The sequence below is a fragment of the Dendrobates tinctorius genome, unplaced genomic scaffold (genome assembly GCF_039654945.1).
Source record: "Dendrobates tinctorius isolate UK_male_01 unplaced genomic scaffold, ASM3965494v1 ptg000028l, whole genome shotgun sequence".
NCBI classification, from domain to species: Eukaryota; Metazoa; Chordata; class Amphibia; order Anura; family Dendrobatidae; genus Dendrobates; species Dendrobates tinctorius.
In genome coordinates, this window is record NW_027361696.1 from 41,573,039 (window position 1) to 41,861,396 (window position 288,358).

Below are 288,358 nucleotides of genomic sequence, written 5' to 3' on the forward strand. Positions count from 1 at the left end.
CGCACAGCCGCCGCTAAGCCCCGCCCCCTGCCGCGCCTCCGCCGGTAGCTCCGCCTACCGCGCATGACGCTGCATGCATCCTGCGTCTCTTATCTTTATCACTGGGGGCGCAGGCCATGCGCAGTAGGCGTTTGGCGGCGCATGCGTCCTTTTGACGGTGCAACCTGCTGCAGTTTGGTTGCGCTCGGCGCACCGTCAGAAAGGCGCATGCGCCACCAAACGCATACTGTGCACGGCCTGCGCCCCCAGTGATAAAGATGCAGGATGCATGCAGCGTCATGCGCCGGTAGGCGGAGCTACCGGCGGAGGCGCGGCAGGGGGCGGGGCTTAGCGGCGGCCGTGCGCAGGCCGTCACTGCGCTCAAAAGCGCTAATGTGAAACTAGCCTAATGAGTGCAGAATAGGAGGCATTCTTAAATAAAAACTAACAAGTTTGTGAGAGGCAAAATTATTTCTGGTTGGTAGGTGATCAAATACTTATTTCATGCAATAAAATGCAATTTAAATATGTAAAAATCCTACAATGTGATTTTCTGGATTTTATTTTTAGATTGTGTGTCTCACATACGATAAAAATTTCAGACCTCTCCATTCTTTGTAGGTGGGAAAACTTGCAAAATTGGCAGTGTATCACTTATTTTCCTCACTGTATAGACAAAACACAAAAGGTAAAAAGTGCTTGTAGTGTATGGATCAGCCATTTTTGGCCACCATATTATATTATTGTTTGTTTAGTATTTTTTTTTAACACATCTTGAATAAAAGATATGTTTTAATATATTTCAGCATCTGACATTTAGTGTTTAAGTCGGTGATAGCATGGTTCAGCCATACTATAAAATTAATTCCGGTATTCAAGTAAAGCTGTATTAACCAATCAACAGCCAGTATCTATATATCTCCAAATACAAAGTGCTACTAAGTGCATGTAGTTTGTAAAAATAGAAAAATAATTGACAGAAAGGCTCAGATTATGAAAAAACAATGTTTGAATGGAGAACTAAGAACAGTTATATTAGTGAGGCAATATGACAGGCATAACTAAAAAGATGTGACTTTAGTAGTGTTGAGCGATACCATCCGATATTGAGAAATATCGGATCGGATTGGATCGTCCGATACCCAAAAAGTATCAGGTATGGCCGATTCCGATACCGGAAGTCCCATTCAAGTCAATGGGACAGAAATATCGGAATTAAAAAAAACCCTTTCTTTCCTTGTAAGTTAATTCTACATGAAGAAAAACAACTAAGAATAATGTAGAATGTATTGGGGGAGGTGGAGGAGACATTAAAGGCATAGAGGTTTAGCCCAATCAAATAGAATAGCAGGAATATTTATTATTTTTTAAAGACGTTCGGAGATATTGACAATGTTAACCTTTTTTATATTTTGTCAGATATGTATGTTTCACTACTTCCATGCTCTTCACCTTCTTTTTTACTTCTCCCACACTTTCTCCTTCATCATCCTCATCAGCAGCAGCATCTTTTTCATCAACTTCTTCTTCACCTTATTCATCTTCTTCTTCTTCACCTTCTTCCTATTATTCTTTTTTTTTACATTATTCATATTCTTCTTATTCAACTATTATTCTTCTTTATATTCTACTTCTTCATCTTCTTCCTATTCTTCTTCTTCATCATATTCTTGTTTGTGACAGGCATTCTTGCAGTTGTTATCTATAAAAATTTGAAGATTACACCTTCTGTTCTGCCTGTCACAAAAGATTTACAACAGGATTTGTCCGTGTTCAGTTTGGCCTGCAGCAGCAGGCATTTTCCAGGGGCACCACGAGAAGGAACAGACTCATCCCCATACACTGCTTAGTCTTCTTCTGCTTATACTTTAGATAATATCTTTTGCTCTGATTTTTAGTCTTATGCTTAATGTTGTTCTGCTTTTTGTTCTGCAGCTTCTTGGTCTTCTGCTTCTTGGTCTTCTGTCTCTTGTTGTTCTGTATCTTGGTGGTTGTCTGAATTCATGTTCTTTGTCCTCTTGGTCATCTTCTTCAGGGTCATCTTTTTGGTCTTCTTCGGGATGGTGTTCCAGGTCGTCGTCTTCAGGGTCATCGTTTTCGTGGTCGTCGTCTTCTTCGGGGTGGTCTTCAGGGTTGTCGTCTTCAGGGTTGTCGTCAGGGAGATACGAGTGATAATAAACAAAAACCATTTCCAAAAGCTTGAACTTGGAAATGTAGCAGAAGGTACAAGAAGGCTGAGGAACTGCCGAGAACCAGCTGATGGTGCTGGAACCCGGATGGGTCGCTGAAGCTTCAAGAGCCAAAGGAACTAGCGAGGACCAGCTGACGGCGCTGGAGCCCGGAAGGGCAGCAGAAGGAACAAGAGCCAATGGCACTACTGAGGACCAGCTGACGGTGCTGGAACCCGGTTACTAAGCAGGAGGTACCTGTGCTAGAAAGCACTACCAAGGACCAGCAAACGTTGCTGGAACTCGGATACCTCACCTCAGCGTCAGTAGTAGTGTGAATATGGAGGCAGCAGTAGACATTGCCGGACACACAGCAGGGGAGCAGCTGGCATTACTGAACCCCACTAACACTGGAGCATGTGTTTTTCTCTGTGCAGACAGCACCTACGAGCAACTGGCGATGTTGGAGCCCAGGGTCAATCATGGAGCAGGCTGAGGCCTAATTGCAGCAAGTGTAAAATGTGATGTAGTTTGAATGTGGAGGCAGCAGGAGACTTTGCCGTACACACAGCAGGGGAGCAGCTGGCGTTACTTAACCCCACTAACACAGGAGCTAGTGTTTTTTTCTGTGCGGATGGCACTTCCAAGCAAAAACTGGCTGTGTTGAAGCCCAGGATCAATCATGGAGAAAGACTGAGGCCCACTTGGAGCAAGTGTAAAATCTGAGGTAGTTTGAATGTGGAGGCAGCAGGAGACTTTGCCGTACACACAGCAGGGGAGCAGCTGGAGTTACTGAACCCCACTAACACAGGAGCTAGTGTTTTTTTCTGTACGGACGGCACTTCCGAGCAACAACTGGCTGTGTTGAAGCCCAGGGTCAATCAGGGTGTAGGCTGAGGCCTATTTTCATCAAGTTTAATATCTGTTGTAGACTACTACTGAATTCAAAATTGCTCCAATTAGGCCTCTGGCTCCACTCTGTCTCTAGTATTTCTCCTGGCCTCCAACACCGCCAGTTGCTGCTCTGAAGTGCAGTCTGCACAATCAACACTTGTTCCTGTGTTACTGGGGTTCAGTAACATCAGCTGATCCCCTGATGTGTGTCCGGCAATCTCTCCTGCTCTGTCCACATTCCCACTGCAGGGGATCAGCTGATGTTACTGAACCCCAGTAACACAGGAACAAGTGTTGATTGTGCAGATGGCACTTCTGAGCAGCAACTGGTGGTGTTGGAGGCCAGGGGAAATACTAGAGACAGAATGGAGCCAGAGGCCTAATTGGAGCAATTTTTAAATCAGTAGTAGTGTGAATGTGGAGGCAGCAGTAGACATTGCCGGACACACAGCAGGGGAGCAGCTAGCGTTACTGAACCCCACTAACACTGGAGCATGTGTTTTTCTCTGTGCAGACGGCACTTCTGAGCAACAACTGGCGGTGTTGGAGCCCAGGGATTACAGTTCAGGTGGTAGAAGCATGAACACAACAGGAGACCTGGATACTATTACCAACCAATTATTTATTCTGGAAGAGGACTGGCAAATTCTGGCGAGATCCAGGCCTTGTTCATCTTCAGAAAAGTAAGCTGGTCAACGTTATTGGAGGATAGTCGCGTGCGGCGGTCTGTTAGTACACCACCTGCGGCACTAAAGACGCGTTCCAATAATACACTAGCAGCAGGGCAAGCCAGCACCTCCAATGCATACTGGCTAAGCTCTGGCAATGTATCCAGCTTAGAGACCCAAAACTTGAAGGGGGAAGAGCCGTCTGGGAGTACACTGACAGGGCAAGACATGTAGTCTGTCACCATCTGACGGAAACGTTGCCTCCTACTGACTGGAGCCGTCTGTGATGGTGTAGACATTTGTGGCGGGCACACAAAACTTTGCCACATTTGGGCCATACTGGTCTTGCCTTCTGCCGAGGTGCTGCCTCTGCTCCCTCTTTGTGCAGAGCTTCCTCCACTGCCTCAACGCACTTAGCTGCTTTGTAAAGCACTAGCAGCACTGCTCTCGGATGGAATGGAGAACATGATGGAATGCACCAGTGTGTCTTGGTACTCCCGCATTTTACGCTCCCGGTTCAACGGTGTTATGAGGCTTTGTAAGTTGTCCCGGTAGCGAGGATCTAGGAGGGTGTACACCCAATAATCAGCCGTGTTGAGAATGTGGGCGATGCGGCAGTCGTTTCTCAGGCACTGCAGCATGAAATCAACCATGTGCTGCAGACTCCCAACTGCCAAAGAAACACTGTCCCCTACTTGAGGCGTCATCTCTGCCTGCTCTGCATCACCCCACGCTCGCTGTACATACTGACTAGAGCATTGTGTACCTCCCGCCTCTGGATAGATGTCTTCATCCTCCATTGACTCCTCCTCATCCTCCTCACAAAGTGTCCCATGCCTAGGCCTTTGTGAGGAACCACGTAGCGCAGACTGTCCAGAAGCAGATGGCATTTGTGACTCCTCATCCTCCACCTCTTCCAAAACCTCCTCCATTAGTGCTTGCAGTGTTTTTTGAAGCAGGCAGATAAGGGGGACAGTCATGCTGACTAGTGCATCATCTGCACTCGCCATCCGCATGGAATCATCGAAGGCACGCAAAATGAGGCAGATGTCCTTCATAGAGGCCCACTCAGTGGTGCTGAAGTGTAACCGGCGCACAGTGCGACTTGCTTGCGCCTGATGCAGCTGGTACTGCATTACTGCTACCTGCTGCTCACACAACCGCTCCAGCATATGTAACCTTGAAATCCACCTGGTGGGTAGGTCACATATGATGCGATGTTCCGGAAGGCGTAATCGGCGCTGCAGAGCTGCAATGCGCGATCTTGCCATACTGGAACGCCGCAAGTGAGCGCACTCTATGCGGACCTTGTGCAGCAGTGCATCAAGATCCGGATAGTCCCTCAGAAAGCTCTGCACGACCAAGTTGAGCACATATGCCAGTCATGGGATGTGAGTGAGGTTGCTTAGGCCCAGATCTGCAACTACATTTCGGACATTGTCACACACTACCAAGCCTGGCTGGAGATTCGCTGACACAAACCACACGTCGCTCTCCTGCTTGATGGCATTCCAGAGCTCCTGTGCTGTGTGGCTTTGATTCCCCAAAGAAATTAATTTCAGTACGGCCTGTTGACGTTTGGCCATGGCTGTGCTCATATTGGTCGTAACAGGCTCCTGCAGCGCTGATTCTGAGGAACTTGAGTATGAGGAGGAGTCAATGTGTACAGACTGGATTCCTGCAAACCTTGGAGTTGGCAGAACACGTACAGCGCCACTCTCAAGATCTGTACCCGGCTCCACAACATTGACCCAATGGGCAGTGAGGGAAAGATATCGTCCCTGTCCATGGTTACTGTTCCACGCATCGGTGTTCAGGTGGACCTTGCTACTGACGGCGTTTAGTAGCGCATGTTTAATTTTTCCCTCCACATGCTTTTGCAGGGCAGGGATGGCTTGCCTGCTGAAATAAAAGCGGCTGGGCATGCAGTATTGTGGGACTGCCAATGCCATGAAGTTCCGGAAGGTGTCTGTCTCCACCAGCCTGAATGAGAGCATTTCAAGGGCCAGTAGTTTTGCAATGCCAGCATTCAGAGCCTGTGCTCGGGGATGGTTTGCCGAGTATGGCTGCCTTTTCTCCCATGCCTGTGCTACCGATGGCTGCAGAGTGGCCTGGGAGTGTGAGGATGAACGGGAACGTGGTGCTGTGGGTGGAATGTCACTGGGTCTCTGGACAACAGTGCCAGAGGTTCTTCCATGGCGATCCTGTGAGGAAGTCGAACCAGCTGTCTGTGAGCTGGAGGAAGAGGCTACAACACGAGCTGAAGAGGTGGTAGGTGGTGCTGAAGGTTGGTCTACGTCTTCAGTGTGTCTTTGTAACTCCACCATGTGCTTGAGCCGCACATGTTTCCACATATTTGTGGTATTGAGGTTGCTGACACTTTTCCCTCTTTTGACTTTCTGGTGACACAGCTTGCATTTGACAAAAAAAATGTCATCTGCAACTGTGTCAAAAAAGGCCCATGCTCTGCAAGTCTTGGGAGCGCCCGTTTTGGTTTTTGGAAGAGGAATGCTCCTAACGGGTGCCGAAGTGGAGGCTACAGGCAACCATGTCTGCCCCCTCCCTCTCCCTCCTGTTTTGGCCGTTCGGGGAATCTCTTCCTCAGAGCTGCTTCCACCACCTTCCTGTTCCTCATGCCATGATGGGTCAAGGACCTCATCATCTACACTCCCCTCTTCAAACACCTGCTTCTCCTGGGTAGTCTCGCCAGCACCGTACGCACCAGAAAGTGGCACCTGATTCTCATCATCTGATGCGTACTGAGGTGTGCTGACCATAGGCACTGGCCCACCCGCCTCTTCAGATTCAGAGGGACAAAGCAGTTGCGCATCACTGCATACTCCCTCTTCTTCACATTCTTGAATGTGGCTTGGCTGGCCCCCTCTTTCCAAGCCAACAGATTCAGAGAACAGAAGTAGAGACTGAGATGGCTCCTGTCCAGGGCTCTCTGACTGCCTGGGCAATTTTGCAGGTGGTGAAGAGACAGATGGTTGCTCTTCAGTGCTCTGGCCCTGAGAGGATGTGGAAGTCATTGAAGTCGATGCGTTAGCTGCCATCCATCTGACAACGGCTTCAATTTGTTCGTCCCGCAGCAGTGGGGTTCGGCGAGGTCCTACAAAGCTGCGCATAAAGGACTGTTGCCTGGTAAAACTGGGGGATGCTGACTCACTGGTGCCCGCAACAGGCACAGAAACCCCACGTCCTCTCCCTGCTGAATCCCCACGTCCTCTCCCTGATGCAACTCCACGCCCACGACCACGTGCCTTACTCCCTGCCTTCTTCATCTTGGTAGACTGATAAAGATAGGCAGAAAAGTACAAAGTGGGGGCTTAGTGTGCTTATTCCTGAACAGCTGCTAACAGGTATTAGAAACACTAATTTTATAAAGTGTGTGGACTACACTTTAATATGAGCTAATGTGGCCTACACAACTGTCAAGTGGAGTGTTTGGTGAACTTTATTTTGTTTTTTTTTTTTCAAAAACCAAAAAGGATGTGACCGAAGATGTGAAAACGTTAGTATCACAAACTTTTTGGAGCTATTACAATGCAGGAAGGTAACCTACAATGCAATAGATGAGGCTCCAAAAAATAGGGAAATACTAATCTGGCTGTGGCTGCAGGGCACAAGCCAGAAAAAAAGCTCCTCTATATACTCCTATATAGTGTTTGCATCCAACCAATGTATATGGATACGGATGGATGCACACTAATAGGAGAATTAATGAAAAATGAGCTGCAATAAAAGAAAAATATGCGTGAGGCAGTGAAGCACGCTGAGCGGCCTACAACCAGACGTGGCTGCAGGACACACTAAAGCGTGAGCTGCACTCACACACAGAGACCTCTCAGACAGCCGTGAACAGTGCAGATAACTTGGCACTAGCACTGAAAGGCTGCAGAAAGGCTCTGCTGTCTACTCCTATAGTGCTTGCAACCAATGTATATGGATACGGATGGATGCACGCTAATAGGAGAATTAATGAAAAATTTGCAGCAATAAAAGAAAAATATGTGTGAGGCAGTGATGCACGCTGAGCGACCTACAACCAGACGTGGCTGCAGGACACACTACACAGCGTGAGCTGCACTCATACAGACCTTGCAGACAGCTGTGAACAGCGCTGCAAGGCAAAAGAAAGCTACACTGATTGATAATGTAGCCTGGGTAAAGCATAATATTATTTAGAAAATCGCTATCTCTAACTGTCCCTCAGAGTCTTGAACAGCAGCCTGTCCCTAACTGAATTCACAGCAGAGTGAACCCGAAATGGTGGCGGCTTTTATAGTGCATCATGACATCATTTCAGCAGCCAATCACAGCCATGCCATTAGTTAACATGCCTACATGACTAACAGGATGTGCCCACACTTCTGAGGATTGTCATTGGCTGAATCAAATCAAACTGGCTCATAGCATTATGGGAACTTCCGATTCCGGTATTCGATATGCAAAAAGTATCGGAACTCAGTATCGGAATTCCGATACCGCGAATATGGGCCGATTATGTAAGTTGTTAGTTTTAGAATATTACCTGAATGGAGAAAACAGAAAGAGTGGTATGTGGAGATGAAAAGAAGAAGTAGGGTGATGCAGCACAGTGGAGAGGATGAAAAGGGTGATAAACATAGAAGAGGGAGGAGATGCAGGGTAGTACAGCATTAAAGAGAGTTTTGTGGGTGAGTGTGATAATATTCTGTTGAATTTTTTGGTGGATAGTTAACAAGTGTAATGAACAGGGTGGAGGCATCTGTGTAGTAGCTGGACAGAAATGAGTCTAGCTGCTGAATTCAGGATACATTGTAGAGGGGAAGATGGTCCGATCAGTAGTGAATTACAGAAGTCAAGTGAAAATTCTGTGTCAAATATAACCCCAAGCTCTAGAGGTACAATGTCTGTGGGCAAGCTGCAGGACAAATCCAGATTTAAGCACTCCCTGCAAAAGTTGTTCTGGGACTGTAAGCTGGAACTTGAAGATGATTTTATCATATTGATTGGAGCAATAATAGCTATTACTACTTATTAGAGAAGAGTGCATAAATTTGTAATAAATTAAATTTAGCACAAATTTTACAAAAGAAGTTATAATCACCATAATCTAAATTTTTCTTGATTCGATACGAATAAATGTAACCAAATGGCGGCAAGCCGATGATGATCTCCCTTAACTTGCTTGAAGATACTGAAGGGATTATGGTCTTTTGGATGCCGCGACATTGCATTAAAATACAATAACGGGCGATCAAAATAATGTATCTGCACCAAAATCATATAATTAAAAACGTCAACCCGGCACACAAAAAAATAAGCCCTCACCCAACCAGAGATCACAAAAAATGGAGACTAGAGTTGAGCGAATTTTGTTTTTTTAGGGTCGAGTTTCGTTTCGTGAAACCCGACTTTTCCAAAAGTCGGGTCGAGCAAGATCGGCCGATTATAGGGAAAAGTCGGGGTCGTCCCGAAACACGAAAACCAATGTAAGTCAATGGGGAATAAAAGTCGGCAGTGAGAGGAGGACAGGAAACACACCTACAGTGCCCATTTGAATGCCAAAAACATCAATTCTTCTTACTTAAGCTTGTCAACCTTAATTCACTTCATAATACAAGTTACGCACTGAAAAATGGGGGTTATTTGGCTAAAGTTGTGGGGGGGTAGGGCTGGCTCCAGGTTTTCATGTGCCCTGGGCGAAAGAGCGCCCCTTTAACACATAGCACAACTCATCATGCTCCGATACGGCAGAGAAATAGCGGTATAGTACAATGAAAAAAACTTCACTTTTTACATCTCATGACGAGGCCCATCTATTTCTCCATACAGAATCATTGGTCCCATATAATGTCTGAAACAGTATATGATGAGCTCCACATAATGCTACAGTATATGTTGGTCCCCATGGATGAAGCTCCACTGTCTTATGGGCCCAAATAATGCTCCAAACATAATGGGCCCCATTTCTAATGCTCTAGTGTATAATGGGCCCTGTAAATGCTGCTCCAGTGTCTGATGTCCACCTTTGGAATGTTCCAGTGTATGGTGGGCCCCATCTATCATTCTCCAGAGTATAGTGCTCCCCAAAAATTGCTGTCCCAACATTGAAAACAATAAGTCTCCTCGCTAGGGAATCCCTGTACTAGTCTGGACTCCTCGTCGTCCCCATCTTCCATCTCACTGCACAGTATTTCAACCTTGCAAGTGCTGTGATCCTGAGCAAGCAGGGGGGGGGCCCACTCATTGGCGACGGCACTGGCACAGGGCCCCTGATAGTACGGTGGTGTGTCTGATGGCGGGTGGGCCGAACCTGCACTTTCATCTGCAGCTTCCTCTTTGTCACCGTGTAAGATGGAACTGTATATGGGAAGGGTAACCTGAGTTTCATCAGGGTCAGATTCAGGCCGTGTAGCGTGTGAGGGGAATGTAGTGGTCTGGGTCAATGTACCAGCAGATTCATCAAGCAGTGGCTGGGCATCAGTGCACTTGTGTCACCCCCAGGAGTACTACGGTCGCCACAGTGGCATTACCTTCCTCCTAGGGAGTGTGATGTCATGCTTGGGAGCAGCGAAGGATCTCTCTAGCAGGTTAACTGATTGGGCGGCGTTATTCCCACGAGTCATGACCCTCCAAACAGCATTCATAAAGGCAAAGTGTTTGTTTTACGTGGGCAGTATGGTTGCAAAGCTGAACCTTAAAGGAATGTCCAGAAGGGCACCACCAGGAGTGGAGCCTACGGTTAAATTCGACTCCACCTGGGAAACCTCAACCATGCCAGCTACAGAAGAAAAGATGCACACATTGCAAGCTTAATTCCGTTAACGAACGAGACTCCGTCATGCCCCGCGGCCCGAGTTCGGCTTACTAGAGGGACACGTGAGGCTCTGGCACATGAGATTGGCCAATAACTGGTGTGTCATGCCCTTACATGTCCGTGGCTGCATGTGCGCTACACTGAAAAGGCCTGCGTTTGTCGCTTACAGGTGCAGATAACCCGCTGAACAACGTTAGTGATGGGGATCACTGATTACAATTATTACCCGCGAGATGATTTCCCAGTAAGTGCAGGTCAACCGCAGTTCCGGAATTAGGCCTAACCGTCATTCCTGAAAAAATGAAAAACTTACGTGTGCAAACCACAGGTGCTGTAGCTTGCTTAACAGCTCGCCAGCCGTTCTCACGCCCAGTATGGATTACACGTGATTGCACAAAGGTGAGAAAGGGTACCGTATCCCCAGATAACATGTATGGATAGCATAGTGTACACATTCAAAATATATGTCTATACATCAGGAGGCAGGCTCAGACGGTGTTAGGCCCAGTATGGCTTGCACGTGATTGCACAAAGGTGAGAAAGGGTACCGTATCCCCGGATAACATGTATGGATAGCGTACACATTCAAAAGATATGTCTATACATCAGGAGGCAGGCTCAGACGGTGTTAGGCCCAGTATGGCTTGCACGTGATTGCACAAAGGTGAGAAAGGGTACCGTATCCGCGGATAACATGTATGGATAGCGTACACATTCAAAATATATGTCTATACATCAGGAGGCAGGCTCAGACGGTGTTAGGCCCAGTATGGCTTGCACGTGATTGCACAAAGGTGAGAAAGGGTACCGTATCCCCGGATAACATGTATGGATAGCGTACACATTCAAAATATATGTCTATACATCAGGAGGCAGGCTCAGACGGTGTTAGGCCCAGTATGGCTTGCACGTGATTGCACAAAGGTGAGAAAGGGTACCGTATCCCCGGATAACATGTATGGATAGCGTACACATTCAAAAGATATGTCTATACATCAGGAGGCAGGCTCAGACGGTGTTAGGCCCAGTATGGCTTGCACGTGATTGCACAAAGGTGAGAAAGGGTACCGTATCCCCGGATAACATGTATGGATAGCGTACACATTCAAAATATATGTCTATACATCAGGAGGCAGGCTCAGACGGTGTTAGGCCCAGTATGGCTTGCACGTGATTGCACAAAGGTGAGAAAGGGTACCGTATCCCCGGATAACATGTATGGATAGCGTACACATTCAAAATATATGTCTATGCATCAGGAGGCAGGCTCAGACGGTGTTAGGCCCAGTATGGCTTGCACGTGATTGCACAAAGGTGAGAAAGGGTACCGTATCCCCGGATAACCTGTATGGATAGCGTACACATTCAAAATATATGTCTATACATCAGGAGGCAGGCTCAGACGGTGTCAGGCACAGTATGGATTTGACGGCCCAGACTACACAGCGGAGGAGCAGGGAGAGGTAAAGATTGCAAATGCTGGGGCCCTGCCCAAGCAAGGGGGGCCCACTCGTGGGCGTCAGTACTGGCACTGGGCCCCTCATAGTACGGCGGTGTGTCTGACGGCGGGTGTGCACCACCACCGTCAGAGACACTTGATTGCACTATGAGGGACCCTGTGCCAGTGCCCGCGCCCAAGAGTCGGCCTACCCACCTGTCCAGGGCAACGGCACTCGCACGATGTTGTGCGCTAGGTGGTGACCCCGACCATGGGGGGGAGGCAGCACAGTTAGGGAGTTTTAGAAAGTGGCTTATGTTGATGTTGGACATTCAGCTGATGCAAAAGGCGAAATAGGTCAAGTCCCAGGAAGAGGTGGACCAAAGCAAGCCATTTTTCTGTCACCCTATGTGTCATCAGGGGAAGGTGGGACAAAATCCTTGGAAAACCATGCATGGTTCATTTTAATGAAGGTTAGATCATCCACATTTTGGGTTGACAGACGGGTCCTTTTTTCTGTCAGGATTGATCCAGCTGCACTGAAGACTCTTTCCGATAGCACACTTGTAGCTGGGCAAGCGAGCTCCTGTAAGGCATATTGGGCCAATTCAGGCCAGGTGTCCAGTTTAGCGGCCCAATAGTCAAAGGGGAATGACCTGTGTGGGAGAACATCGATGTGGGAGGAAAAGTAGCTTGTAAACATAGTTGACAACTGCTGTCTCCTGTCACTTTCCATCGATGCAGTATTACCAGTTGTGTGAGCGGTACTAGAAAAATCAGTCCACAACATTGTCATGAAACCCCTGTCTCCAATGCCACTTCTGCTGTGTGCACCATGAACACCTCTGCCAAGCTGCCCCCGGCCCGTACGGCTCGTGTGAGAACCATCACCGCTGCTGTGTGCTGGGAATGCCTCAAGCAACCGATTTACCAGAGTTGCTTGTTTATTAGCCAATATTAGGTCAAGGTTCTCCTGTGGCATGATGTTTTGTAATTTGCCTTTATAGCGTGGATCAAGGATGCTGGCTAACCAGTAGTCGTCATCGTTCATCATTTTGGCAATGCGGGGGTCCCTTTTTAGGATCTGCAAGGCATAATCTGACATGTGGGCAATTGTTCCCAGTGTCAATGATGCACTGCGAGTGCTGGTTGGAGGAGCACTTTCTGGCAAATCCACATACCTCCAGTCACGCGCAAACCCTGTACCAGACCTTGCCACGCCAACATTTTCACTTGCCCCACGAGATGCATCCTCCTCCCCTAAGTAATCATCCCCATCATCATCCTCCTCCTCCTCTTCTTCCTCCACCTGGTCCAGGAGAGGTCCCTGAGCAGACAATGGCTGAATGTCAACAAGGATTCCCTCCTCGTCAACATTGGCTGCAGACGCCTGCTCCTTAAGGTGCGTCAAAGTTTGCATGAGCAGATGCATAAGTGGGATGCTCATGCTTAGGATGGCGTCGTCTGCGCTTACCAGCCGTGTGCATTCCTCAAAACACTGAAGGACTTTACAGAGGTCTTTCAGCTTCGACCACTGCACACCTGTCAACTCCATGTCTGCTCTCAAAGTGCCTGGCCGTGTATCCTCCCACAAATGCATTATGGCCTGCCTCTGCTCGCACAGCCGCTCCACCATGTGCAGGGTGGAGTTCCACCTTGTTGCAATGTCAATAATGAGGCGGTGGTTGGGAAGGTGGAGCAATCGCTGCAGCTTCTGCATACGAACGGAGTGTACAGGCGACCGGCGGATGTGCGCGCACAGTCTTCGCACCTTCTGGAGCAGGGCTGTTAACTCCGGATAATTTTTGAGGAAGCACTGCACCACCAGGTTCAAGGTGTGAGCCAAGCAAGGTATGTGGCTGAGTTTTGAAAGGGCTATGGCTGCCACAAAATAACGGCTGTTATCACTAACTATCTTGCCTGCCTCAAGATGTACACTGCCCAGCCATGACTCAGTTTGTCGCTTCAAGTACTCGGCCAGCACCTCGGCGGTGTGTCTGTCGCCCATACACATCATCTGCAACACAGCCTGCTGACGCTTTCCACTAGCTGCTCGATAGGGGGACACCTCGTGTGCAACAGTGGCAGCTGCAGATGGAGTGCTCGTATGACTGCGCTCTGTGGACGAGCTTTCGCTTCTGGAGGAGGAGGAGGAGGGACGAACGCCTACAGCCAACTGTTTCCTATACCGTGGGCTAGGCAGCACTGTCCCACCACCGCTGTCCCCTGTGGACCCTGCATCCACCACATTAACCCAGTGCGCAGTGATGGACACGTAACGGCCCTGGCCATGCCGACTGGACCATGCATCAGTTGTGAGGTGCACCTTTCCACTCACTGACTGCTTGAGTGCATGGACAATGCGGTCTTTTACATGATGGTGGAGGGCTGGGATGGCTTTGCGAGAGAAGAAGTGGCGACTGGGTAGGTCATAGCATGGTACTGCTTAGGCCATGAGTTCGCGGAAAGCTGCGTTTTCCACCAACCGATAGGGCATCATCTCAAACGAGATTAGTTTGGCAATGTGGGCGTTCAAACCCAGTGTACGCGGATGAGAGACTGAGTAATTTCTTGACCTACTCATAGTGTCTGGGAGGGTGAGCTGGACTTGAGAGCTGCATATGGTGGAAGTAGCGTTGGACAGGGCGGACTGAGAGAGGGTTGATGATGGTGATGGAGTTGGTGTTCTTTCTGATGGCCTAGATTCAGTATTTCGTTGATATAACAGTAGGATTCCCTGACTGCTGTGGCCTTGCAACGATACCTCAACATTTGCTGCTGTGCTAACCGGTGGGCTTACAGTGGGGGAAACAATGTAGCGTTGCTGACTACCTTCTTTGTGATCAGTTGCACATGTGGCACTTGAGGTTTGGTGTTGTGTCCACGCTTGCAAGTGCATGGTGGTTAAATGTCTAAGCATGCAACTGGTATTCAAATTTTTCAGATTTTTCCCTCGGCTAAAGGTCTTTGCGCACTTCTTACAGATAACCTTGGCCTGATCATGAGGATTTTGTTCAAAAAAGTGCCACACTGCACTCTTCCTACTTTGGCAGACACTTTGCGGCCTAGCACGCTGTGATCTTTTGACCCTCTGGACAAGCTGTCCAGCAACTCTTTTGACATTTGGAACCTGTCTTTGGAGTGATCCGGGCCTGACAGATAACAGCTGTTGCGATGTCGATGTCTGCTGTGGATGCTCCTCATCTGAGCTATTGGAAGCAGCACTCTCTTCCCCCAATGGATGCCAATCTGGGTCAACAACTGGGTCATCCATCACCTCCTCTTCAATGTCATGTGCACCTTCCTCTGTGTCACCGTGTATGGTGGTATAGTGTGCGGGAAGGGGCACCTGAGTCTCATCAGGGTCAGAATCTGGCTCTGTACAATGCGAGGACAATGTAGTGCTCTGAGTGAATGTACCAGCAGAATCATCTATCAGCGGCTGTGCATCAGTGCACTCCATGTCAGATTCATCTTGGCCTGGGTAATTCACCATTTCACTTGATAATCCAGGCATGGTATGTGAAAACAGCTCCATGGAGTAATCAGTAGTATGGCCTGCGTCATCCTTCAATCTTGGTTGGGGTGAAGGACACAAGGAAAGGTGTGGTTCATGAACATGAGCCTCCAATGACGACTCAGTGCTTTTACTTTTTACAACTTCGAGAGGAGGCAATAGAGCTGGAGGCTGAGTCAGCAATGTAAGACAAAACTTTTTCCTGATGCTCTGGCTTTAAAAGCGGTTTGCCAACTCCTAGAAAACTAAGCCTTCGAAGCCTTATGGAGCCAGACGATGATGCAGGCTCATCACCTCCTGCATTCGGTCCTATTTTGCTCTTGCCACTACCATCAGATCCTCCACCAACACCATCATTACCAGCTGCCAACCCCCGCCCAATTCCATGGCCTCTTCCACCAGCCTTCCTCATTTTTTGTAGAAATGTAGACAAAATCCAACAAACTATATAGTAATGTAAAACAAGGTACAAGGTGTCTATAGGACAGGGGAGATTTTGAATTTCTGCACACACTTGTGGACACTGGACACTTATGGATTGTGTGAGGCCCACTGAATATCACAGCGCTATGTCACAGGCTCGATGGCACAGGTGTGAAAAAAGTGACTGCAGGATCACAGAGATTTTGAATTTCTGCACACACTTGTGGACACTGGACACTTATGGATTGTGTGAGGCCCACTGAATATCAGAGCGCTATGTCACAGGCTCGATGGCACAGGTGTGAAAAAAGTGACTGCAGGATCACAGAGATTTTGAATTTCTGCACACACTAGTGGACACTGGACACTTATGGATTGTGTGAGGCCCACTGAATATCAGAGCGCTATGTCACAGGCAGAAATTGGCGTGTGTATCACAAACTACAAGGTGTATGTAGAATTGGGCAGAATAGGAATCTCCCTAGAGTGTAGGTCTTTAAGAACGGAACAAGTCCTCCACTTATCCTTTCACAGTGACACACAGATAGCTTCACTGTGGCCGTGATAACAGCCGTTACACGGTACTGAGAGGAGCGTGCACGTACACGGCTGTCCGGTGTACGTAAAATTGTCAAGCTCCGTGTTTTTTAAGTATACGGACTGACACACGCTGTCTCTCTATAGTTTTGAATGTGATCAAACAGCAAATATATTTAACTGTTTGAAAGCTAGACAAAACTAGTAGGTGCAGGTCTGTAAGAACGGAACATGTCCTCGACTTATTCTCACAGAGTGACACACAGATAGCTTCACTATGGCTGTGATAACAGCCGTTACATGGTACTGTGTGAGGAGCGTACACCGCTGTATGGTGTGAAAAAATGCACGCTCAGTACCTGAGCAGGACAAAAAAAAAAATTGGGATTACTTTTAAAAAAGCAGTTTGCAGAGCAGTGGGTAAACAGCAATGTAGCCGTCAGGAAGCCTTACAAGGCAGGCTAACAACCAACACCGCTGATCCACCACAATATAGCCTCCCCTTGCACTGCACACACAGTGACTGGTGTGTTATACAGGCAAAATCGCTAGCAGCAGAAGCAGTTTTTTTTTCTTCTTCCCTGCCTAACGCTCTCCCTACAGAATCAGCAGCAGCAACCTCTCCCTATGCTAAGATCGGCAGAAGTAAGATGGCGGTCGGCGTGCACGCCCTTTTATAACCCCTGTGACGCCCACCAAAGCAAGCCAATCACTTGCATGCCCTTCTGAAAGATGGTGGTGACCCCTGCCTATGTCATCACGTTGCCCACAGTGTCCGTGGATCCTGATTGGCTGAAAAAGAGCGCAAAACAAACTTTTGAAACGCGACTTTGGCGCGTAAGTCGCCGACCTCGTGGCCGACCTCATCCTAGGGTCGGGTTTCGTTTCACTTTTGAAATTTTTCGACCAGTTTCGCTCAACTCTAATGGAGACGCTACAGGTATCAGAAAATGACACTATTTTTTTTTTTTTTTTTAAGCAAAGTTTGGAATTTTTTTTCACCACTTAGATAAAAAAGAACCTAGAAATATTTGGTGTCTATGAATGCATAATGACCTGGAGAATCATAATGGCAGGTCAGTTTTAGAATTTAGTGAACGTAGCAAAAAAGTCAAACAAAAAACAAGTGTGGGATTGCACTTTTTTTGCAATTTCACGGCACTTGGATTTTTTTCCTGTTTTCTAGTACACAACATGGTAAAACCAAAGATGTCATTCAAAACTACAACTCGTCCTGCAAAAAACAAACCCTCACATGGCCATACTGACAGAAAAATAAAAAATTTATGGCTCTGGGAAGAAGGGGAGCAAAAAACAAAAAAATGAAAAAAGCTCCGGTCATGAAGGGGTTATATTACTGATCCTGTACTGATCCGGAGTTGCATCCTGTATTAAACCCCAGAGCTGCACTCACTATTCTGCTGGTGCAGTAACTGTGTACTTACATTAGAATACTGATCCTGAGTTATATCCTATATTATACCCCAGAGCTGCACTCACTATTCTGCTGGTGCAGTCACTGTGTACATGCATTACATTACTGATCCTGAGGTACATCCTGTATTATACTCCAGAGCTGCACTCTCTATTCTGCTGGTGCAGTCACTGTGAACATACATTACAATACTGATCCTGAGTTACATCCTGTATTATACTCCAGAGCAGCACTCACTATTCTGCTGGTGCAGTCACTGTGAACATACATTACAATACTGATCCTGAGTTACATCCTGTATTATACTCCAGAGCAGCACTCACTATTCTGCTGGTGCAATCACTGTGTACTTACATTACATTACTGATCCTGAGTTACATCCAGTATTATACTCCAGAGCTGCACTCACTATTCTGCTGGTGCAGTCACTGTGTACTTACATTACAATACTGATCCTGAGTTACATCCTGTATTATACCCCAGAGCTGCACTCACTATTCTGCTGGTGCAGTCACTGTGAACATACATTACAATACTGATCCTGAGTTACATCCAGTATTATACTCCAGAGCTGCACTCACTATTCTGCTGGTGCAGTCACTGTGTACTTACATTACAATACTGATCCTGAGTTACATCCTGTATTATACCCCAGAGCTGCACTCACTATTCTGCTGGTGCAGTCACTGTGAACACACATTACAATACTGATCCTGAGTTACATCCTTATACCCCTCTATACTGTGTTTTCATAGTGAATAATAATGCTATATAGCTAACATTCACTTTTACTTACAGAGACTGAAAATAAATGAATACAAAATACTTTTTTATTTTCAATTGTGATAGATTGGAATTGTTCTTTGTGTATTAGATCATTATTCACACTGTTTCTATAGGGACTCAATTAACATAAATAATAATAAATACAATTTAATTATTAACGAAGCCCTCCTTCTTCTCCTCCCATCAAAATTAGTTTTCTCCTAATATATTGCAGTCTTCATATTATATAGCACTGTGTACTTACAATTGTTCATTTCCTTTTCTATACAGATAATACTTCTCTTTTCCATTATGTCTATGCATCACGTGATTAAAAGCTGACAAGATGAATGCTCCTAAGCTATATGTAGAAACAGATTTTCAATTTTTCCTGCATGAGTCATCAGTCACTGCAAAAGTCTCTGGCAGGGGGAGGAGGGAGCAGCTGGATCAGGAGTTGTAGAGGGGGATGATATTTGCAGGGACAAGATATTACACAGAGCAAGAAAAGAGAATTATCTGGGTAGAAAGGCAAAATGAGCAGTAAGTGCACTGTGCGATATATTATGACTGCAATATAATAAGTACATAAAAGCAATGATGGGAGGAGGATGTAGAGGATGACGAGGAGGAGGACAAGGAGGAGGAGTGCGTGCTTCTTTAACAGCTACAGGTAGCTTTTTTATATGTAGAAGCAGATATGAAAATCTACATATGTGTCCTACTAAAATAAAAAGGTTTCCTTTCCTCTATTAGATCACATGTAAAGTTTTCATTTTATTTTGTGCCTTAATTAAGATGATCTGTGACATCACAATTGTGTTTCCAATAGGTCAATGTATCACTACTTATGTGCTGTAGTTAAACAAATGTCAGCTTCTATGACATCACAAGTGGGTTAAAGTTTGTTAAACAGCTGTGACATCACAATTGGATTTCAGACAGGTAATATGCTGTGACATCACCAATGTGTTTCCATCAGGTAGGTTGCTGAGATATCAGAAGTAAGTTCCCAAAATGTAGAATTGTGTGACAGCACAAGTTTTAGCCATGTGACATTTTGAGGCATCATAGCTGTAGATCTCTTGGATAATCTGCTGAGACATCACAAATTTTGGTCCGGTAACATTTATTGACGTCATGACTGTAGATCTCTTAGATAAGCTGCTGTGACATCACAATTAGTTTCAGACAGATCAGCTTAAATGTATCACCAAATTAGTTGAAGCCAATTTACTGTTCTTGTAGACAGCCCCACAGTTTTTGGTATTGTCTCTTGTGTAAAAGCTACTTTTTTATTTCTGCATAGTTAATTTCGGTGCCTTTTGGAGCATTTGTACGTTTCAGCTTTGAAAAATCAATGGTAGCATAATGTATGTCATCAAAGTTCATATATTCGGAGGTGTTGTTGTCCTCTGGCACTGAATAGACTGAGTTGGTTCCAGTCTCTTGGGTTTGGTTTCCCTACAATAAAAACAAGATATAATTTAAAATTAGTCGTAAGCCTGCCCATTCAACATCTACCATTGATATGGTTCCAGGCGAAGAACCGGGCAACCCCTTTAGAAGAAAAAAATGGGAGTGCTTCTTTACGTTAATGAAGGAGATGAAGAGCTTTAGAGGAGCCTTTCTGGTTTATGTATATATATAAAATTGAAAGTATGTGTGTGTGCATATGTGTGTATCACCAACCAATCACTAAGTATCTTTCATTTCACCAGAGCTGTTTAAAAGAAGCTGAGCTGTGATTGGTTGCTATGAGCAACAGTTTTCCCACTCGGCACCACCTCAGCAGACACTGAACAGGTAGGAGGAATCTAGCATCCCTGGGATCATAAGCTCCCAGCCATTGTCTGCCCCCCCAGAAAGAAGCAGAAAGCACATGACAGAAATGAATCCCCCCTTCCATGCCCATATACCCGTGACACATCCTCCATCCCATAGGCACATCTTCCCTCTTAAAGGGATCTCCAGTATGGAAGTTAGGGCAAATCCCTCAGCTCTCTGATACTGACCCCAGGCCACTCTTAAAGGGATCATTGGTATGGAAGTTAGGCCAAATCCATCCAGCATTTTGGTTTTGACCCCAGGCCTCTGTTAATGGGATCCCCAGTATGGAATTAGGACCGTTCCACTCAGCGCTGTGGTTCTGACCCCCCAGTGTCTCTTAAAGTGATTATTGGTATGGAAGTTAGAGCAATTCCACTAAGCACTTTGGTTCTGACCCCAGGCCCCTCCTAAAGGGATCTCCGGTATGGAAGTGAGGGCAAATCCACTCTGCTCTTTGGTTCTGATGTCAAGCCTCTCTCAAAGGGATCCCCGGTAAGGAAGTTAGGGCAATTCCACTCAACGTTCTGGTTCTGACCCCAGGTTCTCTTAAAGGGATCCCCGGTATGGAAGTCAGGGCAATTGCCTTCAAATGCTCTGGCACTGACCCCTGGCCTCTATTAAAGGGATCATTGGTATGGAAGTCAGGGCAAATCCATCCAGTGCTTTGGTTTTGGCCCCAGGCCTCTCTTAAAGGGGTCCCCGGTATAAAGGGAGGGCAAATCCACTCTGCGCTCTGATTCTGACCCCAGGCTGACGGGATGATGTGGGATATTAGGGGTAGCAGTCTAGTGGCTCTGGCTGATGGGATGATGTGGGATATTGGGGGAGTAGTCCAGTGGCTCTGGCTGATGGGATGATGTGGGACATTAGGGATAGTAGTCGGGCGGCTGTGACGGGAAGATGTAGGATATTAGTGGTAGTTGTCCGGTGGCTATGTCTGATGGGATGATGTGGTGATGTGGGATATTAAGGGTAGTAGTCCAGTGGCTTTGACAGGATGATGTGGGATATTAGTAGTCCGGTAGCTCTGGCTGACGGGATGATGTGGGATATTATAGTGAATGTGGCTATGCAGAGTGGGCGGGGCTATACACTCAAATTTACATATATAGATATAATCATAATTTGTTATAACTAACCGTAGTTAGTTACTATGCCCGGGCAGTGCCGGGCTCTTCAGCTAGTTCTGTAATAAATTGTAGTCTAGTTTGTTGGAGACATTGTAGGAAAAGGTCATAGTAATCAATGTGACAGATTACGGTTGGGTAGATTAGGACAGTTCAGAAGAAGAGGTTGTATTCTGGAAATGTTAAGTAGACTCAATGTTTTAAGTAAAGATGGACAGATCAATAAATAGCCAGCAAACCATCAGAACAAAGATGATTTATTCCTTCAGACACCAGAACTATAAATGTATTGCAGCAAACATATGTCGCGATCCATGTTGGATTGTGACAGATTTAGCACAGATAACCTTTTTTTTTCCTTTAAGCCTTTGGCTTAAGGTTAGTTTTGCCCCCGGTGGCCGCTGAGGTTATTACACTGTAGTTGCTTTAGTTCTGGTTTTGCCCCCGGTGGCCGCTGGGGTTATTACATGTAAATTACCAAGCACGTGTGATTACCCTGGCTCCTACCTATAAAGGAGTATCAGGTGTTCTCAATCACTGTTGGTGATATTGTTCATTCCCAACCAACCTTGGTGGAGAAAGGAGCTATTGAGAGGAGTTCCTTGCAGCTCAGCCAGAGCTGGGAGTTAGCAGCTATTCAGGTGGAAGCTGTATCCGGGTGCCGTACTCTGCTGCTTGGAGCAATTGCAGCAGAGCAAAGCTAAGTTGTTTGTTTTCCCTGTTTTGTTGTATTTTCCTTGTGTGTATTATTACAGCGGTGGGATTAGTGTCTGCACGATCCAGTTCACTAGTAAGGGATAGGTGCAGGGCGAGTTAGGGATTAAGGCATCCGGCTCGGCGACAGGTGAAGAGCCTGTATAGGGAATGTTAGGAGTGTTCAGGGACACTGCCTCAGGGGAGTGCAGGAGGTCTCCTGTCCTCATTCCCTATTGCAGGGCCCACCATTGTAACTGTTTCCCCGGTGTTCCCCTTGTTTGTCCTGGTTTTAGTGCTGTCCTGCGGGTCGTGTCACAGAGGACAGGTCACTCCGTGACAACATAAAGTTACTATTACATCAATACTTCTAATCCTGGACTATTAAGATTTGCACGGAACATCACGAGGAGGAGACAAGTAGAACTATTTTTAGAGAAAACCCTATTCATTTGTAAGAATTTGTAATCCCTACTGATCTTCAGAATTAAGGTGCCCCATTCCTTTTCAGAGTGGCCATATTTTGACAGAATTTTAAAACAATGATTGTCACAGTATCTGATGGTCATTCCATAAACATTTTTTGAGAACTTCTTCAATGAAATGTTTCCATAATATATTATCACTCAGCCATCAGGTCTACTTACAAAAGTGTGCACTTCAGAGCTGGCTTAAGTTAATCAGATTCCAATATGAAGACAATTTAATGGGACATGAGAAGAAGAACTTTGGAGGAGTTTTTCTGGTTTATACTGTATTAAATAGCACTCTAGTTTGTTGGAGACCTTGTTGGAGATGGTTGCAGTAGGCAGTGTGACAAATTACAGTTAGGAAGATTAGGAGAGTTCAGTAGGAGAGGTCTCATGTAGATTTGATACTTTTAGGAATAATAAATATTAATTAGTGATGAGCGAGCACTAAAATGCTTGAGTGCTCATTGCTCGAGTACAGCAAATTGGAATGATTGGGTGATCGACCTGAGCAATGAGCCCAGTGTAAGTCTATGGGAAAACCGAGCATTTTTGCAGCTATTTCCCCCGGGGGTCGTTTCAGGGTCTAAAAATGTCTGAAATCGATGGGAACAGTGCTCAAATGACATGGGAACATCATGGGGAATACCCCTGGAAGCATTTCTGACTCCCAGGTCACAGCTGTGAACAATGTTGACAGAGTGTTATGCCACTTTTACAGGCGCACACTAAAACATACAAAAACAAAACCAAAATGGATTTTCCTGGGAAATATGTTAAGGAGTATCCTTTCCAGGGTAATGATTTGTATGAAAGGAAAATAAATAAGCCAAAACAAAAATGTTTCTACACCACTTGGGCTATGTTCATACGTAGCGTTTTTGATGCGTTTTTCAACTTTACCATTGCTTTCAACCAAGACAAATGCATTCGCTGGGAAATGTCGATTTAACATTTTACATCCTTATTTGGTCTGGTGGTGTGTAACACATCATTAGACCCATCCTGTTTCATTTATGAAGGAGGGACTCTGAAAGTTGCAAAGTCTATTTTTATATCGCCAGCAGTCGGCCCTCACTTTTCTTAGAGAACCATCAGCTGGCTATGCTATGGTGTTCCCATTATTAAACAGCAGGTCCCTTATACTGCTATTATGTATGCAGTGAGTGGCAGGGCTGCCCAAAATTTGGACGCACCCCAACAACCCAATGAACAGACACCATGGATGACCACATGCAACCAAAGTTCCTAGTATTCATTTGGTACTCTCATACTGTTTGCTTATACATTGAATGCAAGGCCTGCCCTGCACCAGTTACATGCACCCTAATAAGCCTTTGAACACACGTACTGGATGACCACAGGAAAACAAAGTTCACATTATTCATTTGGCACTTCCATTCTGTTTGCTTATGCATTGAATGCAAGGTCTGCTCTGCACCAAAGTTACAGGAAACCCAATAAGCCTTTGAGCCGAGGTACTGGATGGCCACATGCAACGAAAGTTCCCAGTATTCATTTGGTACTCCCATACTGTTTGATTATGCATTGAATGCAAGGCCTGCCCTGCATCAAAGTTACACGCACCCCAATAAGCCTTTGAACAGAGGTACTGTATGGCCACAGGAAAACCAAGTTCACATTATTCATTGGGTACTCCCATACTGTTTGCTTATGTATTGAATACAAGGCCTGCCTGTTCCAAAGTTACACACACCTCAATAAGCCTTTGAACAGACGTCCTGTATTACCAAATGAAGCCAAAGTTCTCATTATAATGATTTCTTTTACTCCGACAAAGTTTGCCCATAGAGTGAATGCAAGGCCTGCCCCAAATTTGGACACACCCCAATAACCCATTGAACAGACGTCCTGGATGGCCACATGAAACCAAAGTTCCCATTATTATGATTTTTTTGTACTCCCATAAAGTTTGCCCATGAAGTGAATGCAAGGCCTGCCCCAAATTTCCACGCACCCCAATAATTCATTGAATAGACATCCTGGATGGCCACATGAAACCAAAGTTCCCATAATTATGATTTTTTTTACTCCCATAAAGTCCCATGAAGTGAATGCAAGGCCTGCCCCAAATTTACACGCTCCCCAATCCTCCTTGGAAGAAATGTGGAGGATGGAATCCTAAAAATGTTTTCCCAGTTTAAAGGAGCAGGTCTCCTATACTTGTTATGCCCATACACTAAGTACGAGTATATGGGCTGAAAAACATTTTCCCCTGAGGGTACATATCAACCTACTGTGTAAATATTTTTTCTATGGCCATCATAAACACCTTTGCAAAAAACTATAGTGGCTGTTGCATCACGGAACACATTCACCCTCGTGTTCTAGAGGTGGTGTCTGAAGACACATGGAGGAGAGCCTCCGAAAAATGTTTTCCCAGTTTAAAGGAGCGGGTCTCCTATACTTGTAATGGCCATACACTAAGAGTATTGGCTGAAAAACATTTTCACCTGGAGGGGTACACCCTCAACATACTGTGTAAATATTTTTGGAATGGGCATCATAACCACCCTTGACAAAAATTACTTGGCTGTTGCATCACTGAACACGTTCCATCTAGTGATCTAGTGGTGGTGTCGGAAGAGATGTGGAGGATGGCCTACTTAAAATGTTTTCCCAGTTTAAAGGAGTGGGTCTCCTATACTTGTAATGCCCATACACTAAGTGAAGGGGCTGAAAAACATTTTCCTCTGGGAGGGGGGGGGACACCTCAACATAATGTGTAAACATTTTAGGAACGGGCATCATAAACAATCTTGCAAAAAACTATTGTGGCTGTTGCATCATGGAACACGTTCACCATGGTGTTCTAGTGGTGGTGTCTGAAGAGACGTGGAGGATGGCCTCCGAAAAATGTTTTCCCAGTTTAAAGGAGTGAGTCTCCTGTACTTGTCACGCCATACACTAAAGGGGGTTTTACACATAGCGATATATCTAGCAATATCGCTAAAGCATCACCGATTTGGTGACGTAGCAGCGATATCGCTAGCGATATCGCTATGTGTGATACTTACCTCAGACCGGCTCCCCTGCTGTCCATCGCTGATCGCGCAGCTCCATTTCTCCTCGGGCGCTTCCTGCTGGGCTTCCTGTGGCGCCGATGAGCGACGTGTGGAGGCGGGCGGGAGGACGTCAGGAGGACGTCAGGATCGCCGCATCTGGAAGGTAAGTATCATCCGCTGTATCGCTGCTGCATCGCTGTGAGATCTTCCTGTGTGGAAGCTCACTAGCGATCATTTAGCGATGCACCAGCGATCCTGACCGGGTCGTATCATTGTCGGGATCGCTGGTGCATCTCTAAATGTAAAAGGGCGTTAAGTGTATGGGCTGACAAACATTTCCCCCTGGGGGGTACATATCAACATACTGTGTAAACATTTTTTAAAGGGCATCAAAAACACCTTTTTACACAATAAGTTGGATGTTGCATCACGGACCACGGTCACCATGGTGATATAGTGGTGGTGGATGATGAGGATGAGGAGAAAGAGGAGGATAACATTAAAAAGCAAAATCAGGAAGCATGCAGTTAGGTCCATATATATTTGGACAGAGACAACATTTTTCTCATTTTGGTTCTAGACATTACCACAATGAATTTTAAACAAAACAAATCAGATGCAGTTGAAGTTCAGACTTTCAGTTTTCATTTGAGAGTGTCCACATTAAAATTGGATGAAGGGTTTAGGAGTTTCAGCTCCTTAACATGTGCCACCCTGTTTTTAAAGGGACCAAAAGTAATTGGACAGATAAAATAATTGTAAATAAAGTGTTCATTTCTAGTACTTGGTTGAAAACCCTTTGTTGGCAATGACTGCCTGAAGTCTTGAACTCATGGACATCACCAGACACTGTGTTTCCTCCTTTTTGATGCTCTGCCAGGTCTTCACTGCAGTGGTGTAGAGAAGTCTGGCCCAATCCAGCCCTTGTTCATTTTTATAAGAGTCAGCGGATGCGCTTATCAGTTAGAATTCCACCAGCGGCACTAAAAAGACGATCTGACAAAACACTAGCGGCAGGACAGGCCAGGAAGTTCAAGATGGAGAGAGGCTGTTCATGCCACATGTCCAGCTTGGATACCCAATAATTAAAAGGCAAAGAGGAATCATGGAGAATGTTGGCAAGGTACTCCCTCAGCATCTTCCCAAACTTTGCACTCCTTGTGAGAGTACCCCACGCCTCTGGGCCAGGGTGGTGGGATGGTTTGAGAAAACTCTCCCAGAAATTTGCCAGTGTTCCCTTGCTTCTGCTATATTGGAGGTTTGTCTCTCTCGCCTCTAATCCTTTTTTGTACAACGAACTGTGACCTCTGCCGCCAGCATTTTCAGGTGGGAATTTTTTTAAAATAATTAAGCAGCAATGGCCCTCTGGTACTGCAACATTTTAGTACACCTATCTACCTCTGGAAGAAGAGACTGAAAATTCTCCTTGCAGCGTGGGTCTAGTAGTGTCATCAACCAGTAATGAGGGTAACCGAAAAGTTTGATAATGCGAGTGTCACGGGAAAGGCAGTGCAACACAAAGTCTGCCATGCATGCCAGACTGCTAACAGGCAAGACTTCTGTGTCCTCACCAACAGGATGACTGACCATGCTGTCTTCCTCTTCCTCCTCCTCCTCCCTGTCCTCCGGCCATCCATGCTGAACAGACGGTATGACAGTTGTGCTTGTAGTACCGTCTATAGCGCATGAAAGTAGCTCCTGTTCTTCCTCCTCATCTTCCTCATTTTCAACAATCCACGTTGGGATGCCATGAGGCTGGGCTGTGTGTAACCAACTTGTGTGATTCCTCGCTCCATCTCATCATGCTCAGCCTGCAACGTATCCTCTTTCATTGTGAGCAGAGAGCTTTTCAGAATGCAGAGAAGCGGGATGGGGACGCTAATTATGGAATCATTGCCGCTCACCGTCTTGGTGGACTCCTCAAAGTTTTGAAGGATGGTACATATGTCTGATATCCATGTCCACTCCTGAGGTCTTATGTGTGGAGTCTGAACTGAATACTGATGGCCTTGTTGATGCTGATAGTCAACAACTGCCCTCTTCTGCTCACAAATCCTTTCCAACATATGCAGTGCAAAGTTCCAATGCGTGGAGCCATCACACACCAGTCGGTGAGCCAGAAACTGAAAACGCTGCTGAAGCACAGCAAGGGTAGCTGACGTTGTAGCTGACTTTCAAAAATGGGCACACAGGTGGCATACTTTGGCAAGCTGATCCAGCAGCTTCAGATAGGTTTTGAGAAACCGCTGAACCATGAGGTTAAGCACATTGGCCAGGCATGGTATGTGTGTGAGCTTGCCTCGACTTCGAGCCGCCACCAGTTTCCGCTACATTGCTACACATGACCATTCCTGGCTGTAGGTTCAGCGTTGTCAGCCACAGATCTGCCTGCTCTTTCAGAGCTGTCAAGAACTCTTCAGAATTGTGCGGTTTGTCACCTAAGCATAATAGCTTCAGCACATCCTGTTGCCGCTTGGCTAAGGCAATGCTGCAGTGCTTCCAGCTTGTGACTGGTGTGCTCATTTCTGACATGGAGGCTGAAAAGGAGGAGGAGGTGCAGGAGCTGTAGACTGTGGAGGCAACTCTGATTGATGTATGGACCGCAATCATCAGTGTCTGGTGGACGTGTTCCATCCCAAGGTCCGACTGGGTCCTGGCTTCCACTATGTTAACTCAGGGTGCTATCAGCGAGATGTACTGTCCCTGCCCACAAGCACTTATCCACGTGTCCATGGTTAGGTGGACTTTCCCAGTAACAGCATTGTTGAGGGCACGGGTAATCTTGTGGGTCACGTGCTTGTGTAATGCCGGGACAGCACACCGGGAGAAATAGTGGTGGCTGGGGACTGAGTACCTTGGGACGGCTGCCACCATCAGGTTGCAGAAAGCTTTCATCTCCATGAGCCTAAAAAGCAACATTTCGAGTGGAAGCAGAAGAGAAATGTGTGTATTTAGTACTGTGGCCTGTGAGGCGTTGGCTGCATATTTCCGCTTACATTCCAATGACTGGGGAATGGCAACTGAAGGCTGTGCTGGGACAAGGACATGCTTGATGATGGTGGTAGTTGCGTGTGTGCAATGACAGGTGCAGGGCAGGAGGCATCTTCAAAGGAACTATGGACAGGGTATTGGCTTCCACGCACAATAGCGGAAGAAGCAGTGGTGTCACACGTAGACAGTGTGCCTGGACCCTGGGGTTCGGCCCACAAAGTCGAGTGCTTTGCTGCCATATGCCTGATCATGCTGGTGGTGGTCAGGCTGGTAGTTTTGTTACCCCCGCTGATACGGGCATGGCAGGTAGTGCAAATAGCCTGTTTGGAGTTATCGGCACAGTCTTTAAAAAACATATAGATGAGGCGTCTTGCGGAGATACCACAATATTCAATATATAGATTGTAATTTTTGTTTTTTAACGCTAAAGAGTGTATAGAACTAGGCTAAAAGGCAGCCAACACAGTTGAATGGAGACCTGAAATGTCACAATTTGTAGCCCATGGGTAGATGAGGCATCTTACGGAGATACCAGCCTGTTCAATATGTGGCCTGTGTTTTTGTTTTTTTAAGGTAAAATAGTGTATAGAAGTAGGGTAACAGACAGACAAAACAGTTGAATGGAGGCCTGAAATGCCACCATTTGTATCTCACAGATAGATGAGGCGTCTGACGGAGATACCACACATGTTAGGGTTGCGGATTGCATTAAATATAAAATATAAGAAAGTGCGATCGCAACCAGGGGTCCACCATGCAGAGATGGTAACCTGCTGTTCGGTATTAGCGGAGTACTAACTGAACACCGGTGGGTTAACCACTGACCCGGTGTGTACAGGAGCGAACTCTGTTAGCTCACAGAGCCACTGGAACAAATGCCAGAGCCTGTTTATCTTCACAGGGCTCGGCAGGGGAGCGCTAGTGTAGAGACACAGGACTCTGCCCCAAGGACACAGGGTTAGAGTCCCTCTAGCCCCACTAACGTTCAGCACCGTGACTGCGATGCCTGGACAGACACTTATAGAATGCTGTGCCCTGTTAACAGTCACAGGGCGCAGCTGATAGTTGCTTACTGCACTAAGTGCATACAGTGCAGCTGTGGCGGATGCCACTAACCAGCCTAAGCTTAGGACTGGAAAGCGCATAAGACGCGCACGGCGCCGCTCTAATGGATGCTGCTGTACATGTGGTAGCGTAGTGCCTTAGGTAGAGTGGCACACTCTGGCGCTAGCATGTGTGAGGAGCTGGGAGCACTGCGGCGCTAGGCAGTGCCACAACTCGGCGCTGACTCTGACTCTAAAAACCCTATCTCATGCACAACCAAGGGAGGGAGACATAATGAGTCAGTCACCTGTCACAAGCATCCATCATCACACACACACACACTTAGCCATATTAGTCTATACTAGCGCATGGCCGAGTGGCCATGCGAGCCTTTTATAGCAGCATCCTTCTGGGACCTTCCTGATGGTCCAATCCGATCTGCTTGAGGACCTGAGCATGTGACCTCTGACCTCCAATGAGAGGTCGTCCCACGGGCATGCTCAGTAGGCTGCAAAAAGGACTTAGCCTCCGGAGCTGCTCGCTGCTGACTAGTGCGGATTGCTAAAGCTGAAACAGAGGTGGAAGCAGCAACCAACCTGACAGCACTAGCTTGAGCAAGCTGTCGGGATCTATGCCTTTGCTGAGCAGCCTCCTCTGCGGTCAGGACTGAATGGAAGCCTGCAGAAGGCAAGGCTCGGGATTCCTGCTGTGCAGAGGCAGGAACCAGACGCCTAACAACACTGTTCAATATGTGGCCTGTATTTTTGTTTTTTTAACACAAAATAGAGTATAGAAGTAGGGTAACAGACTGCCAAAACAGTTGAATGGAGGCCTCAAATGCCACAATTTGAAGCCCACAGATAGATGAGGCGTCTGACGGAGATAGCCCACTTTCAAATATCTGGGCTGTATTTTTTTTTTGCCCAGCTAAATTGTGTCAATAAGTAGGCTAAGACACAACAAAAAAAAATTCTATGGAGGCCTGAAATGGCACAATTTTGAGCACAATGATATGCGATCCATGTGGCAGACAAAACCTAGTGTACAATATCTGCCCTGTAGCTAAATTTTTTTTGGCAGCAAAATGGTGTCAAGAATTTAAATAAGAAATTCCAAAACATTTTTCTAGTACCACAAAAATGTCATAATTTACTGCACACTCAGATGTGATGGCTGGGACAGGCAAACCCATTTAAAATAGCTGTATTTTCATGCTGTACTATAAAAAGGATCTGGCTGTATTCTGCAGTATCAACGAGCAAATGGAGAAAAAAGGGGACTCTGGATTGCTTTGAAATAAAATAATTAGAATTAAGATGCAAAAAAAACCAAAACCTGCCCACTGATACCTGGGGTTATGTATATATGGTCAATATATGTAACAGGTAGCAGCAGACAGTTATGAAATGGCCCCTCTATGCAAAAAAGTATGCCACATACAATGCCTGCCTGCTACTGATATCTATATACCCACAGACACTCCCTGCTACCTAGCACTGCAATCTATATACCCCGTAATTAGTCCTTAGAAGGAATGTTAATTAAGCTAGATTTGTGTATTCTATTATGGTAAACCCACACTAACTTATAAACCAACAAATCTGACCCTGTCTGATTCCGGAGGCGACTGTGACGAGCAGGGCGGCAGCAGGTCTCGAATAGACCTGATGACGCTGTGCAGCCAGCTAATCACTGTAATGCCACAACCAACATGGCTGTGGCACTACAGTGGATGGTAGACAATCCCTGCATGTTGATTGGCATTCTAAAGAGCAACAAACATGCAGGGCAGGGACCCAAAGTCCCGCGAGCAAACCCGGAAATGCTCGGCGCTCGTCAAGTACCGCAAGTATAGCGATGCTCTGACGAGTACCGAGCGTTGCCGAGTATACTCGTTCATCACTAATAATAATATATGATGACAATTCCATAAATATATTTGAGAACGTCTTTATTTGTAGGGTTCCATAATACCAGCCATCAGGTCTACTTACATAAATGTGCACTTCCGAGTTGGCATAGATTACACTGGAGTCATCAGCATTCATCTCTTTCTTGTCTTCCGATTTCTTTGACAGCTTTTTCCTGAAGAGAATATAAGGCCAGCATATAAAATAGAAAAGCCAGGGTAAACTTTACAAAAGACGTTTGCTTGAACTTTCAGTCACATGGATCCATTCTGAATTTTGCCATGATTTCCTACTTGTAGGTTGATTAAATAGTTTTGATGAGAAAACATTTTTCAAAAACAGCGCCATTCCTGTCTATAGACTGAGTCTGGAATATTTATTTAAATGAGTTTTCCCATCTCCAAGATCCTAATATGTAGTAGGTGAAATAAAAATAATATTAGCTAATACCTTCAATTAGAAATGTAGTACAGTGGGTGCGGAAAGTATTCAGACTCCTTTAAATTTTTCACTCTTTGTTTCATTGCAGCCATTTGGTAAATTAAAAAAGTTCATTTTTTTTCTCATTAATGTACACTCTGCACCCCATCTTCACTGAAAAAAACAAAAATGTAGACCTTTTTTCAAATTTATTAAAAACGAAAAACTGAAATATCACATGGTCATAAGTATTCAGACCCTTTGCTGAGTATTGAGTAGAAGCTCCTTTTTGAGCTAGTACCGCCATGAGTCTTCTTGGGAATGATGTAACAAGTTTTTCACACCTGGATTTGGGGATCCTCTGCCATTCTTCATTGCAGATCCTCTCCAGTTTCGTCAGGTTGGATGGTGAACGTAGGTGGACAGCCATTTTCAAGTCTCTCCAGAGATGCTCAATTGGGTATGGGTCAGGGCTCTGGCTGGGCCAGTCAAGAATCGTCACAGAGTTGTTCTGAACACACTCCTTTGTTATTTTAGCTGTGTGCTTAGGGTCATTGTCTTGTTGGAAGGTGAACCTTCGGCCCAGCTTGAGGTCCACAGCACTCTGGAAGAGGTTCTCATCCAGGATATGTCTGTACTTGGCCACATTCATGTTTCCTTCAATTGCAAACAGTCGTCCTGTCCCTGCAGCTGAAAAACACCCTCATAGCATGATGCTGCCACCACCATGGTTCACTGTTGGGATTGTATTGGGCAGGTGAGGAGCAGTGCCTGGTTTTCTCCACATATAGTGCTTAGAATTATCACCAAAAAGTTCATGTGTTTTTTTTTAGCAAATGCGGGCTTTCATATGTCTTGCACTGAGGAGAGGCTTCTGTTGGGCCACTCTCCCATAAAGGCCCTACCGGTGCAAGGCTGCAGTGATAGTTGATTTTGTGGAACTTTCTCCTATCTCCTTACTGCATCTGTGGAGCTCAGCCATAGTGAACTTAGGGTTCTTCTTTAACTCTCTCATCAAGGCTCTTCTCTCATGATTGGTCAGTTTGGCTGGACGGCCAGGTCTAGGGACACTTCTGGTGGTCCCAAACTTCTTCCATTTAAGGCTTATGGAGGCCACTGTGCTCTTAGGAACCTTTTGTGCTGCAGAAATTATTTTTTATCCTTGGCCAGATGTGTGCCTTGCCATAATTTTGTCTCTGAGCTCCTTGTCCAGTTACTTTGACCTCAAGATTCTCATTTGGTCTGACATGCACTATCAGTCCTATCTGTTATGAATGGGTCACCGAGGAGGAAAACTAAACAAGTTAAGTCACAGAAAACCAGAGAGGTTGGTAACTATGCAGATTGCAGACCCCTGATCCTAACCACACAACTAGCAGCAGCCGTGGAGCGTTCCTACGATAAATCAAGATGCTTCGTCACAGCCGGAGGACTAAATAAGCCTAAAGCAAGAAAAGGGGAAAACTAACTGCCCCAGAGCAGACCCCAAAGGAATAGACAGCCCCCACACATGTATTGATGGTGAAACAAGATGAAAACACAAACACAGGCAGGAAAATAGGCTGAGCAAACGATGGGGCCCAAGCTAACTAGAAAGGACAGGAAAGGAAAGACACTGTCTGCAATCTGCCCAAAAAAACCCTACAAAAATAATGTCCAACACTTCTGATAACAAAATTAACCTTAAAGTCACTAGACTTCTCCCACTATATCAGCACTCTGAAATATTCTGAGACAGAGCAAAAAAGAGGCCAATCTAATAAGGGACAAAAAGCAAATTGGCAAATACAGATAAATAAGAGTGGAAATTCAGCACAGCCCCAGCCGGGGCTGGCTGACCACACAAAAAACTGAATAGACCAATAAAATCAAGTGTGAACATTAGCAGAAACACTTAGCTTGAGATGACTGGAACAGAGCTGAAAACCAAGACCTGAAAAGCCAGAAGGAATCACCAGCACCAGAATAGGGCGTCAGCTGTCTTAAATCCAGTCTGAGTTTCCAGAGATCCAATTGTTATCCTCATCATCAGGTGGCAGATCTCTGCTAATTAAATCAACCTCACTACCTCCTGTTACCACCAGAGGGAGCCCGGAAGGAGAACTCACAGCTGGTAGACCAGAAAATGAGTTCACAACAGTACCCCCTTGAGGAGGGGTCACCAAACCCTCATCCACGCCACCAAGCCAATCAGGATGGGCCCGGTGAAAAGCACGAACCAATCTATTGGCATGAATATCAGAGGCAGAGACCAAAGAATTATCCTCCTGGCCATAACCCTTCCATTTGACCAAATACAGGAGTCTCCGTCTAACCAAACAAGAATCCAAAATTTTCTCTACCTCATATTCCACATTGCCTTTAACCAATACAGGGTCAGGAGGTGCTGCCATAGGAACTACTGGCTCAACAAACCTCTTCAACAGTGATTTGTGAAATACGTTATGGATCTTTAACGTAACTGGAAGAGCCAATCGAAAAGAAACAGGATTAAGAATCTCCAAAATCTTATAAGGTCCAATAAATCTTAGCTTAAATTTTGGAGATGCAACCTTCATAGGAATATCCTTAGATGACAACCAAACCATATCACCCACTTTAAACCGGGGACCAATGGTCCTATGCCGGTTGGAAAAACGCTGGGCCTTTTCCTGAGAGAGTGACAACTTATCCACCACTTGGTCCCATATCTGCTGCATTCTCTCAACCACATTGTCCACACCTGGGCAGGATGAAGATTCCACTTGCCCTGTAGAGAATCGAGGATGAAACCCAAAATTACAGAAAAAGGGTGACATCAAAGTGGCAGAACTAGCTCTATTGTTCAGCGCGAATTCGGCCAAGGGCAAAAATGAGACCCAATCATCCTGATCAGCAGATATAAAACATCTTAAATAAGACTCCAAGGTCTGGTTTGCTCTCTCAGTCTGCCCATTGGTCTGGGGATGAAACGCGGAGAAGGATAACTGAATTCCCAGATTGGAACAAAAGGCTTTCCAGAATCTGGAAACAAACTGGACTCCTCTGTCCGCACAATGTTCTCAGGAATCCCATGTAACCGAACCACCTGTTGTAAAAAAACAAGGGCACCAACTCAGCGGAAGATGGCAACTTTGGGAGTGGTACAAGATGGACCATCTTTGAAAATCTATCACAAATCACCCAGATAACAGTCATTCTCTGAGAGACAGGAAGATAAGAAATAAAATCCATTGAGATATGGGTCCATGGCCTCTTGGGCACCAGCAAGGGCATCAGCAACCTACTAGAACAAGAACAGGGTTTAGACAGAGAACAAGTCCCACAGGACTGCACAAAATTCCTGACATCACGAGATAAGGCAGGCCACCAAAAAAAACCGACTCACCAAATCTCTGGTACCAAAAATACCTAGATGACCAGCCAATGCGGAGCAATGAACTTCAGACATCACTCTCTTTCTCCACTGGTCAGGAACATACAATTTTCCCATAGGGCAATGCTCAGGTTTATCCTCCTGAAATTCCTCCAGGGCGCGTCTCAAATCGGGCAAAATGGCAGAAAGAACTACGCCCTCACCTAGGATGGTAGTAGGCTCGGTCACATTAAGAGAATCAGCAAAGAAACTCCTAGAAAGGGCGTCTGCCTTAACATTCTTAGTGCCCGGAAGAAAAGAGACCACAAAATTAAAACGCGTGAAAAACAAGGCCCATCTAGACTACCTAGGATTCAAGCGTTTGGCCGACTCCAGATAAATCAAATTCTTGTGATCGGTGAGAACCACAACTTGATGTCTAGCTCCCTCCAACCAATGTCTCCACTCCTCAAATGCCCATTTCATGGCCAACAGTTCCCGATTCCCCACGTCATAGTTGCGTTCAGATGGGGAGAACTTTCGAGAAAAGAAGGCACAGGGATTCATCTTAGAAGTCACAGGGTCTTTTTGGGACAAAACAATTCCTGCACCAATCTCAGAAGCATCTACCTCCACCTGAAATGGAAGTGAGACATCAGGTTGCCGTAAAACTGAGGCATTTCGATCCCTTAACAAACAAGGAATTCTCCCTCAAAATCCGGAACACAGTCCGGACATGTTCCACATGAGAATCCCAATCACAAGAAAAGATCAAAATATCATCCAGATAGATGATCAAAAACTTATCCACAAAGTCTCGGAAAATATCATTCATAAAGGACTGGAAGACAGAAGGGGCATTAGTGAACCCAAAAGGCATCACCAGGTACTCAAAATGTCCCTCTGGAGTATTAAACGCCGTCTTCCATTCATCCCCGTGCTTGATGCGAATAAGATTATACACCTCCCTGAGGTCAAGCTTAGTAAACCAGCAGGCACTCTTAACTCTGGAGAATAAATCAGACATCAGAGGTAACGGGTACTGATATTTAACCGTCATCTTGTTAAGGGAACGATAATCAATACACGGTCTTAATGAACCATCTTTCTTGGCCACAAAAAAAAACAGCACCTAAAGGTGAATAGGATGGTCTAATATGACCCTTCTCCAATGACTCCTTAATATAGGATCGCATAGCATCATGTACGGGTACTGATAAGTTGAAAAGCCGACCCTTGGGAAATTTACACCCAGGCATCAACTCAATTGCACAGTCATAACTCCTATGAGGAGGCAAAGATGCAGACTTACTCTCACAAATACATCAGAAAAATCGGCCAGATAATCAGGAATATCATGAGACTGAGGAGAGGTGGTGAAAACAGGAGCGTCCCTAAGAACACAATGACAACCCCAACTCACCACAGACCCAGATTTCCAATCCAAAACTGGATTATGAGTTTGCAACCAGGGAAAACCCAGAACAATGGTATCATGTAAATTATGCAGCACCAAAAATCTGCAATTTTCTTGGTGGTCTGGGGCAACTCGCATTATCACCTGGGTCCAAAACTGAGGTTTATTCTCCGCCAAAGGAGTAGTATCCATACCCCTCAAAGGAAAAGGTGTCCGCAGAGGCATCATGGAAAAACCACAACGTTTAGCAAAGTCCAAATCCATGAGATTCAAAGCTGCTCCTGAATCCACAAAAGCCTTAGTGGAAAATGTGGATAAGGAGCAGATCAGAGTAATTGCCAAAAGGAACTTAGGTTGTACACTGCCCACAGCAAATGTGTGTGCAAAACATTTCTCTCGTTTAGGGCAGACAGAAATAGTATGAGAGGTGTCTCCACAGAAAAAACACAGCTTATTATGCCTTCTAAACTCCTGATGTTGCACCCTAGACAAAACCCCATCATATTGCATAGGTTCAGATGTTTGTTCAAAAGGTGGCAGCGCCTCCCGTGTAGTTTTACATTCACGTAAACGCCGATCAACTTGAATGGCTAATGACATAGAATTATCCAGACCAGGGGGAACAGAAAATCCCACCATAACATCTTTTACGGTCTCTGATAAACCCGAAAGAGAGCTGCCAAAGCACTATCATTCCATGTAGTAAGGACCGCCCACTTTCGGAATTTTTGACAGTATAACTCTGCAGAATCCTGACCCGGGTTTAATGCCAACAGGGTTCTCTCAGCTTGATCAACAGCATTAGGTTCATCACACAACAACCCCAAGGCTTGAAAAAATGCATCCACATTAGTCAGAATAGGATTTTCAGGTGTCAGAGAAAAAGCCCAATCCTGGGGATCGCCGCGCAGCAAGGAGATGACAATTTTAACCTGCTGCGCAGAGCTCACCGATGAGTTAGGCTTCAAGCAAGAAATAATTTACAATTATTCTTAAAATCCAAAAATTTAGACAGATCCCCAAAAAACACATCAGGAGTAGAGATCTTAGGTTCAGCAGCATGTGACTGAATGAGGTAGGTGGAAATTCCCTGCACTTCAGCAGCAAGTTGCTCCACACGATCAGACAATTGCTTAATCTCCATTAGGAAAAAAAATCCTCCTACGGCCCCAAAGAAAAAGAGGAAAAAATACATACAAAAAAAAAATTCTGACACTTTTTTTTTTTCAAAAATTTTTTTTCCTGCTTTTGAGTACCCTAGAATCTGCGGTATGGCTGGTGATTCTGTTATGAATGGGTCACCGAGGAGGAAAACTAAACAAGCTAAGGCTACTTTCACACATCAGGTTTTCGGCGTCAGGCGCGATCCGGCGTCGTGCCGGAGCGCCGGATCCGGCAAATGTTTCGTAAAACCGGATGTGACGGATCCGTTTTTCTGCCGGATCCGTCTTGTTCTTGACAGACAAAACCGGATCCGTCTCATCCGGTTAATCCGGTTTTCGTTCCGTTTTTTGACGGATTACGCCGGATCCGGTTTTTAAACTTGAACCTTGTGGTCTTCCGAACGGGATTGGCTACTGAAAAACTATATATAGCGTGTTCCTACTGCCCTTCTTTGACAGGTTGTAGAGGAGAAAGTGCAGGTTGGAGAGAAGAGCAAGTTACGGGCGAAGATGGATGTTGTGATTGGAAATATTTTGAAGAATTTGGTGGATTTTACAGCGGAGGCGAATCGTTTGAGGGTGATTGTTCTGGAGGAGAGAGCGAGACAGCAGCGCATCAGGCATCGTAGACGACATTTGTGGATCCACCCCATCACAGCCAAGAGAATGACGCGTGGGGTCTATTCTACACTCTGCATGGACCTTAGACGAAACCCGGATAAATTTTTTGGATATGTTCGGATGAAAATGGAGAATTTTGATTACTTGGTGGAGCGCATTGCACACTTCATAAGAAAAGCGGACACCTATTGCCGCTTCTCTGTTTCATCCGCAGAGCGTCTGATGGTGACTTTAAGGTAAGCCACATTTATTGGATGTGCTCGCTTCAGAGCACACTTTCACTGCAATCTTGTTGGTGGTAGTTTGTATCTCCAAGTGTTATAGCTGAGTTTTGGTATGTAATGCTGTGATTTAAAACTAATTGATTGTTTTTTAATTCCCCACAGATTTCTTGCAACTGGAGAATCCCTTTCGTCACTGCATTTCCAGTACAGACTCGGGATTTCCAGCATATCTGGAATAGTGAAGTACACATGCCGTGCACTGTGGGACTCCTTAGCTGAAGAGTTTTTACCAGAGCCCACAACAGAGAGGTGGATTGAAATGTCAGAAAAGTTTCTACAGATATGTCAGTTTCTGAACTGCTTGGGCGCTGTGGACGGGAAACATATCCGCATTGTAAAGCCAGCCGGATCGGGATCGGAATATTTCAATTACAAGAAATATTTTTCAATTGTCCTCATGGCCATCGCTGACGCGGAATACAAATTTATTGCTGTTGATATTGGGGCCTATGGCCGCTCCAATGACACTCAAGTTTTCAAACTGTCTGCCATGGGGCGTAAACTGTATGGAAACACCTTCCAGTTCCCACCCCCTAGTCGCTGCCGCAAACATCTGGTCCACCTATGCCATTTGTCTGTGTAGGGGATGAAGCCTTCCAGCTGTCAGAACACCTTTTGAAACCGTACTCTAGCAGAGGATTGACAAGAACAAAACGCATTTTTAATTACCGCCTCACAAGAGCAAGAAGAATGGTTGAATGTACCTTTGGTATTCTGACAGCCAAATGGCGGGTCCTATTGACTGCGATCAACCTCAAGACAGAAACTGTGGACAAGGTGATCAAAGCTTGCGTGGTACTCCACAATTTTGTTAGCTGCAAGGAACCCATTTCCATTGAGGACACCTCTGAAGAAACCACCTTGCAAGATTACCATGACATTACCACTAGAAGTTCTGTGACGGTTTCAGTAATGAGGGACAATTTTGCACTATACTTTATGTCACCTCAAGGCAGAGTACACTGGCAGGATGACAGAGTGTGAAAGATTTGTGCCCTAACCAAACTTGTGTACCTTCTGTACCAACAGTATATACCTTTGCCAACCAAAGTTGGCTATCTTGTCATGGTCTTACTATTTTTACCTTTAGGCCACAGGTGTGTACCTGGTTGTGTTTTATGCAAAGTATTTCACCTTGTAACAAAAGTTGTGTACATTGTTAGGGAATCACCAACAATAAACACAACTTTTTAGGTGAAATACTTTGCTTCAAACACAACCAGGAACACAACTGTGGCAAAAAGGTAAAATTTACCTACAGTTAAATACCTGGTTTTGAATACCTTTTTACCTTTGAAATACACTGTATTTAACCTTTTTTTTAAGCATAGTTCGCCGCAGAAAGAAATGACAGACAACCATTGTAAAATGATAATTTAACTTTTTTTTAAAATATTTTTTTTTTGTAAAATGTTTTTAAAGTTTAAAAAACTTTTTTAATAAATGTTTGAAACCAACCAAATGGGCATTTTTATTACAACAAAAAACATTATAACTCGGTGTAGTGTGGGGTGGAAATAGTGCTGGAGGGGCTGCGGGACACTTCGACACTGGGAGTGTGGAGAGAGGACTGGGATCGTGGTGGGGAAGGAACAGTTAGAGGTGAAGGTGTGGAAAAAGCTACAGAATGGGTGGACATGTGGGAGGTGGAAGAGGTGGTGGGCGGTGGAGTGGAGGGTTGGGCAGGGACTGTAGGAGGAGATGATGTTGATGGCAAGTTGTATGGGGAAGGAGTTTGGTACGGGGCAGGTTGCTGGAAGTGGGGAGATGTCTGGTACTGGGGAGGTTGCTGGTACTGGGGAGGTGGCTGTTGCTGGGGAGGTGGATGGTATGTAATAGGAGGGGGAGGATGGAAAGTGGCTGGAGGGGGTGCAGGTGGAGGAACTACTGTGGTGGGAGGAGGAGGTTGGGAGGTAACGTGCTGGAGAGCACCGTGGCATGAATGCATTACATGCATCTGCTGGGTAGGAGAGAGCGTTTCCATGCGCTCCACAACAGACCTGAAAAAGGTGTGGTTTGACGAAGATCTTGCTTCTGAATGCATGGTTTGCAGAAGTGTCTTCACCTCCAGAATGCTGGAGTTGATCTGCTGAAAGCCTGCGGAGATTTGCTCTGACAAGACTTTTAGACAGTTCTGGAAAGATGCATTCAGATGCAAGAATTCTGGCGCATAAGTCTTTTCCTGACCCCTCTGCCGCTGCCGCCCAGTACCTGCAGGTGTACTAGAGGTGGCAGGGGCAGAAGGGTGGGGTAAAGGGAAATCGATCTCCTCACCAGCAGCTTCATGTAATGTAGGCGGCCACGATGCTCCTGTGCTGGTGGATGGGACAGATGGGTCGAATGTGTGGGAAGGCTGGGAAGGTGCAGATGTACCGGGGCGGTCGAAGTGTCCCTCGGTGCCGGTCTCCTCAGGGATCGCCTCAGAAGGGTCCAATCGTGCAGGCTCCCGAGTGCTGCTCACCGTGCTGTGGAATAAAGAAAAAAAAAACAATTAAAATAGTGACATGGTATGGCCCTGGCTGAAAAAAAAAAGTTACATCTAAACATTTTTTTTCACATGTGGTGTGTAATATTTACCTTCTGGTGACCATTGTTTCCCGGAGGAACGACAGGGCTTGTGCGTACTTGTACTTGCTCCTGCGTCCTCCAGATCCACTCGGGGCCCGCATCTCTTTATTGAACTCCTTCTTGAAACGATCCCTCACAGACCGCCACCGCTTCACAATTCTGTCCCCTGAAACGAGAAAGGAGTGGTTAGTATACAACATCAGTGTTTCCCAAACTCCAGTCCTCATGGTCCCCAGGGGTCATGTTTTCAGGATTTCCATAGTAAATGGAAATCCTGAACACATGATCCGTGGGGACCATGAGGACTGGAATTTGGGAAACACTGGTTTACATCAAGCAACCGGTACTGTATATACTTACGCTCTTTATTCTGGGCCCGAGCATCGAGGTCCTCCCAGCGGTCCACAAGGAGCGAACAGATTTCCTCCCAGAGTCGTCGGGTAACGATCAGGTCAGCATGGCGGCGGTCAGCCATATTCCATAGCGGCTCCCTTTCTCTGACGAGATCGATGAGGTGGTCCACATCAATCCCTCCATCCTCACCGTCAGAGTCGGGAGCACGCTGTGAAGGCTGTTAAAGAAAAAGACAAAAATAACATAATTTGCCTCCACAAAAGAAATGAAATAAAAAGTGCAAAAAAACAAAGCAAAAATATTTAGACTTACATGCTGGTGACCGCCGCGTTGCTGTCGCCGACGACCCTGGGAGGCACTGCGAGGACCTCTTTGCCGAGCACCAGATTGGGAAGACTAGAGAAGAAAACAAAAAATGTTATGTCTTTGGATGTAGGCATTTGTTTGCTGAGTGTGGTCTGCAGAACATTGTTTTCTATGTGTTGTGTGTAGTGTGATGTTGTGTTTCTGCGTTTGATGCAAAAAACTTACCAATTGTGAGCCCACTCCAGGTGTCTGTCCACCCCTTCCTTCTTCTTCTGGGAGCTCCTCTTCATCTTGTGATTCCTGTTTTGAAATAAAAGGCAATGAATAGACATATATTACAGAGATGATGGATTTTGGAAATAAAAACTTACAGTCAAACACTGACAATGCGAGGGAGGGCTCCCAGAAGAAGATGTGCTGTCTTCCTGCTGGCCAGACTCCATGCCTGTGGGTGGTGGTACTGCTGCTGCCAGTGCTTCCAGTGCTGCCACTGTTGCTGCTGCTGTATCTCTTGGGCGGCTGTTGAATAAAGAGAAACAAAGGGGCAATGAATATCTTGATATTCCATGGCCCTAGTTTGGAGTAATGGGGGATTTGATAATTACCGTCTCTCATCTGCTGCTGGACTCCCCTCCCGTTGTTCAGCATGCTGCTCCATTTGGGGTGGTGGTGGTGCTGATGGTGCTGCTGCAGTGGTCTCCTGCCTTCTCCTGTGCCTGGTTGCTGTCTTGGGTGGCATGTTGGGTGTGGCTGAGGGTCCCACTGTCATGCTTTTATATATGTGTCTTGTGGGCAGAGCTACTGAGCATGCTCAGACCCAAAAAACCGGTCGCCGGATCCGGCGCATTGCGGCGCTCATAGGCTTTCATTGTTTGAAAAAGCCGGACACGCCGGATCCGGCGTGTCCGGCTTTTTCGCCGGAGACAAAAAACGTTACAGTAGCAGTTTTTTCCAGACGCCGGATCGCGACACATTGCCGGATCCGGCGAAAACCGGATGAAACGCATGGCCATCCGGCGCAAATGCAAGTCAATGGGGGGGAAACCGGATCCGGCATAGCATTTCGCCGGATCCGGTTTTTGTCAAAAGCGCCGGATCGCGCCTGACGGCGAAAACCTGATGTGTGAAAGAGGCCTAAGTCACAGAAAACCAGAGAGGTTGGTAACTATGCAGATTGCAGACCCCTGATCCTAACTACACAACTAGCAGCAGCCATGGAGCATTCCTATGATGAATCTAGATGCCTCATCACAGCCGAAGGACTAAATAAGCCTAAAGCAAGAAAAGGGGAAAACTAACTGCCCCCGAGCAGATCCCTAAGGAAAAGACAGCCCCCACACATGTATTGATGGTGAAACAAGATGAAAACCCAAACACAGGCAGGAAAATAGGCTGAGCAAACGATGGGGCCCAAACTAGCTAGAAAGGACAGGAAAGGAAAGACACTTTCTGCAATCTGCCCAAAAAAAACCTACAAAAATAATGTCCAACACTTCTGATAACAAAATTAACCCTGAAGTCACTAGACTTCTCCCACTATATCAGCACTCTGAAATATTCTGAGACAGAGCAAAAAAGAGGCCAATCTAATAAGGGACAAAAAGCAAATTGGCAAATACAGATAAATAAGAGTGGAAATTCAGCACAGCCCCAGCCGGAGCTGGCTGACCACACAAAAAACTGAATAGACCATCAAAATCAAGTGTGAACATTAGCAGAAACACTTAGCTTGAGATGACTGGAACAGAGCTTGAAACCAAGACCTGAAAAGCCAGAAGGAATCACCAGCACCAGAATAGGGCGTCAGCTCTCTTAAATCCAGTCTGAGATTCCAGAGATCCAATCGTTATCCTCATCATCAGGTGGCAGATCTCTGCTAATTAAATCAACCTCACTACCTCCTGTCACCACCAGAGGGAGCCCGGAAGGAGAACTCACAACTGGTAGACCAGAAAATGAGTTATCAGTTTAATTAAACACAGCTGGACTCCAATGAAGCAGTAGACTCATCTCAAGGAGAAATGGACAGTATGTGACTTAAATATGAGTGTCTGAGCAAAGCGTCTGAATACTTATGACCATGTGATATTTCAGTTTTTCTTTTTTAATAAACTCGCAAACATTTCTACATTTCTCTTTTGTTCAATCAACATGGGTTGTAGAGTGTACATTAATGAGAAAAAAATGTACTTTTTTGAATTTACAAAATGGATGCAATGAAACAAAGAGTGAAACATTTTAAGGGTTCTGAATACTTCCCGTACCCACTGCATAGTTTTTCTGATTCCCTACATCTTTAGTAATGACAGTCTTTTAGGGAGTACCGATAATAATGCAATAGTATCAAATATACACAAACAAAATTCCATTATCGTAAATTATGAGATACTTACTTTCTGAAATAATACATGACCAAAGTGCCTGCAATGAGCAACAACACAATGACTACTACACAGGTGACGGCAATGATAATCCCACTGTCACTTCTTGGTTGAGCTGGGAAAAAATATAAATCATTAGGTACAGTATTGTTTCCAGAAACAGCTGCTTTTGGTAGTGTAGCTCGTTAAGACTATTTTTTTCCTAAAGTCTCATCACTTTCTCATTCTACATCACAGTGGTGGACAAAAAAATTCAGAGACAGAGAGAAGAATGCTAGAACCTACCATGTTTAAATCACACCTGCAAATATACAGGAAATCATTTTACATTGGAATGCAAATTTTACAAAAATAAATATGTCCCTAAATGAAGCCTTTTTTATTCAAATATTCAAAGGAATTTTGAAAATTATATTTTCAATCTATTTATATAATTGCCCTGCAACATTTTAATTTCCTGTTCTGTCCTGATGTCACCACATCCCAGAATTCCAAGCGGAGGAAGTTCACCGACTGGCAAATTGGGATACAAAAGTGATAGGTGTCTCAATATGGAAACTGCTGCTCGTACCAACCTCTTGCGCGGTACCACCAGCGTAACACCGTTGCACCACACACACACTGACACACTCATACACTCACTCACGCAGCCTCTTGCACGGTACCACCAGCGGAATAACGTCACACTGGGCCTGCTCAAATTCCACACAGGCACAATGAATCATTCGGCTGATCCCAGCAGCAGATGCGCGACGTGTCTGCAAGCAGAGGAAGCTGGTCACATTAAAGGAGTTTTCCCACAAATGAAAGTTCATTTTAAAAATTGTCTGTGTCTGACCATGTACGGAGCATACATCTCCTGGGCAGGTGAAGAAGCAAAAGACAATACTGAAATTACAGCAGGGGATCACTTGTGAGGTAAAATATTTCACTGACTTTTTAAACATTTTACCTCACAAAAGGTATCCTCTGATCTCCTGCTGTAATGTCAGTATTGTCTTTTGCTTCCTCCTCTGCCCAGGAGCTGTGATATGTTCTGTACACGGTCAGACACTAGGGTGAGAGATACAGAGAATGGGGGAAACAGCTCAAACAGGACAGCACATGAGGAGAGAACACATCACAGGAAGGAGAGAGACAGCAGACAAGGGGGATAGCACATGAGGTAGACAGGTCAAAGAAGAGAGCACAGACGGGAGAAGACAGCACATTGGGAAAGAGAGAGTGGATAGTTGGGTGAGCACATGGGGGGAGAGATTCTCAATACTGCAAAGCCTGCCCCCATCGTGACATTACCGCCCTCCCGATGTGATAGCATCGGGCCTCCATCTAGTTATCTAATATTATCAAAACAAATATAAATTTTTGTATTTTGTAAGTTATCAGCACATCCATTACAGATTACTAGAGATATGGCTCCACCATTCTTTAGAATGAAAGATTTTGATCAGTTTCTTTTTGAGAACAGTATGAATCCAAGGAGTCAAACATCCAATTGTCAAAATGTTACTACAACTGTAGTCAAAATAAAATAACTATATATGAACAAATCTTTCTAAATTTGAATTTGCCAGCTTTGGCAAATATTTCCAAAAAAATTGCAAATAATCAATTTTCTGTAAGTCTCGAGTGTAGCAAAGACTTCAGTTGCCCTTAAAACAAATATATGATACTCTGGGGTTTCAAATGACTGTATCCATTCCAAGCTCTTGAATACCAAAATAATCTTAGTAATGTCCCAGTGATCTCATCATAGATTGCTATTGGTAAATTGATTTTAGCTGTTTATCACTGCTGTTTTGGAAGCTAGTCACTACTCGTGGACAAGTCTCAAAGCTGGGTAATCAAAAAGGTCCAAGGTCAAAAGCCAAGAGGGAATGTCAGAGAGAGGGATGATACAAAAGAATAGCCAGGTCATGGACCAGGGGTCCAATAAAGAAGGGTACATCATAGACAGAGGGATGATACAAACGAATAGTCAGGTGCCGGTCCAGTGATCAAAATACCAGGTAGGTAGCGGATCAAACAAATGGTCAAGACAAATGGATGGTCAGGACAAGGTCCAAGGTCAGGCAGCAGTAGGTCAGAGCACAGAGCAACAAGGCAAACATACACCAGTGAGCAAGAAGCTAAAATTGGCATTAGTCTGGGGTCAGGAGCTGGCTAAATAGCCAGGTAATTATCCAAAAAGAAGATATCTGGATGAAGCTAAGGCAACACCCTAACTCTGATTGGATGGCTAAACTGTCATTCAATACTTTCATAGCTCAGCATGCCCCATCATCCGATTAAGCAGTTGAACTAGCCATCAAATACTGACAACTCGGCACACCGCTGCTGTAGATTGAACAGCAGATAGTAATTCACTGCATTCAGACATTCACAAAGGTGGAATTGTGACAGCTGTTGTGAGTTCATTTTCCCCTTCACTATTGAGGTCTGATGAACTCCCTCTTCTGGTGAAGGAAGGTAGTGTGGCTGATTACAAAGCACCTGAGCTGAATGATGATGACTGGGTGACTGGGATTGCTGACTGGATATAAGGCAGCCGACGCCCTTCTGCCTTGCGGGTGATTACTCTGAGGGATTCTTGGAGACCAGTCTGATTCCTGCTCCTCAAAAGCTAAGTTTTCTGCTCTACTTTTTGCATTTGTGTTTTGGTTTTGTTTTCCCTTGTTTTTCTGGATTTCTGCCTTTCCCCGCTGGGTGAGCTGAATTCCTTTTTGCTCTGTCTTCAGATAATACCTGAGTACTGATATAGTCTTTTTGAAGCCTAGCATCTTCAGGGCCTTTTTCCCTATCAGTCTGTTGGCTCTTGTTTTTGAGAGGGTTTTGGCAGATTGCAGACAGCAGCTTTTCTATTCTGTCCTATTTAGTTAGCTTTGGCCCCATCATTTGCTCAGCCTATCTTTCTATCTGGTGAGTGTTTTTTCATCTTGCTTCACCGTCATATGTTGGGGGCTGCCTATTGCTTTGGGGTCTGCTCTGGGGCAGTTTAGATTTCCCTTTCTGTCTTTAGGCTATGTAGTTCTCCGGCTGTGATCGAGGGGTCTAGGGCACCGTAGGAACCCCCCACGGCTACTGCTAGTTGTTGTTGTTAGGTTCAGGGGTCTGCAATCCGATAGCTGCCAACTTCTCTGGTTTTCTGAACTTAGCTAGTATTTCTGTTTTTGCCTCCTACGGTGACTCATTCATAACAGACAGCTGTGCTTTCATACATTATCTGTCAAATTTAATCAGTGTTGTATGGCTTTCTTTCCTTATCTCTATTGCTAATTGGTGAGCTTTGACATCCTCTCACTATATTTCATATTCACTGCAAAAATATCTGCTGCACTCTCTGCCTTGGCTTTTGTGCTGGATATTATAGTCCTAACTAATTGGCTGTGCTATACCATGTGATATGACAGCTTCAGTTCATTAAGGGGAAATCTGCATGGCCACACTGCAGGTCACGTGAGCCTTCACTGGCTCATGAAATCTTTTTCTTTGTGAAAAATGGCAGTGGTTAATTTTATTTAATTCGTGTAAATCTAAATCAGAAATTATTTGAATTTGCTGGGTCCAGCAAATCTCCTAAAATTAAGCATAAATTTCATTCAAAATCAATTCAATTTTATCTAACAAGATCACTTTAAATCTATATATAACTATATAAAAACAATCAGAATAATTGCCAAGTACAAAAGAGTCAGTGGCTTTACTCTTTTCATGGAATAGAGCTAAATTGAGTAGGATTGGAAAGAAGACAATAGAGGTTAGAAAACGTTTCTGTCTTTCCCGCTCCACATGTGTTCCAGCTTGATAAAATTACAACCTGGGTTGTGTTTTTCACTTTGTCCACATATATATTGTTTGTGCTGTTGCCCGCCTGCCTGTTCAACAAAACCTAGCATGCCTCTACACATGATCTGTCTGACTATAATTCCTGTCCACTGTTTTGAATAAGAAACTTCAACTTCTCTACGTGTCCCTATACCAAATCTATTGGCTGACCCAGTGGGTCCATATCTATTTAATTTAATTGAATTAATATAACAGCCATAATAGCCGATTTAAAGAACCATTTAAGTCTACATTAGTCAATAGTATCATGATATCATAGAATTTCTTTCTCTTTACTTACTGGTCACTTTGATGATGATGGAGGAATTAGATATCCCATAAATATTTCTGGCCACACAAGTTAACTGTCCAGCATTACTGAGAGCTATTTTGTCAAAGGTGAGTAAACCATGGGCAGCAAAATACTTAGTATTATTTGAACCAGATACTATCCAAGACAGTGAAGCTTCCGGAAGGCTTTTTGCGGTGCAGACTAAAGTTGAAGTGGTGTCTTCCATGATGTATACCATGTGCTCCTCACCTATACTACAATCTGAGATTAAATAAAGAAAATGAATATGCATTTTTTGCCATTTTTGCTATTTCTTATTCTTATTCACTTGTTTAATTAAAAATGTTTTGTAGTTGGAAATAGTAGGTTATTAGAAAGAAAGTCTGCAATATAGCATCAGGTCAGGAGCCATATCAGATGATTCTACCTTTAGGTTACCTTATACTGTAAAAAGAGGTGTAACTTTAAACCAGTGCAAAAACTTTAACATCCCTACCACCACCATTTATAGTACTCATGGGGCAAACAGGCAATTTTGCCTCTTTAGCATTCAACCTAGGGGTGACTGTTACCTCTGCAGTCCCTATAGCTTTACCTTTATTTAATCATTTCCTCCTTTGAGAATACTAGTTTTAGAACAGAAGAACTATATGGTCAAAAGAATAATGGTATGAACCAATAATTGTAAGTCATTAAATACAAAGTTTATTGGTACAAAAAAGGAAGGGATAAAAGTACAGTACTAACAACATAAAGTGTGTACCTGCCAAATACACAGGTGGCCAATTAATGCTGACAAAATTCAAAGAAAGATTTATAGTAAGTGCAAAAAGACAAAGCAGTGAAAGATGGTGGTAATAAAAAATTCTGTAAAAATATTGAAGATAAATATGCATATAGTATAAGAATTTTTTTAAATATATGCGTAAAAGTATAAATACAGAAAATGCACTATACAGAATATGCTTATATGCATAAATAAGTAGGGACTGAGGTACATAAAGTTGTAAACCATGTATACACAATTTGTAAGTAAAGACAAATTGATGTCAAAGATACATATATAGAGATTATACAGGCACTGGAGCTAGATTGTGTATGTGTCCCTTTAAGAGTAAAAGATAAAGTGGAATGCCAGCATATCGTTGCACTACATGTGGGATAAAGGTAAAGTGCATATGCAGTAGATGTGGTAGATAGTGTTAGGGTTGAGGAACGCACTGAATACAAAATATAGGCAAGTGCGATCACAACCCGTGGTCCACCATGCAGAGATCGTATACTGCTGCTATACAACAACAGACAGCGTGTAGTAAACTGCTCGCTGGACACCGTTGGAGAACCACTGACCTGGTGTAATAGGAAGCGGGCTCTGTTACTGCACAGAGTCCGCAGAACCCGATGCTGGTGCCTGTTAAACCTCACAGGCTACGGCTAGAGGAGCACTAGCGTGAGGTCACAGGACACTGCTTCCGAGACACGAGAACAGTGCCCCTCTAGACCCAACAGCACCTGGAACCGCTACTGCATTGTCAGGGAAAGTCCCCCTGGAGCGCTGTGCCCTGTTAACCGTCACAGGGTGCAGCAGACATTAGACTACCGCTCTGAGCAAGTACTGCGTCTGCACTTGCGGTTGCCACTAACCAGCCTGAGCTTGGCGCTGGAAAGCACACTATCTGTACATGGCGCTGTACAGACGGATGCTGCTACACATGCAGTACTGTGATGCTTGTGCTGACTGGTGCCCACTGGCGCTAACGGATGAGAGAGCTGAATGCACTGTGGCGCTAGGCAGTACCAGTACTAGGTGCTGACTCTAACTCTTTGACCCTAACTCATACACAACCAAGGGAGGGAAGTCATAATGAGTCATTCACCTGTCTCATACATCCATCATCACACACACCACTATTACAATAAGAATTAATCTCTATCATAGTGTATGGCGGGGCAACCATTCGAGGCTTTTATAGCCACGACCTTCTGGGACCTTCCTGATGGTCCAATCAGAGCAGTAGCAGGACCTGAGCATGTGAACTTCGATCTCCAATGAGAGATTGTCCCACGGGCATGCTCAGTGGACCAAAAGGAGGACTTAGGTCCCTGGAGTAGTTCGCTGCTGACCAGCATGCGTTGCCTATAGCTAGACCAGAGGTGGCAGCAGCAACCAAACCCACAGTGCTAGTCTGAGCAGGGCGCCGGGATCGACGACCCCCCTGAGCAGCCTCCTCTGTGGCCGGAGAGGAATGGGAGACTGCAGAAGGCAAGGCTCGGGACTCCTCCTGTGCAGTGGCAGGAACCAGATGCCTAACAGATAGTAAGACCACAGTGGGTAGTTTATCTGCAGTGAGAAAGCAGATGTAGTGTTAACATATGAACCTAGACATAGTGCAGCAATGAGGTAAAGTGAAAGTGCAGAGTAGCAGATGCAGCCCCCTGACGAAGGACTCATTGTGCAATGTGCATCGGGGCACGTTCCTGCACTTACCGGTGTGACCATACAGGTAATCACTTCTTACATCAATTATGGCTGCTTCTGCTGCTCTGCACTTTCGCTTTACCTCGTTGCTGCACTATGTCTAGGTATTAATACTTTTACGCATATATTAAAAAATTCTTTTACTATATGCATATTTATCTTCAATATTTTTACAGCATTTTTTATTACCACCATCTTTCACTGCTATGTCTTTCTGCACATACTATAAATTTTTCTTTGTATTTTGTCAGCATTAGTAGGCCACCTGTGTATTTGGCAGGTACACTTATGTCGTTAGTACCGCACTTTTATCCCTTTCATTTTTTGTTTCAATAAACTTGGTATTTAATTACTTACAATCATTGGTTCGTACCATTATTCATTTGACCGTATAGTTTGGTTTTTCCTTCAGTATTGACATTCATGTTTCCGAATGGTCTTCCATTTCTTCCAAAAGCAAGCACACTAGTACATTCCCTTTTTTTCACTGTTGGACATCTTGCAAAAAAACATTAATATTCTTAATTGCTTTGCTCATTGTGTAATTTTTCTTAGTTTTAGAACAGGTAACATATTGCTACATGGGGGTATAAATAACATGAGAAGAAATATGCTCTACCAAGAAGATATGCCAAAGATCCAAGACTTTGAGAGACTCAAAACACATTTTAACCACTGAAAAAATATACATGGACCAAAGGCCAAAACTCAATTTTCCTTAACTCAACATTTTACGAATTTTAGTAAATAAAGTTTATGGTCTTTAAAACTAATCTGCCAATGCTAAACCTGTTTTTATAAAACAGTTAAACAACCATTGTTAAAATGACATTAGTAGTGCTAAAAATACAAGGCAAAGAAAAAAATAAAACTTACTGCTGTAATATAATTTACAAAAATAATTTCCAGTATAAAAACAATCTATGGTACAAAACTAATCTACAGCACAAAAAAAATCTAATATGCAAAATAAATTCACATCACAAAAATAAACAATTTACCTTAATAAAATGTATCAACAATACAAAATTATTTAAAACACAAATCTAATCTATAGCATAGAAATAATATAAATAGAAAACAGCACAAAAAGTAAAATAAATAATGAATCCATAGCTCGAGAAAATCTATAGCACAAAATTAAACTACAGCACAAATATGATCCAAAACAAATACATTTTTCGTCCGCACAAAATAATTTAACACACAAAACTACAGATCAAATATAACTTTAAAATACAAAATTATTCTACAACACAAAAAAACATAATTAATCTTTAGCATTAAAAAAATCTAAAAAACACAAAATAATCTACAGCATAAAATAATTTTATTTCTAAAACTACAGCACAAAATGAATGTTAAGCATAAAAGTAATTTAAAATATAAAGCTAATTTTCATAAATATATAATTTAGAGCACAAAACCTAAAAATACAATAAAAAATATATAGCACAAAAAATATTAATGCAAAATTTAATTTACAGCAAAAAAAAAAGGAAATTGCAAAACTAATCTTAGGGCATAAAACTAATTTAATACTAAAATCTACAGCACAAAAATTGTCTAAAACTATCTAGTTTACATGAAAAAAATCCTAAAACTACAGATCAAAATTTAATTAAACACAAAATTATTCTGCAGCATCAAAATAGTCTAAAATGCAAAAACTAATCTACACCACAAATACTAATCTCATTCACAAAAGTAATCTACCAAAACAAAATTATCTAAGGCTAATCTACAACATAAAGAAATTCTAAAACACAAAATTTGCCACGTAAATTGTTGAATTCAAAAACTAATCTTCAACACAAAAATAATTTAAATCACAAAATGACTATATGCACAAAACTAATCTTCAGCAGAAAAATTAAGTATTATACAAAATTACCCTAGCACAAAACTAATTTGCAGCATAAAAATTTCTAAAACAAAAAAACTTATTTAAATCTGATAAAAATCTAAAACAAAATAATTTAACATAAAAATGAATCTATAGCACAAAATTAAGATATAAAATATTAATCTACAACACAAAAATAATGCAACATTCTAAACTAACCTAATACAGAAAAATAACCACTATCATAAAACTAATCTACAACACAAGCACAATCTAAAACTCCCAACTAATCTGTATGAGAAAAATAATTGAAAGCAAAAAATCACTTAAACACTAAACTAATCCCCCAAAATAGCCTAAAATGCAAAACTAATCTTGAGCTCAAAATTAATCTAAAATCGAAAAAAAATATATAGCACAAATTAGTCTAAAATAAATCATCTATATCACAAAAATGATCTACAACACAAACAATTAATCTTCAACAGAAAATTATCTAAAACAAAAACTAATGTAGTTCATAAAAATAGACACAAGGCTAGTTCAATACATGACAATAATCTATAACATAAAAATGACCTACAACATGAAGGTAACCTATATTGCAAAAATTGCTTTACAGCACAATCCAAACTACAGTACAGATATAACTCAACATGTAAAACAATCTAAAGCACAAAAAATTACCAAAATTACTGTAAAAAAATGTAATTTATAATACAAAAATAAGCTCTAATACAAAATAAATCTGCAGAACAGAAATAATTTATAACACATACATAATTTAAAAGACAAATTTAATTTAAAACACAAAAAATTCAGCAGCTCAGAAATATCCAAGTAATTAATGAAGCATTTTGCATTTGATAATGTGGAAACGTTAATATCATACAGTGAAGTGTTTCTTTTAATGTTGGATAAAAATACATTAATTACCAAAAACGAAAATTCTGCAGAAGAAACATATTTTAGGGTACAAAAATAATCTTCAGCACAAAAAACTGAAACTCAAATGTAATCTACAACATGAAACCAATCAATCATAAAAATAATCTGTAACATAAAATTAATGTACAGTACCACTTAGAGGTAAAAATATCTAGCGTAATGATTTGCATTTTCTATTTGTGCATAGGTAGTACTACAACATAAAACAAGGAAAGACTTTGTTATACCTTGAGTCGTTGCACAGTTTATATTGGGTGTTCTTGGGGCATCTGAAAAAAATAATACATTTTATAAATAATTTCATTAATATAGATTTATACAATTACATTAATTGTAGAAATGTAAAAAAAAAAACCTTTCATAGTCAGCATGTTTGCTTAATAGGTTTCATGTGATTTACTCTACAGTAGGATTCCAAACAAATTTGACTCCTCTCTAATTGAATCATACAGTGATTTGCCCTCGTACCCAGCCAGTACTGCCTAAAGCGATCTGTAAAAATCGGCACGTTACTGCATTTGCTCATGTGCACATATCTCACCTTGTCTGTCACTTAGCAAGGAGACTTTCCTATACATATCTAAAGCGATGAATGGTATATCTAATTATTATTTTTATATGTCTGTCCATAAAAAAATAATCCTAAAATTGTCCAATCATGTCTTATTTTGATTAGAAAGTACGTCAGTTGAGTAATCTTATGTCATTACAAGGCAAAGTTATCAGAGTCATCTATTATTAGAGGGTGAAGACAGCAGAAAATTCTATTATTACTAGAGTGTGGGGTCATCAGAGCAGAGTTGTGCGTTATTACTACAGGGTGGAGTCATTTATTATAATGGGTAGGATCAGCAGAGTCATATATTACTACTTGAGGGTGGAGTCTGCAGAGTCATCTATTGTTATTATTATTATTATTAGAGGTTCGGGTCAGCAGAATGATCTGAGTAAACAATGGTCTTACACACTTTACTGTTCACATCCAGCCATTGCCGGCTCTCCTAGCAGCTGATCATTGAGGGTGCTGGTAGTTGCTCCCCCACTGATCTGATTTTGATGACTAATACAAAGAATTGGTCAGTAATAAACCTTTTTAAGCTTAAAGTCCAAATAGTTAATTATCTCTTAGATCATGGCAGTCCACTCACAGTAAACTGTTATATCGATGTTCTTTTCAGAGCTTCCAAGGTTATTCTTTCCTGTGCAAGAGTATTTTCCAGCATCATTAAGAGTAACATTGGTAAGATTGTAGATAATCCATTGTCTATTCATTGCTTCCTTTTTATCATTTCCCATAAACCAAGTAATTTCGGCTATAGGATTGCTGTCCACTGTGCAGTTTATCTGTGCACTGTCTCCTTCTTTAACAATAAAAGTATTATCTCCAAGACCACCTAAAAAAAAGAAACAATAAAACAATTGATGTCACAAATAGGAGAAAGATTTGATGGAATGTGCAAAATGAGCCATTTTGATGCAAAGAAGTAGAGTCACTACTAGTATCAATTCCTTTTGAGCACAGTCTATTGAAACCTTCTCTGTGAGAATCTCCCCATGAAAAAAAAAATGTAATTTTAGTGGCTGTATCAGATTCAATATACATTCCATTCACATTCCAAAATATTCTTCCTGGACAAAGTTGACCCATATCACTGTTGGACTAAGGCAATGGCAACACTTTCATCGTAGACACTATTTTTTGGAATACCATCACCAAAGACTTATATGTTTCAAAAAAAGAAGACAACCCCACGAATAAGTCATCTGGTCCATTGTCAGCCCATTTGTCCTATAAAAAGAGGAATTTGTCTTCATTATTTGATCATCTAGTAGACCAGTTCAACACTGATTAATAAGAAGGTGTTGGCAGCTGATTATTCAGGATACTCTCCAAGCCTGTGACAACAGAGTTTCTTTATTCAGGAACAAACAGGAACAATATACCTAATAGATCAGGAATAAATCTTTTGTGTGTCTATCTGTGCATCATCTACAGCAAGCTGCTTCTCTCATACACAGACACAGGAAAACAGGAAATACAGTCACATGCTCTCCGTGTGTGACCCTCTGGGAGTTTTTTTTGGTTCTAACTTTATGAACAGCCTGCAAATTTAGCACCTAAACACTCAGACAGAATGAAGTTGTTGCACCAAACATATTCCAACAGAAGGTCATTTACAAACTTCTAACAATAAACAATGCCACTTTTCTATGAATTTAGTTAAGGATGCCAACTTCTCACAAATTCTAATGAAAAGCACTTAACAGATTGCAATTCACACCACACCACAACTGCTTATTGTTATGTATCTACTTTATGTGCAGACAACATAAACGTCTCCCACCAGAGTATCACAAAACTAGTTTCTATATTTCATTACTTGTTTTCATTTTTCAAATTTGGACATTTTGTGCCACTTATTTAGAGATATGTCTAAGTAAGAGGAAAGGTGAGAAAGAATACAGCTTAAATGAAAACACAGCATGATGACAGAAAGAGTACGCCTATAGATATTTAGAGAACATATAAGGATACTCAAGTTGAGACTATACGTCCTACACAATCTAGAGGCAAGGATCTAGAGGACCACAAATTAAGAACTTTCATGCTATTTCTTTAATATGTCCCGATATGGTCAAGTTAGCCCTTTCAGAGAAATGAGGGAGACACAAAAGCGCAAATAGGGTCTTATCAAATGTTACACAGAGTTGCCCACCAAGAGAACTACTCACCTGGTGAGAGTGAAGGAAAGATATATATTAATGGCGGCTGCTGCAGATCCACAGGTCAGTGAAGGACCTTGTTGAAGCATACACTTAGGTAGGAAGGAAGGATCATCCCCGAACTGCCGCAAGAAGAATTCCAAATATTGTAGAGGTTTCAACGTGGTTTATTCAATGTGTTTCAGGGTTCAGGTGACCCCTTCATCAGGTCATACCATTTCTCTGATGACTTTTAATCTTGTCATGTGAACTTTCTGATGAGCCTGAACTTTGTCATTGGGTGTCATCTGATCCATTGGGCATCGTTTTCAAATGCTGATGTGTACTTAAACCTTGCATGCCTATGACTCTTGTACAATATTTGTGGTGCGACCTGATGAAGGGGTCACCTGAACCCTGAAATGCGTAGAATAAACCACATTGAAACCTCTACAACATTTGGAATTCTTCTTGCAGCAGCGTGCGGATGATCCTTCCTTCCTACCTAAGTGCAAGTTAGCCCTTTAGAATACCTGAGAATTCTCCCAGAATCAATCAATCAATATATATATATATACACAGTATATATATATATATATATATATATATATATATATATATATATAAACAGTGGGGAAAAAAAGTATTTAGTCAGTCAGCAATAGTGCAAGTTCCACCACTTAAAAAGATGAGAGGCGTCTGTAATTTACATCATAGGTAGACCTCAACTATGGGAGACAAACTGAGAAAAAAAAAATCCAGAAAATCACATTGTCTGTTTTTTTTTTCATTTTATTTGCATATTATGGTGGAAAATAAGTATTTGGTCAGAAACAAGCAATCAAGATTTCTGGCTCTCACAGACCTGTAACTTCTTCTTTAAGAGTCTCCTCTTTCCTCCACTCATTACCTGTAGTAATGGCACCTGTTTAAACTTATCAGTATAAAAAGACACCTGTGCACACCCTCAAACAGTCTGACTCCAAACTCCACTATGGTGAAGACCAAAGAGCTGTCAAAGGACACCAGAAACAAAATTGTAGCCCTGCACCAGGCTGGGAAGACTGAATCTGCAATAGCCAACCAGCTTGGAGTGAAGAAATCAACTGTGGGAGCAATAATTAGAAAATGTTAGACATACAAGACCACTGATAATCTCCCTCGATCTGGTGCTCCATGCAAAATCCCACCCCGTGGGGTCAGAATGATCACAAGAACGGTGAACAAAAATCCCAGAACCACGCGGGGGGACCTAGTGAATGAACTGCAGAGAGCTGGGACCAATGTAACAAGGCCTACCATAAGTAACACACTACGCCACCATGGACTCAGATCCTGCAGTGCCAGACGTGTCCCACTGCTTAAGCCTGTACATGTCCGGGCCCGTCTGAAGTTTGCTAGAGAGCATTTGGATGATCCAGAGGAGTTTTGGGAGAATGTCCTATGGTCTGATGAAACCAAACTGGAACTGTTTGGTAGAAACACAACTTGTCGTGTTTGGAGGAAAAAGAATACTGAGTTGCATCCATCAAACACCATACCTACTGTAAAGCATGGTGGTGGAAACATCATGCTTTGGGGCTGTTTCTCTGCAAAGGGGCCAGGACGACTGATCCGGGTACATGAAAGAATGAATGGGGCCATGTATCGTGAGATTTTGAGTGCAAACCTCTTTCCATCAGCAAGGGCATTGAAGATGAAACGTGGCTGGGTCTTTCAACATGACAATGATCCAAAGCACACCGCCAGGGCAACGAAGGAGTGACTTCGTAAGAAGCATTTCAAGGTCCTGGAGTGGCCTAGCCAGTCTCCAGATCTCAACCCTATAGAAAACCTTTGGAGGGAGTTGAAAGTCCGTGTTGCCAAGCGAAAAGCCAAAAACATCACTGCTCTAGAGGAGATCTGCATGGAGGAATGGGCCAACATACCAACAACAGTGTGTGGCAACCTTGTGAAGACTTACAGAAAACGTTTGACCTCTGTCATTGCCAACAAAGGATATATCACAAAGTATTGAGATGAAATTTTGTTTCTGACCAAATACTTATTTTCCACCATAATATGCAAATAAAATGAAAAAAAACAGACAATGTGATTTTCTGGATTTTTTTTTCTCAGTTTGTCTCCCATAGTTGAGGTCTACCTATGATGTAAATTACAGACGCCTCTCATCTTTTTAAGTGGTGGAACTTGCACTATTGCTGACTGACTAAATACTTTTTTTCCCCACTGTATATATATATATATATATATATATATATATATATATATATATATATATATATATAGGACCTCACCTCATGTTTGAATAAAACTTGCTCCAGGAGAAAGAACTGCAATCTGTTTGGGTGTGCCTGCACTGACATGCGTCAATGTCTGTTGAATGAGCTGTTTATTTGCTGTTATATCTTTACCCCAGAAGAGGCTATTTTTGGTTTTTAATCTGTTGGAGTTTTATCAAAGCAATAAAAGTGCAAATGTTTGGACTAAATGGCGTTGCCTAAATGAACGCTACCCACCTAATGTCTACCTGAGAGCATGAATCTCTACTATGTATAGTAATAGTTATAAAATGAACTTTTTAGGGAATTCTGAGGGTGAAAAAATCAGCATGGTCTTCCTGATGCATATTCTGAAGAGTTGCATAGAGCCCCATAGACCTGAAGGATCCTGAGAGATTGTTCTTAGAATCATAGAATGTTAGAGTTGAAATGACCTCCGGGTCATCGGGTCCAACCCCCTGCTCAATCCAGGACTCACTGAACTATCTCAGACAGATGTCTGTCCAGCCTGTGTGAAGACTTACATTGATGGAGAACTCGCCTACCTCTCATAGCAGTTCCACTCACTGATCACCCGCCCTCTCAAAAAGTTTTTTCTAATATCTGATCTGTATCTTCTCCCTTTCAGTTTAACTCCATTGTTTCTCGCGTTTCCATGTGCAAATGAGAATAATAATGATCCCTCTGCACTGTGACATCCTTTCTCTACTCTTAACTTTCTTTTTTGCAAGCTAAACATTCCCAGATCCTTTAATCATTCTGCATAGGACATACTTTGCAGTCCGCTCACTTTCCTGGTAGCTTTTTTTCTGAACTTGCTCCACTTTCTTATTGCCTTTTTAAATGTGGTGCCCAGAACTGGCCACATTATTCCAGATGAGGCCTGACCAAGGAGCAATAGAGGGGGATAATTACTTTGCGTGACCTAGACTCTATGCTTCTGTTAATACATCCTAGAATTGCCTTTGCCTTTTTTGCTGCTGCATCACACTGTTGACTCATGTGCAGTCAGTGATCTATTAGTATACCCAAGTATTTTTCACACGTGCTGTTATTTAGTTCTATTCCTCCCATTCCATAGATGTAATTTTCATTTTTCTTTCCCAGATTTAGAATCTTGCATTTCTCCCTGTTAAATACCATTCTATTAGTCGCCGCACATTGTTCAAGCATACTTAGATCCTTCAGAATCCTTTCTCTGTCTTCTCTAGTGTTAGCTATCCCTCCTAGTTTTGCATCGGCTGCAAATTTGATCCATTTTCCTTCAGTTTCCTTATCTAGATCATTTATAGAAATGTTGAACAACACTGTGGCCAGGACAGAGCCTTGTGGTCCCCACTTGAAATATTCTTCCTTTGACATTTAACAGGGAAAGTAGCTAAAATCAAAATAGTTTCCCTGAAATGGCCAATCAATACAGGGGAAATATAGTATCACAGTATTATAGTGCCATCTATAATAATAAATGCCCTAACCAGCTTCCGGTTGTAACAACTTCCGTCCAGTTGTAACCGGTGACGTCACCACACACACACACGCACGTTAACCCTCAACACACCACACCGCCTCAACACACACTCCTCTCACCTTTCACCTCCACTCATGTCTACTCACTCTTTCACTCCACATACGTTCCTGTCTCTCACTCCGTTTCTCATACTCACACCGTCATCGTCGCTGCCCCGACATCTTCCTCCGCCGCCGCGATCCAGGATCCAGACGTTCTCCAGGCCGCCGACATGTTCTTGCGGGACGCCATCTTGGATTTCGTGAAATCCCGCGATATTTAAGATGGCGTCGCCGCCACAACATGTCGCTGGCGTGGACGACATCGGGATCCAAAAAGATGGCGTCGGCGAAATCTCGCGAGATTACGCCGACGCCATTTTGGATCCCGATGTCGCCCATGCCAGCGACATGTTGTTGCGGCGACGCCATCTTGAATATCGCGGGACTTCACGAAATCCAAGATGGCGTCCCGCAAGAACATGTCGCTGGCGTGGGCGACATCGGGATCCAAAATGGCGTCGGCGTAATCTCGCGAGATTTCGCCGACGCCATCTTTTTGGATCCCGATGTCGTCCACGCCAGCGACATGTTGTTGCGGCGACGCCATCTTAAATATCGCGGGATTTCACGAAATCCAAGATGGCGTCCCGCAAGAACATGTCGGTGGCCTGGAGAACGTCTGGATCCTGGATCGCGGCGGCGGAGGAAGATGTCAGGGCAGCGACGATGACGGTGTGAGTATGAGAAACGGAGTGAGAGAAAGGAACGTATGTGGAGTGAAAGAGTGAGTGGACATGAGTGGAGGTGAAAGGTGAGAGGAGTGTGTGTTGAGGCGGTGTGGTGTGTTGAGGGTTAACATGGCAAGAGGTGTTAACGACGTCGGCGAAATCTCGCGAGATTTCGCCAACGCCATCTTGCATTCGTGAAATTGCGTCATTTACCTCACGCCGATTTGCTGTGCGGACGCTTGGCATTGCCTGTACCACCATGACTACTGCTGCCTTGGTCCTATGCCTGTTTACTGCCGGTGTCTAATTACTGGACCAATTTGCCTGTACTGCCATAACTACTGCTGCCTTGCTCCTCTGCCGGTGTCTAATTACAGGGCTAATTTGCCTCTACCGCCATAACTACTGCTGCCTTGCTCCTCTGCCGGTGTCTAATTTACAGGGCCAATTTGCCTCTACCGCCATAACTACTGCTGCCTTGCTCCTCTGCCGGTGTCTAATTACAGGGCTAATTTGCCTCTACCGCCATAACTACTGCTGCCTTGCTCCTCTGCCGGTGTCTAATTACAGGGCCAATTTGCCTATACCGCCATAACTACTGCCTTTGTCCTCTGCCGGTGTCTAATTACAGGGCCAATTTGCCTATACTGCCATAACTACTGCTGCCTTGCTCCTCTGCCGGTGTCTAATTACAGGGCCAATTTGCCTCTACCGCCATAACTACTGCTGCCTTGCTCCTCTGCCAGTGTCTAACTACAGGGCCAATTTGCCACTACCACTTCATAACTACTGCTGGGCAATTACAGGGTCAATTAGTATCTGTTTACTCTACAATACTCCAGGACGCCTTCTTCACTGCCAGATAACTGCCAAATAGACTCCTTTACCTGTGCCAACATGAGTCATAACAAAAAGTATGCCAATGCCAGTGAAAGGAAAGCAGCTTTAGCACTACGACAAAAACAACGCTGTGCTAATGAGACTCCTGAGGAAAAACACCATCGCCTTGAGAAGATTAAGGCTTATAAACGCCGTCGCCTCACACACGAATCCCCTAACTCTAAATCCATAAGATTGGCTGAAGAAGCCTCTGCATGCCGTCACCGCCGACAACAGACGGCCTCTTCCTCATCATTATTATTAGACTCACAACAGGATGCTTCCACATCAGCATGTGGAACAATTTACTGCTACACTTCATCCAATATGCCGTTCACTGACATAACTAATCAGCAATCTGTTTCTGCCCTATCAATACCACCATTCAATACCGATGCACAGTATGCCAATGCCAGTGAAAGGAAAGCAGCTTTAGCACTACGACAAAAACAACGCCGTGCTAATGAGACTCCTGAGGAAAAACAGCATCGACTTGACAAGATTAAGGCTTATAAACACCGTCGTCTCACACACGAATCCCCTAACTCTAAATCTATTACATTGGCTGAAGAAGCCTCTACACGTCATCACCGCCAACAACAGACGGCTTCTTCCTCATCATTATTAGTAGACTCACAACAGGATGCTTCCACATCAGCATGTGGAACAAGGTACTACCACACTTCATCCTATATGCCGTTCACTGACATAACTAATCAGCAATCTGTTTCTGCCCTATCAATACCACCATTAGTCAATACCAACGCACAGTTTCTTCACATACAAGCTGCAGTTAGCCCGCAGAAAGTGCACCCAAGACAAATATACGTTGGTCTCAAAACTAGGCTCACCCCATCGGTTGGACATGCACTTCTACTACAACCTCACATTTTCACTAATGATGAAAATAGTATTACCGAACACAGCTGTGGTGACATGATCCATGTATGTGAGCATTGCGAAGCTTTGCATTTTGTAGCAGAGATACCTTCTGATAACAACTTTACGCTCTGCTGTCAGAAGGGTAAAGTCCATGTACCCATACTACAATATCCTGATGTCTTTACACGTTTGCTGAAAGGGCAAAGTGAATTTAGCAAAAATTTCATGGATAATATTCGAAGTATTAACAGTTCCTTTGCTTTTGCCTCCATGGGTGCAAATATTTCACCACCTCCTGGATATGGCCCATACTGTTTCCACATACATGGCCAGATCTATCATAGAACTGGAACACTACATCCCTCAGATGACCAGCAACGTGCATTTGCCCAACTTTACATTCTCGATACCACTACCGCAAACGAACAACGCTTACGATGTAAAGAAAATCAAAAATGTCATCCTACATTGATGAACATTATTGCCCTTCAAATCCAAACTATTAATCCTTTTGTGGAAGCTTATCAAATGTTACGTGATGTGGAAGAACAAGAAAAAATTAAATCTCTACAAAACGGAACTGTCATGCCAGACATCACTATGGCTATTAAACAAGATCGTACTCAAGACCCTCGACGCTACAATAATCCCACTGTCAGTGAAGTAGCAGTCGTGTTTCAAAATGACAATGGTGAGCCACCTTTCAATAGAGACATATTAATTCATTTAAAACCTGATCCCCATAACCCTTTAGCTCCAAAAACACAACAAATTAGTATTCTCCATAGCAATTTGGATGCCCTCCTCTATCCAATATTTTTCCCTTATGGAGACCAAGGATGGCATGATGGACTCAAACAACAAGGCAAAAGTTCGAGGAGGATCACTCAACTCCAATACTATTGCTATATGTTATCTGTCAGAAATTACTTTAATCCACTCCTCAATGGTGGTAAGCTAACACAGCAATATTTAGTAGATGCTTATGTCAAAATCGAAGCTAATCGCCTACATTACATCCGCAAACACCAAAAAGATTTAAAAGTGGAGGATTACTGCCTCCTTCAAGAACATCTACTCAAAAAATCGATTCAAAAGGGCATCCCTATTGGGAAAACCGTCATTTTACCATCTTCTTTTGAAGGCAGTCCAAGAAACATGCAGCAGCGCTACCAGGATGCTATGGCTATTGTTACAAAGTATGGTCGACCAGATCTATTTATCACCATGACATGTAATCCTAAGTGGAATGAGATTACTACACATTTAGAACCGTGGCAGCGTGTTGAACACAGACCAGACTTGGTTGCACGTGTCTTTAAAATTAAACTGGAATCCCTCTTAAAAGACATTAGCAGTGGATTATTTGGAAACGTCACTGCAATGGTCCATGTCATTGAATTTCAGAAGCGTGGTGTAACGTCCGTCTGCGGTTCTGGGCTGCAGCCAGGCAACACCCCGAGAAACACTGATACCCTTTACCCCTATACAGGGATCTGGATTTACAACAGAGCCCAGGGGGTACTGTCTGAATAGGAGCAGCGGCCAGAGCAGGACGGTCATCAGAGTGAAGTACAAAAACGGCAGGCAATAGCAGAGTCAATTTCAGGCCAAGGTCAGAGTCAAAAACCAGGAGGGCGGCAGAGGTACAGAATCGTTAGGAAGTAGCAGAGTCAGAATATCCAGGCCAAGGTCACAAACCAGGAGAGTAGCAGAAGTACAGAATCGTCAGGCAAAAGAGGGGTCAGAAATCCAGGCTGAGGTCAGAGTCAAACAGAAATCAATCACTAAGTAACACACAGGGGAACCAAGAATATATCCGGCGGTTTGCAAGACCAGTCCCAAGGTATTTGAGGGATCAGGTCATCCCTCACAGGTTCCTGGACTGGTGATGTCATTAGGGCCGCCCCCAGGACCAGGCCAGATGGAGTTGCAGTAACCCCCTGATGACTGACAGAGGCGGAGCCTGCGCCCACCAGATGCCTGCGCAGGAGCCACTTCTCTGTCACCACCATAACTCACGGGCGGACCACGGCGCCTCCCAGTGGCCGAGGCAGGAACAGCCGTCCCCGAGTCTGACAGTGAAGTGGCGGTCTGGCGCCTCCTAGTTGCCGTGACCGGAACAGCAGGCCTCGAATCCAACGGTGACGTGACAGACCGGCGCCTCCTAGTGGCTAAAGCTGGGACCATAGGCCCTGAGTCTGATGGCGACGTAATAGAACCACGGCACCTCCCAGTGGCCGAGGCAGGAACAGCCGTCCCCGAGTCTGACGGCGAAGTGGCAGCCCGGCGCCTCCTAGTGGCTGCGACCGGAACAGCAGGCCCCAAATCTGACGGAGACGTGACAGTACCCCCCTTCCAAGAGGGGCCTCCGGACCCTCAAAACCTGGTTTGTCAGGGTGAAGGAGGTGAAACCTTCTAATTAGTGCTTTTGCATGGATGTCCCGCGCAGGGACCCAGGACCTCTCCTCCGGGCCGTAGCCCCTCCAGTGTACCAGATACTGTACGGACCCTCTTACAAGGCGGGAGTCAAGGACACCCTGGACTTCATACTCCAAGGACCCTCCGACCGAAACGGGAGGAGGAGGGGACGGGACAGGGTGAATTGGGGAGCGATACAACTTGAGGAGAGACTTGTGGAAGACATTGGGTAATTTGAAAGACTGAGGGAGTTTTAAACGGAAGGCCACCGGGTTAATCACCTCTATAATCTCGTATGGACCAATAAATCTGGGACCCAGTTTGGCAGACGGTACTTTAAGCTTGATGTTTTTGGTGGAGAGCCAAACCTTGTCTCCAACTCCCAGGTGAGGTCCTTTGGATCGCCGTTTGTTCGCTGCCGAGGTCTGTCTAACCCGGGCCCCTTTCAAGTTAGAGTTTACCTCAGACCAAATGGTTTTTAAACGATGTATATTTTTCTCTACCCCAGGAAGCTCCGACATTCTGGCCGAGAATGAGCCAAAGCGTGGATGCAGCCCGTGGTTGCAGAAAAAGGGGGTAGACTTAATGGAGTCCTGATACTGATTGTTTAGGGCAAACTCGGCTAGTGGCAGATGTTCTGCCCAATCGGACTGGTGTTCTGAGATGTAGCAACGAAGGTATTGCTCCAGAGCCTGGTTGACACGTTCGGTTTGCCCATTGGTTTCAGGGTGGTAAGCCGAGGAAAAAGATAGCTCAATACCAATGCGTTTACAGAACGCCCTCCAGAACTTTGACACGAATTGGGTACCCCTGTCAGACACAATATTGACCGGGGCACCATGTAAACGTACCACATGTACAATAAACAGTTTACTCAACGTTTCCGAGTTAGGTAACCCCGACAGGGGGACAAAATGACATTGTTTACTGAACCTGTCCACCACCACCCAGATACACGTCTTTCCATCTGAGGACGGTAGGTCCGTAATGAAGTCCATGGAGATGTGGGTCCATGGACTCTCGGGGTGGGCAAGGACTGGAGCCAGCCGGCAGGGCGAGTATGGGAGGACTTGGCGCGGGCACAGACCTCACATGCTAAGACATATTCTTTGCAGTCCTTAACCACCGTCGGCCACCAAAAATTCCTAGTTATCAATCTGGCGGTATTATTGAGACCAGGATGGCCTGCCAAGACAGAGTCATGTGATTCTCTAAGCACTTGTAGGCGAAATGCAGGCGGAACGAACAATTTGTTGGGTGGCGTAGTGTCAGGGGCTTGTTCTGGGGATTTACGGATCTCCTCCAGAAGGTCCAATGACACTGCGGACACAATGATCCCAGTGGCCAATATCGGAACTGGTTCACAGTCCTCGGCTTGTGAGGGGCAGAAACTGCGAGAGAGGGCATCGGCCCTCACATTTTTTGTACCAGGGCGGAAGGTGATTATAAAATTAAACCTAGAGAAAAACAATGCCCACCTTGCTTGTCTAGGATTTAACCTTTTTGCTGATTCTAGGTATGTCAGGTTCTTATGATCGGTAATTACCGTGATCTTGTGTTTGGCGCCCTCGAGGAAGTGACGCCATTCCTCGAAGGCCCATTTAATTGCCAATAGTTCCCGATTCCCAATATCATAGTTTTTCTCCGTGGGAGAGAATTTGCGGGAAAAAAACGCACATGGACGAAGCTGAGTGAGGGATGTAGTGCCTTGTGATAGCACTGCTCCCACTCCGACTTCAGAGGCATCCACCTCCACAATAAATGGACGGTCCAGATCCGGCTGAACCAAAACTGGGTTGGCCACAAAACTCTCTTTTAACGTAGAAAACGCCTGAATTGCCTCAGGATTCCAGTTGGCCACGTCCGCCCCTTTCCGGGTCAGATCCGTGAGTGGCTTGGCAATCTCTGAGAAACCTCTAATAAACTTGCGGTAATAATTAGAGAACCCCAAAAATCGCTGCAGCGCTTTCAGCGATTTTGGTTGCACCCAAGCCTTAATAGGCTGGACCTTGGCAGGATCCATGCGGAAGCCTTTACCTGAAACCATGTATCCTAAAAACTGTACCTCCTCAGCAAAAAATACACATTTCTTCAGTTTAGCAAACAAGGAGTGTTCACGTAGTCTTTGTAGCATAGAACAGACGTGTTGAGAGTGTGTCACAGGGTCAGCAGAGTAAATCAGAATGTCATCTAAATACACCACGACATACACCCCACAAATGTCTCTAAAAATATCATTAACAAAGTGCTGAAATACGGCAGGTGCGTTGCTGAGTCCGAACGGCATAACCAGGTACTCAAAATGGCCAAGGGGTGTATTGAAGGCCGTTTTCCACTCATCTCCCTTTCTTATGCGGACCAGATTATATGCCCCCCGGAGGTCAAGTTTAGTAAACCAACGGGCTCCTGTTAGCTGATTAAAAAGATCAGGGATGAGTGGAAGCGGATACTGGTTTTTTATAGTGATTGCATTCAACTCCCGATAATCAATGCAGGGTCTGAGACCACCATCTTTCTTCTCCACAAAGAAGAACCCGGCCCCAACTGGAGAAATGGACGGTCTGATAAACCCTTTTCTTAGGCTATGTGCAATATAGTCATTCATGGCCTGACGCTCTGGGCCAGAGAGATTATATATTTTTCCCTTAGGGAGACGGGCATCCGGAATCAGATCAATAGGGCAATCATACTCTCTGTGAGGGGGTAGCTTTTCAGATTCTACAATAGAAAAGACATCCTCAAAATCTCTGAAAGCAAACGGTATGTGGGGGGTTTTAACCTTAACTTGGTTTACTGCCAAGGACATGCAATTTCTCTGACACTGTGGGCTCCAGCGTACAACGTCACCCAAGTGCCAGTCGATGACAGGATTGTGCTGGCGTAGCCATGGCATACCCAGAATAACTGCAGAGGTTAAATTGTCCATCACAAAAAATGACACCAGCTCAGTGTGTAAGGCTCCCACAGACATAGCAACCTTGGCAGTAACAAACTTAACCCCCTCCTGAATAATGGACGTGCCATTAATAGCCGTGGTTTTAATAGGGGCATTAAGTTTTAGTAGGGTTACACCCAGATTCCTAGCAGTCAAGGAATCCATAAAATTTCCTTCAGAGCCACTATCCACATACGCGTTTAAACACAGCGATTTCTGACCACATGAAACTGAAATGGGTAATAAAACTTTAGCCGCATCTGCGGGCAATACCTGAGCCCCTGGGCAACCATAGCCAGAGTAGTTGCCCAGAGGTCGACGTGCCAGGAGCATGGATCTCTGAGGTGCAGCTCTCTCCCTGAAGACTCCAGACTGCCGCATAGTTGTCCAAGAAAATGAGAGAGATCTTCCAGGCTGTGCACTGCAACAGGTGTTCAGGCTAAAAATCAGCTCAGTCAGAAGAAGAAAAAAAAAAAGTTCAGGGAGACTGCTTTTGTATATGTTGGGTATATACACAAGAAGCAGTTAATTTTATGGCCGGATATAATGTAACGTCCGTCTGCGGTTCTGGGCTGCAGCCAGGCAACACCCCGAGAAACACTGATACCCTTTACCCCTATACAGGGATCTGGATTTACAACAGAGCCCAGGGGGTACTGTCTGAATAGGAGCAGCGGCCAGAGCAGGACGGTCGTCAGAGTGAAGTACAAAAACGGCAGGCAATAGCAGAGTCAATTTCAGGCCAAGGTCAGAGTCAAAAACCAGGAGGGCGGCAGAGGTACAGAATCGTTAGGAAGTAGCAGAGTCAGAATATCCAGGCCAAGGTCACAAACCAGGAGAGTAGCAGAAGTACAGAATCGTCAGGCAAAAGAGGGGTCAGAAATCCAGGCTGAGGTCAGAGTCAAACAGAAATCAATCACTAAGTAACACACAGGGGAACCAAGAATATATCCGGCGGTTTGCAAGACCAGTCCCAAGGTATTTGAGGGATCAGGTCATCCCTCACAGGTTCCTGGACTGGTGATGTCATTAGGGCCGCCCCCAGGACCAGGCCAGATGGAGTTGCAGTAACCCCCTGATGACTGACAGAGGGGCGGAGCCTGCGCCCACCAGATGCCTGCGCAGGAGCCACTTCTCTGTCACCACCATAACTCACGGGCGGACCACGGCGCCTCCCAGTGGCCGAGGCAGGAACAGCAGTCCCCGAGTCTGACAGTGAAGTGGCGGTCTGTCGCCTCCTAGTGGCCGTGACCGGAACAGCAGGCCTCGAATCCAACGGTGACGTGACAGACCGGCGCCTCCTAGTGGCTAAAGCTGGGACCATAGGCCCTGAGTCTGATGGCGACGTAATAGAACCACGGCACCTCCCAGTGGCCGAGGCAGGAACAGCCATCCCCGAGTCTGACGGCGAAGTGGCGGCCCGGCGCCTCCTAGTGGCTGCGACCGGAACAGCAGGCCCCAAATCTGACGGAGACGTGACACGTGGTCTCCCACACGCTCATATTTTAATTATTCTTGACAGCCTGTCTAAATTACGGACTGAGGCGGACATAGACAATATAGTCTGGGCTGAAATACCTGATGAAACAATCTACCCTCAGCTCCATAACATTGATCTTCAACACATGATTCATGGTCCCTGTGGAGAACACAATCCTAATTCTCCCTGTATGGATCTTGGGAAGTGTAGCAAAGGTTTCCCAAAACAAAACCAACCATATACCATCAAAGAAAAGGATGGCTATCACACTTACCGCAGACCCATTGGCAAAACATATGAACACCATTCTAAGATGATTGACAATTCATGGGTAGTTCCATATAACCCATTTTTACTCACCAAATACAAGTGCCATATTAATGTAGAAATATGTGCTTCCATTCAAAGTGTAAAATATTTATTTAAATACGTTTACAAAGGACATGACAAAGCCAACCTTGAAATTTCCCAAAATAACATCCAACATGATGAAACACACCAATTTACGGATACCAGATATGTTAGTGCACCTGAGGCTGCATGGCGGATATTTGCTTTTCCTATGCATAAACAATCTCATGCCATCATTCGCCTAGCCGTACATCTGCCTAATTCTCAACCACTCTATTTTCATGAGAATGACTCTGCAGACAACATCCATCAAAAGCTCAATTCCAATTCTACACTTATGGCGTATTTCAACCTTAATAAGATCGACCACAATGCACATAACTATTTCTACCGCGAAATTCCAGAACACGACGTTTGGAAACAAGGCACATGGGAACAAAGAAAACGAGGGGGTCTCACAGTTATTGGAAGAATGTACACTGTTAGTGTGAAAGACCAAGAACGCTATTATTTACGTTTGTTGTTACTGCATGTAAAAGCTGCTACCAGTTTTGACAGCATTAAAACCGTCAATGGAGTTATGCATGAAACCTTTAAGGATGCTGCGTTAGCACTTGGATTATTATTCGATGATAGCATCTGGAGACATACTTTAACAGATGCTTGCATTCTTAACATGCCTTCCCAACTTAGAGACATGTTTGCTTATATCTGTATTTTTGGCCCCCCAGTAATCCACTTGAATTGTGGAATGAATTTAAGGACCATTTTTTACAAGACTATTGTCATACATACCACAGCAACACTGAAGAGTGTATCGATTGTGAAGGATATGCTATGAAAGATGTCCAAGATGTCCTCATAGTCCATGGAAAAACTTTTGCTGATTATAATTTACCACGCCCAGCAAAAAATATTAAACAACTCCTTAAACAATATGATAAGGATTATGAGTTAAAAAAAGCTGCAGAGATGAAAGAAACTCTAAATCAGGAGCAACTTTTTGCCTATGATGTCATTACTGAAGCTTTACAAAATAGCAGTTTAATACCAAAGTGCTTTTTTCTCGATGGACCTGGTGGCAGTGGAAAGACCTACCTATACCATCTACTTACACATCATTTAAGAGGACAAGGAGAAATTGTGTCACCTGCAGCAACTACAGGAATAGCATCTTACTTGATACAAGGAGGCCGAACAATCCACTCTCTATATGGCATACCTATTCCGATCAACGAAACATCTGTTTCCAGGATTAAAAACGATACAAATGCAGGAAAACATTTACAGAGTACAAAACTTTTTATTATTGATGAGTGCACTATGGTCCAAAAACATGCATTGAATGTGATAGATAGACTTCTACGTGACATCATGACAACAAATGTTGCTGAAAAAAATAAAACACCATTTGGAGGTAAAGTTATTGTTCTTGGAGGAGACTTCAGACAATGTCTTCCCGTCATCGCTCATGGAACAAGAATAGACATTGTAGATTCCTGCATTAAATATTCAGAACATTGGCAACATTTTACCAGACTACCGCTAATCAACAACATGCGCTCCACTGATCCTGAATACAGCACTTGGTTGCTTAAACTTGGAAATGGTGAGCTGTCTAATGAACATAACCTTGGAGAGGATGTCATTGAAATTCCTCCAGACATGCTTTGCACTGGCTCTATAGTAACCGAGATCTTTGGAGACCATATTTGCATTGATGTTAATGACCAACAAAGCCTCGACACTGCTGCATCACATGCTATACTATGTCCGAAAAATGATGACGTCGATTTTCTGAACTGTAAAGTAATGGATCGCATCAGTGGTGATTATACTGTATATACAAGCGATGATTCTGTCCATGCTGATGAGGCAGAGGAATGTGAAAACTACCCAGTTGAATTTTTAAACTCTCTGACACCATCAGGAATGCCATCACATCTCTTAAAACTTAAAATTGGCACCATTGTGATGCTATTAAGAAACCTAAACACCAAGAAAGGTCTCTGCAATGGCACTCGCCTCATTGTCATTGCCTTACTCCGCAACATCATACAGGCTAAAGTGATTACTGGCTCAGCTGAAGGAGACATTGTGTTTATTCCACGCATCGATTTGTGTCCTTCAGAAACTGAGTTACCTTTTAAATTAAAACGTCGACAGTTTCCTCTAAAACCTGCTTTTGCTATGACCATTAACAAATCCCAAGGACAGACCCTCAATCGAGTTGGCATTTTTTTGCCCGAACCTGTATTTGCCCATGGACAATTGTATGTTGCATTCTCCCGAGTAAAGCAGCGCAGCAACGTTAGGGTCAAAGTGGTGGATACACCACTTCAAGGACAATTGCTACCTAATAGCCCAAAAATCTTCACTAGAAATGTCGTTTACAAAAATGTCTTACTTTAAACTATTTAAGTTGGTCCTGGAATTGATAGATATATAGATATATAAATAATAGTTATATTCTAAATAGATATAGATAATAGACTTCTAAGACTTCTATACATAGCTTGATATATGTTATATATATAAATATTTTAAGCAGATAGATATATCTTACACTAATTATCTCTTTCACATATATGTCATAGACATATTTAAATCCATAAAAATATACATAGGTATAGGTATATATAGATTAAAAAAAAAAGGCAAAAACAAAAAAAAATTTAGGCAAACATACGTAGATTTCAACTACATAGCTAACACATACCTACATAACTTAGGTAATAATAATTAATTTTTTATTTATTAATAGGGTACTATTATTTCAATAGCACTTGACATACATCAGTAATACTGTCCCTCTTGAGGCTCACTATGTAAATATCCTATCCACATAAAAACATAGGTGTGATACATCTATCTACTATAATAAATGCGCTAAGCAGCTTCCGGGTTGTAACAACTTCCGTCCAGTTGTAACTGGTGATGTCACAGCACACCTCTTGCCATGTTAACCCTCAACACACCACTCCTCCTCAACACACACTCCTGTCACCTTTCACTATCTCCACTAACGTCCAGTCGCAGGATTTTAGAATACTCAGATGGCGTGGCCGCAAGAACATGTCGCCGGCGTGGACAACGTCGGGATTTAGGATGGCGCCGGTGGAAGAAGATGTCTGGGATCGTGGAGCAGTGACGATGACGGTGTGAGTATGAGAGATGGAGTGAGAGAAAGGGTCGTATGTGGAGTGAAAGAGTGAGTGGACGTGAGTGGAGATGGTGAAAGGTGAGAGGAGTGTGTGTTGAGGCGGTGTGGTGTGTTCAGGAGGAGTGTGTGTGTTGAGGGTTCACATGGCAAGAGATGCGTCACTATCCTCCCGATGCGATAGCATCGGGCCTTAATCTACTATAATAAATGCGCTAAGCAGCTTCCAGGTTGTAACAACTTCCGTCCAGTTGTAACTGGTGACGTCACAGCACACCTCATGCCATGTTAACCCTCAACACACCACTCCTCAACACACACTCCTCTCACCTTTCACTATCTCCACTAATGTCCACTCGCAGGATTTCAGAATACTCAAGATGGCATGGCCGCAAGAACATGTCGCCGGCGTGGACAATGTCGGGATCCAGGATGGCGCCAGCGGAAGAAGATGTCGGGGATCGTGGAGCAGCGACGATGACGGTGTGAGTATGAGAGACGGAGTGAGAGAAAGGGTCGTATGTGGAGTGAAAGAGTGAGTGGACGTGAGTGGAGATGGTGAAAGGTGAGAGGAGTGTGTGTTGAGGCGATGTGGTGTGTTGAGGAGGTGTGTGTGTGTTGAGGGTTAACATGGCAAGAGGTGTGTCACTATCCTCTCGATGCGATAGCATCGGGCCTTAATCTACTATAATAAATGTGCTAAGCAGCTTCCGGATTGTAACAACTTCCGTCCAGTTGTAACTGGTGATGTCACAGCACACCTCTTGCCATGTTAACCCTCAACACACCACTCCTCAACACACACTCCTCTCACCTTTCACTATCTCCACTAATGTCCACTCGCAGAATTTCAGAATACTCAAGATGGCATGGCCGCAAGAACATGTCGCCGGCGTGGACAACGTCGGGATCCAGGATGGCGCCGGCGGAAGAAGATGTCGGGGATCGTGGAGCAGCGACGATGACGGTGTGAGTATGAGAGACGGAGTGAGAGAAAGGGTCGTATGTGGAGTGAAAGAGTGAGTGGACGTGAGTGGAGATGGTGAAAGGTGAGAGGAGTGTGTGTTGAGGCGGTGTGGTGTGTTGAGGAGGACTGTGTGTTGAGGGTTCACATGGCAAGAGGTGTGTCACTATCCTCCTGATGCGATAGCATCGCGCCTTAATCTACTATAATAAATGCGCTAAGCAGCTTCCGGGTTGTAACAACTTCCGTCCAGTTGTAACCGGTGACGTCACAGCACACCTCTTGCCATGTTAACCCTCAACACACCACTCCTCAACACACACTCCTCTCACCTTTCACTATCTCAACTAATGTCCACTCGCAGGATTTCAGAATACTCAAGATGGCATGGCCGCAAGAACATGTCGCCGGCGTGGACAACGTCGGGATCCAGGATGGCGCCGGCGGAAGAAGATGTCGGGGATCATGGAGCAGCGACGATGACAGTGTGAGTATGAGAGACGGAGTGAGAGAAAGGGTCGTATGTGGAGTGAAAGAGTGAGTGGATGTGAGTGGAGATGGTGAAAGGTGAGAGGAGTGTGTGTTGAGGAGGTGTGTGTGTATTGAGGGTTAACATGGCAAGAGGTGTGTCACTATCCTCTCGATGCGATAGCATCGGGCCTTAATCTACTATAATAAATGTGCTAAGCAGCTTCCGGATTGTAACAACTTCCGTCCAGTTGTAACTGGTGACGTCACAGCACACCTCTTGCCATGTTAACCCTCAACACACCACTCCTCAACACACACTCCTCTCACCTTTCACTATCTCCACTAATGTCCACTCGCAGAATTTCAGAATACTCAAGATGGCATGGCCGCAAGAACATGTCGCCGGCGTGGACAACGTTGGGATCCAGGATGGCGCCGGCGGAAGAAGATGTCGGGGATCGTGGAGCAGCGACGATGACGGTGTGAGTATGAGAGACGGAGTGAGAGAAAGGGTCGTATGTGGAGTGAAAGAGTGAGTGGACGTGAGTGGAGATGGTGAAAGGTGAGAGGAGTGTGTGTTGAGGCGCTGTGGTGTGTTGAGGAGGACTGTGTGTTGAGGGTTCACATGGCAAGAGGTGTGTCACTATCCTCCTGATGCGATAGCATCGCACCTTAATCTACTATAATAAATGCGCTAAGCAGCTTCCGGGTTGTAACAACTTCCGTCCAGTTGTAACCGGTGACGTCACAGCACACCTCTTGCCATGTTAACCCTCAACACACCACTCCTCAACACACACTCCTCTCACCTTTCACTATCTCCACTAATGTCCACTCGCAGGATTTCAGAATACTCAAGATGGCATGGCCGCAAGAACATGTCGCCGGCGTGGACAACGTCGGGATCCAGGATGGCGCCGGCGGAAGAAGATGTCGGGGATCATGGAGCAGCAACGATGACAGTGTGAGTATGAGAGACGGAGTGAGAGAAAGGGTCGTATGTGGAGTGAAAGAGTGAGTGGATGTGAGTGGAGATGGTGAAAGGTGAGAGGAGTGTGTGTTGAGGAGGTGTGTGTGTGTATTGAGGGTTAACATGGCAAGAGGTGTGTCACTATCCTCTCGATGCGATAGCATCGGGCCTTAATCTAGTTACTTATATTGTGGTTCAAGAGGAGGGCCCTACCGGGATGTCATTTTTAGTATACGATATACCCCCCAAATATTATTATTATTTTTTATATCACCACCAGGCATATTAGTGTAGAATATTGTTACCTTTAAAGGTGATGATCACATCTGGAGGATCTGCAAGATAAAGAATGAAAATAAAATTCATTGTTAGATTGGATAAAATAAGTTTATTTAACATAGTTACATAGGCTGAAAAAAGATTCAGGTCCATGAAGTTCAACCTTTCATTACATTGTTATACATTTCAAAAGGGGATGTTTTATAAGAAAATAACCTATTGTTTTACCAGTTTAAGACCAAATTATTTTCCACCTAATTTTTGTTATTTTTATATCTATCTATCTATGTATATATATATACAGTCATATGTAAAAGTTTGGGCACCCCTATTAATGTTAACCTTTTTTCTTTATAACAATTTTGTTTTTTGCAACAGGTATTTCAGTTTCATATATCTAATAACTGATGGACTCAGTTATATTTCTGGATTCAAATGAGGTTTATTGTACTAACAGAAAATGTGCAATCTGCATTTAAACAAAATTTGACCGGTGCAAAAGTATGGGCACCCTTATCATTTTCTTGATTTGAACACTCCTAACTACTTTTTACTGACTTCCTGAAGCATTAAATTGGTTTTGTAACCTTATTGAGCTTTGAACTTCATAGTCAGGTGTATCAAATCATGAGAAAAGGTATTTAAAGTGGCCACTTGCAAGTAGTTCTCCTATTTGATTCTCCTATGAAGAGTGGCATCATGGGCTCCTCAAAACAACTCTCGAATGATCTGAAAACAAAGATTATTCAACATAGCTTTTCAGGGGAAGGATACAAAAAGTTGTCTCAGAGATTTAACCTGTCAGTTTCCACTGTGAGGACCATAGTTAGGAAATGGAAGAACACAGGTACAGTTCTTGTTAAGCCCAGAAGTGGCAGGCCAAGGAAAATATCAGAAAGGCAGAGAAGAAGAATGGTGAGAACAGTCAAGGACAATCCACAGACCACCTCCAAAGACCTGCAGCATCATCTTGCTGCAGATGGTGTCACTGTGCATCGGTCAACAATACAGCGCATGCATAACGCCTTTTTGTATGACCAAACAACTCAATCTTTGTTTCAGCAGTCCACAGGACCTTCTTCCAAAATGTAACTGGCTTGTCCAAATGTGCTTTTGCAGACCTCAGGCGACTCTGTTTGTGGCGTGCTTGCAGAAACGGCTTCTTTCGCATCACTCTCCCATACAGCTTCTCCTTGTGCAAAGTGCGCTGTATTGTTGACCGATGCACAGTGACACCATCTGCAGCAAGATGATGCTGCAGGTCTTTGGAGGTGGTCTGTGGATTGTCCTTGACTGTTCTTACCATTCTTCTCTCTGCCTTTCTGATATTTTTCTTGGCCTGCCACTTCTGGGCTTAACAAGAACTGTACCTGTGTTCTTCCATTTCCTTACTATGTTCCTCACAGTGGAAACTGACAGGTTAAATCTCTGAGACAACTTTTTGTATCCTTCCCCTGAAAAGCTATGTTGAATAATCTTTGTTTTCAGATCATTTGAGAGTTGTTTTGAGGAGCCCATGATGCCACTCTTCATAGGAGAATCAAATAGGAGAACTACTTGCAAGTGGCCACCTTAAATACCTTTTCTCATGATTTGATACACCTGGCTATGAAGTTCAAAGCTCAATGAGGTTACAAAACCAATTTAGTGCTTCAGGAAGTCAGTAAAAAGTAGTTAGGAGTGTTCAAATCAAGAAAATGATAAGGGTGCCCATACTTTTGCACCGGTCAAATTTTGTTTAAATGCAGATTGCACATTTTCTGTTAGTACAATAAACCTCATTTGAATCCAGAAATATAACTGAGTCCATCAGTTATTAGATATATGAAACTGAAATACCTGTTGCAAAAAACAAAATTGTTATAAAGAAAAAAGGTTACCATTAATAGGGGTGCCCAAACTTTTACATATGACTGTATATATATTTTAACAGTGGGAGTGACCCCTGATGAAGCATGCGCTGCGAAATTCTTGCTGTATATACTTGTGCATTATTATTACTGGTATCATTCACCTTTTTTTTAATTTATAAACCTTTGTCATCTTCTCATCTTCTCTTTATGCCTGTCCATCATGTATGTGCCATCCTTTGGGGCCTTTTACTGCCATGAGTCCATGACCATTTTCTTTTTTTGTCTGGTGTTAAATTTTTATGGATTTCTTGAACTGTAATTTTTTGTATATTTTTATCTATTTTTTAACAAAGTCGTTCACTTTTGCAATAATGTATGGCCTTAGTCATGCTTCTTGTGTTAGGGTCTTTAATGATATCCTGCATGTTATCTTTACTCATACATGGGACTATGTCGATATCATTACTGGGAGAAAATGTACAAAATGAAAAAAAAAAAAACATTAAAATTAAATATACAATGTTTGGGCATTTTTCCCATTTTTTAAAAGGGAATTTATCAAATGAAAATTAATTAAATCAGGTTTTATATGTGTGCTTTTTTTAAAGAATACTTTTAGATATTTTTTTTCTCAATCTGGCCACAGGGACCACAACAAGGCTTCTTATTAGTAGAGGTAGGATGACAATGACAAGTAATACTTCTAGACACAACTAATAACACAGGATCAACCATTCACGTAGACAACATCACAGATGACTTCTTCACCCTCCCGTCACATAGACGTTTGCACATGCTCATTAGATGCTTCAATGCAAAAGATAGTCTATTGCTGCAAATGTGCATGCGAATGTCCTGAAACAAAAGGGAGAATGAGTCTAAACTATCCCCAGTGTTCATTGTAATATAATGAAAAATTGCCAACATTTTTTAAAGAATGCAATTTCCTTTTCAACTGTTTGATAGTTTTCTAATGACACATTGGCCTTTCAAAACACAAACTGCTGCTAAAATACAGTTGGAAATGTGTCGCCCTTTCATAAATCATTCTTACAGAGTAATATGTGGACTGGACCAATGTTCTAACATATTGGGTAGTAAAAGTATAATTGTTGACACCTTCTGTGCACTTTTTTTCTTTATAAAAAAAAAACAACTTAAATGTGTGTATTTTTGGATAAAACTAATTTTGCAATTAGGTTCTTTAAAAAATGTGCTGTTTGCCTTTTATAGCTTTTGTGTTACACTCTATTGCTGCATGCAGAATGAGTTAACTGAGGATCTGTCAGTGAGCTCCTACTGAAAGGAAAGCTTATAACTCATACATTCCTTTGCATGAGCTTTTTTCAGCATATTTATAACCACAGAAAAATTGGGCAGAACTTTGTGCTCATAAGTCAGGTGACAGGAGCACAGAAAAACTCTCCTGTTATATCAAATTGACTAATCGATTCTCTGTTAACTCATTCTACAGCAAGCAATAGAAACTGCAACACAGAAGCTATAATAGGCTCACTCTAACCTGTTCAGAGGTAGACTGTGCATGGAAAGTGGTATAACTCCTCCTGCTGGTTCTTATGCTTGATTACATTTTTTGCTGATGTTAACCAGTAGGAGGCGCTATTTCCTATGTAGTATTCTGGTAGTTATGCCTGGCGCAGACTTCAGATAGGCTTGCGAGAGACTTTTAGGAAAATAATTCACTATACATAGGACTGATGCTCTTTATTGGAGTAAGTTTACATTAAGAATGATGACACTGGAGTAAAACTTTGCATGGAGACTTACACTCGACATTTAGTTTGATGGTCTGTTGTGTGACTGCTGTGTTAGAGAGGAAGGCGACCTTACACTCCAGTGATTTCCCATTGTCGATCCTTGCAGGTGTGAAGGTGAAGTTAGAGAAGTAAATGCTGGTGAGATTTGAGTAAGAATTGTTATAATTCAATGATTCTCCATATTGTCCGGTCCATGTGAAGCCAGGAGCCGTCCCAGCGCAGACACCAGGACTTCTGCAGGTGACAGTGGCTTCTTTACCGGCCACCAACGTCCCCACAGAGATCTCAGGTTTCTCTTTTAAGTCTAAAAAGAATTGCAGAAAAGGTGTTATTAGATTTAGGTTTTCAGATAATGATCAGCATATGAAAACTACTAAGCGGAGAGAATCACTCGGGGCTTTTCTCCCCATACTGAAAAGGGGAATCTATACGGGGAGAAAGTAGATCACAGCTGTGATGAAGAAACCTGCGGTGCGACTCGGCGGGCCCACAGGTCCTTGTGGCTGCACATGAGTAAGTCTGTGCCTGACTACTAGGTCCCTGCTAAGACTCTGACATTACTACTGCAACAGCTCTACTGCTACTAACCCGATGAAGACCATTACTTTGAATATACGGATCAGTGCCTGGTCTGCATTAACTGTACAAAGGGAGTTGAATAAAAAAAAAAAAGATTTATGAAATATCTAGTGATGGAACACAATAGACATTAGTCTTACTACTAGTGTTAATACTACCATGACGCTGGTATGTCTGTACTACTTCAACTATGGCATGCATTTTACTATTACAGCTACTACTACATGTAATATACTACTACTAATGCATGTACATTACTATTCACAATGGCCAGGATGAGGGGTAGGCAGGGTAGGCACCTACCTAGAGCGATACCTCTTGCCTAGTCAAGGGGGGCGCACATTAGGGAATTGACATGGCTGAATGTGTTCGCATCCCGATCGTCAATGTGCTGAACGCCTGCGGCCGAGGGAAGATGCCGGGCGGCCGCAGGCATTCAGCACATTGATGACTGGCATTCGAACACACAGGGGAGTAGTAGCAGTCACTGGCACCACTCACCCCTCTCTCTGCCAGCATCCCGGCCGTCTCTCCCTCCTAGCACTTAATTGTATTTGCATGTGTTTGATGAGAATACAATTGCTGTGAGCGTTACCTGGGACCGGAGCAAGCTGTAATTAGCTTCCTATTAGTTACTATCAAAGCATGTACTATACTGCTACATGTATTGCAACACCAACACTACTGCTACTATTACTACTACATGTACACCACTACTATGTCGTACTTTACTAATACTACTACTACTGCATGTACAATACTACTGCTACTACCAACACTACTATTAATTCATGTACTATACTACTACTACTGCATGTACAATACTACTACATGTATAACACCACCACTACTACCACTATTACTACTACATGTACACCAATACTATGTTGTACTTTACTAATAATACTACTTCTACTACCACCAACACTACTAATAATGCATGTACTATACTACGACTACTGCATGTACAATACTACTACATGTATTACATCACCACTATTACTACTATTACTGCTACATGTACACCACTAGTATGTCATCCTTTACTATTGCTACAACTAATGCATGTTCTATACTACTACCAACACTACTACTAATGCATGTACAATACTGCTACTACTACCAACACTACTATTAATGCATGTACTATTCTACTACATGTATAACACCACTACTACTACTACATGTACACCACTACTATGTTACACTTTAATACTACTACTACTACTCCATGTACAATACTACTACTATTAATGCATGTACTATACTACTACTACTACATGTACAATACTACTACATGTATTACACCACCACCAGTAATACTACTATTACTACTGCATAACCAACACAAACCCAATAAATAATCACGGCAAAAACTCAAGATACAAATCATAAACCACAAAAATAAGTATAAATTGCCATAAATACAAATTTTATTGAATGCAAAAGCATAACAAATGAATAGATAAAAATTACAAAAATGGGTCACTGCTATCCAAAGAGGGAGCCATATTGCACACGTGCCCGAATGAACATATACAAGTAAAGATACAAATCAATTATAGTTATTAATCATGGAATGGCATAAAATATGCTGCACTCAAACTAGCAACCATTATCAGAATAAGAACAGCGCAAATGCATCTGAACTCACAGTGCTTTCCACAGTGGGAATGAACATAGCCAATCCATGATTACATATCAAATACTAGGAGCGCCCAGAACACAAGCGCTATAATGGAAAAACAATATAAATGCATACGAACAGTCCAGAAGAGGGCACTTACAAGATATAAGTAATGGCGCTGGCTACCCCCTAGGTACTATGTTGTACTTTACTAATAATACTACTACTACTACCAACACTACTAATAATGCATGTACTATACTACTACTACTGCATGTACAATACTACTACATGTATTACATCACCACTATTACTACTATTACTGCTACATGTACACCACTAGTATGTCATCCTTTACTATTGCTACAACTAATGCATGTTCTATACTACTACCAACACTACTACTAATGCATGTACAATACTGCTACTACTACCAACACTACTATTAATGCATGTACTATTCTACTACATGTATAACACCACCACTACTACTACTACTACTACTACATGTACACCACTACTATGTTACACTTTAATACTACTACTCCATGTACAATACTACTACTATTAATGCATGTACTATACTACTACTACTACTACTACATGTACAATACTACTACATGTATTACACCACCACCAGTAATACTACTATTACTACTGCATGTACACCACTGCTCTGTCGAACTCTACTACTACTGCATGCACAATACTGCTACATGTATTACACCACCACCACTACTACTACTACTATTACTACTACATGTTCACCACTACTATGTCGAACTCTACTACTACTGTATGTACAATACTACTACATGTATTACATCACCACCACTATTACTACTATTACTGCTACATGTACACCACTAGTATGTCATCCTTTACTATTGCTACAACTACTGCATGTTCTATACTACTACCAGCACTACTATTAATGCATGTACTATACTACTACTACTGCATGTACAATACTACTACATGTATAACACCACTACTACTACTATTACTGCTACATGTACACCACTACTATGTCGAACTCTACTACTACTGCATGTACAATACTACTACATGTACAGTATTACATCACCACCACTGTTACTACTATTACTGCTACATGTACACCACTAGTATGCCATCCTTTACTATTGCTACAACTACTGCATGTTCTATACTACCAATACTACTATTAATGCATGTACTATACTACTACTACTGCATGTACAATACTACTACATGTATAACATCACCACTACTACTACTATTAATACTACATGTACACCACTACTATGTTGCACTTTAATAATGCTACTATTACTGCATGTACAATACTACTACTACTACGAACACTACTATTAATGCATGTACTATACTACTGCTACTGCATGTACAATACTACTACTACTACCACCAACAACACTACTATTAATGCATTTACTATACTACTACTGCATGTACAATACTACTACATGTGTAACACCACCACTACTACTATAACTACTACATGTACACCACTACTATGTTATACTTCAATAATACTACGAATGCTACTACTAATGCATGTACAATACTGCTACTACTACCAACACTACTATTAATGCATGTACTATTCTACTACTTGTATAACATCACTACTACTACATGTACACCACTACTATGTTACACTTTAATAATAGTACTACTACTCCATGTACAATACTACTACTATTAATGCATGTACTATACTACTACTGCATGTACAATGCTACTACATGTATTACACCACCACCAGTAATACTACTATTACTACTACATGTACACCACTGCTCTGTCGAACTCTACTACTATATGTACAATACTGCTACATGTATTACACCACCACCACCACTACTACTATTACTACTACATGTGCACCACTACTATGTCGAACTCTACTACTACTGCATGTACAATACTACTACATGTATTTCACCACCACCATTACTACTATTACTGCTACATGTACACCACTACTATGTTGTGCTTTACTATTGCTACTACTGCATGTACAATGCTACTACTACTACTACCAACACTACTTTTAAGGCATGTACTATATACTACTACATGTACTATACTACTACTGCATGTACAATATTACTACATGTATTACACCAGCAACACTACTACTACTACTACTATTACTACTACATGTACACCAATACTATGTAGCAATTCACTAATACTACTGCAACCTCTACACGTTTACTACTTCTACTACCCATCAAGAACAGCACAATATAGAGGCAGAGACCATAATTGTGTCACTTACTAGGCTACTTGGTGTAGTTTTGAAAAAGTCACAGCTTTATCAGCTGCAGATTTAGCAGTTTTCCAAATTCTGTGCTATGTATAACCCCGCCCACACCACTGATTGGCAGCTTTCTGCTCATGTGCAGTGTACACAGAAAGCTGCCAATCAGTGTTGGGGGTGGAGTTATACACAGCTGAAGAATATGAAGGACAACCTGACAGCAGGTTTACTAATGGTCTAAGGATTATCTCCTGCTGATATAACATTGATTGTATAAAAACTGCAGCAAGCAGCCTTGTAAATCACACATCACTGCAATAAGGATCTCTGTCTCTACATCATGCTGTGCTCAGGATATGTGACAAAATCCTGATGACAGATCATTCAGAGAAGAATTCAGCTCTGTTACATCTTTATGTTGTGATATAAAGGGGTTTTCGCCAACATTCACAGTTTAGCTCATTAAGTCAAAGTGGAATGTAACAAAAAAAAAAAAAAAGCTGAACTCATTTCCCCAAGAGCTGCCCTACTACACGATTGCAGCAGTATCCCCCGCTAGAGGAGAACAGAATGTGATGGCTGCTACCAATCAGTGGTCACTGACGTACAGCACTGTCATCTCCCACTCCTTACCAGTTTCCTTGTACTAAACTAGTTTCCCCCCCTTTACTGGCCATTTAACCAGCCTCATATATTTGTACTCGTATTGTCATCGTGTCTTGGCAAACTGCAAAAAAATTAAGTGAATCATGGATGAGCGACTCAATGGGTGGATCTAGACTATCCTTGGTGCCACTAGCCAACCTGGAAATCCTGCCCTTTGGTCTGTGATTTCCCTTAAGCCACCCACATCCAGATGTAAATTTTGCTCTATTTCTATTCTCGTAAAGTCGGTTTCATGTGCGTTGCTGAATTGGTTGCGTTGGCCTGGACAGGTTGTGAAATGCGCCAGCACCGGTTCAGTATTCGATCAGCCATACATTTATGAATACATATTCAGTAATTCCAGTTTCTTCCACTTACCTGTCACCGTCACCTTGGGTGTAGTTCCATAATTGAAGTTATCTTTGGGTTTAACAGCTTCAAGTCTGAATTGATAATTTGCCTCATCGTTTTTCTCAACATCATTGATAATTAGGGAACAGTCTCCTTTGTTAACATCTCCAGTGAAAAAAATTCGACTTGATGGGTTGTTTTTAGTTGAAGCCACAATTTCTTTGGCTGCACCAGGGTTAATCCTGTACCAAAGACATTTATCTATAGATACATCACTGGGTTTGGTAAATGTACATGAAATATATGCACAGAGTCCATCTTGTGCCGTCACAGAGGGGGCATTCATAGAATACCCTTGAACTTTACAGCCAATATCTGCAGAGACAAAAGTGATACATGATCAATTATCTACAATTCTATGGAAGGACCCGCCATTATCCCTTGTTCGAAATCTGTCCACACAACTATTACACTCGTTGCATTTTTGTCCTCCATAGTGACCAACAGTCCTTAATTTGCCAGGGCTAGCCTGAATTTTTTGGAAATTTAGGCATTTACCTATTTCAATAACAGGCAGATTTAATAAATCCCTCACAAAAACTGGTCAGAATTGGTCAAAGGAAGATCTTATATGTCACAATTTTACGTAATGCTCTCAGTGCGAAAAACAAGATAGTCTCGTAGTTATGATACCTTTTAATATTTTTGGTATCCATTAAAAGGTATTATAACTAGAGTTGAGCGACTTTTGGTTTTTTAGGGTCGAGTTTCGTTTCGTGAAACCGGACTTTTCCAAAAGTCGGGTCGAGCAAGATCGTCCGATTATAGGGAAAAGTCGGGGTCGTCCCGAAACACGAAACCCAATGTAAGTCAATGGGGAATAAAAGTCGGCAGTGAGAGGAGGACAGGAAACACACCTACAGTGCCCATTTGAATGCCAAAAGCATCAATTCTTCTTACTTAAGCTTGTCAACCTTAATTAACTTCATAATACAAGTTACGCACTGAAAAATGGGGGTTATTTGGCTGAAGTTGTGGGGGGGTAGGGCTGGCTCCAGGTTTTCATGTGCCCTGGGCGAAAGAGCGCCCCTTTAACACATACCACAACTCATCATGCTCCGATACGGCAGAGAAATAGCGGTATAGTACAATGAAAACTACTTCACTTTTTACATCTCATGACGAGGCCCATCTATTTCTCCATACAGAATCATTGGTCCCATATAATGTTTGAAACAGTATATGATGAGCTCCACATAATGCTACAGTATATGTTGGTCCCCATGGATGAAGCTCCACTGTCTTATGGGCCCAAATAATGCTCCAAACATAATGGGCCCCATTTCTAATGCTCTAGTGTATAATGGGCCCTGTAAATGCTGCGCCAGTGTCTGATGTCCACCTTTGGAATGTTCCAGTGTATGGTGGGCCCCATCTATCATTCTCCAGAGTATAGTGCTCCCCAAAAATTGCTGTCCCAACATTGAAAACAATTAAATAAGTCTCCTCGCTAGGGAATCCCTGTACTTGTCTGGACTCCTCGTCGTCCCCATCTTCCATCTCACGGCACAGTATTTCAACTTTGCAAGTGCTGTGATCCTGAGCAAGCAGGGGGGGCCCACTCATTGGCGACGGCACTGGCACAGGGCCCCTGATAGTACGGTGGTGTGTCTGATGGCGGGTGGGCCGAACCTGCACTTTCATCTGCAGCTTCCTCTTTGTCACCGTGTAAGATGGAACTGTATATGGGAAGGGTAACCTGAGTTTCATCAGGGTCAGATTCAGGTCGTGTAGCGTGCGAGGGGAATGTAGTGGTCTGGGTCAATGTACCAGCAGATTCATCGAGCAGTGGCTGGGCATCAGTGCACTTGTGTCGCCCCCAGGAGTACGGTCGCCACAGTGGCATTACCTTCTTCCTAGGGAGTGTGATGTCATGCTTGGGAGCAACGAACGATCTCTCTAGCAGGTTAACTGATTGGGCGGCGTTATTCCCACGAGTCATGACCCTCCAAACAGCGTTCATGAAGGCAAAATGTTTGTTTTACGTGGGCAGTATGGTTGCAAAGCTGAACCTTAAAGGAATGTCGAGAAGGGCACCACCAGGAGTGGAGCCTACGGTTAAATTCGACTCCACCTGGGAAACCTCAACCATGCCAGCTACAGAACAGATGCACACATTGCAAGCTTAATTCCGTTAACGAACGAGACTCCGTCATGCCCCGCGGTCCGAGTCTGGCTTATTAGAGGGACACGTGAGGCTCTGGCACATGAGATTGGCCAATAACTGGTGTGTCATGCCCTTACATGTCCGTGGCTGCATGTGCGCTACACTGAAAAGGCCAGCGTTTGTCGCTTACAGGTGCAGATAACCCGCTGAACAACGTTAGTGATGGGGATCACTGATTACAATTATTACCCGCGAACAATGATTTCCCAGTAAGTGCAGGTCAACCGCAGTTCCGGAATTAGGCCTAACCGTCATTCCTGAAAAAATGAAAAACTTACGTGTGCAAACCACAGGTGCTGTAGCTTGCTTAACAGCTCGCCAGCCGTTCTCACGCCCAGTATGGATTGCACGTGATTGCACAAAGGTTAGAAAGGGTACCGTTTCCCCGAATAACATGTATGGATAGCGTACACATTCAAAATATATGTCTATACATCAGGAGGCAGGCTCAGACGGTGTTAGGCCCAGTATGGATTGCACGTGATTGCACAAAGGTTAGAAAGGGTACCGTATCTCCAGATAACATGTATGGATAGCGTACAGATTCAAAATATATGTCTATACATCAGGAGGCAGGCTCAGACGGTGTTAGGCCCAGTATGGATTGCACGTGATTGCACAAAGGTTAGAAAGGGTACCGTTTCCCCGGATAACATGTATGGATTGCGTACACATTCAAAATATATGTCTATACATCAGGAGGCAGGCTCAGACGGTGTTAGGCCCAGTATGGATTGCACGTGATTGCACAAAGGTTAGAAAGGGTACCGTTTCCCCGGATAACATGTATGGATAGCGTACACATTCAAAATATATGTCTATACATCAGGAGGCAGGCTCAGACGGTGTTAGGCCCAGTATGGATTGCACATGATTGCACAAAGGTTAGAAAGGGTATCGTATCCCCAGATAACATGTATGGATAGCGTACACATTCAAAATATATGTCTATACATCAGGAGGCAGGTTCAGATGGTGTTAGGCCCAGTATGGATTGCACAAAGGTTAGAAAGGGTACCGTATCCCCGGATAACATGTATGGATAGCGTACACATTCAAAATATATGTCTATACATCAGGAGGCAGGCTCAGTCGGTGTTAGGCCCAGTATGGATTGCACAAAGGTTAGAAAGGGTACCGTATCCCCAGATAACATGTATGAATAGTGTACACATTCAAAATATATGTCTATACATCAGGAGGCAGGCTCAGACGGTGTTAGGCCCAGTATGGATTGCACGTGATTGCACAAAGGTTAGAAAGGGTACCGTTTCCCCAGATAACATGTATGGATAGCGTACACATTCAAAATATATGTCTATACATCAGGAGGCAGGCTCAGACGGTGTTAGGCCCAGTATGGATTGCACGTGATTGCACAAAGGTTAGAAAGGGTACCGTATCTCCAGATAACATGTATGGATAGCGTACAGATTCAAAATATATGTCTATACATCAGGAGGCAGGCTCAGACGGTGTTAGGCCCAGTATGGATTGCACGTGATTGCACAAAGGTTAGAAAGGGTACCGTTTCCCCGGATAACATGTATGGATTGCGTACACATTCAAAATATATGTCTATACATCAGGAGGCAGGCTCAGACGGTGTTAGGCCCAGTATGGATTGCACGTGATTGCACAAAGGTTAGAAAGGGTACCGTTTCCCCGGACAACATGTATGGATAGCGTACAGATTCAAAATATATGTCTATACATCAGGAGGCAGGCTCAGACGGTGTTAGGCCCAGTATGGATTGCACATGATTGCACAAAGGTTAGAAAGGGTATCGTATCCCCAGATAACATGTATGGATAGCGTACACATTCAAAATATATGTCTATACATCAGGAGGCAGGTTCAGACGGTGTTAGGCCCAGTATGGATTGCACAAAGGTTAGAAAGGGTACCGTATCCCCGGATAACATGTATGGATAGCGTACACATTCAAAATATATGTCTATACATCAGGAGGCAGGCTCAGTCGGTGTTAGGCCCAGTATGGATTGCACAAAGGTTAGAAAGGGTACCGTATCCCCAGATAACATGTATGAATAGCGTACACATTCAAAATATATGTCTATACATCAGGAGGCAGGCTCAGACGGTGTTAGGCCCAGTATGGATTGCACGTGATTGCACAAAGGTTAGAAAGGGTACCGTTTCCCCAGATAACATGTATGGATAGCGTACACATTCAAAATATATGTCTATACATCAGGAGGCAGGCTCAGACGGTGTTAGGCCCAGTATGGATTGCACGTGATTGCACAAAGGTTAGAAAGGGTACCGTTTCCCCGGATAACATGTATGGATAGCGTACACATTCAAAATATATGTCTCAGGAGGCAGGCTCAGACGGTGTTAGGCCCAGTATGGATTGCACGTGATTGCACAAAGGTTAGAAAGGGTACCGTTTCCCCGGATAACATGTATGGATACGTACACATTCAAAATATATGTCTATACATCAGGAGGCAGGCTCAGACGGTGTTAGGCCCAGTATGGATTGCACGTGATTGCACAAAGGTTAGAAAGGGTACCGTTTCCCCGGATAACATGCATGGATAGCGTAAACATTCAAAATATATGTCTATACATCAGGAGGCAGGCTCAGACGGTGTTAGGCCCAGTATGGATTGCACGTGATTGCACAAAGGTTAGAAAGGGTATCGTATCCCCAGATAACATGTATGGATAGCGTACACATTCAAATATATGTCTATACATCAGGAGGCAGGCTCAGACAGTGTTAGGCCCAGTATGGATTGCACAAAGGTTAGAAAGGGTACCGTATCCCCGGATAACATGTATGGATAGCGTACACATTCAAAATATATGTCTATACATCAGGAGGCAGGCTCAGACGGTGTTAGGCCCAGTGTGGATTGCACAAAGGTTAGAAAGGGTACCGTATCCACAGATAACATGTATGGATAGCGTACACATTCAAAATATATGTCTATACATCAGGAGTCAGGCTCAGACGGTGTTAGGCCCAGTATGGATTGCACGTGATTGCACAAAGGTTAGAAAGGGTACCGTATCCCCAGATAACATGTATGGATAGCGTACACATTCAAAATATATGTCTATACATCAGGAGGCAGGCTCAGACGGTGTCAGGCACAGTATGGATTTGACGGCCCAGACGACACAGCGGAGAAGCAGGGAGAGGTAAAGATTGCAAATGCTGGGGCCCTGCCCAAGCAAGGGGGGCCCACTCGTGGGCGTCGGTACTGGCACTGGGCCCCTCATAGTACGGCGGTGTGTCTGTCAGCGGGTGTGCACCACCACCATCAGAGACACTTGATTGCACTATGAAGGACCCTGTGCCAGTGCCCACGCCCAAGAGTCGGCCTACCCACCTGTCCAGGGCAACGGCACTCGCACGGTGTCTTGCGCTAGGTGGTGACCCCGGCCATGGGGGGGGGGAGGCAGCACAGTTAGGGAGTTTTAGAAAGTGGCATATGTTGATGTTGGACATTCAGCTGATGCAAAAGGTGAAATAGGTCAAGTCCCAGGAAGAGGTGGACCAAAGCAAGCCATTTTTCTGTCACCCTATGTGTCATCAGGGGAAGGTGGGACAAAATCCTTGGAAACCCATGCGTGGTTCATTTTAATGAAGGTTAGATCATCCACATTTTGGGTTGACAGACGGGTCCTTTTTTCTGTCAGGATTGATCCAGCTGCACTGAAGACTCTTTCCGATAGCACACTTGCAGCTGGGCAAGCGAGCTCCTGTAAGGCATATTGGGCCAATTCAGGCCAGGTGTCCAGTTTAGCGGCCCAATAGTCAAAGGGGAATGACCTGTGTGGGAGAACATCGATATGGGAGGAAAAGTAGTTTGTAACCATAGTTGACAACTGCTGTCTCCTGTCACTTTCCATCGATGCAGTATTACCAGTTGTGTGAGCGGTACTTGAAAAATCAGTCCACAACATTGTCATGAAACCCCTGTCTCCAACGCCACTTCTGCTGTGTGCACCACGAACACCTCTGCCAAGCTGCCCCCGGCCCGTACGGCTCGTGTGAGAACCAGCACCGCTGCTGTGTGCTGGGAATGCCTCAAGCAACCGATTTACCAGAGTTGCTTGTTTATTAGCCAATATTAGGTCAAGGTTCTCCTGTGGCATGATGTTTTGTAATTTGCCTGTATAGCGTGGATCCAGGATGCTGGCCAACCAGTAGTCGTCATTGTTCATCATTTTGGCAATGCGGGGGTCCCTTTTTAGGATCTGCAAGGCATAATCTGACATGTGGGCCAATGTTCCCGGTGTCAATGATGCACTGCGAGTGCTGGTTGGAGGAGCACTTTCTGGCAAATCCACATCCCTCCAGTCACGCACAAACCCTGTACCAGACCTTGCCACGCCAACATTTTCACTTGCCCCACGAGATGCATCCTCCTCCCCTAAGTAATCATCCCCATCATCATCCTCCTCTTCCTCTTCTTCCTCCACCTCGTCCAGGAGAGGTCCCTGAGCAGACAATGGCTGAATGTCATCAAGGATTCCCTCCTCCTCTTCCTCCTCATCAACATTGGCTGTAGAAGCCTGCTCCTTAAGGTGCATCAAAGTTTGCATGAGCAGACGCATAAGTGGGATGCTCATGCTTAGGATGGCGTCGTCTGCACTTACCAGCCATGTGCATTCCTCAAAACACTGAAGGACTTTACAGAGGTCTTTCTGCTTCGACCACTGCACACCGGTCAACTCCATGTCTGCTCTCAAAATGCCTGGCCGTGTATCCTCCCACAAATGCATTATGGCCTGCCTCTGCTCGCACAGCCACTCCACCATGTGCAGGGTGGAGTTCAACCTTGTTGCAATGTCGATAATGAGGCGGTGGTTGGGAAGGTGGAGCAATCGCTGCAGCTTCTGCATACGAACGGAGTGTACAGGAGACTGGCGGATGTGCGCCCACAGTCTTCGCACCTTCTGGAGCAGGGCTGTTAACTCCGGATAATTTTTGAGGAAGCACTGCACCACCAGGTTCAAGGTGTGAGCCAAGCAAGGTATGTGGCTGAGTTTTGAAAGGGCTATGGCTGCCACAAAATTACGCCCGTTATCACTAACTACCTTGCCTGCCTCAAGATGTACACTGCCCAGCCATGACTCAGTTTGTCGCTAAAAGTACTCGGCCAGCACCTCGGCGGTGTGTCTGTCGCCCAAACACATCATCTGCAACACTGCCTGCTGACGCTTTCCACTAGCTGCTCGATAGGGGGACACCTCGTGTGCAACAGTGGCAGCTGCAGATGGAGTGCTCATACGACTGCGCTCTGTGGACGAGCTTTCGCTTCTGGAGGAGGAGGAGGGTCGAACGCCTACAGCCAACTGTTTCCTATACCGTGGGCTAGGCAGCACTGTCCCACCACCGCTGTCCCCTGTGGACCCTGCATCCACCACATTAACCCAGTGCGCAGTGATGGACACGTAACGGCCCTGGCCATGCCGACTGGACCATGCATCAGTTGTGAGGTGCACCTTTCCGCTCACTGACTGCTTGAGTGCATGGACAATGCGGTCTTTCACATGATGGTGGAGGGCTGGGATGGCTTTGCGAGAGAAGTGGCGACTGGGTAGGTCATAGCGTGGTACTGCATAGGCCATGAGTTCGCGGAAAGCTGCGCTTTCCACCAACCGAAAGGGCATCATCTCATACGAGATTAGTTTGGCAATGTGGGCGTTCAAACCCAGTGTACGCGGATGAGAGACTGAGTACTTTCTTGACCTACTCATAGTGTCTGGGAGGGTGAGCTGGACTTGAGAGCTGCATATGGTGGAAGTAGCGGTGGACAGGGCGGACTGAGAGAGGGTTGATGATGGTGATGGAGTTGGTGTTCTTTCTGATGGCCTAGAATCAGTCTTTCGCTGATATAACAGTGGGATTCCCTGACTGCTGTGGCCTTGCAACGACACCTCAACATTTGCTGCTGTGCTAACCGGTGGGCTTACAGTGGGGGAAACAATGTAGCGTTGCTGACTACCTTCGTTGTGATCAGTTGCACATGTGGCACTTGAGGTTTGGTGTTGTGTCCACGCTTGCAAGTGCATGCTGGTTAAATGTCTAAGCATGCAACTGGTATTCAAATTTTTCAGATTTTTCCCTCGGCTAAAGGTCTTTGCGCACTTCTTACAGATAACCTTGGCCTCATCATGAGGATTTTGTTCAAAAAAGTGCCACACTGCACTCTTCCTACTTTGGCAGACATTTTGCGGCCTAGCACACTGTGATCTTTTGACCCTCTGGACAAGCTGTCCAGCAACTTTTTTGATGTTTGGAACCTGTCTTTGGAGTGCTCTGGGCCTGCCAGATAACAGCTGTTGCGATGTCGATGTCTGCTGTGGATGCTCCTCATCTGAGCTATTGGAAGCAGCACCCTCTTCCCCCAATGGATGCCAATCTGGGTCAACAACTGGGTCATCCATCACCTCCTCTTCTATGTCATGTGCACCTTCCTCTGTGTCACCGTGTATGGTGGTATAGTGTGCGGGAAGGGGCACCTGAGTCTCATCAGGGTCAGAATCTGGCTCTGTACACTGCGAGGACAATGTAGTGCTCTGAGTGAATGTACCAGCAGAATCATCTATCAGCGGCTGTGCATCAGTGCACTCCATGTCAGATTCATCTTGGCCTGGGTAATTCACCATTTCACTTGTTAATCCAGGCATGGTATGTGAAAACAGCTCCATGGAGTAATCAGTAGTATGGCCTGCGTCATCCTTCAATCTTGGTTGGGGTGAAGGACACAAGGAAAGGTGTGGTTCATGAACATGAGCCTCCAATGACGACTCAGTGCTTTTACTTTTTACAACTGAAGAGGAGGCGATAGAGCTGGAGGCTGAGTCAGCAATGTAAGACAAAACTTTTTCCTGATGCTCTTGCTTTAAAAGCGGTTTGCCAACTCCTAGAAAACTAAGCCTTCGAGGCCTTATGTAGCCAGACGATGACGCAGGCTCAACACCTCCTGCATTCGGTCCTATTTTGCTCTTGCCACTACCATCAGATCCACCACCAACACCATCATTACCAGCTGCCAACCCCCGCCCAATTCCACGGCCTCTTCCACCAGCCTTCCTCATTTTTGGTAGAAATGTAGACAAAATCCAACAAACTATATAGTAATGTAAAACAAGGTACAAGGTGTCTATAGGACAGGGGAGATTTTGAATTTCTGCAGACACTTGTGGACACTGGACACTTTTGGATTGTGTGAGGCCCAATGAATATCTGAGCGCTATGTGACAGGCTCGATGGCACAGCTGTGACAAAAGTTACGAGAGGATAAGGGAGATTTTGAATTTCTGCAGACACTTGTGGACACTGGACACTTTTGGATTGTGTGAGGCCCAATGAATATCTGAGCGCTATGTGACAGGCTCGATGGCACAGCTGTGACCAAAGTGACTAGAGGATAAGGGAGATTTTGAATTTCTGCACACACTTGTGGACACTGGACACTTTTGGATTGTGTGAGGCCCAATGAATATCTGAGCGCTATGTGACAGGCTCGATGGCACAGCTGTGACCAAAGTGACTAGAGGATAAGTGAGATTTTGAATTTCAGCAGACACTTGTGGACACTGGACACTTTTGGATTGTGTGAGGCCCAATGAATATCACAGCGCTATGTCACAGGCAGAAATTGGCTAGTGTATCACAAACTACAAGGTGTATGTAGAATTGGGCAGAATAGGAATCTCCCTAGAGTGCACGTCTGTAAGAACGGAACATGTCCTCGTTTTATTCTCACAGAGTGACACACTGATAGCTTCACTGTGGCTGTGATAACAGCCGTTACACGGTACTGTGTGAGGAGAGTACACCGCTGTATGGTGTGAAAAAATGCACGCTCAGTACCTCAGCAGGACAAAAAATTGGGATTGCTTTTAAAAAAGCAGTTTGCGGAGCAGTGGGTAAACAGCAATGCAGGAATGTCAGGAAGCCTTAGAAGGCAGCCCAACAACCAACACCACTGATACACCACTATATAGCCTCCCCTTGCACTGCACACACAGTGACTGATGTGTTGTACAGGCAAAATCGCTAGCAGCAGAAGCAGTTTTTTTTTCTTCTCAGCAGGACAAAAAATTGGGATTGCTTTTAAAAAAGCAGTTTGCGGAGCAGTGGGTAAACAGCTATGCAGGAATGTCAGGAAGCCTTAGAAGGCAGCCCAACAACCAACACCACTGATACACCACTATATAGCCTCCCCTTGCACTGCACACACAGTGACTGGTGTGTTGTACAGGCAAAATCGCTAGCAGCAGAAGCAGTTTTTGGTGTCTTCTTCCCTGCCTAACGCTCTCCCTACAAAATCATCATCAGCAGCAGCTCTCCCTATTCTGAGATCAGCATGAGTAACATGGCGGTCGGCGTGCACGCCCTTTTATACCCACTGTGACGCCCCCCAAAGCAAGCCAATCACTTGCATGCCCTTCTGAAAGATGGTGGTGACCCGTGCCTATGTCATCACGTTGCCCTCAGTGTCCGTGGATCCTGATTGGCTGAAAAAGAGCGCAAAACAAACTTTTGAAACGCGACTTTGGCGCGTAAGTCGCCGACCTCGTGGCCGACCTCATCCTAGGGACGGGTTTCGTTTCATGAAACCCGACTTTGCCAAAAGTCGGCGACTTTTGACATTTTTCGACCCGTTTCGCTCAACTCTAATTATAACTACAAGATGATCTTGTTTTTTAGACTGAGAGCATTATGTTTTCAATTGGCTAACACAGTACCAAACCCCTTCTTTTCTATTTTATGTGTTACGGTATGTGTTAAAGGGGCCCACTGAGATTCTTTCGCCTAGGGTCTACGAAAACCTGGAGCCGGCCCTGCCCAGCACCCCTGCCGATCAGTTATTATTGGTGTCGGTGTTGGTCGCCGCTGGACGGAAGCTCTCGCTTGTAGAGCTGACTGTCTTCTGGTAGTGGCCACCGCAGGGTACTACATATACATCTCCTATTCAAATCAAGAGGATACGGATGTGCAGTACCCTGCGGTGGCCACAATCAGAAGGTGGCCCGGTCCAGAACCGAGAACCTCTGGCCCACGGCCACCAACACCCACATCAATAATAACTGTTCAGCAGGGACCCCGGTCGATTAGACATTGATGACCTATCCTAAGGATAGGTCATAAGTAGTGGACAATCGCTTTAAGGTCCAGATGATGTCCTGTCTCGTTTGCTCTAATTCACTGAGACATAACCGTGTTTTGATCCCTATTACAAATCCCAGACCAGGCCCCTTAAAATAATATGAGGTTATTTGTTAGCAGAAAAAAAGAGAGCAGTAAATGCAGTAATGACACAGAAAAATCCGTCCATGGGGCTTCAGTATGTCAGGTACTACAGTTCAGCTCTGCTCACTTGAAAGAGCTACAGTACTATACACAACCACATCTGCTGTAGCGCTATGTAAATGTGCAGGGTCTTCTTGAGTCCAGTAAGCAATAATTACCCTTTGTTCTACTGATTTTATCTGCAGATTTGTTTTTTTTCCCTTCCATTTGCTGTGTTCTGTAAATGCAAATCTTCTCTCTCCTCATTTGCAGAATAGGCAGGCTCAATCATGTGTGATATCAGAGATGTGCTATGGTTAGATGGCTTTCTGATGACTTCCCCCACTCTATGATGGGGGAGCTTCAACTGCATCTCCCTCCTACCCCCTCCCTATCTCCTATCTAGTGTTATCTTAGAACTTTTCCAAACATTTACTGGGAACCCAGGGACAGAGAAAGGTGAACTATTAGTGTAGGAATATGACACTTTCAACTGATAAAGTGTATGATGGTTTTATGTATTTATGCTTGACCTGCACCATAGACAAGCTAACAATTACCCATAAATTTTATTTATCACATGTATAGACATGGTAAGGGATTTCAACAGAAAGCACATAGTGGCATGTCACAAGGTGCTACACCGGAGTTATAAATGGAGCAATATATAAGATCATGGTTTATGTAATACTTACTCCACATCTGTAATACCAGGAAGGTAAGAACCCAACAATACTCATGGCTGAACAACATCATCCTGGCATCCAGTCTTGTTTAGTAGTGATTCACTGCCACTCCATCGAGCACAACGTCACTGCCACAAAATATAGAAAGGTAACTCATAATAAAATAGGTGCAATACGGAAAACAATGTTAAAAAGTCATTACCCCCTACCATCCACTTGAGTTGTACTGCATCCATAGGACATCCCAAATAAGGACCAAGGATGGCATAACATCCAGGTGTTTAATTATTAAAGGGGTTGTCTTTATTAAATGGATAAAATTGCAAAGTATATGTAAGTATATCTCAGTTCTCAAAGCCTTCATATGATCAATGTTATAGCTTACTACTTGTTTTCAAGGCTAACAGCCACCTCTGTAGTTAGAGTGGTGGCCGTTTCCTAGGCAAGAAGTGTGTGTTTGCAGGCAATTTGCTTTACATTTTGCGAGTGCTGAACTAAAGTTGGCCAGACTGATCTCCTCTGATGCTGCTGAATAAATAAAGTCAGAAATAAGTCACCTAGCCAGAATCCTACTCCACACTGATGAGGGGCAACACCCCGAAACAGCTGTCTGTGGATGGATACCTGGCCTTGGTATTTCCCTTGTCATATCTGTAAACTCGTAAAGTGCTGGATATTGACTTAAAGGGCCACTTAATATGGAGGTTTCCAAAAGGAGCCACCTCTTGGCTGGGTCCTTCCCTGGAAGAAGATCTGGCTAGTCCCGTGTTTGGGACTCTTAAATGAGGCTCCACGGACTTTATTTGCATATTCGTATTTCCCAGGGAGCATTGCACCTAGGATTTCACTGATTGAGCGCCTTTGCCAGCTGCCACAGTGTTTTCTTTGACTGGTCTCCCTGAGGTCAGTGATTGTTTCATGATGTCACTCACTAATAACAGGATGTGTTTAAAAATAGAGTAAAGGGTATCAAAGTATTACTTTTTCTAACATTCTGTGAGCACTGTGAGTAAAGTTTGTTAAGCAGAAATATCTCTTTTTTCTCTCATCTTGGGGGATGTGCACACGTCTGTTAGATGCAGGAGACGTTTCAAGGAAACACCCAAGGTTTATTTTCTAAAATGTCTTTACTGACGTCTTTTGCGACAACTTTTATTTTTTTTCTTAAATTCCATATATGATACAGTGGCGGTTTCCAAGCTAAAGCCACCAGAAAAATGGTCAGGTCACTTCTCTTAGGCATTTCACGGTGGTTAAAAGGATGTATTATGGTACATTCCTTGCAGTGTTTCTTTTTAGGCCGGGGTCACACTGGCGATTAAATCAGACGAATGCAATGCGATAAAAAAATCGCATTGCATTCGTCCTAATGTTATTCTATGGGGCAGCTTACATCATGCGATTTTTGATCGGATCCGATCCTTGGACCGAGACAATCGCAGCATGCTGCAATTGTCACCGATTTTCGGATCGGATTCGACAATGCAAGTCTATGGGGGCGAGAAAAAATGGGACTAAAAACGGACTAGATGTGTGACTTGCGATAAAATCGCACCCGGTGTCCTTTAGCAAAAGCCGGCAATTCTTCCAATACAGTAAAATCACAGAGACCGGCTAAATAAAGAATGAATAGATCTAGACACATATATATATATAAATATATTATACATGTCATAGAGACACATTTATATATATATTACAAATTCATACAGTTCATCATAGCAGAATAGCCGCAGAAACATTTGCCGGCTTTTGTATAATCATTCTCCTGCCCGACATGAAATGACACATGGTTTACATATAGTTAACCATTTCATTTCATGTTTTTTTTGTTATGTCTATCACTATTAATTAGATGAGGGTTTGTGGGTAAAATTTTGGACTTGTAGGGGTTAATTTAAGGGGTTAATTCATTGTATGAAATTACGGGGACTCCCTGCAGCCTCAGTGACGTCAGCGGGAGTCCTTGCAATTTCATACAACGAATTAACCCCTTAAATTAACCCCTACAAGTCCAAAATCTTACCCACAAACCCTCATCTAATTAATAGTGATAGACGTAACAAAAAAACCATGAAATGAAATGGTTAACTATATGTAAACCATGTGTCATTTCATGTCGGGCAGGAGAATAATTATACAAAAGCTGCAAATGTTCCTGCGGCTATTCTGCTATGATGAACTGTATGAATTTGTAATATATATATTAATGTATCTCTATGACATGTATAATATATATATATATGTATATATATATATATATATATATATATATATATGTGTGTGTGTCTAGATCTATTCATTCTTTGTGTGGGGAAACCAGTCATTGGACTCCATTATATGTCCATTTAGTTATCCTGCGAGAAAATCTCGCCAGACAGATGTCAAACGGATCCTTACATGTGATTAAAATCGCATCAATTAGGAAAATCGCATCAAAAATGGATCAATGGTTAAGATACCTTTGTGCGATTTCGGACCGTTAAAATGGGACCGTTTTTTTAATGGTTGTGTGTGACTCCAGCCTTAGAGCTTTTTCAGGTGGGTTCCAGGTGAATTCTGCCTGAAAAAGACATTGTGTGTACATATCCTTCTTTTTTCTTTTTCACTTGACTGGCAGATGCTGGAAGGGACCAGTAGCTGCTATGTCTTGGCAGAAATGGATTAGTGGAGCAATATAGGCAGGAGGCTGACTAGTAGCCCTGTAACTGGGGATAATACGTCAGTTTTTTTTAATTTATTTATTTTTTTATGGTTAAATGCCTTCAAAAGTTCTTTTATGACATGGAGTATACAATGTGCAAAATAAATATTAATAATAATACAATTTAAAAAAGAAGAAATCCACCAACAGTTCAGACTGCTGTTATTCAGCCCCAGCCTTGTTGTGGGTAAAAAAAACCATATATCTCCTATTGCGTATAAAAATAGCTGAAATAATAAAGGAATAGACAAACAGAGTCAAAATTGTGGTGTTAAAAAAAAAAATTAATAACAAGATGGTGGGATGCTGAGACTCTCCTCAATAGGGCGCAGTCAGACTAATATTTTCTTATTTACTACAAAAAATCATGCATCTTGATGGTGAAAGCACATAATATTTGAATAATCGAACAAGAAAAGTTCTGAAAACTATGCGTATGGGAAACAAATAAAAATGTGCATGGTTATAAACAATGAAAACTGGTCTGGTCTTGAAATGGTTATAAAAAATAATGTATTTACTCCCTGGGTCGGTGGGATGCTGAGACAATCCTCAATAGGGCTCAGTCAGACTCCTGTATAAATCAGACTCAGATCAGACTGCAATGATTGGACTGGCCGGCGGCTCTCTCTACCCGAGTGTGAAAACTGCATAGAAATTCATGAAGCTGTCACGCTCGGGTGAGGAGAGCCATCGGGCAGTCCATGCATTTCGTTCCGATCCCCGTCCAATTTAAATGGCCATCTGACTGCATCCGTAGAGTGATGCTTTTCTCCAATACCGGAGCTAAGCCCAAAAGAAAGTTTAGGTAGATGTCTTCACTCTCAGTGGAGAGTACTTCCTAACCGAGCAATTTTACTCTTGTTAGTAGCAATCGATGGATTTCCCAAAACCCGAATCTCATTAATCAAACTTTTGATGTCTCCATATAAAAGTACAGTTGTACTTTAAGGCATTATGAGGAACAATCACTTTGTACTTATAATGATCATTTAAATCCTTTAAAGAATGTTATGGGAGACTGGTAACTCGGCAAAGAAAACGGGTTTGTAAATGTACTTGATACATGATATGTTGAAACTTCTGATTCACATGCAGCCAAGCAGGAAGCTTGAGTTTAATACAATAAAGCCTCACCTGTACTGAACTGACACTAATACTGCACACCAGGAAATTCTAGAAAAAGAATCTACTTACTTGATGTTGTAAGAAGTTCCCCAACCCAACCAAGATTTTTGCATCACATTTGAAGATATTGTATATTTTGGTTCTGTTTTTAATTAAACACTACAAAAAAAGGTAAACTCAGGGCGGTTTCTATAACTAGGGCACCACTCTAAAAAATGGTTTTTCGCTCTGTTACAAAGTCAAGTATCTACTTTAATAGAATGCGATACCAAATTTCTCCTGTAGTGGGCACTGCAGGGAAAATGCATGGCTGGCTACGGGACGGCTGATTGAAACTTGAATAATCCTTGCAGATTAAATAATAAAAGGAGCTATTCAAAGTGCTTCTTAGTGAGAGTTTTACTTTTAGGTACAGTAAAGGCCGCCCGGTGTTATCTAAAACATGGCAAAACAATATATCCCTCCAAAATATTAGTGACTTAAGGACTTAAAATGGTGTAATCATCATAAGATATCCTTTAAAAAAAAATGTGAAAGAAATACTAAAAGAAAAAGAGAAAAATCCACAACAGCACAATTCAGAACATGCTGGAACATTTTCAAAAATTTTAAAAAGGTAAAAATTCTCAAAAATATTCCAAAAAATGTGCAAAAAGACAAGAAATGCTTATGCTTAGGTATTCCATTAACTAATCAGGACAAATCAGTACTCAGCACTCAGTACAGTAAGTCTGAAGATAGTCAGCACAGTCCATGTAATGCATACCATGCAGTATCCTAAATACCTGTAGTTCTCCTGAATTGTAGTGTCCATAGAGGTCCTGATGTTGCTGTGTTTCCTCCTTGTGCTCTCTGTAACTCTGCTAAAAGTGTTTCCTCTGATTAAACTACCGTATATGCACACAGTATGTAATGAGATACAAAAGCAGAAGTTCTAAGTCTTAATCTATTGCTCAACACCTAAGCTTAAATTTCAGTATTTTCCCTTCTGGCCCTTCCTTCTACTAACACAATATTCCTTATACAGCTAAGCCAGTCACATAACAAACAGTTTTCAAAAGAATCAATTATATTCTTTCAGAAAGTAGCAAGAAAAGCAGCACTCACCCGATACCTTCTTTCAAGATGTGGTTTTAATCCATAAAATTGATTACATCGATATTTGCGGAGGAGCGGGTGTCAGGGGAGTTGTTTCATGAACAGTGAGACCTGCCGGACAACGGCAGTTTCACGCCTTGTTGGCGCTTCTACGGGTTCCTTATATTCTTACACATAGAGGTAAGTATTATAGTAGCAATATTATCATACATAGGGGCAGTAATATAGTAAATTATGTTCTTGTTCATAGGGGCAGAATTATAGTAGTTATACTCTTGTAGGTAGGATCAGTATTATACTACAGGGTGGGCCATTTATATGGATACACCTAAATAAAATGGGAATGGTTGGTGACCCAGATCGGCGTGCTGAATTTGCAGAATGGGCAAAACAAAAATTGGAACAAGACCCTCAGTTTACACAGAACATTATGTTCAGTGATGAGGCAGACTTTTTTGGGTGGGCCATTTATATGGATACACCTAAATAAAATGGGAATGGTGACAGTTTTCTTGCATAGGGTGTCTTGCATTGAAATCTGCTGCAATGACCCGGGTACTGCGTTGACCAGACAAGACACAATTTCTGTCCGCTCCTCACCTATTAACCTCTGTAACATGTCAATGGCTGTAAACAAAGAGAAACTTGTACATAACTCATAAAAAAGAATAAAGTTACATTAAAACCAAGCACAGCATTGTTTTTCCCGTGAAATTCTAAATATGTTTGAAGAGTCACATGACCCTCTTCCCATTGAAAAAAATAAAGTTGGATCCAAAATGGACGACTTAAAAATGGCCGCCATTGTCACCACCCATCTTGAAAAGTTTTCCCCCTCCCATATACTAATGTGCCACAAAAAGGAAGGTGATATCGCCAATCATCCCCATTTTATTTAGGTGTATCCATATAAATTGCCCACCCTGTTGTTATATTCTTACACATAGGAGCATTATTATAGTAGGTATATTCTTGTACATAGGGGTAGTATTATAGTAGTTATACTCTGGTACATAGGAGCAGTTTTATATTAGTTATATTCTTGTATGTATGGAGCAGTATGATAGTAGTTATATTCTTGTACATAGGAGCAGTATTATAGAAGTTATATTATTATAAATAGGAGCAGTATTATAGTAGTTATATTCTTGTACATAGTGGGTAGTATTATAGTAGTTATATTCTTGTACATAGGAGCAGTATTATAGTAGTTATATTCTTGTACATAGGAGCAGTATTATAGTAGTTATATTCTTGTACATAGGGGCAGTATTATAGTAGTTATATTCTTGTACATAGTGGGTAGTATTATAGTAGTTATATTCTTGTAAATAGGAGCAGTATTATAGTAATTATATTCTTGTATACTGGGGCAGTATTGTAGTAGTTGCATTTCTGTACATAGGAGCAGTTTTATAGTAGTTATATTCTTATACATAGAAGCAGCATTATAGTAGTTATAGTCTTGTACATAGGGGCAGTATTTTAGTAGTTATATTCTTGTAGTGGGCAGTGTTACAGTAGATATATTCTGGTACATAGGAACAGTCTTACAGTAGTTATATTGTTGTATATATGGGGCACTATTAGCACCGTTATACTTTTATACATAGGGAGCAGTATTATAGTAGTTATATTCTTGTACATAATATCAGTGTTATAGTAGTTATATTCTTGTGCATTGGAGTTATCTATTTATATACAGTGCCTTGCGAAAGTATTCGGCCCCCTGGAGCTTTTCAACCTTTTCCCACATATCATGCTTAAAACATAAAGATACCAAATGTAAATTTTTGGTGAAGAATCAACAAGTGGGACACGATTGCGAAATTGAATGAAATGTATTGGTTATTTTAAATTTTTGGGGAAATTCAAAAACTGAAAAGTGGGGCGTGCAATATTATTCGGCCCCTTTACTTTCAGTGCAGCAATCTCACTCCAGAAGTTCATTGTGGATCCTTGAATGATCCAATGTTGTCCTAAATGACTACTGATGATAAATATAATCCACCTGTGTGTAATCAAGTCTCCGTATAAATGCACCTGCTCTGTGATAGTCTCAGGGTTCTGTTTGAAGCGCAGAGAGCATCATGAAGACCAAGGAACACAACAGGCAGGTCCGTGATACTGTTGTGGAGAAGTTTAAAGCCAGATTTGGATACAAAATGATTTCCAAAACTTTAAACATCCCAAGGAGCACTGTGCAAGCAATCAAATTGAAATGGAAGGAGAATCATACCACTGCAAATCTACCAAGACCCGACCGACCCTCGAAACTTTCATCTCAAGCAAGGAAAAGACTGATCAGAGATGCAGCCAAGAGGCCCATGATCACTCTGGATGAGCTGCAGAGAGCTACAGCTGAGGTGGGACAGTCTGTCCATAGGACAACATTGCACAAATCTGGCCTTTATGGAAGAGTGGCAAGAAGAAAGCCATTTCTCAAAGATATCCATAAAATGTGTTGTTTAAAGTTTGCAACAAGCCACCTGGGAGACACACCAAACATGTGGAAGAAGGTGCTCTGGTCAGATGAAACCAAAATTGAACTTTTTGGCAACAATGCCAAATGATATGTTTGGCATAAAGGCAACACAGCTCATCACCCTGAACACACCATCCCCACTGTCAAACATGGTGGTGGCAGCATCATGGTTTGGACCTGCTTTTCTTCAGCAGGGACAGGGAAGATGTTTAAATTTGATGGGAAGATGGATGGAGCCAAATACAGGACCATTCTTGAAGAAAACCTGCTGGAGTCTGCAAAAGACGTGAGACTGGGACAGAGATTGGTCTTCCAGCAAGACAATGATCCCAAACATAATGCAAAATCTGCAATGGAATGGTTCACAAATAAATGTATCCAGGTTTTAGAATGGCCAAGTCAAAGTCCAGACAAGAGATGAGCGACTTTGCCTTTTTTCAGGTTGAGTAGGGTTTCATTAAACCCAACTTTCTCAAAAGTTGGGTCGAACGAAATCGGCCGATTTTTGTGAAAAGTCGAAGGCCGACTGAAACACGAAACCCAATGTAAGTCAATGGGGAAGAAAAGTCGGCAGTGAGTGGAGGACAGGAAACACACCTACAGTGCCCATTTTAATGCCAAAGACATAAATTCTTATAACTTAAGCTTGTCAACCTTAATTTACTTTATAATAATAGTTAGGCAGTGAAAACTGGGGGTTATTTGGCTAAAGTTGTGGGGGGGTAGTGCTGGCTCCAGATTTTCGTGGGCCCAGGGCCAAAGAGTGTCACTGGGCTCCTTTAACATGTGACACAATTCATGATCCTGTGTCAAGTATAGCGTGGCACTACCACAAGGTGCACAAGTACAGTAGGTTACCCAGACCAAAGTGAATAATAGTAAAGTAACTTGACACTCAACTGAATTGTCCGTTTTAAGTGAAGTTTTTATTTATGTGCAGTCCTACAAAAAGACGTTTCGGCCTACACTTGGCCTTCGTCAGTCCGACTGCTGTCTATATAGTTTGAACAAACGTATGTCCACGAGCAAAATAATTTTTTTGTAAGTTCCTGCTTCCAAATATGGTGTAGGCATATAGCAGGCTTCCAGCTACCCTTAAGGTGTGCTGTGCTGGTAATTCAATTAGATGCAATATATTCCATAAGGAAATGAGGAGAAGTTCCCGCTGGATTGCTGAAGCAATTTGCCTGTGGACGATGTCTGTACTGAGACCGGTGTAAAAATATACCTGTAAAAAATGTCTGTACTGAGACCGGTAGCAAAAGGCTCGTTTGGGGCATATAATAGTAGCTTGCAGGCTACTATTATATGCCCCATACGGGCCTTTTGCTACCAGTCTCAGTACAGACATTTTCTACAGGTATATTTTTACACCGGTCTCAGTACAGACATCTTCCACAGGCAAATTGCTTCAGCAATCCAGCGGGAACTTCTCCTCATTTCCTTATGGAATATACTGCATCTAATTGAATTACCAGCACAGCACACCTTAAGGGTAGCTGGAAGCCTGCTATATGCCTACACCATATTTGGAAGCAGGAACTTACAAAAAAATTATTTTGCTCGTGGACATACATTTGTCCATACTATATAGACAGCAGGTAGACTGACGAAGGCCAAGTGTAGGCCAAAAAGTCTTTTTGTAGGACTGCACATAAATAAAAACTTCACTTAAAAAGGACAATTCAGTTGAGTGCCAAGTTACTTTATTACAATTCATGATCCTTTGACACGGCAGAGAAATAGCGGTACAGTACAATGAAAAATACTTCAATTCTTACATCACATGACTGATAGCCATTTTATATTCTCCAATAGCTCCAAAAACAGACAGTATATTCCTCCATACAGTATTATGGCCACTGCATAGTGCGCCATACAGAGTAATGAGGCCCATATATTTCATATATTTCTCCATACAGAATCATTGATCCCATAAAATGTTCGTGTCACGCTCGCACCTTGGCTGAATGGCGCGAGCCGGGGGGTTGTGGCCCCACTGTGCCACAAACCAGACTACCCTGGAAGGGGCGTAACTACGGCAGCTACCTTGGTCTTCACTGGAGCCTCTGATGGTGAGGTCAGGCTTGTGCGGCAGGTAGCTGCCGGGTGCCACTCCAGGGTGGTGTCTGGCTGTGGCTGCTGATCCCACTCGGGAACAGGACACCTGGACAGGTGCGAGTGACAAGCAGGCTGAGACACAGGGCAAGCGGACATGGCTGAGACACAGGGCAAGCAGGCACGGCTTGGTACACTGGCAGGCAGGCTCAGCTTGAAGACACAGGGCAAGCAGGCACGGCTTGGAGACACAGGGCAAGCAGGCACGGCTTGGAGACACAGGCAAGCAGGCACGGCTTGGAGACACAGGGCAAGCAGGCACGGCTTGGAGACACAGGGCAAGCAGGCACGGCTTGGAGACACAGGGCAAGCAGGCACGGCTTGGAGACACAGGGCAAGCAGGCACGGCTTGGAGACACAGGGCAAGCAGGCACGGCTTGGAAACACAGGACAGGCGGGCAGGCTTGGAGACACAGGACAGGCGAGCACGGCTTGGAGACACAGGACAGACTGGCGTGGTATGAGAAGGGACAGGGAGGGACCTGTTCACACAGCAGGTGCAGGTGTAGGCAGGAGGGAGTGGTGTATGTTGGAACAGGATTTGGACCTGTTCACACAGGAGGTGCAGGTATGGATATAGGCAGGAGTGCGGAGTAGGCGGAGCCGCAGGAGAGCAGAGTAGGTGGAGCCGCAGGAGTGCGGAGTAGAGCTGAACCACAAGGTCTGTGGAGAAACTGCAGCAAGAAGTTCTGCAGCAGCAGAGAAGACAGAGCTGCAAGGGTGCAGAGACACAGATGGAGCTGCAAGGGTGCAGAGGCACAGACGGAATTGCAAGGGTGCAGAGGCACAGACGGAGCTGCAAGGGTGCAGAGGCACAGATGGAGCTGCAAGGGTGCAGAGGCACAGACGGAGCTGCCAGGGTGCAGAGGCACAGATGGAGCTGCCAGGGTGCAGAGGCACAGACGGAGCTGCAAGGGTGCAGAGGCACAGACGGAGCTGCAAGGGTGCAGAGGCACAGACGGAGCTGCCAGGGTGCAGAGGCACAGACAGAGCTGCAAGGGTGCAGAGGCACAGATGGAGCTGCAAAGGTGCAGATGCACAGACAGGGAGGACACAAGGAAAGACACAGCAGGGAAGGAAGCCACAGACAAGGAGAAAGGGAGACTAAGGTAGGACAAAGTACAGACAAGGTACTGGGACCAAGACTCAAGGGCCAGGATATTCAGCCTCCTGGCAGGCAGGCAAAGAACACAAAGCAAGGCTAAGAGTATTCCTACAGAGAAGGCAATACACAGAACAGGGCCTGGCTTCCTCAGCAGCAAGATACTAACTGAGTATAGACATTGCACAGGCCATGTTTCAGTGGGTGTGGCGGAACTATATAGTCAAGGGCTCTAGGTGATTGGTCAGGGACAGATTAGACAGGTGCACCCTGACTGCATAAGAACCAGAGAGTTCTGGCGCCACCCCCCTATACACACATAGCCAGGAAACATACAGGAGAGCAGAGGCACAGAGCACAGGACTGGCAACAGACAGAATTCACAGCATGACCCGGAGCAGTGAGTAAGTTGAAGTGCGGGGGATGGGAGGCCATCCAGTGACACCAGCAGGGTTGTTACAGTTCGATACAGTATATGATGAGCTCCACATAATGCTACAGTATATGTTGGTTCTCATGGACGAAGCTCCACTGTCTTATGGGCCCAAATAATGCTCCATATATAATGGGCCCCATTTCCAATGCTCCAGTGTATAATGGGCCCTGTAAATGCAGCTCCAGTGACTGATGTCCACCTTTGGAATGCTCCAGTGTATGGTGGGCCCCAGATATCATTCTCCAGAGTATCGTGCTCCCCAAAAATTGCTCCCAACCTTTAAAACAATTAAATATGTCTCCTTGCTAGGGAATCCCTGTACTAGTCTGGACTCCTCGTCGTCCCCATCTTCCCTCTCTCTGCACTTGGACTGTTCAGGCAGAGGGCATACAGATGTGATGTCATCACGCTCTTTGACCAGAATGGCAATGTCAGGAAACGCGGAAGACGTCACGGCGGAGGAGCAAGGAGAGGTAAGTATTTCAACTTTGTAAGTGCTGCGATCCTTACCAAGCAGGGGGGCCCACTCGTTGGTGATGGCACTGGCACAGGGCCCCTCATAGTACGGCAGTGTGTCTGACGGCGGGTGGGCAAGACACTTTTGCATACTATGAGGGGCCCTGTGCCAGTGCCGTCGCCCAAGAGTATGCCCCCCCACCTGCTCAAGGAACCTGCACTTTCATCTGCATTTTCCTCTTTGTCACCGTGTAAGGTGGTATAGTATGTGGGAAGGGGAACCTGAGTTTCATCAGAGTCAGATTCTGGCTGTGTAGAGTGCGAGGGGAATGTAGTGGTCTGGGTCAATGTTCCAGCAGAATCATCTAGCATTGGCTGGGCATCTGTGCACTTGTGGCGCCCCAAGGAGTACGTTCGCCACAGTGGCATTACCTTCCTCCTAGGGAGTGTGATGTCATGCTTGTGAGCAACGAAGGATCTCTCTACCAGGTAAACCGATCGGGCGGCGTTATTCCCACGAGTCACGACCCTCCAAACAGCGTCCATGAAGACAAAGTGTTTGGTTTCCGGGGCCAGCAAGGTTGCAAAGCTGAACCTTAAAGGAATGTCCAGAAGGACACCACCAGGAGTGGAGCCTGTGGCTTAATTGGACTCAACACAGGCAACCTCAACCATCCAGCCACAGAAAAGATGCACACATTGCAAGCTTAATTCCGATAACGAACGAGACTCCGTCATGCCCACGCGGTCCGCGTCCAGCTTACTAGAGGGACACGCGAGGCTCTGGCACGCGAGATCGGCCAATAAGAGGTCTGTCATGCCCTTACATGTCCGTGGCTGCATGCACGCTACACTGAAAGAATCAGCGTGTGTCGCTTAGAGGTGCAGATAACCCGCTGAACACCGTTAGTGATGGGGATCTGGGATTCCAATTCTTCCCCGCGAACGAGGATTTCCCAGTAAGTGCAGGTCAACCGGAATTCCAGAAAAAAGGAAAAAATTAAGTGTCCAAACCACAGGTGCTGTAGCTTGCTTAACAGCTGGGCTCTTCTGCTGAGCAGCACACAGTTCTTACCTAAACAGGCGGCATAGCTTAGTTCACGGGTAGCCAACTCTGCTGAGTAGCATACACAGTTACTAGGTCCAAAGTATTAAGTGGTGTAAATGCAGTCAAAAACTGGTTCTTTAATAAACAGGCAGCATAGCTTGGTTCATGGGTGGCCAACTCTGCTGAGTAGCATACACAGTTACTAGGCCCAAAGTATTAAGTGGTGTAAATGCAGTCAAAAACTGGCTCTTTAATAAACAGGCAGCATAGCTCGGTTCACGGGTGGGCTCCTCTGCCGAGTAGCAAACACAGTTAGTAGGCCCAAAAGGATTTTCATGACAATATGCGCTAAAAAATTATTAAAAGCACACATGGTGTAGCTCCTTCACAGGTGTACTACACCGCTGGCTACTAGACACTGCTACTATGCCGTGAAACTGTCTATTATCTTTGAAAACAATTATTAATGTGAAAATAAAGTTATGCTTTTGTTTAACGAAACTTTCTCTAACGGAAACTCAAACATCCGAATTTTAATCAAAGTGTTGTAGTTCAATGAACGGATCCAACACCGCCCAAAACAGCTAGAATTTGAACTTGGCTAACAGTTCCACTCAAACACCACTCATCTGTAATCAGGAGGCAGACTCAGATGGTCTCAGGCACAGTATGGATTCGACAAGATTGCAGAAAGTTGAGAAAGGGTACAGTATCACCTGATTAAAGGTATATATAGCATAGTTTACACATTAAAAATCTATGTCAATAGATCAGGAGGCAGACTCAGACGGTCTCAGGCCCAGTATGATTTTGAATATGCAAATAAAGTCCGTGGAGCCTCATTTAAGAGTCTCAAACACGGGACTAGCCAGATCTCCCTCCAGGGAAGGACCCAGCCAAGGAGTGGCTCCTTTCGGAAACCACCATTACCACCATATTAAGTGGCCCTTTAAGTCAATATCCAGCTCTTTACGAGTTTACAGATATGACAAGGGAAATACCAAGGCCAGGTATCCATCCACAGACAGCTGTTTCGGGGTGTTGCCCCTCATCAGTGTGGAGTAAGATTCTGGCTAGGTGGGAGCAATGCCTAGTAGACCAACATCATGAAACAATCACTGACCTAAGGGAGACCAGTCAAGGAAAACACTGCGGCAGCCGGCAAAGGCGCTCAATCAGTGAAATCCTAGGTGCATTGCTCCCTGGGAAATACGAATATGCAAATAAAGTCCGTGGAGCCTCATTTAAGAGTCTCAAACATGGGACTAGCCAGATCTCCCTCCAGGGAAGGACCCAGCCAAGGAGTGGCTCCTTTCGGAAACCACCATTACCACCATATTAGGTGGCCCTTTAAGTCAATATCCAGCTCTTTACGAGTTTACAGATATGACAAGGGAAATACCAAGGCCAGGTATCCATCCACAGACAGCTGTTTTGGGGTGTTGCCCCTCATCAGTGTGGAGTAGGATTCTGGCTAGGTGGGAGCAATGCCTAGTAGACCAACATCATGAAACAATCACTGACCTCAGGGAGACCAGTCAAGGAAAACACTGCGGCAGCCGGCAAAGGCGCTCAATCAGTGAAATCCTAGGTGCATTGCTCCCTGGGAAATACGAATATGCAAATAAAGTCCGTGGAGCCTCATTTAAGAGTCTCAAACACGGGACTAGCCAGATCTCCCTCCAGGGAAGGACCCAGCCAAGGAGTGGCTCCTTTCAGAAACCACCATTACCACCATATTAAGTGGCCCTTTAAGTCAATATCCAGCTCTTTACGAGTTTACAGATATGACAAGGGAAATACCAAGGCCAGGTATCCATCCACAGACAGCTGTTTCGGGGTGTTGCCCCTCATCAGTATGGATTTGACCAGATTGTACAAAGTAGAGAAAGGGTACAGTATCACTGGATAGCAGGTATGTATAAAATAGTTTAAACTTTTAAAATCTCCTTGTTCTCAGTATGGATTAGACTACAATCTAAATAGTAGAAAAAAGGAAATGTATTTGAAGCGTACACCAGTATACACTTTTGGTAGTATTTTTAAATCTTCATATATATTTCTGTCTCATTAAGACAGTACAGACTTTCCGCAATAGGAAATGAGATGCATAAAAGTACAGACATAAAGTCTAGTGATTGCAGAAATGTATGCAAATTGCCTCTTCAGAAAGAAAGAGGACTTTTACTCTACAGCGCCACCTATTGATAGTAGCGATCCTACAGAAATCCTGCAGAAATGTAGGAATTACTAATCACTTGAAAAACTCCCGGGAGAATTCTCTGAGGCGATGCTGACCCTCAATTACTTTGTGTGTGGAGACAGCGAAAACAGTTCTTTGTGAAGAAAGGGTTGCTGTATCGCAGTACCGTTGATCCCATCACCGTTACTCATCTCCATCAAATTTTGATCACAGGGAGAAATGTAGACATGGTGCTCACTGCCTATCATGATCTGTCACGTAACTTTGGAGTGCAAAAGACAGAAGCCACAGGCCGTAGGCGAATTTATTGGATTGGCATGAGAGGGCACATTTAAAAATGTGCGCAGGAATGTCACACATCTGTGAGTAGGAAAACAGTGAAAGGTGATGATAAACCACCACTGCATCTCATTGTGAGTCGACGTCCATAAGAAATGGAAGCCATTGATCATCTGAAGCTAGAGCCCGGCCAGCAGGTCAGGGCATAACTACGTCTTAACCATCATCTATCAGCTCACCAAATTTTTAGTGGCAGTCCCAGTGAAGAATTTCACAGGCCAGACTACACAGTGGAGGAGCAAGGAGAGGTAAACACTGCAAATGCTGGGGCACTGGCCAAACAAGGGGGCCCACTCATGGGCGTCGGTACTGGCACTGGGCCCTTCATAGCACACCGGTATGTCTGACAGCGGGTGTGCACACCCACCATCAGAGACCCTTGATTGCACTATGAGGGACCCTGTGCCAGTGCAGGCGCCCAAAAGTCGGGCCACCCACCTGTCCAGGGCAACGGCACTCGCACGGTTGCGTGCGCTAGGTGGTGATCCCAACCATGGGGGGGAAGGCAGCCCAGTTAGGGAGGTTTACAAAATGGCATATGTTGATGTTGGACATTCAGCTCCTGCAAAAGGCGAAATTGGGCAAGTCCGAGGAAAAGGAGGACCAAAGCAAGCCATTTTTCTGGCAACCTATGTGTCATCAGGGGAAGGTGGGACAAAATCCTTGGCAACCCATGCATGGTTCATTTTAATGAAGGTTAGATCATCAACATTTTGGGTCGACAGACGGGTCCTTTTTTCTGTCAGGATTGATCCAGCAGCACTGAAGACTCTTTCCGATAGCACACTAGCAGCTGGGCAAGCGAGCTCCTGTAAGGCATATTGTGCCAATTCAGGCCAGGTGTCCAGTTTAGTGGCCCAATAGTCAAAGGGGAATGACCTGTGAGGGAGAACATCGATATGGGATGAGAAGTAGTTTGTAACCATAGTTGACAACTGCTGTCTCCTGTCACTTTCAATCGATGCAATAGTACCAGTCGTGTGAGCGGGACTTGAAAAATCAGTCCACAACATGGTCATGAAACCCCTGTCTCCAACGCCACTTCTGATATGTGCACCACGAACACCTCTTCCTAGTTGTCCCCGGCCCCTACGGCTCGTGTGAAAACCATCATCGCTGCTGTGTGCTGGGAATGCCTCAACCAACCGGTTTACCAGAGTTGCTTGCTTGTTAGCCAATATTAGGTCAAGGTTCTCCTGTGGCATGTTGTTTTGGAATTTGCCTTTATAGCATGGATCCAGGATGCTGGCCAACCAGTAGTCGTCATCGTTCATCATTTTGGCAATGCAGTGGTCCCTTTTTAGGATCTGCAAGGCATAATCTGACATGTGGGCCAATGTTCCCGGTGTCAATGATGCACTGCGAGTGCTGGGTGGAGGAGCACTTTCTGGCAAATCCACATCCCTCCAGTCACAAACCCTGTACCAGACCTTGCCACGCCAACATTTTCTCTTGCCCCACGAGAAGCATCCTCCTCCCTTAAATAATCATCCCCATCATCATCCTCCTCCTCCTCTTCCTCTTCTTCCTCCACCTCGTCCAGGAGAGGTCCCGGAGCAGACAATGGCTGACTGTCATCAAGGCTTCCTTCCTCCTCTTCCTCATCATCCTCGGCTGCAGACGCCTGGTCCTTAAGGTTGACAAGCTTCAGTAATAAAAATTGATGTTTTTGCCATTCAAATGGGCACTGTAGTTGTGTTTAATGTCCTCCACTCCCTGCCGACTTTGCTTTCCCATTGACTTGCATTGGGTTTCGTGTTTCAGTCGGCCTTCGACTTTTCACGATAATCAGCCGATTTCGTTCGACCCGACTTTTGAGAAAGTCGGGTTTCATGAAACCCGACTCGACCCGAAAAAAGGCAAAGTCGCTCATCTCTAATCACACTCAAAAGAATACAATACAAAAAAAATTTAATCCAAAAGGAATATAATTTTTTTACTTGCAAAAACACAAAACCTGAAAAAGACAACAAAATTATCCCATAAAACCCTGAAAAGGGGACAGTGTGGTTAATGTAGAGTCACATTATTGCATTCTGAACATAATAAGTTACAAATGAAGCTAATTTCATGGAAAATCGACCACAAAAAACAAGGGTAAGAAGATGCACAAGTAAGTAAATAAATGAATAAATTCAGGAAAAATTTTAGCAATAATATTAATTAGCTACAGTTAGGTCAAGACTTTCAGCTTTCATTTGAGGGTATCCACATTTAAATTGGATGAAGGGTTTAGGAGCTTCAGCTCCTTAACATGTGCCACCCTGTTTTTAAAGGGACCAAAAGTAATTGGACAATTGACTCCAAGGCTATTTCATGGACAGGTGTGGGCAATCCCTTCGTTATGTCACTCTCAATTAAGCAGATAAAAGGCCTGGAGTTGATTTGAGGTGTGGTGCTTGCATTTGAAAGGTTTTGCTGTGAAGGAAACATTTGGTCAAACAAGCTCTCCATGCAGGTGAAACAAGTCTTCCTTAAGCTACAAAACCCATCCGAGAAATTGCTACAACATTAGGAGTGGCAAAATCTACAGTTTGGTACATCCTGAGAAAGAAAGAAAGCACTGGTGAACTCATCAATGCAAAAAGACCTGGGCGCCCACAGAAGACAACAGTGGTGGATGATCGCAGAATAGTCTCCATGGTGAAGAGAAACCCCTTCACAACAGCCCACCAAGTGAATAACACTCTCCAGGAGGTAGGCGTATCAATATCCAAATCTGCCATAAAGAGAAGACTGCATGAAAGTAGATACAGAGGGTTCACTGCACGGTGCAAGCCACTCATAAGCATCAAGAATAAAAAGGCTAGACTTGACTTTGCTAAAAAACATCTAAAAAAGCCAGCACAGTTCTGGAAGAACATTCTTTGGACAGATTAAACCAAGATCAACCTCTACCAGAATGATGGAAAGAGAAAAGTATGGCAAAGGCGTGGTTCAGCTCATGATCCAAAGCATACCACATCATCTGTAAAACACGGCGGAGGCAGTGTGATGGCTTGGGCATGAATGACTGCCAGTGGCACTGGGTCACTAGTGTTTATTGATGATGTGACACAGGACAGAAGCAGCCAAATGAATTCTGAGGTATTCAGAGCCATAATGTGTGCTCAGATCCAGCGTTTCATACTACAGATGGACAATGACCCAAAGCATAAAGCCAAAGCAACCCAGGAGTTTATTAAAGCAAAGAAGTGGAATATTCTTGAATGGCCAAGTCAGTCACCTGATCTCAACCCAATTGAGCATGCATTTCACTTGTTAAAGACTAAACTTCAGACAGAAAGGCCCACAAACAAATAGCAACTGAAAACCACCGCAGCGAAGGCCTGGCAGAGCATCAAAAAGGAGGAAACACAGCGTCTGGTGATGTCCATGAGTTCAAGACTTCAGGCAGTCATTGCCAACAAAGGGTTTTCAACCATGTACTAGAAATGAACATTCTATTTACAATTATTTAATTTGTCCAATTACTTTTGCTCCCTTTAAAAACAGGGTGTCACATGTTAAGGAGCTGAAACTCCTAAACCCTTCATCCAATTTTAATGTGGATACCCTCAAATGAAAGCTGAAAGTCTGAACTTGAACTGCATCTGAATTGTTTTGCTTAAAATTCATTGTGGTAATGTCTAAAACCAAAATTAGAAAAATGTTGTCTCTGTCCAAATATATATGGACCTAACTGTAAATAAAAACACACTGATCTGTAAACATAAACCCACCAAGGTAGTTAAAAAGAACAGCAGTAGCCAAATATCAATTGATATCTGAATGAATATCGATAAACTCCTTAGCCCCTTGGCCATTTTCCGTTTTTGCATTTTTGTTTTTTGCTCCACTTCTTCCCAGAGCCTTAACTTTTTTACTTTTTGGTCAAAATGGCCATGTGAGGGCTTAGTTTTTTGCAGGACTAGTTGCATTTTTCAAAAACACCATAGGTTTTAACATATCGTGCACTGGAAAACAGGGAAAAAAATCCAATTGCTGTGAAATTGCAAAAAAAGTGCAATCCCACAGATGTTTTTTTTTTTTTTTTACCATGTTCACTAAATGCTAAAACTAACCTGCCTGTTTCATGATCCGGTTAATTCTTTTTTTATATTGATAGCTGGGGCAATTCTGAATGCGGCAATACCAAACATGTGTATGTTTGATTTTTTTGATTGTTTTATTTTGAATGGGGTGAAAGGGGGCGATTTGAACTTTTATTTTTTTAATATTTGTAAAACTTTTTTTTACTTTTGGCATGCTTCAATTGTCTCCATGGGATACTAGATGCTGCCATAATCCAATTGCCTCTGCAGCATACAGGCAATAATCAGATCGTCTGTATGTAGCAGAATTGCTCACTTGCTATGAGCACCGACCACCTGGCGATGCTCATAGCAATCTGGCAGTGACAATAATAGATGTCTGCTGGAGGCCTCTGATTGTCATGCCAACTCATCGGTGACAGCAATCACGTGACAGGGTCACCAATTGGCGGGAACCGGGAGCTAAATGCCTTTTTCAGAAATTGACATCGGCATTTAACCAGTTAACAGCCATGGGTGGATCGCGATTCCACCCGCGGCTGTTGCAGGCACATGTCAGCTGTATATATCAGCTGACAAATGCCGAGAAAGGTGCGGGCTCTGTGCCTGAAAAGGGGTTAAAGTGCAACCATACACAGACCCTTTATGCACCATCAACCACCATATTGGTGATGTCACAGTAACAGACTACACTGCCCAGTACCTCGTCGTGCATTTCGCATTAGCTTCATTAAGGGCTACTATGTAAAGTGTGCTGGTGGGGTGAAGATTGGCCATAGGTAGCACATAAGGAAGCTCCACGCACATTGTTACTACCATAACTTCTTTTGGAGGTTAAGTCTGATACCATTAGAGTAAAAAAAATAAATATATATGTAAAGTACCGTATATACTCACGTATAAGCCAACCCAAGTATAAGCCGACACCCCTAATTTTGCCACAAAAAACTGGGAACATTTATTGACTCGCTTATAAGCCTAGGGTGGGAAATGAAGCAGCTATTGGTAAATTTCAAAAATAAAAGTAGATACCAATAAAAGTAAAATTAATTGAGACATCAGTAGGTTAAATGTTTTTGAATATCCATATTGAATCAGGAGCCCCATATAATGCTCCATACAGTTCATGATGGCCCCATAAGATGCGCCATACAAAATACACCCCATATAATGCTGCACAAAGGTTAATAATGGCCCCATAAGATGCTTCATAGAATAATATGCTCCATAAAATGCTCCATAGATTATGCCCCATAAGATGCTCCATATATTATGCCCCCATATGCTGCTGCAAAAAAAAAAATGCCATACTCACCTCTCCGTCGCTGGGGGCCAGGTGCCGGTGTTGCCGCTCGCTCAGGACCCGACACCTGAGATATTCACCTGTCTCGGGTCCATCGCTGCTCACCGCTGTCTGCCGCTTCCTGTGTCATTGACTGTTCAGCCGGCAGAGGGCGCGGCGTGCACTAACCACGTCATCGCGCCCTCTGGTGCCTAAACGTCACTGACACAGGACGCTGCAGACAGCGATGAGCAGCGATGGACCCGGGACAGGTGAATATTGGATATACTTACCCCATCCTGACGCGGTCTCTGCAGCCCCGCTTCTCCAACGGCCTCCCTTCCTTCCTTCAGCGGTCACATGGTACCGCTCATTAAACTCATGAATATGCGCATATTCATGAGTTTAATGAGCGGTACCACGTGACCTCTGAAAGCAGGAAGGGAGACCATAGGAGGAGCGGGGGGGCTACAGAAACCGCACCAGGGTGGCTAAGTATGATCTCTGACACCCCTGCTCTCCCTCCCCCGCCGACCCCCCAGGTATATGACTTGTGTTTAAGCTGAGAGGGGGACTTTCAGCTCAAAAAAATGGACTGAAAATCTCGGCTTATACACGAGTATATACAGTAATTTATAAATATAGAATAAAAATGTACTATACAGAATACAAATGATTTTGCTTGTTTTTATGGCCAGTGTGAACATGCTTTTACATCATGCATGTCATTAAATTCTACTCCAGTTCAGTTTTTTTGTTTTTTCTTCAGTATTTTTGTATTCAGTACAAATAGGGTGTGGCCTCCTTTCTACTGAGCTGTGTAGTTCACTTATAGTCCCTCTGAAGCTGGGTGTCTGTTTGGGACCCAGAGACTCTGCCACTATTCACACTAGGTAGGTTTTAACCGTTAGTGTAGTTACTGTCTCAAATGGGTACACCTTGCCGTGGTGGGACAGCTTTATACTTTTTTGATCAAAACAGTGTTTACCAAGTACCCTATGTTATTTAATGCACTTGCTTTTTTACTTATTTATTTTCATTAGGGTATATACACACATTGTTTTTCCTTTGGTTTTGCTTGCTTTTATGGCCAGTGTGAACATGCTTTTACATCATGCATGTCATTCAATTCTACTCCAGTTCAGTTTTTTTGTTTTTTAGAATACAAATGATGTAGAATAACTAATAAAACAATAATCTCCTGTGTATATTCATGTATAAAATAAATACATAAATATAACACTACAAAATGTTCAATATCACATCAATACATAATTACTTAAAATATCCTAATATACAGTAGAAGAAACAATTGTCTACATATCTACACGATACAACTGCGTGCACTGGACAACATCTGGAATTGAGTAAAGCTCAAAACAAACGATGGCGAGTTCATTTTCCCAACATTGATATAGTCACTGTAAACACCTAAGTCCTTATAAAAAGAATACAAGAAAAATTAATAGAAAATATTACATTTTTATATTCCGTTTATAGAGCAGGCGCTGGCTGATGAGTTCTCCCATCAGCAGCGTCTGCTCTTGCTGTTCTTTGCAGCAGCAGGTGTAGACTGATGGGAGTAGTACCCTCTCATCAGTGATGCTTCTGTGACTTGAGGTAAACTTTTTACTGCTGGTCACAGCTGCTGGCGTTCTGACTGGCGATAATGTTCTTACCACCAATCAGAGCTGCAGGTGTTTCTTGCGCTGTCATGCAGATGACAGTATGGCTAACACTTGATGTTTGGGGTGCCAAACCTGAACAATACCATGGACTTAATAGAGAAGTCCTTTTTCGGGGTCCATGCCCTAACAATAGTTTTTCGGCACGGATTCCAAACTTTACTGCTCGGGTTCCCCCATCACTAGTAAGAGGAGTCCTTAGCAAGTTCTATCTCTTTTTGAGTTTGCGTGTTCTAAAACCATTTGGAGAAACATTACTTTTGTATATTGTGAACATGATTGGGGGACTCAAGACTTTATTGTAGAATTTGTTGGGGTTCTAGCAGTCTTACATTTGTCCTACCAGCAGATGACTTCATACTTTGCTAGAAATCCTCTTTAAAAGTCTTTTATTCTGGTGGAATCCTTCATGTGTGTAACTTAACACAGATGTTTGAGTAAACTCTATGCAGAAGAGCTGTAAATATTATACATACAAATAGCTTTTACAAAACTGTGTTTGCTAAGGGATGAAACCCTGTGCAGGTCGTGGATGAAGTTAGTCATGCGTGGTATATCAGGGGAACATGGGAGTTCATGCATGTTGCTGAGTTGAAGAAAGATGATGATATTTGGAATAATCAGTCCTTGGAGGCTAGAAGAGCTATTCAGCTGGAAACAAGAATGATCAGCCCACGGCTGACTTTTGCTTCTTATAATTTTATTTCTTAAATTTTAGTAGAGTGATGCATCGGTAAATGTGGAATTAGGTTTGTCTAGAAGTAGAAGAAAAAGGCCAATGACTGGAGCACCATGCTAAAAAACAACATCATGCTATACTCATCTTTAGGCCGGGATTACACATGCGAGAAACTCGGACGAGGCTTGCATCTTATTACCCGGCACTGCCGCTGGCTCTCGTTTGCATAGAAATACATGCAGCCGCATGCTCCGTTCCCAAGTGCCGGCGGCAGCTCCGGGTATTAAGATGCGAGACTCATCCGAGTTTCTCGCATGTGTGATCCCGGCCTCACTGTCTCCACAGCAGTTGACTGGCAGGAAAAACACTTCTGTTGAATTTGACTGCCCAAAACATTGCAGTTGGGTCATAGATACATTTCTCTTAACCACAGCAGCCTATTGCAAACCTGAAGAAAGATACCTGTTGCGCTGCAAACCACAAGCTTTAGAGACTGTCTTTTCACAATAAAACCATAGTAAGGCATATCCTTGTCCTTTGTCTTTGAAAGTGAATGGTGCAATGCCTTATTTCTCCTGTGGTGACAATGTGAAGGAATTACTTCATACTTGCTGCCAGATCTTGGATGATTACAGAAGGTCTCAACAGCAGGATACCTTATGACCGATTGTCTAAAATGAACAATTGAAGCTTTCATGCCTCAATAAAGATTAGTCTAAAGTTGGGGGGGGGGGGTAACTGGATAACTTCACAGACTAACCCATCTATTTAAGGGGGCCTCCCAATGTTCCTAAAAAAAAAGATGACGTTGGGTGAGATAAGGGTCACACACCCAATGCTTTTATTCTTCAGGTAGATAAGCCACTATCAGAGGTGTCCCTCATACATTAGATGGAAGTGGGGCAAAACTGCTAATTTTGGTGGGATCAGTCATAGACATGATGCATGTGGGGTCTCATGACTCATTGTGTCAGGAAAGAGACAGGTCTGGCAAATGCAATTTCAGTGCCTGATCCTTTTGTTTTCAGGGGAGGCTAGAGGTATCTAACATCGACTTTCTCACCTTAGCCCATTGAAAATGCACAAACGTTTGACCGAGCCAATCGCTCATGTGTATGAGGGAGTCAGGGAGAGCTGTCTGACAGATTTTCAACTGACAGCTATCTCATGTGTATGTCCAACTTTACTCCACGTTCCCCATAGAGAACACATGTGTATGGGTATATTTACTTACAAAGGACTACACAATGCATTGAGGAATATATGAAAATTGCTATATTGCTATTCATGAGTACTTCCAGTACAATTAATGTAATTACAGTATTAAGTTCATGAGTTGGAGTTATTTGCATCATATTCAATATTATCCTTTTTAGCATTTTACCTGGCACCTGAGTGGTGTTCTGTCTCCTTGTGGGCACACCAGCTTACTACACAGGCGCAATCCTAGGAGTGTTCCTGACCCTGCTTCCTTCCTCCTCTGTGCATGCCGAACTGTGTCTCGGCGGCATGCCTAATGCATGGGTGCACATGCTCCCCTATTCTTAAAGTGGCAGCGCGCACATGGTAAGTGCCTCTGGCAACCACTAGGAGGCATTTAGTTAAATGTACTTGCATCTGCAAGGTAGATCCCAGCCAATAGCTGGGACATGTAGCTGGGACATATATTGTATAAAAGGCATCCTCTCCAACTGGAAAGTGTCTGAGCAACCACCATTGGTTCTGTTAGGTGGTTAGTGGTAACTGTATGTTGCCAGGCCCCCTTCCCTCATCTGATAGTTTCCCTTGTCCTGTATCCTGAGTTCCTGTGTTGTTTCCTGTGACTGTTTCAGCTGTATCCGTCCCCGCTGCATCGGCAGTACCTGTGTAGCGTCGGTGGTGGGGTGCCGAGCTGGGGGGGGGTGATCCTACTTTTATACCGCGCAGAGATGATACAGAGACACGATGAGGCAGATTCTGGGTGCAACAGGTCCAAGTTTATTGCTCACCGTCCGACTGACGGTCCTCGCGGTACACCGCGATATCTCTCTCTGCCCTCCGTGTTCAGGGCCGCTCCAACACCGTATGTTACACTAGGGACGTGTTTATACGTCACGTCCCGTCTCACACTGTGACAATTCTGACAGCTCGGTTACTGTGGCCGCCTTAGGCCCGTACACCAACAGCACTTTACTGGTCAGTTTCGTCGTAACACATACGGTGTCTTCCACCCAGAGCCTTGTCTCTGCTGCGGTCCTTCCCTGTCAGGACCACCCCCCTGACGTTTCCTCTCCTCAGTCCCCTTGGTCGGATTCTCCTCAGGGCACACAGACTGGCGAAGTCCTCCTGTCACCTGGGCTCCCCCTGGGGACTGGAATCTTCTGGAACCCTCCCTCAGAATTTATAGCTCACCCGGTTCCTTGAAACTGTCACTCCAACTGTCACCACGCCCCCCATGACCAACGGTTTCTAAAGCCCTAAGCTGCTGTAAAGTCCTTTGCTCACACTCCACCCTGCCATCTAATGGTCATCCCAAGGTACTGCACGTCCACTACACTTTTCTAGTTGTTTCCCCACTGTAATCACTGTCTCCTACCTACACTGTGCAAACCTATCTTTCTTCACTCTGACTAGTCCGTCCGTCCGTCAGGTCACCTTCCCTACACCTGTATACCACCCTGGGGGCTGAATACCCAGGCCATAACTTTGAACTGATACCTGTGGCCATCCTGTCTGCACAGGGAGAACCTGTCCCATTGCCATCCCGTATGTACATGTCCCATGAGGCCATCCTGTGTGATCTTGTCTCAAGATGCCATCCTCTGTGAACTTTTCCAGAGAGACTGTCTTGTCCGAACATGCCTCAAGAAGCTGTCCTGTCTCAACTTGTCCCAAGTGGCTGCACTGCTCTGTCTGAGAAGCAGAAGTGGCGTCTCTTCCCTTTAGGATCAGCAGCTATGGCCAGACATTGCCCTGGAGTGGCACCTTGCAGCTACCTGCTGCATAACTCTGACCTCACCGCTAGAGTCTCCAGTGAACACCAAGGTAGCTGCTTAGTCATGCCCCTCCATGGTAAGTCTTTTCTGTGGCACAATGGATCCACGAACCATGTGCCACCTAGGATAGTAACATCCTTGACCAAGAGTTAATTTCTCTTATGTTATCAGTGATGCCAAATCAGAGTATCACTGCACAAAAAGGGGAACAAAGTTTAAAGGGACTAAGCTGGCATCAAATATCAGTGCTGGTAATATTTAGACTCTATTAATCTGAGCAACCATGATTGTTATGTATGTAACAATAGTTCTATAATGTGGGCTTCTAGTTACAGGGGCTTTGTTGTTATAGAGTACCTATCACCAATATGGGGCTGCTCATTTCTTTCTCTTAAAGAGTGGGCAGCCCCAGAATGATGATTTTTCTAAATATAATGTATTAATAAATGGAGTCCAAAGCATCCATAATGCCACACAAAATGGCCCAACTTTCTAGCAAAAGTCTGAGCAGAGGACCAACCCACAACCCATCATAACTGTTCTTGTGGTAAAAGAGTGAAATCTTGAAAGATCTTGTTCTTTCACTACAAGAGCAAAAGCACAGAAGATTATGGAACCCAGAACATTCTGGCAAGACTTTTTCCCTATGTGACCCTGAGTAGATTGTAATGGATGCACCAGGAACGTGTAAATACTCCCTTTGGTTATATTTATATAAATGTATTTACTTGTCTTGCTATGTATAATATTTCTGACAAAGGGAAAGTGCAGTACCCATGTAGTCCACAAGATTGGGTTCTGACAGTGTCTAGTTAGTTTACACCCTGTACATAGTTAAGGATAGAAGGGGTCAGCTGCAGTTAAGGGAGGCAGGACTTCCTCTAAGAGTTCAGTCAGGCCAGGGTGCTCATACCATCTTGATGGGCTATAGAGCCTGGGATAGAAGCAGTGATCATGTAAGTTGGAGCCCAGCCATCCAGGACCAGTAGGACAGAACAGCAGCAGTACAGCAGTAGTGGGAACTGGAGCTGAAAGGAATATCACGGCAGTCAGACGGGCAGGTTGCTCACCATGTGGCAGCTTATAACATGGGCAGATGCCCTCAGATTTGGGGTGAAATGGCTGAGGGAACCCCCAAGCGAAGTAAGTCTGGACAGGGAGGATGCTGAGGAACTGTATGAGACTATCCGACCCGGGCATATGCCGTATAACAAAGAAAGGAGTACAGGGAAAGAGGAAGAAATGTGCATAATGGAACCTGTTGTTGATGCTGTAATGAATATGGATGTGCTGTGTAAGGAAACCAGTAAAGTTGTTCATTTGAAAGTTGAACTGGACCATGTCTTGATTTGTGCAAAATCGTCTAGAGGGAGCCTACAGAAACGCAGAGGAAACCCTGACGGTGCAGAAAAAAAAAAGCCACAGGTATGTAGAGCAACGAGTACTGATTTCATGTGATGGGATACCAGGAGACGACTACACAGCTGGCCTCGGTCATGACTACGGCCCTGGCTCTCCCTCACAAGGTCACCCACTGGACTCATAACTCCACAGTCATTAGGGATTTAGATTGATGAATTTCAGGTTTACATTAGCTCTTTTCTAAGATAAGAACAGACACAACTGCTGATAAGTTTGCAAAAAAGATTTACCGTAACCCACTGTAGGATCTTGAATCCAATGGGCTGAGTGACTGAATAATTGACTGCCCTCCCTGTATGACCCCGAGTAGGACCACCATCTGGACTCCTAAGTCCAAAGTGAGTGTGGATTTATATTGATAAATTCCAAGATCTATTGAATCTTTTTTCAAGAATACAACAGATGATAAGTTTTCTGCAAAAGACAGATAGAAGCCACAACTAAAGGGGCCATTCTTCAGTATATTGTGAGGGGTTGACTCAGCTGCTTCCAAAAAGTAGACACAGGAATGCTTCTTGTGGTAAATCACCTGCTGGTTTATTATGGAACAGCAAAGACCAGCGGGGTTCAGCAGAGTAAACAGAGTCTTTCTGACATAACAGCAAAACAAAAAGATAACGTATAACTAAGTCCATAACGCTGAGGGATTCACCCACTCAGACCACCACGTCTTCACCTCCACCTGGAGCTATGCCTGTAGTCTCTCCTATCCAAGCCACAACACAGAGAAAAAAACCCAGTGGCTGTACAGTTAACCCCTTAACGACCGCCAATACTCCTTTTATCGGCGGAAGTTAAAGGTACTTAAATCACAGCGCTGTTAATTAACGGCGCTGTGGAAAAAGTGTATCGCGCCCCCCAGAGTCAGATTTTCTCCTGGGTCTTGGCTGTCGGGGGTAGCCGAGACCCCAGAGAACATGGTTCGGGTTGGTTTTTACCGACCCCCCTTTTGCGATCGCCGTTACTAAACGTATAAGGGGGACCGCAAAGAAGCTGCGATTTTGCATTTACTTTCTCTCTCCTCTGATGTGATCGCTAGAGTTGAGCATTCCGATACCGCAAGTATCGGGTATCGGCCGATACTTGCTGTATCGGAATTCCGATACCGACATCCGATATGTTTTCAATATCGAGCATCGGAATCGGAAGTTCAAAGTTGATTGACAGCCGAAATGATGTCATCATGATGCACGGTGTGTGCGCATCATGATGCGCCGTCATTTCGGGCCTTCCGGGGGTCTGTAGCGGCCTGCCGGGGGGCTGTGCCGGCCTGCCGGGGGGCTGTGTGGACTGCCCGGGGTCTGTACCGGCCTGCCGGAGGGCTGTGCCGGCCTGCCGGTGGTCTGTGCACCCTGTGGGGGTCTGTACCGGCCTGCCGGGGGGCTGTGCCGGCCTGCCGGGGGGCTGTGCACCCTGTGGGGGTCTGTACCGGCCTGCCGGGGGGCTGTGCTGATGTCCGGGGCTCTGTGCAGGCATCGTCCGATGGGACTACAAGTCCCATCGGGCGATGCCTGCTAACATGACAGTGATTGACACATTAGCCAATGATGGGACAGTAGTAGTCCCATCATCCGGCTAATGTGTTAAATGTTAAAAAAAAAAAATAAAAAAAAATACTACATACATGCTACATACATACTACATGCATGCTACATACATACCACATATATACTACATGCATTCTACATACATACTACATGCTACATGCATGCTACATACATACTACATGTTACATACATGCTACATACATACTACATGCATGCTACATACATACTACATGCTACATACATACTACATATATACTACATGCATGCTACATACATACTAAATGCTACATACATACTACATATATACTACATGCATGCTACATACATACTACATACATACTACATGCATGCTACATACATACTACATGCTACATACATACTACATATATACTACATGCATGCTACATACATACTACATGCTACATGCATGCTACATACATACTACATGCTACATACATGCTACATACATACTACATGCATGCTACATACATACTACATGATACATACATACTACATATATACTACATGCATGCTACATGCATACTACATACATACTACATGCATGCTACATACATACTACATGCTACATACATACTACATATATACTACATGCATGCTACATACATACTACATGCTACATACATACTACATACATACTACATATATACTACATGCATGCTACATGCATACTACATACATACTACATGCATGCTACATACATACTACATGCTACATACATACTACATATATACTACATGCATGCTACATACATACTACATGCTACATACATACTACATGCTACATACATACTACATATATACTACATGCATGCTACATACATACTACATGCTACATACATACTACATACATACTACATGCTACATACATACTACATGCATGCTACATACAATACATTCATACAATACATACATAGACATACAGTACATATAACATAGAGTAACATACTTACCAATACTTGTCACATTGTTCCCTGAAGCCATTGTCTTTTACGGAATAAATATTAACATAACAAACCACAAAAATACTCACCCATGATCCGAAGCAGTCCACGAGTGTGTCCCACGACGATCTTGGGTAGAGAACTGCAGCATCAGCTGATGCTGCCGCTCTCTACGGGCTGCAGGAATCCAATGATGGAAGGTAGGTATCCTTCCGCACTGTATTCCTCCGCCACTTAAAAAAAAAAGTCCCTAGTCTCACTTTATGGAATTTCCCACACAGCTTTTACCATAAAGTGAGACTAGGGACTTTTTTTTTTTTTTAAGTGGCGGAGGAATACAGTGCGGAAGGATACCTACCTTCCATCATTGGATTCCTGCAGCCCGTAGAGAGCGGCAGCATCAGCTGATGCTGCAGTTCTCTACCCAAGATCGTCGTGGGACACACTCGTGGACTGCTTCGGATCATGGGTGAGTATTTTTGTGGTTTGTTATGTTAATATTTATTCCGTAAAAGACAATGGCTTCGGGGAACAATGTGACAAGTATTGGTAAGTATGTTACTCTATGTTATATGTACTGTATGTCTATGTATGTATTGTATGAATGTATTGTATGTAGCATGCATGTAGTATGTATGTAGTATGTATGTAGCATGTATGTAGTATGTATGTAGCATGTAGTATGTATGTAGCATGCATGTAGTATATATGTAGTATGTATGTAGCATGTAGTATGTATGTAGCATGTAGTATGTATGTAGCATGCATGTAGTATATATGTAGTATGTATGTAGCATGTAGTATGTATGTAGCATGCATGTAGTATGTATGTAGAATGTATGTAGCATGCATGTAGTATGTATTATTATTATTATTATTTATTGTTATAGCGCCATTTATTCCATGGCGCTTTACATGTGAGGGGGGTATACATAAAAACAAGTACAATAATCTTAAACAATACAAGTCATAACTGGTACAGGAGGAGAGAGGACCCTGCCCGCGAGGGCTCACAATCTTCAAGGGATGGGTGATAATACAGTAGGCGAGGGTAGAGCTGGTCGTGCAGCGGTTTGGTCGATCGGTGGTTACTGCAGGTTATAGGCTTGTCGGAAGAGGTGGGTCTTCAGGCTCTTTTTGAAGGTTTCGATGGTAGGTGAGAGTCTGATATGTTGTGGTAGAGAGTTCCAGAGTAGGGGTGATGCGCGAGAGAAATCTTGTATGCGATTGTGGGAAGAGGAGATAAGAGGGGAGTAGAGAAGGAGATCTTGTGAGGATCGGAGGTTGCGTGCAGGAAAGTACCGGGAGACGAGGTCACAGATGTATGGAGGAGACAAGTTGTGGATGGCTTTGTATGTCATGGTTAGGGTTTTGTAATGGAGTCTCTGGGCAATTGGGAGCCAGTGAAGGGATTGACAGAGGGGAGAAGCTGGGGAATAGCGGGGGGACAGGTGGATTAGTCGGGCAGCAGAGTTTAGAATAGATTGGAGGGGTGCGAGAGTGTTTGAGGGGAGGCCGCAGAGCATGAGGTTGCAGTAGTCAAGGCGAGAGATGATGAGGGCATGGACTAGGGTTTTTGCAGATTCTTGGGTGAGGAATGAACGGATGCGTGAAATATTTTTGAGTTGAAGTCGGCAGGAAGTGGAAAGGGTTTGGATATGTGGTTTGAAGGAGAGATCAGCATCAAGGATTACTCCGAGGCAGCGAGCTTGTGGGACTGGGGAGAGTGGGCAGTCATTTACTGTAATTGATAGGTTCGTAGGAGGGGTCACGTGAGATGGGGGAAAGATGATGAATTCTGTTTTGTCCATGTTGAGTTTCAGATATCTAGTGGAGAAGAAGGATGAAATAGTGGACAGACATTGAGGGATTCTGGTTAGTAGGGAGGTGATATCTGGTCCAGAGATGTAGATCTGTGTGTCATCAGCATAAAGATGATACTGAAAGCCATGAGATTCTATGAGCTGTCCCAGGCCAAAGGTGTAAATAGAGAACAGCAGGGGCCCTAGGACTGAACCTTGTGGGACTCCGACAGATAGGGGGCGAGGTGAGGAGGTGGTGTGTGAGTGGGAGACGCTGAATGTCCGGTCTGTTAGGTATGATGAGATCCAGGAGAGGGCCAAGTCTGTGATGCCGAGGGATGAGAGGGTCTGTAATAATAGGGAATGGTCCACTGTGTCAAAGGCAGCCGACAGGTCCAGGAGGAGGAGGACAGAGTAGTGTCGCTTGCTCTTGGCAGTTAAGAGGTCATTGGTGACCTTAGTAAGGGCAGTTTCAGTGGAGTGGTGTGACCGGAAGCCAGATTGTAAGCGGTCGAAGAGGGAGCAAGAAGAGAGATGGGAGGACAGTTCAAGGTAGACGTGTTGTTCCAGTAGCTTGGAGGCGTATGGGAGAAGTGATATAGGGCGATAGCTAGATACAGAGGATGGGTCAAGAGAGGGCTTTTTGAGGATAGGTGTGATGGAGGCATGTTTAAAGCTTGAGGGGAAAACACCAGTTGTTAGTGATAGGTTGAAGAGATGGGTTAGGGTTGGGATGAAGACTGTGGTGAGGTTTGGGATGAAGTGGGATGGGATCGGGTCGAGTGCACAGGTGGTGAGATGTGATCTTGAGAGTAGAGTGGAGAGTCGATCTTCTGTAATGGTGGAGAAGTTGGTTTTGAAGGTGGAGGGCTGGGAAGTCGGGAGGAAGGGCTCTGGGGGTTGTTGACCAAAACTGTCCCTGATGTTATCAATTTTCTGCTTGAAAAATGAGGCAAAGTCTTCAGCTGAGATGAGTGGGGAGGGAGGAGGTGCTGGGGGGCGGAGGAGAGAATTGAAGGTGTTGAATAACTGTTTAGGGTTGTGAGACAGGGAGGATATGAGAGATGAGAAGTAGGTTTGTTTAGCTGTGGCGAGTGTGGTCTTGAAAGTAGTGAGGGACTGTTTGAATGCGATGAAATGCTCGTTGGAGTGGGATCTTTTCCATCTGCGCTCAGCAGCCCTGGAAGCTCGCCTCAGCTCTTTGGTCAGGCTGGTGTGCCAGGGCTGTCTGTTGATTTTGCGAGTTTTGGTATGTGTAAGTGGGGCAGTGGATTCCAAAGCTACAGCTATTGTGGTGTTATATAGAGCGGCAGCGTCATCCGCATTGTGTAAGGAACTTATATCTGTAAGAAGGAGGAGGGATTCGGAGAATGAGTGTAGGTCAAGGTGTTTAAGATTCCTGCGAGGGTGTGAAAGTTTGTGGGGTGGGGATTGTAGACATGGAGTGAAGAGGGAGGAGAATGTGAGCAGGTTGTGGTCAGAGAGAGGAAGAGGTGAGTTAGAGAGGTTAGATAGGGAGCAGAGGCGGGTGAAGATGAGGTCCAGTGTGTGGCCATCTTTGTGGGTGGCTGTAGAAGACCATTGAGTGAGGCCGAAGGAGGAAGTGAGAGATAGAAGTTATGTAGTATGTAGTATGTATGTAGCATGCATGTAGTATATATGTAGTATGTAGCATGTAGTATGTATGTAGCATGCATGTAGTATGTAAGTAGCATGTATGTAGCATGTAGTATGTATGTAGCATGCATGTAGCATGTAGTATGTATGTAGCATGCATGTAGTATATATGTAGTATGTATGTAGCATGTAGTATGTATGTAGCATGCATGTAGTATGTATGTAGTATGTATGTAGCATGCATGTAGTATATATGTAGTATGTATGTAGTATGTATGTAGCATGTAGTATGTATGTAGCATGCATGTAGTATATATGTAGTATGTAGCATGTAGTATGTATGTAGCATGCATGTAGTATGTATGTAGCATGTATGTAGCATGTAGTATGTATGTAGCATGCATGTAGCATGTACTATGTATGTAGCATGCATGTAGTATATATGTAGTATGTATGTAGCATGTAGTATGTATGTAGCATGCATGTAGTATGTATGTAGTATGTATGTAGCATGCATGTAGTATATATGTAGTATGTATGTAGTATGTATGTAGCATGTAGTATGTATGTAGCATGCATGTAGTATGTATGTAGTATGTATGTAGTATATATGTAGCATGTAGTATGTATGTAGCATGCATGTAGTATGTATGTAGTATGTATGTAGCATGTATGTAGCATGCATGTAGTATACATGTACTATGTATGTAGCATGCAGTATGTATGTAGCATGCATGTAGTATGTATGTATGTAGTATTTTTTTTTTTTTTACATTTAACACATTAGCCGGATGATGGGACTACTACTGTCCCATCATTGGCTAATGTGTCAATCACTGTCATGGTAGCAGGCATCACCCGATGGGACTTGTAGTCCCATCGGACGATGCCTGCACAGAGCCCCGGACATCAGCACAGCCCCCCGGCAGGCCGGCACAGCCCCCCGGCAGGCCGGTACAGACCCCCACAGGGTGCACAGCCCCCCCGGCAGGCCGGTACAGACCCCGGGCAGTCCGCACAGCCCACCGGCAGGCCGGCACAGCCCCCCGGCAGGCCGGCAGAGACCCCCGGAAGGCCCATACAGACCCCCGAGAGGCTGTACAAGGGCAGGAAAGGGTTTTTCCAATTCCGATACCGGAAGTCTCATAGACTTGAATGGGACTTCCGGTATCGGCATCGGCGATACCGATACTTTTTTTAAAGATCGGCCGATCCATTCCGATCCGATATTTTGAAGTATCGGACGGTATCGCTCAACTCTAGTGATCGCACATCAAAGGAGAGAGAAATAGGGTCCTTGACCCCACCGTTATCTCCCGGTGATCCTGGGCCAGCGTGCTTCCCCTCCATGGGCGCTGCCATTTTCTTCTGGTAAGAAAATGGCAGGCACATGTGCTGTACGCCCGCCGAGATCTGCTGACTGGCAGATTTAATTCAATCATTCAACGTACATTTTGATCACTGTGGTAAACCCTATCACAGTGATCAAAATAAAAAAAATTGTAAATAACCCCCCCATTATCACCCCCTAAGTTAGGGAAATAAAGAAAATATATTTATTTTCATTTTTCATTAGGGTTAGGGTTAGAATTAGGGTTAAGGTTGGAATTAGGGTTAGGATTGGAATTAGCTTTAGGGTTGGGATTAGGGTTATGGTTAGGGAGTAGGGTTAGGATTAGGATTAGAGTTGGGTTTAGGGTTAGGGGTGTGCTGAGGTTAGAGTTGCAGCTAGAATTGAGGGGTTTCCACTGTTTAGGCACATCAGGGGGTCTCCAAACGAGACATGGCGCCACCATTGATTCCAGCCAATTTTGCGTTCAAAAAGTCAAATGCTACTCCCTCCCTTCCGAGCGCAAACATGTGCCCAAACAGTGGTTTACCCCAACATATGGGACATCAGCGAACTCAGGACAAATTGCACACCAACTTTGGGGGTCTAATTTCTCCTGTTATCCTTTGGAAAAAAAAAAATTGGGGGCTAAAAAATCATTTTTGTGGAAAAATAATATTTTTTATTTTCACGGCTCTGCATTATAAACTTCTGTGAAGCACTTGGGGGTTCAAAGTGCTCACCACTCATCTACATTAGCTCCTTGGGTGGTCTATTTTCCAAAATCGTTTCACTTGTTGGGGGTTTCTACTGTTTAGGCACATCATGGGCTCTGCAAACGCAATATGACACCCACAGAACATTCCATCAAATTTTGCATTCCAAAATGGCACTCCTTCCCTTCCGATCTCTCCCATGCGCCCAAACAGTGGTTCCCCCCACATATGGGGTATCAGCGTACTCAGTACAAATTTCACAACACATTTTGTGGTTAATTTTCTCTTTTTAAACTTGTGAAAATAAAAAAAATTGGTTCTGAAGTAAAATGTTTGTAGAAAAAAGTTAAATGTTAATTTTTTTCCTTCCACGTTGCTTCAATTCCAGTGAAGCACGTTTGGGTATTTTCTGTCACATTGACCTCTCAAAGTGACTTCAAATGTGATGTGGTCCCTAAAAAAATGGTTTTGTAAATTTTGTTGCAAAAATGAGAAATCGCTGATCAACTTTTAACCCTTATAACTTCCTAACAAAAAAAATTGGTTCCAAAATTGTGCTGATGTAAAGTAGACATGTGCGAAATGTTATTTATTAAGTATCTTTTGTGACGTATCTCTCTGATTTAAGGGCATACAAAGTAAAAGTTTGAAAATTGCAAAATTTGAAAAATTTTCGCTATATTTCCTTTTTTTTCCATAAATAAATGCAAGTCATATTGAATAGATAAAGTACAATATGTCACGAAAAACAATCTTAGAATCAGTGGGATACGTTAAAGCGTTCCAGAGTTATAGCCTCATAAAGTGACAGTGGTCAGAATTGTAAAAATTGGCCTGGTCATTAAGCTGCAGACTCGCTCTGTCACTAAGGGATTAACATCCCACACACACCCTTGAGGTGGAGATATTATGAGTAGGCATCCTGCCCATCTCTTACCTACTGACCTACAAACCCATCCCATAACATGGCTGATTAACTCCTTCAGCACCTAGCATGCTGAAGAGAAACTTATGGGTTTCTTGATCACAGAAGAAAGCAATCTTCGTTTTACATATCTACTCTTCCACTTCTCACTCTATCATACATACTCTCAGATAGGGTAACATGGAAGACCGTACAGATCCACTTTTGGTATTAGTTAAATTGATTATAAAAAGTTGTCAGACATGGTGCAAATTAGTAAGTGACAGATCTTGTATCAGGCATCCCACATTAACCCTAGAACACATACCTGGGGCCTCGCAGGCCTGCCAGGTTACTTGTTTTCTATTTTCTGTAAAAGTCCTTTAGTTAGAATTTTGAAAATCTAGGTAATCCTCAGGTATATAGTTGTTAGTAATTTCCAGTTATGCATATATTTTTATGTTACAGACATTTCGGTATAACAACCTTTTTTTGGGACTACCCCATATACACGCACCTGGGGCCTTTTAGGCCTGTACTAGGTTTACATGTGATACTCAGTCTTTTTGTCTGTATTGTTGCTGGGGAAGAACTTTTATGACTCTGCTATTGCTGGGAAGAGTGTGGGTTCTGCATGACAACATGGTCATGTGAACTTGGAAGGGAGGCTCCCTCACAAAGTCATGTGTCTCTGACCTCATCGCAGGTCTTTTTGTCCTAATTGCTTTTTTTTCTTTTTAGTTTACTGACATCTAAAATTACAATGGCACAGTCTACTTCCAGGGGACTGACTGACCATGAAATCGAGGTGATTGTTTTCAATAGTGATGAAGAAAGTGAAATTTCTTTGTCTGATGAAGAGTACATGACACCAGCTAATGTATCAACTTCATCGTCCAGCGATTCTTCAGATGATGAAGAAGTAGTGGATCTAGCAGAACGTTCAAATAGAACATCTAAAACGAATATTTTTTGGAACAGTACTGCTGCGGCTCCTGCACGCACCCCATCACATAACATTATTAGAGTTGCTCAAGGAGCTGTCGGAATTCCCCAATTAATGTCCAAAAGAGATGTTTTCTGTAAATTTGTTTCGGATGATATTGCAGATGAGGTAGTTTTGTGTACTAACGTAGAAGGAAAACGTATCGCGTCAGGAAGAAAAAAAACATGGAAAAATATAACTAAAGAGGAACTATATGCTTATATTGGCCTTACTCTTCTGGCAGGGTCGACAAAATCATACGATGTTCCAATCAGAGAGTTATTTCAGAACCCATTTGCAGATCCACACTACAAAGCTACTATGTCCATCAATAGATTTGAGGGTATTCGGAGATGCCTTCGTTTTGATGAAAAGAGAACTCGCCCTGTGAGGTTGGCAACCAATAAATTAGCCCCTATTAGCTACAGTGGGGAAAAAAAGTATTTAGTCAGTCAGCAATAGTGCAAGTTCCACCACTTAAAAAGATGAGAGGCGTCTGTAATTTACATCATAGGTAGACCTCAACTATGGGAGACAAACTGAGAAAAAAAAATCCAGAAAATCACATTGTCTGTTTTTTTTTTCATTTTATTTGCATATTATGGTGGAAAATAAGTATTTGGTCAGAAACAAAATTTCATCTCAATACTTTGTGATATATCCTCTGTTGGCAATGACAGAGGTCAAACGTTTTCTGTAAGTCTTCACAAGGTTGCCACACACTGTTGTTGGTATGTTGGCCCATTCCTCCATGCAGATCTCCTCTAGAGCAGTGATGTTTTTGGCTTTTCGCTTGGCAACACGGACTTTCAACTCCCTCCAAAGGTTTTCTATAGGGTTGAGATCTGGAGACTGGCTAGGCCACTCCAGGACCTTGAAATGCTTCTTACGAAGCCACTCCTTCGTTGCCCTGGCGGTGTGCTTTGGATCATTGTCTTGTTGAAAGACCCAGCCACGTTTCATCTTCAATGCCCTTGCTGCGGAAGGAGGTTTGCACTCAAAATCTCACGATACATGGCCCCATTCATTCTTTCATGTACCCGGATCAGTCGTCCTGGCCCCTTTGCAGAGAAACAGCCCCAAAGCATGATGTTTCCACCACCATGTTTTACAGTAGGTATGGTGTTTGATGGATGCAACTCAGTATTCTTTTTCCTCCAAACATGACAAGTTGTGTTTCTACCAAACAGTTCCAGTTTGGTTTCATCAGACCATAGGACATTCTCCCAAAACTCCTCTGGATCATCCAAATGCTCTCTAGCAAACTTCAGACGGGCCCGGACATGTACAGGCTTAAGCAGTGGGACACGTCTGGCACTGCAGGATCTGAGTCCATGGTGGCGTAGTGTGTTACTTATGGTAGGCCTTGTTACATTGGTCCCAGCTCTCTGCAGTTCATTCACTAGGTCCCCCCGCGTGGTTCTGGGATTTTTGCTCACCGTTCTTGTGATCATTCTGACCCCACGGGGTGGGATTTTGCGTGGAGCACCAGATCGAGGGAGATTATCAGTGGTCTTGTATGTCTTCCATTTTCTAATTATTGCTCCCACAGTTGATTTCTTCATTCCAAGCTGGTTGGCTATTGCAGATTCAGTCTTCCCAGCCTGGTGCAGGGCTACAATTTTGTTTCTGGTGTCCTTTGACAGCTCTTTGGTCTTCACCATAGTGGAGTTTGGAGTCAGACTGTTTGAGGGTGTGCACAGGTGTCTTTTTATACTGATAACAAGTTTAAACAGGTGCCATTACTACAGGTAATGAGTGGAGGAAAGAGGAGACTCTTAAAGAAGAAGTTACAGGTCTGTGAGAGCCAGAAATCTTGATTGCTTGTTTCTGACCAAATACTTATTTTCCACCATAATATGCAAATAAAATGAAAAAAAAGCAGACAATGTGATTTTCTGGATTTTTTTTTCTCAGTTTGTCTCCCATAGTTGAGGTCTACCTATGATGTAAATTACAGACGCCTCTCATCTTTTTAAGTGGTGGAACTTGCACTATTGCTGACTGACTAAATACTTTTTTTCCCCACTGTATATCTGGAATCTTTTTATCAAGAACTGTACAAAGCTTTACCATTCCAGTGATAATGTGACAGTGGACGAGCAACTTCTTGCCTTTAGGGGACGTTGCAAATTCATTCAGTATATGCCCAGTAAGCCAGCTAAGTATGGCATAAAAATTTTCTGGATGTGCGATTCAGCAAGCTATTATGGGATGAATGGTCTGATTTACTGTGGCAAAGAAGCTGATGCTCCAGTCCAGAAAGACCTATGTTCCGACATAGTAAAAACACTTGCTCTACGGATTACGGATCCATTACGGATCACCTCCTGGCGGACCCCAGCGCTAGTGGGAATGCATCCTTACTTTGCAATTGTAAAATAAATTTTGAAAAGTATTTTATTTGAGTTATTCCGTGTTATTTGCACACAGGCCTAAAAGGCCCCAGGTGCGTGAATATGGGGTAGTCCCAAAAAAAGGTTGTTATACCGAAATGCCTATAACATAAAAATATATGAACAACTGGAAATTACTAACAACTATATACCTGAGGAATACTTAGAGTTTCAAAATTCTAACTAAAGTAATTTTACAGAAAATAGAAAACAAGTAACCTGGCAGGCCTGCGAGGCCCCAGGTATGCGTCCGCCAGCCTTAGCTGGGGTCACCAGGAGGTCAGATCCATTACGGAATCCCGTCCTGGCGGACCCCAGCGCTAGTGGGAATGCATCCTTATTTTGCAATAAACTTTGAAAAGTATTTTTATTTGAGTTATTCCATGATAAGGCCCCAGGTGCGTGAATGTGTAGATTTCTATGGGTATGCGTTCTAGGGTTAACTCTTGAGACATTCTTTGAAAGTTTCAGTATTTCCATTCCTTCCTCTGTAACTTCCTTCTTATGTTTCATTATTGTGTTTTTATTTCTGAGAGTGTTCAGTGCTCAATTATTGTATGATTTCCTTTCTTATCTGATTTTTCTCTTATTTTCATAATATAAATTGATAACCACAAGTTCCTCATCTTCTCAATTCCTCCAAAAAGAGACTTCATACTAACTTTCCATTGCGTGGACTGTCCATTGTCTCATTGCTGTAACCTGATCTTTTTTTCAATAGGGCCTAAGCATGTTCCCTCCACACAATGTGTATCTGTGCATGTACCCTCCACATGATGACCAGCTGTACTTGTACCTTCGATATGATGGACAGCTGTACTGGTACCCTCCATATAATGGGCAGCTGTATCTGCATCCTCGATATGATAGGAAGCTATTTCTGTACTCTCCAAACATAATGAACATGTACATCTACCCTCCCAATGATTGGCAGATGTACCTGTAGTGATGAACAGCTGTATCTACACCCTCCACATGATGGGCAGATGTACCTGTACCCTCCACATGATGATCACCTGTACCTTTACTTTCCACACGATAGTGAGCTGTATCTGTAGCTTGCTTAAGATGGACACCTTTACCTGTTCCCTCTACATGATGGCTTGCTGAACCTATAGCCTCCACGTGATGGGCTCCTGTACCTGTAGCCTCTACATGATGGGCACCTGTACCTGTAGCCTCTACATGATGGGCACCTGTACCTGTAGCCGCTACATGATGGGCACCTGTACTTGTTGCCTCCACATGATGGACACCTGTACCTGTAGCTAGGGATGAGCGAGTATACTTGTTAGGATTCGGTACTCGGCGAGTAATGTGGTACTCGCGGTACTCGAATCCTGGCGAGTATTTCACTACTCGCCTCACAATATTCGGCACAGCCCGCACAGTCCCCGCACAGCCCGGCACAGTCCCCGCACTGTACCTGCACAGCCCGCACAGTCCCACACAGTACCTGCACAGCCCAGCACAGTCCCGCACAGGCCAGCACAGTCCCACACAGCCCGGCATAGTGCCCGCACAGTACCTGCACAGCCCAGCACAGTCCCACACAGGCCAGCAGAGTCCCACACAGCCTGGCATAGTGCCTGCACAGTCCAGCACAGTCCCGCACAGTACCTGCACAGCCCAGCACAGTCCCACACAGCCCGGCATAATCCCCGCACAGTACCTGCAAAGCCCATCACAGTCCTGCACAGTGCCTGCACAGTCTGCACAGTCCCCACACAGCCCAGCACAGTCCCCGCACAGTCCCTGCACAGCCCAGCACAGTCCCACACAGGCCAGCAGAGTCCCACACAGCCTGGCATAGTGCCTGCACAGTCCAGCACAGTCCCGCACAGTACCTGCACAGCCCAGCACAGTCCCACACAGCCCGGCATAATCCCCGCACAGTACCTGCAAAGCCCATCACAGTCCTGCACAGTGCCTGCACAGTCTGCACAGTCCCCACACAGCCCAGCACAGTCCCCGCACAGTCCCTGCACAGCCCAGCACAGTCTTGCCCAGGCCAGTACAGTCCCGCACAGCCCGCTACAGTCTTCGCATAGTCCCCGCCTATTACTCGCATTTCCCATAGACTTGCATTGGACTCGCTACTTGTTACGAGTACCCGAGTATTAGGAGGTACTCGCAACGAGTACAGCAAGTCCGAATACTACACTACTCGCTCATCCCTCCTCATTTGGCCTTTCGCAGCTCACTAATTCTCCAACGCATGAAGACGGAAACTCCCTCGACTTGGTCTTCTCTCGGCTTTGTGCAGTGGATGATTTTGCAAACTCCCCTCTCCCGCTCTCTGACCACAATCTTCTTTCATTCTCTATAAAGAACTGCCAGGCTGCTCAGGTCACCCCCACTGTCCAGACGTATAGAAACATACAGGCCATTAACACCCAGAAACTTATGAAGAACTTGCAGTCTTCATTGGCCCCTATCTCCTCCCTCTCATGTCCTGATTCTGCATTGAAGCATTACAATGAAACACTTCAAACTGCCCTGGATGAATTTGCACCCCCTATAAATAGAACACCACAACACAGACGGCGACAACCCTGGCACACGGTGCAAACACGTTTCCTGCAGCGGTGCTCCAGGTGCGCCGAACGTCTGTGGAGAAAATCCAATCTACACGAAGATTTCATCCATTTTAAGTTTATGCTTAGAACATACAACACTGCCCTTCACCTCTCCAAACAAACCTATTTCAACACCCTCATCACCTCACTGTCCAATAACCCGAAACGTCTCTTTGACACTTTTCATTCTCTACTCAATCCAAGAGTACAGGCCCCAACCACGGAGCTCCGAGCTGACGATCTGGCCAATTACTTCAAAGAAAAAATTGACCAGATCCGACAGGAAATTATCTCCAAATCCCCTCATACCATGCACCGTCCTCCCTCCCCCACTGCATCTAACTCACTCTCTGATTTTGAACCAGTCACAGAAGAAGAAGTAAGCAGGCTCCTTGCATCTTCTCGCCCAACTACTTGCACCAGTGACCCATTTCCGTCACATCTCCTCCAGTCCCTTTCCCCTGCTGTCACCCCTCACCTAACTAAAATATTTAACCTCTCTCTCTCTACTGGTATTTTTCCCTCCTCATTTAAGCATGCCATCATACATCCACTACTTAAAAAACCATCCCTCGACCAAAACTGTGCCGCTAACTATAGACCTGTCTCTAATCTTCCCTTCATCTCTAAACTCCTGGAACGCCTGGTCCACTCCCGTCTTATCCGCTATCTCTCAGAAAACTCTCTTCTCCACCCTCTCCAATCCGGTTTCCGCTCTTTACACTCCACTGAAACTGCCCTCACTAAAGTCTCTAATGATCTGCTAACAGCTAAATCAAATGGTCATTACTCCATGCTAATTCTCTTGGATCTCTCTGCAGCATTCGACACTGTGGATCATCAGCTCCTCCTCACTATGCTCCATTCCATTGGCCTCAAGGACACCGTTCTCTCCTGGTTCTCCTCCTATCTCTCCGACCGCTCCTTTACTGTTTCTTTTGCCGGTTCCTCCTCCTCTCACCTTCCCCTTACTGTTGGGGTTCCTCAAGGATCGGTTCTAGGCCCCCTCCTCTTCTCCTTGTACACTGCCCCTATTGGTCAAACAATCAGTAGATTTGGTTTCCAGTACCATCTCTATGCTGATGACACCCAATTATACGCTTCTTCTCCTGACATCACGCCAGCCTTTCTATAAAACACTGGCGATTGTCTAAACGCTGTGTCTAATATCATGTCCTCACTATATCTGAAACTGAACCTGTCAAAGACTGAACTCCTGGTGTTTCCTCCCGCTACTAATGCACCTATACCCGACATTGCTATTTCTGTGGGTGGTTCCACTATTACTCCCCAGCAACATGCCCGCTGTCTTGGGGTCATACTTGATTCCGAGCTTTCCTTTGCCCCCCACATTCGATCACTGGCTCGCTCTTGTCATCTGCACCTCAAAAACATTTCTAGAATTCGACCTTTTCTTACTTTTGACTCTGCAAAAACTCTTACTGTTTCTCTTATTCATTCTCGTCTCGACTATTGTAACTCTCTTCTAATCGGTCTCCCTCTTACCAAACTCTCCCCTCTCCAATCTGTCTTGAATGCTGCAGCCAGGATCATATTCCTCACCAATCGTTACACCGATGCCTCTACCTTGTGCCAGTCATTACACTGGCTACCCATCCACTCCAGAATTCAGTATAAACTTATTACCCTCACCCACAAAGCCCTCCATGGCTCAGCACCACCCTACATCTCCTCCCTTGTTTCAGTATACCACCCTACCCGCGCCCTCCGTTCTGCTGATGACCTGAGGTTAGTATCCTCAATAGTCAGAACCTCCCACTCCTGTCTCCAAGACTTTACACGTGCCGCGCCAATTCTTTGGAATGCACTTCCCAGGTCAATACGATTAGTCCCCAATCCCCACAATTTTAAGCGTGTCCTGAAAACGCATTTATTCAGACTGGCCTATCGCCTCAACACATTAACCTAACCTATCCCTGTGTGGCAGAGCCAAAAGTTTTACCATAACCAGGTTCCCAGCATCATGTTCCCACATGCTTTATGCATCCATTAGCCCTCTGTGTCTGTACTGTTACACACTTAACATTATGGCTGGTCCATACAATCAGAGCAACTGTTACCACCCACCTTTCGTGTCTACCTCTTTCCTCATAGACTGTAAGCTTGCGAGCAGGGCCCTCACTCCTCTTGTTATTTGTTATAATCTACTGTATGTGATTATTGTTATGCTGTAATGTCTATTGTCTGTACAAATCCCCTCTGAAATGTAAAGTGCTGCGGAATATGTCGGCGCTATAAAAATAAAATGTATTATTATTATTATTATCCCTACCTGTAGCCTCTACATTATGGGCAGCTGCACCTGTAGCCATCACATGAGGGTCAGCTGTGCCTATAGCCTCCATGTGATGAACACCTGTACCTGTATTCTCCACATGATTGACACCTGTACCTTTACTTTTCACATGATGGTCAGCTGTATCTGTAGCCTCCACATGATGGACACTTGTACCTGTAGCCTTTACATGATGGGCATCTGTATCTTTACTTTTCACATGATAGTGATCTGTATCTGTAGCCTGCATATTATGGGCACCTGTACCTGTACCCTCTACATGATGGTCTCCTGTACCTGTATCTTCCACATAATGGATACCTGTACCCTCTACATGATGGGTATATGTAACTTTTACTTTTCACATGATAGTGAGCTGTACCTGTATCCACCATATGATGTTCAGCTGTACTTGTAAGTCTTCACATGATGGGAAGCTGTACCTGTAGCCTCAAAAACATGATGTGCAGTTGTTCCTATTGCCTCAAGATTCCAGATGATGGATAGCTGTACCTTACACATGAGGGTCAGCTGTAACTGTAGCCTCCACATGATGGGCAGCTGTACCTATAGCCTCAAGATTCCCAAATGATGGTCAGCTGTGTCTGTGGCCTCCACATGATTGACATCTATATTTTCACCCTTCAAATATTTGACAGCCGTCCTTTTAGCCTCTACATGATGGACAGCCGTGCCTGTAGCCTATACATGTTGGACATCTGTGCTTGTAGCTTCCACATGATTGGCATCTATATCTTCACCCTTCAAATGATGGTTAGTTGTTACTGTACCCTCCACATAATAACCATCTGTACCTGAACTCTGTACACTGTATGCAGCTCTATATAAAGCATTGCCAGTACTGCACTTAGATATAATCTCCTGATGAAGGTGTTCCGAAACGCACGTTGGGGCGGACCCAGAGACCCCCTGCTTGCCATCTGCCATAGTGTCCAGGTAATATTTATTATTGAGTACAACATGTGGATATGTCTTTGAATTTTGCTTTGACTTATTGATCCATAGCCTGGCTTTATGTCATGTGCATTGCACCCACCATTATGAGTCACCATATTTCTTCTTTATTAGTATGATTATATCTAAGTGCAGTACTGGCAACATGGGCCCCTGTGTCCCTTATCGTGGGTGATGTTGTTATGGTTTTACAGCATTGTATATGTGCCTCCTTCAACTTGCCCTGCATTGTGAATAAAGCAATTTTATCATGACCTTTTGTTGTACCTTGGAATTTTCTTTCCCCCCCCTTGATTGTCCTGTTATTGGTACAACGGGTCGCTGATAGTCCTTGGGTGTATGTGTTGATAATATGTCATTGTATATTACACTAATTGATATTTTTTTCACATGTCACAAACACCAGGTTTTACTACCCTCCTCTTTCTTCAAGTCTGTGGTTAGGGCTATCTCTGCTCACGCAAGATCCACTAGGGACTACAGGTTTGGGATATTTTTTCTGTACAGGAACCAGAAGGGTCAGTTACAGTCTTTTAGTATATTATCTATTATACAAAGTAATTTGGTACACAAGCATAACAGCATCTGTAGCTGCTCTATATAGGGCAAATGACATCTGTTAGAGGAAGACCTGCTCAGGAGCGCGTGATCAGGACTGAAAATTTCCTTTATGTTACTTGTCATCATTTGATTCTCCTAGTGTAGGAAGAGATAGGTGCTGAGAAGTGCTCATTGTTCTCAAGTTTATGTTGTTACTGTTACTATGGAGTTGTGAATTGCTTGGCAAGTGGACACACCAGCATTGACCGTCAATTTTTGACAACTTTTCAGAAAGCAACAATGAAAATCGCTATTTGAAGACCCTAAGACGCTAATTTGCGGAGATTGCCTGGCTTACACGGTAATGCCATAGCTATGTTGGCTACTGGCATTACCAGCTATATTACATCATCAGGTGTTATATATGACCCAGTGATGCAATGCTCGACACACTCTCCTCTGTAAGTAGTTCAGGGAGAGTTGATCTATGAGGGAGAGCTTAGCTTAGAGCAGGCATATAGGCAGTGTTTAATTGCTATTGCAATACTTGTACACAACTACTGCACCATTAAAACAAAAATCCTTTTCAGGGCTACATACTGCCCTTTCTCTAGTATCAATGTTGTTACTTGCATTCAGTAAACAAAAAACAACCCAGTAACATAATTGCTTGCAAAACAAAACACCAAATAGATGCAGTTGATCACAAGAGAGAAAAAAAAACAATCTATAATGGCATGGAAAAACAGGAGGATACAAAATATAAATGTTTCAAAAGTTGATATTTTATTAAGTATACCAATATAGACAAGTGATAAAAGTACTAAAAAAGACAGACAAATAGATGGCAATCATGAGTGCATAAAACAGACATAGAAAAAATTTGAAAAAAGAATGTGGGCAGAAGAAAAATCCTCTGAAAAGATCTCACATAGTATCTCAGAATACAGTGGATCAATCTAAATTAGGTTCTGTTAGTAAGGGGACATCATGTTCAAAAATGAAATAATCCAATACATGGCCAAGTGGAGTAAATGCGCTCCGCCTATTCACTTTTTATAAGATCTAAAATTAGATCAATAATATAGCATAGTAGTCAAGAGGAAAAGCTTCTTACCCACTTGGCACTCAAATGGTCATCAACAGATGGATAGCCAGAAATCCCAAGGTGCATTTTGAGTGTTTATAAGAGTCGCTTTCTCAAGGGGAGGTTATAACCTATAAATATCAGCTCACAGCTGCACAATTAGCCATTACTGGTTATTAAAATGGGGAATCTCCCCCAAAATAATGTAAGATCCTCCCAAAATCAATAATCAGCAAAGGCTCGGCAGACATCTGTAGGCTGATATTAATAGCCTAGAAAGGGGACATGGATATTGGGCCCTCACAGACTAAAAACATCAGCTCTCAGCAGCCCCAGAAATGGCGCATCTCTAAGATGTGTCAATTCTGGTACTTAGCCTTGTTCTTCCCACTTGCCCTGGTGTGGTGGCAAGTGGGGTGATAGTATTGGGATTGATGTCACCTTTATATTAACAAGTTACATCAAGCCTGGGTGTTAGTAATGGAGATGCATCTATTATTATTATGATTGGGTCACCGAGGAGGAGAGCAAGACCAAGCTAAGCCACAGAAAACCAGAGAGGTTGGTAACTAAGCGGATTGCAGACCCCTGATCCTATCCACACAACTATCAGTAGCCATGGAGCGTACCTACGATGATCCTAGACGCCTCGACACAGCCGGAGAACTAAATAAGCCTAAAGCAAGAAAGGGGAAATCTAAACAGCCTCAGAGCAGACCCCAAAGGAATAGATAGCCCCCAAACATATATTGTCAGTGAGACAAGATGAAAACACAAACGCAGGTCGGAAAATAGGCTGAGCAAACGATGGGGCCCACACTAACTAGACAGGACAGGAAAGGAAAGACACTGTCTGCAATCACGCAAAAAACCCTTCAAAAAATGTCCAACACGTCTGATAGAAAAATACTGAAGTCACTCGACTTCGCCCACTATATCAGCACTCTGGCATATTCTGAAAGCGGAGCAAAAAGAGGCCAATCTAATAAGGGACAAAAACAAACTGTCACAAGCAGTAACATAAGGAAGGAAATTCAGCACAGCCCCAGGCGGAGCTGGCTGACCACACAAAACTGAAATAGACAAAACCAGATCAAATGTGAACAATAGCAAAGAACACTTAGCTGAGCATGCAGGGACTGAGCTGGAAACTAAGACCTCAGGAGGCAGGAAAAAATCACCAGCAGGGATAGAAGGAGTCGGCTGTCTTAAATCCTGTCAGAGACACCAGATCTCCAATCATCCTCATTATCAGGTGGCAGGCCTCTGTTAATTAGATCAACTCCATTACCTCCAGTAACCACCAGAGGGAGCCCGGAAAGAGAACTCGTGACCCCTCTGTCAATATAACCAGCTCCACTACCTTCACTAGTAACCAGAGGTAGGCCAGAAAGCGAATTCACAACAAAACCCATAGTGATCTTGTATAAAAAATAAAACCAGAATAAAGTTCTTTAATTGAAATTATGATACAGACTTCCTGACCAGTGACACAGCGTATGCGTCATGAAAGTCGGTGCCATTCCGACCAATGACGCATATGCTGTGTCATGACTTTAAAGCCCCCCTGCGGGTCAGGTGACCGAGGTCAATGAAAGGTCATCCAACCCGCAGATACAGGGGGCTTTGTACTTCACCACAGGGGGGGTGGCTTTGCCCCCACATGGCTACGATCGCTCTGATTGGCTTTTAAAAGTGAAACAGCCAATCAGAGCGATAGTAATATTTCATCAATGAAATTTGATGAAATATTACAATCCAGCCATGGCCGATGCTGCAGTAGCATCGGACATGGCTGGAGACATCGATCCGACCCCACCACCGGTTAACGGGGGTGATCTGGCCCCCGCCGCTGAATGACAGCGGCGATCTGCCGCCGCTTCCCTCCGCTCCCTTCGCCTTCCGATCACCTCCCCTCACACCCCCCGCTACCTTCTGAGTGCCGCTGTTGCTGCCGGTGTTCAGTGGTCCCGGATCATGGGCGCTGCCTTCTTGGAAAATGGCCGGCGCATGCGCAATTCGCCCACCAGAATCTGTGTCTGCAGATTCCATTCATTCATTTTGATCACTGTAATAAACTTTCACAGTAATCAAAATAAAATAAAAAGTAAATAAACCCCCCGTGTATCACGCCCATAGGTAGGTACAAATAATAAAATAAAGAAAATATTTATATTTATATATTTATATTATTTTATTTAAATATTTTAATTTTTATTTTTATTTTTCCATTAGGGTTAGGGTTAGAATTAGGGTTAGGGTTGGAATTAGGGTTAGGGTAGAATTAGGGTTAGGGTTGGAATTAGGGTTAGAATTAGGGTTAGGGTTAGAATTAGGGTTAGGGTTGGAATTAGGGTTAGGGATGGAATTAGGGTTAAGATGAGGGTTAGGGGTGTATTGTGGTTAGAGTTGGGTTTAGGGTTAGGCTTGTCGACAGGGTTAAGATTAGGGTTAGAGGTGTGTTGGGGTTAGGGTTATGGTTAGGGTTGGGATTAGGGTTAGGGATGTGTTGGGGTTAGGGTTGTGGTTAGGGGTGTATTGGGGTTAGGGTTGGAGTTAGAATTGAGGGGTTTCCACTGTTTAGGTACATCAGGGGGTCTCCAAACACGACATGGTCCCACCATTGATTCCAGCCAATTTTGCGTTCAAAAAGGCAAACGGTGCTCCCTCCCTTCTGAGCCCCGACGTGTGCCCAAACAGTGTTTTACCCCCACATCAGCGTACTCAGGAATAATTGCACATCAACTTTGGTGGTCTAATTTCTCCTGTTACCCTTGGGAAAATAAAAAATTGGGGGCTAAAAAATTATTTTTGTAGAAAAAACATGAGTTTTTTTATTTTCACGTCTCTGCGATATAATCTTCTGTGAAGTTCTCATGCTCGCAGTGCCTTCAGAAAGGTCCTGCGAGTTCACAGCCTATGAATTCAGCTCAACTCACTGACATCAGTGTGAGCGGCGTTATAACTTTTCCCATTACGCTTGTGCTGACTTCAGTGACTTGAACTGAGTAGGGGACATCCAACATAAGAGAGACACCCCTATTTCATGACACATTAACAACTGTCATGGTGGTGACGTGGGACAAATTAAAATCATGGCATTGAAAAGATTGCTAAGCCATATAGAGGTGGTAAAGGAATAGGCTTATATTGCAACAAGAAGTAAGGTGGATACTAAAAACAGTAGCCCCAAGTGGTCTTAATGAACAACTTAACTATGGCTGCTATGTCTAGAACCCTCTCCACCCCACAGATTATTACTAGTGATGAGCAAGCACTAAAATTATCGGATGCTCATTGCTCTGGTCGAGCAAATTGGAATGTTCAAGTGCTCAACCCGAGCAACGAGCCCAATGTAAGTCTATGGGAAAACTGAGCATTTTTGCCGCAATCCCCCCGGGGGTCCTTTTAGGGTCTAAAAACGTCTGAATTCAAAGGGAACAGTGCTCAAATGACATGGGAACATTATGGGGAATACCCCTGGAAGCATTTCTGACTCCTAGGCCACTGCTGCGAACAATGTTGTCAGAGTGTTAAACCACTTTTACAGGCGCACACTAAAACGTACAAAAATGAAACCAAAATTGATTTTGCTGGGAAATATGTTAAGGAACATCCTTTCTAGGGTAATAATTTGTATGTAAGGCAAAAGAAATAACCCCCCCTAAAAAATGTACCTCCACCACTTGGGCTATGTTCACACGTAGCGTTTTTGATGCGTTTTTCAACTTTACCATTGCTTTCAACCAATACAAATGCATTCACTGGGAAATGTCATTTTAACATTTAACAACCTTAGTTGGCCATGTGGTGTGTGACATATCATCAGACACATCCTGTTTCATTTATGAAGGAGGGACTCTGAAAGTCACCAAGCCTATTTTTATAGGGCCATCAGGCGGAATTAATATTCTTAAAGGGCCATTATTAAACAGTGGGTCTCCTATACTGTTATTCCCTATGCAGTGAGTGGCTGGGCATCCAAAAATTAGGATGCACCCCAATACCCCTTTGACGAGACGTATAGGAGGGCCTCATTAAAAAATGTTCTGATTATAAGAAAATGGGTCTCCCATAGTGTTTGCCTATGCATTTACTTCAAGATCTGCCCTACCCCAAAGTTACACGCACCCCAACCAATAACACTTGTAGCAGATGTCCTGGATGGCCATATGAAACCAAAGTTGCCATTTTTTTCATTTGGTACTGCAATACTGTTAGACTATGCATTGAATGCACGGCCTGCCTTGCCCCAAAGTTCCACACACCCCAATAACAGGCACCACAGTAAGCGTTTTAATAGACATACTTGAGGGCCTCATTACACAAATGTTCCCATTACGAGAAAGTGTGTCTCCCATAGTGTTTGCCTATGCATTGAATGCAAGGCCTGCCCTGCACCAAAGTAACTTGCACCCCAATAAACCTTTCAACAGAAGTACTTGAGGGCCTCATGACACAAATGTTCCCATTAGAAAAAAGTGGGTCTCCCATTAGTGTTTGCCTATGTATTGAATGCAAGGCCTGCCCTGCCACAAAGTTACATGCACCCCAAAAACCCTTTGAGACCATTAGAAGGAGAGAGGTGCACTTGGCCGTGAGAGAGACCATCCACAAGAGCTCTGACCAGAAGCCCGCCGTGTGCAGGTTGGCTCCGTGACAAAAAAGGTGCCAACCACCCTGCTACAGCCATGGGTCCTGTCGTGCCACCTGACAGAGACTGTGACTGGGTACTGCTTCATGAATCCCCGATGCATATTCATTGAGCCTCACTTAATTCTGACAGGACTGTGGTACATACCTTGCCGACCACCGGAGTATCCTGAGGACTCCACGGAACATTTCAAAGACTCAACGTTGCCCGCTGGACACGTTTTGTCGCCCTCTTCAGGACCCCATCGGATCTGCACTGTGCTGTTTGCAGCATCATCTGCTCCGGGACCTCTTCTGACAGGAAAACATATGAATGATAAGTGACCCGTTTGAGAAGGACTTCTCTCCTAACTCCTAGGTTTATTCCCCCTCAACCAAGCCCCTGTATTCTCTGGACTGCCTGTTATTTACCTCGCATTAACCTATCTCCCTGGGTGGAGTAACCCTCTGTTTCATTAAAAACATGTTAACCCTTGTTCTGCCTCCTGTCTGTCACTGCATCTGCCAGCCTGCTCACACTTACAAAAAATACAACAACAGATGCCTAGATGGACAACCAATGAAATGCCATCTTCCTTTGAATGGTAGTGTGATAACATCAGAACAGCCCATACTTCTAAGATTAAGTGACACCCCATTAAAGAAGGAAGGTGAATCTAGAAGAAACACAACCTCCTCCTCCTTCAGTGTTGCTTTAAACCCTCCAGCTGAAGTTTATCCTAAAACTATCTTAAAAGCACTCTTTAAATCCTCAGGTCATCATCAGTCATCCAACCACCTGCATTTAAGATTAAGCTCTGATGACACCAACACAACTTGGAGATTGTAATAAGAGAGATTGACAATTCACATATGGGCTGAGAGACTACTTAAAAAAAAAACATTCATTTTTCTCCTTGGTTTTTGTTAAGAGGTGATGATCAACAGCTGGTAGTTGTTGTTTTCAGGGGTCTGGCATAAGACATTGGACAATTTATCCAGTTCCCAGCATTGTAGTACAGTTGCATTATTGCATCATGAATTTCTGCTTTCCCTTTGCTCTAGTATTGTGATACAGCACGATTAGGGTTCTGTTCTGTCAAGGGAGGCTAAATAAATGTTGAATAACTTGCTTACATTTCTTCAATAATCTGTTTCAACTTAAAAGATAATTTTTGGTTTTTTTTAGTTTTAATATCTGGATTCCAAAAAATGGATCTTGAGACCTTCATATTCCTTTAAATGGGAGGGGGGAAATTACTAAGTGTCCACCAACTGTGTTTTAGACAAATACAATTTTTATGCCTAATTAATGTTTCACACTGCACAAATGTAATCCAGAACTGTTCAATCGTAGGCAATACTTATTGCCCTATGGTTGAAGCATTTTGTGATATCTGTGATCTGAAGACAAAAATGCTCAAAGGAAATAGATCACGGTAATAGTGATCTAAATACTGAGATGTGTACAGTGGAATGCTGGGAGGACACAGACTGTGGTTTTCTATCAACTTCATCTGCATTTCATTTTTTTATGTAATGCTGTTAATTAAAAAAGAGTTCCTCTAGTGTTGGCAGGGCTCAATGCCATACCACAACTATCTATTTGCTCTTCCTGTCCAACCCTATAATTGTTTTTAAATTGATATTTAGTTAGACTCCTCATTGGGAGGGGGGAGACACAAGAAATGATAGGTGAACTCTGCTGAGACCACAAACACCCATTTGCAAACAATAATGTGACTGTTGCATCACGGAACACTTTCACCCTGATGTTCTAGTGGTGGTGTCTGAAGAGACGTGGATGATGTGTGGTATGCCACAAAGTGGCCATTTCTATTTGATACCGGATATATTGTGTGTTTTCATATAAATGCTTTGCATTTTTATGTGGACTCGGCATTTTAATTACTTTGTGAGACCTGCTGACAGGCAGCACAAAAAGGGTTAATCTTCTCCCTTGCTTGATCAGGTGACAAAGCTCTATTTTAACATGTACAGTCATGGCCAAAAGTTTAGAGAATGACACAAATATTAATTTTTACAAAGTCTACTACTTCATTTTTTCTAATGGCAATTTGCATATACTCCAGAATGTTATAAAGCGTGATCAGCTTAACAGCAATTACTTGCAAAGTCAATATTTGCCTAGAAAATTATCTTTATTCCCCAAAACACATTTCAACATCATTGCAGCCCTGCCTTAAAAGGACCAGCTAACATCGTTTCAGTGATTGCTCCATTAACACAGGTGTGGGTGTTAATGAGGACAGGGCTGGAGATCAATCTGTCATGATTAAGTAAGAATGACACCACTGGACACTTTAAAAGGAGGCTGGTGCTTGGCATCATTGTTTCTCTTCTGTTAACCATGGTTATCTCTAAAGAAACACGTGCAGTCATCATTGCACTGCACAAAAATGGCCTAACAGGGAAGAGTATCGCAGCTAGAAAGATTGCACCTCAGTCAACAATCTATCGCATCATCAAGAACTTCAAGGAGAGAGGTTCCCTTGTTGCCAAAAAGGCTCCAGGGCACCCAAGAAAGACCAGCAAGCGCCAGGACCGTCTCTTAAAAGTGTTTCAGCTGCGGGATCGAGCTACCAGCAGTGCAGAGCTTGCTCAGGAATGGCAGCAGGCAGGTGTGAGTGCATCTGCTCACACTGTGAGACTCTTGGAGCAAGGCCTGGTCTCAAGGAGGGCAGCAAAGAAGCCACTTCTCTCCAGGAAAAACATCATGGACAGACTGATATTCTGCAAGAGGTACAGGGAGTGGACTGCTGAGGACTGGGGTAAAGTCATTTTCTCTGATGAATCCCCTTTTCGATTGTTTGGGACATCTGGAAAACGGCTTATTCGGAGAAGACCAGGTGAGCGCTACCACCAGTCTTGTCTCATGCCAACTGTCAAGCATCCTGAAACCATTCATGTGTGGGGTTGCTTCTCAGCCAAGGGAATGGGCTCTCTCTCAGTCTTGCCTAAAAACACAGCCATGAATAAAGAATGGTAAAAGAATGTCCTCCAAGAGCAACTTCTCCCAACTGTCCAAGAGCAGTTTGGCGATCAATAATTCCTTTTTCAACATGATGGAGCACCTTGCCATAAAGCAAAGGTGATAACTAAATGGCTCAGGGAACAAAACATAGAGATTTTGGGACCATGGCCTGGAAACTCCCCAGATCTTAATCCCATTGAGAACTTGTGGTCAATCATCAAGAGACGGGTGGACAAACAAAAACCTTCAAATTCAGACAAAATAAAAGCAGGATTTGATCCAGAAGTTGATTGAGAGCATGCCAGGGAGAATTGCTGAGGTCCTGAAGAAGAAGGGTCAACACTGCAAATATTGACTTGCTGCATTAACTCATTCTGTCAATATAACCTTTTGTTACTCATAATATGATTGCAACTATATTTCTGTATGTGATAAAAAAATCTGACAAACACATAAAAACCAGAGGGCAGCAGATCATGTGAAAATATAATATTTGTGTCATTCTCTAAACTTTTGGCCATGACTGTAGAAAGTTTCAGGCCTCCATAGAATTTTTTTGGTTGTGTCTAAGGCTACTTTCACACTTGCGTTTTCTTGCGCTGCGTGCGCAGTGCAAACGCGCATAAAAAACGCATCATGCGGTTTTTATGCGTTTTCTTGTTTTTTGCGCATGGTTTTTACAAAAGCCGCATGTTTTTTTGCGCTGACGTGCGCATGACTATGCGCACGTCAGCGCTCCTATAGACTATAATGTGTTTTTGGGTAAATTTTGTGCGCATTACGTGCGCATGCGTTCTTTTGAGACAGGTCGGACGCACAATAAATGCAACAGGATGCATTTTGTGCGCCCGGACGCACACTACAAAAAAACGACTGCGCATACAAACGCGTACAAACTCATGACTATGCGCACCCATGTTAATTTTAAGAAAAAAAAGCATGCGCATTTATGCGCAAAAACGCAGCGCAAAAAAACGCAAGTGTGAAACCAGCCTTAGCCTGCTTATTCACACAATTTTTCAGCTCCAAAAATAAAAAGACAGGCAAGATATTGGAAAATGGGCTATCTTCGTCAGATGCCTCATCTATCTGTGGGCTACAAATTGTGGCATTTGAGTCCTCCATTGACTGTTCTTCCTGTGTCTTACCCTAGTTATTGACATACCATATGCACTTCATAGATAGAATCTCTTGCCCAGATATACAAAATTAAATTCAATTATGACCACTAATTGTCATTATATTACTAGGCAATAAGATATAAAATTGGACACTAATGAGATAGTCGCAATTTAAACTAAATATATGGAGAGAAAACAAACAACCCAAAAAATCCCAAAAAACATATAGGAAATACAAAATATAATTTATGATTGATTAACAAACCAGGATATGTGAAAACACAGTGAAGGGAGATCAAAATCTGCTTGTACATGCGGAAAAAAACATGGGACACACATGCAGGAGGAAGGGAATAAATGTAAGTGGCATATAGTGCCTAGCAAAAATTAGATGTAGTCACTCATGACAAAATTGCACATCCCCCAATAGACCTCATTAAATTCACCTTGCCAGACCTATATCAATAATGAACAGCAAACAATGCTGCAATGAGAATATAAAGTGTTAAATTCATACCTGGTTAGGATAGGAGGCAGCCCGCCCGGTGTGTGTACGCGTTTTATGGCAAAAGCTGCATGGGAACTTTCTCACACAGCTATTCCAAAAGTGAGACTAGGGACTATTTTTCTATTTTTTTTACAGTGGCGGAGTAATACAGTGCGGGAGGATACCTACCTCCTGTCATTGGATTATTGCAGCTCCTAGAGAGCGGTCGCATCAGCTGATGCTGCTGTTCTCGACGGGAAATCGGCGTGGGACCCTCGTGAATTTCTGCGGATCAGGAAGTATATCGGTTGTTTGTTATTTTCTAATTTTTTATAGATGACACTGGCTTCGGGGATAAAAGTGACAAGTGATGGTGAGTATGTACTCTATGTTATATGTACTGTATGTCTATGTATGCATTGTATGAATGTATGAATGTATTGTATGCAGTATGTATGTAGTATGTATGCAGTATGTAGTATGTATGTATGCATGTTGTATGTCTGTAGCAAATTGTATGTATGTAGTATGTACTATGTATGTATGTTGTATGAATGTAGTATATATGAAGCATGTATGTAGTATATATGTATGTTGTATGAATGTAGTATATATGTAGCATGTATGTAGTATGTAGTATGTGTATATGTTGTATGAATGTAGTATATATGTAGCATGTATGTAGTATGTAGTATGTATGTATGTTGTATGAATGTAGTAAATATGTAGTATGTATTTAGTATATATGTATGTTGTATGAATGTAGTATATATGTAGCATGTATGTAGTATATATGTATGTTGTATGAATGTAGTATATATGTAGCATGTATGTAGAATGTATGTATGTTGTATGAATGTAGTATATATGTAGCATGTATGTAGTATGCATGTATGTATGTAGTAGATATGTAGCATGTATGTAGTATGTAGTATGTACAGGGCGGCACGGTGGCTCAGTGGATAAAATTGCAGCGCTGAGGTCCTGGGTTCGATTCCCACCAAGGACAACATCTGCAAGGAGTTTGTATGTTCTCCCCGTGTTTGCGTGGGTTTCCTCCGGGCACTCCGGTTTCCTCCCACATTATAAAGACATACTGCTTGGGAATTTAGATTGTGAGCCCCATCGGGGACAGTGATGATAATATGTGCAAACTGTAAAGCGATGCGGAATATGTTAGCGCTATATAAAAATAAAGATTATTATTATTATTATTATTATTATTATTATGTAGTATGCATGTATGAATGTAGTATATGTATAGCATGTATGTAGTATGTATGTTGTATGAATGTAGTATATATGTAGCATGTATGTAGTATGCATGTATGTATGTAGTAGATATGTAGCATGTATGTAGTATGTAGTATGTATGTAGTATGAATGTAGTATATATGTAGCATGTATGTAGTATGTAGTATGTATGTATGAATGTAGTATATATGTAGCATGTATGTAGTATGTATGTATGTTGTATGAATGTAGTATATATGTAGTATGTATGTAGTATATATGTATGTTGTATGAATGTAGTATATATGTAGCATGTAGTATGTATGTATGTTGTATGAATGTAGTATATATGTAGTATGTATGTAGTATATATGTATGAATGTAGTATATATGTAGCATGTATGTAGTATGTATGTTGTATGAATGTAGTATATATGTAGCATGTAGTATGTATGTATGTTGTATGAATGTAGTATATATGTAGTATGTATGTAGTATATATGTATGTTGTATGAATGTAGTATATATGTAGCATGTAGTATGTATGTATGTTGTATGAATGTAGTATATATGTAGTATGTATGTAGTATATATGTATGTTGTATGAATGTGTAGTATATATGTAGCATGTATGTAGTATGTATGTATGTTGTATGAATGTAGTATATATGTAGCATGTATGTAGTATGTTTGTTTTTTTTCTTTACATTCAACACATTAGCCGGATGATGGGACTACTACTGTCCCATCATTGGCTAATGTGTCAATCACTGTTATTGTAGCAGGCATCGCCTGATGGGACTTGTAGTCCCATCGGACGATGCCTGCACCACACAAGACCCCCGGCAGGCCCGCACAGACCACCGGCAGCCGGCACAGGCCCCGGCAGCTGGCACAGACCACCGACAGCAGGCACAGGCCCCCGAGAGGTCCGTACAGACCACCGGCAGCCGGCACAGACCACCGACAGCCGGCACAGGCCCCCGTGAGGCCTGTACAGACCACCGGCAGCCGGCACAGGCCCTCAACAGGCCTGTACAGATCCCCGAGAGACCCGTGCAGACCACCGGCAGCCGGCACAGGCCCCCGACAGTCGGCAAAGACCCCCGAGAGGCCCGTACAGACCACCGGCTGCCGGCACAGGCCCCCGACAGTCGGCACAGACCCCTGAGAGGCCCGTACAGACCACCGGCAGCCGGCACAGGCCCCCGACAGTCAGCATAGACCCCCGAGAGGCCCGCACAGACCCCACCCGCACACACAGACGCACCAGTGTCCGCCCACGCACCACCCACACTTCCCCCTCTCCTGAACAGGATGTACAAAGCAAGAAAGGGGTTTTTTTAATTCCGATATTTCTGTCCCATTGACTGGAATGGGACTTCCGCTATTGGAATCGGCGATACCGATACTTTTTGGGGTATCGGGCCAATCCAATCCAATCTGATATTTCTGAATATCGGATGGTATCGCTCAACACTAGTCATGAGTGATTACATCTAATTTTTGCTAGGCACTATGTGCCACTTACATTTATTCCCTTCCCCCTGCATGTGTGTCCCATGGTTTTTTTTGCATGTACAATCAGGTTTTGATCTCCCTTCACTGTGTTTTCACATATCCTGGTTTGTTAATGAATCAATAAATTATATTTTGTATTTCCTATGTTTTTTGAGATTTTTTTGGTCATTGGTTTTCTCTCCATATATCCTAGTTATTGACACCAGTTTGCTGAAAAAAATTTTTTACTGGCAGGACAGATATTTTAAACTGGGGTTTACACGCACACGGATCGCTTATCAGTTGGCTTAAAATTCAGCCAGTTGTAGTGAACGTGGAAAATATTGTAGTCCATTTAAAATGGGTAAGGCACATGGCAAGGGACGGGAAAGTGGATGTGATGGTGATGCTGCATACAGAGGCCGAGGCCGTGGGCAAGCTGAAATTGGGTCACAATAAACACCAACATTTTCTTGCTCGACCTTCCTTTCCCAATTACTAGGGGACTGCAGCAGCACAACATAGTGAAGCCAGAGCAGTGTCAAAAAGTTGTTGGTTGGATAGTGGATAATACTTCCAGTCACTTTGCCGCCACCACGAGCACCCAGTCTCCTACACGGTCAAGCCTGAGTAGTCGTGAGTCTGGGTCGCATATTCCTCACCCTGAGCCTCCTTCCTCCCACCATGCCGAGTGCCCGGAGACAACTGATCCCACACTTGGACATTCTGAAGAGCTGAAAAATATTCAGGATTGAGAGTCCTCAGTAGTTGATACCTTTTAATGGCTAACTGAAAAGATGGTAACACATTGCAAGCTTTCGAGACTACTCAGGTCTCTTCATCAGGCTAGACTAATACAAAATCTGAAGTCACATATTTATGCACAATACAGCCTAGAAAAAATGCAATAGATAAGACAAGTGACGTGAAGCAGAACTATCAATATGGGAGAGGGAGAAACATAAATATAAACATTGGACCAGTTCATAGATAAGGAGTCCGGATGTTTTATGGTCCTCTGATTGGGGTCTAGTTCTGTGTTGTGATGCCCCCACAAGGTTTTAAAAGGAAATTCCTTACTTGATGATAAGAGAAAAAAGAATGGATCTGCCTGTGGCAAAACATTTCTGTATCCCTGATCACAGCAGCGTGGATATGAAATTACTGGTATTGAAAGGTAACTTCAATTCTCAGAGAGAGAGACGAGTTTGGGAGTACAAATTTATGACGACCTTTGACACTCTCAGTGCTGGAATGAATGTGTCGCATGGATTTATGTCTTTTTACATCAATTAAGGAATTTCCTTTTAAAACCTTGTGGGGGCATCACAACACAGAACTAGACCCCAATCAGAGGACCATAAAACATCCGGACTCCTTATCTATGAACTGGTCCAATGTTTATATTTATGTTTCTCCCTCTCCCATATTGATAGTTCTGCTTCACATCACTTGTCTTATCTATTGCATTTTTTCTAGGCTGTATTGTGCATAAATATGTGACTTCAGATTTTATATTAGTCAAGCCTGATGAAGAGACCTGAGTAGTCTCGAAAGCTTGCAATGTGTTACCATCTTTTCAGTTAGCCATTAAAAGGTATCAACTACTGAGGACTCTCAATCCTGAATATTTTTCTATCTACTGGCTAACACGGTACAAAGATATACATCTTTCCTGTATCTGAAGAGCTGTTCACTTTATCATTTATATATTCGGGCATCTTGCCCGGTCCACTTGAAGTGGGGCAAGATGATATCACATATAGCGATGCCCAAATATTTGAGCAGCTACTGTCACACTAAGGCAACGGTGGGAACATGTCACAAGAGGTGGACGATGATGAGACAATTTCAAGAAAGTCAGGAGGAGTACCAGGGTGTGTAAGTGGAAGACAAGGTGGTGGATATTATTATTATTCTTAGTCATTTTCAAAGTGCCATTTATTCCATGGTGCTTTACATGTGAAAAAGGGGCATACATAGACAAGTACACTAAGCATGAGCAATACAAGGCACACGCAAGTACAGAAAGTGAAGGGACCCTTCCCGCGAGATCATACCTCTTGCTTACAAGCTGTGGTTGCACAGACACAGGCCACAACAAGCTAATCCACTTGTTTGTCCCAGGAAAGCATCCAATTGTCCATGCCCCAGATGTATGAAAGGAGGCGTAAATACCAAACCACGCACCCACAAGCACAAATATTGAACGTGCACATTGCCAAGTTGCTAGCCGTGGAGATGTGGCCTGTCACGATCCCACCGCTGCCTCCAATATGTCACAAACCCACCGCTGACACGGGTATGTCAGCGGATGGAGGGACGCGACGCACTGCCAACACATGGCTATCACAGGCACAGTGGGGGCTTATCTTAGTTATCCCACCGCTGGCACCATGTGATAAAAACAACAGCAAGCTAGTTTTGCCCTAACAATTTATCGCAGGGGGGTTATTTTGGATGCCCCATCACTGCTAACAACCTTCTACGAACTGCGGGGATTTATGTATATCCTCTTTCTCAGTTCCACATTGGAACTCACAGCTCTCCGGCGCCCCCCTTATCCTCAGGTCAGTCAGGGAACTACACCTAGGATAATTAGTCGCCGGACGGACTGCTTATTGTTCACAGATGATTAGACTGCTGCAGTAAGGGAATTATCACTACTTTGGCCGCAGCCATCCATTCAGCATATAAGACCCTTCTGTACTGCCAGCTAGCCCAACCACCCAAGACACACCACGCTGCCACCAGCTCCGGTTTTCTCTGCTTAAGTTATAGACTTAATAGAGGGGTTCGAAGCCAGCCCAATCAGTAGCGTAATTATCTAAAAAAGGCGCTTAAGTTCATTTCTTACAGCATGAAGACAGACTAATAAGTTTATGATTTACTCCCCCAAAGGGGGCAGTGATTACAGAGATAAAAAGATGTTACAAAGTTGAGACATTAGATATGTAGATTGCAAATATAAAATAAAAGGGGATTAACATAGATCAACACTTACAGTTGCTGTGGTCTTTAGGCAAACCATGTGGCCGGGGGATGGGCAGCCAGCCATACATCTCCCGACATCTGGGGGTCCTTTTAGCATGGACTCTGCAGCTAAACTGACTGGTTTGTTCACTGGCATGCCTTATGACCTCTGCTGTGTGACATCACAGAAGGGGTTGGCTGGAGAGGTTCAGCCCTGTACTCTTGAAGTTATAATTTAACTGCAAAGCTTATAATGACTATATCTAGCTGGGGGGACCTTGTATAGACACGTACATGGTATCATTTTTCCCAGTTTACCGAATACAATAATTATAAACCAAGCATGCAGTAGTTCCGTTACACCGTTTAGGAGTAATCCATATCTCAGTTTCTGGGGATGTTAGAACAGTGAAAATTAGGGGTTGGAAAGCTGGTTTCGTGCCCTACGCACGGATGTGGTTTTTATATCTCTGTCACATATGGTTCTTGCAATATGACTTCTTTTAATACTTCCCATAGCTGGATTCAAGCACATGGTGGAGAACAAAAGAAATCCTTTCACTTAGCTAATCAACATTCCTTAGCTGCACGGGAAATGGCCGGTGTCCTGTTAACAGCAGGCAGAGGGGACACACACTCAGCTGCTACGGAGGGAGAAGGAGAAAGGGGGGTTGCAGGAGCTGACAAGCAGTGTCTCCTCTGGAGTGTAATGCTCAGAGAACCTTACATCATATCGTTTAGTATCATTACACCTCCCCCTTTTAAAGGGCGCTAAGGAGGCCGGGCCTGTCGGCCCGCATCCATGCGCACATCAGCGAGTCCGTCCTCGAAGGACAGCACCTGTTTCTTGGTCCTGGGGGTGGACAAGGACATGATTGCATCCACTTTCTCTTGCTCCAGACTCATGGAACCCCCCCTTACCTGGTGCCCCAGGTAGTGGACCTCGCTCATGCCCATCTGGCACTTTCCTGGCTTGATAGTCAGGTGTTGTGAGTTCATTTTCCCCTTCACCGTCGATGTCTGATGAACTCCCTCTTCTGGTGACGGAAGGTAGTGAAGCTGATTACCAAACACCTGATCTGGTGGATGATGACTGGGTGGCAGGAACTTCTGACTGGATATAAGGCAGCCGACGCCCTTCTGAGTCGCTGGTGATTTCTCTGCTGGATTCTTGGAGACCAGTCTGATTCCTGCTTCCCAAAGATAAGTTTTTGCGCTGCTATTGAACTTATTAGTTTTGTTTTGTTTACCTTGTTTTTTGAAGTTCAGCCATCCCTGGTCTGGGGTGTGCTGAGTTCCATTTTTGTCTCTGATCAGTTTGTCTCTTTGCTCTGTCTTCAGAATTTACCTGAGTCCTGATATAGTCATTTTGAAGTCCTAGCGACTTCAGGGCCTGTTTTTCCTATCAGACGGTTGGGACATTTTTTGGTAGGGTTTTTTACGGATTGCAGACAGCAGCTTTTCTATCCTGTCCTTTTTAGTTAGCTTGGGCCCCATCGTTTGCTCAACCTATCTTTCTATCTGTGTCAGTGTTTTCATCTTGCTTCACCGTCATTATATGTTGGGGGCTGCCTATTGCTTTGGGGTCTGCTCTGGGGCAGTTTAGATTTCCCCTTTCTTTCTTTAGGCCTATTTAGTTCTTCGGCTGTGATCGAGAGGTCTAGGGCATCGTAGGAACCCCCCACGGCTACTGTTAGTTGTTGTGGATAGGATCAGGGGTCTGCAATCCGATAGCTACCAACCTCTCCGGTTTTCTGGACTTAGCTTGTATTTTTGTTTTTTCCTCCTTCGGTGACTCATTCATAACAGTCAGGCCTGCCTGGTGAAGACGCTTGAGCACGTCCTGGAGATGCTGACGGTGTTCCTCCCAGCTGAAACTGAAGATGGCAATGTCACCCAAGTACGCCACCGCATACTCCTCCAGTCCTCGGAGCAGGTGGTTGACCATCCGCTGGAAAGTGGCAGGGGCATTTTTCATGCCGTGGGGCATGACTGTGGACTCGTACAGTCCAAAGGGGGTGATAAAGGCGGATTTCTTCTGCGCCTCTGGGCTCAGGGGAATCTGCCAGTATCCCCGACTCAAATCAATGATGGACATGTATTTTGCTTTCGCCAACCGCTCAATCAGATCCTCAATGCGTGTCATCGGGTGTGCATCAGAGGTTTTGATGGCGGTGAGCCCCGTGTAGTCCACGCAGAACCGGGTGGTCCGATCCTTTTTAGGCACGAGAACTACAGGCGAGGCCCACGTGCTTTTTGACCGTCGAATCACCCCCAGCCTTAACATCTCATCTATCTCTTGTCGCATGACCTGTTGCAGCTCCTCAGAGATCCGATAAGATGTTCGCCGTAGTGGGGCGTGATTCCTGGTGTCCACCTCGTGAACCGCTAACTCCATCCTACCAGGTCGGTTGGTGAACACGAAGGGTTCCAGTGTGGCCAACAACTGCGACCGCTGGGGTACAGTTAAGGAGGCACTTACCTCCATGTCCTCAATGGACCAATTGGCCTTGGCTTGGGCCAGCATGTCCAGGAGGGGATTTTCCTCCCCATCCTCGGGCAGGTTGCAGACCGGTAGTATGCAAGCTTCACGTTCGTGGTGAGCTTTCAGCATATTGATGTGAATAGCCTTGCACCTACCTCGAGCATGGTCAAGCGTGACCACGTAGGTGACCGGGTTGAGCTGTTGGTGGACGATGTATGGGCCTTCCCAGGCTGCCTGAAGCTTATCAGTTGATATGGGGACCTGCACCCACACCTTTTGACCCACCTGGTAGGTCCGCTTCCGGGCGTTCTGGTCAGCCTGAGCCTGCGTCATGTTGTCATGCACCAACTGCGTCAAGGTCTGCATCTTGTCACGGAAGCGCATGACATAATCCACAATGGACACTTCAGAGGGCTTTGGCTCATCTTCCCAGGATTCTCTTATCAACCCAAGGGGTCCCCGGACTTGCCTGCCATACAGGAGATCGAAGGGGAAGAACCCCGTCGAGGCCTGTGGAACTTCTCTGTAAGCGAATTGCAGGTGTGGGAGGTACCGCTCCCAGTCACGCCCTTGGGTCTCAACCAGCATGCGGAGCATCTGTTTGAGGGTACTGTTGAAGCATTCACACAAACCATTAGTCTGTGGGTGATAAGCACTCGATACCAAGTGCTTCACCTGAATTTTCTCACAGAGAGCCTCCATTAGGCGAGACATGAATTGAGTCCCTTGATCGGTAAGCATCTCCCTGGGAAATCCTACCCTTGAAAAGATGGTCACCAGTGTATCAGCCACCTTATCTGCCCTGGTTGAGGACAGAGCTACTGCCTCTGGGTACCGGGTAGCGTAGTCTACCACGGTGAGAATGTATTGCTTTCCGGAGCTGCTGGGGACGGCCAGCGGGCCTACAATGTCCTCCGCGATTCTCTGGAAAGGCTCCTCTATCTCTGGCAAAGGAATAAGGGGAGCCTTAAGAGCAGGCCCCGCCTCGCCCACTTTTTGACAGGTGGCACAGGAGCGGCAGTAGCTTGTTACATCTGTCCCCATCTTGGGCCAATAGAAGTGTTGAGACAGCCGTGCCTTTGTTTTGCTGACCCCCAAGTGTCCAGCGAGTGGAATCTCATGGGCAATCTGCAACAACTCAGTTCTGAACTGATATGGGACGACCAGCTGTCTTTCCCTCAATCACTCCTTTTGGGATTCTCTGGGCACTGTCTCCCGGTAAAACCTCCCTCGTTCCCAGAACACCCTCTCCTTATCAGACGTGGAGGTGGGTGTCTCGGTGAGATCTCTCAATTTCTCCTGCTCGCATCTGAGTGCAGAGCGGCCTGGAACTCCTTGCTGGAGGCTGCCAGAAGTGACGTCAGGGTCCCTTCCTCACTGGGACCCTCTGGAACCTGCTCTAGGTTCACCTATGGTTCAGTCTCTCCTGTAGCATAAGAGGGTCAAGAAGGCAGGGCGCTACCTGCAATCTGGGCACTCTGACTGCGTGTGACAGATGCTAAGTATGCTGTCTCCCCGGGGATTTCTACAGACCCACCAGCCGACGCTGCTATGGGCTCTACCTCCCTATCCACCCCCCAACACTTCAGGAGCAGTGCTACTTATGGGCCAGTTACCTTCCTCGGTGGCACTGGTCGGTTGCAGGGCATTACCTTCCTCATGGTTCCCATTCACCTCCCCATTTCCTTGAGCACCGTTGCTTGCTCCTGCTAGGGGTTTCCCAGCCGTCTCACTCCGCAGAGCGAGGGGGCTGAGCACTTCGGTACCTGTGGACACATCTACTGTTCCAAAGAAATGGTTAACAGGTTCAGTCGGCACAGATACATCATCATCATCATTCCTAGGAAAAGAATGGTTATCAGTAGAGTTGAGCGAAACGGGTCGAAAAAATTCAAAAGTCGCTGACTTTTGGCAAAGTCGGGTTTCATGAAACGAAACCCGACCCTAGGATGAGGTCGGCCACGAGGTCGGCGACTTACGCGCCAAAGTCGCGTTTCAAAAGTTTGTTTTGCGCTCTTTTTCAGCCAATCAGGATCCATGGACACTGTGGGCAACGTGATGACCTAGGCACGGGTCACCACCATCTTTCAGAAGGGCATGCAAGTGATTGGCTTGCTTTGGTGGGCGTCACAGGGGGTATAAAAGGGCGTGCACGCCGACCGCCATCATACTTCTGCCGATCTTAGTATAGGGAGAGGTTGCTGCTGATTCTGTAGGGAGAGCGTTAGGCAGGGAAGAAGACAAAAAAACTGCTTCTGCTGCTAGCGATTTGGCCTGCACAACACACAAGTCACTGTGTGTGCAGTGCAAGGGGAGGCTATATTGTGGTGTATCAGTGGTGTTGGTTGTTGGGCTGCCTTTTAAGGCTTCCTGACACTCTGGCATTGCTGTTTACCCACTGCTCCGCAAACTGCTTTTTTAAAAGCAATCCAATCTCCCTTATCCTCTAGTCACTTTTGTCACAGCTGTGCCATCGAGCGTGTCACATAGCGCTCAGATATCAGTGGGCCTCACACAATCCACAAGTGTCCAGTGTCCAAAAGTGTACGCAGAGATTCAAAATCTCCATTATCCTCTCGTCACTTTTGTCACAGGCAGCTGTGCCATCGAGCGTGTCACATAGCGCTCAGATATCAGTGGGCCTCACACAATCCACAAGTGTCCAGTGTCCAAAAGTGTACGCAGAGATTCAAAATCTCCATTATCCTCTCGTCACTTTGGTCACAGGCAGCTGTGCCATCGAGCGTGTCACATAGCGCTCAGATATCAGTGGGCCTCACACAATCCACAAGTGTCCAGTGTCCAAAAGTGTACGCAGAGATTCAAAATCTCCATTATCCTCTCGTCACTTTGGTCACAGGCAGCTGTGCCATCGAGCGTGTCACATAGCGCTCAGATATCAGTGGGCCTCACACAATCCACAAGTGTCCAGTGTCCAAAAGTGTACGCAGAGATTCAAAATCTCCATTATCCTCTCGTCACTTTGGTCACAGGCAGCTGTGCCATCGAGCGTGTCACATAGCGCTCAGATATCAGTGGGCCTCACACAATCCACAAGTGTCCAGTGTCCAAAAGTGTACGCAGAGATTCAAAATCTCCATTATCCTCTCGTCACTTTGGTCACAGGCAGCTGTGCCATCGAGCGTGTCACATAGCGCTCAGATATCAGTGCGCCTCACACAATCCACAAGTGTCCAGTGTCCAAAAGTGTACGCAGAGATTCAAAATCTCCATTATCCTCTTGTCACTTTGGTCACAGGCAGCTGTGCCATTGAGCGTGTCACATAGCGCTCAGATATCAGTGGGCCTCACACAATCCACAAGTGTCCAGTGTCCAAAAGTGTACGCAGAGATTCAAAATCTCCATTATCCTCTCGTCACTTTGGTCACAGGCAGCTGTGCCATTGAGCGTGTCACATAGCGCTCAGATATCAGTGGGCCTCACACAATCCACAAGTGTCCAGTGTCCAAAAGTGTACGCAGAGATTCAAAATCTCCATTATCCTCTCGTCACTTTGGTCACAGGCAGCTGTGCCATCGAGCGTGTCACATAGCGCTCAGATATCAGTGGGCCTCACACAATCCACAAGTGTCCAGTGTCCAAAAGTGTACGCAGAGATTCAAAATCTCCATTATACTCTCGTCACTTTGGTCACAGGCAGCTGTGCCATCGAGCGTGTCACATAGCGCTCAGATATCAGTGGGCCTCACACAATCCACAAGTGTCCAGTGTCCAAAAGTGTACGCAGAGATTCAAAATCTCCATTATCCTCTTGTCACTTTGGTCACAGGCAGCTGTGCCATCGAGCGTGTCACATAGCGCTCAGATATCAGTGGGCCTCACACAATCCACAAGTGTCCAGTGTCCAAAAGTGTACGCAGAGATTCAAAATCTCCATTATCCTCTCGTCACTTTGGTCACAGGCAGCTGTGCCATCGAGCGTGTCACATAGCGCTCAGATATCAGTGGGCCTCACACAATCCAAAAGTGTCCACTGTCCACAAGTGTGTGCAGAAATTCTAAATCTCCCCTGTCCTATAGACACCTTGTACCTTGTTTTACATTACTATATAGTTTGTTGGATTTTGTCTACATTTCTACCAAAAATGAGGAAGGCTGGTGGAAGAGGCCGTGGAATTGGGCGGGGGTTGGCAGCTGGTAATGATGGTGTTGGTGGTGGATCTGATGGTAGTGGCAAGAGCAAAATAGGACCGAATGCAGGAGGTGCTGACCCTGCGTCATCGTCTGGCTACATAAGGCCTCGAACGCTTAGTTTTCTAGGAGTTGGCAAACCGCTTTTAAAGGCAGAGCATCAGGAAAAAGTTTTGTCTTACATTGCTGACTCAGCCTCCAGCTCTATCGCCTCCTCTTCTTCAGTTGTAAAAAGTAAAAGCACTGAGTCGTCATTGGAGGCTCATGTTCATGAACCACACCTTTCCTTGTGTCCTTCACCCCAACCAAGATTGAAGGATGACGCAGGCCATACTACTGATTACTCCATGGAGCTGTTTTCACATACCATGCCTGGATTATCAAGTCAAATGGTGAATTACCCAGGCCAAGATGAATCTGACATGGAGTGCACTGATGCACAGCCGCTGATGGATGATTCTGCTGGTACATTCACTCAGAGCACTACATTGTCCTCGCAGTGTACAGAGCCAGATTTTGACCCTGATGAGACTCAGGTGCCCCTTCCCGCACACTATACCACCATACACGGTGACACAGAGAAAGGTGCACATGACATAGAAGAGGAGGTGATGGATGACCCAGTTGTTGACCCAGATTGGCATCCATTGGGGGAAGAGGGTGCTGCTTCCAATAGCTCAGATGAGGAGCATCCACAGCAGACATCGACATCGCAACAGCTGTTATCTGGCAGGCCCGGAGCACTCCAAAGACAGGTTCCAAACATCAAAAGAGTTGCTGGACAGCTTGTCCAGAGGGTCAAAAGATCACAGCGTGCTAGGCCGCAAAATGTCTGCCAAAGTAGGAAGAGTGTAGTGTGGCACTTTTTTGAACAAAATCCTCATGATCAGGCCAAGGTTATCTGTAAGAAGTGCGCAAAGACCTTTAGCCGAGGGAAAAATCTGAAAAATTTGAATACCAGTTGCATGCTTAGACATTTAACCAGCATGCACTTGCAAGCGTGGACACAACACCAAACCTCAAGTGCCACATGTGCAACTGATCACAACGAAGGTAGTCAGCAACGCTACATTGTTTCCCCCACTGTAAGCCCACCGGTTAGCACAGCAGCAAATGTTGAGGTGTCGTTGCAAGGCCACAGCAGTCAGGAAATCCCACTGTTATATCAACGAAAGACTGATTCTAGGCCATCAGAAAGAACACCAACTCCATCACCATCATCAACCCTCTCTCAGTCCGCCCTGTCCACCGCTACTTCCACCATATGCAGCTCTCAAGTCCAGCTCACCCTCCCAGACACTATGAGTAGGTCAAGAAAGTACTCAGTCTCTCATCCGCGTACACTGGGTTTGAACGCCCACATTGCCAAACTAATCTCGTTTGAGATGATGCCCTTTCGGTTGGTGGAAAGCACAGCTTTCCGCGAACTCATGGCCTATGCAGTACCACGCTATGACCTACCCAGTCGCCACTTCTTCTCTCGCAAAGCCATCCCAGCCCTCCACCATCATGTGAAAGACCGCATTGTCCATGCACTCAAGCAGTCAGTGAGCGGAAAGGTGCACCTCACAACTGATGCATGGTCCAGTCGGCATGGCCAGGGCCGTTACGTGTCCATCACTGCGCACTGGGTTAATGTGGTGGATGCAGGGTCCACAGGGGACAGCGGTGGTGGGACAGTGCTGCCTAGCCCACGGTATAGGAAACAGTTGGCTGTAGGCGTTCGACCCTCCTCCTCCTCCTCCTCCTCCAGAAGCGAAAGCTCGTCCACAGAGCGCAGTCGTACGAGCACTCCATCTGCAGCTGCCACTGTTGCACACGATGTGTCCCCCTATCGAGCAGCTAGTGGAAAGCGTCAGCAGGCTGTGTTGCAGATGATGTGTTTGGGCGACAGACACACCGCCGAGGTGCTGGCCGAGTACTTGAAGCGACAAACTGAGTCATGGCTGGGCAGTGTACATCTTGAGGCAGGCAAGGTAGTTAGTGATAACGGCTGTAATTTTGTGGCAGCCATAGCCCTTTCAAAACTCAGCCACATACCTTGCTTGGCTCACACCTTGAACCTGGTGGTGCAGTGCTTCCTCAAAAATTATCCGGAGTTAACAGCCCTGCTCCAGAAGGTACGAAGACTGTGCGCGCACATCCGCCGGTCGCCTGTACACTCCATTCGTATGCAGAAGCTGCAGCGATTGCTCCACCTTCCCAACCACCGCCTCATTATCGACATTGCAACAAGGTGGAACTCCACCCTGCACATGGTGGAGCGGCTGTGCGAGCAGAGGCAGGCCATAATGCATTTGTGGGAGGATACACGGCCAGGCACTTTGAGAGCAGACATGGAGTTGACAGGCGTGCAGTGGTCGAAGCTGAAAGACCTTTGTAAAGTCCTTCAGTGTTTTGAGGAATGCACACAGCTGGTAAGCGCAGACAACGCCATCCTAAGCATGAGCATCCCACTTATGCGTCTGCTCATGCAAACTTTGACGCACCTTAAGGAGCAGGCGTCTGCAGCCAATGTTGATGAGGAGGAAGAGGAGGAGGGAATCCTTGATGACATTCAGCCATTGTCTGCTCAGGGACCTCTCCTGGACGAGGTGGTGGAAGAAGAGGAGGAGGAGGAGGAGGATGATGGGGATGATTACTTAGGGGAGGAGGATGCATCTCGTGGGGCAAGTGAAAATGTTGGCGTGGCAAGGTCTGGTACAGGGTTTGTGCGTGACTGGAGGGATGTGGATTTGCCAGAAAGTGCTCCTCCCCAGCACTCGCAGTGCATCATTGACACCGGGAACATTGGCCCACATGTCAGATTATGCCTTGCGGATCCTAAAAAGGGACCCCCGCATTGCCAAAATGATGAACGATGACGACTACTGGTTGGCCAGCATCCTGGATCCACGCTATAAAGGCAAATTACAAAACATCATGCCACAGGAGAACCTTGACCTAATATTGGCTAATAAACAAGCAACTCTGGTAAATCGGTTGCTTGAGGCATTCCCAGCACACAGCAGCGGTGATGGTTCTCACACGAGCCGTACGGGCCGGGGGCAGCTTGGCAGAGGTGTTCGTGGTGCACACAGCAGAAGTGGCGTTGGAGACAGGGGTTTCATGACAATGTTGTGGACTGATTTTTCAAATACCGCTCACACAACTGGTAATACTGCATCGATGGAAAGTGACAGGAGACAGCAGTTGTCAACTATGGTTACAAACTACTTTTCCTCCCATATCAATGTTCTCCCACACAGGTCATTCCCCTTTGACTATTGGGCCGCTAAACTGGACACCTGGCCTGAATTGGCCCAATATGCCTTACAGGAGCTCGCTTGTCCAGCTGCAAGTGTGCTATCAGAAAGAGTCTTCAGTGCAGCTGGATCAATCCTGACAGAAAAAAGGACCCGTCTGTCATCCCAAAATGTGGATGATCTAACCTTCATTAAAATGAACCACGCATGGGTTTCCAAGGATTTTGTCCTACCTTCCCCTGATGACACATAGGGTGACAGAAAAATGGCTTGCTTTGGTCCACCTCTTCCTGGTACTTCACCTATTTCGCCTTTTGCATCAGCTGAATGTCCAACATCAACATATGCCACTTTCTAAAACTCCCTAACTGTGCTGCCTCCCCCCCATGGCTGGGGTAACCACCTAGCGCACGACACCGTGCGAGTGCCGTTGCCCTGGACAGGTGGGTAGGCCGACTCTTGGGCGCGGGCACTGGCACAGGGTCCCTCATAGTGCAATCAAGTGTCTCTGACGGTGGTGGTGCACACCCGCCGTCAGACACACCGCTGTACTATGAGGGGCCCAGTGCCAGTACCGACGCCCACAAGTGGGCCCCCCTTGCTTGGGCAGGGCCCCAGCATTTGCAATCTTTACCTCTCCCTGCTCCTCCGCTGTGTAATCTGGGCCGTCAAATCCATACTGTGCCTGACACCATCTGAGCCTGCCTCCTGAGACATATATTTTGAATGTGTACGCTATCCATACATGTTATCCAGGGATACGGTACCCTTTCTAACCTTTGTGCAATCACGTGCAATCCATACTGGGCCTAACACCGTCTGAGCCTGCCTCATGCTGTATAGACATATATTTTGAATGTGTACGCTATCCATACATGTTATCCGGGGATACGGTACCCTTTCTAACCTTTGTGCAATCATGTGCAATCCATACTGGGCCTAACACCGTCTGAGCCTGCCTCATGCTGTATAGACATATATTTTGAATGTGTACGCTATCCATACATGTTATCCAGGGATACGGTACCCTTTCTAACCTTTGTGCAATGACGTGCAATCCATACTGGGCCTAACACCGTCTGAGCCTGCCTCATGCTGTATAGACATATATTTTGAATGTGTACGCTATCCATACATGTTATCCGGGGATACGGTACCCTTTCTAACCTTTGTGCAATCACGTGCAATCCATACTGGGCCTAACACCGTCTGAGCCTGCCTCATGCTGTATAGACATATATTTTGAATGTGTACGCTATCCATACATGTTATCCGGGGATACGGTACCCTTTCTAACCTTTGTGCAATGACGTGCAATCCATACTGGGCCTAACACCGTCTGAGCCTGCCTCATGCTGTACAGACATATATTTTGAATGTGTACGCTATCCATACATGTTATCCAGGGATACGGTACCCTTTCTAACCTTTGTGCAATCACGTGCAATCCATACTGGGCCTAACACCGTCTGAGCCTGCCTCATGCTGTATAGACATATATTTTGAATGTGTACGCTATCCATACATGTTATCCAGGGATACGGTACCCTTTCTAACCTTTGTGCAATGACGTGCAATCCATACTGGGCCTAACACCGTCTGAGCCTGCCTCATGCTGTATAGACATATATTTTGAATGTGTACGCTATCCATACATGTTATCCAGGGATACGGTACCCTTTCTAACCTTTGTGCAATCACGTGCAATCCATACTGGGCCTAACACCGTCTGAGCCTGCCTCATGCTGTATAGACATATATTTTGAATGTGTACGCTATCCATACATGTTATCCGGGGATACGGTACCCTTTCTAACCTTTATGCAATCACGTGCAATCCATACTGGGCCTAACACCGTCTGAGCCTGCCTCATGCTGTATAGACATATATTTTGAATGTGTACGCTATCCATACATGTTATCCAGGGATACGGTACCCTTTCTAACCTTTGTGCAATCACGTGCAATCCATACTGGGCCTAACACCGTCTGAGCCTGCCTCATGCTGTATAGACATATATTTTGAATGTGTACGCTATCCATACATGTTATCCGGGGATACGGTACCCTATCTAACCTTTGTGCAATCACGTAAAATCCATACTGGGCCTAACACCGTCTGAGCCTGCCTCATGCTGTATAGACATATATTTTGAATGTGTACGCTATCCATACATGTTATCCGGGGATACGGTACCCTTTCTAACCTTTGTGCAATGACGTGCAATCCATACTGGGCCTAACACCGTCTGAGCCTGCCTCATGCTGTATAGACATATATTTTGAATGTGTACGCTATCCATACATGTTATCCAGGGATACGGTACCCTTTCTAACCTTTGTGCAATGACGTGCAATCCATACTGGGCCTAACACCGTCTGAGCCTGCCTCATGCTGTATAGACATATATTTTGAATGTGTACGCTATCCATACATGTTATCCGGGGATACGGTACCCTTTCTAACCTTTGTGCAATCACGTGCAATCCATACTGGGCCTAACACCGTCTGAGCCTGCCTCATGCTGTATAAACATATATTTTGAATGTGTACGCTATCCATACATGTTATCCAGGGATACGGTACCCTTTCTAACCTTTGTGCAATCACGTGCAATCCATACTGGGCGTGAGAACGGCTGGCGAGCTGTTAAGCAAGCTACAGCACCTGTCCAGACAAGTACAGGGATTCCCTAGCGAGGAGACTTATTTGATTGTTTTCAATGTTGGGACAGCAATTTTTGGGGAGCACTATACTCTGGAGAATGATAGATGGGGCCCACCATACACTGGAACATTCCAAAGGTGGACATCAGACACTGGAGCAGCATTTACAGGGCCCATTATACACTAGAGCATTAGAAATGGGGCCCATTATGTTTGGAGCATTATTTGGGCCCATAAGACAGTGGAGCTTCATCCATGGGGACCAACATATACTGTAGCATTATGTGGAGCTCATCATATACTGTTTCAAACATTATATGGGACCAATGATTCTGTATGGAGAAATAGATGGGCCTCGTCATGAGATGTAAAAAGTGAGGTATTTTTCATTGTACTATACCGCTATTTATCTGCCGTATCGGAGCATGATGAGTTGTGGTATGTGTTAAAGGGGCGCTCTTTCGCCCAGGGCACATGAAAACCTGCAGCCAGCCCTCCCCCCCCAAGAACTTTAGCCAAATAACCCCCATTTTTCAGTGCGTAACTTATATTATGAAGTTAATTAAGGTTGACAAGCTTAAGTAAGAAGAATTGATGCTTTTGGCATTCAAATGGGCACTGTAGGTGTGTTTCCTGTCCTCCTCTCACTGCCGACTTTTATTCCCCATTGACTTACATTGGGTTTCGTGTTTCGGGACGACCCCGACTTTTCCCTATAATCGGACGATCTTGCTCGACCCGACTTTTGGAAAATTCGGGTTTCACGAAACGAAACGCGACCCTAAAAAACCAAAAGTCGCTCAACTCTAGTTATCAGTTTTCTTTGGTACATTCACATCACCACCAGCATCACTCCTGGGGAAAGAATGGTTACTAGTTGCATCATTACTTATCAAGGCATTAGCAGGTAACACATTCAGTTTTCCATCATCATCAACATCATCATCAGGGTTAACATTATCCTTATTATCAGATTGGGGAGGGGTGTCAGGGACATAGTAGGCAACCATCCTCCCCAAATCAGTCCCCAATAAAACATCAGTGGGCAGGTTTTCAGACACTCCCACTTCTCTCACCCCGCTCCCAGCACTCCAATCAAGAAATACTCAGGCCACTGGCAAGGGACAGCGGGTACCCCCGATCCCATTGACAGTCAGGGTTTTCCCCTCAATAAACTCTTCAGGGGCCACCAGTCCAGGAGAGATGAGGGTTCGTTCAGCCCCGGTGTCCTTGAGGCCTTTAGTAACACGGGCCCCCACCTGGACGGGTTGAATGTTGTCGTCAATCCTCCCCACCACACCTCCCACCAAAAGAACAGAGGTGTTGGGCCCAGAGGCCTTGGCTGGGGGATTCTTCTGCCTTTCCGGACAGTTGACACTGATATGACCAGTCCGCTTGCAGTTGAAACACAGGCGACTGTCAGTAGTAGGCCTGGTTTTGGCAACAGGGACAGGGCCTCCGGAGGAATGGCTAGCTGGGGCACTGGGGTTGTTTGCAGGCTTACCCCCTCTCCAGCTGGCGGTGACTGGCCTCTGTGTCTCTGGCTTCCGGTTGGCCTCATAGTTGTCAGCGATCTGCGCTGCTTTGTCCGCATTCGTTGGTTCTCGGTCCAGGATGAACTGTCGGACCTCAGCTGGGCAAAGATGCAGGAACTGGTCTTTGATCATCAGGTCCCGTAGCAGCTCAAGGGAATCAACTGACAGTCCATGGAGCCACTAGTCAAAGTGGGTCCTGAGTCTTTGCACCACATCGCTATAGCTATCGAGTGGGCCACGTTGGAGATTCTCCCTGAGTAGCCATGGTTGCCAAATAAAAGATAGAAAAGAAAAACGAAGAGAAGGGAGGGGATACTCGCAAGTACACACAAATGTCTCAGGACTAGTAAACACTGAGTCTGTTCTCCAAAATCTATGATGCAGGGCCCCGCAGGAACCGTGCAGGTTTTTAGTGAGAGGAATGATTGCTCAAACCAGATCACTAATGCTCTATGATCATCCCACCGCTCTGTCACCAGTATGTCACGATCCCACCGCTGCCACCAATTTGTCATGAACCCACCGCTGACACGGGTATGTCAGCAGACGGAGGGACACGATGCACTGCCGACACACGGCTATCACTGGCACAGTGGGGGCTTATCTTAGTTATCCCTCCACTGGCACCATGTGATAAAAACAACAGCAAGCTAGTCTTGCCCAAACAATTTATCACAGGGGGGTTATTTTGGATGCCCCACCACTGCTAAGAACCTTCTACAAACTGCGGGGATTTATGTATATCCCACTTTCTCAGTTCCACTTTGGAACTCGCAGATCTCGGCACCCCCCTTATCCTCAGGTCAGTCAGGGAACTACACCTAGGATAATTAGTCGCCGGACGGACTGCTTGTTGTGCACAGGCGATCAGACCACTGCAGTAAGGGAATTATCAATGCTTTGGCCGCAGCCACCCATTCAGCATACAAGACCCTTCCGTACTGCCAGCTAGCCCAACCACCCAAGACACACCACGCCGCCACCAGCTCCGGTTTTCTCTGCTTAAGTTATAGACTTAATAGAGGGGTTCGAAGCCAACCCAATCAGTAGCGTAATTATCTAAAAAAGCGCTTAAGTTCGTTTCTTAGAGCATGAAGATAGACTAATAAGTTTATGATTTATTTATAGATCAACACTTACAGTTGCTGTGGTCTTTAGGCAAACCATGTGGCTGGGGGATGGGCAGCCAGCCATATATCTCTTGACATCTAGGGGTCCTTTCAGCATGGACACTGCAGCTAAACTGACTGGTTTGTTCACTGGCATGCCTTATGGCCTCTGTTGTGTGACATCACAGAAGGGGTTGGCTGGAGAGGTTCAGCCCCGTACTCTTGAAGTTATAATTTAACTGCAAAACTTATAATTACTGTATCTAGCCAGGGGGACCTTGTAAAGACACGCACATGGCATCATTTTTCCCAGTTTATTGAATACAATAATTAGAAACCAAGCATGCAGTAGTTCCGTTACACTGTTTGAGAGTAATACATATCTCAGTTTCTGGGGATGTTAGTACCATGAAAATTAGGGGATGGAAAGCTGGTTTCATGCCCTACGTACGGATGTGGTTTTTATATCTCTGTCGCATATGGTTCTTGCGATATGACTTCTTTTAATACTTCCCATAGCTGGATTCAAACATATGGTGGAGAACAAAAGAAATCCTTTCACTTAGCTAATCAACATTCCTTAGCTGCACAGGAAATGGCCGTTGTCCTGTCACCAGCAGGCAGAGGGGACACACACTCAGCTGCTAAGGAGGGAGAAGGAGAAAGGGGGGTTGCAGGAGCTGACAAGCAGTGTCTCCTCTGGAGTGTAATGCTCAGAGAACCTTACGTCATATTGTTTAGTATCATTACATTGCCGTTTAGGCTTGTGGGGACGCAGTCTTTCCGTGATCTTTTGGCTGTGTCTGCCCCCGATACTCGGTTCCCAGGAAGCACTATTTTTCCCGCTGTGCCATCCCTGCGTTACACCAGCACGGCTTAAACAATTTAAAGCATGCTCTCACTAACGCCGTAACCGGGAAGGTCCATCTTACAACAGACACGTGGACAAGTACTTGGGCCAGGGATGATACATCTCTGTCACGGCACACTGGCTGAACCAGGAGGGTGGGACAAAGTCTCAATCTGGACCATCAACACATATCCTACCCAAAACACGAATAGCGGGCCCAACCTCAATCAGGTTTTCTGCCTCATCATATACGTCCTGTCTCCCCTCTTCCTCCTCCTCCGCCTCGTCATCCTGTGCTGAATTACCCTCCACATCACTCCCAAGTTGGGAGCTGTGCAGCAGCGCATCGGCAAAGCATCAAAACGCTCTGCTGAAGCTGATCTGCTTAGGTGAAACACCACACACTGCAGCAGAGCTTTGGCAAGGAATAAAACAACAGACCCATCAGTGGCTCTCCCCATTGCAACTCCAACCTGGTCTGGTTGTCTGCGACAATGGGCGTAACCTGGTGGAGGCTTTAAAGCTCGGGAAGCTGGTATACGTGCCATGCATGACTCACGTGCTGAACCTTGTGGTGCAGAAATTTATAAAAACATACCCTGACTTGCCGTACCTACTTGGGAAGGTGCGCCGTATTTGCGCCCATTTCCTCCAATCCTCAATCACTGTTGCCGGTCTTGCAGCGATTCAAAAGCAATTTCAGTTGCCAAACCACTGACTGATTTGCGACCTGCCAACATGGTGGAACTCAACATATCATATGTTAGCAAGGGTAAATGAGCAGCCAGACCCAGAAAATGGATTACAATTCATTTAAGTGGCTGGCAAGTAATGTTTAATTTCTTCTGCGGTGGCTTGCTACTGCATATTCCAGATGATCACTAAGGGTCTCAATAGCTGAACAAGTAGTGGTAAGGGTAATCTTGGTGACTCTTTAAATAATAAAAGGAAGACAGCATTTTTAAAGGGGCTTTCTGATTTAGAAATCCCATTTTCCTTTTCTTAGTAATAGACAAATATTTCTGAGTTAATAGACAGGGATACTCTATACATGATCCTCATCAAAGAGAAGAGAAAAGAATATTCCTTTCTCTCAGAGGAGGACCTCTCCTGTCATGCATTACACAGACAACCCATTGATTTGAATGAACAAAATGTAATACTTTATTTTTCCTGCAGGGGCGCTGAAAGGAAACAGTTACTGCCAGGTTTACCACAATTTGTGAATGATTATTTGTGATGGGCTCATTCTAGCCATTCTTCTGCTTCACCCTAAAATTCACATGACCCATCACCCAACCATCAAAAAAAAGAAATCCACAGAAAAAATCTAAAATTGTCCTTCACTAATTTAAAGGGAACCTTTCACCAGAAAACATGCTATTAACCTTCAAATATGGGGTTAATCTGCAGGTTGATTGCATTGTTAACCTACCTGGTGCCCGCACTTAGCTGAATGCTGTCGACAGAAGATGAACCTTACTCTCCCCCCGACAGCGTTAGAATTCCAGCCATAAGGCCCAGTCACACACAGTGATCTCGCTAGCGGGATTAGCGACCGGCCCCCCTGCCGGGAATCGCTGATCGTGCTCGAACGTCCTGGGCCTTTTTTTGATCACTGCTCTCCTGTGGCAGCGAGAGACCAGCGATCAGCGACGCTGGTTTCTAATGTAAACATCGGGTATCTAAGAGCCGCATGGCTCCTAGATACCTTGGAAACGAGCGTACATGCTGGTTTCCAAGGTAAACAGCGGGTATCCAAGAGCAGCGTGGCTCTTAGATACCTGATGTTTACATTGGTAACCAGCTTGCTCGCTGGTGCTGATCGCTGGAGAGGCTGTCTATGTGACAGCTCATCACCAGCGATCAGCCTAACGATGTCCCAGCGATCGCATTATGTCAGATCGTTGGTGGGATTGCTGGGACATCGTTGTGTGTAACGGGGCCTATAGACGTGGTGCTAGCACAGGTAACCACACCCCTGGCACTGATTGACACTCGCTCAGCATTATGGACAGTTGGCAATCAGTGTCAGGGGTGCTGTTACGTCAACCTCTACGCAGAACAGTGACTGAACCCGCTCCAGCACCACCCCGTAACTGGAAGTTGAATGCTACCAGGGGAATAAAGTTCATTTTCTTCCACTCACACACTTAAATACTTATATATATGATGTGAATGCATTGTATACATATTGTAGCAAAGACAAGTAGGCCTGGGTTAAATCCTACCACTGCATGTCTTAATAAAATGCACTTGGCTAGCTTTGACTTAGAACCAGGAAATAGTTTCACCCTGTGTCAGCCTGCAGGGGGTTGAGCAGAATGGACTGTGTTGAAGCTGGTGAGTGACCAGCAAAAATGTGAGCTGCAGCTGGAAGAGAGACAATTTTCTCTGAATGGAAACTACATTGGTCAGCTAGGAAAGCTGAGCGGTCTGTGTGTTAGGGTTGCAGGGAAACATGTGGAAGCTGCAGCCTGTTTAGAATAAACTGTGCATAGAATTGAACACTTCTGTTTGGCGCTGGTAGCTGCTGGAGCTCAGGTTCGAGGTGATACAGTGACTGTTAGGACCCTACTTCTTCTGTGTCTGAAGTTTGCTCCTGGAAAAAGGACTTAACTATTTATTTGCTGTTAAACATTTGTGCCCAGAAGTGGTTGCTTTGGTTTTGAATCCTTTGGAGTTTTTTGAAAGCAATAAAGCTATATTTCATGGGTTTACCATGAAAGAGAGGAGCCAAAAGACCGCAGCGTCTGATTTCTCCTACTCCTGCACTGATTAAAAGCACTTCACCTTCAGATTAAATGGTGTAAGTTTCTTTTAGCAGTGAAGGGGTTAATTGGCTTAGTTAAGAGCTCCTGGAAGCTTTCCTACATTAAGGCTCTCAACTGTGCATTGTTAGCCACTCCCATCTCCTATATAATCTGGGTCCTGGCTAGCACTCATTGTCAGAGATAACCTTTGCTGCATGGCTGGAGGTTGTTGTTGGTTATTATAGGAGAAGGCATTTTGTGGATTTATCTGTGACTAGGGATGAGCGATATTGCCCGATATCGTATCAGAATTCCGATTTCCGATATTGAAAAAATATCGGATATCGGAATATCCGATTTCCGATATCAATGCAAGTCAATGGGAGAAAAAAATCGGAATTACAAAATGACCACTACAGTGCTATATAATGGATAAAATGGAGGGGAAACACCTCAGGATAATGGGGAAGGAGTTTGCAGAGGCAGAGGAGCAAAAAAAATCGCTAGAAAAATGCACAGAGCGAAAGCTGTAGCAGGAAAACATCTTCTTAACAGCGGTGTTTTTGCTTTGGGTTAGGATTAAATGGGGTAGGGTTAGGGTTTATGGTTAGTAGGGTAAGGGTTAGGGTTAGGGATAGTTAGGGTTAGTGATTTTATATTATTAAACTAAAACTGCAGGTGGTGGTGTCAACATGCCCTTTGACTGACATGTGTCCACGTTCAGCTCACCTTGCTTTGCAGGGAGTTTCCAGAAGCACCACGTGGAGGAACGGATACACTCCCTTTAAACCATGCTTAGTCTTCTTCTGCTGATTATATTACTGTTATTCAGTAATTCTGCATATTGATATTCTGCTTTTGGTTCATGTACATCTGCTCCTACTGCTTCCTAAACCTCTGTCTATGGTTATCCTGCTATTGGCTGGTCGCAGAATGTCCCAAACCCAGAGGAAATACGCAGAAGTAACAGTAGGCACAGGAACTTGAGAGAACCAGCTAGTTTGTCTGGAACCCATATAGGCAGCAGAAATCAGCATAAGAGCCAATGGAACTAACGGGCACCAGCTGATGATACCAGAGGCCGATAACTAAGCAGGAGGTAACCTGTGCCAGAATGCACTACCAAGGACCAGCAGACGTTACTGGAACTCGGATACCACAAAGGAGGGACCTAAGCCATTGACTCTACCGAGAACCAGCTGACGTTACTGGAACCCAGATAAGCAGCAGAAGGTAAAAGTGCCAGTGGCTGTACTGGGCAACAGCTGACATTACTGTAGCCCGGATACCACAATGTAGTAGTGACATAAGCCAAAAGCACTGCAGAGAAGCCCAAAAAAACCCCACAAAGACGCAAGTTCAAGAGCAAAAAGACAGGAGTCCGGGGACATCTCCATCTGTCTTCTTGTCTTGGGTCTTCTGCATCTGTCTTCCTGTCTTGGGTCTTCTGCATCTGTCTTCCTGTCTTGGGTCTTCTGCATCTGTCTTCCTGTCTTGGGTTTTCTACCGGAGTAATGTCTTCTCGGCAGAAGGTATAAGAGCCACATTTGCCCCCGCAACCCGGACACAGTCTTTTTTTACTCCGCAGTCGCAGCAGGGGAGGAGGAGGGCATACTGGCACTGTCGAGACCAGCCTTGAGCGCCAGGTCCTGGAGTCCACGTAGGGGGCTCCTACACTGCCGACACCACGGATAACAGCAAACTGAGCCGGAATGATGTACGGCGGGGGCGTTGAACAGTGCGGCGGACACAACCGTGTTGTCATGATACCAGTGCTGGGTGACCGGCACTTCTGGGGTTAATGTTCAGATCGCACTGCAGACTCTCACCTGCACACCTGGGACCTATTATGGTGGCCTCTCATTGGTTCTGGAGAGGCTTCTTATACCCTCATGAAGCTCCCATCCCCCGTCAGTTATACTTTCGCCCTTGGCATTGTGTGGTGACCCCTGAGTGTGTTAGGCTGGTTTGACACTTGCGTTTTTTTGCACTGTATTTTAGCGCTAAAAAACGCATGCGTTTATTTTCCCTATATTTTGCATGGGATGCGCTTATGTGCGCATACACATGCGTTTGTATGTGTTTTTCCGCGCATGCGTTTTTTTGTGGTGTGTGCTCGGGCGCATAAAATGCATCCTGTTGCATTTTTTGGGTGTCCGACTTGCCTCAAAAAAAGGCATGCGCGCGCAATGCGTTTTTTTAACAGCAAGACACCCATTATAAGTCTATGGGTGCGCATATGTGCGCATTGCCATGCTCATGTATGCGTTTTTTTGCGCATGCATTTTTTTGTTGACCATTAGTTAGACAATGGAATTTAGGGGTTTGGGTTAGAGTTAGGGTTAGTTAAGGGGGTTTAGGGTTAGGGTTAGGGTTTGGGTTAGGGTTAGTATGGTTTGGTTAAGGGTTAGGGTTTAGGGTTAGTTAGGGTTTAGGGTTAGGGTTAGGGTTTGGGTAGGGTTTGGTTAAGGGTTAGGGTTAGGGTTAGTATGGTTTGGTTAAGGGTTAGGGTTAGGGTCATGGTTAGGGTTAGGGTAAGGGTTAGGGTTAGGGTATGGTTTGGTTAAGGGTTACGGTTAGGGTTAGGGTTAGGGTCTGGGTTAGGGTCAGGGTTAGGGTTAGGGTTAGTAAAGTCATGGTTTGGGTTAGTGTGAGGGGCCAACTAATGTTGGAAAAAAATGCAAACGTGGTAAAAACGCACTAAAAACGCATACAAAAGCATAAAAACGCTGCGTTTTTTTCATGCATGCTCATAAAAATGCTTGAAAAAAGCGCAGCATTTGTATGTGTTTGTATGCGTTTTTTTGCGGGAAAAACGCGCTGCAAAAAAAAGCAAGTGAGAAAGTAGCCTTAGTGCTGTGTTCTAGTTGCTTGATTCTCTGTGTATGACTCGGTCTGTTCTCTGGATATCACTTTGGATTCTGCTTGGTACCTTCTATATCCGTTTGGTTTTTGATCTCTGCTTGGCCCTGACTGTCCGTTCTGTCTCATCCCTGGTACTGTACTGATATCTTGTGTATGACCTTTGGCTTTGTTTGACCTTCCGTCTATTTATCCCTCCTGTACCTCGCTTGCCTGGATCGTGCTTGACCTCTGCTTTGCCCGACTCTGAGTTTTCTTCCGTCTCTGAAAGCAGGATGCTAAGCCCCGCCCCCTTGTAGTCACATGACCGTTCACATGACCGTAGGTCCTGTGCCTGCTTTCTAAACTTCTACATTCAGGACCCGTGCATCTTTATTGTCCGGCTGTTCTTGTCCCCAGGGGTCTCTGCGGTGCGGGTGAGTCCCTGCTTAGCGGAGGCTGTACACCGGCGTTGTCAGGACCCTGACACGTGTAACGGCAAGCGTTGTCGAAAACAGTATGAGGTGAAAGAGTCAGTCACAGAACCAGGTGCTAGATGTTGGTAGTAGAGGCCAGAGCACTGGCATAACAGATGACACTGTGTGCAACATAGGCACATTACAGATCATGCATACTGCTACCAACCATGCATGTAACCTGTCTACTCTGGCCCAGGGCAGCAAAAGTCACCAGAAATCCAGGCCTGGTTCATTTTTAGGAATGTAAGCCGGTCCACATTTGCAGCGGATAGTCTGGTACGTTGGTCTGTTAGTACATTGCCAGCTGCACTAAAAACATGTTCAGAAATCACACTGGCACCAGGACAAGCCAGGACCTCCAAGGCATACTGGCTAAGCTCGGGCCATGTATCCAACTTGGAGACCCAAAACTTGAAGGGGGCAGATCCATCCTGAAGCACACTGACAGGGGTGGAGAGGTATTGTGCCACCATGTCATGGTAACGTTGCCTCCTAGTGCACTGTCTGTGCTGATGGTGCCCGAACTGTTTGCGGGTTCAGAAATCGTTGGAACAGGTTCGGTATAGTGAACCTGTCAGTAGCAGATGTACTGCTTCTGCTACCGGCTTCTGAACGATTCCGCTGGGCCCAGGACGCACTGAGGTACCTGCTAGTGCACGCGCATCACTGTTGTGCGGTGGAAAAGAGTACATGAGTGAATCAACCAGTGCATCTTGGTACTCCTGCATTTTACGCGTCCGGTTCAACGGTGTAATTAGGCTTTGAAGGCTGTCCTGGTAACGTGGATCTAAGAGGGTGGCCACCCAGTAGTCATTTGTGTGGAGAATACGAGCCACGCGTGGGTCGTTTCTCAGACACTGCAGCATGAGGTCACTCATGTGCTGAAGGCTGCCAACTGGCCTTGCATCGCTGTCACCAGCTGGAGGAATGTGCTCTGGCTGCTCTGCATCACCCCATCCACGCTCTATCTGGTGCCTACTACTAGACTACTAGAGCGCTGTGTACTTTCCTCCTCTGGCTCATCCTCATAGTCCTCCTCATCCTCCTCGCTTGCTGTGTCCTGCCTGGACCTTTGTGAGGCACCCACAGAGCTTTGTACCAACCGGGCCAATGAAGATTGCCTGGTTGGTGCAAGTGTCTCATCATACTCCTCCTCCTCCAGAGAAACCTCATCCCTTAGTCCTTTAAGTGATGATTCAATAAGGCATATAAGGGGAATAGTCAGGCTGAGTAGGGCAGCATCCGCTCTCACCATCAGAGTGGAGTCCTCGAAGCACTTCAAAATGGTGCATATGTCCTTCATGGATGCCCACTCTGTGGTTGTAAAGTGGGAGGGCTGAGATGTGTGAAGACTACTTTGCGCCTGCTGCAGCTCCAACTCCATTATTGCAGGTTGCTGCTCACACAACCTCCGCAGCATATGCAAAGTCGAATTCCACCTGGTGGGGAGGTCAACAATGATGCGGTGCTCGGGCAGGCCCAATTTGCGCTGCATGGCTGAAAGGCGCGATGCAGCCATGCTTGGACGCAGCAAATGAGAGCACTCGTATCTGACTTTGTGCAGCAGCTCCTCAAGGTCAGGATAGTTCCTAAGGAAACTCTGCACCACCAAGTTTAGGACATGGGCAAGGCATGGAATGTGAGTCAGACCACCTAGGCCCAGAGCCGCGACCAGGTTTCGGCCGTTGTCACACACCACCATACCTGGCTGGAGGTTGAGCGGCACAAGCCATATGTCGCTCTGCTCCTTGAGCGTGTTCCACAGCTCGGTTGCGGTGTGGCTAACATCACCCAGATAAACCAATTTCAACATGGCCTGTTGATGTTTGGCCGATGCAGTGCTGAAATCGGTTGATGTGGTACGTCTGGGTGCAGGCGAGTCTGACGAGGAGTATGAGGAGGAGTCAATTTGTACGGAGGAGAGGCTTGCAATCCGTGGAGTTGGCAGGACCCACATACTTGCACTGTCTACTTCAGTTCCAGGCTCAACTACATTTACCCAATGGGCGGTGATGGAAATGTAGCGTCCCTGGCCATGCTGACTGGTCCACGCGACGGTGGTCAGGTGGACCTTGCTACTAACTGCATTTTGTAGCGCATGCTTAATTTTACGCTCCACATGCTGGTGCAGGGCGGGGACGGCTTGCCTGCTGAAGTAGAAGCGGCTGGGAATGCTGTATTATGGGATTGCAAACCCCAACATATCAATAAAGGCTGGCTTGCTCACCAACCAGAATGGTAGCATTTCCACTGCAAGCAGTTTGGCAATGCGAGAATTCATGCCCTGTGCTCGTGGGTGGTTTGCCGAGTACGGGTGCCTTTTCTCCCACACCTGTGTGACAGATGGCTGCACACTGGATTGGGAGTGTGAGGATGCCAGCGATTGGGATGCTGATGCTGACGAAGTACAGACAATGTGCCGCCATACAACACTGCCTGCAGATGCACCCTGGCATTCTGGCGAGGAAGTGGGAGCAGCTGTTTGCAAGCTGGAGTAAGAGGTGGCCGCTGTGGCTGAAGAGGTGGAAGGTGTGGAACCAGCTGCAGGTGGCGAATCATCTTGGGTGTGATGCTGCCACTCCACAGGGTGCCTCTTCCTGACATGCGTCAACATATTGGTGGTATTGAGGTTGCTGACGTTCTTCCCTCTCCGCACAGTTTGTCGACAAAGCTTGCATCTGACTACTGTAACGTCATCTGCAACTTGGTCGAAAAAGGCCCATGCACCACAACTCTTGGGCGCACCCCTTGTGTTCTTTAAAAGACCCCTGCTCCTAACGGGTGCTGAAGTTGAGGGAGCCGACAACCAATTTTTCCCTCTTCCTCTCCCACGTGGACGGCCATGCTGCGCCACACCTGCAAGCTCTTCCTCTGAGCTATCCCCACTTGCTTGCTGCCCCTCAGCATGCCATGATGGGTCAAGGACCTCGTCATCCAATACACTTTCGTCAGCAGAAACTGGCAGCTGAGTTTCATCATCATCTGCTGACTGGGGTCTGGTCACTGTGGGCACTGGCCCACCCTCCACTTCTTCCTCAGACGGACACAGTGGTTGCGCATCTGTGCACACTACCTCTTCTTCAGCTGCAGGAATGCTGTCTGGATGGCACACAGATTCCAAGCCAACAGATTCTGAGAAGAGGATTAAGGTTGGCTCCTGGCCCTCTGAATGTCTGGGCAATTTAGTGGGCGGTGAAGAAGCAGATGGGTGCTGCTCTTCAGTGGCCTGACCCGATGTGGTGGAGAGGTCCTGGGAGGATGCTGCGCTCATTGAGGTGGATTCCTCAGCTGCCATCCAACCAACAACGGTTTCTACTTGATCCTCTCTTATCAGCCTATGGCCCTGCGCTCCTAACAAGCTGCGCATAAATGAATGCTAACGGGTGAAAGTAGGTGCTGAGTGACTTGGGCCTACTGCTTGCTCTGGATGTGCACCATGTCTAGCTGCTGATGCACCTCTTCCGCGGCCGCCGTGGGGACGTCCCTTACTCCATGCCTTCTTCATCTCTATCGATGGATTCAGAACGGCAAGAAAGTAATTATTAGGAATTAGTGTGCTTATTCCTGTAGGACTACAAACAGGTATAAGAAACACTAATGGCACTGTATGATGATGGTGTGTCAGCTACACTTTATTTGAATCTAGTGTGGCCTACACAAAGAGTAACGTGTGTTTGTGGTATTGGTGTACACGTTACGGTCGGATGTCACAGCGCAGTAAATGACACTGCTATGATACTAAAAAAAAAAATGATTCTCCGGGACTGGGACAGGTGCTGTGTGGCACCAGCCAGAGGTTGTTTGGGTCCCTCACAGCACAATCCCTATATAGTGTTTAACTTTTAGGAAAAAATAGGGGAAGGGGATTTAAGGGATGAAAAGAAAAGGCAGTGAGACACACACCACACAGTGCTGCAGCAAGAGGAGCTGCAGCAGCTGCACTGAATGTGCGCTGCACTGTCTCACTAAGCACCTCACTGAGTGCCTGCACAGCACAAAAAATGAAACTGAGCGGGGTCAGTGAGGAAAAAGATGCTTCTGTAACACACAGGGGCTGCTACAGTCGCTGAAAAACAATTTCTATCGCTATTCCGAGATCTCTCCCTATCTCCAACAGCAACCTATCCTTATCTGCTTTCACAGTAGAGTGAGGCTAAAATGGCAGGCGCAGCCTTTTATACTGCCTGATCACACCATCCAGCCAGCCAATCGCAACGCAGCCCCTAGCTAGCAAGTTTGGATGCCTCCTACCAAGCTTAGGGGAGTTACACAATGTTGTCAGCAATTCTTCAGCTCCTGACTGGCTCCATGGAGCGTTCAGAGGCTGAAGGATTAGGGGATTTCCCATTTCCGATGTGAAAAAAATATCAGAATCGGAAATCGGAATTCCGATATCGCAAATATCGGGCCGATTTCCGATATTTCAATATCGGAAAGCTCATCCCTATCTGTGACTGTTGCTAGGTTTTGGGTGTGTGCTAATTCCCTTTTTTCTGGTTTAACTCCATCCTCCAATCCCCGATGCCTTCTTCTGTTGTTTGTGTGAGTATATTTGTATGTTTGGTATTTTTGTTACCCCTGTATGTTTTATCCTGTTACTCTGATTTTTGTATTACAGCACACTACTACTCTCCGCGCTTCCCTGGGTGGGGGAAGAATACAGACTGAGGGCGGATTCAGGGGCTAATGCAAGGTACGTGGACTCGGCATCTTCACCTGCAGAAGTAACCATGAGAACAGGGTGAGCTAGGGCACCCCCTAGCGTTAGGAACAGGGCAGGAGCCCCTTGTCCTGAGACACCCAACAACAGAGTCATGACACTGCACATGTTTGGATCTGTGTGAACACTACGTGAACCTAAGAGCGTGAATCCCTACAACATATACCAGCAGCAACAATATCAAATTACAAAAATACGGTATATACCAGTAAAAAAATTTACCTCCCACATAAAGATATACCAGAATTGAATAAAATGCAATTTTGCAGCAACTACTGAATAAATTGTACAAACTGTGATTGCAGTGAATAAAAACATTCTCCCTTTGGTTGTGACATGTACTCCTTGCAATGTAGAACAAAATTTTACCTTTGCACCTTAGAAACCACCAATTCAAAGCAAACCTCCAGCACTTTTTTATTGCACCGCTGGAGTAGTGCTTTAAATGTAAGTGCCCTGCCCCTGTCTCATACTCACCTTCCAGCGTATTCATCCGTTTTAGCCCCCGCTCCCGTCGGTCTCGGATGAAAAGTAACCTGCCTGCAGCTCAAGTGTTTCATGGAGCTACGTGGAGGTCACATTACAATGCAAGTACATGAGAGCCTCGTTCTGTCTCTCATAGACTTGCATTTTGCTCTTGTGATGTAGCTTCTGACTTCTCGCCAGTCAGAAGCTACGCTCACAAGATAATGTAGGAGGACTGGAGCGGCACCAAAAAAGCTGTGAAGGCACAGGAGGATGAGTAAAAGATCAGGGGAAGGGGGATTTCATTCAAAGCGCCACTCCACCGCTAAAAAAACCCCACTGGAGTGGTGCTTTAATGTAAATGACCAGATCATATTTGCAATTGGTGGCACCAAATGGACCTCAAAGGGACAGACACATGCAGCATATGCACTTCTGCCAGGTATAAATGCTGATTTCAAATTATTTTTATTGCCTGTAAAATAACAATTTTATCATCAAAAACTCATGAATCCTTTTTCATGGCATTGGTCACGTGGTCTCCAGACCAATTTCCAGCTATCATTGCATCCAAGACAAAAGCAGGACCCAATGCTGAAGAAGATAGACCTCCATTCCAGCCTCCATTGCCATCTTGCCCTTAGCCATGATAGCTTTAGAGAATGGTGATGTGAGGACAATGGAACACCTACACAAGGGAACATCACACCAGTCCTAATTCTGTGATTATGGTGATAGGTTGCATAATGTATGGGAACTGGAATCCTCTAGTCTTCATTTCAATCATACTTAAAGCTTGGCATTACATTTCTAGAACCAGTGGTGCGACCAAAGTGTCCCAGGAGACATTGTTCAACATAACACCAAACTGCATGTTGCTGATGCTATTGTCAGCAGCGTTCTTGGCTAAAAGTGGTCCCATGGCTGCAGCATCTCCAGATTTGTCTCCCAACAAGCACATTCGGGATGTCATTTGCGGGTGATTACAAAGGAAGCTACTGTTAGGCTGGCGGAACGCACCAAATAATAAAGATGATAATGAGGTGCATTCGCAGCCTGGGGTCCACCGTGCAGAGATGTAGAAATGCTGCTCGGTAATGGCGGAGGCTATATGGCAAATAATAAACAAACACACACAGGTTAGCGTCACCCTGTGTGTACAGGAGCGAGTTCAGTTGATTCACAGAACCACGGTGCCGCACAATGTAAATGCCGAAGCCTGTTAAGCTCACAGGGCTCGGCCGGATGTGCGCTAGCATGCAGACACAGGACTCTGACCCAAGGACATGGGGTTAGAGTCCCTCTAGTCCACTTGCTTTCGGCGCCGCTGCAGCAGAGCCAGCAAGAGACAAACAGAGTAAAAACGCACAAGTGTGCACTGCACCACTCTGGCGGAAGCCACTAACCACCCAGACTAAGGAGGAAAGCGCTAGACCTGCGCACAGGGCCGCGCTGGCGGATGCAGGCACTAGGTGCCTTGTGCTGGATGGCCCAATATGGCGCTGAGAGAGGTGCTGTGACTTGGAAGCACTGAGGCTCTAGGCTTAGCCACTACAAGCCACTGACTCAAACTAATATTACCCTACAACATGCGTATCAAAGGGAGGGGTTTCATAATGAGTCATTCACCAGTTTCATGCATCCATCATCAAACACACACAAGCTATAATAACTAACATGTGACCTCCGACCTCCAATGAAAGGTCATCCCACGGGCATGCTCAGTAGGGGAAAAGCAGGACTTAGGCCCAGGAGCATCTGCTTGCTGCTGACTCATGCATGATAAAATAGCAGAGCCAGGAGGAGCAACCAGACGCCTAGCATTAGCCTGGGCAAGGCGCTGGGACCAAAGTCTCTGCTGAGCAGCCTCCTCTCCAGCTGGAGAGGAATGGGAGACCGCAGAAGGCAAGGCCCGAGTTCCCTACTGTGCAGAGGCAGGAACCCGACGCCTACCATTACCCCCCCAGGCCCCCCTCCCCCTGAGCCTCGCTACGCTCAAAGGCCGCAATTAGTGGAGCGTGGATGTTCTCCACTGGCTCCCAGGTTCGATCCTCTGGTCCATGACCGCTCCAATCCATCAGATAATACTTTTTTCAACATACCACCTTGCAGCCCACAATGATGTTTACCTCAAACTCATCTGAGGACAAGCTTGATGTCCCGGCAGATGACTCGGAGAACAGGGACATGTGAATGGGCTTAAGGAGGGAAACGTGTAAGGTATCAGTGATACCCAGGCATGGGGGAAGGGCCTGCCGGTAGACTACAGGGTTGACCTGTTCGAGGACCTTGAAAGGACCAATGTAGCGAGGTGCGAACTTAGTGGACTCGACCCGCAGCCTGATGTTATGGGCGGAGAGCCACACTAGGTCGCCAGGGGAGAAGGTCAGAGTGGGGTGCCGGTGTGCATCGGCAGAGACCCTCATTCTCTCCTTGGAGGCCCGGATGGCAACCTGAGTGTGGTCCCAAATGTCACGTGCCTCCACCGCCCTGTCTGCAACCCTAGAATTGGTGGAAGACACAGGCATGAGAACAGGGATGCGATGATGCTGGCCCTAATTGAGGAGGAATGGGGTCTGACCGGTGGAATCGGCCAAAGCGTTGTTCAACGCAACCTCCGCCCATGGTAGCAGGGATGCCCAGTCATCCTGCCTTGCCAAGACAAAGTGTCGTAGGTATGTGACCATGGTCTGGTTGGCCTCTCTACCAACCCGTTTGTCTCGGGATGATAGGCCAAGGAGAGATTCAGCTCAATGCTGAGCAGACTACAGAGTTCTGTCCAGAACCGAGACGCAAACTGGGGACCCCGGTCACTGACTACCTTATCTGGCATACCATGAAGGTGAAAGATATGCTTAATGAATAGCGCTGCCAGGCACCGTGCAGAAGGTAACTTCGAGAGAGGCACCAGATGCACCATTTTGGAGAAATGGTCGGTGACAACCCAGATAACCTGCTGCCCCTGGACTTGGGCAGACCCACCACGAAGTCCATGCCGACCATCTCCCAGGGCCTGTCCACCACCAACAGGGGGTAAAGTAGCCTAGTGGGTCATTGCCGGGGAGACCTGTTCTGGGTGAAGGAGACGCATGCCCGAATGTAGTCGCTGACATCCTGGGCCATATGTGGCCACCAGTACGTTCTTGCCAGGAGCTCAGTTGTCCGCTTCGTCCCGAAGTGTCCACCTACCCTGGACGCGTGAGCCCAAGAGAGGACCTCCGTTCACAGACGGGCAGGGACAAAAGTCTTGCCTGGAGGCACCGACTCTAGGGCAACTGGAGCTACGGTCCTCAGGCTCTCAGATGGGACGATCAGCCGAGGCTCTGTCTCCTCCTCCTTTAATGACACTACGGAGCGAGAGAGAGCATCGGCCCGGACGTTCTTCTCATCGGACAGAAAATGAAGGGTGAAGTGGAACCGGGAGAAGAAAAGCGACCATCTGGCCTGGCGAGAATTTAGCCGCTGGGACGTCTGCAGGTACACCAGGTAAGTGTGGTCGGTAGATACCTGGAAGGGGAACCAGGCCCCCTCCAGGAGATGTCTCCACTCCAAGAAGGCCAAGTTTATTGCCAGCAACTCTCTGTCCCCAATGGAATAGTTCCTCTACGCCGCCGAAAAGGTCTTGGAGAAAAAGACGCAGGGTTGCTTCCAACCTTGAGCGTCCTTCTGGAAGAGGACCGCTCCAGCACCGACGGAAGAGGCATCCACCTCCAAGATAAAATGTTTGTCCACATCGGGACGATGTAGAATGGGAGTCCTGGCAAAATGAGTTTGATGGAGGAGAAGGCCTTGGAGACCTGTTCCGCCCACACCTTGGGATTGGCTCCCTTCTTGCTGAGGGTGACCAAAGGAGCCACCAAGGTGGAGAAGTGGGGAATGAACTGGCGATGGTAATTTACAAAACCCAAAAAGCGCTGCACCGCTTTAAGGGAATAGGGTTCTTGCCAGTCCATTAACGCCTGCAATTTGGCAGGATCCATAGCCAAACCCTGGGCAGAGATGATATAGCCCAGGCAAGGCAAGGACTCCTGCTCAAACAGGCACTTTTCCAACTTGGCGTAGAGGGAGTTAGCTCATAAGCGAGCAAAGACTTTGCCAACCTCTCTCCGGTGGGAGTCCATATCTGGAGAGAAGATGAGGATGTCATCCAGACAGGGTCGGCCCAAGAGATTGCGGCGCCCTAGGTGAAACTATTTTGTTGCGCCCCTACTATTCTTGGCAGTAGATGAAAACTTGGGATATAAATTTAGGAGCAAAATAAACCACAACAACAATGATTAATTAACTCTCTCCTAACTCTTTAATCTTCTGAGAAGTTGTATAGGACAAATATATACAAAGTAATCAATAACACAAAACAAAAACGACCATAGGTAATTAAAATTTTTGTTTCCTTGCCTTTTTTTGAAAAGGATGACACTAAGTCACCGAGATTAATTTGTTTAGCAACTTCAGATTCTATCAAAATTGTTGCCAACCCAACCAACCTCTCTTGCGTCATATTTGCTCTTAAATATGTACACTTTTCTTTCCATCCCTAAAACTTTTTGCCTTTTGAAAAGATTTTTTATAATTTTTTCTATTTTTTCTCTGACGCCCCCTTTGGGTCGGCGCCCTAGGCGGCCGCCTAGTTCGCCTATACGTTCGGGCCGGCCCTGCATCCAGATAGACAACCACCGAGGTGGAGAGCATATCCCGAAAGATATCATTGACAAAGTCCTGGAAGATGGCCGGCGCATTACAAAGACCAAAGGGCATGACCAGATACTCATAATGGCCATCTCTGGTGTTAAATGCCGTCCTCCATTCGTCCCCCTCACGATGCATATGAGGTTATAGCTCCCCCCCCGCAGATATAATTTGGTGAAAACTCTCACTCCTCGTAATCTATCGAACAGTTCCGATATCAGGGGCAGAGGATACTTGTTCTTAATGGTGATGGCATTAAGACCCCTGTAATCAATGCAGGGACACAGTTGTCTATTCATCTTCTGGACGAAGAAGAGTCCCGCCCCCGCTGGTGACACTGACTTCCTAATGAATCCTCTTACCAGATTCTCCCTGATGTATTGAGACATGGCCTCTGTCTCCGGGAGAGATAAAGGGTAGACTCGAACCCGGGGAGGCTCAGCACCCAGCAAGAGGTCAATAGGACAGTCATAGGGGCGATGCGGTGGAAGGGTTTCCGCCGCCTTTTTGGAGAACACATCTGCATACTGTCGATAGTGTTTGGGGAGTGAGGAAAGATCTGCGGGGACCTCGGTGGAGGCCACCTGAACGCACTCCCTCAGACATCTACACTCACATGATTTTCTCCAACCAAGAATCTTCCCCGAGGACCACTCTATATGGTGGGAATGACACTGCAACCAGGGGACCCCTAGAAGGACCTGGTCGATACCCTTGGGCATGACAAGGAGGGATATCGTCTCCTGATGAAATGGAGACACCCAGAGTAACAATGGGGCAGTCTGGTGGGTAATCTGTGAGGGCAGAGTTGTGCTGTTCACCACTCTGACGATGACTGGCTTAGATATCATAACCATGGGTATTGCATGCCGTTGAACAAAGGCAGACAATATAAAATTGCCCTCCGCTCCTGAATCCACGCAAACCTCCACCGCCAGAGTGGAAGAACCAAACTCAAGTGTCCCCTTAAAGGACAGCTTGGAGGAAAACACAGCTGATTATAGTGAGCCGCCTCCTACGGTCACTAGGCGCGAGTGTTTCCCCAGCCGCTGTGGGCACCAGTTGGCTAGGTGACCGGACTGCTGGCAAACATGACAGATCACAAGAACTTGAGCAGACCGGGGCCTGGATCCCTCACGGGAAGCCCCCTGATGCTCGGACGCCCAATTGGGAGATTCCAAAGGTTTAGCAAAACTGGGTGCCAACTTAAACCTCTGCCTACACTGGGGCCGCTTCAACCTTCTCTTGGCAATGCGAAGATCTATATGGGTAATAAGCTCCTCCATTGTGGCGGGAATCTCTCTGGTGGCCAGGGCATCCTTCACATGGTCAGCCAAACCTCACCAGAATGCCGGAATGAGGACCTTATCTGGCCACTCCAACTCAGAGGCCAGTATCTGGAACAGGATAGCGAAGTGGCTGACGATGGACGAGCCCTGAGACAATGCCAGCAGCCGTAGCGCAGTGTCATGGGTGACTCGTGGTCCCAGGAAGTGCGAGGCAGAGCGCCCAAGAACTGCGAGGCACTCTGCACCACATGATCACCACGCACCCACAGCGGTGTGGCCCACTCCAAAGCCCTGCTCGACAAGAGGGAAATAATAAATCCCACCTTTGCCGCTCGGGGGGGAATCGTGCAGCCAGCAGCTCCAGCTGTATAGTGCACTGGCTCACGAAACCCCTACAAGAAGCACTATCGCCCGAGAACTTCTCGGGCAGCGGGAGACTGAACAAAGTCGGGGCAAGAATGGCAGTGGACACACGGGAGACAGCCTCCGTGGTTGCCTGAACAGCGACAGCGGTAAGATCCACAGCTGAGGTTGAGTGCTTGAAAGCAACCAACCTGCCCTCCAGCTGCTGGATGCACCTGTGGAGTCGCTGCTCGTCCGCCAATACTAGCCAGACCCTGGCGCTAGTATAACGTTAGGCTGGCGGAATGCAACAAATAATAAAGATGATAGTGAGGTGCGTTCGCAGCCTGGGGTCCACCGTGCAGAGATGTAGAAATGCTGCTCGGTAATGGTGGAGGTTATATGGCAAATAATAAATGAACACATGTGGGTTAGCATCACCCAGTGTGTACAGGAGCGAGTTCAGTTGATTCTCAGAAATGAGGTGCCACACAATGTAAATGCCGAAGCCTGTTAAGCTCACAGGGCTCGGCCGGATGTGCGCTAGTATACAGACACAGGACTCTGCCCTAAGGACACGGGGTTAGAGTCCCTCTAGTCCACTAGCTTTCGGCGCTGCTGCAGCAAAGCCAACAAGAGACAATCAGAGTAAAAACGCACTGGTATGCACTGCACCTCTGGAAGCGGCCATGCGACTCTTTTATAGCGGCGTCCTTCCGGGACCTTCCCAGTGGGACAATCCGAGCAGGAACGGGACCTGCGCATGTGACCTCCGACCTCCAATGAGAGGTCGTCCCACGGGCATGCTCAGTAGGGGAAAAGCAGGACTTAGTCCCAGGAGCGTCTGCTTGCTGCTGACTCACGCATGATGCAATAGCAGAGCCAGGAAGAGCAACCAGATGCCTAGCATTAGCATGGGCAAGGTGCTGGGACTGACTTCTCTGCTGAGCAGCCTCCTCTCTTGCTGGAGAGGAATGGGAGACCGCAGAAGGCAAGGCTCAAGTTTCCTCCTGTGCAGAGGGAGGAACCTGACACCTATCAGCTACCAGCAGCAAATCACGATGATCACGAGGCTCATACTAGAGACTGAATAAATCGAGATGTTTCAAAAATGTTGTTTCGATTACTAGAAGATCAGTAACATGTCTGTTCATCAGGTGATTTCAGTAACTCCATGACTTTTCCATCTTGCAATTTCAATGTTGAGCAGTGTGTATAACAAATATTCATTACATACACTACCGTTCAAAAGTTTAGGGTCACTTTGAAATTTCCTTATTTTTGAAAGAAAAGCACAGTTTTTTCCAATGAAGCTAACGTTAAATGATTCAGAAATACACTCTATACATTGTTAATGTGGTATATGACTATTGTAGCTGCAAACGTCTGGTCTGTAATGGAATATCTTCATAGGTGTATAGAGGCCCATTTCCAACAACCATCACTCCAGTGTTTTTATGGTACTTTGTGTTTGCTAACTGTGTAAGAAGGCTAATGGATTGTTAGAATACCCTTGAAAACCCTTGTGCAAGTTTGTTAGCACAGCTGAAAACAGTTTGACTGATTAGAGAAGCTATAAACCTGACCGTTCATTGAGCTAGTTGAGAATCTGGAGCATTACATTTGTTGGTTCCATTAAACTCTCAAAATGGCCAGAAAAAAAGAACTTTCATGTGAAACTTGACAGTCTATTCTTGTCCTTAGAAATGAAGGCTATTCCATGCGAGAAATTGCCAAGAAACTGAAGATTTCCTACACCGGTGTGTACTACTCCCTTCAGAGAAGAGCACAAACAGGCTCTAACCAGAGTAGAAAGAGAAGTGGGAGGCCCCGCTGCACAACTGAGCAACAAGACAAGTACATTAGAGTTTGTAGTTTGAGAAATCGATGCCTCACAGGTCCTAAACTGGCAGCTTCATTAAATAGTACATGTAAAATGCCAGTGTCAACATCTACAGTGAAGAGGCGACTCCGGGATGCTGGCCTTCAGGGCAGAGTGGCAAAGAAAAAGCCATATCTGAGACTAGCTAATAAATGGAAAAGATTAATATAGGCAAAAGAACACAGACACTGGCAATAGGAAGATTGGAAAAAAGTGTTATGGACAGACGAATCCAAGTTTGAGGTGTTTGGATCACACAGAAGAACATTTGTGAGACGCAGAACAACGGAAAAGATGCTGGAAGAGTGCCTGACGCCATCTGTCAAGCATGGTGGAGGTAATGTGATGGTCTGGGGTTGCTTTGGTGCTGGTAAAGTGGGATATTTGTACAAGGTAAAAGGGATTTTGAATAAGGAAGGCTATCACTCCATTTTGCAATGTCATGCCATACCCTGTGGACAGCGCTTGATTGGAGCCAATTTCATCCTACAACAGGACAATGACCCAAAGCACACCTCCAAAGTATGCAAGAACTATTTAGGGAAGAAGCAGGCAGCTGATATTCTATCTGTAATGGAATGGCCAGTGCACTCACCAGATCTCAACCCCATTGAGCTGTTGTGTGAGCAGTTTGACTGTATGGTATGCAAAAAGTGCCCATCAAGCCAAACCAACTTGTTAGAGGGTCTTCTGGAAGCATGGGGAGAAAGTTCTCCAGATTACCTCAGCAAATTAACTGCTAGAATGCCAAAGGTTTGCAATGCTGTAATTGCTGCAAAGGGAGCATTCTTTGACGAAAGCAAAGTTTGAAGGAGAAAATTATTATTTCAAAATTTTTTTGAACCTTGCCAATGTCTGGACTAGATTTTAAATTCATTTGGCAACTCATTTGATTAATAAAAGTATGAGCTTTCATGGAAAACACAAAATTGTCTGGGTGACCCCAAACTTTTGAACTGTAGTGTACATATCATATGTGCCCATCTCAAGAAAGCATATAATATTCTAAATTGCTCGCACAGTCCAAACATTTAGTGCAAAATAACAAATGTTCTTTATTCCTCTTTAACCCTTTTTGGACATGTGGCATAACAGTACACCCATGTTTAATGCGTGCTCCGGCGCTGAGCCCACACCTTTCCGAGCACATGACAGCTGATCTATACAGCTGACATAAGCCCGCAACAACCACGGGTGGAATTGCGATTCACCCACGGTTATTAACTTGCTAAATGCCGTTGTCAATCTCCCCATAGGTGACCCCGTCACATGATCGTGGGTTACCGATGGGTCGGCATGACAACCAGAGATCTGCAGAAGACTTCTTTAGTTGTCATTGCCAGATTGCTATGAGCACCGCCCCGTTGTCGGCACTCATAACAAGTGAGGATTTCTGTGTGTAGCAGTGGCGATCAAAGTATTGCAGCTCCTAGTCTCCCATGGAAACAATTGAAGCATGCAAAAAGTAAAAAAAAAAAATGTTTTTTTAAATTTAAAAAAAAATAAAAATATAAACAATATAAAAGTTCAAATCACCCCCCTTTCGCCCCATTCAAAATAAAGCAATAAAAATATTTTAAAAAAATACACGTTTGGTATCGCTGAGTTCAGAATCGCCTGATCTATCAATGTAAAAAGATAATTAACCCGATTGCTAAACGGCGTACCGAGAATAAAATTCAAAACCCCAGAATTTCGTTTTTTTGGTCACAGTTACATAGCAATAAAATGCAATAACGGGCAATTAAAAGATCGTATCTACATGAAAATTGTATCAATTAAAATGTCAGCTCGGAGAGTCAAAAATAAGCCCTCACCAAGCCTCAGAGCACGAAAAATGGAGACGCTACTGGTCTCATAAAATAGCACCTTTTTTAACAAATTTGGGATTTTTTTCACCACTTAAATAAAAAAAAAATCTATACATGTTTGGTATCTATGAACTCATAATGGTCTGAAGAATCATAATGGCAGGTCAGTTTTAGCATTTAGTGAACATGGTAAAAAAAAAAAAACCCTTGTGGATTTGCACTTTTTTTGCAATTTCCTCGTATTTGGAATTTTTTTCAGTTTTCCAGTACATGATTTGTTAAAATCAATAGTGTTGTTTAAAATTACAACTCATCCCGCAAAAACAAGCCCTCACATAGCCATATTTACTGAAAAATTAAAAAGTTATAGCTCTGTGATGCAGGGGAGCAAAAACGGAAATTTAAAAACTGAAATGCCCCTTGACGTTAAGGGATTAACCTATTTGGCAACTTTTTAAGTACAAAAAGTTGCATGTTCTGCTAATATTATGCAAAAAAGTGCTTTAAAATACCACATGCATAAAATTACTCTACAGGTGTAGTGGAGTACATTTTCACCAAATTTTTAGACGCAGAAAATGATAAATCAGATGAAAAAAAGAACAAAAAATAAATAAAAACAGACAAATGCGTCAAAACATTCACTTTATAAAAGGTGCAAGTGGAAAGATACTGTAAATATGAAGCAAATATAAATGGCACAAAACACTAAAAACAGCAAAAAAAAAAAAGGCACGGGTGATACATTTGGTGCAAAATACAAGATAGAAAAAGAAAAACTTTGAAAAAAATGCAACTGATAAATCGGGACAAGTGTCTTTTTCAGGTTAAATGTAAGCGTTCATTGTTAGTTGATTGATAAAAGCCATGCGTTTCTAAGGATGTGTCCATTTTCAGTGCCCGAAATTCGTACTAAAATTACAATGGTGTTTGGCACTGCTTTGTACTGATCCAATGCAAAAACACTTAAAGGTTAACTAAACTTTTGCAGAGGTGTGTAATTTTTGTCCCTTCAATTCTCTGCAGATTGGTGGGAGTCCAGGTCACAAGTACACAACTGCATGCTCAACAGCACACTGAAAAGTGCACTGCTCACGATACAAGATGTGATTTTTAACCCCTTAAGCCCCAAGGGTGGTTTGGACGTTCATGACCGGGCCAATTTTTACAATTCTGACCACTGTCCCTTTATGAGGTAATAACTCTGAAACGCTTCCATGGATCCCGGTGATTCTGACAAAGTTTTCTCGTGACATATTGTACTTCATGATAGTGGTCAAATTTAATTCATATAACTTGCATTTATTTGTGAAAAAAACAGAAATTTAGCAAAAATTTTGAAAATTTTGCAATTTACCAACTTTGAATTTTTATGCCCTTAAATCACAGAGATACGGCACAAAAAAAACTTGATAAGTAACATTTCCCACATGTTTACTTTACATCAGCACAATTTTGGAACCAAAATTTTTTTGTCAGGACGTTATAAGGGTTAAAAATTGACCAGCGATTTCTCATTTTTGCAACACCATTTTATTTTTACGGACCACATCACATTTGAAGCCACTTTGAGGGGTCTATATCACAGAAAATACCCAAAAGTGACACCATTCTAAAAACTGCACCCCTTAATGTGCTCAAAACCACATTCAAGAAGTTTATTAACCCTTTAGGTGCGTCACAGGAATTTTTTGAATATTTAAAAAAAAATGAACATTTAACTTTTTTTCACAAAAATAATACTTCAGGTTCAATTTTTTTATTTTACCAAGGGTAACAGGAGAAATTGGACTGCAAAAGTTATTGTGCAATTTGTCCTGAGTACGCTGATACCTGATATGTGGGGGGGAACCACTGTTTCGGCGCATGGCAGAGCTCAGAAGGGAAGGAGCGCCGTTTGACTTTTTCAATGCAAAATTGGCTGGATTTCAGATTGGACGCCATGTCGTGTTTGGAGAGCCCCTGATGTACCTAAACAGTGGAAACCCCCCACAAGTGACCCCATTTTGGAAACTAGACCCCCCCAAGGAACTTATCTAGATATGTGGTGAGAACTTTGAACCCACAAGGGCTACACAGAAGTTTATAACGTACAGCGGTACAATTAAAAAATCATATTTTTTCCACAAAAATGATCTTTTCACCCACAATTTTTATTTTCCCAAGGGTAACAGGACCCTAAACGTTATTGTGCAATTTGTCCTGAGTATGCTGATACTCCATATGTGGGTGTAAATGACTATTTGGGCGCATGGCAGAGCTCGGAAGGGAAGCAGCGCCATTTGACGTTTTTGGCTGGAATTGAGATCGGACACCATGTCGCGATTGGAAAACCCCTGATGTACTAAAACAGTGGAAACACCCCACAAATGACACCATTTGTGGCTGTGGATTCATCCCCTCTTACCTGGGATGGAATTTGTTTTATGTCTGAAGTTTTTTCTATGAAAGTGGGTTCCACTCATGTGGAAAATTTAAGTTGTTTCATTATGAATAATCTGCCTGCAGGACTGATATTGGGAATGCCCTGGTTGCAATGCCGCAATCCTCTTATTGATTGGGTGAAGGGGGAGATCACCCGATGGGGATGTAATGATAATGGTCTGTGTTGTAACCCGCTTCCTTTTGTCAATCCGATAAAATCTGTGTCTGTGTCATCTGTCGGTCTGGAGGGTATTCCGGAGTACCTGAGAGACTTTGAAGATGTGTTTTCTGAAAGCGATGCTGAGGCGCTCCCACCACATAGACCATATTATTGTGCTATCGATTTAGTACCTGGAGCCAAATTACCCAAGGCTCGTTTGTTTAATTTGTCCGGGCCTGAGCGCCAAGCTATGAAAGAGTACATCAAAGAAAGCCTTCGCAAGGGGCATATTCGGCCCTCGGTCTCACCCGTGGCAGCGGGGTTTTTCTTTGTAAAGAAAAAAGATGATGGGTTGCGACCGTGCCTCGACTTTCGGGAACTGAACAAAATTACTGATAAGAACACGTACCCTCTCCCGTTGATTCCTGATCTATGCAATCAACTCACGGGGGCCAAATGGTTTTCTAAGCTCAATCTACGAGGGGCTTATAACCTTATAAGGATCCGGGAGGGGGACGAATGGAAAACAGCGTTCCTGACAACTGAGGGGCTGTTTGAAAACCTGGTTATGCCCATCGGCCTCACTAACGCTCCTGCTGTTTTTCAGAACTTTATTAATGTTGTTTTTTCTGACTTGATTGGACGTTCTGTAGTCATTTACCTGGATGACATCTTGATTTACTCTGAAGACAGTCAGTCACACTTAATCCATCTACGTACGGTTCTAATGAGACTCCGGGAGAACCATTTGTATGCTAAGCTGGAGAAGTGCTAATTTTTTATGCAAGAACTATCTTTTCTGGGTGTAATTGTATCCGGGGAGGGATTACGCATGGATCCAGGGAAGGTTCAGGCCATTACAGATTGGGTGCAGCCTCATGACTTGAAGGGGTTGCAGCGATTTCTGGGCTTCGCTAATTATTATAGGAAGTTCATTAAAGGGTTCTCGCAGGTGGTTAAACCCTTGATGGACCTCACTCTTAAAGGGGTAGATGTAAAAGATTGGTCCATGGCCGCAAAAAATTCCTTCCTTACACTAAAGAAGTGTTTTACTACAGCCCCTGTGTTGGTTCAACCCGATTCATCAAGACCTTTTATCATCGAGGTCGACGCTTCGGAGGTGGGGGTGGGGGCAGTATTGTCTCAGGGCCCCCCTACCCTGACTAACCTCAAACGCTGTGCCTTTTTCTCTAAGAAGTTCTCTTCGGCCAAGAGAAACTATGATGTCGGTAACAGGGAATTGTTAGCAGTTAAATTGGCCTTCGAAGAATGGAGGCATTTTTTGGAGGGGGCCGCTCATCTCATTATGGTCATCACTGATCATAAAAACCTGGCCTATATCGAGTCTGCTAAGAGGTTGACCCCCAGACAGGCTCAGTGGGCACTTTTCTTTTCTCGATTTCATTTTAACATCACGTTCCGACCAGGGTATAAAAATGTAAAGGCGGATGCCTTATCCCGAAGTTTTGATTCTGTGTCCCCTCCAGAACCACCTTCCTCCATTCTTCAACCGGGAGTGGTTGTAGCCGAAATCTCCTCTGAGCTACAGAGAGAGATTCTGGAAGCACAAGCGCCCAGGAATAAACCCCTAGCTAAATTCTTTGTACCCAAACAATTCCGTCTCACATGCCTTCAAGAATTTCATGATTCTGTGTTAAGTGCACACCCCGGTATTGCAGCTACCCGGGGGGCAGTAGCTAGGGTTTTTTGGTGGCCCTCTATGGGTACTGATATAAAAAGGTTTGTGAATACTTGTGGGGTGTGCGCTCGCTCTAAAAGCTCTCAGGTCCGGCCGGCTGGGGAATTGGTGCCTTTGCCAATTCCGGATAAACCATGGACACACCTGTCCATGGACTTTATCACTAATCTTCCATCTTCCAAGGGCAACTCAGTGGTATAGAAGGTGGTTGATAGATTTTCTAAGCATGCCCACTTTGTGCCATTACAGCCTCACGTACACTGATGAAGGTCATAGACCGAAACGTCTGTATGTATGTACTGTACTTTATTAAAATCAATCACTTTTCTGCATCAGAATCCACAAGTGTGTGCCAAGTTTTTGTATATCACGAGTCACGGATTGGGATCCTACTTGAGCACCACAAAATATTACAGGGTTGTGCCAACGGTTTTATCCTATTACCTGCATTACCATCTGCTGAAACCTTGGCCCGCTTGTTTATACAGCACATTGTTCGGTTGCATGGAGTGCCTGTGAACGTGGTGTCGGACAGGGGTGTGCAATTTGTGGCCAGGTTTTAAAGAGCGTTTTGTATGAAGTTGGGGGTCACGTTGTCATTCTCCTCTGCCTATCACCTGGAATCCAACGGACAGACTGAACGCACCAACCAGTCATTGGAGCAGATTCTGAGATGCCTGGCCTCCTCCAGACAGGAGGACTGGTGTGAAGTATTACCCATGGCAGAATTTGCATTCAACTGTCTGATTAATCAATCTACCGGAAAGTCTCCCTTTCAGGTCAATTATGGGTTTGTTCCGCAGTTTGGGGAATTTCCCATATGGATTCGGATTGCCCTGGTGCCGAGGGGATGGTACAACAGTTAAAAACCCTCTGGAAGGAGGTGCAGGGGAACATCTCCAAAGCTCAGAAGAAGTTCAAACATTTTGCGGACAGGAGGAGGGGGGTGGTTCCTGCTTTAACAGTGGGGGAAAAAGTCTGGTTGTCCACCTGTAACATCAACCTTAAAATACCCTCTATGAAGTTGGGCCCCAAATTTATTGGCCCATACAAGATTGTAGAGGTGATAAACCCGGTGGCATACAGATTACAGTTGCACACCTCCTTCGAAATCTCTAACGTCTTCCACAGGTCCCTATTAAAACCTGTGGGAACAGTTAGAGAAGATCCCTCATCCGTGGCTCCACCAGTGTTGCTAGAGGGTCAACTGTAGTACGAGGTAGGGCGCATCGTTGATTCACAGTGGGTGCGCCAGAGACTTCAGTACCTTATTCATTGGAAGGGAAATTCCGTTGAGGATCGGTCATGGGTTCCGGCCAGTTCGTTGCATGCTGATCGACTGGTGTAGGCTTTTCATGCCAGATACCCTGAGAAACCTGGGGGTCCATTGGCCCTCCCATTAAGAGGGGGGTACTGTCATGGTTAGGACATGGTTAATGTCCTGTTCTCACAGGGTTAACTTTTGCCGGCCTCTCTTTGGATCTGGGAGGAGTATTTATACTCACTCCAGACTAGGATTCCTTGTCAGCTATACTGTTATTCTGGCTGTGTGTCTGACCCCCCTGGTGTGCGTGGATACTGCATTGCTTGTTTGATTCCCGTGTATGAGCCGGTCTGTCCCCTCACTCTGAACTCTGTCTCTCGTTTTGGTACTATTGTCTTCTCCGGTTCGACCTCCTGGCTTGGCTATTGTTACTCCATTACAGTTTGCTCCTATTGTACCGTCCATTGCCCGTTCTGGTTTTCTGATCTATTGCTACGTCCTGACTATTTGCTCTGTCTAACCCTTTGGTACTGTCCTGCTATCTCGTGCTTTGACCCGGCTTGATCTGGTTTACTTCCCTGTCTATGCCCCTTGGTAACTTGTCCCGTAGTTACCTTTCTAGGAGTTTCCCTGCAGCTCCTAGTTCTGTGGAGCTTAGGTCACGCCCCCAGCAGTCACCTGCTTCAGGTCCTGATAGTCTGAAGCACGCATCGTCACTGCTGCTGTCCCGCTCCACAGGTATCTTTGAGCACTGTTTTTGTACTCAGGACACACGCACTGGCTCAGTGAGCAAGTGCAGTGTGGTGTTCCTGACACTATTTTTCTAATCTACAAATGATGTAAAAATTAGTCTTCATGTATTGTAATCTACAAATTATATAAATGATAGTCTTCAGATTTAGCGATAAGAAAGCAAAAATTAGTTAAATAACTGAACAGAAAAAAATTTAAAGTGTTACAATTCCTCCTATCAGTGTGTATGGACACAGTGAATGACAGTTCTGCCGTTCAATCGGATGTTGGTGCATGCTGAGGCGTCAGTATCTTGAGTGACAGTTTGGCCATCCAAACAAGACCAAGGTGTGCCGAGGCTTCACCTATGTGTCTCCTGTTCAGAATACTTACCTGGCTTTTTAACCAGCTATCTGTCTTAGATTGCTGCCAATTGTCGCTTTGCCAATGAAGTTTGTGCTTATTCTGTGCTCATTGTCTGGTATTCTAGTCTTTGCTGCTTGAGCTTGGATTTGCTTTGACATCCGTTTGCCTAGCCCTTTTGTCATTATCTACTACCTTCTTGAAAGTCTGATTTTGGACTGCTACTGACTATCCCTTTGTCTCACCCTTCAGTCTCATGGCTTTTGACCACGGATCTCTTGACTACTCAGCCTTACGGCTTGTTCTAGCATCATATAAAGCACTTAAAATCGTATTTATTAAAAAAATGTGCCTAGTCATGAACAGGGAAAATGAACTAGTAATGCACTGTATAAAAAAAGGTTTGATCCATGGTGGCTCAGCACACTTCACTCTTTTCCACCAAGACTGGAGGTGGGCTAAACAGGAATTTTATGTAATGTCATTTGTCTCAGTTGAGCATTTTTTCTCATTCATGTTAGCAATTGGTGGAATTCCCAGAATCGGGACCTCAATGATCAAAACTTCTCACAACTTCATATAATAGTGCAGTTGTGCTGTAAGGAATTATAGTGAGGAACTCTCAAGTTCAACTTCTCATATTAAATAAAATCCTCAAATGAATGTTATGGGTTGTGCGGAGAGTGGTAACTTGGAAAAGAAAAACACATTGTAAACTTAATTGATACATGATATGTTGAAACAGATGATTGCTGGGGAGTTTTACTGGTTGGACCTGTCTAATTAGGCTGCACGGCTGAATAGGCTGTACAGCTTTAGGCTGTGTGCACACGTTGCGGATTTTGATGCGTTTCTGCAGCGTTTTTTGGCACACAAAATTGCATCAAATCGCAGTGTAGTATAGTATCAATGATAGTCAATGGGAATTTGAGAATTGCTGTGCACATGCTGCGGAAAAACCTGTGCGGATTCGTAGCGTTTTTATTTCCGCGTCATGTCAATTCTTTGTGCGGAAACGCAACGTTTCTGCACCCTTTTACTATACATTGAGTAAGGCAAATCCACACATCAAAAAATGCATAACAATCCACAACAAATCCGCAAGTAATCCGCAAGCGTTTTGGCCTGCGTTTTCTGCCAAGAGATGCTGATTCTGCGTGGGAAATTCCGCAGGCCAATCCGCAACGTGTGCACATACCCTTAATGTTATAAGGAGCTGATATCAATCTATTTAAAGTGCTCCTGAATGGGAGATTTCCTTTAGGCTAAAGTAATCGCTGCCCAGTATTATCTAAAATCTAACCAAACATTATATCCCCAAAAAATATTAGTGTTTTCGGGAATTCAGTGCATGAAGAACAAAGACGGAGCTGTCCAAATGAGACTTAGAAAAAAATGTGAAGAAACAAAACATGAAAAAATCATTTCTAAAGCAGGTGACACATAAAATGCTTCAAAAGCATGTGATAAAAAAAGTAAATGCTTGGGAATTTCATGTTATAAGGAGCATGAGTCACTACAGTAAATCAAAAGTTACTGAGCACAGTAAACATAATAATAATAATAAATTTTATTTCTATAGCGCCGACATATTCCGCAGCACTTTACATTTCAGAGGGGATTTGTACAGACTATAGACATTACAGCATAACAATAATCACATAGATCATAACAGATACCAAGAGGAATGAGGGCCGCAAGCTTACAATCTATGAGGAAAAAGTTAGACACGAAAGGTGGGTGGTAACAATTGCCCTGATTGTATGGACCAGCCGTAATACATAACGTCCAACAACCCAGATAATACATAATGTCCAACAACTCAGATCTCATTACCTGTATATCTCCTGAATCCTACAATCCATTTAGGTCCGTATATCGTTGGGCTGTATTGTTATGCTTCCTCCTAGTTCTCTCAGTAACACTTTAAAAAAAATTTTTTTTGCTCCGATTACATTATGACCTGACAGTTCATGCTGATGTATAAAAGCAGAAGTTCCAAGTCTAAGTGTGATGCTCATCACATAAGTTTGCATGTCAGTATCTTCACTCCTGACTCTTCCTCATCTTAACCCAGCTAGTCACTATTATAGAAGTTACATTCTTGCATATACAGTAGCTGGCAGTATCATAGTAATAATATTCTTGTATACAGGGAGGCAGTATAGTAGTTATATTCTTGTACATAGGGACAGTATTATAGTAGTTATATTCTTGTACATAGGGGGCAGTATTATAGTAGGTATATTGTTGTACATAGGGGCAGTATTATAGTAATTATATTCTTGTACATAGGGGGCAATATTATAGTAGTTATATTCTTGCACATAGGGGGCAGTATTATAGTAGTTATATTCTTGTACATATGAGCAGTATTATAGTAGTTATATTCTTGTACATAGGGGCAGTATTATAGTAGTTATATTCTTGTACATAGGGACAGTATTATAGTAGTTATATTCTTGTACATAGGGGCAGTTTATAGTAGTTATATTCTTGTACATAGAGGGCAGTATTATAGTAGGTATATTGTTGTACATAGGGGCAGTATTATAGTAATTATATTCTTGTACATAGGGGGCAATATTATAGTAGTTATATTCTTGCACATAGGGGGCAGTATTATAGTAGTTATATTCTTGTACATATGAGCAGTATTATAGTAGTTATATTCTTGTACATAGGGGCAGTATTATAGTAGTTATATTCTTGCACATAGGGACAGTATTATAGTAGTTATATTCTTGTACATAGGGGCAGTATTATAGTAGTTATATTCTTGTACATAGGAGCAGTATTATAGTAGTTATATTCTTGTACATAGGAGCAGTATTATAGTAGTTATATTCCTGTACTTAGGGGCAGTATTATAGCAGTTATATTCTTGTACATAGGGGCAGTATTATAGCAGTTATATTCTTGTACATGGGAGCAGTATTATAGTAGTTATATTCTTGTACATAGGGTAGTTTTTTTAGTAGTTATGTTCTTGTACATAGTGTCAGTATTATAGTAGCTATATTGTACATAGAGGGCAGTATTATAGTACACTGCGTGCAGAATTATTAGGCAAGTTGTATTTGAGAGGATTCTTTTTATTATTGAACAACAACTATGTTCTCAATCAACCCAAAAGACTAATAAATATCAAAGCTTAATATTTTTGGAAGTTGGAGTGGGTTTTTTTTAGATTTGGCTATCTTAGGAGGATATCTGTTTTTTCAGGTAACTATTACAGTGCAGAATTATTCAGCAACTTAATAAAAACCAAATATATACCCATCTCACTGGTTTATTTTCACCAGGTAAACCAATATAACAACATAAAATTTAGAAATAAACATTTCTGACATTCAAAAAAAAAAAAAAAAATCAGTGACCAATATAGCCACCTTTCTTTACGATGACACTCACCTTCCTTCCATCCATAGATTCTGTCAGTTTCTTGATCTGTTTACGATCAACATTGCTTGCCGCAGCCACCACAGCCTCCAGATACTGTTCGGAGAGGTGTACTGTTTTCACTCCCTGTAGATCTAACATTTTATGAGGGACCACAGGTTCTTTATGGGGTTCAGATCAGGTGAACAAGGGGGCCATGTCATTATTTTTTCTTCTTTTAGACCTTTACTGGCCAGCCACGCTGTGGAGTATTTGGATGCATGTGATGGAGCATTGTCCTGCATGAAAATCATGTTTTTCTTGGACGACACCGACTTCTTCCTGTACCACTGCTTGAAGAAGGTGTCTTCCAGAAACTAGCAGTAGATCTGGAAGTTGAGCTTCACTCCATCCCGAAAAGGTCCCACAAGTTCATCTCTGATGATACCAGCCCATACCAGTACCCCACCTCCACCTTGCTGGCGTCTGAGTCGGAGTGGAGCTCTCTGGCTTTACTGATCCAGCCTCTGGCCCATCCATCTGGCCTATCAAGAGTCACTCTCATTTCATCAGTCCATAAAACCTTAGAAAAATCAGTCTGAAGATATTTCTTGGCCCAGTCTTGACGTTTTATCTTATGTTTCTTGTTCAAAGGTAGTCGTTTTTCAGCCTTCCTTACCTTGGCCATGTCCCTGAGTATGTCACACCTTGTGTTTTTTGATACTCCAGTAACGTTGCAGCTCTGAAATATGGCAAAACTGGTGGAAAATGGCATCTTGGCAGCTTCACGCTTGATTTTCCTCAATTGATGGGCAGTTATTTTGCGCCTTTTTTTAATAAACACGCTTCTTGCGACCCTGTTGGCTATTTACCATGAAATGCTTGAATGTTCGGTGATCACGCTTCAAAAGTTTGGCAATTTCAAGACTGCTGCATCCCTCTACAAGACATCTCACAATTTTTGACTTTTCAGAGTCCGTCAAATCTTTCTTCAGATCCATTTTGCCAAAGGAAAGGAAGTTGCCTAATAATTAAGCACACCTTATAAAGGGTGTTGATGTCATTAGACCACACCCCTCCTCATTACAGAGATGCAAATCACCTGATATACATAATTGGCAGTTGGCTTTCAAGCCTATACAGCTTGCTGTAGGACAACATGTATAAAAAGGATGATGTGATCAAAATACTCATTTGCCTAAGGGTATGTGCACACGCTGCAGATTCCGCTGCGATTCCGCAGCGGTTTTGGCCGCTGCGGACCCGCAGCAGTTTTAGCTGCGGTGTACAGTACCATTCAAATGAATGGTAAAAAAAAAACGCTGTATAGACGTTGCGGAAAAATCCGCGCGGATTTGCTGCGGTTTTGAAACCGCAGAAAGAATTGACATGTCAATTCTTTCTGCGGAATCCGCAGCGGGTTCCTATCTCCACCATTGTGGAGATGGTGAATCCGCAGGACCAAACCGCAGGCAAAACCGCAGATAATCCGCAGGTCTTTTGACCTGCGGTTTATCTGCGGTTTTTGCAAAATCCGTGCGGATTAATCCACAGTGGATTCCGCAGCGTCTGCACACACCCTAATAATTGTGCACACAGTGTAGTTATATTCTTGTACATAGGGGCAGTATTATAGCAGTTATATTCTTGTACATAGGGGGCAGTATTATAGTAGTTATAGTCTTGTACATAGGGGCAGTATTGTAGTTATATTCTTGTACATAGGGGCAGTATTATAGTAGTTATATTCTTGTACATAGGGGCAGTATTATAGTAGTTATATTCCTGTACATAAATGCAGTATTATAGTAGTTATATTCTTGTACATAGGGGCAGTATTATAGTAGTTATATTCTTGCACATAGGGGCAGTATTATAGTAGTTATATTCTTGTACATAGGAGCAGTATTATAGTAGTTATATTCCTGTACTTAGGGGCAGTATTATAGCAGTTATATTCTTGTACATAGGGGCAGTATTATAGCAGTTATATTCTTGTACATGGGAGCAGTATTATAGTAGTTATATTCTTGTACATAGGGTAGTTTTTTTAGTAGTTATGTTCTTGTACATAGTGTCAGTATTATAGTAGCTATATTGTACATAGAGGGCAGTATTATAGTACACTGCGTGCAGAATTATTAGGCAAGTTGTATTTGAGAGGATTCTTTTTATTATTGAACAACAACTATGTTCTCAATCAACCCAAAAGACTAATAAATATCAAAGCTTAATATTTTTGGAAGTTGGAGTGGGTTTTTTTTAGATTTGGCTATCTTAGGAGGATATCTGTTTTTTCAGGTAACTATTACAGTGCAGAATTATTCAGCAACTTAATAAAAACCAAATATATACCCATCTCACTGGTTTATTTTCACCAGGTAAACCAATATAACAACATAAAATTTAGAAATAAACATTTCTGACATTCAAAAACAAAAAAAAAAATCAGTGACCAATATAGCCACCTTTCTTTACGATGACACTCACCTTCCTTCCATCCATAGATTCTGTGAGTTTCTTGATCTGTTTACGATCAACATTGCGTGCCGCAGCCACCACAGCCTCCAGATACTGTTCGGAGAGGTGTACTGTTTTCACTCCCTGTAGATCTAACATTTTATGAGGGACCACAGGTTCTTTATGGGGTTCAGATCAGGTGAACAAGGGGGCCATGTCATTATTTTTTCTTCTTTTAGACCTTTACTGGCCAGCCACGCTGTGGAGTATTTGGATGCATGTGATGGAGCATTGTCCTGCATGAAAATCATGTTTTTCTTGGACGACACCGACTTCTTCCTGTACCACTGCTTGAAGAAGGTGTCTTCCAGAAACTAGCAGTAGATCTGGAAGTTGAGCTTCACTCCATCCCGAAAAGGTCCCACAAGTTCATCTCTGATGATACCAGCCCATACCAGTACCCCACCTCCACCTTGCTGGCGTCTGAGTCAGAGTGGAGCTCTCTGGCTTTACTGATCCAGCCTCTGGCCCATCCATCTGGCCCATCAAGAGTCACTCTCATTTCATCAGTCCATAAAACCTTAGAAAAATCAGTCTGAAGATATTTCTTGGCCCAGTCTTGACGTTTTATCTTATGTTTCTTGTTCAAAGGTAGTCGTTTTTCAGCCTTCCTTACCTTGGCCATGACCCTGAGTATGTCACACATTGTGTTTTTTGATACTCCAGTAACGTTGCAGCTCTGAAATATGGCAAAACTGGTGGAAAATGGCATCTTGGCAGCTTCACGCTTGATTTTCCTCAATTGATGGGCAGTTATTTTGCGCCTTTTTTTAATAAACACGCTTCTTGCGACCCTGTTGGCTATTTGCCATGAAATGTTTGAATGTTCGGTGATCACGCTTCAAAAGTTTGGCAATTTCAAGACTGCTGCATCCCTCTACAAGACATCTCACAATTTTTGACTTTTCAGAGTCCGTCAAATCTTTCTTCAGATCCATTTTGCCAAAGGAAAGGAAGTTGCCTAATAATTAAGCACACCTTATAAAGGGTGTTGATGTCATTAGACCACACCCCTCCTCATTACAGAGATGCAAATCACCTGCAAACCCTGTCTTATGAGGAAAGGTTGCAGGATTTGGGAATGTTTAGTTTGCAAAAGAGAAGACTGAGAGGAGACTTAATAGCTGTCTACAAATATCTAAAGGGCTGTCACATTGTAGAAGGATCAACTTTATTCTCATTTGCACAAGGAAAGACTAGAAGCAATGGGATGAAACTGAATGGGAAGAGACACAGATTAGATATTAGAAAAAACTTTTTGACAGTTAGAGTGATCAATGAGTGGAACAGGCTGCCACGAGAAGTGGTGAGTTCTCCTTCAATGGAAGTCTTCAAACAGAGGCTGGACAGACATCTGACTGGGATGATTTAGCGAATCCTGCTTTGAGCAGGGGGTTGGACCAGATGGCCCAGGAGGTCCCTTCCAACTCTACGATTCTATGATTCTATGATTCTATGATATACATAATTGGCAGTTGGCTTTCAAGCCTATACAGCTTGCTGTAGGACAACATGTATAAAAAGGATGATGTGATCAAAATACTCATTTGCCTAAGGGTATGTGCACACGCTGCAGATTCCGCTGCGATTCCGCAGCGGTTTTGGCCGCTGCGGACCCGCAGCAGTTTTAGCTGCGGTGTACAGTACCATTCAAATGAATGGTAAAAAAAAAACGCTGTGTAGACGTTGCGGAAAAATCCGCGCGGATTTGCTGCGGTTTTGAAACCGCAGAAAGAATTGACATGTCAATTCTTTCTGCGGAATCCGCAGCGGGTTCCTATCTCCACCATTGTGGAGATGGTGAATCCGCAGGACCAAACCGCAGGCAAAACCGCAGATAATCCGCAGGTGCGTTCTGACCACTGGCAGTGCTGGCTTTTCTCTCTTTTCATTGCAAATTGGTTTTGTGGCTGACCACCACTGTTGCCGTGCACGCTGGGTCATGTTCGCCATCTTTTCTGTGTTTATTTTGATTGATCTAGGCTGCTGTGCACACTCACGGCAGCCCCGCCCTGCCCCAGGCTTTATTTATTTTTGCATCCATGTCTGAGCCTGCATTGCCCTTCATCTGTGTTTGCTGGACGGGCAGTGTGTGGAGGTCAAACCTGAGATGTCTGTGTTCAGACCTGGTTGGCCTTCATCTGCACCTGCTCCATCTGGCTGCACGGGAGTGATGCAGATATGCTTCAGGTATGGATTGTATTTGATATGGTCTTGCTTTTAAAACATTTAGGAGGCCGCAATGGCACAGTGAATAAATACAAATGTAGAGTAGGACCCCCCATATGAGATTGCCTTGGCGTGGCGGGGTGGCTCAATATATTGATCAATATTTTGCTAAATGTCTCATTTTGAATGCAGTAAGATATGTGCATATGCACCTCATGTTATGCGTTCTGACCACTGGCAGTGCTGGCTTTTCTCTCTTTTCATTGCAAATTGGTTTTGTGGCTGACCACCACTGTTGCCGTGCATGCTGGGTCATGTTCGCCATCTTTTCTGTGTTTATTTTGATTGATCTAGGCTGCTGTGCACACTCACGGCAGCCCCGCCCTGCCCCAGGCTTTATTTATTTTTGCATCCATGTCTGAGCCTGCATTGCCCTTCATCTGTGTTTGCTGGACGGGCAGTGTGTGGAGGTCAAACCTGAGATGTCTGTGTTCAGACCTGGTTGGCCTTCATCTGCACCTGCTCCATCTGGCTGCACGGGAGTGATGCAGTCATGCTTCAGGTATGGATTGTATTTGATATGGTCTTGCTTTTAAAACATTTAGGAGGCCGCAATGGCACAGTGAATAAATACAAATGTAGAGTAGGACCCCCCATATGAGATTGCCTTGGCGTGGCGGGGTGGCTCAATATATTGATCAATATTTTGCTAAATGTCTCATTTTGAATGCAGTAAGATATGTGCATATGCACCTCATGTTATGCGTTCTGACCACTGGCAGTGCTGGCTTTTCTCTCTTTTCATATTCACATTCAGCGTGGCAGCAATATAAAAGGTTTTTTATGGGGGATTCATGGGGAGTCAGGGGGTTTCACAAGTAGTTGGGGAATGTATAGCTCACACTCTATTAGATTATATTTTTAGCTGATGGGCCAAAAAAATGGTGACAGATTCCCTTTAACAGTTCCCATCACCAGATCACACATAGCCAGCAGCTTTTGTTTTGGCCAAAAGATTTTTAAAGCTGACACCACAACACGGTAGACACTTTTGGCCAAGCTCTACTCTACTGTAACCTATGAAATATTTGTTGAAATATGCAATACAATTTAGGTATATTTTTATCTATGTTTCAATTTTTAAAATGACCAATAATGTCACACACAAGGGACAAATACCACTGCACCATGACCAGACACCATATTATCACCACATATAATACCACATACAAGGAACAATGTTATGAATGGGTAACCGAGGAGTAAATAAAAAACAATACAAGCTAAGTCTCAGAAAACCAAAGAGGTTGGTAACTATGCAGACTGCAGACCCCTGATCCTAACACGCAACTAGCAGCAGTCGTGGAGCGTTCCTACGGTGGTCCTAGATGCCTTGTCACAACCGGAGAACTAGATAAGCCTAAAGCAGGAAAAAAGGAAAGCTAACTGCCCTAGAGCAGACCCCAAAGGAGAGACAGCCCCCCACATGTATTGACGGTGAAAAAAGATGACAACACAAACAAAGGCAGGAATATAGGCTGAGCAAACTAGAGAGGACACAAAAGGAAAGACACTGTCTGCAGTCTGCCAAAAAAACCCTACAAAATGTCCAACGCAACTGATAGCAAAATTTACCCTGAAGTCACTAGACTTCTCCCACTATATCAGCACTCTGAAATGTTCTGAGACAGAGCCAAAAGAGGCCAATCTAATATGTGACAAAAAAAGGCAATTTGGCAAATAAGAGTGGAAATTCAGCACAGCCCAGCCGGGCTGGCTGACCACACAAAAAAACTGAACCAACAAGAGCAAGTGTGAACATTAACAAAAAACAAACTTATCTTTGAGAAGACTGGAACAGAGCTGAGTCCTAGACCTGAGAAGCGGACTGAATCACCAGCACCTGGATAGGGCGTCAGCTGTCTAATATCCAGTCTGATACTCCAGAGATCCAATCATTATCTTCCTCACCAGGTGGCAGATCACTACCACTTAAACCAACCTCACAAACTTCTGTCACCACCAGAGGGAGAACGGAAGGGGAACTCTCAACTGGTGGAGCAGAAAATGAGCTCATAAAAGAACAAATACCACCACACCATGACCAGACCACATATTACCACCACAAAGTGACCAAATAATATCACATCCAAGGAACAAATACCACCACACCATGACCAGACCACATATTACCACCACGGTGGCCGAATAATATCACATACAAGGAACAAATACCACTGCACCATGACTAGACCACATATTGCCACCACAAAGTGACCAATTAATAGCACATGCAAGGGAAAAATACTGCAACACCATGACCAGACCACATATTACCACCACATAGTGACTGAATACTACAACACTGATCAGTAATAGAAAAAACATAATACTATCACCATAAGTGCCATTATACACAGGAGGTCTGTACTTAGTATGCAGTGTCTGTGTACAGGTAATATAGTGATCAATGACATTATACACAGGAGCTCTGTATATAATGTCTAGGTAATACAATGATCACTGGTGACATTATACACAGGACCTCTGTATATAGTATACAGTGTATAGTGTCATTGTATAGGTAACACACTGACTCACCAGTGACATCTCTCTCGATGAAGTCCTTCATCTTTTCTTTTCACCTTCCATCCAGCACAGACCGCCATCTCTTCGTCCAGCCAGGGCTCGTCTCTGCAGGAAATAACACAGTTATCTATAGCTTCGTTTGCAGAACACATTACTTATTTTTTTCCCAACTTCTACATTAAACCACATGAAGAAAAAAAGGCAACATAGTATCACTCTGCACAGTAACAGGACTGCCCCCACATTTAAAACAGTACACTCAAACAATAAAATAAATACATCACTGCAGTAATAATATCCCTTAATTAGCCCCTATGGTAATAATATCCCCCATCCTGGCCCCAGTGTGTATCATTCCTGGCTTCGGTCATATGTTCTCCCATCCTGCCCTCATTAGTATCCATTCTGCCCCATATGATCTCCCCATCCTGCCCCATCTGTTTCAATCGTATCCATCCTGCCCCATGATCCTGCATGATCTGTTGCCATCCTGCCTCCTGATCCTGCTCCATCTGTCTCCATCCTGCCCCATCTGTCTCCAACCCTGCCCCCTGTGTCTCCAATCCTGCTCCCATGTCTTTCATCCTGCCCCTGTGTCTCCAATCTTGCCCCATGATCCTGCACCATCTGTCTCCATCCTGCCCCATGATCCTGCCCCATCTGTCTCCATCCAGCACCATGTCTCCATCCTGCCCCCAGTGTCTCCGATAATGCCCCCAGTGTCTCCAATCATGCCCCTTTTGTCTGCAATCCTGCCCCCTGTGAATGCAATCTTGCCCCCATGTCTTTCATCCTGCCCACTGTGTCTCCAATCATGCCCCCTGTGTCTCCAGTCATTCACCCGTGTCTCCAATCATACCCCCAGTGTCACCAATCATGCCCCTTGTGTCTGCGATTCCGCCCTCGTGTCTTTCATCCTGCCCCCAGTGTCTCCAATCCTGCCCCCAGTGTCTCCAATCCTGCCCAGTCTCCATCATGCTGGCTTGCTGCTTTAAATAATAATTTTAAAAAATAATTAAAAAAAAACACCTTTCTCCTTACCTTGCCGTGCTCCAGCGGTGAGCGATCTTCACCCCAACCTGAAAGCGCGCACTCACTGGTGCTTGGCTGGCAGCTTTAACTATTGCCATGTGGGCCCGCACGGCAATAGAGTAACTAAACCTGCATCCTGGATGCAAGTTCAGCTACTTGATTGGCAGAATCCTGTCGCTGGGGGCGGGGCAGTGGGGCTCGATGGGCAGAGGTGACAAGGCCCGATGCGGGCCCCCTCTGCTGATAGGGCCCCATACGCAAGTCAGGGTAGTAATGCCCTGATGGCTGCCCTGCATAGCAGCAGTATTATAGTTATATTCTTGTACATAGGATGCTTTTCGATCTAAAAGATCTTAATCCCTTCTACAGTGCACTGCTATGTCCAAAGAGAGAAAACTCAGAGTTTCTAGAGAGTTTCTACTTTCCATTGATTTTGATTGCCAAAATATGACTGTCATAAGTAGAGGAAATTCACCGACCATTTTTTTAAAGTCATTTCTTTCACTAATTTGTGGCTGGCGATTTTCAGTAACCAATATCAGTATAAGGGCTCATACCCATTTGCAAGAAAAAATATATAATATGTCATACACATATATATTTGAGAGAGATAGATAGCCGTCAATTCATTTGTCGGCTTCTGTAAAATAATTGCAGAAGCCGACAGGATAGGAGACATGGTTTACATATAGTAAACTACTGCATATCAGGGAGATTTATATATGTCAGTGACTACTAATTTTGTTAGTGCTTTTGTGTAAAATTTTGGATCTGTAGGTGTTAAATGGAAGAATATAAACACGGAAAAAATTGCGTGGGCTCAATAAGACACCTATCCATTATTAATCCAATAGTATGAAAGGGTTAAAAAGCACACAGACATTAAGAATAAAGTATTTTAATGAAATAAACACTCTAGTTTCCCATCTTTATTAAATTCCCAATCCAAATGAAGCCATTGTTCTCCTGTAAAAAATAAAAAAGCAACAATATCCCATACCTATCCAGAATACAGTCAAGTCCAACACCGCAATCCATCTCAAGGGGTTACAAAGTTTACAACCGGGAGTGATGTTAATGCGACCGCCATGGCTGTAAACCACAGAGGAGTGAATGAGAAGCTGCTGGCTTCAGCATCAGTGATGTCAGCACAGCCTCCCAGCATGACCTGCCATGAACTTAGCAGCGTGGGAAAATGAACTTTCCCACACTGCAGAGTTCACACCTTTTCTGGTGTGGCTGCGGGCAGATGTTTTTAGGTAGGGGGGCCAATAACCATGGTCCCTTTCTAGGCTATTAATATCTGCCCTCAGTCACTGGCTTTCCCTCTCTGGCGAAGAAAATTGCATGGGAGCCCACACAGTTTTTTTCTGTGAATTAATTCTTTCTTTTAACACCTACAGCTACAAATTTTTACATACATACACTAATAACAGTAGTCAGGAACATATATAAATCAAAATGATATGCAATAGTTTACTGTATGTAAACCATGTGTCATATCCCGTCGGCTTCTGCAATTATTTTACAGAAGCCAACAATTGAATTATCGGCTATTCTACTATCTATATCTCTGTCAAACATAAAGATGTATATGTGTCACATACATATATGTATATATACAGCTCTGGTAAAAATTAAGAGACCACCACATCAAAACCCTGTCATGGGAAGCCCATTCTCCAGAACTGAACCCCATTGAAAACCTCTGGAATGTAATCAAGAGGATGATGGATAGTCACAAGTCATCAAACAAAGAAGAACTGCTTACATTTTTACACTAGAAGCAGTGTGAAAGACTGGTGGTAAGCATGCCAAGATGCATGAAAGCTGTTTTTAAAAATCATGGTTATTCCACAAAATATTGATTTCAGAACTCTTCCTGAGTTAAAACATTAGTATAGTTGTTTCTAAACGATTATGAACTTGTTTTCTTTGCATTATTTGAGGTCTGAAAGCACTGGATTTTTTTTTAAATTTTGACCATTTTTCTTTGTCTGAAAAAAATACAAAATTTATTGCTTGGAAATTCGGAGACATATTGTCAGAAGTTTATAAAATAAAAGAACAATTTGCATTTTACTCAAAAATATACCTAGAAAGAGAAAAATCAGACAAACTGAACATTTGAAAGTGGTCTCTTAATTTTTGCCAGAGCTGTATATATACTGTACACCTATTCTATGTGTATACATGTATTCTATCTTTTCTATTTTAACCTGTCAGTGTGATTTCACTGTATAGCCACATATGAATTGCCGGCTTTTCAAAGGACACTGGTGCATAAAAAACGAACGGCATACACATGGTGAGTGTGCTGTGCGTTTTTTTCTCGCACCCATTGACTTGCATTGGCGAGTCTCGTCTGAGATACGCAGCAATATGCAGCATGCTGCGATTTTTTTTCTCAGTCCAATTTCGACTAAGAAATAATTTGCAAATGAGATATCACCTATTGAATTTTTCCGAGTGCAATTTGTTTTTTTAACGAATTGCACTCGTCCGTATTTCTCGCAAATGGGTATGAGCACTAACGGTGTGTGCAAACGCTGTGGATTCTGCTGCGGATCCGCAGCGGTTTTGGCCCTTCGGATCTGCAGCAGTTTTTACTGCAGTGTACAGTACCTTTTCAAAACAGCAGCATGTCACTTCTTTGTGCGGAATCCGCAGCGGTTTTACACCTGCTCCATTGTAGAGGTGTCAAACCGCAGGGGAAAGCTTCAGGCTAATCCGCAGATAAACCGCAGGTCTTTTGACCTGTGGATTTACCTACGGATTTTGCAAAATCCGCGTGGAAAAATCCGCAGCAGAATCCGCAGCGTGTGCACACACCCTAACTCTGCCACTGGCTTGAATAGAAAACGACCCCCTAATGGCAGTAATAGGTAACTAAGATTTTTCTGCATTTCCTTTCAGCAAGTAATATTATATTCTATAGGTATGGATTTATGTGAGATTTACTTTTTAGGAATACATACTGTATATGACTAATCTGATTCTGACAATCCCCGTGCTGACAGAAGCTTGATTTTTGCTCTTTTCTGTTGATGTCAGTGTTTATGATTCTGTTTATTGTGGCATCTATTCTTAGATCGCTTATCTTCTAGTTCCCCTTTTTTGGAAGCCTATTTTTCTTACTATTTGGCTGCCGGCACCTGTTTGGGGCAAGATAAGCTGTGATATCGTCATTTCAGTTGCGTGGCAACAGGGATGTGATGTCTGTATTTGCCATAGCAGTACCATAGGGATATTTTGTCAGCTTTTACAATTTATAGAGAATTTATTTTGTGATTGTGAAAACTTTATGTCTCACACTCTTGGGTGGCACTGTCAGAGTTGTACTGGTCCACCAGAGAACCAGAGAATCCTCCAGTGGGCCCTGGCTTCTTCAGGAGGGTTCATAGTGCAAACCTTGCAGTTGCTATGGGGCACATCAGTGTGGGAGGAAGGTGGACCCCAGGAATCAAATCCTCCGGGGGGGGGTCAATGTTCTTCAGTCAGACACTGGGCACTGTTGAAGGTACTATGGTACTATGGATGATTGCTAGTGGAAGATCGATATCTTGCGCTACTGGTGTAGACTACGGATGAGCGGAAATTCGGGTACCCAACCAAAAATGTATTCCAAAGTTTGGTTCAAGTACCAAAACTGTAGCAGAGCTTGAATCAGAACTCGAACGCCATTTGACTCAAACATTTGAGCATGAAAATTCTCTCTCTCCTCATGGACTTCACCGGAGAAGTCCGTGTTTGGCTTTTAGCATCGGATACTAACTGTGAACCCCGAACTTTTAAGCTCGGGTTCACTCATCTGTAGTGTAGACTTGATAAATAATTCAAACAACCATGTGCAGAAGCAATGCAATTTCGAAGAAATTCAAGTTTTTCTTCAAGAAGAAGAACTCCTGAAGAAGGAGTTGGAATACTTTGAAACGCGGTGAAAATATACAGCATCGCTACTATACGTGGTTGTTTGAATTATTTATCCAGTCTACACCAGCAGGACAGGATTCCCATCTTCTACTAACAATCCATGTTGACATGCGGCTTTGGCCATAGTGTGAACAACCGACTCGTTACAGCTCAACAGAGCCTTAATCATGGTCTATGCCTTATGAAGAGACCTAAGTAGTCTCGAAAGCTTGCAATTTGTTACCATCTTTTCAGTTAGCCATTAAAAGGTATCAACCAATGAGGACTCTCAATTTTGAAGCTCCTACAGTGAGTTACGTTGAATCTTTTTTGCAGACTTATTACCAGTTGCCATATATATAAACCAAGATTTTTAGCACATTGTTTTGTGCTGAAAATGCCCCCCTCGGCTTATACACGGGTCATTGTCCAGAAAGTCAACGGGGGAGGTAATCAGCGGCAGGAACCGGCAGCTGTTATATCATACTCATCCTCCTCGCACCCTCGCTGAACGTCCCTGCATCTCTGTTGCCCCGGTGAGGCAGCTCTTCCTGTGCTGAGCGTTCACGTGGTGCCGCTTATTAATGTAATGAATATGCACTCATCTCCACTGTCATAGGCATGGAGTGCATATTCATTACCTTAATGAGCTGTATCACGGGACCACTGAACACAGGAACACAGGAAGAGGTGCGGCATCGGGACAACGGAGATGCAGGGAGGTGCAGCGACGGCGCGAGGAGGGTGAAGAGGAGGTTGGAGGAGGACAGGGAGGACGAAGGAGGGCAGGGGGAACTGAGTAGAGCCATGCATACAAGGATGGGATGGGGGAGCCCAGCAATGCATACAAGATGGGACGGGGGACTGGGGGAGCCATGCATACAACAGGAATAGCCATGCATACAACAGGGAGAGCCATACATCTGACAGGAATAGCCATGCATACAACAGGGGGAGCCACACAGAGCAGGACAGGACGGGGGAGCCACACATACCAGGACAGGGATGAGGGGACAATGCATACCAGGCTTATACTTGAGTCAATAAGCTTACCCAGTTTTCCATGGCAAAACTAGGTGACTCGGAATATACTCGGGTCGCTTATACTCTAGTATATACAGTAGCTTAATCCTAGAATTCATCAATGTAAATCCCTAGTGACTGTGGGCTTATGAGTTTAGTGAGCGATCTACTCATGGTAAATTAGGGAAAAAGTCTTGCCAGAACCTTCTGGGTTCATAAATCTTCTGTGGTTGCTCTTGCAGTGAGAGAACAAGATCTTTCAAGATTTCACTCTTTTACCACAAGAGCAGTTATGATGTGTTGTGGGCTAACCTTCTACTTGCCAGGATCCCACAACCTGAAAGATCTAGCTAGACTTTTGCTAGCCCTTTCGGGTGGCATTAGGGATGCTTTGGACGGCATTTGTTAATACATGATATTTAGAAAAATAACCAGTCTGGGGCTGCCCACTCTTTAAGAAAAAAAATTGGAAACCTCAGGTTGGTGATTTATTGGTACACTTTAATAACAAAGCCCCTGTAACTAGAAGCCCACGCTATAGTATTATAGTTACATCCCTGCTGATCACATTAATACAATCCAAACATACCCAGAGTTGATATTTGATGTCAGCTTAGTCCCTTTAATCTTTGTTCCCTTTTTGTGCAGGGAAACTCTGATTTGTCATCACTGATAACAAAAGAGGAATTGACTTTTGGTCAAGGATAATATCGCAGAAAATGCAAATAACTCCAACTCATGTATTTCATACTGTAACCACATTGATTGTACTGGAAGAGCTCACAAACAGCAATCATCATCCATTCCTCAATGCATTTTGTAGTCCTTTGTAAATAAATATACTCATACACATGTGTTCTCCATGGAGAACGTGGAGTAAAGCTGGGCATGCACATGAGATAGCTGTCAGTTGAACATTTGTAAAAGGTCCTTTACACATAGCGATATCGCTAAAGCATCACCAATTTTCTGACGCAGCAGCGATATTGCTAGCGATATCGCTATGTGTGATACTTACCTCCGACCGGCTCCCCCGCTGTGTCGCTGATCGCGCGAGATCGTGCAGCTCCATTTCTCGTCAGGCGCTTCCTGCTGGCGCCGACGAGCTACGCGTGGACGCGGGCAGGAGGATGTCAGGATCGCCGCATCTGAAAGTTAAGTAACGACCGCTGCTGCGTCGCTACGTCGCTGTGAGATCTGCCTGTGTGGCAGCTCACTAGCGACCATTTAGCGATGCACCAGCGAACCTGACCGGGTCGTATCATTGTGGGATCACTGGTGCATCGCTAAATGTAAAGGGTCCTTAAGACAGCTCTCCCTGACTCACTCATAGACATGATCAATTGGCTTGGTCCAACGTTTATGCATTTTCAATGGGGTGAGGTGAGAAAGTTGATACTAGATACCTCTGGCCTCCCCTGAAAACAAAATGTGCGGTCACTGCATTTGCCCACTCTGTCTTTTCCCCGACAGAATGAATCATTAGGCACTATAGACATGGCCGACTTCCCTCTAATGTATGAAGGACACTTCTGGTAGTTGCTTATCTACTAGGGGAACAAAAGGATTAAGGATGTGAGTTCACACTGACTGACGCTTATGTCACCCAACGTTATCTGTTGGAAGAACATTGGGAGGACCCCTTGCTTAGATAGGATAGTCTGTGAAATTGTCCTTTTCCCCCCAACTTTAGACTAATCCTTATTCAGGCATTAAATTTCAATTGATTGTTCACCAAGACAGTCCATCCAAAGGTTTCCCGCATTTGAGACCTTCAGCAATCATCCGAGATCTGGCAGCAAGTACAGATGCTTTTCACAAAATTAGAATATCATCAAAAAGTTAATTTATTTCCGCTCTTCCATACAAAAATTGAAACTCATATTCTATAGAGTCATTACAAACAGCGTGATTTATTTCACGTGTTTATTTCTGTTAATGCTGATGATTATGGCTTACAGCCAAAGAAAACACAAAAGTCAATACATGAGTAAATTATAATGATTTTTTTTTCCCCAATGTGGATCTTAGTGTTTGCCACATGTTTTTTTTATTTTTGCCTTCCTCTGGATCAACATGTTAGGCTTTGGGTTGAACTAGATGGACTTAAAGTCTCCCTTCAACCTTAAATACTATTTTGCTATGTTACTATGTTTATAACACTAGCTTGAAAAATAATTTTAAAATCCGAAATGTTGGCCTACTGAAATGTATGATCAGTAAATGCACTCAATACTTGGTTGAGGCTCCATTTGCATCAATTACTGCATCAAAGCGGCATGGTATGGAGACAATTAGCCTGTGGTACTGCTGAAGGGTTATGGAATCCCAGGTTGCTTTGATAGCAGCTTTCAGCTTGTCTGTATTGTTGGGTCTGGTGTCTCTCATCTTCCTCTTGACAATACCCCATAGATTCTCTATGGGGTTAAGGTCAGGCGAGTTTGCTGGCCAATCAAACACAGCACTGTTGTTTTTAAACCAGGTATTGGTACTTTTGGCAGTGCGGACAGGTGCCAAGTCCTGCTGGAGAATGACATTTCCTTCTCCAAAAAGCTTGTCAGCAGACTGAAGAATGAAATGCTCTAAAACTTCCTGCTAGATGGCTGAGCTGACTTTGGTTTTGATAAAACACAGTGGACCTACACCAGCAGATATCATGGCTACCCAAACCATTACTGACTGCGGAAACTTCACACTAGACCTCAAGCAGCTTGGATTGTGTGCCTCTCCACTCTTCCTCCAGACACAAGGACGTTGATTTCCAAATGAAATGCAAAATTTACTTTCATCTGAAAACAACACCTTGGACCATTGAGCAATAGTCCAGTTCACATTATTCATTTAGTTCTGCCATACTGTTAGTCTATGCATTGAATGCAAGGCCTGCCCCAAATTTGGAGAAACCAAAATACCACTTGGAAGAGACGTGTATGAAGTCCTCCTAAAAATCTGTTTCCATTACAAAGGAGCGGTGTCCTTTACTTGTAATGTCCATACAGTAAGTGTATGGCCTGACAAACATTTTTCCCTGGGGGTGGGGTACACATCAACCTACTGTGTAACTAATTGTTGTTACGGACATCCTAAACTCCCGTGCAAAACAATGTAGTAGTAGCTGTGCCTGTTTCATCACGGAACACATTCACCCTCGTGTTCTAGTGGTGGTATTGTAAGAAGATGAGCCAAAACAGAGTCAGCGGTTCTCTATGCACATCAGGGCTGCAACTATCGGGAATGTCACCACTATTGCCAGGGGACAATTTATCCAAGTAGAGAGTGTTAGGTGTCAGGTTCCCGTCGCTGCACAGCAGGAATCCCAAGCCTTGCATTCGGCAGTCTCCCATTCCTCTCCGGGCCACAGAGGAGGCTGCTCAGCAGACTCGTCATTCCCGGCACTCTGCTGAGACCAGCTCTGTGGGTTTGGTTGCTGCTGCCACCTCTGGTCCATCTATAGCAGCGCATGCTGGTCAGCAGCGAGCTACTCCAGGGACTAAGTCCTCCTTTCAGTCCACTGAGCATGCCCGTGGGACGATCTCTCATTGGAGATCGAAGGCCACATGCTCATGTCCTTCTCCAGCTCGGATTGGACCATCAGAAAGGTCAGGAAGGTCCCAGAAGGACGCTGCTATAAAAGGTTCGCATGGCCGCTCGGCCATGCGCTAGTATAGACTGCATTACCAGACTATGAGGAGTGAGTGTTGTATGCATGTATGAATGTCTCTGGTGACTGACTCATTAAGAAACCCCTACCCTTGGTACGCATGTGTTGTGCAGCCTAGCCTGTTATGCACCCAGGCTTGGGTGTAGGTAGAGGCAGAGTCTGAGACTGGCATCAGTGTCCACCGGTGGCTCTGCACGCCACAGTGCACGTGCTCGACACTCCACCATAGTCAGCGTCTATAGTGGCATCTGCAGGTGCGACGCTGCGCCCTCAGAAGGTCTAGAGGGACTCTGACCCCGTGTCCTTAGGGCAGAGTTCTGTGACCGCATTCTGTGCGCTCCGTTTCCGAGCTCTGTGAGCTAAACAGGCTCCAGCATTTATGTTCTGCGGCGGTAGTGCGGCTCTGTGAGGTAACAGAGTTCACCCTGTTCACACTGGGTGACATTAACCGACGTGTGACATTTTGTATACCGCTTTATACTTCCGCCATTACTAAGCAGCAGTTTACCACCCCTGCACGGTGGACTCCGGGCTGCGAACACACCTTACTATTTTATTATTTGGTGCGTTCCACGAGCTCTAACATTATACTAGCGCCAGGGTCTGGCTAGTAATGGTGGACGAACAGAAACTGCTGCAGCATATCCGGCAGCTGGGAGGTAAGTTGGCAGCACTCGAGTGTTCAGCCTCAGCTGCGGATGTTACTACAGTCGCTGTTCAGGCAGCCACAGAGGCCGTCTCCCATGTGACCACTGCCATCCCTGCTCCGACTTTGTCCCGCCTCCCTCTGCCCGAGAAGTTCTCGGGTGATAGTGCCTCATGTAGGGGTTTCATCAGCCAGTGCGCTATACAGCTAGAGCTGCTGGTGGCACGATTCCCCTCAGAGCGGGATAAGGTGGGATTTATCATCTCCCTCTGTCGGGCAGGGCTCTGGAGTGGGCCACTCAGCTGTGGGAGCACAGTGACCCCGAGCTACAGAGTGCCTCTCAGCTTCTGGTCACTCTGAAGCAAGTCGTTTTGGGGTCTTGGGTCACACATGACACTGCGCTCCAGCTCCTGGCTATAACACAGGGTTCGTCCTTGGTCAGCCAATGTTACGGGGCTGGCGGAACGCACAAAATAATAAAGATGAAATAATATATAAGGTGCGTTCGCAGCCCAGGGCCCACCGTGCAGAGGTGATCAACTGCTGCTGAACAATGCGAGAAAGGAGTGTAGGAGGAAAGCTGGACACCAGTGGGTAACCACTGAGCCGGTGCTAGCAGGTACGAGCTCCGTTACTTCACATAACACGTACCAGCCGGCGAACGACCGTAACCTGGTCACAGGTCACGGTGGTGTGAACCACTGCTTGCAACGTGTGCAGTGTCTGCCCCACTAACCAGCCTAACAAACGGTGCTGGAAAGCGCACACACGGCGCTACTGTAGCGGACGCTGTGGTAGCAGTGGCCAAGGAGGCTTATTCTGGCCGACGCTCTAGGCGCTAGCGGTAGATGTGAAGCAGCACTGTGGCGCTATGCAGTGCTAGAGCTAATATGCTGACTCTAATTCCTAACCTTAACTCATACGTAATATCCAAGGAGGGGGGAATTATAATGCGTCAGTCACCAGGCTCATTCATCCATCATCATACATACACTAAATACATTAGCCTCAGAGTCTATCATAGCGCATGGCGGGGCGGCCATGCAAACCTTTTATAGTGGTGCCCTTCCGGGACCTTCCTGATCCTCCTGATGGACCAATCAGAACTGGAGAAGGACCTGAGCATGTGACTCCCGATCCCCAATGGGAGATCGTCTCATGAGCATGCTCAGTGGACCGAAGGAAAGACTTAGACTCTAGGGTCTTTTGCTGCTGGCCAGGCTGCATTACCATAACTGGACCCGAGGTGGCAGCAGCAACCGAACCCACAATGCAGGTGTGGGCATAACGCTGGGATCATGGAGTCTGCTGAGCAGGCTCCACTGCGGCCGGAGGGGAATGGGAGACCGCTGATGGTAAGGCTCAGGATTCCTGCTGTGCAGCGCCTGGAACCCGAAGCCCAACATTACCCCCCCCCTAGGGCCCCCTTGCTGTGCTCAAATGCTGTGACAAAGAGAGGGGCATGGACTTTCTCCACTGGCTCCCAGGTCTGAGCCTCAGGACCATACCCCTTCCAGTCCACCAAATAAAATTTTTTGCCACGCACCACCCTGCATCCCATGATGGTATTGACCTCGAACTCGTCCGAAGACAGGTCAGATGTCCCGGCAGATGACTTGGAAAACCGGGCCAAGTGGGCAGGCTTAATGGAGGACATGTGAAAGGTGTCAGAAATGGCCAAGTGGAGAGGAAGAGCCAGGCGATAGACGACAGGGTTGACCTGCTCCAGGACCTTGAAGGGGCCAATGTATCACGGCGCAAACTTGGTGGACTTGGCCCGCAGCCTGATATTTTGGGCAGAGAGCCACACCAAGTCACCAGGGGCAAAAGTGGGAGCGGGATGCCGATGCATGTCAGCGGACACCCTCATTCTCTCCTTAGAGGCCCGGATGGCATCCTGAGTGTGATCCCAAATGTCGCGAGCCTCCACCGCCCAGTCTGTCAGCCTGGAATCAGTGGAAGACACTGGCATCGGGACGGGGAAGCGCGGATGCTGGCCGTAATTAAGGAGGAACAGGGTCTGACCGGTGGAATCAGCTACTGCGTTGTTCAGCACAAATTCTGCCCACGGTAGTAAGGATGCCCAGTCATACTGCCTGGCTGAGACAAAATGTCACAGGTATGTGACCAGAGTTTGGTTAGCTCTCTCAACCAACCCGTTCGTTTCGGGGTGATAGGCGGAGGACAAGTTTAGCTCAATGCTGAGCAGACTGCAGAGCTCCTTCCAAAACCGAGAGGCAAACTGGGGACTCCGGTCACTAACTATCTTGTCCAGCATAACGTGCAAACAAAATATGTGCTTTATGAACAGCGTTGCAAGACCACGGGCAGAAGGCAGCCACGTGAGTGGCACCAGATGCACCATTTTAGAAAAATGATCGGTGACCACCCAGATGACCGTGCTGCCACTGGATTTGGGCAAGCCGACCACAAAATCCATGCCGACCGTTTCCCAGGGTCTGTCTGCCACCCAGCCAGCCTCTGCCTAGAGGGCCTGTTCCGAGCACAGGAGACGCATGCCTGAATGTATTCTTTTGTGTCCCGAGCCATGTGTGGCCACCAATAAGTCCTCGCCAAGAGTTCCGTTCTCTGCCTAGTACCAAAGTGACCACCCACCCTGGACGCATGAGCCCACGCGAGAACCTCTGGCCGCAGGCGGGGAGGGACAAACGTTTTGCCCGGCGGCACTGACTTGAGAGCGACTGGAGCCACGGTCCTCAGACTCTCTGTTAGGAATCTGGGTTCTATGATGCCTATGCGGGAATCCAGATTCACACATTTGTCTCCAGAGGCTAAGTCCTTTTTCCCTGCTTCTGAGCATGCCCATGGGACGAGCTCCCATTGGAGTACAGGAGTCAGGTGCTCAGGTCCTGCTCCTGATTTCATTGGCTTAGCTCAGGGCTCTGGAGATTTCCGCCAGGTCCCGTATGCTATAAAAAGTGCGCATGGCCGTTCTGCCATGCGCATGGCCGTTCTGCCATGCGCTAGCATTTTTATACTGCTGCTGTGTGTATGGTGACGGATGCTTGGACTGGTGACTGACTCATTAAGAAACCCCTTCCCTCTGATAATACGTCTGTGTGAGTGAGTGGCATTCAGTCAGTACCTGCGCTAGTTATTTAACTACTCCAGGTATCGGCTTCCGTATGTGTGCCGCTGAGATCCTGTGCTATTAACAGGCTCAGCGTTACTACTTTGTATTGTTTTTCTGTGCAGCTCTGTGTCCTTTAACAGTTTGCCTTTTTGCACCTGGGTGAGATATAACCCTGTGCACATTACCGCTTTTGTGCTCTGCCTCTCTCAGCAGCGGTTTTACCATCCACGGTGGACCCCGAGTGGCGAAGGCACTTTAATTATTTTTTTTCTTTAGTGCCTTCCGCCACTCCTAACACTCTCAGAGTGAACGATTAGCCGAGGCTCAGCCTCCTCCTCCTCTGCTGACACCACCGAGGAAGAGAGAGCATCAGCCCGGACGTTCTTCTCACCGGACAGATAGAGTAGGGTGAAATGGAAGCAGGAGAAGAAAAGTGACCACCTGGCTTGGTGAGAGTTCAACCGCTGGGCCGTTTGTAAATACACCAGGTTTTTATGGTCGGTGTATACCTGAAAGGGAAACCGGGCTCCCTCCAGGAGATGTCTCCACTCAGAAAATGCCAATTTCATTGCCAGTTGCTCCCTATCCCTGATGTAGTAGTTTCTCTCCGCCGGTGAAAAGGTCTTGGAGAAGAAGAAGAAGCAGGGATGCTTCCGAAATTGAGCATCCTTCTGGAAAACGACTGCCCCTGCACTGACGGACAAGGCATCTACCTCTAGGATAAAGGGTTTATCCACATCGGGACGATGCAGGATAGAAGCGCCAGCAAAATGGGTTTTAAGAGACTAGAAGGCCGCGGAGACCTGTTCCAACCAAAGCTTTGGATTGGCTCCCTTTTTGGTGAGGGTGACCAAAGGAGCCACCAGTGTGGAGAAGTGGGGAATGAACTGGCGGTAGTAATTAACGAAGCCCAAAAAACGCTGCACCGCTTTTAGAGAGTGGGGCTCCTGCCAGTCCATTACCGTCTGCAATTTGGCAAGATCCATAGCCAACCCCTGGGCCAAGATGATATAGCCAAAGAACGGCAAAGACTCCTGCTCAAATTGACACTTCTCCAACTTGGCAAAGAGAGAATTCGCCCGCAAACGGTCGAAGACCTTGCAGACGTCTCTCCGCTGAGAGGCCAAATCTGGGGAGAAGATGAGAATGTCATCCAGATAGACCACCACCGAGGTGGAGAGCATATCACAAAAAACATAATTCACGAAGTCCTGGAAGACAGCTTGTGCGTTACAGAGGCCGAAGGGCATGACCAGGTACTCATAGTGGCCATCCCTGGTATTAAAGGCTGTCTTCCACTCGTCCATTTCACGTATGCGGATCAAGTTGTAAGCCCCCCATAGATCTAACTTAGTGAAGATCTGGGCCCCTCGCAACCTGTCAAACAACTCAGAGATCAGGGAAAGAGGGTACTTGTTTTTTACGGTTATGGCATTGAGACCTCTGTAATCAATGCAAGGGCGCAGCTCTCCAGTCCTCTTCTGTACGAAGAAGAACCCTGCCCCTGCTGGTGACACCGACTTCCTAATAAACCCTCTTGCCAGATTCTCCCGGATATATTGTGACATAGCCTCCATCTCTGGGAGGGACAGAGGATACACATGGCCTCGAGGAGGCTCCGCGCCTGGCAAAAGGTCTATCGGAAAGTCGTAGGGGTGATGGGGCGGAAGCGTCTCTTCAGATTTCTTAGAAAAGACGTCCGCATACTGCTGGTAGTGTCTTGGGAGTGCAGAGAAATCCGCAGGCACCTCGGTGGAAGCTACCTGAATGCTGTCCCTATTGCATCTACCCTCACAGGACTTGCTCCAACCCAGTATTCTCCCCGAGGACCATACTATATGAGGAGAATCGCAACGGAGCCAGGGAACTCCTAGGAGAACCTAGTCGATGCCCTCGGGCATAATGAGCAGGGACAACGTCTCGTGGTGAGATGGCAAGATTGAGAGCCCAAGGGGTGCTGTCTGATGTGTAATCTGGGATGGTAAGGTCGAACCGTTGACCACCCTGATAGTCACGGGATGAGGAAGTGGCACCAAGGGAATTGCGTGCTGTTGGGCGAAGGCCGAGGACATAAAGTTTCCCTCTGCCCGGAGTCCACGCAGACCTCTACCTCCCAGGTGGAAGCACCGATCTCTATCGTCCATCAGAAGGACAGCTTGGAGGAGAAAGTTCCAATATCAAGTAGAGCTCCTGCGACTACCACTTGACGCGATCGGTTTCCTGACCGCTGAGGGCACCTGTTGGTCAGGTGACCAGACTGTCGACACTGGTGACAGTGTGCGGAGGTTCGCACCGGGCACGACTTGGGACCGGTGCGAGACACCTCCATGGGCTCCGGAGGCATGACTCCCAGAGCGTGGGGTTGAAAAGGTTTAGAGAGGGCGGGAGCCAACGTAACCCTCGGTCTGGACTGAGAGTGTTCCAACCCGTGCTCCGTAAAACGGAGATTTATGCGTGTGAAAAAAGTAATCAGCTCCTCCAGACTAACGAGAACCTCCCTGTTAGCTAGAGCATCTTTGACATGCTCCGCTGAACCTCTCCAGAACACAGGGATGAGTGCCTTATCAGGCCATTCCAGCTCGGAAGCCAGAGTCCGGAAGTGGATGGCATAATAGCTGACCGAGAGGGGTCCCTGTGTTAATGCTAACAATTGGAGAGAGGTGTCGTGTGTGACCCGTGGCCCCAAGAAGACCTGCTTTAGGGACAACAGAAACTGAGCAGCACTCAGAACCATAGGGTCACCACGCTCCCATAGTGGAGTGGCCCATTCCAGAGCCCTGCCCGACAGCAGGGAGATGATGAACCCCACCTTCGCTCGCTCTGAAGGGAATCACATGGCCAGTAACTCAAGCTGGATAGAGCACTGGCTCAGAAAAACCCCTACAGGCAGCGCTGTCGCCCGAGAACTTGTCGGGCAACGGGAGACGGGACAATGTCGGGGCAGGAATGGGTGTAGCGGCGCGAGCGACCGCATCTGCTGCCGCCTGGACGGCGACTGCAGTGACGTCCGCAGCTGAAGTTGAGCACTCGAGAGTGGACAACCTGCCCTCCAGCTGCTGAAAAAATCACTGCAGGCGCTCCCCATCTGCCATTGTTAGCCTGGCCCTGGTGCTATGATAATGTTATGGGGCTGGCGGAACGCACCAAATAATAAAGATGAAATAATATATAAGGTGCGTTCGCAGCCCAGGGCCCACCTTGCAGAGGTGACCAACTGCTGCTGAACAATGCGGGAATGGCATGTAGGAGGAAAGCTGGACACCAGTGGGTAACCACTGATCCGGTGCTAGCATGCACGAGCTCCGTTACTTCACGTAACACGTACCAGCCGGCAAACGACCGTAACCTGTTAGCGTCACAGGTCACGGTGGTGTGAACCATTGCTTGCAATGTGTGCAGTGTCTGCCCTGACAGATGACACTAACCAGCCTAACAAACGGTGCTGGAAAGTGCACAAACGGCGCACAGTGCTACTGTAGCGGACCCTGCGGTAGCAGTGGCCAAGGAGGCTTATTCTGGCCGTCACTCTAGGCGCTAGCGGTAGATGTGGAGAAACACTGTGGTGCTATGCAGTGCTAGAGCTTATGTGTTGACTCTAATTCCTAACCCTAACTCATACGTAATATCCAAGGAGGGGGGAATTATAATGCGTCAGTCACCAGGCTCATTCATCCATTATCATACATACACTAAATACATTAGCCTCAGAGTCTATCATAGCGCATGGCGGGGCGGCCATGCAAATCTTTTATAGCGGTGCCCTTCCGGGACCTTCCTGATCCTCCTGATGGACCAATCAGAACTGGAGAAGGACCTGAGCATGTGACTCCTGATCCCCAATGGGAGATCGTCTCATGAGCATGCTCAGTGGACTGAAGGAAAGACTTAGACTCTGGAGTCTTTTGCTGCTGGCCAGGCTGCATTGCCATAACTGGACCTGAGGTGGCATCAGCAACCGAACCCACAATGCTGGTGTGGGCAGAACGCTGGGATCATGGAGTCTGCTGAGGAGGCTCCACTGTGGCCGGAGGGGAATGGGAGACCACCAATGGCAATGCTCGGGATTCCCGCTGTGCAGCAACTGGAACCTGACGCCTACCAGCCAATATGCCATCCACTTCTGGAGTCTGCTCTCAGAGCTGGAGTGGCCTGACAAGGTCCTCATTCCCATCTTCTGGAGAGGCCTGGCTGATCATGTCAAGGACGCCCTGGCCACTAGGGAGGTTCCTGCAACACTGGAGGAGCTCATTACCGTCTCTACCTACATTAATCTTCATTTTACCAAGCGAGGGTTGGAGAAGGCCCAGTCCAGCCAGAGGTTTAGCTTGGCACCAACCTTCACTAAACCTCCGGAACTCCCCGATCAAGTGTCTGAGCTCCCAGAACCCATGGAAGTGTCTCGCACAGGTTCCAAGCCCCGGTCCGCTCAAGCATCCCTAGTCTTTTCCCTCTGTCGGCAGCCTGGTCACCATGCCAATAGGTGCCCACAGCAGTCGGGACGCTCGCATCTAGTGGCTTTCAGAGGGGATCTATTAGACACAGCGACATTTTCATCCAAGTTGTCCTTTAAGGGGACACAGAGTTCGGCTCTCCCACTCTGGAGGTGCAGGTTTGTGTGGATTCCGGAGCAGAGGGCAATTTTATGACCTCCGCCTTCGCCCAACGGCATGCAATCCCCTTGGTCTTGCTACCTCAGCCTGTCACTATCAGCGTGGTGAATGGAGCGTCACTACCTTCCCAGATTATCCACCAGACTGTTCCACTGAGTCTCTCCCTGTCTCCATCCCATCAGCAGACGTTATCCCTCCTTGTTATGCCCAAGGTCATTGATCAGGTCCTCCTAGGGGTTCCCTGGTTGCATTTCCACTCTCCTCATATAGAGTGATCCTTGGGGAAAATTCTCAGTTGGAGTAAGTCCTGTCAGGGTAGATGCAAGAGGGACTGAGTACAGGTCACTACCACAGAGGTTCCCGCAGATCTTTCCTCGTTCCCCAAGCACTATCACCAGTATGCGGACGTTTTCTCCAAGAAAGCGGCAGAGAGTCTTCCACCGCACCGTCCCTTTGACTGTCCTATTGACCTCTTGCCCAGTGCTGAGCCTCCTCGGGGTCGTTTCTATCTCCTATCTCTTCCGGAGACTGAGGCCATGTCTCAATACATCAGGGAGAATCTGGCAAGGAGAATCATTAGGAAGTCAGTGTTAAAAGCGGAGGCGGGTTCTTCTTTGTCCAAAAGAAGAATGGAGAATTATGTCCCTGCATTGATTACAGGGGTCTTAACGCCATCACCGTTAAGAATAAGTATCCTCTACCCCTGATATCAGAACTGCTTGATAGATTACGAGGAGCGAGGGTTTTTTCCAAGCTGGATCTGCGGGGGGCCTATAACCTGATATACATGAGGGGGACGAGTGGAAGACAGCCTTTAACACCAGGGATGGCCATTACAAGTATCTAGTCATGCCCTTTAGGCTCTGTAATGCTCCTGATGTCTTCCAGGACTTTGTGAATGATATCTTTCGAGATATGCTCTCTACCTCGGTGGTTGTCTATCTGGATGATATTCTCATCTCTCTCCAGATATGGACTCCCACCGGAGAAAGGTTTGCAAGGTCTTCGACCGTTTATGGGCAAATTCCCTCTACGCCAAGTTGGAGAATTGCTTGCTTGAGCAGGAGTCCTTGCCTTTCCTGGGCTATATCATCTCTGCCCAGGGTTTGGCTATGGATCCTGCCAAGCTGCAGGCGGTAATGGACTGGCAGGAACCCCACTGTTGTGAGTTCATTTTCCCCTTCATTACTGAGGCCCGAGGAACTCCCTCTTCTGGTAAAGAAAGGTAGTGAGCCTGATTATCAAACACCTGAGGCTGATGATGATGACTGGCTGAGTGGAGTTACTGACTGGATATAAGGCTGCCGACGCCCTTCTGCCCTGCGGGTGATTTCTCTGTGGGATCCTTGGAGACCAGTCTGAATTCCTGCTCCTCTAAAGCTAAGTTTGCTGCTCGGCCCTTTTGCTTTGGTGCTTTGACTTTGTTTTGCTTTGTTTTTCTGGATTTATGCCATTCCCTGCTGGGGTGTGCTGAATTCATTTAGCTCTGTCTTCTGAAAATACCTGAGTGCTGATTTAGTTTTTGAAGCCTAGCTGCTTCAGGGCCTTTTTCATATCAGCTTGTTGGCTTAGGTCTTTGATAGTGTTTTGGCAGATTGCAGACAGCAGCCTTCCTGTCCTTTCCTATCTAGGTAGTTTTGGGCCCCGTCTTTGCTCAGTCTATCTTTCTGTCTGTGTTAGTATTTTCATCTTGCTTCACCGTCATTATATGTTGGGGGCTGCCTATTGCTTTGGGGTCTGCTCTGGGGCAGTTTAGATTTCCCCTTTCTTTCTTTAGGCCTATGTAATTCTCCGGCTGTGATCGAGGGGTCTAGGGCATCGTAGGAACCCCCCACGGCTACTGCTAGTTGTGTTGATAGGTTCAGGGGTCTGCAATCTGATAGTTGCCAACTTCTCTGGTTTTCTGGACTTAATAATAATAATAATAATAATAAATTTTATTTTTATAGCGCTGACATATTCCGCAGCACTTTACATTTCAGAGGGGATTTGTACAGACAATAGACATTACAGCATAACAATAATCACATACAGTAGATTATAACAAATACCAAGAGGAGTGAGGGCCCTGCTCGCAAGCTTACAGTCTATGAGGAAAGAGGTAGACACGAAAGGTGGGTGGTAACAGTTGCCCTGATTGTATGGACCATCCATAATGTTAAGTGTGTAACAGTACAGACACAGAGGGCTAATGGATGCATAAAGCATGTGGGAACATGATGCTGGGAACCTGGTTATGGTAAAATTTTTGGCTCTGCCACACAGGGATAGGTTAGGTTAATGTGTTGAGGCGATAGGCCAGTCTGAATAAATGCGTTTTCAGGACACGCTTAAAATTGTGGGGATTGGGGACTAATCGTATTGACCTGGGAAGTGCATTCCAAAGAATTGGCGCGGCACGTGTAAAGTCTTGGAGACGGGAGTGGGAGGTTCTGACTATTGAGGATACTAACCTTAGGTCATCAGCAGAACGGAGGGCGCGGGTAGGGTGGTATACTGAAACAAGGGAGGAGATGTAGGGTGGTGCTGAGCCATGGAGGGCTTTGTGGGTGAGGGTAATAAGTTTATACTGAATTCTGGAGTGGATGGGTAGCCAGTGTAATGACTGGCACAAGGTAGAGGCATCGGTGTAACGATTGGTGAGGAATATGATCCTGGCTGCAGCATTCAAGACAGATTGGAGAGGGGAGAGTTTTGTAAGAGGGAGACCGATTAGAAGAGAGTTACAATTGTCGAGACGAGAATGAATAAGAGAAGCAGTAAGAGTTTTTGCAGAGTCAAAAGTAAGAAAAGGTCGAATTCTAGAAATGTTTTTGAGGTGCAGATGACAAGAGCGAGCCAGTGATCGAATGTGGGGGGCAAAGGAAAGCTCGGAATCAAGTATGACCCCAAGACAGCGGGCATGTTGCTGGGGAGTAATAGTGGAACCACAGACGGAAATGGCAATGTCGGGTGTAGGTACATTAGTAGCGGGAGGAAACACAAGGAGTTCAGTCTTTGACAGGTTCAGTTTCAGATATAGTGAGGACATGATATTAGACACAGCGTTTAGACAATCGCCAGTGTTTTCTAGAAAGGCTGGCGTGATGTCAGGAGAAGAAGCGTATAATTGGGTGTCATCAGCATAGAGATGGTACTGGAAACCAAATCTACTGATTGTTTGACCAATAGGGGCAGTGTACAAGGAGAAGAGGAGGGGGCCTAGAACCGATCCTTGAGGAACCCCAACAGTAAGGGGAAGGTGAGAGGAAGAGGAACCGGCAAAAGAAACAGTAAAGGAGCGGTCGGAGAGATAGGAGGAGAACCAGGAGAGAACGGTGTCCTTGAGGCGAATGGAGCATAGTGAGGAGGAGCTGATGATCCACAGTGTCGAATGCTGCAGAGAGATCCAAGAGAATTAGCATGGAGTAATGACCATTTGATTTAGCTGTTAGCAGATCATTAGAGACTTTAGTGAGGGCAGTTTCAGTGGAGTGTAAAGAGCGGAAACCGGATTGGAGAGGGTCGAGAACAGAGTTTTCTGAGAGATAGCGGATAAGACGGGAGTGGACCAGGCGTTCCAGGAGTTTAGAGATGAAGGGAAGATTAGAGACAGGTCTATAGTTAGCGGCACAGTTTTGGTCGAGGGATGGTTTTTTAAGTAGTGGATGTATGATGGCATGCTTAAATGAGGAGGGAAAAATACCAGAAGAGAGAGAGAGGTTAAATATTTTAGTTAGGTGAGGGGTGACAGCAGGGGAAAGGGACTGGAGGAGATGTGACGGAAATGGGTCACTGGTGCAAGTAGTTGGGCGAGAAGATGCAAGGAGCCTGCTTACTTCTTCTTCTGTGACTGGTTCAAAATCAGAGAGTGAGTTAGATGCAGTGGGGGAGGGAGGACAGTGCATGGTATGAGGGGATTTGGAGATAATTTCCTGTCAGATCTGGTCAATTTTTTCTTTGAAGTAATTGGCCAGATCGTCAGCTCGGAGCTCAGTGGTTGGGGCCTGTACTCTTGGATTGAGTAGAGAATGAAAAGTGTCAAAGAGACGTTTCGGGTTATTGGACAGTGAGATGATGAGGGTGTTGAAATAGGTTTGTTTAGCTTGTATTTCTGCTTTTGCCTCCTACGGTGACTCATTCATAACACCCCACTCTCTCAAAGCGGTGCAGCACTTTTTGGGGTTCATAAACTACTATCGCCAGTTCATTCCCCACTTCTCCACCTTGGTAGCTCCTTTGGTTTCCCTCACCAAAATGGGAGCTAACCCCAATTTATGGTCGGAACAGGTCTCCAAGGCTTTTTCCTCTGTTAAGTCCCACTTTGCTAGCACTCCCATTCTGCATCGTCCTGATATAGATAAACCTTTCATGTTGGAGGTAGATGCCTCTCCCGTCGGTGCCGGAGCAGTCCTCTTCCAGGAGGACGCTCAGGGTCGGAAGCACCCCTGCTTCTTCTCAAAAACTTTTTCACAGGGAGTTGCTAGCGATGAAATTGGCCTTCTCGGAGTGGAGACATCTCCTGGAGGGTGCTCGGTACCCTTTCCAGGTGTTCACCAACCATAAAAACTTGGTCTATCTCCAAACCGCCCAGCGCATAAATTCTCGGAAAGCCCGATGGTCTCTCTTCTCCCGGTTCCACTTCACCCATTTCCTTTCCGGTGAGAAGAATGTCCGGGTTGATGCGCTCTCTCGCTCTGTGGTGTCAGCGGAGGAGGAGGAGCCTCCGTTAATTGTACCATCTGAGAGCCTGAGGACAGTGGCTCCGGTCGCCCTTGAGTCTGTACCCCCGGGCAAGACTTTTGTCCCTGCCCGTTTGCATCTGGAGTTCCTCTCTTGGGCTCATACGTCCAGGGTGGGTGGACACTTTGGTATTAAGTGGACAGTTGAGCTTTTGGCGAGGACGTACTGGTGGCCGCATATGGCCCGTGACGTCAGAGACTATATTCAGGCATGAGTCTCCTGCACCAAGAATAAGTCTTCCCGACAATGACCCGCTGGGTTACTTTACCCCTTACCATTGGTGGACAGGCCTTGGGAGATGGTTGGCATGGACTTTGTGGTGGGTCTACCCAAGTCTAGTGGCAGCAAAGATATTTGGGTCGTCATTGACCACTTTTCTAAAATGGTGCACTTATTGCCTGTCTCTCGGCTACCTTCTACACGGGGCCTAGCAGTGTTGTTCATTAAACACGTTTCCCGGTTACACGGCATGCCAGACAAGATTGTCAGTGACCGGGGTCCCCAGTTTGCATCTCGGTTCTGGAGAGAGCTCTGTCACTTGCTCAGTATTGAGCTGAATCTCTCCTCGGCCTATCATCCCGAGACAAACGGGTTGGTAGAGAGGGCCAACCAGACCCTGGTCACATATCTCTGACATTTTGTCTCGGCCAGGCAGAATGACTGGGCATCCTTGTTGCCGTGGGCAGAGTTCGCCTTGAACAACACTGTGGCCAATTCCACCAGCCAGACCCCATTCCTCCTTAACTACGGCCAACATCCTCGTGTCCCTGTGCCCATGCCCGTGTCATCCATCAACTCTAGGGTGTCAGATTGGGCAGTGGAGGCATGTGATATTTGGGACCGCACCCAGGATGCTATTCAGACCTCTAAGGAGAGAATGAGGGTCTCCGCGGACGCTCACCGGCGTCCTGCTCCAAGCTTCTCCCCTGGCGACTTAGTGTGGCTCTACGTCCGTAACATCAGGCTGCAAGTCGAGTCCACTAAGTTCGCTCCTCGCTACATTGGTCCCTTTAAGGTCCTCGAGCAGATAAGCTCTGTGGTCTATCGGCTGGCCCTTCCACCACACTTGGATATCTCTGACACCTTCTACATGTCCATCCTTAAGCCGGTCCACATGTCCCGGTTCTCCGAGTCATCTGCTGGAACATCAGACCTGTCCTCAGAGGAGTTTGAGGTTAATGCCATCGTGTGACACAGGGTGGTAAGTGGAAAAAAGTTTTATTTGGTGGACTGGAAGGTACATGGTCCAGAAGCTCGGACCTGGGAGCCAGTGGAGAACATCCATGCTCTGCTTCTCATTGCGGCATTTGAGCGTAGCGATGCCATTCGGGCCTCCGACACGCATCGGTGACCCGCTCCCACTTTCGCCCCTGGTGACTTGGTGTGGCTCTCTGCCCGAAATATCAGGCTGCGGGCCAAGTCCACCAAGTTCCTGGAGCAGGTCAACCCTGTGGTCTATCACCTGGCTCTTCCTCTCCACTTGGCCATTTCTGACACCTTTCACGTGTCCCTCCTTAAGCCTGCCCACTTGTCCCGGTTTTCCGATTCATCTGCCAGGACATCTGACCTGTCTTCGGAAGAGTTCGAGGTCAATGCCATCATGGGATGCAGGGTGGTGCGTGGCAAAAAATTTTATTTGGTGGACTGGAAGGGTCATGGTACTGAGGCTCGGACCTGGGAGCCAGTGGAGAATGTCCATGCCTTGCTCCTTGTCGTGGCATTTGAGCGCAGCGAGGCTCAGAGGGGAGGGGGCCCTGGGGGGGTAATGTTAGGCGTCAGGTTTCTGTCACTGCACAGCAGGAATCCTTAGCCTTGCATTCGGCAGTCTCCCATTCCTCTTCAGCCGCAAAGGAGGTTGCTCAGCAGACTCGTCGTTCCCAGCGCTCTGCTCAGACCAGCTCTGCTGCCACCTCTGGTCCAGCTATAGCAACGCATGCTGGTCAGCAGCGAGCTACTCCAGGGACTAAGTCCTCCTTTCGGTCCACTGAGCATGCCCATGGGACGATCTCTCATTGGAGATCAGAGGTCACATGCTCAGGTCCTTCTCCAGCTCGGATTGGACCATCAGAAAGGTCAGGAAGGACACTGCTATAAAAGGTTCACATGGCCGCTAGGCCATGCGCTAGTATAGACTGCATTTCCTGACTATGAGAAGTGAGTGTTGTATGCATGTATGAATGTCTCTGGTGACTGACTCATTAAGAAACCCTTACCCTTGGTACGCATGTGTTGTGCAGCCTAGCCTGTTAAGCACCCAGGCTTAGGTGTAGGTAGAGGCAGAGTCTGAGACTGGCATCAGTGTTGACCAGTGGCTCTGCACACCATGGTGCACATGCTCGACACTCCACCATAGTCAGCGTCTATAGTGGCATCCGCAGGTGCGACGCTGTGCGCTCAAAAGGTCTAGAGGGACTCTGACCCCATGTCCTTAGGGCAGAGTTCTGTGACCGCATTCTGTGCGCTCGGTTGCCGTGCTCTGTGAGCTAAACATGGTTCCAGCATTTATGTTCTGCTGAAGTGCGGCTCTGTGAGGTAACAGAGTTCGCCCTGTTCACACTGGGTGACGTTAACCCACATGTGACCTTTTGTATACCGCTTTATACTTCCGCCATTACTAAGCAGCAGTTTACCACCCCTGCACGGTGGACCCCGGGCTGCGAACGCACCTTACTATCATTTTATTATTTGGTGCATTCTGCCAGCCCTAACAAGAGAGGACTTTTGCACAGGACAATTGGGGGTGTGGGGGAGATAAAATGGACTGAGCGTGGGAACAGGGAGGATTTGGCGGGAAGGCCACGCGAAAACAGGGTGAAGGTTGACTCCCTCCCCGCTTCTCTGATGGCGAACACCACAGACTCGAGTTCCCTGCAGATTGACTTACTCTCGGAGAGAGCATCCTGACTGAGCTGCCCATGAATATTCCCGTACCGGCTCAGGTCTTATCACTCGCAGTGAAAGATACTTTTGATCTCCCTGAACATAGTGAGCCCATTAGAGGTCCGCACTCTGCCATGGCCTGCGAGCCTGTGTGCTACTCGTGTTCTGTGACATCCCAGAGAAATCAACAAAAGAGATTGTTCCCACATAACAATGTACTCAAGTCAAGCAAGCCCAGATAAATCGGCACGGTCAAGAGCCAGTGCATTTCGTTCCTCCACAACAGAGCCAGAGATATTGTCCACAGACTACGATGCCAGCGGGAGATGTTACAGCCTCTCCACAATAAGAACTTCAAGTGATAAGTTACCTCTTTCACACACCCTCTTCCCCCCAGATATTGTGCTTTTGTGCATATTCTATTGTTGCGCTCAGTGTTCCTGCGCTATTTCGTTGTTGATTTCATCTCGCTGTGCGAAGTATCTCTTGTACTCAGAAATCCTGTTTAAATTAAACTCTGTTAACCCCTTCTGTGCCTCTTGCTCTTCACTGCATCCAACGAACCTCACTTCCAGTATCTCTTACATTTTGGAGTAGTCAGCAGGATGCAGTCAGCATGGAGGTGGCAGAACAGGCAGCTGGGCCCAGAACCAGTATCTCCCTGGAGGCCATGTTAAATAACTTGCCCAAATTTACGAGGTCCAACACTATGTTGTGGAGCTGGATGGAGTGCATGAGGGCTGGATGAGAATGCACCCTATGACCCCCGCGTTAGAGGCTGAGGTGGCCATTATGGCGTTGGATGGAGAGGCCAGAGATTCCGTGATGCTGCATACACCCCAAGACTGTGATATTTTTACCAAAGTACTCCAAATCTTGGAGGCGACCCATGGGGACCCCACTGACGTAGGGGAACTTAGAACTCGCCTGTTTAGCCATATGCAAAGAGAGGGAGAGATGGTTACGCAGTATATGAATGGGCTGCAAGAGTTACACACCGCCATTGCTAGAAAGAACGGAGTGGGGATTGGACCGGCAGATGACGTGTTGTGTGACTTGTTGGTGACTGGCCTGCGGGACACCCTGACCAAGCAGGCTCTGAAAGAGCAGGTACGGGCGGACCCTAGTATCACTTTTGCTGACATAGGAAAAGAGGCCCGCTTACATGAACAGGAGCAGAGGGTGACAGTTCCAGTAGGGAAGGTTCAGAGTGGTGAAGAAGCAGTTAAGACAGTTGCGGAACCCCAATGGGTTGAAGAGATGAGAAAGGACATGGTGAATATTCAAGGGTAATTGGCTCAGGTGAAGGAGAAAGTTGAAACCGGCCAGTACGCAGCAGGGGGCCAAGCAGATGTCCGTAACGATGCCAGAAGGTTGCGCCAACAGTAGCCCTTTGCTTACTATAACTGAGGGGAAATAGGACATATGGCTAGGGAATGTCGACGGTGGAATGGGCCCCGGCCGCGCCGTCCATTAAACTAGAAGGCTCTGGGCCTGGGGGACATCGCCTGGAGCCAGAATGGAAATGAAGGAGTAGTGAAAGTCCTGCAAATCTGGTGTCTACGTGCCCGCTGGTCTGGGCTGAGTTTGATGGCCGGGCCATGTGTTGCCTGGTGGATACTGTGTCTCAAGTGACCACGATGCCCTAAGCTTATTTCCGTCGACACTTCCCAGAGACTCTATGGCCTGAGTGGGGCCTGGTAGTAAAGTTGATGGCAGCAAATCACTTGCCCCTCCCGGTCACAGGGGTGGTGTGGATGCAGGTCTCCCTGTGCGGAAAAGACTTTGGACAGAAGGGTGTAGTGCTGACCCTGGGACAAGCCGATCTCCACTAATCTCACCCTACCGCCAGGACAGACCGTACTAACTCTGCCAGTCCGAGCGCATGCCCCGTTGGAGGGAGTAGAAGTGCAGCTGGAACCCTCCTTAACTGAACAATTGCCTGCAGGACTCTTAGCGGCACGGACACTGGCCATTATACATGAAGGGACGGTGCATGAACACTGCATTAATTTGACAGATCAGGAAGTTGTGGTCACACATAGGGGCGAAGTGGCGCAGATAATTGGCATGCCCAAGGAAATCATATTGCCCCAGGCCATACAGTTAGTGGTTAATCCAGAGGACCCGTGGTCGTTGAAGGTCACCACCTCTCCGACAACGGAACCTCATTACATTCTGGAGGGGCGACGCATACAAGATCAGATGCACACTGAACTATCTGAACTCACGCCTGCCCAAGTACAACAAGTGGAAGCATCACTGGGGCGATAGAAATCTGTGTTTGCGAATCATGAGGATGACTTTGGTTGTACTACGCCTATTACTCACGAAATACCAACGGGGGATACAACACCCTTTCTAGAGCACTATCGGCAAATTCCCCCTCAGTTATATCAGGACTAAGAGAGATGCTCGGACAGATGCTACAGGTGGGCATCATCAGGGAGAGCTAAAGTCCGTGGGCAGCCCTCATTGTGCTGGAGCAAATGAAGGCTGGGACGCTGAGGTTCTGTGTAGATTACCATAAACTCAACGCTTGTACCGTGAGGGACTCATACCGTCTGCCCTGGATTGAGGAATACGTTGGGAAAAGCCAAATTCTTCTCAACGCTGGATCTCGCCAGTGGCTACTGGCAAGTGCCCACGTCAGACAAGGACCGGGCAAAGACAGCCTTTAGGGTATGTGCACACGTTGTGGATTCCATTGCAGATTTTTCCACGCGGATTCTGCCTGTGTTTTTGTTTGGATTTCGCCTGTGTTTTTACACCTGCAGATTCTTATAATGGAATAGGTCTAAAAACGCTGTGGATTCCGCACAAAGAATTGACATGCTGCGGAAAATAAACTGCGTTTCTGAGTGGAATTTTCCGCAGCATGTGCACAGCGCTTTTTGTTTTCCATAGGTTTACATGGTACTGTACAACGCATGGAAAACTGCTGCGGATCTGCAGGGCCAAATCCACCGTGGATCCGCAGCCAAATCTGCAACATGTGTACATACCCTTATACTTCCTATGGGCCTCTTCGAATTCAATAGGATGCCATTCGGCCTGGCCAATGCTCCCGGTACGTTCCAGTGATTGATGGAGAGGTGCTTAGGTGATTTGAACTTTGAGGCCACTCTCATTTACTTGGGTGGCATCACAGTATATGCTGTCTTGTTTGAAGATCACCTGCAGAGATTAGAGCAAGTGCTGAGCCATCTACAGAAATATGGACTGAAGGTGAAACCCCAGAAGGACCACTTGTTCCGGACCTAGATCGAGTATCTGGGCCATGTTGTTTCAGCTGAAGTAGTGAAGACGTCATGGGAGAAAATAGCAGTGTTGTGAGTTCATTCTCTGGTCCACAAGTAGTGAGTTCTCCTTCCAGACTCCCTCTGGTGGTGATAGGAGGAGGTGAGGCTGATTTAATCAGTAGAGATCTACCACCTGATAATGATGATGACGATTGGACCTCAGGAATCTTAGACTGGATTTAAGAGAGCCGACGCCCTAAGTCAGTGCTGGTGATTGCTTCTGGCTACTCTGGTCTTGGTTTTCAGCTCTGTTCCAGCCTTCTCAAAGCTAAGTGTTTTTGCTAATGTTCACACTTGATTTTGTTGGTCTATTCAGTTTTTTGTGTGTTCAGCCAGCCAGCTGGGGCTGTGCTGAATTTCCACTCTTATTTATCTGAATTTTCTTTTTAGTCCCTTATTAGATTGGCCTCTTTTTGCTCTGTCTCAGAATATTTCAGAGTGCTGATGTGCTGATATAGTGGGAGGTCTAGTGACTTCAGGGTTAATTTTGTTATCAGAAGTGTTGGACATTATTTTGTAGGGTTTTTGGCAGATTGCAGACAGTGTCTTTCCTTTCCTGTTCTTTATAGTTAGTTGGGCCCCATCATTTGCTCAGCCTATTTTCCTGCCTGTGTTTGTGTTTTCATCTTGTTTCACCGTCAATACATGTGTGGGGGCTGTCTATTCCTTTGGGATCTGCTCTGGGGCAGATAGTTTTCCCTTTTCTGGCTTTAGGCTTATGTAGTCCTCCGGCAGTGACGAGGCGTCTAGATCTTTGTAGGAACACTCCACTACTACTGCTAGTTGTGTGGTTAAGATCAGGGATCTACAATCTGCATAGTTACCAACCTCTCTGGTTTTCTGGGACTTAGCTTTTGCTGTCCTCCTCGGTGACCCATTCATAACAGAATCACCAGCCATACCGCAGATTCTAGGGTACTCAAAAGCAGGAAAAAATTGTTTAAAAGACAAAGAAAAAAAAAAAGTGTCAGAATTCCCACGCAGCAATGGCATAAAGTGAGACTAGGGACTTTTTTTTTTTTTAAGTGGCGGAGGAATACAGTGCGGAAGGATACCTACCTTCCGTCATTGGATTCCTGCAGCCCGTAGAGAACGGCAGCAACAGCTGATGCTGCAGTTCTCTACCCAAGATCGTCGTGGGACACACTCGTGGACTGCTTCGGATCGTGGGTGAGTATTTTTGTGGTTTGTTATGTTAATATTTATTCCGTAAAAGACAATGGCTTCGGGGAACAATGTGACAAGTATTGGTAAGTATGTTACTCTATGTTATATGTACTGTATGTCTATGTATGTATTGTATGAATGTATTGTATGTAGTATGTATGTAGTATATATGTGGTATGTATGTAGCATGTAGTATGTATGTAGTATGTATGTAGCATGCATGTAGCATGCAGTATGTATGTAGCATGCATGTAGTATATATGCAGTATGCATGTAGTATGTATGTAGTATATATGTGGTATGTATGTAGCATGTAGTATGTATGTAGTATGTATGTAGCATGCATGTAGCATGCAGTATGTATGTAGCATGCATGTAGTATATATGCAGTATGCATGTAGTATGTATCTAGTATATATGTGGTATGTATGTAGCATGTAGTATGTATGTAGTATGTATGTAGCATGCATGTAGCATGCAGTATGTATGTAGCATGCATGTAGTATATATGCAGTATGCATGTAGTATGTATGTAGTATATATGTGGTATGTATGTAGGATGTAGTATGTATGTAGTATGTATGTAGCATGCATGTAGCATGCAGTATGTATGTAGCATGCATGTAGTATATATGTAGTATATATGTAGCATGTAGTATGTATGTAGTATGTATGTGGTATGTATGTAGCATGTAGTATGTATGTAGCATGCAGTATGTATGTAGTATATATGTAGTATGTATGTAGCATGTAGTATATATGTAGTATGCATGTTGCATGCATGTAGTATATATGTAGTATGTATGTTGCATGTAGTATATATGTAGTATGAATGTAGCATGTATGTAGTATGTAGTAAGAATGTAGCATGTATGTAGTATGCATGTTGTATGTATGTAGCATGTATGTAGCATGTAATTTTTTTTTTTTTTTTTTTTACATTCAACACATTAGCCGGATGATGGGACTACTACTGTCCCATCATTGGCTAATGTGTCAATCACTGTCATGGTAGCAGGCATCGCCCGATGGGACTTGTAGTCCCATCGGACGATGCCTGCACAGACCCCCGAAGCCTGCACAGCCCCCCGGAGCCTGCACAGCCCCCCGGCAGGCCGGCACAGCCCCCCGGCAGGCCGGCACAGCCCACCGGAGCATGACCACTGTCATGGTAGCAGGCATCGCCCGATGGGACTTGTAGTCCCATCGGACGATGCCTGCACAGACCCCCGAAGCCTGCACAGCCCCCCGGAGCCTGCACAGCCCCCCGGCAGGCCGGCACAGCCCCCCGGCAGGCCGGCACAGCCCACCGGAGCCTGCACAGCCCCCCGGCAGGCCGGCACAGACCACCGGAGCCTGCACAGACGCCCTGGCAGGCCGGCACAGCCCCCCAAAAGGCCCGTACAGACCCCAGAGAGGCTGTACAAGGGAAAAGCAGGATTTTTCTTATTCCGATACCGGAAGTCCCATAGACTTGAATGGGACTTCCGGTATCGGAATCGGCGATACCGATACTTTTTTTTAAGATCGGCCGATCCATTCCGATCCGATACTTTGAAGTATCAGACGGTATCGCTCAACTCTATTCATGAATGATATTTTCCGGGACTTTGTGGATAAGTTTTTGATCATCTATTTGGATGATATTATGATCTTTTCCAGTGATTGGGATTCTCATGTGGAACATGTTCGGACTGTGTTCCGGATTTTGAGGGAGAATTCCCTGTTTGTTAAGGGATCGAAATGCCTCTTTGGTGTACAGAGGATTTCATTTTTGGGATTTATCTTGTCTCCGTCGACTATTGAAATGGACTCGGCCAAGGTACAGGCCATTTATGATTGGGTTCAGCCTACTTCTTTGAAGGCTCTCCAGAAGTTTTTGTGTTTTGCCAATTTCTATCCTAAATTTATAGGTAATTTTTCTGGTATTGTCAAACCACTGACTGATCTGACCAAGAAGGGCGCCGATGTGCTGAATTGGTCTCCTGGGGCTGTCTCAGCATTTCAGGAGCTTAAGCGGAGATTTACTTCAGCTCCAGTTTTACGGCAACCTGATGTCTCACTTCCATTTCAGGTGGAGGTAGATGCTTCTGAGATTGGTGCAGGAGCTGTTTTGTCCCAAAAAGACCCTGTGACTTCTAAGATGAATCCTTGTGTCTTCTTTTCTCGCAAGTTCTCCCCATCTGAACGCAACTGTGACGTGGGGAATCGGGAATTGTTGGCCATGAAGTGGTCATTTGAGGAGTGGAGACATTGGTTGGAGGGAGCTAGACATCAAGTTGTGGTCCTCACCAATCACAAGAATTTAATTTATCTGGAGTCGGCCAAACACTTGAATCCTAGACAGGCTAGATGGGCCTTGTTTTTCACGCGTTTTAATTTTGTGGTCTCTTTTCTTCGGGGCACTAAGAATGTTAAGGCAGACGCTCTTTCTAGGAGTTTCTTTGCTGATTCTCTTAATGTGACCGAGCCTACTACCATCCTAGGTGAGGGCGTAGTTCTTTCTACAATTTCGCCCGATTTGAGACGCACCCTGGAGGAATTTCTGGAGGATAAACCTGAGCGTTGCCCTATGGAAAAATTGTATGTTCCTGACCAGTGGAGAAAGAGAGTGATGTCTGAAGTTCATTGCTCCGCGTTGGCTGGTCATCCAGGTATTTTTGGTACCAGAGATTTGGTGAGTCGGTCTTTTTGGTGGCCCGCCTTATCTCGTGATGTCAGGAATTTTGTGCAGTCCTGTGGGACTTGTTCTGGATCTAAACCCTGTTCTCGTTCTAGTGGGTTGCTGATGCCCCTGCCGTTGCCCAAGAGGCCATGGACCCATATCTCAAAGGATTTTATTTCTGATCTTCCTGTCTCTCAGAGAATGACTGTTATCTGGGTGATTTGTGATAGATTTTCGAAGATGGTCCATCTTGTTCCACTCCCAAAGTTGCCATCTTCCGCTGAGTTGGTGCCCTTGTTTTTACAACAGGTGGTTCGGTTACATGGGATTCCTAAGAACATTGTGTCGGATAGAGGAGTCCAGTTTGTTTCCAGATTTTGGAAAGCCTTTTGTTCCAATCTGGGAATTCAGTTATCCTTCTCCTCCGCGTTTCATCCCCAGACTAATGGGCAGACTGAGAGAACAAACCAGACCTTGGAGTCATATTTAAGATGTTTTATATCTGCTGATCAGAATGATTGGGTTTCATTTTTGCCCTTGGCTGAATTCGCGCTGAACAATAGAGCTAGTTCTGCCACTTTGATGTCACCCATTTTCTGTAATTTTGGGTTTTATCCTCGATTCTCTTCAGGGCAAGTGGAATCTTCGTCCTGCCCAGGTGTGGATACTGTGGTTGAGAGAATGCAGCAGATATGGGACCAAATAGTGGATAAGTTGTCACTCTCTCAGGAAAAGGCCCAGCGATTTTCCAACCGACGTAGGACCATTGGTCCCCGATTTAAAGTGGGTGATATGATCTGATTGTCGTCTAAGAATATTCCTATGAAGGTTGCATCTCCAAAATTTAAGCCAAGATTTATTGGACTTAATAAAATTTTGGAGATTCTTAATACTGTTTCTGTTGGATTGGCTCTTCCAGTTACGTTAAAGATCCATAACGTATTTCATAAATCACTGTTGAAGAGGTTTGTTGAGCCATTGGTTTCTATGGCAGCACCTCCTGACCCTGTATTGGTTAAAGGCAATATGGAATATGAGGTAGAGAAAATATTGGATTCTTGTTTGGTTAGACGGAGATTCCAGTATTTGGTCAAGTGGAAGGAGTATGGCCAGGAGGATAATTCTTGGGTCTCTGCCTCTGATATTCATGCCTATAGATTTGTTCGTGCTTTTCACCGGGCCCATCCTGATCAGCCTGGTGGCGTGGATGAGGGTTCGGTGACCCCTCCTCAAGGGGGGGTACTGTTGTGAGTTCATTCTCTGGTCCACCAGTAGTGAGTTCTCCTTCCAGACTCCCTCTGGTAGTGATAGGAGGTGGTGAGGCTGATTTAATCAGTAGAGATCTACCACCTGATAATGATGATGACGATTGGACCTCAGGAATCTTAGACTGGATTTAAGAGAGCCGACGCCCTAAGTCAGTGCTGGTGATTGCTTCTGGCTACTCTGGTCTTGGTTTTCAGCTCTGTTCCAGCCTTCTCAAAGCTAAGTGTTTTTGCTAATGTTCACACTTGATTTTGTTGGTCTATTCAGTTTTTTTGTGTGTTCAGCCAGCCCCGGCTGGGGCTGTGCTGAATTTCCACTCTTATTTATCTGTATTGGCCAATTTTCTTTTTAGTCCCTTATTAGATTGGCCTCTTTTTGCTCTGTCTCAGAATATTTCAGAGTGCCGATATAGTGGGAGAAGTCTAGTGACTTCAGGGTTAATTTTGTTATCAGAAGTGTTGGACATTATTATGTAGGGGTTTTGGCAGATTGCAGACAGTGTCTTTCCTTTTCTGTTCTTTATAGTTAGTTGGGCCCCATCGTTTGCTCAGCCTATTTTCCTGCCTGTGTTTGTGTATTCATCTTGTTTCACCGTCAATATATGTGTGGGGGCTGTCTATTCCTTTGGGGTCTGCTCTGGGGCAGTTAGTTTTCCCTTTTCTGGCTTTAGGCTTATGTAGTCCTCCGGCGGTGACGAGGCATCTAGATCATCGTAGAAACGCTCCACTGCTACTGCTAGTTGTGTGGTTAAGATCAGGGATCTGCAATCTGCATAGATACCAACCTCTCTGGTTTTCTGGGACTTAGCTTTTTGTTGTCCTCCTTGGTGACCCATTCATAACACGCAGTGATTCAGGATTGGCCAACCCCTGAGACCATAAAAGATGTACCAGCGTTCCTGGGATTGACGGGGTACTATTGTCATTTCGTGAAGAACTTTGCCCTTGGGGTGAAACGTCTGCTCAAGCTTCTGAAAGGGGTACCCCCAAATGCAAAGGGCCGATCCATCCGTTGGGAGGAAAGGAAGGAGAAGGCTTTCCGTGACTTGAACGAGGCATTGACAGAAGCTCCAATGGTGGCTTATGCGGACTTCTCTTTACCGTTCATTCTCCACACCAATGGAAGCTTGCATGGACTTGGGGCTGTGTTGTCACAGGTGCAGGATGGGAAGGACAGGGTGATTGCTTATGCTAGTCGGTCCTTTCATGACTCCGATCACAATCCGGAAAACTATAGTTCCTTCAAGCTGGAATTGTTGGCGTTGGTGTGGGCTATGATGGAGAGATTCGCAGAATACCTGTCCGGCTCGGAAGTATTGGTGCGCACTGTAACGTTCCACACTATGAGTGGATGGGGAGTACTCACTTTGCTGGCCACTGAGGCATACGCTGGGACATTCAGGGTTAAAAAATGTCTATTCAGTTTATTAAGTACAACATAAACCGCTCTTCAGGAACTTAGTACCACTACAGAAGTCAGTACACAGTCTGTTATACATTCGGCTCTATAGAATAAATACAGTCTCTCACTGATCCCGGTCAGCATAACACGGATTCCTCTCCGTTACCTGTTAGTGTCAGCCACACAGGTTCCCGGATGTCTCTTGTCCTCAAAGGTATCCTATAAACACAGTATAAACACAGTCTCTTTCTGAACCCATCAGCACAACATGGATTCCTGTCCGTTATCTGTTGGTGTCGGCCACACAGGTTCCTGGATACCTCAGATCCTCAGAGGTATCCCATAAATGTCTCTCACTGACTCCGGTCAGTATCACTCATGGTTATCAGACTGTCCACTGCGGAGGTATATCACAGGCCTCTTTCCTTTGGCTCAGACTAGCCAGCACTCGCTCACCTGTGCCAAACACACAGGCTCCATTACATAGCTCTAACCCCTCCCAGGTACCTATCACATGGCTAGTCAGGTGATTGTGTGTTTGAGGACCTGCGGTGATGTCACAATCACATACAGGCTTCATCTTGGGTATTCAGACACACACCCCTTGGGTGGGTATGTAGGTGACTGGACCCACCCATCTCTCCAAGTCACCTGGAAGCCTCCTAATGTATAGCAAAAACCCTCAGCAGTAGTTCTGCTGAGCCAAACACATCCAGACTTCCATCACAGGGGAACAACCTCTGTAATAAATATCACCCATCAATCACACAACCAGTCACCATGCCACAGCACCGATAACAATCCATTAGTGCATCTGGAGAACTCAAAGATGGGGACCCTGGAACAGTGCTGGATGGCCCGGATGACGAAGTTTCAATATTGAATCGCCTACAGGAGGGGAGCGGAGAATACATATGCCAACACCTTGTCTAGAGCAAGACATGCGAAACCGGGAAAGAGTAAAGATAAGATGCTGGAGGAGCAGGAGATTCACCAATTTTGGGAGACCGCTGGGACGGTGGCAGCTACGCTGGACCAGATGTGGACCCCCCACCACGAAGGTGTATTGGGAAGGTCTCGGGATGACTGGGTCCAATTGCGGCAGGAAGATCGTGAACTTGCTCTGTTTAGACAATGGGTGACCCTGAAGAAACTGCCCAGTCAAGAACAGAGGAGTACTCTGACTCTAGAAGTGCTGAAGATTCTCCCGGCAGTGGGAGTGCCTTCACATTAGAAATGGGCTGCTATATTGGAAGGTCCAATTACAAAAAGAGTTGGGAGCCTCCTGGCAGGTGGTGATTCCAGAAATGGTGCTATCAACAGTATCGCTGAGGCTCATGAAAAAGAAGCTCACTTCAGAATTGAAAAAACTTTCCAATGGCTGCATCGGTTTGTCTACCACCCTTGGTTAAGAACAGCCGTTGAAGAAGCTTGTAGACTCTGTCGGGCATGCGAGCTGGCCAAATCCCCAGAACAAAGGACTACTACATAAACCATAGTGCCATCAGCCCCCCCCCCGAATTATTGACCATTGACTACTTGACCATCGGGCCAGCACATCAAGGATATGACTGTCTAGTGATGGTAAATCATTTCACGAAGTTCGCTGTTGTAATGCCTACACGGGACCAAATGGCTGAGTCTGCGCACATGCTCTCTGCAAAAATTTCATCCAGGTCTACGGATGCCTGCAGCGGATCCCTTCTGATCAAGGAGCCTGTTTCTTGGGAATGCATGAGCTACAACATATCTATCAGTTTGACAGGTCTCATACCACACCGTACCACCCTCAGGGAAATGGGGCCTGCAAAAGTTTTAACCGTAATCTGATACAGATGTTAAGGACCTTGAAAGAGGACCGGAAGGCTCGGTGGCCCGACTACATATCTAAACTAATGTGGATTTACAATAATTGAGTCCACCAAACTACTGGTTGCACGCCCTACTCCATGTTGTTCGGCCGAACAGGGAAAGAAGTCACGGAACTGGAGTTGGACCTGAGGGAGGATTACTCATGGATGGGGGTGTCTACCTGGGTCTCAGAACATCGTCATCGTTTGTAGACCTTACATCGTCTAGTACAAAATCGACTCTGGAAGTTGGAGCATCAGCCCCCCCCGAATTATTGACCATTGACTACTTGACCATCGGGCCAGCACATCAAGGATATGACTGTCTAGTGATGGTAAATCATTTCACGAAGTTCGCTGTTGTAACGCCCACCCGGGACCAAATGGCTGAGTCTGCGCACATGCTCTCTGCAAAAATTTCATCCAGGTCTACGGATGCCTGCAGCGGATCCCTTCTGATCAAGGAGCCTGTTTCTTGGGAAGAGGAATGGATGAGCTACAACATATCTATCAGTTTGACAGGTCTCATACCACACCGTACCACCCTCAGGGAAATGGGGCCTGCAAAAGTTTTAACCGTAATCTGATACAGATGTTAAGGACCTTGAAAGAGGACCGGAAGGCTCGGTGGCCCGACTACATATCTAAACTAATGTGGATTTACAATAATTGAGTCCACCAAACTACTGGTTGCACGCCCTACTCCATGTTGTTCGGCCGAACAGGGAAAGAAGTCACGGAACTGGAGTTGGACCTGGGGGAGGATTACTCATGGATGGGGGTGTCTACCTGGGTCTCAGAACATCGTCATCATTTGTAGACCTTACATCGTCTAGTACAAAATCGACTCTGGAAGTTGGAGCATCAGCCCCCCCCCGAATTATTGACCATTGACTACTTGACCATCGGGCCAGCACATCAAGGATATGACTGTCTAGTGATGGTAAATCATTTCACGAAGTTCGCTGTTGTAACGCCCACCCGGGACCAAATGGCTGAGTCTGCGCACATGCTCTCTGCAAAAATTTCATCCAGGTCTACGGATGCCTGCAGCGGATCCCTTCTGATCAAGGAGCCTGTTTCTTGGGAAGAGGAATGGATGAGCTACAAAATATCTATCAGTTTGACAGGTCTCATACCACACCGTACCACCCTCAGGGAAATGGGGCCTGCAAATGTTTTAACCGTAATCTGATACAGATGTTAAGGACCTTGAAAGAGGATCGGAAGGCTCGGTGGCCCGACTACATATCTAAACTAATGTGGATTTACAATAATTGAGTCCACCAAACTACTGGTTACACGCCCTACTCCATGTTGTTCGGCCGAACAGGGAAAGAAGTCACGGAACTGGAGTTGGACCTGGGGGAGGACTACTCATGGATGGGGGTGTCTACCTGGGTCTCAGAACATCGTCATCGTTTGTAGACCTTACATCGTCTAGTACAAAATCGACTCTGGAAGTTGGAGCAACCTGAGAAGCTTCCTCTGCGGTGGACAGATCTTCAGGTTGGTGATCTAGTGTTGGTGCGGGAAAAACATCCATTGGACAAGCTGGAGAACTGGTGGGAAAGTAGGCCATACAGAATGAAGCGTTGGGTTGGTACAGAAGAACCCATCTATGAAATTTATCCAGAAGGAGAAGAGAATGCTCCCACTCATTTAGTACACTGAAGTATGCTCTGGCCGTGACTCTCAGAAGACTCCATACAGAAGGAAGAAACCCCTGAGATTCCTGAGTTGGTGCTTCGCAACACAGAGGTAGATGATGAGGAAGAAAGTCCCGAGCAACAGCCTGAGGATGCGCCAGTTAGTCAGGGCCCTGAGACCTCAGAAGAAAACATTACGGCGGGTACAGATACAACTTTGCCTCCACTAGGACAACCTGGTGTGATGACACTAGAAGACTGTCTGCTATAATAAGTGCAAGACCTTAGGTTCCGGTATTATCTGACCTTGATGCTCCAATAATTCTCACTCCAGATACTCTCCTTATGCAGAAGATTGTAGCTGTTCCAGTCCCTCCCGGGGACTTTGATCACAAAGACATTTTCAGACATCAGTGGAAGCAGGTACAAAATCTGTGTAATGTAGGAAGACTGAATATCTGCATCTGCTTCAAAACCATCACAAATGGCAGGAGCCAACTCCTAACCTGCAAGAAGGAGATCTCCTCCTTCTAAAAGACAAAGAAGCTCATCGTAATCACTAGCCGATGGGTCTTATCACGAAGGTTGTGCCCAGCGATGATGGAAAGACTCGGAAGGTAGGAGTCAAGGTGAGAAAGGGGGGTTCAGCTAGAATCTTCTTTCGCCCAGTCACTGAACTTGTGCTACTTTTACCGAAGGAGAATGTCACATGAACTGAACATTGCTGCTGGACTCTGCCACTGTGGGGAGCATACCTCTTCATACCCCAGCTGTGTTAGGACATAAAACGTTATGCGTGCAACTGGACTTGAACATTTTCCCGTTGATTAAACAACACCATTGGATTGTTGGGTTGGTGGAAGAGTTGGCATGTTGCAGCTTCCCAAACCTGATGATGGGTTTTTCTACTGAACTCATATTCATTTTTTTATTTCTTTTTTTAAGAATTGTTGCATAGTGTTTTTTTCTCTCTCCTCTTTCAGGTTCCATGTTGGCGTTGGACAGCAATGACTTGACACGTCATACAGAGACATTGTGAAATCTGAAGATTTCAGACAGAGAGTGTTGTGTCCCATGAAGGGGAACAACTTGTTATGTATTTTCTATGTTATGCATTTCATTTTGCTGTTGCTATGGAGAAGCTCTACCCTCTGAAGTTAGTCCCTCTTTCTCTCCTGTAATTGATGTTAGCTTTGCTGCTCCCTTCTTCATTAACAGTTTGCTGAAGCCATCTTTGGATGCACATGTATACTTCTCTGTTTGGGATTACTCTTTCCACCTGATGCATTGTACTTAATACAAGATTTCAGAGAATATCAACTCTGTTTCTCCTGGACTCTTATTGCAAGTCAGTGCTGACTGACTTGGCACTATCTGAGGATGCCTGGCATGTGAGTACAACAATCTTACAGTTATCTAAGGGATTGATGGCTAAGGATTTAGAGACTCATAGTGCCTTGAAGAGTCAGAATAGTGATCCTGTACTGATCCTGAGTTACATCCTGTATTATACTGCAGAGCTGCACTCACTATTCTGCTGGTGCCGTCACTGTGTACATACATTACATTACTGCTCCTGTACTGATCCTGAGTTGCATCCTGTATTATACTCCAGAGCTGCACTCACTATTCTGCTGCTGCAGTCACTATGTACATACATTACATTACTGATCCTGTACTGATCCTGAGTTACAACCAGTAGTGTACTCCAGAGATGCACTCACTTTTCTGTTGGTGGAGTCACTGTTACATACATTACATTACTGATCCAGAGTTGCATCCTGTATTATACTCCAGAGCTGCACTCTCTATACTACTGGTGCAGCCAGTCACTGTGTACATACATTACATTACTGACCTTGTACTATTCCTGAGTTACATCCTGTATTATACTCCAGAGCTGCACTCACTATTCTGCTGGTGCATTCACTATGTACATATATTACATTACTGATCCTGTGATACATCCTGTATATGGGTAAGTTCACACAGGGCGTTTTTGAAGCGTTTTTTTTCTGCAGCAAAACCTGATTTCTTGGCAGGAAAGAAGCTGCGTCAAAAATGAAGCTTTACATGCGTTTTTGGTGCATTTTTTTCAGGTCATGCGTTTTTGTGTCGCTTTGTGCATGGTAATAAAGTTGTGTTTTTATATATATATATACTGTATCTATATATATATCACAAGTAAAAAAATATTACCTCCATGATTAGTTGGGAAACATTAATGTTCATCCGCTTATACCAAGACATAGCTAACACCTCACTACTACCAGACACTACCTCACAAGAGTTCACGATCAGGTCACCTCACTACCTCACAATAGCTTTTAGCACCTCACTAATACCTGACACTACCTCACAATAACTCACTGTCACACTATGGACACCTCACTAACAACACCCGAAAGCTCTTGGCTGTGAGGCCACTTCCTGCTGGCCATGACTTTTTTGGACAAAATAAGCAGCAAGTAATGATACCTGCATTTTTCCTGTGTTTTTGCAGCATTTTTTCCAACACCCTTTCAAGCCAATGGGTGAAAAATGCAGCAAAAACGCTGAAAGAAGTGACATGCTCTATGTCCAAAAAGCGCAGCAAAGCACAAAATCCTGATCACACAAAAAGCAATGTGTGTGCATGAGATTTCTGAAATCTCATAGGCTTTGCTGGTGTTCTGTCTCTGACATTTACTTCATAATCCCTGATTATCTGCTTGCTAATGTTTACAGTGTTTTCTGGCTCCATCTAGTGACCAGAGTCATAACCACAGTGTTATTGTGTGCTTACTTTCATTTTCTATTTCCCTCCATTAGCAATGCATTCTGGTAGCCTTTTGCAAAGGATTATGGTTAGTTCAGCCCCATTTTCCCTCCAGTCCACCATTTTCCTTCTGCCTGCATTCAGGAAGCATCTCATTTCTCTTCTCCCCTTGTGACAGCATCGTTGGTATGTACTTATGTTTCCTGTATTTAATTTATGTCCCATATTAGCCTGCCTAGTTAGTTTTCCTCTGCTCAGCTAGTAGTGCAGATGTTGATTTGTAATGGATATATGTATTCCAATGTACCCCATGTACATATGTTTGTATTGTAGTTTCACCGCGCCAATATACCATCACGTTCAATAAAGCACAGATTCAACCTACAGTCTCCTTATTGGACCCTGGTATAGCAGTTTAGCTGCCTGTATAAGCTACATGAATTCTGCTTAATTTAGTGAGGACAGAACAGCTGGTAATGGAAAAAGCAGCTGAAAATTAGCATAAAAAAATGAAAAAAACGCAGCACAAAAGCACTTATCCTTATACCCCAGAGCTGCGCTCACTATTCTGCTGGTAATGTCACTGTGTACAAACATTACTTACTACAGGAATATAATGCTGCCTGTGTCATAACATTTTTTGCAGATTTATATTTTTCATAGTGAATAATCAGGTTCTACAAATTGATCTAACATTCATTTGTACTTACAGAGAGCAAAATAATTGCATACAAAATATTCCCTTTTTATTTTGACTTGCGCAAATTAAAACTGTTCTTTCCATGTTAGATCATTATTTACACTGGTTGTATAGGAAGTTGATTATCCAAAATAAAATATAATTAATAAATAAATAGAATTTAATTCTTAATGGCCACAAGTAGTGAATTTATATGTAGAAGATGAAGAATACCCACAAGACCTACTAAAATAAAAGTGATTCCTCCCCCCTCTAAATAATACTTAAATGTCTATTTTCTGCTGAGGCTTAAATAAAATGGTCGGTTACTCTGACAAATAGGTCAATGTGTCATCATTAACCCCTTAACATATAATGATGGACACAGTCCTTCACGGCAGGATGTCAGTTCCTGCACCATGACGGACTGTGTCCATCCCGCATTTAAACTGTCACTGCGTGTAAAGACGCAGTGACAGTTTCGTGCCGACAGCTGTCACAGACAACTGAGAGGCATGGGAAGAGGTGCGGGGACCCTTGCCCTCGGTCCCCGCACCCACAATGCTGTGATGGGTCAGTCAATCTGACTGACCAATCACAGCATGATCGAGCAGGAGATGCTGAAATTTTACTATCTCCTGCCCGATCAGTGCAGGAGCTCAGTGCTGCAGTGACTGAGCTTCCTGCACTAACAGCCAGGATCGGCGTCCGCGCCCGCCCCTGGCTGTTAAGCCCCTGATTGCTGCGACCGGGCATGATGGCAGCATTCAGGGGGAGGCAGAGGGTCGGGGACTCCATCTGCCTTCTGATCGCAGGGCCCGATCTCAGCCATGATGACCCGGGGTCACCATGATGAACCCGAGTCATCCAGCTACGGAAAGCCTCTGAGACCATGCTCACAGCATGGTCTCAGAAGCATTCAGCATAGGCATAATACATTGCAATGCTGGAGCATTGCAATGTATTAGACCATCAAGCAAAGTAAAAAAAATTAAAAGTCACATAAAGGGACTAGGTAAAAAAAAAAAAAAAAAAAATATGTAAAAAAAATATTAAAAACTCATCAGCATATCTTGAACTATCCGTGTATAACACATGATCAGGATCTGGGAGTGGATTCTCACTGACATTTGGTGGAGTAGCTGTTTCTTCAGTCAGAAGTTGGGAACAATCATGTTGGAGGTAATCCTCATCACTGCCATCTTTCCTTATAATTCATTATACCGTCTTACAAGGCATTGTAAAGGGGTTGCATTATGCGGGATGCATCCGGTATCCACTGACAACAATAAGTGCATAGTCCAAGAAAACGCTGGAGTTCAGTTTCATCTTTTGGGAAAGGAAGGAAGCTGACAGCTATTTTTCTTTCTTCTGCGAGGTATCTGACACCCTGAAGGAGACAGTGACCCAAGAATATCACTTGACCAAGGCAGAACTGAAGTTTCGAGGCCGAAACCCGACAGTTCAGTGCTGCCAGATACTTGAGGAGGCTAATAGTGGCAGCAATGGCAAAAGACACCTGCTCATATTTTTTTTTTTTTTTTTGCAAACTGGTTGGGATTGTTTTGGGCCCCTTGTGGTATAACTGTGGGAAAGGCATGCAAAATACAGATTTGCTCACTGTCTTCATCTACATAGGGATTATATAACGTAAGAACCATCTGACCATCATCTTAGAATTATATTCTGGAGCGGAACAGTGATAATAAATCTGCCCCTAGTAAATTTACTGGACATATGGGAGAGATTACAAACTGAGTGGTAACCTCGGGGAAGGGTCCCACAGGGATGGGGTTTGTAAAAGTATGTTTATTGGGCTGCCATCTACTCCGATTAAAACAGCAGGGGAATGACAGTCTCTCTGAAAGTGTCCGAGTTCGGCACAGTGCCAGCATTGCAGATGAGAATTAGCAGGGAGTGGCTGGGGAGTAAAGTTCCTGGTCATATGATTAGAAGAGATATTGGAGCGCGGGAGCTGGAATTTGAGGGGGAGCTGGGGTTTGCTGTGTGTGAACGAACTGTGTTCACAGCTGCAGTGGGGGCAATGGGAGGGGGCTGGAGCAGCTACGGCTGCTAGCTTGTTTTTTTTCCCTCTGCTGAACAGAAAGGGTTAAATTCTTCTGAAAACTTTTTATTACTTTCAATGCATTGTCCGGAGTGGAATTATCAACGTCAGGTCTAACTGAAATTATTGCCTTTTGCAATTTGGGTCTGAGGCCGGACATCAAAGCTGCCACAAAAAGATGTGTATGGGCTTCATTATACAGTGAGAATCCCAGATCTCTAAATACTACCATAAGACACCCATAGAACTTCTCAGCAGTCTCCCCTTTGGCCTGTGTGATATCTGTGAGAGGTAGCTTGGTCTGCTAGTCTATCTTGTGCCCAAACCTTTAAAGCATTGCAGAAATCAACACCACTCTCATAGGTTTCCCCATCCAGATCCACATTATACATTATGCCACCCTCAATAATTGGAAAATACCCCTCCCCAACTTTTACTCGAAGTATATATAATAAATCGCTTCGGGGAGTGGAATAAATCTCTCGATTTGCTGCCATTTACCTGTAGAAAGCCATGGGGGAAGTCTCTGGATCTGGTAATTGATTGCAAAGGGTGTCTATTTGGGATGGGGTGAAGGGAGTATACTCATAACCACTAGCAATATTAGGCATAGCGGGGACTGAAGCTGGCGGCGGATGATAATAGGTACCGTCAGAGTTTAACAAAGGAAAGGTGGGGGCGGGGGCTGCTTCTCCCGGTCTCCTTGTACAATTGCATCTAGCAGGGAGACCTCTTCTTTCAAATCATTGTTAACTATTTGTCTGCCTGACACATCAGTCTCGATATCAGTTTCTTCTTTAATCACTTCCTCAATTCTCACACCACAGTCACTTTCTTGAACCACAAAACATCCAGCCCTTGCCATAATAGACAATTTTACTTCTTCAACATAGCAGTAACAGAAACAATCAGAATTCACTTCCTCTGTTCTTCCTAACACCTTCGTCACACAATTCATGTGCCAAGCCACGAAATTCTTCTTTTCCTTCCACAGATTCTCTCATTTAGAGCTAAATATCCTTACTTCAGTTGTGCATAATACTGGAGCAGCTGTCTCGGTTTGTTCCACAGGGTTAATCCCCCTCTGGGATACCCAAAATTCATGGTATTCAGTGAAAGGAGGAGGGCGTCTCAGACTATCCGTTCAGACACCTCTGGTTATATATATATCTATATATACCTGAGTTATGTATCCTACCCAGTCTTCGATCACTTCACCACACCCAATACTAACAATGATCAGGACTTCAGGATATTTTGACTATAAAGAGAGTCACAATCACTGGTCAATCCGGGGTGTCCATCCCTTATGAGGTACGGTTCGAACACTGGGCCCCCAACGGGACTGCACCTCTATATGATTCCACCCAAGAATCACCCCACCATGGGGACAAACTTGCAGCAACAAGCACAGGAAAACCACACCGATGGTCAATCTGAACAGTATAACTGCCAACTTACTGTGATTGTCGTGGGGGATGATCAGTCCCAACCCATTTTTCCAGCACCTGTGTCCGCTCCGAGGGTCCTTTGTCTTGTTGTCCTCCGGGGGCAGAGGCATCTGTTATGAAAGGGTAGCCGAGGAGGAAATAAAAAAACATCACCAGCTAAATCTCAGAAAACCAAAGAGGTTGGTAACTATGCAGACTGCAGACCCCTGATCCTAACACGCAACTAGCAGCAGTCATGGAGCGTTCCTACGGTGGTCCTAGACGCCTCATCACAACCGGAGAACTAAATAAGCCTAAAGCAGGAAAAGAGGAAAACTAACTGCCCCAGAGCAGAACCCAAAGGAGAGACAGCCCCCACATGTATTGACAGTGAAACAAGATGAAAACACAAACAAAGGCAGGAAAATAGGCTGAGCAAACAATGGGGCCAAACTAACTAGAAAGGACAGGAAAGGAAAGACACTGTCTGCAGTCTGCCAAAAAACCCTACAAAATGTCCAACACCACTGATAGCAAAATTAACCCTGAAGTAACTAGACTTCTCCCACTATATCAGCACTCTGAAATATTCTGAGACAGAGCAAAACGAGACCAATCTAATAAGGGACAAAAAAAGGCAATTTGGCAAATAAGAGTGGAAATTCAGCACAGCTCAGCCGGGCTGGCTGACCACACAAAAAACTGAAAAGACCAACAAGAGCAAGTGTGAACATTAGCAAAAAACAAACTTATCTTGAGAAGACTGGGACAGAGCTGAGTCCTAGACCTGAGAAGCAGACTGAATCACCAGCAACAGGATAGGGCGTCGGCTGTCTTATATCCAGTCGAATACTCCAGAGATGCAATCGTTATCTTCCTCACCAGGTGGCAGATCACTACCACTTAAACCAACCTCACTACCTCCTGTCACCACCAGAGGGAGAATGGAAGGGGAGCTCTCAACTGGTGGCCAGAAAATGAGCTCATAACAGGCGTCCCTGTTCGGGGGCCCCACGTTGGGCACCAAGCTGTTGAGGGAGGGCTAAATTAACCCTTCACGGTTGATCCAGTGATTTCCAAATTAATTCACAGGGCGTTGCTAGCAACTGGGAATGACCACACAGAGATAGGGGTCTCTGTACAGGGTGATCGAGACAGATCACTAGTCCCCTTTATTTTAGTCACTTCTTTTATAATCTTTTGCTTAATTATGCAAAGTTCTCAACTACCAATAGCATCATTTCACTTTATAAGCCAATAGCATTCCAAGGAAATGGCGTCGCAAGCACAAAAATGGATCCTGGAGAACAAGATGTCCCGTACATCTGAATACTGTACTTCACAGGCGAATTTGAGGAATAAAGGGGAAAACCAGGAAAACAATTACAATGGTGGCCCGGCGATAGGGAATGGGGATGTGGAGACCTCATGCACTCCCCTGAGTCAGTATCTCTACTGTTGTGAGTTCATTTTCCCCTTCATTACTGAGGCCCGAGGAACTCCCTCTTCAGGTAAAGAAAGGTAGTGAGCCTGATTATCAAACACCTGAGGCTGATGATGTTGACTGGCTGAGTGGAGAGACTGACTGGATATAAGGCTGCCGACGCCCTTCTGCCCTGCGGGTGATTTCTCTGTGGGATCCTTGGAGACCAGTCTGAATTCCTGCTCCTCTAAAGCTAAGTTTGCTGCTCGGCCTTTTGCTTTGTGCTTTGACTTTGTTTTGCTTTGTTTTCCTGGATTTCGGCCATTCCCTGCTGGGGTGTGCTGAATTCCTTTAGCTCTGTCTTCTGAAAATACCTGAGTGCTGATTTAGTTTTTGAAGCCTAGCTGCTTCAGGGCCTTTTTCATATCAGCTTGTTGGCTTATGTCTTTGATAGGGTTTTGGCAGATTGCAGACAGCAGCCTTCCTGTCCTTTCCTATCTAGGTAGTTTTGGGCCCCGTCTTTGCTCAGTCTATCTTTCTGTCTGTGTTAGTATTTTCATCTTGCTTCACCGTCATTATATGTTGGGGGCTGCCTATTGCTTTGGGGTCTGCTCTGGGGCAGTTTAGATTTCCCCTTTCTTTCTTTAGGCCTATGTAATTCTCTGGCTGTGATCGAGGGGTCTAGGGCATCGTAGGAACCCCCCACGGCTACTGCTAGTTGTGTTGATAGGTTCAGGGGTCTGCAATCTGATAGTTGCCAACTTCTCTGGTTTTCTGGACTTAGCTTGTATTTCTGCTTTTGCCTCCTACGGTGACTCATTCATAACAGAATCACCTGCCATACCGCAGATTCTAGGGTACTCAATAGCAGGAAAGAATTGTAAAGAAAAAAAAATAAATAAAAAGTGTGTGTATATTTTTTCCTCTATATCTCTGAGGCCGTAGGGGGAATTTTTTTTTCTCTCAATGGAGATAAAGCAATTGTCTGATCGTGTGGAGCAGCTCGCTGCGGAAGTGCGGGGAATTTCCGCCTACCTTGCTCATTCACATGCTGCTGAACCAAAGATTCCTACACCTGATGTATTTTTTGGGGATCGGTCTAAATTTTTGAGTTTCAAAAATAATTGTAAATTATTTTTTGCCTTGAAGCCTAACTCGTCAGGGAGCTCCGCACAGCAGGTTAAAATTGTCATCTCTTTGCTGCGTGGCGATCCCCAGGATTGGGCGTTTTCTTTGAAACCAGATGATCCTATTCTGACTAATGTGAACGCATTCTTTCAAGCTTTGGGATTGTTGTATGACGAACCTAATGCCATTGATCAGGCTGAAAAGACCCTGCTGGCATTGAGCCAGGGTCGTGATTCTGCAGAATTGTACTGTCAAAAATTCCGAAAGTGGGCAGTACTTACTACCTGGAATGATAATGCCTTGGCTGCTCTCTTTCGGAAGGGGTTGTCAGAAGCCGTAAAAGATATTATGGTGGGATTTCCTGTTCCCTCTGGTCTTGACGATTCTATGTCATTAGCCATTCAGGTTGATCGGCGTTTGCGCGAACGCAAAGCTGCACGAGAGGTGTTGCCACCTGTTGAACAAATGTCTGAACCTATGCAATGTGATAGAGTTTTTTCCAGAGAGCAGCGTCAGGAGTTCAGAAGGCGTAATAAGTTGTGTTTTTTCTGTGGAGATGCCTCGCATATTATTTCTGTCTGTCCTAAACGAGAGAAACGCTTTGCACACACGTTTTCTGTTGGGGGTGTTCAACCTAAGTTTCTTCTGGCTATTACTCTGATCTGCTCCCTGTCCACATTTTCCACCAAGGCTTTTGTGGATTCGGGAGCAGCCCTAAACCTAATGGACTTGGATTTTGCTAAACGTTGTGGATTTCCGATGACACCTCTGCAGACGCCTATCCCTTTGAGGGGGATTGATGCTACTCCTTTGGCTAAAAATAAACCCCAGTTTTGGACCCAGGTGGTAATGCGGGTCGCCTCAGACCATCAAGAAAATTGCAGATTTTTGGTGTTGCATAATCTGCATGATACTATTGTTCTGGGGTTTCCCTGGTTACAGATTCATAATCCAGTGTTGGATTGGAAATCTGTGTCTGTGGTGAGTTGGGGTTGTCGGTGTGCCTTTAGTGAGGCTCCGGTGTTTTCCACCTCTCCTCAGTCGCATGATGTTCCTGATTATTTGGCGGACTTTTATGATGTATTTAGTGAGAATGAGTCTGCGTCTCTGCCTCCTCATAGGAGTTATGACTGTGCAATTGAACTGAGCCCGGGGTTTAAATTTCCCAAGGGTCGGCTCTTCAATTTATCTGTACCCGAGCACGAGTCTATGCGATCCTATATTAAGGAGGCGTTGGAGAAGGGTCATATTAGACCATCCTCGTCACCCTTAGGTGCCGGGGTTTTTTTTGTAGCCAAAAAGGATGGATCATTAAGACCTTGTATTGATTATCGTGCCCTCAACAAAATTACTGTTAAATATCAGTATCCGTTACCCCTGATTTCTGATCTATTTTCCAGAGTTAAAGGTGCTGGCTGGTTTGCCAAGCTTGACCTCAGGGGGGCGTATAATCTTATTCGCATTAAGCATGGGGATGAATGGAAGATGGCGTTTAATACTCCGGAGGGACATTTTGAGTACCTGGTGATGCCTTTTGGGCTCACTAATGCCCCTTCTGTCTTCCAGTGCTTCATGAACGATATTTTCCAAGATTTTGTCGATAAATTTTTGATTATCTATCTGGATTATATTTTGATCTTCTCCAAGGATTGGGATTCTCATGTGGAACATGTTCGGACTGTGTTCCGGATCTTGAGGGAGAATTCCCTGTGTGTCAAAGGATCTAAATGCCTTTTTGGAGTACAGAGGATTTCTTTTTTGGGATTTATTTTGTCCCCGTCAACTATTGAAATGGACCCGGCCAAGGTACAGGCCATTCACGATTGGGTTCAGCCCACTTCTTTGAAGGCCCTCCAGAAGTTTTTGGGTTTTGCTAATTTTTATCGGAAATTTATAGCAAAATTTTCTAGTATTGCCAAGCCATTGACTGATTTGACTAAAAAGGGTGCTGATTAGAGTTGAGCGACTTTTGGTTTTTTAGGGTCGCGTTTCGTTTCGTGAAACCCGACTTTTCCAAAAGTCGGGTCGAGCAAGATCGTCCGATTATAGGGAAAAGTTGGGGTCGTCCCGAAACACAAAACCCAATGTAAGTCAATGGGGAATAAAAGTCGGCAGTGAGAGGAGGACAGGAAACACACCTACAGTGCCCATTTGAATGCCAAAAGCATCAATTCTTCTTACTTAAGCTTGTCAACCTTAATTAACTTCATAATACAAGTTACGCACTGAAAAATGGGGGTTATTTGGCTAAAGTTGTGGGGGGGGAGGGCTGGCTGCAGGTTTTCATATGCCCTGGGCGAAAGAGCGCCCCTTTAACACATACCACAACTCATCATGCTCCGATACGGCAGAGAAATAGCGGTATAGTACAATGAAAAATACTTCACTTTTTACATCTCATGACGAGGCCCATCTATTTCTCCATACAGAATCATTGGTCCCATATAATGTTTGAAACAGTATATGATGAGCTCCACATAATGCTACAATATATGTTGGTCCCCATGGATGAAGCTCCACTGTCTTATGGGCCCAAATAATGCTCCAAACATAATGGGCCCCATTTCTAATGCTCTAGTGTATAATGGGCCCTGTAAATGCTGCTCCAGTGTCTGATGTCCACCTTTGGAATGTTCCAGTGTATGGTGGGCCCCATCTATCATTCTCCAGAGTATAGTGCTCCCCAAAAATTGCTGTCCCAACATTGAAAACAATCAAATAAGTCTCCTCGCTAGGGAATCCCTGTACTTGTCTGGATTCCTCGTCGTCCCCATCTTCCATCTCACTGCACAGTATTTCAACTTTGCAAGTGCTGTGATCCTGGGCAAGCAGGGGGGGCCCACTCGTTGGCGACGGCACAGGCACAGGGCCCCTGATAGTACGGTGGTGTGTCTGATGGCGGGTGGGCCGAACCTGCACTTTCATCTGCAGCTTCCTCTTTGTCACCGTGTAAGATGGAACTGTATATGGGGAGTTTCATCAGGGTCAGATTCAGGCCGTGTAGCGTGCGAGGGGAATGTAGTGGTCTGGGTCAATGTACCAGCAGATTCATCGAGCAGTGGCTGGGCATCAGTGCACTTGTGTCGCCCCCAGGAGTACGGTCGCCACAGTGGCATTACCTTCCTCCTAGGGAGTGTGATGTCATGCTTGGGAGCAACGAAGGATCTCTCTAGCAGGTTAACTGATTGGGCGGCGTTATTCCCACGAGTCATGACCCTCCAAACAGCGTTCATGAAGGCAAAGTGTTTGTTTTACGTGGGCAGTATGGTTGCAAAGCTGAACCTTAAAGGAATGTCCAGAAGGGCACCACCAGGAGTGGAGCCTACTGCGTAATTTGACTCAACACGGGCAACCTCAACCATGCCAGCTACAGAACACATGCACACATTGCAAGCTTAATTCCGTTAACGAACGAGACTCCGTCATGCCCCGCGGTCCGAGTCCGGCTTACTAGAGGGACACGTGAGGCTCTGGCACATGAGATTGGCCAATAACTGGTGTGTCATGCCCTTACATGTCCGTGGCTGCATGTGCGCTACACTGAAAAGGCCAGCGTTTGTCGCTTACAGGTGCAGATAACCCGCTGAACAACGTTAGTGATGGGGATCACTGATTACAATTATTACCCGCGAACAATGATTTCCCAGTAAGTGCAGGTCAACCGCAGTTCCGGAATTAGGCCTAACCGTCATTCCTGAAAAAATGAAAAACTTACGTGTGCAAACCACAGGTGCTGTAGCTTGCTTAACAGCTCGCCAGCCGTTCTCACGCCCAGTATGGATTACACGTGATTGCACAAAGATGAGAAAGGGTACCGTATCCTCAGATAACATGTATGGATAGTGTACACATTCAAAATATATGTCTATACATCAGGAGGCAGGCTCAGACGGTGTTAGGCCCAGTATGGATTGCACGTGATTGCACAAAGGTTAGAAAGGGTACCGTATCCCCGGATAACATGTATGGATAGCGTACACATTCAAAATATATGTCTCAGGAGGCAGGCTCAGACGGTGTTAGGCCCAGTATGGATTGCACGTGATTGCACAAAGGTTAGAAAGGGTACCGTATCCCCGGATAACATGTATGGATAGCGTACACATTCAAAATATATGTCTCAGGAGGCAGGCTCAGACGGTGTTAGGCCCAGTATGGATTGCACGTGATTGCACAAAGGTTAGAAAGGGTACCGTATCCCCAGATAACATGTATGGATAGCGTACACATTCAAAATATATGTCTATACATCAGGAGGCAGGCTCAGACGGTGTCAGGCACAGTATGGATTTGACGGCCCAGATTACACAGCGGAGGAGCAGAGAGAGATAAAGACTGCAAATGCTGGGGCCCTGCCCAAGCAAGGGGGGCCCACTCGTGGGCGTCGGTACTGGCACTGGGCCCCTCATAGTACAGCGGTGTGTCTGACGGCGGGTGTGCACCACCACCGTCAGAGACACTTGATTGCACTATGAGGGACCCTGTGCCAGTGCCCACGCCCAAGAGTCGGCCTACCCACCTGTCCAGGGCAACGGCACTCGCACGGTGTCGTGCGCTAGGTGGTGACCCCGGCCATGGGGGGGGAGGCAGCACAGTTAGGGAGTTTTAGAAAGTGGCATATGTTGATGTTGGACATTCAGCTGATGCAAAAGGCGAAATAGGTGAAGTCCCAGGAAGAGGTGGACCAAAGCAAGCCATTTTCTGTCACCCTATGTGTCATCAGGGGAAGGTGGGACAAATTCCTTGGAAACCCATGCATGGTTCATTTTAATGAAGGCTAGATCATCCACATTTTGGGTTGACAGACGGGTCCTTTTTTCTGTCAGGATTGATCCAGCTGCACTGAAGACTCTTTCCGATAGCACACTTGCAGCTGGGCAAGCGAGCTCCTGTAAGGCATATTGGGCCAATTCAGGCCAGGTGTCCAGTTTAGCGGCCCAATAGTCAAAGGGGAATGACCTGTGTGGGAGAACATCGATATGGGAGGAAAAGTAGTTTGTAACCATAGTTGACAACTGCTGTCTCCTGTCACTTTCCATCGATGCAGTATTACCAGTTGTGTGAGCGGTATTTGAAAAATCAGTCCACAACATTGTCATGAAACCCCTGTCTCCAACGCCACTTCTGCTGTGTGCACCACGAACACCTCTGCCAAGCTGCCCCTGGCCCGTACGGCTCGTGTGAGAACCATCACCGCTGCTGTGTGCTGGGAATGCCTCAAGCAACCGATTTACCAGAGTTGCTAGTTTATTAGCCAATATTAGGTCAAGGTTCTCCTGTGGCATGATGTTTTGTAATTTGCCTTTATAGCGTGGATCCAGGATGCTGGCCAACCAGTAGTCGTCATCGTTCATCATTTTGGCAATGCGGGGGTCCCTTTTTAGGATCCGCAAGGCATAATCTGACATGTGGGCCAATGTTCCCGGTGTCAATGATGCACTGCGAGTGCTGGTTGGAGGAGCACTTTCTGGCAAATCCACATCCCTCCAGTCACGCACAAACCCTGTACCAGACCTTGCCACGCCAACATTTTCACTTGCCCCACGAGATGCATCCTCCTCCCCTAAGTAATCATCCCCATCATCATCCTCCTCCTCCTCTTCTTCCTCCACCTCGTCCAGGAGAGGTCCATGAGCAGACAATGGCTGAATGTCATCAAGGATTCCCTCCTCCTCTTCCTCCTCATCAACATTGGCTGCAGACGCCTGCTCCTTAAGGTGCGTCAAAGTTTGCATGAGCAGATGCATAAGTGGGATGCTCATGCTTAGGATGGCGCCGTCTGCGCTTACCAGGCGTGTGCATTCCTCAAAACACTGAAGGACTTTACAGAGGTCTTTCGGCTTCGACCACTGCACACCTGTCAACTCCATGTCTGCTCTCAAAGTGCCTGGCCGTGTATCCTCCCACAAATGCATTATGGCCTGCCTCTGCTCGCACAGCCGCTCCACCATGTGCAGGGTGGAGTTCCACCTTGTTGCAATGTCGATAATGAGGCGTTGGTTGGGAAGGTGGAGCAATCGCTGCAGCTTCTGCATACGAACGGAGTGTACAGGCGACCGGCGGATGAGCGCGCACAGTCTTCGCACCTTATGGAGCAGGGCTGTTAACTCCGGATAATTTTTGAGGAAGCACTGCACCACCAGGTTCAAGGTGTGAGCCAAGCAAGGTATGTGGCTGAGTTTTGAAAGGGCTATGGCTGCCACAAAATTACGGCTGTTATCATTAACTACCTTGCCTGCCTCAAGATGTACACTGCCCAGCCATGACTCAGTTTGTCGCTTCAAGTACTCGGCCAGCACCTCGGCCGTGTGTCTGTCGCCCAAACACATCATCTGCAACACAGCCTGCTGACGCTTTCCACTAGCTGCTCGATAGGGGGACACATCGTGTGCAACAGTGGCAGCTGCAGATGGAGTGCTCGTACGACTGCGCTCTGTGGACAAGCTTTCGCTTCTGGAGGAGGAGGAGGAGGAGGGTCGAACGCCTACAGCCAACTGTTTCCTATACCATGGGCTAGGCAGCACTGTCCCACCACCACTGTCCCCTGTGGACCCTGCATCCACCACATTAACCCAGTGCGCAGTGATGGACACGTAACGGCCCTGGCCATGCCGACTGGACCATGCATCAGTTGTGAGGTGCACCTTTCCGCTCACTGACTGCTTGAGTGCATGGACAATGCAGTCTTTCACATGATGGTGGAGGGCTGGGATGGCTTTGCGAGAGAAGAAGTGGTGAATGGGTAGGTCATAGCGTGGTACTGCATAGGCCATGAGTTCGCGGAAAGCTGCGCTTTCCACCAACCGAAAGGGCATCATCTCAAACGAGATTAGTTTGGCAATGTGGGCGTTCAAACCCAGAGTACGCGGATGAGAGACTGAGTACTTTCTTGACCTACTCATAGTGTCTGGGAGGGTAAGCTGGACTTGAGAGCTGCATATGGTGGAAGTAGCGGTGGACAGGGCGGACTGAGAGAGGGTTGATGATGGTGATGGAGTTGGTGTTCTTTCTGATGGCCTAGAATCAGTCTTTCGTTGATATAACAGTGGGATTCCCTGACTGCTGTGGCATTGCAACGACACCTCAACATTTGCTGCTGTGCTAACCGGTGGGCTTACAGTGGGGGAAACAATGTAGCGTTGCTGACTACCTTCGTTGTGATCAGTTGCACATGTGGCACTTGAGGTTTGGTGTTGTGTCCACGCTTGCAAGTGCATGCTGGTTAAATGTCTAAGCATGCAACTGGTATTCAAATTTTTCAGATTTTTCCCTCGGCTAAAGGTCTTTGCGCACTTCTTACAGATAACCTTGGCCTGATCATGAGGATTTTGTTCAAAAAAGTGCCACACTGCACTCTTCCTACTTTGGCAGACATTTTGCGGCCTAGCACGCTGTGATCTTTTGACCCTCTGGACAAGCTGTCCAGCAACTGTTTTGATGTTTGGAACCTGTCTTTGGAGTGCTCCGGGCCTGCCAGATAACAGCTGTTGCGATGTCGATGTCTGCTGTGGATGCTCCTCATCTGAGCTATTGGAAGCAGCACCCTCTTCCCCCAATGGATGCCAATCTGGGTCAACAACTGGGTCATCCATCACCTCCTCTTCCATGTCATGTGCACCTTCCTCTGTGTCACCGTGTATGGTGGTATAGTGTGCGGGAAGGGGCATCTGAGTCTCATCAGGGTCGGAATCTGGCTCTGTACACTGCGAGGACAATGTAGTGCTCTGAGTGAATGTACCAGCAGAATCATCCATCAGCGGCTGTGCATCAGTGCACTCCATGTCAGATTCATCTTGGCCTGGGTAATTCACCATTTCACTTGATAATCCAGGCATGGTATGTGAAAACAGCTCCATGGAGTAATCAGTAGTATGGCCTGCGTCATCCTTCAATCTTGGTTGGGGTGAAGGACACAAGGAAAGGTGTGATTCATGAACATGAGCCTCCAATGACGACTCAGTGCTTTTACTTTTTACAACTGAAGAAGAGGAGGCGATAGAGCTGGAGGCTGAGTCAGCAATGTAAGACAAAACTTTTTCCTGATGCTCTGGCTTTAAAATCGGTTTGCCAACTCCTAGAAAACTAAGCGTTCGAGGCCTTATGTAGCCAGACGATGACGCAGGCTCAACACCTCCTGCATTCGGTCCTATTTTGCTCTTGCCACTACCATCAGATCCACCACCAACACCATCATTACCAGCTGCCAACCCCCGCCCAATTCCACGGCCTCTTCCACCAGCCTTCCTCATTTTTGGTAGAAATGTAGACAAAATCCAACAAACTATATAGTAATGTAAAACAAGGTACAAGGTGTCTATAGGACAGGGGAGATTTTGAATTTCTGCAGACACTTGTGGACACTGGACACTTTTGGATTGTGTGAGGCCCAATGAATATCTGAGCGCTATGTGACAGGCTCGATGGCACAGCTGTGACCAAAGTGACTAGAGGATAAGGGAGATTTTGAATCTCTGCACACACTTTTTGACACTGGACACTTTTGGATTGTGTGAGGCCCAATGAATATCTGAGCGCTATGTGACAGGCTCGATGGCACAGCTGTGACCAAAGTGACTAGAGGATAAGGGAGATTTTGAATCTCTGCACACACTTTTGGACACTGGACACTTTTGGATTGTGTGAGGCCCAATGAATATCTGAGTGCTATGTGACAGGCTCGATGGCACAGCTGTGACCAAAGTGACTAGAGGATAAGGGAGATTTTGAATATCTGCACACACTTTTGGACACTGGACACTTTTGGATTGTGTGAGGCCCAATGAATATCTGAGTGCTATGTGACAGGCTCGATGGCACAGCTGTGACCAAAGTGACTAGAGGATAAGGGAGATTTTGAATCTCTGCTCACACTTTTGGACACTGGACACTTTTGGATTGTTTGAGGCCCAATGAATATCTGAGCGCTATGTGACAGGCTCGATGGCACAGCTGTGACCAAAGTGACTAGAGGATAAGGGAGATTTTGAATCTCTGCACACACTTTTGGACACTGGACACTTTTGGATTGTGTGAGGCCCAATGAATATCTGAGCGCTATGTGACAGGCTCGATGGCACAGCTGTGACCAAAGTGACTAGAGGATAAGGGAGATTTTGAATCTCTGCACACACTTTTGGACACTGGACACTTTTGGATTGTGTGAGGCCCAATGAATATCTGAGCGCTATGTGACAGGTTCGATGGCACAGCTATGACCAAAGTGACTAGAGGATAAGGGAGATTTTGAATCTCTGCACACACTTTTGGACACTGGACACTTTTGGATTGTGTGAGGCCCAATGAATATCTGAGCGCTATGTGACAGGCTCGATGGCACAGCTGTGACCAAAGTGACTAGAGGATAAGGGAGATTTTGAATCTCTGCACACACTTTTGGACACTGGACACTTTTGGATTGTGTGAGGCCCAATGAATATCTGAGCGCTATGTGACAGGCTCGATGGCACAGCTGTGACCAAAGTGACTAGAGGATAAGGGAGATTTTGAATCTCTGCACACACTTTTGGACACTGGACACTTTTGGATTGTGTGAGGCCCAATGAATATCTGAGCGCTATGTGACAGGCTCGATGGCACAGCTGTGACCAAAGTGACTAGAGGATAAGGGAGATTTTGAATATCTGCACACACTTTTGGACACTGGACACTTTTGGATTGTGTGAGGCCCAATGAATATCTGAGCGCTATGTGACAGGCTCGATGGCACAGCTGTGACCAAAGTGACTAGAGGATAAGGGAGATTTTGAATCTCTGCACACACTTTTGGACACTGGACACTTTTGGATTGTGTGAGGCCCAATGAATATCTGAGCGCTATGTGACAGGCTCGATGGCACAGCTGTGACCAAAGTGACTAGAGGATAAGGGAGATTTTGAATCTCTGCACACACTTTTGGACACTGGACACTTTTGGATTGTGTGAGGCCCAATGAATATCTGAGCGCTATGTGACAGGCTCGATGGCACAGCTGTGACCAAAGTGACTAGAGGATAAGGGAGATTTTGAATTTCTGCAGACACTTGTGGACACTGGACACTTTTGGATTGTGTGAGGCCCAATGAATATCTGAGCGCTATGTGACAGGCTCTATGGCACAGCTGTGACCAAAGTGACTAGAGGATAAGGGAGATTGGATTGCTTTTAAAAAAGCAGTTTGCAGAGCAGTGGGTAAACAGCAATGCCAGCCTGTCAGGAAGCCTTAAAAGGCAGCCCAACAACCAACACCACTGATACACCACAATATAGCCTCCCCTTGCACTGCACACACAGTGACTGGTGTGCTGTGCAGGCCAAATTGCTAGCAGCAGAAGCAGTTTTTTTTTCTTCTCAGCAGGACAAAAAAAAAAATTGGGATTGCTTTTAAAAAAGCAGTTTGCGGAGCAGTGGGTAAACAGCAATGCAGGAATGTCAGGAATCCTTAGAAGGCATGCCCTTTTATACCCCCTGTGACGCCCACCAAAGCAAGCCAATCACTTGCATGCCCTTCTGAAAGATGGTGGTGACCCCTGCCTATGTCATCACGTTGCCCACAGTGTCCGTGGATCCTTATTGGCTGAAAAAGAGCGCAAAACAAACTTTTGAAACGCGACTTTGGCGCGTAAGTCGCCGACCTCGTGGCCGACCTCATCCTAGGGTCGGGTTTCGTTTCATGAAACCCGACTTTGCCAAAAGTCGGCGACTTTTGAAATTTTTCGACCCGTTTCGCTCAACTCTAGTGCTGATGTGTTAAATTGGTCTCCGGAGGCTGTTTCTTCCTTTCAGGAGCTGAAGCGAAGATTCACCTCCGCCCCGGTTTTGCGGCAACCAGATGTCTCACTTCCATTCCAGGTAGAGCTGGATGCTTCTGAGATTGGTGCAGGAGCTGATTTGTCCCAAAAGGATCCTGTAACTTCTAAAATGAATCCCTGTGCTTTCTTTTCCCGAAAGTTCTCTCCATCTGAACGTAACTATGATGTGGGGAATAGGGAACTGTTGGCCATGAAATGGGCATTTGAGGAGTGGAGACATTGGTTGGAGAGAGCTAAGCATCAAGTCGTGGTCCTCACTGACCACAAGAATTTGATTTACCTAGAGTCGGCTAAGCGCTTGAACCCTAGACAGGCTAGGTGGGCCTTGTTTTTTACACGTTTTGATTTTGTGGTTTCTTTTCTTCCTGGAACAAAGAATGTCAAGGCAGACGCCCTCTCTAGGAGCTTCTTTGCTGATTCTCCTGTAGTGACCAAGCCTGCTACCATCTTAGGCGAAGGGGTAGTTCTTTCTGCCATCTCGCCCGATTTGAGACGTGCTCTGGAAGAGTTCCAGGAGGACAAACCTGAGCGTTGTCCCAGTGGAAAGTTGTATGTTCCTGACCAGTGGAAGAAGAGAGTGATGTCTGAAGTTCATTGCTCTGCTTTGGCTGGTCATCCAGGTTTTTTTGGTACTAGAGATCTGGTGAGTCGGTTTTTTTGGTGGCCCTCCTTGTCTCGTGATGTCAGGAATTTTGTGCAGTCCTGTGGGACGTGTTCCCCGTCTAAATCGTGTTCTCGCTCTAGTGGGTTGTTGATGCCTTTGCCTGTCCCCAAGAGGCCATGGACCCATATTTCAATGGATTTCATCTCTGATATGCCTGTCTCTCAGAGGATGACTGTTATTTGGGTGATTTGTGATAGGTTCTCTAAGATGGTTCATCTTGTACCACGACCTAAGTTGCCGTCGTCCTCTGAGTTGGTGCCCCTGTTTTTACAACAGGTGGTTCGTTTGCACGGGATTCCTGAGAACATTGTATCTGACAGAGGAGTCCAGTTTGTGTCTAGATTTTGGAGAACTTTCTGTTCCAGGCTGGGAATTCAGTTGTCCTTCTCCTCTGCTTTTCACCCTCAGACCAATGGGCAGACAGAGAGAACAAACCAGACCTTGGAGTCATATTTGAGATGTTTTATTTCTGCTGATCAGGATGATTGGGTTTCATTTTTGCCCTTGGCCGAATTTGCTTTAAATAATAGAGCTAGTTCTGCCACTTTGATGTCACCTTTTTTTTGTAACTTTGGGTTTCATCCTCGATTTTCTTCAGGGCAGGTGGAGCCCTCTGCCTGCCCAGGTGTTAACACTGTGATGGAGAGAATGCACCAGATCTAGGACCAAGTGGTGGATAAGTTATCTCTCTCCCAGGAAGAGGCCCAGCGGTTTTCCAACCGACATAGGACCATTGGTCCCCAGTTTAAGGTTGGTGATATGGTGTGGTTATCATCAAAAAATATTGCTATGAAGGTGGCTTCTCCTAAGTTTAAGCCTAGATTTATTGGACCTTACAAGATTGTGGAGATTATTAATCCGGTCTCTTTTCGTTTGGCTCTTCCTGTCACATTTAAAATCCATAATGTGTTCCATAAATCTTTGTTGAAGAGGTTTGTTGAACCTGTTGTTCCGGGGGTGGCACCTCCAGACCCTGTATTGGTTGATGGTAACATGGAATATGAGGTAGAGAAAGTACTGGATTCCCGTCTGGCTAGACGGAGACTCCAGTATTTGGTTAAGTGGAAGGGTTATGGTCAGGAGGATAATTCCTGGGTCTCTGCCTCTGATATTCATGCCAAAAGATTGGTGCATGCTTTTCATCGGGCTCACCCTGATTGCCCTGGTGGCGTAGTTGAGGGTTCGGTGACCCCTCCTCAAGGGGGAGGTACTGTTGTGAGTTAATTTTCCCCTTCATTACTGAGGCCCAAGGAACTCCCTCTTCAGGTAAAGAAAGGTAGTGAGCCTGATTATCAAACACCTGAGGCTGATGATGATGACTGGCTGAGTGGAGTGACTGACTGGATATAAGGCTGCCGACGCCCTTCTGCCCTGCGGGTGATTTCTCTGTGGGATCCTTGGAGACCAGTCTGAATTCCTTCTCCTCTAAAGCTAAGTTTGCTGCTCGGCCTTTTGCTTTGACTTTGTTTTGCTTTGTTTTTCTGGATTTATGCCATTCCCTGCTGGGGTGTGCTGAATTCCTTTAGCTCTGTCTTCTGAAAATACCTGAGTGCTGATTTAGTTTTTGAAGCCTAGCTACTTCAGGGCCTTTTTCATATCAGCTTGTTGGCTTATGTCTTTGATAGGGTTTTGGCAGATTGCAGACAGCAGCCTTCCTGTCCTTTCCTATCTAGGTAGTTTTGGGCCCCGTCTTTGCTCAGTCTATCTTTCTGTCTGTGTTAGTATTTTCATCTTGCTTCACCGTCATTATATGTTGGGGGCTGCCTATTGCTTTGGGGTCTACTCTGGGGCAGTTTAGATTTCCCCTTTCTTTCTTTAGGCCTATGTAATTCTCCGGCTGTGATCGAGGGGTCTAGGGCATCGTAGGAACCCCCCACGGCTACTGCTAGTTGTGTTGATAGGTTCAGGGGTCTGCAATCTGATAGTTGCCAACTTCTCTGGTTTTCTGGACTTAGCTTGTATTTCTGCTTTTGCCTCCTACGGTGACTCATTCATAACACTCTACACTCCTAACGATCCTTAGGCCGGTTCCGCACCGGGCGCCGATCAGGATACCTGAAATCCCTAGCTCGCCCTGAAACAATCCCTTACTAGCGAAGTGGACAGTGCAGAAACTAATCCCACCACTGCACTAAAACACACATTGAGGAAAGTGACAAACAGGGAAACACCACTTAGCTTTGCTCTGTTGCTAATGCTCCAAGCAACAGAGTCTGACACCTGAGTGCATCTTTTCCTCCAACCGGATCCAACACCTGAGTGCAGCTTTCCAGCAACAGAGTCCCGCATCTAAGTTCAGCTTTACAGCAACAGAGTCCAGCATCCGAGTGCAGCTTTCCAGCAACAGAGTCCAGCATCTGAGTGCAGCTTTCACCATAGCTGCCACTCCACCAAGCTTTGCAAGAACTCCTCACTGACACCATAGCTGCCCTCCACCAAGCTTTGCAAGAACTCCTCGCTGACACCATAGCTGCCACTCCACCATGCTTTACAAGAACTCCTCGCTGACACCATAGCTGCCACTCCTCCAAGCTTTGCCAGAACTCCTCGCTGACACCATAGCTGCCACTCCAGGATTCTGACTGAGCTGCCAGGAACTCTCTCTAGCTCCTTCCTTCACCAAGCATGGTTGGAAAACACCAATATCACCAACAGTGAGTGAAACCACCTGCTACACCTTTATAGGCAGGACCCAAGGAATCACACCTGCTTCATTATCATGTGCAATAACACTAACCACCACCGGGGGCAAACTAGAACAAAAGACACCACCGTGCAATATCCCCAATGGCCACCAGCGGCAAAACCAAATCCAAGCAACCAGCTCAAAGGAAAAAAAGGTTACTTATTCAAAACCTGTCATAATCCAGCATGGATCATGACACTTTGAGCACGCACAGATATTAGCTGGCATGGAGATACCACACCAAAATGTGTGGACTGTATTTTTTTGGCTAAATAGTGCTGTATATAAGTACAGTGACACCCAGGACAAAAAAGAAAACCAGCCTAAACTGGCCAAACTTTGAGCACACACACATATGAGCTGGCACAGAGATACCACACCAAAAAATGTGTGGCCTGTTTTTTTTTTATTTTTTTGCTAAATAGTGCTGTATTTTAGTACAGTGACACCCAGTACAAAAAAGAAAATCGGCATAATCTGGCCAAACTTTGAGCACACACATATATGAGCTGGCATGGAGATACCACACCAAAAAATGTGTGGCCTGTTTTTTTTTATATTTTGCTAAGTAGTTCTGTATATAAGTATAGTGACACCCAGGACAAAAAAAGAAAACCGGCCTAAACTAGCCAAAATATGAGCACACACATATATGAGCTGTCGCGGAAATACCACATGGAAAAATTTGTGGCTTGTATTTTTTGGGGGGGGCTAAATAGTGCTGTATATATGTACAGTGCCAGACAGCAAATAAAACTTGAATTTAGGGCTAAAAAGATCAGTATTTTTAGCAGACAGATGGATGAGGCGTGTCACAGATATACCACACTGTAAAATATGTGGCCTTTTTTGGGGGGGTGCAGCAAAATAGTGTCAAGAAATTGTGTAAGACACTCAAAAAAAATCTACTCAATCATACCACATAAAAAAAAAATATTTCTCTGCGCACTCAAAAGGGATGTTTGGGACCCCTTAAAAATTTCTGGATTTTCACGCTGTGCTAGGAAAAGGATCTGGCTATATTGTGCACTGTCAAAAATCAAATGGAGGGAAAAAAGGGCTCTGTTTTGCTTTGCAATAAAAAAGCTCTATTAGCCCTGGGCAAAAAATTTTTCAAAGACAATTACACCTGGGCCTAGGTATATAAGGCCAATATATCCTAAAGGTAGCAGCAGCACCAGAACACAGGAAGGGAATTGGCCCTCTTGATGTATGCAATGATCTACAGTATATACAGTAGAGATGAGTGACTTTGCCTTTTTTCGGGTCGAGTCGGGTTTCATGAAACCCGACTTTCGCAAAAGTCGGGTTGAGCGAAATCAGCCGACTATAAGGAAAAGTCGGAGGCCGACTGAAACATGAAACCCAATGCAAGTCAATGGGGAAGCAAAGTCGTCAGGGAGTGAAGGACAGTAAACACACCTACAGTGCCCATTTCAATGCCAAAAACATCAATTCTTATAACTGAAGCTTGTCAACCTTAATTTACTTACTAATAATAGTTACGCATTGAAAACTGGGGCTTAATTGGCTAAAGTTGTGGGGGGGTTGGGCTGGCTCCAGGGCAGTATATTACACCATACAGTGTTATGGCCACCACATTGTGCGCCATACAGAATAATGAGCCCCATATATTTCTCCATACCAAATAATTAGTCACATATAATGTTCCATACAGTATCTGATGAGCTCCACATATAATGGGCCCCATTTGTAATTCTCCAGTGTTTAATGTGCCCCTTAGATGCTGCTCTGCCCCATTTACATTGCTCCAGTACATCATGGGCCTCATGGATTCATGGATGATGCTCCAGTGTCTGATGGGCTCCAATAATGCTCCATATATAATGAGCCCCATTTGTAATGCTCCAGTGTATAATGTGCCCCTTAATAATAATAATCTTTATATAGCGCTAACATATTCCGCAGCGCTTTACAGTTTGCACACATCATCACTGTCCCCAATGGGGCTCACAATCTAAATTCCCTATTAGTATGTCTTTAGAATGTGGGAGGAAACCAGAGTACTCGGAGGAAACCCATGCAAACACAGGGAGAACATACAAACTCCTTGCAGATGTTGTCCTTGGTGGGATTCGAACCCACTCCTGCTCCAGTGTCTGATCTGCCCCATTTACATTGCTCCAGTACATGATGGGCCTCATGGATTCATGGATGATGCTCCAGTGTCTGATGGGCTCCAATAATTCTCTATATATAATGGGCCCCATTTGTAATGCTCCAGTGTATAATGTGCCCCTTAGATGCTGCTCCAGTGTGTGATCTGCCCCATTTACATTGCTCCAGTACATGATGGGCCCCATGGATTCATGGATGATGCTCCAGTGTCTGATGGGCTCCAATAATGGTCCATATATAATGGGCCCCATTTGTAATGCTCCAGTGTATAATGTGCCCCTTAGATGCTGCTCCAGTGTCTAATCTGCCCCATTTACATTGCTCCAGTACATGATGGGCCTCATGGATTCATGGATGATGCTCCAGTGTCTGATGGACTCCAATAATTCTCTATATATAATGGGCCCCATTTGTAATGCTCCAGTGTATAATGTGCCCCTTAGATGCTGCTCCAGTGTGTGATCTGCCCCATTTACATTGCTCCAGTACATGATGGGCCCCATGGATTCATGGATGATGCTCCAGTGTCTGATGGACTCCAATAATGGTCCATATATAATGGGCCCCATTTGTAATGCTCCAGTGTATAATGTGCCCCTTAGATGTTGCTCCAGTGTCTGATCTGCCCCATTTACATTCTTCCAGTACATCATGGGCCTCATGGATGATGCTCCAGTGTATGATGGGCTCTAATAATGCTCCATATATAATGGGCCCCATTTGTAATGCTCCAGTGTATAATGTGCCCCTTAGATACTGCTCCAGTGTCTGATCTGCCCCATTTACATTGCTCCAGTACATGATGGGCCTCATGAATGATGCTCCAGTGTATGATGGGCTCTAATAATGCTCCATATATAATGGGCCCCATTTGTAATGCTCCAGTGTATAATGTGCCCCTTAGATGCTGCTCCAGTGTTTGATCTGCCCCATTTACATTGCTCCAGTACGTGATGGGCATCATGGATTCATGGATGATGCTCCAGTGTCTAATGGGCTCCAATAATGCTCCATATATAATAGGCCACATTTGTTATGCCCCAGTGTATAATGTGCCCCTTAGATGCTGCTCCAGTGTGTGATCTGCCCCATTTACATTGCTCCAGTACATGATGGGCCCTATTTTTAATTAACCCAGGCATGGCATGTGAAAAGAGCTCCATGGAGTAATCTGAGGTGTGTGCTTCCACATCCTTCAATTTTGGTGTGGGTGAAGGACACAAGGAAAGGGGTTGCTCCTGACCAGAAGCCTGCAGTTACGACTCAGTGCTTGCATTTTTTACAACTTCAGAATAGGAGGCGATAGAGCTGGAGGCTGTTTCAGCAATGTAAGCCACAAACAGTTCCTGATACTCCGGCTTTAAAAGCAGTCTACCTACTCCCAGAAAATGGAGCCTTATAGGCCTTCCAGAGCTACACTGTGGCACCCCTGAGGCTTCAGTCGCCACAGAGGTACTGCACCTTCTCCTAAGGTGTAGTGCCCCACCATCCAGGTAAGGTGGGAAATCCTGACCACACTCCACACCTGCATTCCACACACAGGATAGTTCAGTGGGGCCACCTAACAGCTTTAGGCTGGGGGTTAGTAGAGCACCCCTCGTGGAACCCTGCTTCGTAACACAAGATGTGCTGGGAGGCGGGTGGAGTAAGATGATACAAAAGAGTGGGAACAGTGAGGATTAGAGGTCAGTTGGTGTAGAGAGAGAAGAGAAGAAGATGGATGTTTGAAGGAAGTGCTGCAGCAGGTCCCAGTGATCTGGGCTGCTGGCACGGGGAAGGAAGAGAAGGAGACTGACAAGACTGATAACCTAACCGTCCATAAGAGAGATAGAACAGATCGGAACGAAGGAAAATAGAAGGACGGTGGGAAGCAGGTTGAGAAAGAGAGACAACCCTTCCAGTCCAGAGCACAAAGGCCGGGGCTCGGTCCCCGAGGTTGATCAGATCCTTTATGTCCAGCAACAGACACCGGTGGAGTAGTGAGCCGCTTAAGCCTTACTCCCATCATAGACTTGGGACACAACAGCACTTGGATAGTGATCGGGGACGCAATAGTGGAGTCCCCGAAGCAGGCTACAGCTGTCTGTCATACAAGTAGAGACTAGGAACACCTAGAGAGAGGCATTCCAGGGTAACTAAGTACTGGAGTGCTTCGCACCTAAAGGGGCATTGGAGGAGTCGTTCAGTAAGGTACATGTTGGCGGAGTGTGGAAAGGAGAATCCTATCTTGACTGGAGGTTGACTGGAGCCCTGACCTGGAGAGCACGGTGCAGAGGCAGGCAGTTGTGTGAACTGCAAACAGTGAGTAAAGCTTTGGAACCGCACACCCTGATGTCCTCAAGTTATTCCGCACCACTACACCTGAGTACCTGTACTTATACCATCTACGCCTCCCCGCCATTACAGCATCTACACTGCCCTGGGACTACAGCTCTGCCTGTGGGGAACTTTACCATCTATGCTGCACACACCATCAGTCCCAGTGTATCTGCCCGCAGCGTCGGCCTAACACCACACTTGCCGAGCACCACAGGTGGCGTCACAAACTATTCCTACAAACTGTAATATAACTACATCTTGCACCATTTACATTGGGCGCCCAGGGCCACGGACCAGGTCACAGCTGCTGTGACACATCCCCTTGACACCGGCCCGGTACCGAGTACCCCACAGCCCTGGGAGGGCGACCCAACACCATGACGCTGGCTCAACACCTCCTGCCTTAGTTGCTATTGTGCTTTTGCCAGAACCAGCTGATGCACCACCACCATCAGTACCAGCTGCGCCCCCCTGCCTACGTCCGCGGACTCTTCCACCATACTTCCTCATGTTTGGGAAAATGTACCAAAAATACCAGCAGAGAGATGGTACTGTATGAGGAGCCTCCAGCTGTGTAAGGTGTATTAAACAAATTAAATCAACGTATGTATTATGTTAGTCACAGACGCTCTCACAGTATGTATTGGACCGTAATCCAACAAGCAGATATACGGAACTGTTTGAAAAACGGACACGACTCTAAGGTGTAGGTGTGGAAAAAACGGACAAACTCCTCGGTTTTTTTTTCCAGAGTCACACACAGGTAGATTCTATTTGTCCATGCTAGAAGGCGGGACACGGTAGTGTGTGAGGAGCGTACACCACTGTACGGTGTGTGTATGTAAGATTGTCAAGCTCCATGTATTTCTATACGGACTGACACACGCTGTCTCTGTCTAGTTTTGACTGTAATCAAGCAGCAGATATACGAAACTGTTTGAAAAACGGACACGACTCTAAGGTGTAGGTCAGGAAAAACAGACAAACTCCTCGTTTTTTTTCCAGAGTCACACACAGGTAGCTTCTATTTGTCCGTGATACCAGCCGGAATACACGGTAGTGTGTGAGGAGCGTACACCGCAGTACGGTGTGTGTATGTAAAATTGTCAAGCTCCGTGTATTTCTATACGGACTGACACATGCTGTCTCTGTCTAGTTTTGACTGTAATCAAACAGTAGATATACGAAACTGTTTGAAAAACAGACACGACTCTAAGGTGTAGGTGTGGAAAAACGGACAAAATCCTCGTTTTTTTTCCTGAGTCACACCCAGGTAGCTTCTATTTGTCCATGATACCAGCTGGAATACACGGTAGTGTGTGAGGAGCGTACACCGCTAGATGGTGTCTGTATGGAAAATTGTCAAGCTCCGTGTATTTGTATATGGACTGACACACGCTGTCTCTGTCTAGTTTTGACTGTAAATAAAGTCCGTGGAGCCTCATTTAAGAGTCTCAAACAGAGGAATAGCCAGATCTTCCTCCAGGGAAGGACCCAGCCAGCTGTCTGTGGATGGATACCTGGCCTTGGTATTTCCCTTGTCATATCCGTAAACTCGTAAAGAGCTGGATATTGACTTAAAGGGCCACTTAATATGGTGATAATGGTGGTTTCCGAAAGGAGCCACCCCTTGGCTGGGTCCTTCCCTGGAGGAAGATCTGGCTAGTCCCATGTTTGAGTCTCTTAAATGAGGCTCCACGGACTTTATTTGCATATTCGTATTTCACAGGGAGCATTGCACCTAGGATTTCACTGATTGAGCGCCTTTCCCGGCTGCCGCAGTGTTTTCTTTGACTGGTCTCCCTGAGGTCAGTGATTGTTTCGTGATGTTGGTCTACTAGGCATTGCTCCCACCTAGCCAGAATCCTACTCCACACTGATAAGGGGCAACACCCCGAAACAGCTGTCTGTGGATGGATACCTGGCCTTGGTATTTCCCTTGTCATATCTGTAAACTCAACAAGAAAACACAAAATGACAAATTTGCAAAAATATTCTGCAGTAAAAAATATGACAGTAATCAGCAAGTGCTGGATAACAAATACAGGGTATTTAGTCGATACGTTTTTTGCAAAAAGTGTATACCAAGCTGCTCCACCACGTCACAGTAACCCTTCACGGAGCAGTCCCTATCTAATGTATTTAAAACCTGAACATGTGAACAGTGTCTAAATGAACAGGATATAGACAGGCGCCTCCTAGTATGGGCTCGTGGTGTAAAGCAGCTCATTTATGTGCATGTCACACAAGAGAGGGGTGGGGTCTCCCAAACCATGCTAAGCAAGGAAAAAACAGATTAAAAGCATATGCGACATGCACAAATGTGAACAAGTCAGTCAGACAGTGCTCACACCACCCACTGCCTGAAACACAGCAAGAAAACACAAAATGACAAATTTGCAAAAATATTCTGCAGTAAAAAATATGACAGTAATCAACAAGTGCTGGATAACAAATACAAGGTATTTAGTCGATACGTTTTTTGCAAAAAGTGTATACCAAGCTGCTCCACTACGTCACTGATGAGGGGCAACACCCCGAAACAGCTGTCTGTGGATGAATACCTGGCCTTGGTATTTCCCTTGTCATATCTGTAAACTCGTAAAGAGCTGGATATTGACTTAAAGGACCACCTAATATGGTGGTAATGGTGGTTTCCGAAAGGAGCCACCCCTTGGCTGGGTCCTTCCCTGGAGGAAGATCTGGCTAGTCCCGTGTTTGAGACTCTTAAATGAGGCTCCACAGACTTTATTTGCATATTTGTATTTCCCAGGGAGCATTGCACCTAGGATTTCACTGATTGAGCGCCTTTGCCGGCTGCCGCAGTGTTTTCTTTGACTGGTCTCCCTGAGCTCAATGATTGTTTCGTGATGTTAGTTTTGACTGTAATCAAACAGCAGATATACGAAACTGTTTGAAAAGCGAACACAACTCTAAGGTGTAGGTCTGGAAAAACGGACAAACTCCTCGGCTTTTTCTTCCAGAGTCACACCCAGATAGCTTCTATTTATCCGTGATACCAGCCAGAATACACGGTAGTGTGTGAGGAGCGTACACCGCTAGACGGTGTCTGTATGGAAAATTGTCAAGCTCCGTGTATTTGTATATGGACTGACACACGCTGTCTCTGTCTAGTTTTGACTGTAATCAAACAGCAGACATACAAAACTGTTTGAAAAACAGATACAACTCTAAGATGTAGGTCTGGAAAAATGGACAAACTCCTCGGCTATTTCTCCCAGAGTCACACCCAGATAGCTTCTATTTGTCCGTGATACCAGCCGGAATACACGGTAGTGTGTGAGGAGCGTACACCGCTAGACGGTGTCTGTATGTAAAATTGTCAAGCTCCGTGTATTTGTATACGGACTGACACACGAGTTTTGACTGTAAACAAACAGCAGATATACGAAACTATTTGAAAAACGGACACAACTCTAAGGTGTAGGTCTGGAAAAACGGACAAACTCCTCTGCTTTTTCTTCCAGAGTCACACCCAGATAGCTTCTATTTGTCCGTGATACCAGCTGGAATACACGGTAGTGTGTGAGGAGCGTACACCGCTAGACGATGTGTGAAAAAATGAATGCTCAGTAACTCACCAGGACAAAATAATAAAAGTTGGAGTGCTTTGTAAAAAGCAGTTTGAACAGCAGTGTGCACACAGCAATGCAGCTAGCAGGTAGCCTTAAAAGGCAGCCTAATCACCACCAGCGCTGCTGCACACAACAAAAATCCTCCCCTTTCACTGCACACTAACTGTACAGTGAAAAGCGCTATCAGCAGAAGCAGGTTTTTTTTCTTCTTCCCTGCCTAACGCTCTCCCTGTTCAGAATCAGCAGCAGCACCTCTCCCTATTGTAAGATCGGCATAAGTAAGATGGCGGTCGGCGTTCACAGCCTTTTATACCCCCTGTGACGCCACACAAAGCCAGCCAATCACTTCAATGCCCTTCTCTAAGATGGTGCTGGCCGCTGCCTATGTCATCGCGTTGCCCACTTTGTGCGTCCTCCATCATTGGCTGAGAAAAGGCGCTGGAAGCATCATTTGAAACGCGATTTTGGCGCTCGGGTCGCCGACATCATGGCCGACCTCACGCTCTGGTCGCGTTTCGTTTCGTGAAACCCGACTTTGGCGAAAGTCGGCGATTTTTGAAATTGACCGACCTGTTTCGCTCAACTCTAATATACAGTACACACATACAGCGCCTGCGCCTGATGTGTTTAAAGCGATGTACACTACCCTGCCTACTTATCACTGGAACCTATATACTCCAGAATTAGTCCTTAGAAGTGTGGCGCCCCTGAGGCTCAGTCGCCACAGAGGTACTGCACCTTCTCCTAAGGTGTAGTGACCCACCATCCTGGTAAGTTGGGAACTCCTTTCCACACTCCAACACCTGCATCCCACACACAGGATAGTTCAGCACATCCACATTGAGGTGACTCTTCCTCCTATTTATTAGGAGGACCTCTGGTGGGTCCTTGCTTCGTAACACGAGATGTGCTGGGAGGTGGGTGGAGTTAGTATAAAAGAGTGGGAAAGTGTAGAATTACAGGTCAGTCGGTCAGAAAGACCGATGAGGTCAGTCTGACAGAAGGTCAGTCGGGAAGGAAGTCACTCAGACAGGAGTGAGGATCCCTGGAAGAAGGGATGGAGGAAGGAGTGCTGCAGCTGCCTCAGTGATTTGAGCCAGCTGGCACGGGAAGGGAAGAGAAGGAGAAAGACATTGAATTGTAACCTAAGTTTCCATAGAACGAAAGGAGACGAGAACAGAGAGGAGACGTGGGTTGAGAGAAGAACCCTGCCTATAGGTTCTCAGCGCAAGGCCGGGGCCCGGTCCCCGAGGTTGTATGGACACTTATGGTTCTGCAGCAGACACCGGTGGAGAAGTTGGCTGTAAATGCACTACTCCCATCAAAGACTTGGGACACAACAGCAAACTGATAGAGAGCCGGGATCCAGGAGGTCCCCGAGCAGGCTACAGTTGTCTGTCATACAAGTAGAGTTCTAGGAACATCTGAAAAGAGGCATTCCAGGGTAACTAAGTACTGGAGTGCTTCGCACCTAAAGGCACATTGGAGGAGTCGTTCAGGATAGGTACATGTTGGCGGAGTGTTGGAGAGGAGAGCCCTGACTTGCCCGGGAGGTTGATTGAGTCTCATCCCCGGAGGACACAGCACGGAGGCAGGCACTAGTGTGTACCAAGAACTGTGAGAAAAGAGTTGAAACTGCAAGCTTGGTGTCCTCCATTCATTCGTGCGCTACATCTTCGGCACCGCTACATCTGGGCATCAACATCCACACTGCCGATACCTCTCCTCTAATAGCGCATCTACACTGCCCTGGGACTACAGCTCCACCTGTGGGGAGCTACACCATCTTGGCTGCACCACACCATCAGTCCCAGCGGATCTGTATGCAGCGTTGGCCTAACACCATACTTGCCAAACACCACGGGTTGCGTCACGAACTATTCCATATAAACTATAACACAAACCACCATTTCATTGGGTGCCCAGGGCCACGGACCGGGTCACAGCCACCGTGACACATCCCCCTGACACCGGCCCGGTACCAAGTACCCCACAGCCCTGGGAGGGAGACCCAATTTAGCGTCACAAACAGGATGACGAGGCCCGATACCATCGGGTTCTGTGCACCTGAAGTTTCTTGGACTTTGAACTTTTGAAAATGTGTAGAAGACCAAATTTAATAGACTGTGACATGAACCATAAAAATGGCCGCTGGCACAGAGAAGAAGGGCGTGAAGAGATGGGAGGACATAAGAAAAGACCGCAAAGAGTATTGGGCCTTCCCTGCCTGAATTACTATGTGACAGCAACATGGTCCACCCCCTGAGGGGTTCGTATACTGGCTTGGTATGGAGGCGTGGGAAGAAGGCGCCGCCCCCGGAACGAGGGGCAGAAAAAGTCAGTGGTGGGAAAGGGGCCGAGGCAGGAAGAAGAACGCCAGAACGCCATTTTGGGAAGAGAGGGAAGGAGGCCTGCGGAGCGCGGGGAAACGGATCTCCCTGGCGCCATGGCTGAAGGCTCCAACCCGATCTCCGGTATGAACTGCCAGAAACTAGAGGATGAGATCACTGAATTGACCACCCGTCTGCAGCTGAGGAAGGAAACCTTGGAGCAGCTGAGACGGCAGCGCGCCCCGGCAGGGCCTACACCTGTGATACCCCCTCCACCGGTACCCTCCGGTGCCACACTGGACTGCCCCCGGGCGGCGCTAACTTACACTTCCACCCTGACCGAGCAGCTGAGTGCCGCCTGCCCGGAGGAGTCACCAGAGGACCCGGGAGTGGAAGCGGAGCTCCCACCCGGACCTGACGCAGCTGCTCAGGTCCCTACAGAGACCCCTGCGGATCTGGAGCCACCGGTAGCTCCACCGCCATCCCCGGTGTCCCACCGGACAGCGCCCACTGCCACTACGCCTGCACCAGAGCCGGGACCGCACCGCCAGGAGGCACCAGGTATCTACCCCAGCCCTCCTAATGGGTTGCCCTCCGAATACGAGATGGGGAGGTGGTCTCTGTTGCGAGGGGTGCGGTTGGAGCAGGCGCACCCAATTCGGCATCTATGGGGAATAGAGGGTTCTGGGTCATTTTGAGATGTGATCTCGGGATCCCTTGGCTGCCAAGTCCCCATGTGGATGCCTATCACCGCCGACAAGCTGAGGCAGCCCTCGGTGCTAGGCCACGCACCAGAACAGCGGAACCACCTATTGAAGAAGAACGGTTGATGGGAATAGATATGCATCATGGGTTCCCTCTACCACAGTTTCAAGGCCCCAGACAACAATCATACCAGTTGTCACCACCAAGCCATTTAACAAGAAAACAGAATCAAGATGAGGACATTTCCAATACCACGTCTGGTAACGGTTCCAGTTCCAGGACCCCAGGAGGGGATCACCAGTAAAAGAAAGAAAAATCCAAATCTCGTTACCCAGGAGTGTCAATTGCACCAGTTGTGCCTTGTTCTATTTTTGTTTATCATGGTTTTGCACCTAGTTGCCTAGTTTTATTGGCAGCATTTTCCTTCATTTGAACTGAGGAGATCATAGACGCTGATTGATCCAAAACTGTCCTGTAAATAGTTTGCACCTCTTTAGGTGCTCTCTCTTGGTTTTACATATAGAACAGTTTGCGAAGATAGTATTTTGCATGGACACTTTTCAAAGAATGATGTCTACCTCAAAGGACACTGCAAGAAATCCCGGCTGGGAGCGGTGTCCAGCACTTACAAGAATCAACGGGGTGTCTGCAGCCTCGTTGGCCCTTATGACCATTGTGTTCATTTACATGCTGTTCCTTTTCCCTTTCCAAATACTGTGTGTCCATATTTATTAATGTTTTATTATTATTTTCAATAAACATTATAGTTTTATGGATTTTTGACTGCTTCTTCTTTTGGTAATTTCTAGTAAATGTGCAGTTGTCCTGCATTTGTCCTGCCTCAATTATGTGGATCATGATATATGATTTATATTATTGATCCTTTTTCATGGCCATTATATATCGTTGATATTTGGCCTCCACATATAATATGTCTATTACCCTTTTATTATGTTTCATTCTTACTGTGTTATGCACAGGTGTTCT

The 288,358-nt window shown here is 45.3% G+C and overlaps 1 protein-coding gene across 3 annotated transcripts; it reads right to left on the reverse strand.

The window, feature by feature from the left end:
* Positions 1–18,676: 18,676 nt before the first annotated feature.
* Positions 18,677–205,074, reverse strand: LOC141085327 (sialic acid-binding Ig-like lectin 13). Of its 3 annotated transcripts, none has more exons than XM_073570612.1 (11): positions 204,938–205,074; positions 97,284–97,402; positions 85,102–85,449; positions 79,614–79,907; positions 75,999–76,028; positions 55,107–55,352; positions 54,186–54,227; positions 48,695–48,946; positions 44,581–44,683; positions 31,805–31,895; positions 18,677–20,093 (listed from the first exon to the last, which is right to left on the reverse strand). In XM_073570612.1, exons 2-11 carry the CDS (start codon positions 97,342–97,344, stop codon positions 19,917–19,919), a joined length of 1,644 nt encoding a protein of 547 aa, XP_073426713.1. In that variant the 5' UTR covers positions 97,345–97,402; positions 204,938–205,074; the 3' UTR covers positions 18,677–19,916. The 3 variants fall into 3 exon arrangements, with proteins under 3 accessions (XP_073426713.1, XP_073426712.1, XP_073426714.1); XM_073570611.1 differs by lacking the exon at positions 204,938–205,074 and adding an exon at positions 101,892–101,976; XM_073570613.1 differs by lacking the exons at positions 48,695–48,946; positions 204,938–205,074 and adding an exon at positions 101,892–101,976.
* Between the last annotated feature and the right edge of the window lie 83,284 nt (positions 205,075–288,358).

Excerpts from the sequence above, each read along its gene's own strand:
- LOC141085327 (XM_073570612.1), bottom strand. The coding sequence starts at position 97,344 with ATGATGTTGTTCAGCCATGAGTATTGTTGGGTTCTTACCTTCCTGGTA. Across the intron at positions 76,029-79,613 it reads CATCAAACTAAATGTCGAGT|ATCCTCCAGATGTGATCATC; the intron begins GTAAGTCTCCAT and ends TTTATCTTGCAG. Across the intron at positions 44,684-48,694 it reads CATCATCATCAAAGTGACCA|CTCAACCAAGAAGTGACAGT; the intron begins GTAAGTAAAGAG and ends ATTTTTTCCCAG.